Source organism: Typopeltis vanoorti, chromosome 9 (genome assembly GCF_054136105.1).
Source record: "Typopeltis vanoorti isolate ZY-2024b chromosome 9, IOZ_Tvanoo_1.0, whole genome shotgun sequence".
NCBI lineage: Eukaryota > Metazoa > Arthropoda > Arachnida > Uropygi > Thelyphonidae > Typopeltis > Typopeltis vanoorti.
Genome location: NC_143557.1, coordinates 111132969 through 111398538, shown reverse-complemented (window position 1 = coordinate 111398538; position 265570 = coordinate 111132969). Strand labels below are relative to the sequence as shown.

General features: G+C 36.4%; 1 protein-coding gene across 1 annotated transcript; it reads right to left on the bottom strand.

Moving 5' to 3' along the window:
• Nucleotides 1–43980: 43980 nt before the first annotated feature.
• Nucleotides 43981–243180, bottom strand: LOC150103424 (dynein regulatory complex subunit 4-like). Its single transcript, XM_090398147.1, has 10 exons — nt 242888–243180; nt 221196–221297; nt 201932–202129; nt 172041–172247; nt 154572–154832; nt 136672–136839; nt 118497–118583; nt 100353–100562; nt 64603–64665; nt 43981–45654 (listed from the first exon to the last, which is right to left on the bottom strand). Exons 1-10 carry the CDS (start codon nt 242888–242890, stop codon nt 45490–45492), a joined length of 1464 nt encoding a protein of 487 aa, XP_090254273.1. The 5' UTR covers nt 242891–243180; the 3' UTR covers nt 43981–45489.
• Between the last annotated feature and the right edge of the window lie 22390 nt (nt 243181–265570).

The window sequence follows — 265570 nt, the reverse complement described above, 5'->3', positions numbered from 1 at the left end:
TGGTAGAAAGAGAAAGAACTAGAGGTCATTCATGAAAGTTGAATAAGAATTCAGTCAACAACACAGTAAAAAGATTTTTCTTATAATGAGTGAGTAGAATATCTTTCTGGGGATAATGGTGGATGAAATATCAGTGAACGAATTTAAAGAGATATATGACAAGTATAGTGCGAGTTAGACAAATCATCCCTAAAAGTTGTTGATGCTATTTTAGGTTGATCATGTGTAAATAAACTGACATGATACAATATGTAGAATAGACCTCCAACAATGTATCCTACATTATTTTGTGCTGTGCCATCATCTGGCTTATGTGTTTTCTTTATTATCCCCTTCTCCTCTATCTATTCCTCCCCACATCCTTCTAAATATCTTTCAGTTTCTTTTCATATAATCAGCATAATGATTTGCATTTCCGAGATAAGACACAACCATTCTCTTTTTATCCTCTTTTAATAATATCTTAATTTAATGCTATGGTTTGCCATGCTGAGATAACAATCACTACTAATAATCAAATAATATATTCAGATATTCAGAGAGTTCTGACGCATTGAAGCATCTTCCACTCAAGGTATCATTTGTTATTTAATGCATTAATGTTTACTGTTTTTTTTGTTTTGTTTTTGGGAATATCTAAATTAAAGAATTATTTCTTAAAATTAATTTAAAAAAAGATCGTTTCTTCAATTGGAGAGATTCATTATTGTTATTAACACTAGACCTCCACAGATGGCCAAGACTGTTACACACAAAGCCCATTAAATTGCACTTTAAATCATTCAATGCATCTCCATTCACCACAATATCAGGCAACACATTCCACTCTCCATGCAAAGAACCTATTCTTATTCCCCTATTCACACTCTCCTTACACAACTTCCAGGTATGTCCCCCCCTGTTCTATCCCCCCATTCCACAGAAATTTTTTTCCATATTAATCTGGTAACAATCCTTTACCAATTTAAATATTTTAATCATATCCCCCCCCTCCCTTTCTCCTATTCACAAGGTTTTGCAAACTGCATTCCCTCAGCCTGTTTTCATATCCCAGAGACCAGTTACTACTCAGTCTTCTCTGGACCCTTTTCAACATATCCTCATCACCATGAAAACCAGGGGACCAAATTATGTGCATAGTAATCCATACAAGGCTTTATACAATGGACCAGAACCTCTTTATTTCTCTTCACAACTTGTGCAGTGTGACCTCTGAATTTCAGATCCTTGTCCCTGACCACTCCAAGGTCTCTTATCTCCTCAACTTCCTCCAGAATGTATACCTTGCATCCCATTGTTGCCTACCAAATTTCAGAACCTTACACCTGGCAACATTGAATTGACAGGTCCTGTTGCCCACTCATACAATCTATTCAAGTCCTCCTGTAAGGTCATAACATCTGCTTGATTCCTCATCAATCTCCCAAGTTTTGCATCATCTGCAAACAGTTGTATAACACCAGTTAAACCTATCCCAATATCATTAATATAGATTAAATAACAATGGCCCCAAAACTGACCCCCTGTGGAACACCATACCACTCTCCTCTTTTGAGATAGTTCCCCCATAAATAACTTGCTGATACCCATCCAACTCACTAGTCTGTCATCCAATTCCGTCTGCTTCAAGGAAGTGACCAACTTGTGGTGTGGCAATCTATTGAAAGCCTTTGAAAAATCTAAGTATACTACTATATATGCATCTCCCTTGTCTAATATATTTGTCACCTTGTTATAGTGCATAAGCAAGTTTGTAAAACGTGACCTTCCTTGAACAAACCTATGCTGAAAAGCACAAAGAATACTGCTGTTATCAACCCACTTTTGTATCCTATATATCTCACCAACTTCTCCAATACCTTATGATTAGTATTTTTCTTAGGATACAAAAATTTGAAGGTATCCATAATTAGCATTTTGAGCTTAAGTCAAAAATACCTAGTTATTTTTGAAACACTACTCTTTGGCCTGAGTTTATAAGACGTATTCCACAATCCTAATTAGCTTTTCATGACATTATTCCTTACTTTCTCCATTAGTAGAAACTGAGGAACCTAGAGATACACAAATCAATACAGTGAAGTTGAACCACTTATATGAAAGATATGCTATCTCTTTCTAACTGTGCACAGGACTTCAGTGAAGTAAAGACATAGAAAAAGATATAATCTGACCTTGTTGAATTTCTTTGGTATTATTATTGATTCAGTTTGTTGTGATTGTGATGATGGTTTTTTACTTATTTTTAAGTTGGTAAGGAGGACTTCACAGAACAGTAATAGAAGGTAAAGTTCTTGGAAAAAGAGGAAGGAGTAGTCACTTCATACACACCATCCATCCATCCATCTCATTGATGGGATGGATGGATGGTGTGTGTGTGACTGATCTTCAGAGAGTTGAGGCCTCCAGAAAAGCAAACAACAGGATTACATGGTGAGGCCTGGTGTGAAACATCACCTAGCATTGGAGTGACTATACGGCATCTGTATGCCCAGTGAACATATAGATAGAAGCATTTATTCTCAGATCTTCAGCAAATGCTTGACAATCTTCTTAATTCAGTTAACTTCTGTAATTCAGTTAACTACCAGCACACCCAGTGAATGGATTTTTGATGTAGCATTATAACAGTTAGGGTAGAGTGCCCACGACAAGGCTTCGACAGTTTGAAGGCTTATTTTAACTGTAAAATATACCATATTTTACAGTTAAACAGCATTTTCAGTCAGCTCTTGCATTAACATACAAGCTTGTTATAGTCCTACCAGACAAGTTAGTCAGAAGATTGTGTGAATGATACATTGCTGCTTTTGCCCATCTTGTGACAACTTTTTTTCTTTTTTTGATAGCTACTTTTACAGGGCCTCCATTTCTTACATTTTTCTCTGTATTCAGTGGTAACGTGCTTACTTACTTGCCAGGAACTTTTAATGATCTCTTCTTTTTCACAACTGTGGCTAATTCTTGAGTCCACCCTAAATCTGGGATTTTTTTACTACTGCTGCAAGCAACTTCACCACCTTCTTCTCTGCCTGAATCACTGAATGTTTTCTTCAGTTTTCCACAGAGTCTTCAAGATTTGATTGTGTTCAAACTCATTCATTTTTTTAAATTATTTTTTAAGAATGTTTGTATATGTGAGTCTGCATTTCACTTCTGAAAGCTGCATTTTAAAACTTTTTGTACATATTTTTCTTTCCAATATGATATTCATTTTTATCCTACTCAAAACCAAATGGCAGTCCTCTAAATACTCTCAACCAGTGTGTGAAAATATCACTATTCACTATTACAGTCAATGAGACTTTCTTTATTTCTTCTGTCTTCTCTCCATGTGAATTTGTGCATATCTTTATGTTGAAATTATGTTACTAATTTGTGACCAGAAATTCAGTGGATACTTATCTTTACTATTTTCTTCATTTTCCAAAACATTTCTATATGTTTAAAATATATGTATATATATATGTGTGTGTGTGTGAAAAGTTTTTTATATATGTATATATTCAAAAAAAAAAATATATATTTTTTTTTTCACATATTTTTTCACATATATATATATATATAATAAAATTAGTTTAATCCTTTATCCAAGTGTGAGCAAACAAAGTTTGCACCTGAAAGTATCTTCAGGACTGGGGTAAGGTGGTACAACACCAGGGCAACTCGTTGCAAAGGTGGAGCAAGCTACCGACACTCCTATCTCAGTATCTCCTATAATGCAAAACACATCTCCTTGCAGATATGTCTAATGTTATGCATTAAGCGAAGGGCCACTACCCAGACTAGTTTCGACCTTTATTGAGGTCTCTTCAGTGGGAGCCAGGCACAAGTGGAGATACCAGGCAGAAGCATTAGCAGGTCATCTCTACCTATAGGAGTTGCCAAATGGTGCGCCACCCTTTTTTAATAAATTACTCTGGATTTAGAGAAAGATGGTGAAAGTTTATTTTTCACTTGGTTAGAGTATAATAAAATTAGTTTAATCCTTTATCCAAGTGTGAGCAAACAAAGTTTGCGCCTGAAAGTATCTTCAGGACGGGGGTAAGGTGGTACAACACCAGGGCAACTCGTTGCAAAGGTGGAGCAAGCTACCAACACTCCTAGCTCAGTATCTCCTATAATGCAAAACACATCTCCTTGCAGATATGTCTAATGTTATGCATTAAGGGAAGGGCCACTACCCAGACTAGTTTCGACCTTTATTGAGGTCTCTTCAGTGGGAGCCAACTTTGGCAACTCCTATAGGTAGAGATGACCTGCTAATGCTTCTGCCTGGTATCTCCACTTGTGCCTGGCTCCCACTGAAGAGACCTCAATAAAGGTCGAAACTAGTCTGGGTAGTGGCCCTTCGCTTAATGCATAACATTAGACATATCTGCAAGGAGATGTGTTTTGCATTATAGGAGATACTGAGATAGGAGTGTTGGTAGCTTGCTCCACCTTTGCAACGAGTTGCCCTGGTGTTGTACCACCTTACCCCAGTCCTGAAGATACTTTCAGGCGCAAACTTTGTTTGCTCACACTTGGATAAAGGATTAAACTAATTTTATTATACTCTAACCAAGTGAAAAATAAACTTTCAATATATATATATATATATATATATGTGTGTGTGTGTTGTGTGTGTGTGTGTGTGAAAAAAAAAACCAGGTTTATAAAATTACTTGGTATCCTTAATATATATATGTGTGTGTGTGTTCTGTATGTCTGATGTTCATTTCTCACTCAGCTGTTTGAATCTCCAACAAAGGCAGACTTTTCCTTTATCACAGCTGCCTTCTCTGATGACTCAAAAAATTCTTCCACTTCTTAGTAGAGCCTTTTGCAGAGCACAAATAATTCTCATTATCAAATTCCCCATTACCCCACTTGAAACTTCCTGCCTTTCATAAAGTTATTTCCATACTTGGTGTTGAATACCATAGCTAGTCCTTCCTTTTCTTGACCACTATTGCCAGAATATCATGTTACATTTATTCAGTAAAATATCACCTGTTTTAGTCTCTTCTATATCTCAGAAACTCCAATTATATCTACACAGTACTTCACTAATTCTTCTGCCAGTTCTACTTATTTTCTGTTGATACTTCTTACACTGATGGCACCATCTTTAATTTTGCAGATGTTGAGTTTTTATTGTTTGCTCTGGTTTCCTGATGAAAGTTAGTGGAAGTCTTGTTTAACTGGGCAACACTCCTGCCAGCATTATTATTAACACTAGACCTCCATGGAATCAAAAGACTCATCATGGGAGGCAAACACCATTACACACAAAGCCCATCAAACCATGCTTTAAACTCATTCAGTGTATCTGCATTTGCCAACAATATCAGGCAATGCATTCCACTTGCCACGCTTAGAACCTGCTCACATCCTCCTTATACAGCTTCCAGGTATGTCCTCTTGTTCTACCCCCTTCTCCCATTTTACAATAAAATTTTCTCCATAGTAATCTGGTAACAACCCTTTATTAACTTAAATGTCTCATTCATATCCTCCTCCTATCCACAAGGCTTTGCAAACCACATTACCTCAACGTTGTCCCCAACATGATGTTTCTTGTACCATCATTTTGTTTTTGGTATAAGCCAGAACAGAATATCATTTGGATGACTAGGTCCTAAATTCCCACCCCCATCCTCATTCATTCTTTCAGTATTTAGGTGAATACCTACTAACAGGACACACCATGAGGTGGGGATTTAACATTAGGTCAGAAGTCAAGTTGCTTCTCTGCATTCTTAGGAGGTCTCTTTCCAGTTTTGACCTTAAATAACCTCCCAAACTATTTTAGCTGGAAAAATAAATTTTATTACCTTAATTCTTTGTAATTAGATGCTTGGTATCTAAAGTTCTCTAAGTTATATTTGCATATAGTTATTCCTACTAGAAGAAACTGTCTTCTCATTTGGTACAAATTTCACAGAGATCTTTCTTTATCACTTAAATCATTCTCACAAATGATTTAAGTGAATATAAGAAGAATGTAAGGGCAGAATGTATCAGGAAGTTATTGAGGAGTGAAAGATAACAGTATAGTGGAAATGTTGTTGGTGTGTTGCCAAGGTATGACATGATGAGTCGAGACGGAAAACCAGAATCATGAATAGCATGCTGGCAGAACTGTGTGAAGAGAAGGGAGTGTAGTTTGTGGATGTATGGCATGTATTTGAGAGAAGAATGGACATGACATTCTTCTCTCAAATACATGCTATACATCCACAGAAGAATGGAAAAGACATGACAGATTGCATTTGAATGACTTTGGAGTGAGTGAACTGGAGAAACTGTTGCTAGGTGGAAGTGCAGTGTGCAATGCAAGCAAAAGATAAAAACAAGAGGTGAAGTGAAACATCAAGAGAGTGGTACAGAAATGAAGTGCTTGGTAATGGAAACAATAGTAGTATGAGAGATGAAGAGAGAACAGGAATGCAAGAGGAACAGGGAGAGTGGATGTTGGGAGTAGTAGTGAATGTATGTACAGGGATATCAGCATGGAAATGGAATAGATCAGGATGTGAGTGGCATAGTTGAGACCAAACGGATATATGTTGTAAGCAGTGATAAAGGTGGTGGGGATTTTACATTGAACAAGTCGCTTGGGTAGGACTGGATAGAACTAAAAGTGAACTGCTCTGTTTATTTGCAAATGCCAGGAGTATTGGAAATAAGGGAGATGCAATTGTTTCATTGATTGAGTTTTGCCCCAAAATTGTTGGAATAAATGAAATTTTCATTTATTCTAAAGGGCATTTGTCTGTATGTGGGATGAAAAACCCTAGTTTCCGGGAGAAAAAACTCTGCTACCTCCGTATGAGATCTGCTAACTCACCTTCAAATGAAAAAGTCTATATAAAGATTCCTCCCGTCATGACGAGAATAAACTTAGGCTTTTTCTGATCAAAGGGCGCAACGTACCGTCATTCTTCCAATTGCGCTACAGAGGCGCATAAGGTAGACATGAAAGAGGGAATCGTGGCAATGGTTTTGAGGAAGTGAGGTGGAGGTTGAAAGGAAGAGATATTTAGTTGCTACAGGCCAGGAAATGTGGAGGTGGGGATGAAGAAATGTATGAGCAACTTGGGTTATTGAACAAGGAAAGAGTGATCATTATTATGGATGATTTTAATTATGGCAGTATAGATTGGAATGAAGAGATACCTGTTTAACAAGTCTTGCAACAGCACAAGCCCCAAAGTAGAGGAAGGATGGCAGAATTGTTCCACTTGACAAAGGTGGTGATAAGGCTAAGGCAACAAATTATAGGCTGATCTATATATCTGGAGTTGTAGTTAAGGTATTGGAGAGGTCAATAACAATGGTATTCTTTGTGCTTGCCTACATGGGTTTATTAAGGGAGGATTGCCTCATTCACTCTCCAAGCTACTACATAGATCCATATATGAAAAGAAAGTGCCCTACTTCATCAACCTCCCCTAAATCGTAATGACTGCCTCACTGTTTGAAAGGTGTGGGAAATTGTCATCCTCAACTGTATTAAATAAATTTGTAATCTCTTATATTTTTAACTCATCTATTTTAATTTATTTTCAGCCCAATAGTTTTTAACCTATGAATAAGCGACTATATCCATACAAGGATTCCAATTTAATGTATGCACTCTACTGTTTCTTTATTCAAATTCCTTATTGTTGTTTGCACTGATGATGTTTTACGATACCTAAGATGAAATATCTGCAGAATAAACTTAATGTTTACTGTGGTACATGTGTGATTCTATAGATCATGGATATTGGTTGATGCTATCTAATAGAGAATTACAGTTGTTTCTTTAGAATATTAACTTCACTCATTCTAAAATGAAATTCAGACTGGAAGTTAAATCCAACAATAGCCATTCTTTCTTGATCTATTAATCATTGTAGAATTATAGCTCTGATTCAAAAAGAACTCAAAATTCTATTGCAAAGATATTACTTTGTCAAACTAATCTCATTTAGCTGTAGAGAAGCCTTTCACTAACAGGTATATCACCTCAATCTTAAACGGATGCAATACAACAGTGTGCTGCAATAATCAGTTATATGAGGAAGTATAGAATAGGTTATAAAGGTAATATAGTTAGTATGGAAGAGTGCAAATACGAGCAGCATTTACTAGTCAGGCTAAATGTACAAAAGTATTAATTCGCAAAGGCTGTTTCTAGTAAAGGTAGGTGTTTAAAGGTATACTAAATTTTAGTTTTTAAAGCTACATAATACATGGATTGCATAGACATAATGGATTTGCTAAAGGCAGGTCATGTTTTAGTAATCTACTTACTTATTACAATAATGTGACAGCTTCATTGGACAAAGGATATGGATACACAGTAGTATATTTAGATTTTGCAAAGGCTTTTGATAGATAACCACATTAATAGTTGATAGTCAAACTAGAGTGGATGGATTGGATATTAGACTAGTGTACTGGATCAGAGATTGGCTATGTGATAGGTATCAGCAAGTTATATATTGGGGAGCAGTATCCTGGTAAGTCACTAGTGGTATGCCTCCGGGGTCTGTTTTAAGGCCATTGCTGTTTAACCTGTATGCTAATGATATTGACAAAGATTTGGATGGGGTATTCCATTGTTTGCAGATGCAAAGTTAGGAGGAACTATGAAGATTAGAGAAGATGTTGTGGCCTTACAAGAAGTCTTGAATAGATCGAGTGAATGGGAACGGAAATGGGGATGCAAGTTCAATGCTGCAAAATGTAAGGTTTTAAAATTTGGGAAATAAAGATGGAATGTAGAATTTACACTTGGTGGAATATATTGTTGGGGGGGGGGGTGGAGAAAATAAGAGATCTTAGGGTGATGGTGGATAAGGATCTAAAATTTAGAGGACACACTGCTAAAATTGTGAGGCAATACAATGAATTCTGGGAATAATGCAGAGGACACTGACTTGTAGAAGTAAAGTAAGGATCTTCTTGTTCCATTGTGTAAGTCTTTGATTAGGCCACACATGGGCTACTTTGCACAGATTTGGTCACCTGGTTTTCAAAAGGAGAAGAGCTGTTGGAAAGGGTCCAGAGGTGACTGACTAAGGTAATTTCTGATCTCTAGAATGTTGAATATGATGTATAGAAGGAAGAGGGGTGATATGTCTCTATCATATCACCCCTCTTCCTTTATAACAACCCCTTTCTTGGAAAGGGGTTGTTATAAAATCAATGTTGAAGAGGTTTTACAGCAAATGGTGGGAGATCAGGGGAGAACCAGAACATCCCTGGAAGCTGTATAAGGAGGGTGTGAACAAGGGAGTGAGAAGCAGATTTTTTACATGCAGAGTTGTGAATGATTGGAATGTGCTTTGCCTGACAGTGTGGTGTCTGCAAAGAATTTGAATGTGTTTAAGGCACGGTATAATGAGATATGTGTATGACAAAGGGACCTCCTAGATGAGTCTTTGATTCCAGGTCTTAGGGTTATAATAATAAGCTAACAGGTATTGTTCACTTTCCTTATATACACAACTGCCAGTTTAATCCTGAAGGTTAATTTAGTGGTTATCTGGTAAGTTAATTAGGAGTAATGGATATTGGTTAGCATTTGCACAAGTGACTAATGATTACAGACAAATCAAATATATTATACCAGTTTCCTATTTAAACAGATATTAATAAGAAGAAAGCTGCAAAAATTATGGATTGTTTGATTTACTCCTCATCTTTTAATTTTACTGAAATCTCTGCAATAACTGCTAAAAATCATTCAAGTCGTACTTATGATACTTGGTATATAAGGTAACTTATTCTAATTTCATTGCTGCGATTACTCAAGATTGCTCAAAGATAAAACAGCCACAAAATATTCAGTCACAGCTCTGGCCTTTAGGAATTTCTAACTTGAAAAACAGATCAATTTTATGCTGCGGTTATCAGGATATATTGGTTTCAGTTATCATTACGGCAGTTAAGAATAATGTGCTAATATTTTTTTTGTTGTTGTTTTGTTTGTCAATTACCTGTGTTTTCAGGCCCATTTGCCTGTTCGTGGAGGAGAAACCAGTTTCACATTTTCTATTTCTTTAACCTTGATTGAAAAAACACACATAAAATCCTTGCATCCCTGATAGGACTGAAACTCAGCGCAGATAAAATGTGACCTCTTCTGTATCATTATAGCTAATAATATGGCATATCATTTTGGTCATTCTGCAAACCACACTAAAGCGCAGAAAGGCACACACACACTCTGCAGATCTCACATCATAGAAGAGAATGAATAAGGGACATTAACACACAGATTTTTCACTAAACCGAAACAAGTCCAATAAATTTAAATGGTATTTTTCTGCAAGAGGTGTCCAAAACCTAAGAATGAACACTATTTCTGAAGATTACAACTGCATATTCAGACAAATCGCAACTTGTGACAATTTGCATAACTGATGATTTTGAGTAGAAAGTGGGTACATATTCAAATTTTCAAACTGCGTGCAAAAGGGGCATGTGGTCACACTTAGCCAGGATAAAAGGCTGTGCTAAATAAATTGTGTTTGAGGAAAGCTCTTCATGAAGGAATAAAGTTGTAAACTTGGATGCATTGTAATGTCTCAAAGACATTACTAGAAGATTTCATGTAGGGAAAAATTATTTGAAAGCTTGAAGAAGCTACAGAATTACTGCTATTGCCAGAGTTTGGAATCTCACATAACACTTCATTCAGGCTCTGGGCAGCATTTCAAATTAATGGAATGTGTTCCAGACAACTGCTAAGAGATCGTCATTGCTCTTCCACAGAGCAATGACAGATTTTTGGTTATAATAGCAAAACATAATTGACGCACCATAGCAAGTCAGCTCCATTCAAACATAAGTATGCAGATATTTTGATATAACTGGCCAGACATCTCTGGCAAGTACACCTATATGTCCAAAGGCCTGTAGTTTGCATCTCTTTATGTACAGCTCATTGTAGAACATGTTTTCAATGGTGCTGTATCCGTAAAAATTGGACAAAACACTAATGAGTGAACGTATTCTTTACAGATGAGAGTCATTTTAGTCTTTTCTCTGATTCTAGACAACACTTGATCTGGTGTGAAAGTGGTACTGCTTACCATTGCAAGAATGCTCTTGAAAGAGATAGATACATCCTTATCCTTGCTCTGAAGGAGCAGGAGAAAGAATAGGCTGCTCAATAACTCCTGAATCTTGGTGCTAAGCATGGTACAATGTTATGAGAGCAGCAATGCAGTTTGAGGTGGACATATTCCATACTAGAATGTCTCTCTGCATAGTTTTCTATAAGCACTGTACATTAATTCTTTAACTACATCCTTAGGAAATTTGCTACTTTTCCCAAAAATATATTACAATTTAATTTGTATGAAAATTAAATTGCAATATGTGTAACATATTAGTACGCTGGCAATAAATTTATATCCACATTGTATAATAAATTTAGTTTAATCCTTTATCCAAGTGTGAGCAAACAAAGTTTGCGCCTGAAAGTATCTTCAGGACTGGGGTAAGGTGGTACAACACCAGGGCAACTCGTTGCAAAGGTGGAGCAAGCTACCAACACTCCTATCTCAGTATCTCCTTGCGGATATGTCTAATGTTATGCATTATAGGAGATACTGAGATAGGAGTGTTGGTAGCTTGCTCCGCCTTTGCAACGAATTTCCCTGGTGTTGTACCACCTTACCCCAGTCCTGAAGATACTTTCAGGCGCAAACTTTGTTTGCTCACACTTGGATAAAGGATTAAACTAAATTTATTATACTCTAACCAAGTGAAAAATAAACTTTCAACATCCACATTGTAATAATGAACATTTTTTCATATATAGGTAAAAATGTAGTTTGTCCTTATTTTTTGGACACCAGTGTATTACTGTTATTGTTAAAGAATGTCTTAACATATACTGTGTGCCAGTAGCATACTCAGAATTTAATCTTGGGGGGGGGGAGTTCAGTAGACAATTTGAGAATACACACTTATGCATCGCATACAACCTATGACTGAGCATCTGCAATGATCGCTACTTCATAAGTAGCATAGAAAAATAGAAGACATGACACAACATAAATAAAAAAAAAGGAAGTTTATTATTATTATTATTATTGTATGGATTGTAATATTGTATGTAAAGATTTTTGAAAAAATTTCAAGTGTTTTTTTTTCTTTTTCTTTGGGGGGGTCTCTGGTAACATCTGAGGGGGTTCCACAAGGGAGTCATTTCTGAGAACAAAATTTTACATTATGAATAGTCTCGATGTGATACCACTGACTCTACACACCGACAATGCATTGTGGCACCTTGATGTATATTCAATGTGCATGCCACATATTGGTGTATCTTTATTGTTTACCTCTCAAATTAATTTTTTGTCTTTTTCATTATACAGATGGGAGCATATTGAATGTACATTGCGACATACTACAATGCACTGTCAGTCTGGAGAGCAGTGGGGGAATAAATCAGACTGAAGCCTGATTATTCTGAATAGAATCTATTAAGAATAATATAGTTCAACAGTTTGTGAGAATAAAAAGTATTCCTAGTTTGTGACTGTAAGTTGTATATGATATGTAATTATTGTGTATTACTGTGCTCTGTGTGCTTGCTTTTTAAGATGAATATTTGATAAGTTTCTCATGAAAACAAAACCACATATCTATTATGTTTACAAAGTATTTACTATCAAGTCATTTGCTTTTTTTTTTTTTTTACATAGGATTAATAACAGTAGATCACTAATTGCAATCATTAAGACAAAAGTGCAAGTCAGATGAAACACCACTGTCACAAAATATGAAAGAGAACTAATTATTAGAGTATGTAATAGTCAATATTATTCTCTATAACTGGATAAAAGTGTAGATGTTGCAAACTGTGTAAATCTGTTGACTTTTGTTCACTATGAATATGCTGATAAAATTCAAGATTTTTTTTATTTTGTGAACAAATAAAAATACACACAACTGCTTTGGCTTTATTTACAAAATTATATGATTTTATAACAATAAACCAAACTGTGTGGTCAAAATGTGTAGATGGGCTCATGCAATATCAGGACAACTTTCTGGGACTTTGTTTTCTTACAGTAACAATGATGTCCTAATTTAACATGAAAACTGTTATATTAGATTTAAGATTCTGGATTGTCTATCCTGTTTATAGTCAACTCTTAGGGAGATTTATAGTCAACTCTTAGGTATTCTACCCTTGGGTAGAATATGTGCATCCCATATGCCTGGGATTCTTATCAACCACCCAAATCTTAACAATAATGATGGTCTAAAAATCCCAAGCATATGGAAGGCACATAATCTACCCAAGGAACCTATGAGTTAATTATAAACAGGACTGTAGATAATCCAGAATCTTAACACTTGTCATGTTAAATTAGGACATCATTGTTACTGTAAGGAAACTATCTATATGAAAGAATGTTTCTCTGATGTTATCTTAAATAGAATATAGCTTTGATGTAGTTTATAATTAATTTTTTTATATATATTATATTTTCACTAGAGGTCATGCCAGTAGAATAAACATTGATCACATCATTGTCTCTTTAGCATACTGTGTGAAATGTAACTCAGCTTGTCCTTATATATTTGTGTATACTCCAGATGATGACCTTAATATCGAAACATCAGGAAATTAAAATAGCTATTTATAACATGGTTGTAAAGTTCATAATTTCTAAAATGAATGCTGATTACCATGTAACACTAAAAGAAAGGATTACTCAAATATAACTCGCACTTTTTTCTCCAAAATTAAAGTTAAAAAATCGCAGTGTAAGATATATGCAAGGATTTTTGGAAACTAGAGTTTTTCAGGAAAAAGCTAAATTGATGTTTATAATTAAATCCTCAGTATTCATTATAATTTATAGTCGCTCACATTATTTATAAAATGAATGCATTTAAATGTTAATTATCAATATTATCTATGTGATCAGCCACTCACCTTCATCACACGATATATTTGAATCTTTAGAGACAATGCTTCTGTAATTAAATTAATTATTTTTGGTGAAATCATGTCCCAAGCAATCAAAATCCAGTTGCACAACAGTTCTAATGATAGCCTCTTAATCCATCCCCACGTAATCCAAGATCGAGATGTCAATGCCTTCACTCCCACATTTCCTTTACTAGTAGATTCCATCTCTAATGCACATGATTGGTGAAGTATTAACAAAACATCGTGTGACTCAACAACAAAAGCAAGCTGATGATTGTTGAGTTTAAATGCTGATTCTCTTGTACCAAATTCCAAAATATTTGAAACTACCATAACAACATCCACTATGTATTTCTTAAAGGTTTAAACTTTTTTCTTGTGCTAACTATATGCAGAACTTTTTAATTTCTTTTTTCATAAAGTAAACTCAGGGGTGCGAGGGTGAATTATATTCGAGTAAATATGGTATTATATGTTGTAAGTGCATTGTCCATGAATGTGCCCAAGGAGAGATACCTATTAAATACCTATACGATCGATAGGTATTTAAATATGAGTTAGTAATGGTCCTCCCTTGATGTGCCCTTAGATTTCCTAGAAGTGCATTAATAATCATTCCCACAGTATAGCTAAAAATGTATTGTTTGAACTCCTCGGGTCCTAAACATGGAGATACTTAAAAAACATAGGATGATTATTTTGTGAATACTATACTTACACTATCCCCCTCCAAGTCTTGCTAGCTGCATCATCATGGTGGTGGAGGAGTAACACTAGATAGAACAAGTGAGGATATATATATTGTTACATCCTGAATGAAGAACTTTTAAAAAGAAACAATTCATTCAGGATTTAACAAGTCAGAAAAATTAGCTGAGAGAAAAAAACTTGTACTCGAGCACAAGAAATAAAGTATTAACTGTAAATAGCAATAGAATTACCTCCTTTTAGTAGAATTGTAATACCATTAAAAGAACTTTGTGTATAAATTAGTATTATATGAATGCATCACGTATACAATGAATGGGTAAATTAGATGTAAACAATAGTCCAAAGGTCACGGACAGGCCTGAGGCATTGGAAATCTTGGAAAGCAACGCACGTTTATTTCCCGGAAGACGCTGCTCGAGATCATGTGATGTGCCGAAATTCCCTCAGAAGAAAGAATAGCAGGCAGGAAAAGATCGCAGAAAGTAAGAGAGCGCTATCGCAGCTAGTAACAGGGTGCTAAAAAGGGGAGGGGGGAAGTGAAGGGAGAATAAAAAGGGTTTGCACCCCTTTCTCAAGGCTTTTTTCGCCCATTTTGCTGGATGATGATTTGACTTCTCCCATGGACTGGAAGTTCCTGATAGTGTTTCTTGGCGATAGTACGATATTGGACGGTGCGCCTTTCCCTTCGATGTCTGAATTTCTGCTGGTACTAAAGCGCGAGATGTCAGCATATGCTGTCTCTGCTCCTTCGCTGAAAGTTCCGACGGAATAATATCGCAGACATATCCTATGAACCAGCAGTAGAAACGAGGATGGCCCGAAACAAATCGAGAATAGATGCGGGAATGACGCAAGGTGCAGAGCATAGCATAATCTGATGACCATAGTGACCTACCACGTGGACGCAGTCTTATGGAAGTATCGAGAGGTAATTCAAACAAAGAAGGACAGTTCAGACGGACCTGGAGATCCTGCCCCAAGAAATGGTAAAGTACAGATTTTGTTGTGTAATTACCCAGTCAGTAAAAGGGTAAGATCATTGTAGTGTAATAATCGAGTATGGACAGTATTTAAGAACTTTAAGTGATTATTCAGCAGTGGCTAATGTCCATAAGACAAATTGTCTGGAATGATTATAGATGATTGTGACTAGTTTAATGTGCAAGACTAATATAGTAAGTAGAATATTGATTAGAAGTGTATAATGTGTATATTATGTGTGTTTAATCTCTAACTTAAAAGAAGGATTTATTGTTCATGCATTAGAGTATTAATCAGTTTGATACAGTTTGATTTAGCATGTCATTTAACTAATTGAAAGTGAGATTGGTCTAAGTGTATATGTCTTTAGATTCCAATAAATGTGGTTTTTCTTCTATACCTGAATTTTGCCTATGATATGAATCAAAACTACCACTCATTAATCTGAACAATAAAGGGGGGGGGGGGAATTGAAAGAAAGGTATAACATGTTGTTATAGAGGTTACGACTGCAAACCAGAATTTACTTAGCCATAAAGCATTTAATTTATGAGTTTAGGCACTAAATGTATTCACCTATGTGCACCAAAAGTCTGGCAAAGTCTCCCTGAATAAGAGTCCCCTCTATTCTAAGATATTGGCTGGTGCAGTTTTAAAAAATAAATTTGTCAATATCTGAAGAGGAGATGACCCCCAGAAAGAAATTAGAGGATTCATTTCTTTTAGCTAGGAATAACCTTTAACAGTCAGGGTAAGCACGTGAGTAAAATTAGGAATCAGCTAGAGATATAGAATTTGCTTTCCTCATAGATTGAACACGTAAGAAGTGATACAGATATTAGAGTCAGGGAAATTTTGTAAGTCTTGTAGTCATTGTAGAGAGGTAAATTCATAAAGGAAGTAAATTATATTACAGGAAAAGTGACAACATAACAATGGCACAGACGACAATATTTAACAATGGCGCAGCCGGTAGTATTTGATTTCTAAGAAAAATTAAAAGAAATCAAAGTGGGCAGGTTGTAGAAAAGGATCGGGCAAGCCAGACATTAAGAACTTTGAAATTTAAGTATTATAACAAGTGTAATTGACATATCACTATGGCTCTAGCATCAAGTACAGATATTGACGATAATGAATTCTTTAGAACTATAAATCCGCAACAGGTGTTTCCACAATTTTCTGGGGAGGAGACAGATGACGTTCATGCATTTTTTTGCTACGTCGAGGAACTCAGGAAAATTGGAAGGTGGACAGACTTTCAGTTCCTCATACTACTATGTAGTAAGCTGGTAGGAAAAGCGAAAGGCTTTCTCTACTCATCACCAGTTCTGAACGGAACCCTAGATTATTCACGATTTAAACAGATTCTAATCTCCCAGTTTTCGAAAGTAAGGAGCATAGGACCCAGCCTATGGAAACTACAGAGGATAATACAGAAGGATAGAGAAAGCACGTTAGACTTTTATAATAGACTACTGACAATTGCAAGCACCCTGAACGTCTCAAGTGAGGACAAGTCCCATTCCAGCATTTTAGACAAGGGGTGAGGCAAGAACTAAGAGAAACAGCCTTCAAAAAAAATATAACCAACCTGGAGGAATGCTACCAGGCAGTAAGAGAAAGAGAGCAAATGCTAGGAGACATTCGTCCCACAATTGCCACCGGATTCGTCAACCTTATTAAAGAGGAGAAAGAAACGAGTGATCACCTGGATACTGAGAAAGCAGGTCGCAAATGGAAGGAAAAACACAAAAATCTAAAAGGGAGAGAGGGAGATAGAATCGAACCTATCAATCAAATATCGGCAAGCAATCTAAATCAGAGTGAGGTTCGATCCATTATCAAACAGGAGATTGAGCGATTGCAACAACCTGTGATGGAATGTCTAGATGAGGTGCTTAACTGTCTAACAACAGCCTCTGCAAGAGACCAGGAGACTTCATGTCCTCAAAATGAAAAAACCACAAGAGATAATTTGTAAGGAGATCGAAAGAATGCAACAACAGCCTTTACTCGATAAATTAGATACTGTGATGCAGAAGCTGGCAGGAATAACTACTCAAGATCTTGAAGAATCGCCTTTGACCTTGGAAAAGGGTACTGAAAGAATTGATAGGGGAAGAGTACCTCCCAAATGTTTCACTTGCAACAGAGTTGGGCACTTTGCCCGCGATTGTTACATTAACAAAGAGCACACCAGGAAGAATCGAGATCGCATATATACGTCAATCAAACCCGTAGAAAAGGTCACGATATCAGAGACAGTCGTTTGGGTTGATGGTAGAAGGAAAAATTTGTGGGAACGACTTCAGAGCTTTAGTAGATACTGGCTCCCAAACCTCAATCATTTCAGAAAGGTACTTCAGAGAATTAGAGCCCTATGTGAGGAAGAGGGTCACATGCCTCAAGAAATCTAGACTGTCAGGAATATCCCCTGCGTCAATTTACTCATCCAAGAGGGTAAGATTGAAGATAACATTACCAGAACAGAACATGTGTGTTTGGCATGAGTTCTTAGTCCTGCCCAGGACTTCTCTCCCACACATGGAGCTGATACTTGGAGATGATTTCCTGAACAAATACCAGTTCTTGTGTAATTACACCAGAAGGGAAATGACTCTCCTTGGAAAGAAGATAGCAGCCAGAAAGAGAAAGGGATCATGTTACTTAGTTGAAGGAAAGTACTTATTCAACACCAAGCCCCCATGTAATTAGTTCAAGCTAAGAAAAACAGAGACCACATCATAACAGGTCAACTAAGATCAGATAAAACACCCTCAAATGAAGATGACATATTGAGTAAAAGTCAGGAGAGCATACATCGTGGGGTACTGGGAATAAATTATATTAGTATGACTAATTGTTAAATTGTGAATGAAGAATTTTATGATTCATTAATACTTCATTCATGACTTAACATATATTGTATTTCCTGAGCTAAGTTTGCTCTTATGTAAATTATAAATTAAACACTTACTGTTAAATTTTTATTGAAATAATAAATTGTAATTTTTTTTAGTTATTTATTCTGTATAAATTCTTTATATAACTTGTAAATATATTCTAAATGAATTGTGATATATGTTTTTTTATTATTGTAAATGAAAGTGAAAGTAAATTTAAGCAATTCTGCTAATGAGATTTGATTGGTCACTGTCAAGGAAATGGAGTTATTTTTAGTAGCGTGTGAGTACTGTATACAAAGGGAGAAGTAAGTTGTTATGAGCTAAACTAGTCAGAACCGGATTTTGGCGGGAAAGAGGAGAACAGAGTTAATTCAAAAACGAAAGTAAGATAGAGAGAGAGCATAGAGTGCGGTAACAAGTGGCAGAGGGGGGAATTTATATATGCCGTAAATCGACTAGGAAGGATCGGGAATTAATAGGCATTTCGATTTATTACTATGGGAGTTCTGATACTACAATAAATTCCAAATGTTTAGTGAAAGAATAGTGCAGAACTGAAGCTGATACATAGAAGAAAATAAGGAATTAGTAGATAACTTAAACCAAGTGCATCAAGACTTGTGCATTTCTGTGTCTATAATTCAGTTATTATAAAGGAAGATTTCTTTTGAATTGTGTTGCCATAAAGTAAAAGTCAACAAGAATTTCAAATGTGCCTGTGCGAATTCGATGTGTAGAAGCAGTAAACCGGTAAGAGTTGTCCTTTCTATAACCTGTGAAGCTATAACAGTTATCTCCGTCGGATATATTTTGACCTTAGCTGTGGTGTTGTGTCAATTAATGGTTGGATGTTAGATGTACAGAAGTACTTTCCCCTCAAAATAATAAGTGTTATGTTGTTCTATTGAGTGTTAGCTGACTGAGAAGGAATACAGTGTAGCCTGTCATAAGATTAATTATAGTAACATTTGGAAGGTTAAACTTTTAAGAACTATTCTCAACTTGATTGACTGAGCGTAAAGAACTGAAAAGTGAATGTTTGATAGTTAATGGATTGTAATTATTCTGAATACCTTAAACTGAGCTAATGTATTTATGATTTAATTCATCTAATTGGACAGAGAGATCTATGTGAAAGAAATACTAATGCTTTGGGAATTAAGAAATGTCAACATTAGTCATAATCCTCAAACCTAGTCAAGAAGTTACTAATATCTGAATATGAATTTTTGTAATTGTTCAATTTGATAACCTTTTGCAGATAGTTATACTTGAATGTATATGTTGTACTATGCTACATTAAATGTTTTCTTTTGTTCAGTTAAACTTGGTGTTAGCCTGATTTTCTTTCATTGCACCGCTCATAAAATTAATCGCACCTTTGCGGAAGCCTTAAATGCTATTAATAACCTTGGCCTGAAAATAAAGTGACAATATAAGTATAGTTGATGATTGATTCCTCTATATTATTTATACTGATCTGAATATAGGGTGGCACAGTATAATATAAATTTCTTTATATTCAGATGAGCATCAATCAAAACTAACTAACAAAAACAGAATTTGAAGTGGTAAAGATAAGATTAACAAATCAACAAAAATAGAACAGTCAGTTAGGTAGGATGCTCCAACATAATGAAAGAGAAAGGTTAAACGATGATAATAAAAGGAGCACTAGCTCACCATCTCCGATTTATAACAATAGAAACAGGCATTTTAGTTTTACTCAAGGGACACATCAACAAGGGATGAAATATCCTAGGAAAGGAGTCGGAAACTCGCAGACACCAAGGTTAGAAAAGACAAATTGGGAAAACCCAATTTGTCTTTTCTAAGAAAAAATGAAAATGTGAGAAAGACCTATAAGGAAAAAATTTTCTTTAATAAAAAATTTTTTTGTGAGAGGGTGAGCCTTTCTTAAGTTCTGAATAAAACTAAAAGTAGTTAACTTGTAATTTCTTCAGAACTTAACATGCATTTTAAAACTTTGCACATACTGATATGTCAAGCAGGTTAAATTTAATGTAAAGGTGCCAGACAATTTGGTAATTTTAGAATTCTGTTATTTATCCCTTAATATTATATTGTATTTTGTTGTAATTAAGTCCACTGCCTAAGCTTTGCTAAAAATAACATGAGTGTTTGTGCACCACTGAGTGAAGGTCTAATGGGTCAAAGATCGATTGCCAGAGGCAATGCAAGTGCGCCAGAGTACGAGTTGACTGTGAAGGGAAGGCACATGACTAAACCCCCCACCACCACCACAAAAAGATTACTAGGGGAGAATGTGGCGCTACTGAAAGGAGTTGGGCTTTGAAGTGAGCAAGGAAGGAAAAGGATATGACGTAGTTCGGAAGTGTAGGGGTGCATGATTTAAAAAGGCAACGCAGTGCCAGACCGGGGTTTTTTCTCTCGTTCATTGGATCTCCAGCCAGAGTCCCTTGCCGGTCAGTCATCTGCGCTTGTGGGAGCCCTACTCTCTGTGCCCTGATGTTCGTCCCCGTTTCTTGGGCAAAGCATCGAGCCACAAGCAAGGAAAGAATGCCGAGCAGTCCTTGAGAATCTGCCGATAGAAAATTCATTCAGCAGAGCTGAGGTCCGGTATACAGTATAGACAGCTTAAACCTGGTAACCAGTGAAAGGCAAGCAAGTAAAGCTTAAACCTGGTAACCAGTGAATCTCAAACACTGAAGGCGTGTCTTCAGTGTCCGAGATTCACCTAGCCCGAGTCTGACGAGAAGGAAACTACAGGTCGAACGGAACCAGAAACAAACCTGAAGGTGAAGCTGTATCGAGATGTGTATGATTTTCCAGCAGTTCCCAACTGGGTGATAATGTAGAAACCTTTTCTTTGTTCAGTGAAAGTGTGCAGAAAGAGTGAATGTAACCTTAATAGAACGTTTAAGACTAGAATATTGTGATTTCGCGTAAGGACTCTAGAACCCTAGTTTAGAGAGAGAACAGACTAAATTCCAAGACATGAATATAGAAAATTAGAGCATGACCTGAACGTCTGTGAAGTGTATAATCTTAGTAGAATTGTATCATTTATCTTTATATTACTTTTATTTGAGAATTATGTGGATTTGATACCCATGCTTGTTTAAGTTAGAATTAGAGAAATTGAGTGTGTATATTTTAGCTGATATTGGCATTGAAGTTAATGTATAACAGAGTTAACCTTAATAGTATCGAGTCATTAGCCTTTGTTTCACCTTTATTCAAGTGCCATGTGGAACTGTGACCTAGGCTTGTTGAGGAAGAATTAGAGAGATTGAGTGCTTATGATTTAACTGAAATTGATTTAGAAGTGAACATATGTCTGAATTATTCATGATTTGTAATTTGTTTAGTGCATAATTAAATGTTTTCTTTTGATTTAACAATTCCTTGCCTGAAATCATTTTCTACTGCACCCCCCATTAAAATCGAACCACAGCGGGAGGTATTTTGGATGGGAAGTCATAGATTTGAGACGAGTTAAATTTTATAAGTTTCAAAAAATAAGGATACAGTTCAGAGCTCGGTACTGGTTCTTTGATTCTTCACTGGTTGAAAATCTAGAACTTAGGGTGGCGCAGCTAAAAATAGAAATTTTCCCTGAGTCCAAAGGAAGAACCAGCATTAGCTCAGAAACAAAGGAATTGCCATTGTTTGGCAGGAATCTCTTTGCTTTCAACCCACGAACCATATCCTTATAGTAAAATATGGCCCCAAGTTAAGAGAAAAAGGTAAAATATAATAGAATATCATAAAATATAATAAGGGAAGAAAGAGACATAATTTAACAACAAAATAGACAATAACAATAGAAGGGGGGGGGGGGAAGTAACTATATATATTATTATTATTATTATTGTTCCGGGAAACTCCAAGGAGTCGACAGACTCATCGAGGGAGGCCCTAACATCATGTCAAGAACAACTATTCAACATTCACACAGTATCTATCATACCTTGCCTTGAACTCATTCACGGTCGTAGCACCCACAACAGACTCTGGAAGCTTATTCCACTCATTTACCACTCTCCAAGTAAAGAACCAAGCTCTAACACCCTTGTCAACCATGCTCTTGCCCAGCTTCCATGCATGGCCCCTAGTCCTCCCACCACCAGTCATATTTTCAAAAATATCTTCTGGATCAATCTTATAAAAACCCTTCAGTAATTTGAATGTCTCAATCGTATCACCCCTCCTTCGCCTATCGTCCAATTTCTGCAACCCACAAATCTTCAACCTTTTCTCATAAGGTTCATTCCACAGACCTGCTATCATCTTGGTCACGCGTCTCTGGACCCCACTTCCTCCCCATCATGAAGAAACCCTGGTGCCCATAACTGGGCACAGAAGTCCAGATGGGGTCTTATCAAGGCTCAATACAGAGGAACAACAACTTGTTCGTCTCTGCATGTTAAAGTATTTTTCAGAAGCCAAGTGATTTGGTGAGCTGTTTTAGTTACTTTTGCAATGTGCCCCCTAAACTTCAACTCCCTATCCAAAAAACACTCCCAAATCCCTGGCCTCATCAATCTCCTGGAGTACATTTTTCCTTTTACTTGCTACATATCTAAAAAACTGTTTAGGATTCTCTTTAGCCTGCATGGCCAATGTTCTTTCGTAATCCTTTTTTGCTTTTCTTACCACACTCGTCACCCTTCTGGCGTGCGCTTTATACCGTTCATGTGCCTGCCGGTCACCCTTCTCCTTAAATTCCCTCCATAGTTGTTTCTTTTTTTGCAGCTCAAGCTTAATGGTGTTATTCATCCATTTAACCCCTACTTGATTTATTATTCGGACTCTAGGTATACAGTCAGCCATTGCTTCATGCAAGCACTTCTTAACTACCTCCCATGCACTATCAACTTCTAGTCCTTGCAGTTGTACATGCCATGGCACTGAACCAATCAAACTCCTAAGCTTGTCATACTTTCCAGCCCGATAATTCCACATGTACCCTGTCTTAATTGAAAATTCTACACCTTTAGCCACCTCCCAAGTTAAGACCCTATGATCACTCTCACCGATTGGTGGCAATGTGGTCATATTTGTTACAGCCAAATCCTCAGATGTAATTACTAGGTCAAGCACTCTCTGACCCCTAGTATTTTCCATTACATGCTGTCGCAGATAGTTATCCCTTAATAACCGCATAAAATCCAGTTCCTTCCTTCCGTGTGTCCTCTCCTCACTCCAATCAATGCGACCATAGTTGAAATCTCCCATAATAATCACCCTCCTTCCACCCATTTCTTCTATTTGCTTGTGCATACTGTCACCACCATCTTTTCCATCACCTGGTCTATAGCAGCACCCAATTGTATATTTAGTTCTGCTAGCCACAATCTCACACCAAATGGCCTCAAATGTGCTCTTTTCTCTATCCTGCAATTCAACTTCTATTCTCCTTGGCTGGAGCTCATCAGCTATCATCAACAATACTCCTCCCCCCATTTTATTCTCTCTGTCATTCCTGAACACACTATACCCATCACATTCAATCCCACTAATTATATCATCTACAGTCAGCCATATTTCACTAATACCTATAACCTGTGGTCTGGAAGTGCCAACCATGGCCAAAAACTCTTCTTTCTTGTTCCTAATACTCCTAGTATTAGTGTACATGAATTTAAGACCCCCATTAGCCCCAACCCTACCTTGATGCCTTATATTAACTATCCCACTCACATTTGTTGTCCTTATTTGCTCTGGCATATTATATTCATTCTTACATTCAACTGCCTCCATAAGGACTGTATATCTACTCTCCCCCCTTAACAAATCTAGTTTCCCTGAATTTGCACATCCACTACATTCAGCAACACTTTCTCAAGTCTTCTTACACTGTAACCATTCAAATGCAAGCCATCCATCTTATATAGATCCTTTCGCCCATCAAACTCACAATATATATATATACAGGGTGTTCGGGATAAATTTGACAGTTTCGTAAGGAAAAAGAAAATCTTCTTTGTATCTATTAAATTTAATGAATTGACAAAAAAACATTACAGGCAGAGTTAATTACAATACTATCAACAAGATTTACTCAAAATAACCACCATTAGCATCGATCACAGCTTCAATTCTGCTTCGGAACCTCGAACAAGCTGATGCTACAGTCTCCCTGGGAAGGGCCGCAAAAACTGTTTTAATTTTATCCATTAACTGGGCTTTTGTATTACTGGAAGTGCGATTGGTGTCTTTTTCAACTGCGCCCCATACAAAATAATCCATGGGGTTAAGGTCTGGGGAGTTTGGAGGCCAAACATTTGGACTGGTGAAGTCGTAGAAATTTTCAGACAACCATTTTTGACTTTTCCCAGAGGTGTGGCAAGGGGCCGAATCCTGCTGCCATACATACGGCCTACCATTGGCTACCCTTGTTATCCAGGGCTTGACTACAGTTAGCAACTCCACGAACAAAGCCCGAATTCCAATGCCAGGGTTCTTCAACACCTGTTCCTGCAGATTTGCGAGGAATTCTGCTGTACGAACGCAATCAGATCGTCTGCTAGGGATCTTTCTTCTTGCTACATCCTCGTAGTCACCATTGCAAGTCTCTAGTTCATGCCTGATTGTTTTTACTGTATTCAGGGAGCATTGGGCAGCAGTCGTAATATCCTTATTTTGATGGCGGGCACGAATCATCATGATACAAGTTATTCTCTTCCATGATTCAGGTGGGTTCCAGCTATCCATCCTTTCTGACATCTTGTATATGAATGAAGAAGGGTCCAACCTTTTAAATGAAGAGAAGTGTGTGTTAATACATGTAACTTACGGAAAAATATAATTAATTATAAATATGTCAAATTTATCCCGAACACCCTGTATATAAACCTTGCAGGTGAAGACAGGAGAGGAGATAATTACTGTCTTTAATTACTCACTAGATAGATATGGAAGAACCTTGTGGAATGTCTTGTCATTGCTCAGACAAACAAGGACTGCATTATCTCTTGGAGACACCATGAGAGATGATGAAAAATGTGCTACTGGTGTTAGTGACTTCTCAAAGAATATAAAGATATTTAAATTCTAAATGTAAATTTTGCTGAGAAATAGATTTATAGTTGGAACGTGGAATGTCACTTTATCAAAGTGGCCACCTTAAGATAATGCAACAAGAACTTGCATATTATGAATGGTATAAGTGAGATAAGATGGCCACAATCTGGAGAATTAACAAGAGGGAAAAAAAAATCTCTTTCTTTATTCAGGTACTTCAGAAGGAGGGAAAGAAGAGGTTGATTTCTTCTTCCAAAAGACTATAAAGAACTGTGTCATAGACTTAAAACTGGACTTGCAGTGGTAAGATTAAAAGGTAAACCAATAAATATATCTATAATATAAGTATATGCACCAAAATCCTCATATGATGATCAGGAAATGGATCTCTTTTATGACAAAATCAATAAACTGATCCAAGAAAAACTTTCAAATAGTGAAAGAGAACTGAATGTAAATCAGATATAGGAAGATATTTTCTCTCCTTTGTTGGTCCTTTTGACTATGAGAAACAAATGCCGGTATGAAATGGTTAAAATTTACTTTAGAGAATGATCTCATCATAGCCAATATACATATATACTTTTCCCACATAAAAGGTCATGAAAATCGACATGGATCTCTTCAGATGGAAGAACCTGATTGGTTATATACACTTATAAAAAATAAATATAAAACTTGTACAAACTCAGCAAGAACTAGATCCTTACCACGTGCTGACATTAGAAGTGATCATAATTTAGTCATAGAAACGTTTAAGTTGAAATTTGGACTTAAACCCACAAGAAATCCAATAGGATAGACATCTTGCTGGTTGAGTGGGCCTCCAGAGTCTACTGATTATTATGATTATTATTATTATAGCAAGAAGAATAATCATAATAATTAGTAAACTAATAAAACCTTTTGCTCATAAGAGTTTGACAACTGAGGATAAGGATGGAAATAAAAATTACTGACCATGAACAAATATTGAAAAGATGGTATGAATATTCAAGGAAAGTATTCTAATATGATGATAGCTTAAGGCAGGGCTGTACAACCTTAGGTAATCCGAGGGCTGCATTAAAAAAAAAAAAATTTATCCAAGGGCCGCATCACAATGCGTATCTAGTAATTTGGTGAGCAGCAGCGACATACCCTCGAAAGCTGAACAAACAAACAACACTAATTGTGCACTCACGTTCCCCATGAGTGCCCGGAGCATGCACGTTTGAACAAAACAGTGTAAGAACGCTTCTTTGACACATCTAATATTTGAAAAACACATGGGTATATAGTGATGTAAAAGCACCAAATAAAATTACCAACATTGAGATTATCGATTAGTGATAGAATTAAAATATCTAATACGCATTCAATTCAAATTGTCATTATATTTTTTTGCTCGTGAAAATCAAAACTTGCATGTGGGCAGTGCTTTGGACAGCCCTGGCTTAAGGGATCAATGAAATTTAAAGGGAACCATTTCCAGTGATAACAGATAACTGTGATTGTCCTATACTTATAGAAGTAGAAAGAGCTATTTTAAGATTAAAAAAAAAAAAACAGGAAAACTGGCAGGAACTGACAATATCCCATGAAGAACAGCCATCCAAGTAAAATATTTTCAAACATCTTACTTGTATTTGAATTGAAGCAAAAATGGAATTAAATTTTTCAGAGTTTGGATGAATTTAGAAAGAAGTACAATGTACCATATATTTCCACTCGACATTGTTGCATGAAGCAGAGTATACATACATATACGACATAGTACTATTACATACTATATATGTATCCAAGAAAGACAAGACAACAATATTACCAATACAAAAGAAATCCTCATTAAGAATCTTGATATGAAAATGAAGACTATGCATAATGTTAACAAAACAGAAGTCTGTTGTTTCCATTTGAATTCTAGAACGACAAATGTGAGATAAATGCCCCCAAATTTGAGAAACCTACATCAAAAGACCTTCAGCCCAATTGGCCAAGAATACCAACATTGCCCGATAGGGGGGCACCATCAGGACTTTTAGGAGAAAGAATAGCTTCCTGCTTCGTCCCTCATTTACTGTGTGTTGTGCTTGTGTGCACGTGCCTTGTATTTTAGTTCCTGTGATAATGGCAACGTGATGTTACCGAAATATTGGAAATGTATTAAAATTTATTTTAATGTATATTCTATTGTACATTGTAATTTCCTTAAGCTATTTAGTAAGGAAGATATAAGACCTAATACAGAAAGTCAGGGAAACTGAATTTTGATGGGAGAATTGAGGATCTATGTGTAACAGTGACAATGTTAAGCAACTGTGTTAATGATGGGAATGGTTATTATTATTATTATGGAAATGATTATGAAGAGAGAACGATTCTGTATTCGTCTGTGACTTATCAAGCATGTGTAATGATGTCTACATAACTAAGGAACTAGATAAAAAGAGAGATCTGCAAGTTGTTGAAATGTGCCATGCAGATAATTCATTATGTGTGTACACGAATGCTAGGAGTATCAGAATAGGGTTTGTTGTCTAGGTTAATATATTGGAACCTCATATGTAGGCATTAGTGAGACCTAGCTGTCAGAAGTAGACATACTAACTTGTATTGCGTGCAAATGGTACAGTATTTTTAGAAATGATGGACGAGATAGGAGAGGAGAGATGTGCTGCTAATGATATCAGATGACTTGAATCCAGTTCAAGTTGAGACCTATGACAGCAATACTAGTAACAGTTTTTCATGTGCCAGTGACTTTGAAACCATCTAGTGTGAGAGAGAGAGAGTCTAACAAGATTATCTACACAGTGAAGGTGTTATTACAGACATGGTAGATCGGTTGCTAGTAACAAAGAAATGTGTCAACACATAAATACTATGGGTGCAAAAAGAATAATCATAATGGTAGAATTTTAATTATCCGAACATTGATTGGGTAGCTACAAAATCGCATGAGAAGAACGAAATGAATTTATTGAGCTGTTGCGAGACAACTTCCTCAAGCAGTATGTGACAAAAGGAACTTGAAGTCAAAGAGTGTTATTATTATTATTATTATTATTATTGTTCCGGGAAACTCCAAGGAGTCGACGGACTCATCGAGGGAGGCCCTAACATCATGTCTGGAACAACTATTCAACATTCACACAGTATCTATCATATCTTGCCTTGAACTCATTCACGGTCGTAGCACCCACAACAGACTCTGGAAGCTTATTCCACTCATTCACTACTCTCCAAGTAAAAAACCTAGCTCTAACACCCTTGTCAACCACGCTCTTGCCCAGCTTCCATGCATGGCCCCTAATCCTCCCACCACCAGTCATATTTTCAAAAATATCTTCTGGATCAATCTTATAAAAACCCTTCAGTAATTTGAATGTCTCAATCATATCACCCCTCCTTCGCCTATCGTCCAATTTCTGCAACCCACAAATCCTCAACCTATTCTCATAAGGTTCATTCCACAGACCTGCTATCATCTTGGTCACTCGTCTCTGGACCCACTCCACTTCCTCCCTATCACAAAGAAACCCTGGTGCCCATAACTGGGCACAGAAGTCCAGATGGTGTCTTATCAAGGCTCGATACAGAGGAACAACAACTTGTTTGTCTCTGCATGTTAAAGTATTTTTCATAAGCCAAGTGATTTGGTGAGCTGTTTTAGTCACTTTTGCAATGTGCCCCCTAAACTTCAACTCCCTATCCACCAGCACTCCCAAATCCCTGGCCTCATCAATCTCCTGGAGTACGGTTCCACCAATGCGATATACTGCTGCTGTTCTTTTCACCCCAAAGTGCATAACCTTACACTTTGCCACATTAAATTGACATCCATTTTCCTAGCCCAGTCCTCCAAACTATCCAAATCATCCTGTAAAATTTTGACATCCTGTGCACTCACAATTGCTCTACCCAACTTTGCATCATCAGCAAACAAGTGAACACTTCCTCTAAAATCCTTTCCAATATCATTGATGAACAAATTGAAAAACAGTGGTCCAAGAACGGAGCCCTGCGGCACTCCACTAGTCACAAGACGTCTTTTGGACTCCACTCCTGAATAAACCAATCTCTGGTATCTCTCCTTCAACCACCCTCCTATCCATCTTACCAACCCTATATCTATCCCCATCTGCTCCAGTTTACTGATTAGGGTTCCATGTGGTATCCTGTCAAAGGCCTTGGCAAGGTCCAGTAGTATCACTGTAAACCCATTACCCCTATCCAGTTCAGCCGTCACTGTGTTATAAAACGTGAGCAAGTTACTGAGGCATGATCTACCCTTCACAAAACCATGTTGTCCCCCATACAATATCCCATTTTCATCTATCCAATCCTGTATTCTTTTCTTGACTAATTTCTCTAAGACCTTGACAATGATTCTCGCCTCCACTTCATTCACCACAATTCCCGTATAATCTACTGGTTTATTCGTTTCTGCAATGTCACCACCTGGATGATATATTCTTGCAAAGTGCTCACTCAGTAACTCAGCTATCTCAACTGATTCAGTTACCTCCCTACCATCGGCATTCTTTAAACATTTTAAAACATTATTAAACACTTTAAACATTATAGTGTCAGAAGGCATTTCAGTTAAAGATGTAACTATCCAGCCTGTGGTTGTTGACAGTGATCGTGTGGTACTCACTTGGGAAGTGACTAAGTTTATGAATATTCCATTCAGAAAAGGTTACATGCTGAACTACAAAGCAGGAAATTATGACCATCAGAGAGGTATGCTGGGTTCTGTGTCATGGTATCAGTTTATTGGATGGGAAGGATATCGATAGTACATGGGGAGCCTTTAAAAAATACTTAAATGATATGATATCAGAATGTGTCCCTAGAGTTCGAAGAATAAATAGAGTAGGAGCGAAATGGATGTGTAATCCATTTTGCTCCTACTCTATTTATTATTATATTATATATTTATTTTTCTTATGAAACTCTTAAGCAAGAGATTCATAAGAAAAAATGATGTTTTAGGAATATCATGTGCATAAGGATGATGTTAGTTACAATAATTATAAGCAGCAGGCCAGAAGAGTCACAAGCGTTGTATGTATGGAAAAGCTAAGTCCGAGTATGAAAAGAAACTGGCTCTGCAAGTTAGACAACCCAAAATAATTCTATAGTTATGCTGCAAGTAAAAGAAAGAATGAATTTGAAATAATAACTCCACTGAATGCAGATGGTATGTCAGAGACTGATGCAGAAGTGATTGTTCAACTAATGAGTAGCGATTTTGCTAAAAGCTATCAACCTAGTATATGCAATGTTGAACTCACCGCTACCGCTTCACTGTATGAGGAAACTCGTGGATGAGAAGGAAGTATTAGAGCTGTTGCACAAACTGAATAAGAATTCTGCAATAGGAACTGATGGGATATAAGTACAGATGCTAAAAGAGTGTTCAGCTGAACTGGTTCTTCCCTTGAACAGGCTATATAATTTACGTCTCAGAATGGCGAAGATTCCACAAAAGTGGAAAGAATGTATGGTAATCCCATTGCACAAGGGTGGTGCAAAGACCGATGTATCTATCAACCGATCAGTATCTCAGGAGTAGTGATGAAGATTTTTGAAAAGTTGGTTAGGGCTCACATTCAGAAATGGGTTGACAGAGAATCTCTACATTGCAATGAACAGCATGGGTTTACTAAGGGAAGGTCAAGTTTTAGCAACCTGCTCACATTATATAATAATGTTACCACTGAATTAGACAAGGGGAATGGATACACAATGATACTTTTGGATTTTGCTAAGGCTTTTGACAGAATACAGCATGGAAGAACATACAAGATTGTTTTAAAACTACTGGTGTGGAGAAGAGAATGGCTGACTGACAGATATTAAAAAGTGCTATATGAGGGATATGAATCTGCAAGATTCAACGTAACCAGTGGTGTGCCTCAAGGATCAGTCCTTGGTCCGTTGTTATTCAATCTGTACATTAATGACACTTGGAAGGATTTGACATGTGACATACAGATATTTGCTGATGATGCAAAGATAGGTAGGGTAATCAGGGATGCTGCTGATAAGCTGTACTGGTAGAATGATTTGAATAGGCTGGATTGTGAGCATGTGAAAATGGTTGTCATTTAAATGTTAATAAATCATGCACTTTGGTGTGATTAGATATCCAATGTCATATTATGACTAAACAAACACATGTAATAACCACAGTAATAAATTTTAATAAGTAAATATTTCATCCTAAGTATCTTAGGACATCATCAGTACAGTTAATTCAAACAATACTAGGAATAACATACAGTTAGGGTGCATGATTATAATAGAATTCCAATATACGTGCAGTAGTGTGTTGCATACCACGCCGCTTGGCCACACGAAGGAAGACTTGGTTTCGAGTCTAGTCAGCAACTAGAGAAATTTTTCTAAGCCTTTTTTCGACCGGTTCCCGAGTTAGTCGATCTCTGGCATGGGCAAGCGGGTTTTTCCTCCCGGAAACTCGGGTTTTTCATCCTGTAAACTCAAGAAAATCGACCGTAGAACCCACATTATTTTCAGACATTAAATATATTGTGTTAGGGACCACGCGATGGCGGCACATTTGAGCCGTCTCTCTTCACTGCGTACCGCTTAATTAGTGATAGCCTTGGGCCATCTATCTCTGATTGGGTACCAGTGGAGATTGAACTGCCCACTCAGTCTCCTAAAGTTAGATAGGGCTAAATGGCCTTGCCTACTCCCATATACGGGAATAAAAAGGCATTAGCTGATTTTTTTTTTTTTCTGGAGGAAAAAACAAAAATTACGTTAAAAAATGTAATTTTTGTTCAAAAAGCTCTGGAAAGGCTTTTGTTATACCAACTAAGGCTGTTGGCATCTTCAGGGTACATAACTGATGTAAGGCACTAAAAAGTAAAAAACTTTTGCAAACTATAATCAACCGATTACAATTATATTAAACAAAGAACAGAGCACGTACGATACATGCATAGTGCATGCATGATATCACTTGTTGTTATTTAGGAACGTTCTATAGTTGGCACTATAATTCAGTTCTAGCGACTTGAAGAATCTGATAACGGTCTACCAGATCACGGGCAAGATTAGTCCTCGGTTCCTGTTAAGGTTTTGTATACAGCGGGCAAATGTTGTGGCAATGTTCGACTTTCTTAACAAAATCAACTCTCTACACCACACAATCAAATTCACTCTAGAACTTGAAAAAGATAACCAATTATCATTTCTGGACACTTTAATTAAGAAGCTTCCGAATGGTGGTATCAACCTCTCAGTTTACCACAAACCTACCAATACAGGACGTTATTTACATTTCGATTCCTGCCACCACATTTCTCAGAAACTTAGTATTGTACACATGTTGAAGAACCATGCCTCCCTCCTTACAACAGATCAACAAGACCTCCAGGAAGAACTATCCCTGATATCCACCAACCTTACCATGAATGGATTTCCTCGAAGACTTGTCCACAAGATACTTTTCTCTGAACCTCGACAAAGATGACAAGATGATATACATTATATTTCTACCATCGTCATTCCATACTTAGGGACAGTTTCCAATAAGATTGCTAGACTCCTCAGACCACATAAAATAAGAGTGGCCTTTAAACCCACAGAAACGATTAGACAACTCTTAAGATCTCCAAATATGCTGGAGTTTATAACATACCCTGCTCATGCAGCTTGAATTACATCAGCCAAACTTCAAGGAGTTTGCCTTGAAATTAGGCAAAAAGAACACATAGGTGACGTCAATAATAACAGAGAAGAAAAATCGGGGTTAGCTTTTCATTTCTCAAGAACGAACTATACCATAGAGTGGGACAGAAGCACAATTCCTTACATGGAGGAGGACTTCCACTCCCGAATTTTTAAGGAGGCCACAACAGTTGCCTGCTGTATACAAAACCTTAACAGGAACCAAGGACTAATCTTGTCCGTGATCTGGAAGACCCTTATCAGATCCTTCAAGTCGCCAGAACTGAATTATAGTGCCAACTATAAAACATTCCTAAATAACAACAAGTGATATCATGCACGCACTATGCATGTATTGTACGCGCTCTGTTCTTTGTTTAATATAATTGTAATCGGTTGATTATAGTTTGCAACAGTTTTTTACTTTTTAGTGCCTTACATCAGTTATGTACCCTGAAGATGCCAACAGCCTTAGTTGGTGAAACTAGTTGGTATAACATAGTTGTTTATTATATGCACTTGATCAATATAATCCCATTAAAAGTCTTTCCAAAACAAAAATTACATTAAAATAAGATAACATATATAAAAAAATTATTTTACACAATTTTCCATATTTTAGGAATAGCAAGAACATCATTACGGTTTAGATTTGGTCTGTGAAGTAGGGCAGAGAATCTTTTTCTTTATATAAATCTGGCCTCGCTCAACACGGAGTTGAGCGAGGCCAGATTTCTGCGGTTTGATAAGACGGATATGGTCTTGATGTTCCGAAATGCGTTTATAAACAGATCTACCTGTCTGTCCATAGTAAGACAATTTACAGGAGCATGGAATCTCGTACATGCCAGGTAGCATCAGAGGTGAGAGTTTGTCTTTCGGAGAAGGTAACAAGTTATAGATCTGGTTCATGGGTTTGTAGGTAGTAGCACGTTTGTATTTCTTCATAATTTTTTAAAGACGTTCGGAGATACCTTTGACATAAGGTATGGGAATCCTATGGGCTTGTTCTTGTCTAGGTTGATGTGTAGGGAAGTGACTGATGATTTTTTTTTGAGTTGTTTTAAGATTGTATCCAAGAAATGGATCAAATCTGGCCTTGCTCAACACGAAGCTGAAAACCCAAACCATAGGATCTATTGGGAAAAGACAAAATTTTTACATAGATCTTTATATAAACATAAACATTTATATAAAGAAAGTGCTGAAGCCCTACTTTACAGAACAAATCTAAACCTTAATGACGTTCTTGCTATTCCTAAAATATGGGAAATTGTCATACAAAATTGTGTAAAATAAATTTTTTATACATGTTATCTTATTTTAATGTAATTTTTTCCCCCCTCCAGTTATATTTTAATTTAATTCTATAACAGGCTATGCATGCACATTGGGATTCCATTGTAATCATGTGCCCGAACTGTATGTTATTCCTAGTATTGTTTGAAATAACTGTACTGACGATGTCCTAAGATACTTAGGATGAAATATTTACTTATTAAAACTTATTACTGTGGTTATTATGCATGTTTGTTTAGTCATGAATTCTCCACAGGTTTCATTGTATAATAATGACATTATTATATCATATTATGTTGGTGGGATTATACTTGAAGATAATGATGAAGCTAGTGATCTTGCAGTTTTAGTAGACAGGAAGTTGAAGTTCAAGGGTCATATAGCAAAAATTGTAAATACAACTTGGAGAATAATGGCAATGCTGAAACGAACCTTAACATGTAAAGATAGGAAGTCATTTTGCCTCTTTACAAGGCCTTGATAAGACCTCACTTGAACTACTGCATGCATATCTGGTCTGGTTTCCTTGGTGATTCTGATACAGTGCAAAGGAGAGTGTCAAAAATGATAGTAGAATTGTGGAATACAGATTATGAAGACAGATTGAGAATTTGTAGGCTGCAGACACTAGGGCAGTGATGGTGAACCTTTTTACCCAGGGGTGTCAAACTTTTTTTTTTATTTTTAAATATTGACGTTGTTGATGTGCCACTTGCATACATGCATTATAAATGTAACTACATAATCATAGATGGTGACTTATACATATCATATTAGGCTATTTAATAGGACATTGATATAAAATCTATGAATTCATATTATACAATTAATTTAATAAACTGAAATCACAAACTTACATTACATTTAATGACTTTTCTGTTGCTGACTACTGGTAGAAAGTTCTTTCAATGAACAAACCTACCTTCGCCTTAACTGAGAGCGATCTTACATGATTTATCGCAGTTTTTTCATCAGAATACCAATATTTTTCCACATCCAAGGTGCGTCACCTGAAACCCTCAAGTGTGTCAGTGCTGACATGCATGTCATAGGTTCGCCATCACTGCACTAGGGCATCAATGAAAGTTGGGAACGAATGCTGCCAAGAAGAGGAAATTAGGGCTAGATTTTTCTCTCATAGAATAGTGCATAATTGGAATGGATGTTGGATGTTTTTTGTGCAAGTAGTGTGAGTGAATTCAAGAACAGGTATGACAACTGGTGCAAATAGTATGAGTTTCTGGAGGTCTCTCTCTCTTGATAATGATAATAATAATAAAAACATAAAAATTCATGTGCAAAATGTATCTCATTATACTGTATGACATTTATTGTACCTTTATACATTTCATATTGTATTCCATGTTCTCAAAGTGAAAAATTCCATATGCTAAATAAATAACTCCATATTAGTTATTTCACAGCATGCCCTTTGAGAACCACTGCTTTAAGTGCTATATGACTTTTTCATTGCTCTGTGTGTGACCACCACCTTGCTTATTTATAGGCTGAATGTTTGATAGCATGTATATAATCTTTTACAGATGTGATTCATATAAAAAAATAATGATAAAAAAAACAAAAGTTTTATTTTGCACAAATGTAATTTTATTTTATTGTCAACAGACAAAATGAAATAACACATGGAAATATGTGCTAGTATTTTTATATGTCAAGTCCAATTTATTCCTTTGAAGTGGGGGGGGGGTGAAGAATAAAATAAGCATAAGTGGTATTACAGAATGCTATCAAAATGCTAGTATGTGTGTACACACACACACAACATAGTGGTAATATGGTTTCATCAGTTTCATTATATAAGTAAAGATAATGTTTAAAGGTGCAATGATAACAAAAAGAATTACAATGAAAATAAATAACAGGATGAATTATGAGAAATATGAGAATATACAAAATGTATAGGATACTTAAATATGAAGCCATGAAAATTGTTTTAAGAAAGCAATATAAACAAGTTTACAAATTGTAGATGAAAAATATAATGATAAAATGATTATGCAAATTTTTCTTTATAATACATGAACACAATCTGAATATTTATTTTTCCATAAATACACTTTTACTGTGCAACAAATAACATGCATATATTATACTATCTTCCCTGCTGTGATTAAAAATATCTCATATTTGTTTGGCATTTCATTAATTATCAAATGCTGTGGACAGTAATAGTACAATAATAATGAAGTACTTAAAACACAAGAAATGAGAACAGAACCCCTACCAATTAGCTTGTTACAAATACAGTAGTATCTGGTTAACTGGGCAATCAGTTAATTAGAGCAGCCATTTATTTGGGACAAATATTAAAGAACAAAACAAAACTGAGAAACTTGCCAGTTTTCTTTCCTTATTTGGGATTGTAAGCCATTTATTTCGGAAAGGACACTACAGGTCTCCTGTCCTGAAGTAATCAATCACTTGTAAAGGGTGATTTATGAATTATTGCCACAAAGAAAGCAAAGGTCATACTGTGCCAAACTACAGCTTGTAAATGACTCATCAGCTTTGTTCCACGTGTTTTAGGTGACATGCGTGAATGACTTATCATTCTTGTCTCTGACTCAGGTGGTATAGCACATTACGTTCTAAGGAAGAACAGTTTCTAATAGTGTCAGTTGCTTGTACTTGTCATCTTTCATGCTGAGCAGTGCCTAAGCAGAAAAGTGTAGAGATTTTTAAGTGCTTTGTTTTTTGATAATGTCACAACAACAATATTAATACAACAGAAGCTGAAAACAACGATCAAAAGACATGCATACACAAAGCCAGTCCCAGAAATGAAAAGGAAAGAGAATTCTTGTAGAAAGGCTTATACATTGGTAACACATGACTATGAAATTATTTAAGGAATTTACAATGTATACTGGAATATTAATTAAAAGAAACTTTAATAAATACTTCCTATCGAAAATGTCACATTGCCATCTTCAATCGGAACATACAACTATGACACATGCACACAGGCACTACAAAAAGCAAATGAGGCAGAAGAGAGAAACTATTATTGTTCCTAGAGTCCTAATGGTTCCCCCCCTAGTGGGCTATATTGGGTTGTCTTGGCTGTTGGGCTGATGTCTCGTGATGCAAGCTTCCCAAATTTGGGGCAGTCTCGTGCACCCAAATTTGTTGAGGTTTGGAAAGTTTTTTTAGAGCTGAGGCTGATTCCATGAACAATCTTTCATATTTAAACTTGCTGCGGTGTATTAACGTGGCTTTCTTCCAATGTATTCTGTGGTGGGTATCCAGAGCATGGTCTGCAAGCCCAGAGTGGCTGTACTGGTGAAACTGGATGTAGTCTTTATGTTCCAAAATCCTGACATTTGCTGTTCTGCCTGTTGGGCCAAAGTAGGACAGTTTACAGCTGCAAGGGACCTGATATATCCCAGGTAGATCTAGGGAAAGTGGTTGGTCTTTGGTGGAGCAGATAAGGGATGCCAATTTTTTATGTGATTTGTAACAAAAAGTTAGGTCATATTTCTTTAAGATTTTGGTTATTTTTTCCGAGGTGCCCTGGATATAGGGAATGGTGATGGATTTAGTGTAATCTTTGTTATTAAGGGGGGGGAGTTATCTGGTTTTAATATTTTTTGGGGGTTGTAGCCATTGGCTAAGAAAGTATTAAGGATGTGGTTTAGTTCAGTGGTTAGGGCATTGTCATCTGAACAGATTAATTTTGCCCTGTTATATAGTGTTTTTATAACCTCATATTGTTGTGTGTGTGTGTGGGGGGGGGGGATTGCTGGTGAATGTATCTGCCTGTATGGGTGGGTTTTCTGTAAACAGAGAATATCAAGGATCCATCCGGCTGGCGAGTGATTCGAGTGTCTAGGAAAGAGAGACTTTGTTTTCCTCTTTTTCCAATGTGAACTAGATTCTGGGGTGTTGGTTGTTTAAGTGTGTTAATCAGGAGTGGAGTGTATCTGAGTCATGTGGCAAAATAGCAAACACATCATCAATGTAGCGAAGCCAAACAGTGGGTTTTTGTGGGGCAGAGTTTAAGGCTTTCTCTTCAGAAGTCTCCATAAAGAAGTGGGCCAAGGGTGGGGAGAGAGTGGTGAACCCATGGCTGTCCCATCTATCTGTTTGTAGAATTTTCCTTGCCAAACGAAATAGCCTCAGTTCATTGTGAACTGAAATAAGGCTGAGATATTTGGAAGAAATTTAGCTTGGATTAGCTCTAAGTTTCTTTGAGTGGGACATTTGTGAATAAGGAGGAGACGTCAAAACTGACCATTAGGTCAGTATGTTGGAGTGTAAGATTTTCTATACTGGCTTTGAAGTGGGCTGAATTTTTTGTATGTGATGGTGTGTTGCCAGTATAGTGTGTGAGCAATTTGGCTAAATGTTTGGCTAATTTGTATGTGGGAGAATCAATTCCATCCACTATGGGACGTAATGGCACATTTTGTTTATGTATTTTTGGAAGTCCATATATTCGGGGAAGGTCTAGAGTTAAAAGGTTTTAGTTTGTTGGTTAATGGATCCTTGGTATTCTCTGTTTACAGAAAACCCACCCATACAGGCAGATACATTCACCAGCAATCTCCCCCCCCACACACACACAACAATATGAGGTTATAAAAACACTTTATAACAGGGCAAAATTAATCTGTTCAGATGACAATATCCTAACCACTGAACTAAACCACATCCTTAATACTTTCTTAGCCAATGGCTACAACCTCTAAAAAATATTAAAACCAGATTCCCCCCCCCCCTTAATAACCAAGATTACACTAAATCCATCACCATTCCCTATATCCAGGGCACCTCGGAAAAAATAACCAAAATCCTAAAGAAATATGACCTAACTTCTTGTTACAAATCACATAAAAAATTGGCATCCCTTATCAGCTCCACCAAAGACCAACCACTTCCCCTAGATCTACCTGGGATATATCAGGTCCCTTGCAGCTGTAAACTGTCCTACTTTGGCCCAACAGGCAGGACAGCAAATGTCAGGATTTTGGAACATAAAGACTACATCCAGTTTCACCAGTACAGCCACTCTGGGCTTGCAGACCATGCTCTGGATACCCACCACAGAATACATTGGAAGAAAGCCACGTTAATACATCGCAGCAAGTTTAAATATGAAAGATTGTTCATGGAATCAGCCTCAGCTCTAAAAAACTTTCCAAACTTCAACAAATTTGGGAAGCTTGCATCACGAGAACATCAGCCCAACAGCCAAGACAACCCAATATAGCCTGCTGGGGGACTCTAGGAACAACAATATACCTCTCTTCCAAAAGGCTCAACGACGATGCCGTCAGCGCCCTTTGCCTCGGCCGTAATTTTGCCGTCGCTCCGAAGGAAGTGCCGGTGCTTGACGTAATGGTGAACATCGAACGTGGAATCGGTCGCTTACCGTCGGAGATAGTTAACAACATCAGACTTGATGTAGCCAACATCCTCGCGCATTCTTCGCCACCGAAAAGTAATTTATCATATGCCCAATGCACGGCTCTCCTGAAACTACTAAAAGAAAAAAGTATCGTCATTACCAGAGCGGATAAGGGTAATGCCATAGTCATTCTTAATACCAGTGAATATAATCGTAAAATGAACATTATCCTCCGCGATCGCGCTACCTACATCCCGCTAGAACACGACCCCTCAAAAACACAAGTTAAGAAACTAAAAATTTTACTCAAAAAAGTATCTTCCTGGCCCCCTGATGTCAGGAAAAAACTTAAACCTTTCCGCTCCCGTTCCCCCTGAATATACGGTTTACCAAAAATCCACAAACCCAATTCCCCACTCAGGCCTATAGTAGATGCCACCAATGCACCTTGCTATAGACTATCTAAACAGCTGGCCAACTCTCTGATCCCACTCACCGGAAGGTCCCCTTCCTATATAAAAAACTTGACCCACTTTAAAGCCCTCACAGAAAATTTAACCTTGAATAAGACAGACATATTGGTAAGCTTTGATATCTCCTCTTTGTTTACCAATATTCCCTTAATTGACACCTTATCTCTCTTAGAAAACGTTTTTCCCTCTGACATCTTAGATCTCTTTTCCTTTGCCATTAACTCTGGGTATTTCTCTTGGAACAACAAAATCTACAAGCAGATAGAGGGAATTGCCATGGGTTCCCCCCCTCTCACCCCCCTGCCAATTTCTATATGGAAGATTTCGAAAAACGAGCCATAGACTCAGCCCCACTCAAACCTTCTATCTGGCTAAGATATGTAGATGATGTGTTCTCTATTTGGCCTCATGGCCCAGACACGTTAGACTCCTTCCTCAGTCATCTCAATAGTCTACATCCAAGAATCCAGTTCACTATGGAAAAGGAAAAGAACAATTGTTTACCCTTCCTAGACACCTTAGTCACACGCCTGCCTAATGATACACTTACCTTCACCGTATACAGAAAACCCACACACACACAGGCAGATACATTCAGAAACTCTCCCACCACCACCCCTCTCAACAATATGGCATTATTAAAACTCTTACCAAGAGCACAATCTGTTCCAGTGGAACCGCCCTCACTACTGAGCTTAACCACATACACAGCACTTTCCTCTCCAATGGCTACAGCGATCACAGTATCAAAAAAATAATCAACTCCGCCCCCATTCCCCGTCCTTCTCGTCAACAAGATTTTAAAAATGCCATCATCATCATACCCTACATCCGTGGCACATCCGAAAAAATAGCCAAGACACTAAAACAGTACAACCTACACACAGCACATAAGTCCCACCGCAAACTGGCTACCCTTATCCGTTCTACGAAAGATCAGCTCCCTCCTCTTTTTCTCTCTCTGCCTGGAGTTTATAAAGTACCCTGTTCCTGTAAGCTGGCGTACTTTGGACAGACAGGCAGATCAGCATCCATCCGTCTAGAGGAACACAAGTCTTACATCTTCAAACACAACTATGGCCATTCAGGCTTGGCTGACCATGTTTTGGACACCACCCACAGGGTATCATTGAAGAAAACCACCATGCTCCACCACAGCAAATTCAAGAAAGAGAGACTTTTCTTAGAAGCAGCAGCAGCTCTCAAAAACCAACCAAATCTCAATAAATATGGTTGCATTAAGCTTCAGAAGATTTGGGAAACACTCATCACCAGAGTTCCCACCTTACATTCCAGGCCACCTACTACTGCCCATAGAGGGCACTCTACCTAGATAGGACTTTAGTGTCACCCACGTGGTTGGGCTTAGTATTGTTTGTTATTTGTGTATATGTTACATTAATTGTTTTTGTAATCCCCGTAGATGTCCTAGTGACTAGGACGAAATATAGGAAGTATTAAATTTTATTTTAATCCTTTTTGAGTGTTGTAAAAAATCCATTAAGCCTCCAACATGATGTCCTCACAGCACTTAAGCCTCTACACACGTGTATGAACAACAATAGTTTCTCTCTTCTGCCTCATTTGCTTTTTGTAGTGCCTGCATGTACATGTCATAGTTGTATGTTCCCATTGAAGATGGCAATGTGACATTGCCGAAATATAGGAAGTATTTATTAAAGTTTCTTTTAATTAATATTCCAGTATATGTTGTAAATTCCTTAAATAATTTAATAGTCAAAAGGAAACAGAGTGAAATAGAAAAATGAAAATTTACAACAACCTAACAGTCAGTAATCAAGAATGGGTGGCCTGCTTCTTAGAATAGGCATAACAGTACAAAAGCAGGAAGCAAGAATAATTCAAATGAGAATAAAAGGCATCCATGTGCTTTTCTTCTAGGATACCCACATACTAAACTAATAGACATCAAGAAAATGAAGAAAATACACAACATCACAGTGTATTGAAGTGGAGGGTGCAACATTGCCAGAGGAACAGTCATAATCTTAGTAACAAACTTTCCAGGGAAACTTATATCCTGCTCAAGAGACCAAGAGGGAAGAATAATCTCAGTAATAGTCAAATTGGGAAACCAGTAAATTTCACCAACATATATGCATCCAACAATGGACACCGAAGATCACTTTTCTTCAGGAACCTTGACAAATACATACAAGGGCCACACAAACACATTTTTGGAGGTGATTTCTATTGCTTAACACAGCGTTTCCCAAATTTTTCCTATGACAGAACACTTCACAAATTCTGAAATTTTAACGGAGTGCCTTGGTTAGAGCTGAGTATCATCGGTCTCATATTCAATGTAAATGAGTGCTGGGTCACAGCGCATCGCATTGACCTTGCTTGTGACTGCAAGTTTCCTAGAATAGATACCTCCATAATTCACTCGCGCTCGGAGGTTCAGCAACCACAGGTTGCTGCCAGCCAGCATGAGCTAGCCTTGACAGCACAATTCACACGCAAAGTGAGGAATGCCTGATTTTTAAACATGTTCAAATTTTCACCTGTAGAGGGTGCTGTACCACATGCCTCATTTGCAAATACATGCAAATGAGAGTTCTATAAAATGCGAGGTATACCACTGGCAGCTCATAATGAATGCATGGGAATTCCCAGTCATTGGGGCGAACAGAATTGTTTTTGTGAAAAGAAAAATTTGTTGCTGTGATGCTTACTTTGGTGGATAAGGCTTTGTTAGTGAAGTTTTATATAAGTGGGGAATCGGTAGCAGAAGTTTTATGAAAGTTTTGAATGCAGAAAAGAATGAAGAAAGGTTGAGGTCCTATTACTCCTGCCAGACTATAGTCTAATAAGACGTTTCGAGAAAACTGGAAATTTGTCGGATCGCCCTCGAACATGCAGACCAAAACCCATACCATTGTTGTGGTATCGCAAATGAATGCCCTAGAGGCACAATCAATAAGCAGTGTAAGCAGTGTATGGGAAGCTCCAAGAATCACAGACATAGCAAAAACATACGTATTCTTCATCCTTCATGGTATGTAAGCATCACAGCAACAAAATTTTCAACAAAAACAATTCTGTTCATCCCAATAACTGGGAATTTGCATGCATTCATTATGAGCTGCCAGCAGTACACTTTGCATTTTATAGAACTCTCATTTGCCCATATTTGCAAATGAGGCATGTGATACAATGCCCTCTATCAGTGAAAATTTGAGCTAATTTTTTTCTCCCCACAAAAAAACTCCCCATCCATGCGATTCACTTTTGTGCAAACCGCACTATAATATGCCCATTTTTCTGATTTTTATGAATTATTGAAATATTTTGGAACTTATTGGACACCCTGTGTGTGTGTGTGTGTGTGTGTGTGTGTGTGTGTGTGTGTGTGTGTGTGTGTGTGTATAAAATACCATTGTCTAGTCTAGAGAGGATCCAGAATCCAATCTTGGGAAGCTGTCCCCCCAAAACTGGAGGGGGAACCCATCCCCTCCCCCCAAAAAAAACAAATGCAAGTCCCATAGGAAAATCATATTTGGACTAGAACTATCCCCATAAACCCTCCCTCCCCTTCAGGACAGAACATTCATTTCATGTTTCCTGTCTTCTTCTCTCTTAAAGCCATAGTTTCATACTCTCGTATGAAACCTGTTCTTGGAAAAGGTGATCATGACCTAAAAAAATGCAGATAATGAGAGTATTCAAGAAACAAGATGGCAAGCAACAAAGGAACCCGTGATAGAGAAAGTGATGAAAAGATACTGAAACTACCATACCTACGACTATTAATGAATACAACCTTTTCTGTTTTTGGTGGGTGAAAACCCAATACCACTAACAAAAAGGCATTAATTACGCAATTAGTAAAACAGAGCTCTGGTATTCAAACAAACTCTGTTTTTTGATAATTTTGTTTTTCATTTATAAAATTTTGGACCCTTACCAAGATTCCATGTAAAGATCTGTCACTACGTGTCACCAAATCAAAGACCATTCATCCAATTCCAGTCATCAACATTTGGCAGAGGTAATTGGAAATCCACGATTGCACATTTGATACAACCGAGAAGAATGGACACACCATGGAAAACAGGAAACATCCCAAAAATAGAAGTATGAAGGTAAGGATCCTGATTTGAAATGCCCTAAATGAGTGGTTCTCCATTATAACTGGACAAGGAGTGTGCATTAGTGGTCCAATGTTAAAAATGAAGTCAGAGGTGCTAGCTAAGAAGTTGGGCCATGATGATTTTAAACAGGATTATATTGAAGGACTTTAGAACAACAGGTTATTGTCTTTGTTGATACTGACGAGGGAATTTAAACATGCACATATTTTGCTGTTATAATTAATTAGAATAATGATTTGTTGCTCAGAGAAATGTTAGTTCTCTTTTTTCATATCTTTTTAACTATTAACATGAAACTTTTGCATAATTGGAGCAGCTGCTTAATTGGGCTAAAATGTTTTAGTCCTGATGTGTCCCAATTAATTGGAAGTTACTGTGTTATGTAGCAATCTATGCAATTACTATTTGAGATCATGCTGACACATATTTTTTAAAAAAATATTCCAATTAACACAGATAAAACTGTACTACAAATTTTCACTTGAGAATAGTGATGAAAATCTTCAATCCAAAAAAACTACAATTCTAAACAGAGGAGTAAAATAATAATGGATTATTTGTGATCTATTATTGTCTTTCTGTTTAGTATAACATAATATGTACAAATCTGAGACATCAGAAGTTTCAAATTTACTTGAAACTTCTGATTCTCTTGAAACATCTAAAAACAAATCCCCAAACAATGCTTAATACATTATTTGCTTTAATATATTCACTTTTCTAATAAAAAATATTTAAATATTTACAAGAGGAGTATAGATATGCCTTTAAATAAGTATTTCCATGTATTAGCATACAGAAACAGTTCTTGATATACATGTTCAGTTTAACTTTACATGCAGTTGTGTAGATTACTGTAAGTTAAACTGTCAATTCTAATAACTTGGATGCTGTTACATAAACAATGACTTAATGCTGAAGTGGGCTGGTATACCAATTAAAAACAAAAAAAAAAAAACAGTAACCAACTTAAATTTTGATAACCAATTCACTCTTTATCAACAGGTGTCCATCTTAACTCAGTTTCTTTTTCCCTGGAAATTTTAGGTGTTTGTACAGCTTTCTGGCCAACTATGGCAGTGTCTAGTTCATGAAGTGTTTCAGAAGATGCTCCAAAATATTTCAAACCTCCTTCTGTACTTGAACCATCAATCTGAAAATATACAATATAATAATGGATCCAAAATTATATTATTTAATAGTATATAATTATATTGTGCATGTTATATTGCATGCTGTAACTTTGCTGGGCATAAACACAGAATGAGCCACCAACTTTATAAGATTCAGCCATTAAGATCTGGGTGCAGTAGGATCTCTTAGTGCCAACTGTAATCATGTCCCTCATGCTGATGCAATTCATGATACTATACAATACCTAACCAAACACTCAGCAAATGTTCTGAAAACTCAAACATACAGATGAACTGGCAATAGAATATATGCAGCTAACAGACAGCAATATGTAAACTGAATTAAATATCCTATCATAGTATTTGATTTACATGAAGCCAAATCATTTAGTTTTATGTAACCATTATCAAGTCCTAACATGTTAAGGGTAGAATGAGAAGAGATTACAAATCAGAGTACTGTGAAACAAACTTCTCATTAGACTGATGTTGTAAAAAGAAGATGCAATTCTGAAGGATGAAAAATCTAAACAAATCAAAAGCAAGTAAAAGTGTTGGATTGGAAATAACCAAATGCAATTGTACATAATGGCAATTATTCAGTACAAAGTGTGATAGTTAATGAAGAAAGTATGAAAGCTACAAAAGCTCAATTCTGTCCAGAACAGAGTTTTAGGTAATGCTATAACTTCATATGAAACATTTTGCGTGTTTTTAGGAATTTTATTTCAGCTAACGCATACAGCATCACTCATTACACTGAGCATCAAATTGAATTTTTTTTTTTTTTTCCTGGCTGTGAGGCAAAACTATGTATATCTAAAAATTTTTCAGATCTGAATACCAACTAAAATTTTCTTATTGTCTTCCAGTTTTATATTACTGGAATCAAAATTACATGCTGACATACTAATGAACTTCATAGAAACTTATAGTATGGAGGAGGGGGGGGCTGGAAAGTTCTGATAAACACCTACAACAAAAATGATGTTAAAGCAACTGATATAACCACAAGAAAGAACATGTGACAAGAATGTAAGAACATAAGTGACCTTCATAACTCTGCTACTAGTATGTTCTTTCTTGTAGTTATACCAGTTGTTTTAATATCATTTTTGTTCCAGGTGTTTATCCACATATACAGATATGTGCAAATTTACTTAGTTTAAAAAGTCTTCTTTAGCGTTTTCTGCTTAGAGCTGTAATTTCTTAGATTACAAACAAGCAAGCATCCTAGAGTCCCACTGAACTTAGTACCATTGTTTATACAAGAAACATCTTTCATGTTCATCACTGACAACATTCAACACTCATGAGGAAAAAAAAAATCCAAATATGAACGCAGACAAAATCATGAACATATGTCACAGTGGAAATAAATTCATATATACCAGTCTATAGGCTGGTTAGCTGAGTAGAAACTATTCAACTGGCCACTCAGTATGTCTAATCCCTATGAAGCTATATTAAAGATTTTTATTGGATTATTTTTATTACACATTCACATTGCTTAGTGGAAAGGCCAAAGTGGTATGAAATGTTTGGTCTTTAAAGCAGGATTTTATTATTATTATTATTATCCAAGGTCCCATGGAGTCAACGACTCATCTAGGAGTCGTTGACTCCATGGGAAAAAACTCATCATACCGTGCTTTAAACACACTCAAATTCTTTGCAGACACCACACTCTCAGGCAAGGCATTCCAATCATTCACAACTCTGCATGAAAAAAACCTGCTTCTCACTCCCCTACTCACACCCTCTTTATACAGTTTCCAGGGATGACTTCTGGTTCTACCCTGATCTCCCACTATTTTCTGTAGAACCTCTCCAGCATTGATCCTATAACAACCCCTTAATAACTTGTAGGTCTCTATCATATCTCCCCTCTTCCTCCTGTCCACCAAACTATGCAAGTTGCATCTTCTCAATCTTTCCTCATACTCGATATTCCAGAGGTTAGAAACTACCTTAGTCAGTCGCCTCTGGACCCTTTCCAATATCTCTTCATCCTTCTGAAAACCAGGTGACCAAATCTGGGCACAATAGTCCATGTGTGGCCTAATCAAAGCCCTATACAATGGAATAAGAATCTCGCTACTTCTACAAGTCAGTATCCTACGCATCATTCCCAGAAGCCTTTGTGTTGTCTTCACGATTTTGGCTGTGTCCCCAAAATTTCAGATCCTTATCCACTATCACTCCCAGATCTCTTATTTCCTCCACCTCTGACAATATATCCTCACCAAGCATAAATTCTGCATCCTATTTTTGTTTTCCAAATTTTAAAACCTTACATTTTGCAACATTGAACTTGCATCCCCATTCCCGTGTCCAATCACTCAATTTATTCAAGTCTTCTCGTAAGGCCACAACATCTTTCCTACTCTTCATGGTTCATTCCAACTTTGCATCATCTACAAACAACTGAATATCTCCATCCAAATCTTCACCAATATCATTAATATACAAGTTAAACAGTAATGGCTCTAAAACAGACACCTGAGGCACACCACTAGTAACTTTCCTTTTCCTGGATATCGCTCCTCCATACACAACTTCTCTTGGAATATCTAAACCTTAGTCCAAACACAGTACTAAAATAGGTTTCCAATCATTTATGGGGGAGATGATCAGTTTTTTACAACATACAAGTGAGCGTTAATGTTCTAAAATTCATCAACATACATATTATAATTCAATCGTTATTCATTCACGAACTAAACTTCTCTATGTTGAAGAGTTGAGCAGCACTGGTAGTAATACCAGTGATATTAATACCAGTAGTTTATTAATATCACTAGTAATACCAGTGATATTACTAGTGATAGTAGTAGTAATAGTCATATAATAATATATACTATATTATACATACAATAAACACTGTAACTATAAAATAAACAATCTAAAAACTCACATAAGTAGAGTAGGTGCCCTCCCACGATGAGTATTTGGATTCTCTGGAGGTGTTATATAAGGAATTATTAATAATAATAATAACAATTGCATCAGCTGCATTTTTAAAGCTCCAGATCAGTAAAGAGAAAGTATGTTCCGTGATCCGATTTTCAAATCCTTAAGACATTTGCCATTTTGTCGCCAATTAGTCCATAAAGCAGTTATTTCTTTAGATTTCATAACCAGTTGTTTTTTTACAGGGTGGGGTCGTCAGCCCCAAGCCCAACCCCCAACCTGGAGGACCATGCCTCCATATTTATGACCCCCTGCGACAGGGTGACCCAGCTATCCCCCCAGGCACTGGGTACCCATTTTAGTCACCTTGTATGACATGCATGGGCTACAGTGGGGGCTATTTTTATTCCCTAGCCACCACACAGGGAGGAGAACTTATTACATCATCCACAACAAAGAAAATTGGAATTTCTGGCTCTACCCTCAAACTCCTTGCCACAGGCAAGAGTTAAGAGGATGGAGTTTTTTTTTTTTAAATTCAACTGGCCAGTTAAACTTCTTTGGCCTCTTTCAATCCATTGATGGATATAGGAGGCCTCCCTTAATTTACAGTTCTTTCTGTCTTTAGCTAATGTCCACCATCTCATGGTAAACCTTTGTAGATCATCTCTTCCTCCTTGATTTTTGGTGACACCTTTCCTTCTCATGGTATCTACTCAGTGCCTAATAAATTGGCTAGCCAGTCCTCATTTACATGCTTTGCAATACCTCACAATATCCTCTACTCCAGTCATCTCTTTAATTCTATTATTTCTAATTCCATCCCTTTTTGCTACATAGAGCATTCTTTTCTCCAAGGCTCTTTCACAACCTTCTTCCTCTTCTTTAGTCATTACTCATATCACACTTCCATAGGTGAATTCTGGAATAATGATCATATTAAATAGCTTTCTTTTTAAACATACAGGCAAATCACCTAAGAGATAATCTTTATACAGCCAAAGCACTGTTTTCTTGTGTGATTCTTTTACTTATTTTTTATTTTGTTTTTCCTTAAAGCTAACTAATGAATTAAATCATTTTTCTTTTTATGTGTCAAGAAAGTTGGTTTTCTATCTAGTGCTGAAGAGATTGATAATCAGAAATGATAATTTTGTTTCATATGCAACAACAGAACACATGCAATTTACAGACAAAAAATACTAGTTGTTGTGGAGGTGGGCGGTAGTGGCGTTGATGGAGATGATTTGTAGTAGAGGTTCGGTGTAGTGGTTGAGACAGTTGTAAATGTCCCCCCGCGATGAGTCTTCGGACTCTTTGGAGGTGTCAGGAATAATAATAATAATATTCATAATAACTATTGCATTTCCTTTGCCAATTTCAAAACGGTGAATGTTTTTATTGTTTCTAAGTCTAATAAGAACTTTCTTATTTGGCCTCTTTTTCTTATTGTGTCAACTTGCCACAACCAGTACCAATATGTTTATAGTATTTTCTCTTCAAAAATATATAATTCCTGTTACATTTTTAATTTTGTCACTGTAGCTACACACTTTTTATTTTTTTAAGTAAAAAAAGGCAGCAGAATCAAATTATCTGACGGTTTGCATATGGATAAATAATTTTTTCATGTAATTCTTTATTTCTTGAAGAATTCTATAATTCTTGAAGAAAAATTAGTTTACAGCTATAGAAAATAAGCAGCTTATGGTAATTGCATGCTATGTTAGTGCAACCTTCGTGATGACACTTACTTTTAACTTCTTGCTCAATTCTCTCTTCCCAAGCAGGTCTAAAAACTTTGACCAATTAATATCAATATACAAAACCCAAAAATATGTCAGTACAAGACTAATATCATCATTTCTATATTTATTTTATAACTCTGTTGTGCTACTCTCTCATTTATTTGCTAGCAAAAGCATTTAGTTTAATAATTACTACTAAAATAATGAGCTAAAAGGCTTCAGTTCAGCGATGCAAAATTTAGGAAGCCTTTTAGTTCTTTATTTTAGTAATTACTTTTACACACCGACTGAGAGTTCGCTTACGAAAAATACATTTCTATGACATTTCAAGTTCCTTAGTACTGAACGACAGTTTTTGCTTTCTTGAGGTTGCCTGGTCTCTGAAGAGAACCAACCAGTTCGAAACAGCTATTAGGCCAATGAAACCTTATCAAAATGGATTAATAAAAGGTGAATATATAGATGCTTGGGTGGCACCTATGTCTTCTAGGTAGTCCACATTAAGGCAACTCGTCAAATGCCAGGGAGTGTATTCCCCTAAGCTTTCTGGTCAACTTACCTTATGAAACTTTCATAGTTTCTACATTCGGCTTTGAAATAATACTGTATCTAATATCCACTTTGCTTATAGTTTAGTTTCTCTATATTTACTCTGCATGCCAAGCTTTAAAATACCTGCCCAGCATTGAAATACAATCCCCATTTGAAACATCTGCACCTATGACGAATTATCTTGTAGTCAACCACAAAGTTCATTACTATAAATATGAGATAATTTGTAGTTGGTTCCCTGGTTTAGATGGCCAACTAAAAATATCATAGTTGGTAGTCCAAGTGTTAACTTTATTTTCAAGATGGTTCAGTTTTTTTGTTAGAATGGTTTTAATTCATCTCATACTTCAAGAGCCAGCTGAATTAAAAACAGCTAAAATTGTTCCACAATCAATTACTCACATGTATAGATTATTAATGATGATACATAAACCAGATATGCCAATGTACTTTGTTGCGGGTGAAACGAGTCTTCCTACTTACTTGTATTTAACTTAGCAGTGCTTTTAAAAAACTGCTGAATGCAGTTTTCCTTTAAGATGAAAAGCCAAACGGCTGTATTTTCTGGCAAAGTTAGTTAAATTGTTTGTTAGTTATATTGCTCCACCTTTGCTTCGAGTTGCCTTGGTGTTGTACTACCAAGTGGTCACTTACGCTTGGATTTGCCGATAGTTCTTCGGCATGAAACTCGTAGATAGTAGTTTTCGATCTTAGAGTTTCACATACTGGCTGTAAAATAATAAGGGATTTTTATCCCCTTAATTTAACAGTTTTCCTTTATCAAAAGTTTTTCACACTTCGCTCAAAAAGTTAACAGAATTAAATATCTCTACATCAAATATTTTAGCTAGCCTGGACATTATATCAACATTTACTAAGGTACCACTGGAAGAGGTTCTCACAGATATCAAAAATCTTTTTTCTCTGAATATAATAGAATCATTATAAAGTAACTTTAGGCCTTACACATGCAGCAAAAATTATTATTATTATTATTATTGTTCCGGGAAACTCCAAGGAGTCGGCAGACTCATCGAGGGAGGCCCTAACATCATGTCTGGAACAACTATTCAACATTCACACAGTATCTATCATATCTTGCCTTGAACTCATTCACGGTCGTAGCACCCACAACAGACTCTGGAAGCTTATTCCACTCATTCACCACTCTCCAAGTAAAAAACCTAGCTCTAACACCCTTGTCAATCACGCTCTTGCCCAGCTTCCATGCATGGCCCCTAGTCCTCCCACCACCAGTCATATTTTCAAAAATATCTTCTGGATCAATCTTATAAAAACCCTTCAGTAATTTGAATGTCTCAATCATATCACCCCTCCTTCGCCTATCGTCCAATTTCTGCAACCCACAAATCCTCAACCTATTCTCATAAGGTTCATTCCACAGACCTGCTATCATCTTGGTCACTCGTCTCTGGACCCTCTCCACTTCCTCCCCATCACGAAGAAACCCTGGTGCCCATAACTAGGCACAGAAGTCCAGATGGGGTCTTATCAAGGCTCAATACAGAGGAACAACAACTTGTTTGTCTCTGTATGTGAAAGTATTTTTCATAAGCCAAGTGATTTGGTGAGCTGTTTTAGTCACTTTTGCTATGTGCCCCCTAAACTTCAACTCCCTATCCACCAGCACTCCCAAATCCCTGGCCTCATCAATCTCCTGGAGTACAGTTCCACCAATGCGATATACTGTGCTATTCTTTTCACCCCAAAGTGCATAACCTTACACTTTGCCACATTAAACTGACATCCATTTTTCCTAACCCAGTCCTCCAAACTATCCAAATCATCCTGTAAAATTTTGACATCCTGTGCATTCACAATTGCCCTACCCAACTTTGCATCATCAGCAAACAAGTGAACACTTCCTCTCAAATCCTTTCCAATATCATTGATGAACAAATTGAAAAGCAGTGGTCCAAGAACAGAGCCCTGCAGCACTCCACTAGTCACAAGACGTCTTTTTGACTCCACTCCTGAATAAACCACTCTCTGGTATCTCTCCTTCAACCACCCTCCTATCCATCTTACCAACCCTATATCTATCCCCATCTGTTCCAGTTTACTGATTAGGGTTCCATGTGATATCCTGTCAAATGCCTTGGCAAGGTCCAGTAGTATCACTGTAAACCCATTACCCCTATCCAGTTCAGCCGTCACTGTGTTATAAAACGTGAGCAAGTTACTGAGGCATGATCTACCCTTCACAAAACCATGTTGTCCCCCATACAATATTCCATTTTCATCTATCCAATCCTGTATTCTTTTCTTGACTAATTTCTCTAAGACCTTGACAATGATTACTGATATGCCAATCGGTCGGTAATTTACAACAGCAGTCTTGGAACCACCTTTATGCAGTGGAACTATTTTCCCCTCCTTCCACCCGTTCGGGACTAACCCAGACCCGAGACTCAAATTAAACAAAATGGTCAAGGGTACTGACAATTCTTTAGCTGCTTCTCGTACTACACGAGCTGGTATACCATCCAATCCCACAGATGTATTGACATTGAGGTTATGCAATAGACTACTCACCTCCACTTCATTCACCACAATTCCCGTATAATCTACTGGTTTATTCGTTTCTGCAATGTCACCACCTGGATGATAAATTCTTGCAAAGTGCTCACTCAGTAACTCAGCTATCTCAACTGATTCAGTTACCTCCCTACCATCGGCATTCTTTAAAATCATTCTGCCATGTACATTTTTCCTTTTACTTGCTACATATCTAAAAAACTGTTTAGGATTCTCTTTAGCCTGCATGGCCAATGTTCTTTCGTAATCCTTTTTTGCTTTTCTTACCACACTCATCACCCTTCTGGCCTGCGCTTTATACTGTTCGTGTGCCTGCCGGTCACCTTTCTCTTTAAATTCCCTCCATAGTTGTTTCTTTTTTTGCAGCTCAAGCTTAATGGTGTTATTCATCCATTTAACCCCAACTTGATTTATTATTCGGACTCTAAGTATACAGTCAGCCATTGCTTCATGCAAGCACTTCTTAACTACCTCCCATGCACTATCAACTTCTAGTCCTTGCAGTTGTACATGCCATGGCACTGAGCCAATCAAACTCCTAAGCTTGTCATACTTTCCAGCCCGATAATTCCACATGTATCCTGTCTTAATTGAAAATTCTACACCTAGTCACCTCCCAAGTCAAGACCCTATGATCACTCTCACCGATTGGTGGCAATGTGGTCATATTTGTTACAGCCAATTCCTCAGATGTAATTACTTGGTCAAGCACTCTCTGACCCCTAGTATTTTCCATTACATGCTGTCGCAGATAGTTATCCCTTAATAACCGCATAAAATCCAATTCCTTCCTCCCGTGTGTCCTCTCCTCACTCCAATCAATGCGACCATAGTTGAAATCTCCCATAATAATCACCCTCCTTCCACTCATTTCTTCTATTTGCTTGCGCATACTGTCACCACCATCTTTTCCATCACCTGGTCTATAGCAGCACCCAATTGTATATTTAGTTCTGCTAGCCACAATCTCACACCAAATTGCCTCAAATGTGCTCTTTTCTCTATCCTGCAATTCAACTTCTATTCTCCTTGGCTGTAGCTCATCAGCTATCATCAACAATACTCCTCCCCCCATTTTATTCTCTCTGTCATTCCTGAACACACTATACCCATCACATTCAATCCCACTAGCTATATCATCTACAGTCAACCATGTTTCACTAATACCAATAACCTGTGGTCTGGAAGTGCCAACCATGGCCAAAAACTCTTCCTTCTTGTTCCTAATACTCCTAGTATTAGTGTACATGAATTTAAGACCCCCATTAGCCCCAACCCTACCTTGATGCCTTATATTAACTATCCCACTCTGGTTTGTTGTCCTTATTTGCTCTAGCATATTATATTCCTTCTTACATTCAACTGCCTCCCTAAGGACTGTATATCTACTCTCCCCCCCCTTAACAAATCTAGTTTCCCTGAATTTGCACATCCACTACATTCAGCAACACTTTCTCAAGTCTTCTTACACCATAACCATTCAAATGCAAGCCATCCATCTTATATAGATCCTTTCGCCCATCACACTCACTCCACACGTCCACAAATTCCACACCACTCGTCATACATAACCCACGCATAAAGTCATTCGCAATTATGGCCCTCCTTTTAAACATTTCACTGTCATACCGTGGCAAAAGACTAATCATTCTAACTCTCTCACTCTTTTCTTTTGCTACCTGAAACAATTCATTCAGGTCTTCTATCATTTCCATTTTATCTCCTTTCAAATCATTCGTACCTGCCACAACAATCATTTCTTTCACCCTTTCCTTTTGCTCTCTAATAGACTCAGTTACATCCTTTATGGTCGCACCAGGTTGGTACGATTTTGTCAAATCCTCTACTAACACACCTCGTACTAACGAGTCTCCATACAGCACTCTATCCTTCATTTTGTTCATATAGAATTAATAAATTTTATTTAAAATCTCCAATATATTTCATCCAACATTACATGGACTTTGTCAGGGAGACAGACTGTTAACTACATTCAAAAGATGAATCACAATAATGAGTCATAATTCATGTACATATTAACTTGTGTTGCAGCTGAAGTACATGATATTACACTATTAGAATTCAAAGGAACAATTGTAAAAAGTTGCATATATATATATATATAAACAAACAAAAACGAATAAAAAGTTAATAGTGATCACTTTCCAAAATTTGGATATCGGTATGCAGTCTGATCTGTTCAGGTTCAGACAATTTCATAGTTTCACATGTTTCTAGGAAAAGATGTTCAAATTTGAAACTTACTGGAATTAAGAGGTTCAGTGAGGTTCCAGAGAACTCTGTGTCTACTGTCAATACTGATGAAGCCCACATAATGTTGGATGAAATTACTTTCCTTCGGTCAATGCTGTTTGAAGAACTAGTCTTGCAACAGCTCAATAAATTTATTCTTCTCATGAGATTTTACTGCTACCCAATCAATATTTGGATAATTAAAGTCTCCCATTATGATTACTCTTTTTGCACCCATTATTATATTTGGTGATACATTTCTTCCTCATTAGCAACTGATCCACCAGGTCTGTAACAACACCCCCACTAAGTAATTGATTTTGTTAGATTCCACCTCACGCCAGATGTCTTCAAACTCACTGCCACATGAAAAATTGTCACTAGTATTGCAGTCATAGGTCTCAACTCTAACCAGATTCAAGACATTTGATATCATGAGCAGCATGTATGTCACCCTCCTCTCCTTCCTAAAATACTGTATTCTTTACATTCATTACCAGTTAATTTGTCTAATTCTGATAGTCAGATCTCACTAATGCCTACAATCTGAGATCCCAACATACTAACCAAAGCAACAAACTCTTTCTTTCTGATACTCCTAGCATTCGTGTATAGACAATATTTCACAGCAATTTATTATTGTCATCAGAGATCTCCATGCAGTCAAAGACTCTTTGAAAGAGGCAGTAGATTACCCACAGCAGATGTCATACCTTCTCTTAAAATCATTCACAATGGATGCACTCACCACGTTAACAGGCAGACTGTGCTATTCCCTCACTCATTGCTCTGTGAGAGAAAATTCTAGCCCCTCACATCATTTTTAAGGGCACACAAAGTTAATTTCCACGGATGCTCCTTGTCCTCTCTCTCTCTCTACCATCCATATAACAAAAAATTTCATCATCATCATCATCATCATCATCAAATTCCTGCCATGTACCCTCAAGGGGTGTACAGGATATGACAGTACTACATGAAAAAATTACATCATTACTAACTTCCTATCTACAATTTTCCTCCAAATCAGTCTGTTACTTGTCAAGACTCCAACATTATCAGATCTTATATTTCTATCGTCTAAGGCACTTTGTACCGTATCAATCCACCTATATCTTGGTCTTCCTCTGGGTCGTTTTCCTGCCAACCTGGCAGAGAACACTTGTTTTGCTAATCTTTCATCTCCCATTCTATTTAAGTGACCATACCATCTGAGATTAGCTCTGCTAACGCATTCCTGGATGCTGACAATGTCAAGTTCTTTCCTAATATCCTCATTTTTAATATGATATTGCCATTGATGCCATCTGTTCACGCCTCTAATCTTTCTCAGGACTCTCATATCTGCGGTCTCTAGTCTTTGGTCATGTGTTTTACTTCTGACCCAGCTCTCAGATCCATAAGTTAAAATTGGTTTGAACACAGTCTTGTATACAGCTAATTTAGTGTTCCGACTAATTTCTTTCTTATTCCATATGAATTTATTCAATTGACTTCCCACGATACCAGCTTTGCTGATTCTGTTGTCTATTTCTATATTTAGTTTACCATCTTCAGTAAAAATTGTGCCTAAGTAGCTGAAATGTTTTACTTGTTCCACAGGTTCTCCATTCACAACACAGTTGACATTTTCAATGATTCTGCCTATTTTCATTGTCTTTGTCTTTTTATTGCTGACCTTCATACCATATCTATTACAACAGCTATTCAATTTAGTCAGAGAATCTTGCAGACTTGTAGTGGATTTATTTAGAAGTATAACATCATCCGCATAAAGCAAAGAGCTGACATTAACATCTCCAATTTTGATATCAGGTTTAATACCACTTTCCTTCATAATGTGATCCATATAGATAATGAATAACAGAGGGGATAATGTACATCCTTGTCTCACACCAGATTTAACATTAAACCATCTTCCTGTACTTCCTTCAATTCTAACTGCCGACTTACAACTTAAATATAGACTAAGTATTGCTTGATATAATGCCCCATTGACACCATATAACTGCAGCGTATTGAATAGCTTCTCTCTTGGCACCTTGTCATATGCCTTTTCCAAATCGACAAAACTTAAATACAGATCTTTGTTATATTCCCATGCTTTCTCGACTATTTGTCGTAAAGTGAAGATCTGATCCTGACAGCCTCTATTTGGCCTGAATCCAGCTTGTTCTTCACCAAGCTTTTCTTCCACAATTCTTCTCAACCGTTTCTCAAGTATACTTGCATAGATCTTGCCAGGAACACTCAGTAAGGAAATACCTCTGTAATTCTCACATTCAGTTTTATTTCCCTTTTTATATATGGGTACTATGAGAGCTCTACTCCAATCATCGGGAATTCGTCCCTCTGTCCAGGCTTTCTGAACCATGCAGTGCAGCCACTGTAAGACTCTTATACCACCATACTTCAGCATTTCTGGTCGAATATCATCTACTCCTGCTGCCTTTCCACATTTCAAGCCTTTGATGGCTTTTTCTACTTCAAGTATGGATATGTATTCCTGACTGCATGCCTGGTCAGTGTTTTTTATCACTGTGCTGTCATCACTGCTTGTTTCATTTAGCAGTTTTTCAAAGTAATTACTCCATACTTCAAGGATATCTTTTTCTCCTGTTTTCATTTCACCTTTATCATCTCTAATTCCTTTTACAGCACTCTTTCCTCCATTCCTAAGCTTCTTCAACAACCTCCAGAATATTTTGCCACCTTCTTGATATTTATTTTCTATATTCTTGCCAAAGTCCACCCATGACTTTTGTTTAGCTAGTTTTACACACTGTTTAGCTTTCTTATATTTGTCTCTGTATTCTGTAAGAGTAAAAGCTGACTTATTTGCCAGGAACTTTTGATATGCTTTCTTCTTTTCCTTCACTGCCTCTTTAACTTCCTGTGTCCACCAGGGAGTTCTGATTTTTTTATCTTTGCACACAACCTCACCACATGCCTCTCTGGCAGAATCAATCAATGTTTCCTTCAGAGTTTGCCACTGAATCTCCAAGGTTTGATTCCTGTTCTCAAACTCTTTCATTTTCTTTTCAATAATATTTCTGTATTTTAGTCTACAGTTAACATCTGAGAGCTGCTCAACTTTTATTCGCTTTAAAACTTTCTTACATGTTATTCTTTTCAATATGAAATTCAATTTTATCCTGCTCAAGACTAAATAGTGATCACTTCCAATTTCAAATCCTCTGTACACTCTGGTGTCCTGCACCAGGGAGAAAACATCACTATCAACAATAACATAGTCAATGAGACTTTTCTTATTCCTAGCCTCTTCTCTCCATGTGGATTTGTGCACATTTTTATGTTGGAACATGGTGTTAGTAATAACCAGTCCATGTCCTGAGCAGAAATCCAACAGATATTTGCCATTATTATTAGCTTTGCTCTTTTCTCCAAATTTTCCCAAAATATTTTTGTATGTCTCACAATCATTTCCTACTCTACTATTTAGATCCCCAACAAGGACCAACTTTTCCTTTTTCATTGTGTCAGTTGCTTTTTCTAAAGCCTCAAAAAATTCCTCCACTTCTACCTTAGTAGAACCTTCTGTGGTACCATAGGCACAAATAAGTTTCATTGTCCAGTTCCCCATTCTCATATTTGCCCACATTACTCTACTTGAGACTGACTGCCATTCAAGAAGATTAGCCTCGTATTTTGTGTTGAATACTATGGCTACTCCTTCTTTTCCTTGATTGTTATTGCCTGAATATAACATTTTGTATTTATTGCTCAGAAAGATCTCACCAGTTTTGGTCTTTTTTGTTTCAGTCACCCCTATTATATCGATCTGGTACTTATCTAATTCCTCAGCTAGCTCCATTTCTTTGCCATTCAGGCTTCTTACGTTGATAGTACCGATCTTTAACTCTGGTGATGTTGAGTTGGGGTTTGTTTTCAGATTTGTTCCAGTAGCTGACTTTTCGCTGTTCGCCCTGGTTCCCTGGCGAAAACAACGGGGGCCTTGTTTAACCGGGCGACGCCCCAGCCGGCATGAAATTTTGTCATGTTGTACCATCATTTTTTATTTTGGTTTAACCAATAAGAATACAATTTGGTCGGCTAAATCCCAAATTGCCAGCCCATCCTCGTTCGTTCAGTATCAAAGTAGATACCCAACAGGGTGCACCACGAGAAGGTGAGGATTGGACATTAGGTTAGAAGCCCTGGTCGGTTCTCCGCATTCCTTTAAAGGCTATGTGGAGGTCTCCTCTCAGTTATACAGCTTTGACCCTTAAGCACCCCAAAAAATTTCATTAAATGATAATTTATAACACCCTTTCAGAAGTTTATAGACAGATATCATATCACTCCTGTTTACCAGTGTCTGCAGTCCACATAATCTGTGATTGTAATTTACATTCTACAATCCTGATATCATCTCTGTTACTCTTTTTTTCACACATAGTTTCTACAGTTCTTTATCTCTTCCAAACCCAGGAAACCAAATCTGCACACAGTAATCTAGGTGTGATTGCATCAAGAACCTTGTAAAGAGGCACAGTTACTTCCTCATCCTTGCATGTCAATGTTCATTTCAACATTGCAATTATCCTCCAAGTTGTAGTTTTAATTTTTGCAATGTGACCGTTGAACTTTAGTTTCCTATCCACTATAACCTCTAAGATCTCTAGCCTCATCAATTTCTTGTAACATAATTCCATCAATATAATATGCTACTGGAAATCTCATCATGCCTTAGTGCATAACTTGAACCTTACTAACACTGAATTGACAACCATTCCATGTTATTCAAATCATCCTGTAAGTGCTGTACATCAATAGCATCACTGATTGTCTTGCCTATCTTTTTTTTATTTTTAGAGGTACCTGTGGCATAGTATAATTATTAAAGAACACGTAAGTCCACAATAATAACTTTTAATTAATAAATAAGGTACAGATATTTCATACTAAAACTAATAGTACATCTTCAGTGTTACAAACAGATAGGAATGGAATACAAGTAACGAATATTTGGTGGATCACCTATTAAAATACATTGTTGTTGCGAGCTAGGAAATGAAAGAAATCAATAAATAATTAATATTTAAGATAATTGTTTTTTTTTTAATGATTACATAAAATAAAAGTCTCCCAGATCTTCGAGAGAGAGAGATAATCATTTTGATTTATTCGGTCGGTGTAAAATAGCTTCACAACTTTCTTTAAAGAGGTGTTTATATTTGAACCTGCATCTATGAAGGAGAATAGCTTTATCCCACTAGTGGTAATACTGTGTTGTGCTAGACCAGACTTCTGATGTTTGTTGTAATCAATATAATATTGATATAATTAATATAATACTGCCTATCTTTGTATCATCAGCAAACAATTGAACATCTTCTGTCAGGTCCTACCCAATATCATTAATGTAATTAATGTATAGATTGAACAAACACTGGTCCAAGGACTAATCCCTGAGGAATACCACTGATCACCTTAAACTTGGTAGATTCTCACCTACCATATTCTCCAGGTCTAAGTAACAGTCATTCAAATACCTTATCAAAGTCTAAGAGTATCATAGTGTACCCATTCCCTTTATTCAACTCAGCCATAACATTATTATAAAATAAGAACAAATTGCTCAGACATCACCTACCTTTAGTAAACCCATGCTGTTCTTTGTAAAATATAGCTTGTCTGTCAACCCATTGCTGTATGTAAGTTCTTACCAACTTCTCTAAAACCTTCCCAACCACTTCAGATATACTAATAGGTCAGCAGTTAGACACATCAATTTTTGCACCACTCTTGTTTAATGGAACTATAATACATTCTTTCTATTTTCATGGGATCTTTTCTGAGCTGCCACTCAAGTTACACAAACATGTCAAGGCCAAGTGATTTTGGCTGAACATTAATTTAGCATGTGTTGATATCTATCTGGCCATACTACTGAACTGATATCCAGCTTATGCAACAGCTATCTTTTCATTCAGGGGATTAGTGGTAGCACTGTGTAACATACACTTGGTTGATAGATCTCAGCAAAGTCAGTACTTGTTATTTAAACAATCTCATCCACTTCTGACACAAGAGTATCATTTGCAGCCCCAAAAGTTATTCTTCTCATTCATTTTTAATTTTACTTGCAGCATAGTGATAAAATTTTTTTTTGGGTTACTTTTAGTCTACCCGGCCAATTCCATTCCATACTCTGATTTAGTTTTCCATACAATACTTCACAAATTTTCTGGCCTGCACTTTATTCAAATGCTCCTCTCACTTTATTCTCACAATAGTCTTTCCACATCATCTTCTTTTTATGGATCTCTTGCTTCATAAGTTTCACATTCATTTCACTATTTATTCTTCCAACTGTAGAGATACATTCAGATACTGCCTCATTAGGCACCTTTCCAAAGCTTCTCACGCATTGCTGATATCTTTAACCATTCAGTAAATAATACCATTGAACAAAAGATAGTATTCTTCTTAGTTTGTCATAATTTCCAGTTTTATAGTTCAGCTTGTAACCTGTCCTAATTGGAACATCCATATAGTTAGCATCCATATACTGCATTTTTAGCATCAATTATATCCTATGTAAAAAAAAAAGAAAAAAAGAAGCATTTACATCTTACCAGAACAATATGGCATGATCACTGTCACTAATGGTGGCAAAACATTAATTTTCTAAACTAAGATCTGTTCTAATGCTATGAGCATATCTAACACTCTTTGACCTCGAGTTCCTTCTTTCACATGCTGCTTGAGAAAGTTGTCTCACAATAGCTCATTAAATTCTGTTTCATTCTTGTTACAAGATTTCTCTTCTACTCAATCAACGTTTGGATACTTTAAGTTACCCATAATAATCACTTGTTTAGTACCCATCAGGGTAATTTGGCCATGCGGTTCATCTCCAGCAGCTGACCCGCTAGGTCTGTAGCAACACTCGATCATATATTTTATCCTGTTAGCCTCGACTTCACACAACCTAAAACTCACTGCTACATGGGACAGTACTATTATTATTGTTGCATTCGTGAGTTCCTACCCTTACTGACTCTGATAGCGAGGTTTCATTAAAGCCAATAATCTTAGGCCAAAAGGATAGATAGCATTAGCAAAGTACAGACCAATTAATAAATATCAGGAGTGGTTGTTAAAGTATTGGAAAAGTTGGTGAAAGGTAAAATACAACAGTGGGTGGATAGGGATGCGATACTTAATAGTGGGAGGCATGGCTTTGTAAAGGGTAAGTCCTGTCTTAGTAACTTATTTACATTTTATAATAAATGTGACATCAGAATTGGCTACACTATGATACTGCTCAACTTTATCAAGTCATTTGACAGAATACCACATGAGAAAACTATTACAAAAACTGGAGCAAATGGGGATGGATATGAGGATAGTGGTATGGATGAGGGGTGGCTGATGGACAGATACCAGAGAGTAGTATATGGTGGAGTCTAGGAGAATGATGGCGATTAGAGGAGTATCTCAGGGTTTAGTACTAGGGCTACTGCTCTTTAATTTGTATATCCATGACATAGGGAAAGATTTAAGTGGGGATATTCAATTCTTTGCTGATGATGCAAAACCGAGGAGAACAATAGTTGATAAAGGTGATGTAGATATCCTGCAGGGTGATTTAAATAAATTGGCATTGTGGGCTAAGAATAATTTAGTGTTGCAAAATGTAAGGTTATTCACTTAGGGTTGAAAAGGTTGCATATGGTGTATCATATTGAGTAATACAAGAATGGTACAAGAAATTGATGAGGCTAGGAACTTGGAGATAATGGTGGACAGAGAGTTGAAGTTCAGAGGGCATATTGTTGGTAAAATAGCTCAAAGGATTACTTGAAAAACATGCTAACAAGTAAAGATAAGGAAGTTATTATCACTCTTTATAAGGCTCTTGACTACTGTGCACAGATTTGGTCACCTGGGCTTCCTGGGGACAAGGAGGTAGTGGAGAGGATTCAGAGACGAGTGACCAAGATGGCGACAGTCTGGAATACTCTCTCTACAAGGATAGGTTGAAGGTTTGTGAATTATAATGTTTAGTTGATAGGTAGAAAAGAGGAGACATGATAGAAACTTTTAAGATATCAAAGAGGTTTTATAAAATTGATGCAAGCAAAAATTTTCAATATATGATAAACAGTCAGGGAAACTAGGGTCCATCTGTGGAGGTTGTGTAAGAGTGTGGTTAGTAGGGCTGTGAGGACCAGATTTTTTGTGTGGAGATTGGCGAATGAGTGGAATAGATTGCCAGAATTGGTTGCAAGTTCCCTGACAGTGAATGGATTCAAGAAGAGGTGTGATAGGATTTGTGTGTATAATGATTAATTTGGGTCTCCCACGATGAGTCTCCAGACTCCACGGAGATAATAAAACATAGTCACTAAGTCGATGAACTGTACTCCTTTATTTTGGATGCTTCTTGCAGTTTTTTGTGTAGACATAGCAATTTTTTATTAAAAATTATATAATAATGTTTTTTTTTTGTATACTTATATATACGGTCTGCTTGGCCAGGTTGGGCAACTTTCTCTTTTCTGTCCACAGGCACACTCTAAAAGTCTGAACCCAAACTGCAAATTTCCACCCCTATACCAGATTTCTAACTGATGAGATTCATATCATTGTCATGTTTGCATATCATAGCTGAATAAAACATTCTTACATATTCTCAGTGTTCTGCCCATGATGATCTAGCTTTCCTGATTCTACATTAGGTTTCAACCCAATTAATAATGTCTTTAGGCTACTAATGCCAAATCCATTCATGTGCTGGTCATCCCTCTTATACAAATCTTCTCTACCACCAAGTTTACTCCACACATCCAGTTTTTCTACATAGCTTAGTACAGTTAAACAGAATTACTTGAGTTCTGAGAAAGAGCAACATATTCAATTTTTTTTCAAAACAGTTTTAATGTTCAAATACAAAAGACAATAAAAACTTACTTTTGTTAAGTGAAGATCACCATTTATTTCCTTCATAACTGCATTTTTAGCATCAATTATATCCTATGTAAAAAAAAAAGAAAAAAAAGCATTTACATAAAATAATGCATGGGGTACTTTCAATAATGCAATTTACTTACTTTTTGCAGCTCTTGACATCCTTGGTGAAGCATTTATCAAGAAAACATCAAAAGCAGCCAAAACTCCCACGTGTTAGTCCCATCATTATCCCTCACAATGTCAGATTTCAGTAAATTTAGTTGCAAACTAATAATAAGACTTTTAGACTAATGTGTTCACTAGAATCTCACCAGGCATGAATTAGATTGATGTTGCATTATCACTAGCATTAATTTCCTGATGTGCACTCTGAAGGGATATACAGGATATTACAACGTGTCACATGATTAAGTTAATGTTATTACGTCTTGTCAACAATTTTCTGAAGATATTCTACCACTAGTCATTCCAATATTATTAGATCTGATATTTCAGTCTCCTGGGCCACTTCTAATTGCATCAAATCCATCTAGTTTTGGTCTTCCTCTGAGTGTTTTTCATGCCATCTTGGAATCAAACATCTCACTGCAAATGTGTTTTGCTCACCTTTAATCTCCCATTCTATTTAAATGACTTTAGATTAACTCTATTCACACACTACTGAATAATGAAAATGTCAAATTCCTTCATAATATCTTCATTTTTAATATGATTTTGCCACTGATGCCATCTATTCACCCCCCTAATTTTTCTCAGAATTCTCACATCTGTGGTCACCAGTCTTTTATCAAATGTTTTATTTCTAACCCAACTCTGACATCCATAAGTAAAAATTAGTTTCAACCCACTGTCTTGCATACTGCTAGTTCAGTGTTCTGCTAACTTTTCTTACATTCCATATAAATTCATTCAATTGCCTCCTCAACAATAGAATAAGCAAAGCACATTCTATTGTTGAGGAGGCAATTGAATGAATATGGGAATGAGTTAAATATGGGAATAGACAATAGAATAAGCAAAGCTTATTCAAGACCATTCTTCTTTGAGGACATTCACCAGTTAGGTCCTGTGACCAGCTCAATTCCTGCCAAGCAGTATCACGATATGATAAACAATTTTGTTGTGCTATAGCTACAGCAGCACCTGTGCATGGATTTATACACATCAGTTGATCATACAGGAGGTTCTTCAAAACATTTCATGGAAGCCAGAGTGATCGGCTGTGCATTTCCCACTGCATGGCGGCCTTGTTCACCTTATCTGATCCCATGTAACTTCTGCCTCTGGGGATTTTAATAAACTCTCAAAGAGAGTTTATTGTAATAACAGCATAACCGAGTTAATACCAAAGTGTATAGCGAAAATAGCGAAAAGAACTTTATACTCTGCTATACGAGTTTCCAAACAGGTGCAACCATTAAGTTACTTAAATATAAAGAGCTAATAAGCTTCATTTCGGCAACAAAAACATTATTTAAATTAAGGGGATATTAAATCCCACATTGTTTTAAAACCGAATAAGAAACTCAAAGATTGGAATCAGAGAGTTTCTTGCCGAATATAGTATAGTAAACTATAAAGTATCGGCGATCACTAAGCGTCCGCTAAATGCAAGTGGCCCAGCACGTAGTGCAATATCGGAAATCTCGCAGCAAAGTCGGTAAAGTTCTGATCACTATTCTTAGGTATTTACCATAATGTAAAAACACATTTCCAAGGAAATGTATGCTGTTATTACAGTTCTTTTCGCTATACACTTTGGTATTAGGTCTAGCTACTCACTGATGAAGCCTCAAAAAAGGCTGAAACCGGTCTGGGTAGTGACCTCACCACCATAATGTAATAACAGCATACATTTCCTAGGAAATGTGTTTTTACATTATGGTAAATACCTAAGAATAGTGATCAGAACTTTACCGACTTTGCTGCGAGTTTTCCGATATTGCACTACGTGCTGGGCCACTTGCATTTAGCGGACGCTTAGTGATCGCCGATACTTTATAGTTTACTATACTATATTCGGCAAGAAACTCTCTGATTCCAATCTTTGAGTTTTTTATCATCATCATCATCAAATTCCTGCCATGTACCCTCAAGGGGTGTACAGGATATGACAGTACTACACGAAAAAATTACATCGTTACTAACTGCTTAAGGGTCAAAGCTGTATAACTGAGAGGAGACCTCCACATAGCCTTTAAAGGAATGCGGAGAACCGACCAGGGCTTCTGACCTGATGTCCAATCCTCACCTTCTCGTGGTGCACCCTGTTGGGTATCTACTTTGATACTGAACGAACGAGGATGGGCTGGCAATTTGGGATTTAGCCGACCAAATTGTATTCTTATTGGTTAAACCAAAATAAAAAATGATGGTACAACATGAGTTTCTTATTCGGTTTTAAAACAATGTGGGATTTAATATCCCCTTAATTTAAATAATGTTTTTGTTGCCGAAATGAAGCTTATTAGCTCTTTATATTTAAGTAACTTAATGGTTGCACCTGTTTGGAAACTCGTATAGCAGAGTATAAAGTTCTTTTCGCTATACACTTTGGTATTAGGTGAAAAATTGATTGATTATGGATTGTTGAGAGGTCGACCACTATACCGTAGGTTCGTGCTCGATAAACAGAGCAGGTAAGACTTTTAGTTCTATTACGTTTTCTTAAGCCTAACCATGGACAAGTCCTTCGACGATCTCAATTTTCAGGAACTTTTGACGCTATTCAGGGATTTAGGCAACTTGCTACATAAAAAATGGCCAGATAAAATCGGAGCACACCAGATCCTTGAAGCGGAGACAGAGGATACCCATCCCTCTAAACTTCCTCACCCTTCACATGACAACGCCTGCGAGCCAGCAATAACAACTGAAGACATCTCTCCTTCAAACTCCAGTGGCTTTCAGGAAGTTAAACGGAAGAAGAGAAAGAAAAAATCCCCTGCAACAGATCCTGAAATAATATCTCAGATGTCGGAAACTACAGCTCCAATGGATACATCAGCGCTAGCTGATGAAAGAACAGGGACATTGACACAGCCCAAAGAGAGGATTCCGCCAGTAATCTTGAGAGCTAAAGAAAACTGGTCGTCACTTGCAGAGACGATGAAGAACAATAACATCAAGTTCTCATCAGCTAAAAACACCGATGATGGAGTCCGCATACAGCCCGAAGGAGAAACGGACTACCGCCAGCTCACCAGACTTATGGATGAACAGAAAGTCCCATATCACACCTACCAACTAAAAAGCGAAAAAAACCTTAAAGTAGTCATCAGAGGTCTGGCAGAAACCATAACTACTGATGAAATAGCTACGGACCTCAGATCACAAGGTCTTGAACCAATTAAGATCTTGCGCATGTACCGCGCAGACAAGCGCCCCATGCCTCTGGTCTTAGTGGAGATCAGTAAAGACCACAGAGCAATTTACGACCTTACTATAGTCTGCAACTTAGTCATCAAGACCGAACCGCTCAGAAGAAAGGCATCCGCCGGTCAATGCCACCGCTGCCAAAAATTTGGGCATGCACAAAAGTTATGTAAAGCAGATTACAAGTGTGTAAAGTGTGGTGACAACCATCCCTCGCACACTTGCACAAAATCATCGTCTACACCTGCTAAATGTGCGAATTGTGGCGGCCTCCATTCAGCAAATTTTAAAGGCTGCTCAATTCACCCATCTAACCAACGGAAGACTAGAGCAGCGTTGGCTCCGCCCACTGAGATTCAAGACACGAAACCTTCGCCGGAAGTCACAGTGCGGAGTGTTCCCGCCGATTAAACATACGCTTCTGCGGTCTCTCCGCGGATTTTGCCCGTTGCCTCGACAGATTACAATGAAAATTCTGCACAGATTCTTGCTGCCTCACTAGGGGAGATGTTAATAGCCTTTAGCAAGATGAACCCCAGCCAAGCCGACACTAAGAAATTCCTCAGGAATGCTCAAGTCATCTTCTCCATGATCACCCAATGACAAGCTCTCCTGCATCTCGATGCTGATGTCCCAGATATTTCCACATTGCTTCGTAACACTACCGCTACTTTTTCACCTAAGCAGCTTCTCATTCCGAGCAACTCATTCAGGAGTTTTCTAAGCGCCCGAAAGCTGCACTACCTTTCGGCTCAGGCGCTTCCACATTGCCCTAAACAGGGTGAGCCGAGTGCTCGCTAACCTTTAAAATAAGTCTTTTTCATACCGATGACGGGATCAGAATCCACGGGATTGACATCCATCAAGCCACAGAAGTTAACAGTTAACTTTGGTATTAACTCGGTCTAGCTACTCGCCAGGGTAATGGTGAGTTACCCGGGAGTGAAGAGGCAATGTTTTAAATGTGGAGCCCTGACTCATCTCGGGGCCCAGTGCCCGAGGTTAAAGTGTAAGAACTGCCTAACAGAGGGTCATACACTAGCACAGTGCCAATCGGCATGCCTAAAATGCGGCATTAAGAGCCATAAAATAGACACCTGTCCGGACAGAAATCTGGCCGAAAAATTGGGAGGCACTATTACGCCCAACACGGAAACAACAGCCCAAAATGTTATTGGTGCAGAACCGAATGAGTTCCGCACCCTGAAGGCCGCGCATGAGGGAACAACAAAGAATCATGCCGCCACCTCCGAAACACTGCAAAGTACACCAGTGGAGAAGCCTGCAACCAGGAGAGATGAAGGGCAGGAGGAACTGGCCACCGATCAAACCGCCGCTACAACCGAAAATAACCAGCAGCACCAACAAAACGGAACTATCACTGCAGTCACAATAGACGAGGACACGGAGGCAGTAGATATGGAAATCAACAATGCAGAAACCACACAAAAGAGGCCAGCCAGCCCTGAAGAAGTAAATATTAAAAAATCGAAACAAGGAAGTCCAGCACAAGTTGGAAATATAAAGTCAACTTCAGAACCCACAAAGTTCCCTCATGCAAAGGCCAATGCACCTATATTGCATCTCTTAAAAGATTTCCCCGAGGAGACGGCGAGACTAAGAAAAGCTATAGAAACATCCGGAGACATTCAACTGATACTCACAGGACAAAACGGGCCAAGAGTCGTCAGTGCAGAATGGAACAACGTGTTTGTCGATAATATAGATGAAATCACTCCTGAAAAGATCATTGGTCTTATCGATGCAGAGGACGACATGGGACTAGCACTGCACAGAGGCCTTTACATGCTAAACCACGTCCGTGGAGACAAATTAGCAGATCTCATCATTAAAACCCACAACAATAGACAGCAGGAGGATTTAAACCTCGCCTAACAAGTCAGTCGACTGCAAGTATCGATCTGCCAGAGGGAAAAAAAAAAAAAAAAAAAATTTCTGGTTTGTTTTTCTTCTTTTTGTCCTCTTTCAGATTAGAATTTTTGTTGTAAAAAAGGTCTGTCTAGTCCACACAGGAGGGGGTATCCTGAGAACCTGGGCTGCGAAGGCTTACACCGAGGCGGTGCAGCTCCTTGTGGGCTGCATCACCCAGGCCAGGCTCTGTCCCTGCTCTTCTCAGTATTAAACTGGTCATTCAGGTTGAAATTTCAGAATTTACCTAGTTTCTTACAAATTGTCATATGTAATTTTTAATGTTATTTACTAGTTCCTCTTTTTTATGTGGTGCTTCTTTCATTTGTTTTTCCCCACTTTCCTCGGGCAGACACCTGAAGAGGTGTCTGACCGGGGAAAGCTGAAAAGAACGGATGGAGGGAGATAATGTCGGAGATCTGCTTGGTGCTGACATTTAAGTCAGGCCAAGTAGATCGACTGAGGCCTCTTTTAACTATCTACTACTATCCACTCTATCTTTTCTCCTCCTCTCTCACTATCAAGCTGACTCTCAGCACAACTTTTTTTTAAATCTAAAGAGGCCAGTGATGAAAGGCATGAACTCCCATTAAGCCTCAAAAAAGGCTGAAACCGGTCTGGGTAGTGACCTCACCACCATAATGTAATAACAGCATACATTTCCTAGGAAATGTGTTTTTACATTATGGTAAATACCTAAGAATAGTGATCAGAACTTTACCGACTTTGCTGCGAGTTTTCCGATATTGCACTACGTGCTGGGCCACTTGCATTTAGCGGACGCTTAGTGATCGCCGATACTTTATAGTTTACTATACTATATTCGGCAAGAAACTCTCTGATTCCAATCTTTGAGTTTCTTATTCGGTTTTAAAACAATGTGGGATTTAATATCCCCTTAATTTAAATAAAAAAAAAAAAAAAAAAAAGCTGAAATAATTATTTACGGTCCTAAAGTTTAAAGTCTAGCAATTATTTGAGCTTTTATTTACCACCATCCATACTGTTTTGTTTTAATTTATATGTATACTTGTATGAGTAACTTTGTGAGAACATGTTGCTCTCTAGTTTAATTTATTTTTGTAACTAAATAGATATTAATAATAGCAGGACTCAAGCATTAATGTAGTAAGTTTTTATTTTTTTTTTCACCAGAGGTTAGACCAATGGTTTTAATGGTTGACCAAATCAATGCAATTTTAGCATACTACATGCTGCAGCTTGTTTCTTTGTATATATGTGTATACTGCAGATAATGGACTTGTGGACTTATACAAGAAGGATGGTTTGCATCTGAATAGATTTGGTGATCAGAGTCTAGAAGAAGTATTGTTGAATGAAGTGAAAGTGGAGGTGCAAAATCAGGGAAACCAGAGCTTTTAGGGGGAGGGGGAGGAAGCTGTTGAGTAGATATGCAGACATCACTGAAACAGTTGAGTGTAAGTATGTGTATAAAATGCTCAAGTTAGTACCACTAGTAACAAACCAGAATAGGATAGTTAGTATAAAGCATCAGGATAGTAGTGTGCCTAAGGAGCTTTTGCACTTTATGTACACTAATGCCAGGAGCATTCGGAACAAGCAAACAGGAGGAATTTTTGGCATTGGTTAGTTCATCCTGGCCAAAGGTTACTGGTGTTAGTGAGACATGGCTGACAGATGATATTAGTGGGATAGAATGTGAAGGGTATAGTCAGGAGGAGTGTTATTGATGACAGCCGATGAACTGCAACCAAGGAGAGAAGTTCAACTGCAGGCCAGCGAAAATAGCACATTTGAGGCTATCTAGTGTGAGATAGAGGCCAATAGAACAAAACATACAGTTGGATGCTGCTACAGACCAGGAGATGGAAAAGATGGTGGGGATAGCATGCATTGGCAAATAGGCTCAATGAGTGGAGGGCAGGTAATTATTATGGGGGATTTCAACCATGGAAACATACACTGAAAGGAGGAAAGGACACCTGGGAGGAAGGAAATGGAATTTATGCAGTTACTAATTATTATTATTCAGGCATCCATGGAGTCAAAGGACTCATCGCGGAAAGTCCTTCCCACTAAACACAAAGTCTATCATACCACTCTTTAAACATTTTGACCGTTCTCGCTCTCACTACTCTATCAGGCAATGCATCCCATGGTTCACCTGCCCTCCATGCAAAGAAACCACTCCTCACCCTCTTGCTCACAGCTTCCTTTCGTAACTTCCACAGATGGCCCCTTCTCATCACTCCTTCCCACTGTTCAACCAAGCGAAAGAACTCCCCAGTGTCAACCCCTGTAACCACCTCTCAACTGTTTAAAAGTCTCAATCATATCACCTCTCCTTCTTCTGTCCACCAAACTCTGCAGTCCACATTCCCTCAGTCGATCCTCATAACTAACATTCTACAATCCTGAAACCATCTTTGTTATCCGCCTCTGTATCCTTTCCATAGTTAATTTATCCTCTTCAAATCCTGGGGACCAAATCTGAGAACAATAGTCCAAGTGTGGTCTGATCAGAGTCTTATACAATGGAATGATAACTCTTTTATCTCTGAAGCTCAGCATCCTTCTCAGTATTGCAGCAATCCTCTGCGTTATCTTTGCAATACGTCCCCTGAATTTCAGGTCTCTATCAATCATCAACCACAGATCTCTTGTCTCCCCTGCTTCCTCCAGTACAACTCCTCCAATAGAGTATGCAGAATCCCATCGATGTTTCCCAAACCTCAAGACCTTACATTTTGCTGCATTAAACTGATAACCCCATTCATATGCCCATCTGTCTAGCTTATTCAAATCCTCTTGCAGGGCTACCACATCTGCACTATTACTCATAAACCTTCTCAGCTTCACATCATCCACAAACACCTGAATATCTCCCCTGCAATCCATTGACTGTCACTGGTATAAAGGTTAAACAATATAGGTCCGTCCCAGTACTGAGCCCACTTGTAACCTTCTGCCTCCTTGAAACTGCTCACCATACACAACTCTCTGATACCTATTGGACAGCCAATCCTAAACCCAGTTGACCAACATGACATTCAAACCCATGTGCTGCAACTTAAATATTAGCTTATCATGTGACACCCTGTCAAATGCCTTTGCTAAATCCAAGAAATGGCAGTATATGCCTTTCTCTCATCTACTGCTCTAAGGCTAGCATATTACTAACACAAGAGCACCCCTTAACAATCGATGTTGACTCTCACATAATAATCCTATGTGTGGAGTGAGTTCGATGGGCGAAAGGATCTATATAAGATGGATGGCTTGCATTTGAATGAATTCGGTGTAAGGAGACTTGAAAATGTGTTGTTGAATGAAGTGGATGTGCAGAATCAGGGAAACGAGGTTTATTAAGGGGGAGGGAGTAGATATACAGACCTTAGGGAGGGAGTTGAGTGTATGAATGAGTATAATATGCCCGAGTGAATAAGGACAACAAATCAGAATGGGATAGTTAGTATAAGGCATCAAGGTAGGGATGGGACTAACGGACTTCTGCAATTCATGTATACTAATGCTAGGAGTATTAGGAACAAGAAGGAAGAATTTTTGGCCTTGGTTGGCACTTCCAGCCACAGGTTATTGGCATTAGTGAAACATGGCTGACTGTAGATGATATAGCTAGTGGGATTGAATGTGATGGGTATAGTGTGTTCAGGAATGACGTGGAGAATAAAATGGGGGGAGGAGTATTGTTGATGATAGCTGATGAGCTGCAGCCAAGGAGAAAAAAGTTGAATTGCAGGATAGAGAAAAGAGCACATTTGAGGACATTTGGTGTGAGATTGTGGCTAGCAGAACAAAATATACAATTGGGTGCTGCTATAGACTAGGTGATGGAAAAGATGGTGGAGATAGTATGCACAAGCAAATAGAAGAAATGAGTGGAAGTAGGGTAATTATTATGTGAGATTTCAACTATGGTCACATTGATTGGAGTGAGGAGAGGACACGCGGGAGGAAGGAATTGGATTTTATGCGGTTATTAAGGGTTAACTATCTGCGACAGCATGTAATGGAAAATACTAGGGGTGTGGAATTTACAATTAAGACAGAGTACATGTGGTATTATCGGGCTGGAAAGTATGAAAAGCTTAGGAGATTGATTGGCTCAGTGCCATGGCATGTACAACTGCAAGGGCTAGAAGTTGATAGTGCATGGGAGGCGGTTAAGAAGTGTTTGCATGAAGCAATGGCTGACTGTTCCAAATAATAAATCAAGTAGGGGTTAAATGGATGAATAACACCATTAAACTTGAGCCAAAAAAAGAAACACCTATGGAGGGAATTTAAGGAGAAAGGTGACCGTCAGGCACATGAACAGTATAAAGCGCAGGCCAGAAGGGTAACGAGTGTGATAAGAAAAGCAAAAAAGGATTACGAAAGAGCATTGGCCATACAGGCTAAAGAGAATCCTAAACAGTTTTTTCGATATGTTGCAAGTAAAAGAAAAAATGTATATGGCAGAATGATTTTAAAGAATGCCGATGGTAGGGAGGTAACTGAATCAGTTGAGATGGCTGAGTTACTGAGTGAGCACTTTGCAAGAATATATCATCCAGGTGATTGAATCAATAGATTGTACGAGAATTGTGGTGAATGAAGTGGAGGTGAGTAGTCTATTGCATAACCTCAATGTCTATACATCCGTGGGATTGGATGGTATACCAGCTCGTGTCATACGTGAAGCGGCTAAAGAATTGACAGCACCCTTGACAATTTTGTATAATTTGAGTCTCGGGTCTGGGTTAGTCCCAAGGGGTTGGAAAGAGTGGAAAATAGTTCCACTGCATAAAGGAGGTTCCAAGACTGCTGTTGTCAATTATCCACCGATTAGCATATCAGGAATCGTATATATATATAAAATGGTATATTGTATGGGGGACAACATGATTTTGTGAAGGGTAAATCATGCCTCAGTAACTTGCTCACGTTTTATAACACAGTGACAGCTGAACTGGGTTTACAGTGATTCTGTAAACCCAGTTTGCAGAAAGATGCAAGGGCCTTTGACAGGATACCACATGGAACTCTAATCAGTTAACTGGAGCAGATGGGGATGGATATAGGGTTGGTGAGATGGATAGGAGGGTGGTTGATGGAGAGATACCAAAGAGTGGTTAATTCAGTAGTTGATTCCAAAAGACGGCTTGTGACTAGTGGTGTGCTGCACGGCTCTGTTCTTGGACCACTACTTTTCAATTTATTCATCAATGATATAGGAAAGGATTTAAGAGGAAGTGTTCACTTGTTTGCTAATGATGCAAAGTTGGGTAGAGGCAATTGTGAGTGCACAGGATGTCAAAATTTTGCAGGATGATTTGGATAGTTTGGAGGACTGGGCTAGGGAAAATGGATGTCAATTTAATGCGACAAAGTGTAAGGTTATGCATTTTGGGGTGAAAAGAATAGCAGCAGTATATCACATCGGTGGAACCGTACTCCAGGAGATTGATGAGGCCAGGGATTTGGGAGTGTTGGTGGATAGGGAATTTAGGGGGCACATTGCAAAAGTGGCTAAATTGGCTCATCAAATCACTTGGCTTCTGAAAAATACTTTAACAAGCAGAGACAAACAAGTTATTGTTCCTCTGTATCGAGCCTTGATAAGACCCCATCTAGACCACTGTGCCCAGATATGGGCGCCAGGGTTTCTTCTTGATGGGGAGGAGGTGGAGAGGATCTAGAGACGAGTGACCAAGATGATAACAGATCTGTGGAATGAACCTTATGAGAACAGGTTGAAGATTTGTGGGTTGCAAAAATTGGTCGATAGGCAGAAAAGGGGTGATATGATTGAGACATTCAAAATACTGAAGAGTTTCTATGAGATTAATCCAGAAGATATTTTTGAGAATAGGACTGGTGGTGGGAGGACTAGGGGTCATACATGGAAGCTGGGCAAGAATGTGGTTATCAGGGGTGTTAGAGCTAGGTTTTTTACTTGGAGAGTGGTGAATGAGTGGAATAAGCTGCCTGAGTCTGTTGTGGGTGTTACGACCATGAATGAGTTCAAGGCGAGGTATGATAGATACTGTGTGAATCTTGAATAGTTATTCTTGACATGATGTTAGGGACTCCCTCGATGAGTCTATCGACTCCCTGGAGTTGCCCAGAATAATAATAATAATAATAATAATAATAATAATAACAACATTACCCTCATCTGCCCAATGCTGTATATGGTTCCTCACTAATTTCTCCAAGATCTTAACAACTACTGATGATGCACAAACTGGCCTATAATTAGACACTTCCAGTCTGCAACAGCCCTTATGCAATGACACTATCTTACCTTCCTTCCATTCCCTGGGCACCTATCCCATAGCCAGACTTTCATTGAAAAGCCAGGTCAAAGGAGCTGTCAGTTCTTTAGCACATTCTCTCAAAACTCGTGGTGAAATACCATCCAGCCCCACAGCTTTACTGACATCCAGAGTACTCAGTATTTGGAACACACTCTCTTGCACCTCTAAACCTCGAACCTGCCCTATCCCTCTAGTATTAAAATTTACTCCTCCAGGATGAAATACACTCATACCTCTCTATACGGCCGTTATTATGGATAAGTTTTGATTTATGGCCTACAATTTTTCAATATACGGACAAAAAGTTGGGAAATCTCCTGTGCAAGTCTTTTGTTGTGTTCTAGGCCGGTCACACCGCTCCGCACAGGAACGCTACTTGTGTCGTCTTGTAGTCACGCAATTTTCGCATAGCACATAATTCGTACATTTGATGAGGAACAACAAGATCCAGTTGTTTGCCGACAATTAACCTCAAAGGATTTATCGAATGCGCGTACTCATTTCAAACAAGGGATAAATATCCTACATCAAAACGATCCTAATGAAGAATGCAGCGCCAAAGTTTCTCATGGCATTAACACATTATTAACTGCTACAACGAATTGCAAAAAGAAAAGCAAAGGGACGCAATACAACAAACATTGGACAAATTTTTTAAACCGGGTCCTCAGACAACAACAGATGGTGACATTAACGAAGTGATGTCGTGCAATTTGTCATCAGACTGATGAGAAAATCAAAAAACGTTCATTTGCTATTTGTGTTTTATTTCGTTTTATTTTATTAGTACGTATTATAGAATTATATTTTTGTTTTTATTAATAACTAATGTAAACAATATTTTAAATGAAAAAAAAAAAAAAAAGCATTTTCAACCAGAAACCTAATGATTTTCTATTTTTTTATAAAATTGGAACGGATCTTAACTAATTTATAAGGCTTTATATGGAAATAAATGATTCGTTATACAGCATTTCACTTTGGGGCTGACTTTTCATGAACGTATCTCGGCCATATAACGAGGTATGGGTGTACTCCAATAAAATGTTCATTGAATAATTCCACTATATCCTCTGCATCAGTCACTCTATTCCCATTTCTATCTCACAATGTCATTCTTCCACAATTATTTCTCCTCCTCCTACTGGCCACATAGCTAAAAAATTCCCTAGGATTTTCTTTGGGCCAATCTCTTCTCGTATTCCAGTTTCGCCTTCCTTACCATATTAGTCCCTCACCTGGCTTGTTCTTATATTCTTCATGTATCTGCTCTTCACCTGTTTCCTTATATCTCTTCCATAGCCTATTTTTCACATGCAGTTCCTGTTTAATATTGTTTGTCGTCCACTTTACACCAAATTGTGTCCTCTTCTTCACTTGTGGAATACAGCTTACTATTGCTGCTAACAAATATTCCTTCACAATTTCCCAAGCACTAATGATATGCCGGCCTTCCAATTCCTCACTCCATGAAACTTCCCCAAGTTGATATCTAAGACTATTATAATCACCTGCCTTATAATTCAACATACGTTCCCATCTCTTTGATACTCCTGCATGCCTATTCATCTTCTAAGTCAAAACCACATGGTCACTCTCTCTCTCTAACTAGTTGGAGAGATGTCATCTCAGTTATTATCAACTCTTCTGATGTTATGACCAAATCCAAAACTCTTGAACCTCTTTCCCTCTATTACATGTTGCCTAAGACATTTGTCACTCAAGAATTCTAGAAATTCCATTCCCTTATTGCTACATGAATCTTCCTCTCTCCAATTTATACTGCTTTAGTTAAAATCTCCAATGACAATGATTCTTCTTGCACTTGCGAAGCTCAACTGTCTAAACATCTCCTGGTCCCTACCTCTGTGCTACTTGGGTTATAGCAACATCCCACTAAATAAACACAGCAGCATCCCACTGTCTTGCCCAACTCTACCTCACACCATATGTTTTCAAAATCATTAGTGTCACTGCCTTCCATGTCAACCATGTCTCAGTGATCCCAATAATCTTTGGCCGGGCTGATGCTATCAGTGCCACCAATTCCTCTCCTTTATTCCGGATACTCCTGGCATTAGTATAAAGCATAAAAATGCCACTGTTTCTATACCTAGCATTATCCACTCTAGACTCCACTGGGCTCAGCGTTACCTAATGTCGTACCCCCCCTTCTCCCAAGTACCCATTCCCACAAGAGGCCAACCCTGCTATCATCCACCCTGGGTATTCTATTTTCCCTGCATTGACACACCGACTCATTCAGAACAGCAATCTCTCCAGATGCCTACGTCCTTCTTCATTCAAATGCACGCGTTCTCTCAAATACAACTCCTTTCTGTCCTCAAATGCCCTCCAAGCATCCACATATTCCAATCCTCTCTTCTGACACATTCTAGCTATCATGCTATTCAATATTACTGCTCTTCTGCTCAGCTCGTCACTATTATACCTAGGCAACATGCATACTATCTTTTCTCTCTCTGTGTTTTCTTTTGTACAACCTCAAGTGCTCCGGATATATATATATATATATACAGGGTGTTCGGGATAAATTTGACATATTTATAATTAATTATATTTTTCCGTAAGTTACATGTATTAACACACACTTCTCTTCATTTAAAAGTTTGGACCCTTCTTCATTCATATACAAGATGTCAGAAAGGATGGATAGCTGGAACCCACCTGAATCATGGAAGAGAATAACTTGTATCATGATGATTCGTGCCCGCCATCAAAATAAGGATATTACGACTGCTGCCCAATGCTCCCTGAATACAGTAAAAACAATCAGGCATGAACTAGAGACTTGCAATGGTGACTACGAGGATGTAGCAAGAAGAAAGATCCCTAGCAGACGATCTGATTGCGTTCGTACAGCAGAATTCCTCGCAAATCTGCAGGAACAGGTGTTGAAGAACCCTGGCATTGGAATTCGGGCTTTGTTCGTGGAGTTGCTAACTGTAGTCAAGCCCTGGATAACAAGGGTAGCCAATGGTAGGCCGTATGTATGGCAGCAGGATTCGGCCCCTTGCCACACCTCTGGGAAAAGTCAAAAATGGTTGTCTGAAAATTTCTACGACTTCACCAGTCCAAATGTTTGGCCTCCAAACTCCCCAGACCTTAACCCCATGGATTATTTTGTATGGGGCGCAGTTGAAAAAGACACCAATCGCACTTCCAGTAATACAAAAGCCCAGTTAATGGATAAAATTAAAACAGTTTTTGCGGCCCTTCCCAGGGAGACTGTAGCATCAGCTTGTTCGAGGTTCCGAAGCAGAATTGAAGCTGTGATCGATGCTAATGGTGGTTATTTTGAGTAAATCTTGTTGATAGTATTGTAATTAACTCTGCCTGTAATGTTTTTTTGTCAATTCATTAAATTTAATAGATACAAAGAAGATTTTCTTTTTCCTTACGAAACTGTCAAATTTATCCCGAACACCCTGTATATATATATATATATAATAAGGAATATAATCACCTGAGACAATATGTGGTGGGATATACTAAGGGTTTGAGAGTGCTCCATCTAGTAACTACATCTGAGAATTTGTGACATGTGACATATGACCATGTAGCTGCCAACTGGTGAGAGTGATCATATGGTCTTGACCTGGAAGGTAGCTAAATGTGTGGAATTTTCAGTTAAGATGGAGTATATGTGGAATTACAGGACTGGTAAGTATGACATGCTTAGGAGATTACTTGGATCAGCGCCAATGCGTAAAACTGCAAGGGCTGAATACTGATAGTGCATGGGAAGTGGTAAAGGAGTGTTCAAGAGAAGTAATGGCAGATTGCATACATAGTCAGGAAAGTAAATCAAATGAGAGTTAAATGGATGAACATCATCATTAAGCTGGAGCTAAAAAAAAAAGAGAAAAAATTGTGGAGGAAATTCAAGGAGAAAGGTGACCAGCAGGCACATGAACAGTATAAAGCACAGGCCAAAAAGGTTACCAGTGTGGTAAAAGCAAAAGCAGAGTAGGAAAGGAAATTAGCTATGCAGGCTAAAGATAACCCCAAACAGTTCTTTCGATATGTTGCAAGTAAAAGAAAGAATGTTTATGGCAGAATGATTTTAATTAATGCTGATGGTAGGGAGGTAACTGAATCAGTCGAAATAGTAGAATAACTAAGTGAACATGTTGCAAGAATATATCATCCAGGTGGAAATATTGCAGTAACGAGAGAGGCAAAGGCTTATATTGGAACTGAGGTAAATGAAATCGAGGTGCATAGCATATTACAGAACCCTAATGTGAATACAGGTGTGAGATTAGATGGTATACCAGCTCAAGTTTTACATGAAGAGTCTAGGGAATTGTCAATGCCCTTGACCACACTGTGTAATCTAAGTCTCAGCTCTGGGTTAGAGCTGAGACTTAGATTAGATCCCCCTTGGGATCAAAAGAGGAGAAAAATAGTTCCATTGCATAAAGGCAGCTCCAAGACTGATGTAGCAAATTGCCAACTGATCAGCAGGAGTTGTTGTCAAAGTACTGGAGAAGGTGATCAAGAGCAAAATACAGGAATGGATAGATGGAAATGGGATACAGTATGGGGGGGGGGTAGTATGGTTTTGTGAAGGGCAGGGCAAGCCACACTAGCTTGCTCAAGTGTTAGTGACATCTGAATTGGATAAAGGTAACAGGTTTACAGAGATACTGCTGGACTTTGCAAAAGCCTTTGACAGAATACCACATTGAATTCTAATCAGTAAACTGCAGCACATGGGGGATAGATATAGGGTTGGTGAGGTGGATAAGAGGGTGGTTGATGAGCGATATCAGACAGTAGTTTATTCAGACTCCAGAAGAAGGCCTTTGACTAGTGGTGTGTTGCAGAGTTCTGTTCTTGGAGCACTACTGTTTAATTTTACATTATCAATATAGGAAAGGATCTGAGAGGAACTATTCAGTTATTTGCTGATGATGTAAAGTTGGATAGGGCAATAGTTAATACAGATGATGTTAAAATTTTGCTGGATGATTTGGATAGACTGGCAGTCTGTGCAAGGAGAGTGGATATCAATTTAATGTGGCAAAGTGTAAGGTTATGCATTTTCAGGTGAAAAGATTACCAGCTGTATACCACAATGATGGAATTGTACTCCAGGAAATTGATGAAGCCAGAAATTTAGGAGTGTTAGTGGATAGGGAGTTAAAGTTTAGAGGGCACATAGCAAAAGTGGCTAAAGCAGCTCATCAGATTACTTGGTTACTAAAAAATACATTGACAAGCAGGTTATTATTCCTCTTTATCGAGACTTGATAAGACCCCAATTGACTACCGTGCACAGATCTCAGCACCAGGGTTTCTTGAAGATGAGGAAGAGGTGGAGAGGTTCCAGAGGCAAGTGACAAGATGATAGCAGGTCTATGGAATAAACCTTATGAGAACAGGTTGAGATCAGTGGATTACAGAAACTGGTTGATAGGCAGAAAAGGGGTGAGACATACAAACTACTGAAGGGTTTTTACAAGATTAATTCAGAGGAAATTTTTCAGAACAGGTCAGGTGGTGAGAGAAGTAGGGACCATCTGTGGAAACTGAGTAAGAATGTAGTTGGCAAGAGTGTTAGAACTAGAACTAGGTTTATTGTTTGGAGAGAGTGATGAATGAGTCTGTTGTGGGTGCCATGACTGTGAATGAGTTCAAAGAGATACTGTGCAAATGTTAAATAGTGCTTGACATGATGTTTATGGCTTCACTCAATGAGTCTAAGGACTCATTGGAGTAGCCTGTAATAATAATAATAATAATCTGTTTATATTGGGACTCTTGAGAATAGTTTAGTTGATGTCACAAAAACAAGAATGGGTCAGAGAGAAAAAGAGAGTCAGGTTAATGTAAGAGCAAGGGAGAGAGAGTGGAAATGACAGGAAGTCAAGAGAGTGAAAGATTATTAGAAAGAAAGATAATGAGTGGATGTTATGAAAGTGCAGAATAAAGGGAAAGAGTGATAAGGAGAAGAAATGAAAGTGCAGAAACACATACACAAAGATTACTGAGTGATGTTCAAGAGAATATGAGAGAAGAATGGGACTAAAATGATCATTAGTGGGTGTATGGGATGTGAGGTTTACAAGGAGGAAATAAGATTTTGTACTGTATGGGAATTTTATAATTAAGGGTGTGAAAGATGGTAGAGTAATTAAAGAATATTATCCAAAGATATAACTGAGGCTGTGAAGTTGCAGAGGGATAGAGTAAGTGAGATTATTATAGTTGTGGGGATGAATGATCTAGGTAGCGAGAGATTTTTTTTTGTGAGACAATACTTGAAAGACTTAATGATAGCAATGAATGCATAGAGAGTGGAAAGATCACCAGTGTGCTTCTGAGATTTGACAGTGATGAATTGAACAGAAGAACAATTATAGGTAATGGAATGATGTCAAGATTATGCAAAAACTTTTGCAAAGAAATGAAACTGAATATTCATTTTATGAATGTCTGGGATGAGTTTGGAAAAAGGAAGGAATTTTTTTAACAGTGATGGTTTGCACTTAAACAGGCTGAGTGCATGGCATTTAGAACATTTAATGATAAAGAATAGAGTAAATGGTCAAAAACAGGGAAATGGAATTTGCTAGGGGGAGGCAGGTGATAAAGTTAGTTGTTAATAGTACTAAGGTAAATTGTACATATTTGGTCTGATGTATTAAAATAAAGAACTTTTATTATTAAAAGACCAGAAGGAAGATGGAAGATCTCCACCTACGTACTTACTAGCAAAGCATCTGGCAAAATTAATGAAAGGAACAATTAGACACACAGAGACCTACATTAAAAACTCTTAACAATTTGTAGAAAAAAATCAAGAGTATTAAAATATCAGAAATGGACATTATGTCTAGTCTTGATGTAGTGTCCTTATTCACTAATGTACCGATTGTAGAGGTAGTCAACATTCTGAAAGATCTTTTCCCTCAAGACATCACACAGTTGTTTCATCATTGCCTGAAATCAAATTTTTCAAATTTAACAACACTGTATACAAACAATTGGAAAGTCTAGCCATGGGTAGCCCCCTGTCACCACCATGTGCAGACCTTTTTATGGAAAATCTTGAAAAGGATATTCTTTCCACCATTTTACCAAAACTGTCAATTTGGTGGAGATATGTCGATGATGTGTTCATCATCTGGAAGGATACCAATGAAAACCTTCTCGTGTTTCTGAACAAAATCAACTCACTACACAATAAGATCAAATTCACTATAGAACTAGAGAAGAACAAAGAACTTCCCTTTCTTGACATCCTAGTGAGGAGAGAAGATAACAATATCCAACTGTCCATTTACAAGAAACCCACAGATACAGGTAGATATCTATATTATTCGTCCAACCATCATAGATCACAAAAACACAGCATCATTCACATGCTCTAATAGAGCCTTAAGGTCTATTTCAAAAGAAGCAGATGTACAGAGAGAACTGTCACTAATAAACTCTATCTCTTAATGGATACCCTTCTAACATTTTAAAAAAACGACTATTTAAAGACAACCACCAACAACGTGTTACTGTGCCCCAATATGTGTCCACAGCTGTCATTCCATATATTAATTCAGTTTCCACAAAATTGGCTAGAATGTAAAAACCCATAACATCAGAGTAGTTTTTAAACCAACTACCATGATCAGACAAATCTTAAGATCACCCAAAGATGAGGTACCTTTCTTCAAATGTCCTGGAGTATATGAAATTCCATGCACGTCTGGCCTTTCTTACATTGGTCAGACTTCTAGAAGTTTTGAAATAAGACAGAAGGAACATGTGGGGGATGTCAATCATAATAGAATCATCACTTTTGGTTTAACTCATCATTTCTCAACATCAAATCATGTTATAGATTGGAAAAATAGTTCTATGCCTTACATTGAGAATGACTACAGACACAGAACTTTAAAAGAAGCAGCTGTGGTACTATGCACAGGCAATAATTTAAATAGAAATCAAGGTATTATTCTTAAAGACATATGGAAAAATCTCATCATCTCTCTCAGTTCAACAGAACTACAATATGCAAAAAACTACACAACACGTGGTCATGTACTGGATTCTGACTGAAGCATTCGAACACATGCACGCCATCAAACACAAATGATGAAATGTAATGGCCTAACAGTTACTAATGTGTATGTTTTAAATGTAACTTAATGCATTTGTTTTCACACCAGTTCAGCCTTGAAAATGCTAGACACTGGCTAGTGAAACTTGTTGGCTCTTTGTATATTTTATCATTTACCTTCTGGTCTTTTAATAATAAAAGTTCTTAATTTTAGTACCAAGGTAAATAATGGCTGTATATATATGGGATTAATTGTTCTCGGAAAATAAACTGTAAACAGAGTGGACTAATTCACATGCAGGGTGGTTGGTTATGGGAGGAAGGGAGTATTATAGTTTATGTGTACAAATGGCAGAAGTATTCGGAATAAGCATGAAGAATTTTTGGCATTAGTTAGTACAACGTGGCCAAAAATTATAGGAATTAGTGAGACTTGGTTAACTAGAATGATATTGTTACAGGGAAAGAAAGTAAAGGATACAGTATTTTCAGGCAGGACAGAGAGGACAAAATGTGGGTGAGGAGTTTTGCTAATGATAGACAAAGCATTGAAGGCAAAAGAGTAGAAGTGCCTCTAGATGACAAGTATGAAGAGGGCAGTTCATTTGAGACTTTTTGGTATGAGAAGAGATTAACAGGATGAAATATGTAATCAGTTGCTGCTATAATCCAGGGGGTATAAGGGAGAATGTAGATTGTATGCATTGGCAAATTAGCATGATGGAGTGAAGGTCGAGTAATTATTATGGGGGATTTTAATTATGGGGTGTTTAAGGGTCAAAGCTGTATAACTGAGAGGAGACCTCCACGTAGCCTTTAAAGGAATGCGGAGAACCGACCAGGGCTTCTGACCTGATGTCCAATCCTCACCTTCTCGTGCTGCACCCTGTTGGGTATCTACTTGGATACTGAACGGACGAGGATGGGCTGGCAATTTGGGATTTAGCCGACCAAATTGTATTCTTATTGGTTAAACCAAAATATAGAATGATGGTACAACATGACAAAATTTCATGCCGGCTGGGGCGTCGCCTAGTTAAACAAGGCCCCCGTTGTTTTTGCCAGGGAACCAGGGCGAACAGCGAAAAGTCAGCTACTGGAACAAATCTGAAAATAAACCCCAACTCAACATCACCAGAGTTAAAGATCAGTACTATTAACGTAAGAAGCCTGAATGGAAAAGAAATGTAGCTAGCTGAGAAATTAGATAAGTACCATATCGACATAATAGGGGTGACTGAAACAAAAAAGACAAAAACTGGTGAGATCTTTCTGAGCAATAAATACAAAATGTTATATTCAGGCAATGACAATCAAGGAAAAGAATCAGTAGCCATAGTATTCAACACAAAATACAAGGTAATCTTCTTGAATGGCAGTCAGTCTCAACTAGAGTAATGTGGGCAAATATGAGAATGGGGAACTGGACAATGAGACTTATTTGTGCCTATGGTACCACAGAAGGTTCTACTAAGGTAGAAGTGGAGGAATTTTTTGAGGCTTTAGAAAAAGCAACTGACACAATGAAAAATGAAAAGTTGGTCCTTGTTGGGGATCTAAATAGCAGAGTAGGAAATGATTGTGAGACATACAAAAATATTTTGGGAAAATTTGGAGAAAAGAGCAAAGCTAATAATAATGGCAAATACTTGTTGGATTTCTGCTCAGGGTGTGAACTGGTTATTACTAACACAATGTTCCAACATAAAAACGTGCACAAATTCACATGGAGAGAAGAGGCTAGGAATAAGAAAAGTCTCATTCACTATGTTATTGTTGATAGTGATGTTTTCTCCCTGGTGCAGGACACCAGAGTGTACAGAGGATTTGAAATTGGAAGTGATCACTATTTAGTGTTGAGTAGGATAAAATTGAATTTCATATTGAAAAGAATAACATGTAAGAAAGTTTTAAAGCGAATAAAAGTTGAGCAGCTCTCAGATGTGAACTGTAGGCTAAAATACACAAAGATTATTGAAGAAAAAATGAAAGAGTTTGAGAACAGGAATCAAACCTTGGAGAGTCAGTGGCAAACTCTGAAGAAAACATTGATTGATTCTGCCAGAGAGGCATGTAGTGAGGTTAACTGTAAGGATAAAAAAATCAGAACTCCCTGGTGGACACAGGAAGTTGAAGAGGCAGTGAAGGAAAAGAAGAAAGCATACCAAAAGTTCCTGTCAAATAAGTCAGCTTGTGCTCTTAGAGAATATAGAGACAAATGCAAGAATGCTAAACACTGTCTTACAAAAGTCATGGGAGGACTTTGGCAAGAATATAGAAAATAAATATCAAGAAGGTGGAAAAATATTCCGGAGGTTGTTGAAGAAGCTTAAGAATGGAGGAAAGAGTGCTGTAAAAGGAATTAGAGATGATAAAGGTGACATGAAAACGGGAGAAAAATATATCCTTGAAGTATGGAGTAATTACTTTGAAAAACTGCTAAATGAAACAAGCAGTGATGACAGCACAGTGGTAAAAAAACACTGACCAGGCATGCATGCAGTCAGGAATACATATCCATACTAGAAGTAGAAAAAGTCATCCAAGGCTTGAAATGTGGAAAGGCAGCAGGAGTAGATGATATTCGACCAGAAATGCTGAAGTATGGTGGTATTGTCGTGACGACTGTTTTCTGTCGTGTTCTAAATTACCATCTAGATTCAAGTCACTTTTATGAATAATACAACTAATTACGAAATGATCACCGATCCAAAAGTAGGGAAATTTATATTTATACTGCGCCACCCTATTCTTAGATTAGTCTATATAAATAGTAGGATCAGTTCTAAATTAAGTTAGCAGTCATCTCATTAGGCCAAATCATCTATTATCATTTTTACTTGGGGTTCCCGCAAGATTCGAATATTTATGAACGGTGCAATAATAAGGAATTCAGGCAAACACAATATTTAGATCAACAAAATAAAACATTTAATATATGATATGGTTAACAAATACAAGAACTCTGTTTTAAAATGGAACTATACAATTAACTTAACACATCTTCTTAGGTCACTGATGCTAACTCAATGTTCTAATTTTCATATACTATTCACAGTCTCAAATACACAAATCTTCTTATCTCAAGTTAATATAACAATTTCACATTTATTCAGTCTTCACAAATTTATCAGCTCAATGTTTATATTCACAGCAGGCAATAAACTACGTAAGCTATATTCCAAGCAAATATATTCCCGGACCTTGAGCATCGGAGATATATTACAGTTAATGCTAGAATAGAGAAACTTATACAACTACTCTTACCAGACAATTTCTTCAACACATCAAATTATTGAGAGAGCACTTATGAATTAACTTAATTAACATTAGCGGAACACACATAATAAAATTTCTCCACAGTTCAAACTATACTACTGTTAGTCGCACTTCACTATTCCAAACAACAGTAATTAGGTACTGATATCTGTTCTTATTCACTTTTCTCCAAGTAATCAATATAACCTTTTCCTAGGGCAACACAGAATTAAAATCGTAATCCAGATTAACTGGAACTAATCAGAATTTTCGCATTGACTGTCCAGTTTCCTTTTTATCTGATTACGGCATCAACCTTTCTTCATAACAACAGCTGACTTCGCTTATAATATTAAACTTTATGATTCACTACTTATTGGTTTACTTCCGAACACTATACTCATAAATTTCTGCCCTGAGGATTCTATAATCTTCTTTTACTTCTTTACTTGTATGCTGCCTTCCTTCTGGTTCCGCAAAACTCTCTCCTCCCTCGCTTAATAATAATTCTTCTCCCTTCCCTGTCTTATCTATGACCTCCCTTCTCTCTCTGCTCTATCTATGACCTTCACTCCCACCTTACTTTCGAACGCCACGCTCTCTTCACTCGTGGTTGTTTACGCGTGCGTCTCCATGACAACAGACTAAGCGTAAACATTTCGCTAATGTAATGTATGCTCTTTTACTACTACTACAGTGATTACATAACATTGAATATTTCACAAATAAGAACAACAAAATATTTAAGCTACTTCATCAACTTTTTGATTGCGTATACAGTTAAATATAAAATAACACTTTACGTTACATCATATATATTTGGTTATACAAAATTCTATACATTTTATTATTCTATAAATTAATACTAGGTCAGGTTTTAAATAAATATTTAATTAGTAATTCTTAATTAAGGAATAATAAATAATTTTATATGAGCCATGATTAATATTTAATAAACAATGTTAAATGTGAATGAAAAAATAATAAATTACATAACATAGCTTCATTCACAATTTAACAGTATAAGAGTTTTACAGTGGCTGCACTGCATAGTTCAGAAAGCCTGGACAGATGGACGAATTCCTGATGATTGGAGTAGAGCTCTCATAGTACCCATATATAAAAAGGGAAATAAAACTGCATGTGAGAATTACAGAGGTATTTCCCTACTGAGTGTTCCTGGCAAGATCTATGCAAGTATACTCGAGAAACGGTTGAGAAGAATTGTGGAAGAAAAGCTTGGTGAAGAACAAGCTGGATTCAGGCCAAATAGGAGGCTGTCAGGATCAAATCTTCACTTTACGACAAATAGTCGAGAAAGCATGGGAATATAACAAAGATCTGTATTTAAGTTTTGTCGATCTGGAAAAGGCATATGACAAGGTGTCAAGAGAGAAGCTATTCAATATGCTTCAGTTATATGGTGTCAATGGGGCATTATATCAAGCAATACTTAGTCTTTATTTGAATTGTAAGTCAGCAGTTAGAATTGAAGGAAGTACAGGAAGATGGTTTAATGTTAAATCGGGTGTGAGACAAGGATGTACATTATCCCCTCTGTTATTCATTATCTATATGGATCACATTATGAAGGAAAGTGGTATTAAACATGATATCTTTGCTTTATGTGGATGATGTTATACTTCTAAATAAATCTGCTACAAGTCTGCAAGATTCTCTGACTAAATTGAATAGCTGTTTTAATAGATATGGTATGAAGGTCAGCAATAAAATGACAAAGACAATGAAAATAGGCAGAATCATTGAAAATGTCAACTGTGTTGTGAATGCAGAACCTGTGGAACAAGTAAAACATTTCAGCTATTTAGGCACGATTTTTACTGAAGATGGTAAATTAAATTTAGAAATAGACAACAGAATCAGCAAAGCTGGTATGGTGGGGAGTCAATTGAATAAATTCATATGGAATAAGAGAGAAATCAGTCGGAACACTAAATTAGCTGTGTACAAGACAGTGTTTAAAACAAGTTTTAACTTATGGATCTGAGAGCTCGGTCAGAAGTAAAACACTTGACCAAAGACTAGAGACCACAGATATAAGATTATAGGCATGAACAGATGGCATCAATGGCAATATCATATTAAAAACGAGGATATTAGGAAAGAACTTGACATTGTCAGCATCCAGGAATGCATTAGCAGAGCTAATCTTAGGTGGCATGGTCACTTAAACAGAATGGGTGAGGAAAGATTAGCAAAACAAGTGTTCTCTGCCAGGTTGGCAACAAAACGACCCAGAGGAAGACCAAGATATAGGTGGATTGATACGGTACAAAATGCTTTAGACGATAGAAATATAAGATCTGATAATGGAGTCTTGACAAGTAACAGACTGATTTGGAGGAAAATTGTAGATAGGAAATTAATAATGATATAATTTTTTTAATGTAGTACTATCATATCCTGTTCACCCCTTGAGGGTACATGGCAGGAATTTGATGATGATGATGATGAAGAAGAAATAAAATTGTCACTTCACATTGTTATTTGATGTTTTACATCATTTACAGATGTGGCTAAAACTTTTTTTTTTTTTATCCCACAGATGAAAGGCAGAAGAGCCTACGGCAAACAATTTCCATATGAGGGCATAGCCAGTAATAGAGTATTCTGTTGATATTCTTCTTGAACTGTTGAAGATTTTTGTCCTTTGGAAATGCTTCATGAGAGAGAGAGACTGTTCAACAGAAATAGGGTAGAAGGAATGAAAGATGACTGGGAGTAGCATGTTCAGTGAGTATACGGTTTAACTGTAAAAGGATGTTGAGCACCTGTAGCATGAATTTCTACAGATCTGGCAGAAATGAGAGTCATAACGGATGAGTTCTGCTGAACAATGCTGGAAATATCTTTAGAAGGGACAAAATGCAGAAAGTGATCTTCTATGGGAAAGTGGCTGAAGAGAATCTGTAAGAAGTGTCATTTATCAACTGGACTGCCCTTTCCTGAACGGCATTAAGAATTTTTTTTTTTTTTTTTTTGGGGGGGGGGGGTCTTAGGTGCACCACCCGAGACACAAAAGTAGTATTCCAGTATTGGTTGGATGTAAAATTTAAGAGTATGTAACTGTTTGTCAGAGGACTGTTTTGACCAGAAAACTTCACCAAGTATTTTTGGAAGTTCATGATGCTATAATTGTGCCGGGAAAGGTTTGGAGTAAGAGTTTGCGAGAAGAGAGATTTGGTGTTGACTGATGAGCTGAGCTGAGCATTATTAAAAGTAAGTGGAAAAGATCCGAAGTGTTTTTTACAGGAAAACAGCAAAACTGCTTAGGGATTAGACATAGGGATTGATCTGAGAGAAAACTGGTTATCCATTTACAAAGCAGTGTCAAAATTATGGTAACTTGTTGAGAATCCCTTGATGCAAGAACCTATAAAAAGCCTTGGAGATGTCAAGAGTAATGCCACACATTTCTCCATGGAATGAGTCCAAATGTGAGTGACGTAGGCCATGTGGATATAAAGTGATGAAATTCATACTAGTAATCACTAATTAGATAGCAGTTCTCAAGGTGTTGAAGAAGTTGACTGTTGATAACCTTCTCCATTACTTTAGACCAGTGGTTCTTAACCTTTTTTTGCCTGGCATCCCCTTTCAACTATCTGTATGGCCTAGTGCCCCTGCTCAATTTTACACTAGGTTAATGACTCACTAAGATAATTATAATATATTATGAGACAAACCTAAATTACCATCAATATATTTGAACTGATAGTTAATTAAAAATTAATGACTTTGATACAAATTAATTTTTACTCAAAAACGATGTAAACTTACTGTATTTAATAAGCCAATCATTAATGGCTACCCTGAGCCTGATGAGATCCTGCTAATTTTTCAATATCAAGTTCAATGTTCGACAAATGAAGTCTCAAGTCTCCTCTTTCACTTATTTGCAATCTATTTTGTAAATAAGTGAAAGCTTAGCAACAATTGCAACACAACACTGAATCCTTTCTCGACCAAGTATAAAGAAAGAAAGAAAAGCAATGAGCAGTAATTTTATTTCTTGCCAAAGTTGAGGATACTCGCATTGCATGTTAGGCCAGAAACTTTCATACCCATGTTGTTGAAATTCTACTTGAGCTTCAAAATCATTTTTAAGTCAATAAATTCTTCACACAAATTTGAATGAACAGAAGTGGCAGCAGAAAGAAATGGATTTATAACCCAATCGGTTATTTTAAGCTCATCAAAGTCTCTGAATATGATCATCAAATATTCTTTCAGTGTCAGAAGATGGGAACAATAACAATGAAAATCTGTATCTAATATTAAATCCTCATCTATTATTTGTAGACTTGGGAATTGCAGAAAATCTCGTCTTGCAATGGTCTGCTTGTAGAATGTTAATTTGCTGATAAAAGCCTTTATAATTAATTCCCTCTGCTTTATTAAGATCCATGTTGCTTCCTTGAAATTTAATGTTAAACTTATTTAACTAGGTGAAAATATCAGAAAGATATGCGATATCAACCTTTTCCTTTTTTAAAACATTACACATGTTCTTATGACGTGAATTAAGAAATTTCAAAACAGTATCATAGAGATCATTAAAGCATCACAGACAGTTTCCATTTGACAGCCTTCATGTGTGAAGCAAAAGATGAGATGCTCAAATTCTTCTTCATTTTCATGGCAAAGTTCCCGAAAAATATGGGTATTCAATGACTGGGCTTGCATTTTATTCATTGATTTAATAACATCATCCAAAGTCTTATGTAGTCTATGGCTAAGATGTTTTGCAGCTGTCAATGAAGAATGCAATGAATTGTAAAGATATTTGGAACTGCTTTTTTTAAATGTGCTATAAATCCATGGTGATGACCAATCATAGCTGGTGCTCCATCAGTTGCACATGCAATAATATTTACGAGAGGAATGTTTGAAGCATTAAAAAAGTCTTTAACAACCATAAACATTTTAGAACCTTTTGTGTCAATTTTCAGTTGTTCGTGCATTATATTTATATAATGCACGTAGGTCATTAAAAAAGCTTCATTGTCACATAAAGTTGTCTCATCGAGTTGCAAAGAAAATTCTATCGTTTTTAAATCATCACAAAGTTTTTTTCAATTTCCTTTGCAGTTTCGTCAATTCTTGTTGATACTGAACTATTGCTGAGAGGAAATGACATCATATTACTTTTACCTGGGCCAATCATCATATCTAAAACTACATTCATAGCCAGTAAGATAAGAGTTTCGCTAATAGTATGTGGCTTTCGACATTTAACAATTAATTTTGAAAGTTTGTAAGACAAAAGTTCCTTCTCGTGTTGGTTACTTTGTTTTGCAACCAACCCTTTAAGTGCAGGACGATTTTTAAACATAGTCTTTAATTCATGAAAGTACTCCAAATCCTTTTTTTGCTTTATTTGGATCGTTTGTTCTTAAATGCTCAATTATTTTTGAAGGATTCATTCCTTCATTTGAGAAAGTTTTTTCACATATTAAGCACATTGGTAACTGCTCATTATTTATAGATGGAATAAGTCCATATTTTAAATATTCACTTAAATATTGAAGACATTTTATTTTTTCACTCATTGTAATGGGCTACAGTGCGCCACGCAATTCCACGGGCTAGATGTAAACTGCAAACCAGGGTTGTCAGATAGGCGGAAAAGTAGCAGATAAAGCTTATAAAAGTAGTGGATTCTGCTAAAAATAGCTCAAATTAATTATTTTCAATGTAGAAAATTCAGAAAACAAAAAGTAGCCCATTACTTAACTTTCAATGTAAAAATTCTAAAAAATAAGAAGCGAATAAATTTGAACAGTATTGCCAGACATACAATATTCTGAGCAGTGTTGCCAAACATACAATATAAATAGGGATGCTAGATTAAACATGGAATTTTTTTGCTTTTATTATATTAGTAGTATTATAATGCTTACCACCCCCCCCCTCTCAGCATTCACAGTGCCTCAGGTGGGTACTACTGCCCAGATTAAGAACCACTGCTTTAGACAAAACTGATGTGAGAGCAATAGGTCAATAGCTTGATGGTAAACATCTCTTTTTTGGGGAGAACTGGTTGTATATGAGCTTTCTAGCATGCTGAAGGGTGGATGTCAGCTGAGTACAGTTTAGTGAATAGATGACAGAGAGCAGGTTTTAGTTCAGAAGCACATCTCTTGAGCACAATGGGTGGAATTCCATCAGTACTGGCTACCTTTATACCTAGTCTAACAATAAATACTGTTACAACTTGAATAGCACATAAACATTTAATCTATCAATAAATAATGTACAGCTTCAGTACATATAAACCACATGTATAACGTGCTTATAGCAGCACTCAATATTCGAAATGTCCCTCTTTACCTGTGTGCATGCCCAAAGTCTGCGAGGTCACATACACAAGTAACTGTAACAAGATTACAACAGGTATCTGGATCTGAAAATGAAATTTTGTTGATAGTACAGTAAACTCTGTTTATTATGTATAAAACAGAGTTTACTGCATGAACAGAATTCTTTCCAAGACTACACCTAAAAATAAATATATACATTACATTAAAACCATGCCCCCTCTCATACATTAAAGGAATACCAGGAAAAATAAACAAAATACCATGAATACACCTTAATGGAATCTTTTAACTCCTTTCAAAATTAAAGAACATATTCAATTCTTACAAGGATCCCCTTCATTTCCCACAGCCTATCCTGAAATGTACTGAATCCAATGCACCTTAACTTTCCATTATATAAGTGAACAGGATGCACAAAGTTCAATCTGAAAAAAGGGAACAAAAATGACATATTCAATTTAATAATTATGGAAGATCGAGTCTTTTTTTTTTTTTTTTATCATGCCCTGGATAGTCTACATATAACTGACTGGAAGCACTTGTTCCTCACACTGTACCAAAGTATGAACACAAATTTAAAGAAGCCTGTGAAATTCTAATCACCCACCTAATCTCAACAGTAACGAATGTAAAATTCTCAAGAAAACAGATAGCACATGTTAAACATCCAAATAACTTCTTATTAATTATATGAAGAGCCAAAGGCTTCAATTCGGCGACATAAACTTATTTAAGTTATTAAATAAGTTACTTAAATAAGTTTATGTCGCCGAATTGAAGCCTTTGGTTCTTCATATAATTAATAATTTATTAGGACACCTTCTTGGCAATTCTCATAGTAGGGCATATGTAAGTTCTGTTTGCTATAAACTTGGTATTTCTAGGTCTACCTACTCACTGATGAGACCTCAATAAAGGTTGAAACCGGTCTGGGTAGTGACCTTCTCTCACTCATAATGTAGAACAGTAATACAGCTCCTAGGAGCTGGGTTTCATTATGGGGAAAACTGAGGCCTCTTTAACCTACTCTACTACTATGCATTCTATCTATATTTTCTCTCCTACTATCTGCTGACTCTCAGCCTATCTTACTCTACAGGCCGATGATGAAGATTTGTTGAACTCAGAAATTATTATTATTAATATCAAGAATAGTGATCGGAGCTTGCTCCACCCTAACCATGAGTTGCCTCAGTGTTGCACTCCCTAAAGGGTCAGTTGTAACACTATCCAGGTATTTGCTTACGCTTGGACTTGACAAACTTTATATATTTACTATATTCGGCATGAAACTCTTTCATCATCATCATCAAATTCCTGCCATGTACCCTCAAGAGGTGTACAGGATAAGATAGTACTACATGAAAAAAATTACATCTTTACTAACTTCCTATCTACAATTTATCAATCTGTTACTCATCAAGACTCCAACATTATCAGCTCTTATATTTCTATTGTCTAAGGCACTTTGTACCGTATCAATCCACCTATATCTTCTTGGCAATTCTTCCTCTGGGTCGTTTTGCTGCCAACCTGGCAGAGAAACATTTGTTTTGCTAATCTTTTTTCGCCCATTCTGTTTAAGTGACCATACCACCTGAGATTAGCTCTGCTAATGCATTCCTGGATGTTGACAATGTCAAGTTCTTTCCTAATATCCTCATTTTTAATATGATATTGCCATTGATGCCATCTGTTCACGCCTATAATCTTTCTCAGGACTCTTATATCTGTGGTCTCTAGTCTTTGGTCAAGTGTTTTACTTCTGACCCAGCTCTCAGATCCATAAGTTAAAACTTGTTTGAACACTGTCTTGTATACAGCTAATTTAGTGTTCCGACTAATTTCTCTCTTATTCCATATGAATTTATTCAATTGACTTCCCACCATACCAGCTTTGCTGATTCTGTTGTCTATTTCTATATTTAATTTACCATCGTCAGTAAAAATCGTGCCTAAGTAGCTGAAATGTTTTACTTGTTCCACAGTTTCTCCATTCACAACACAGTTGACATTTTCAATGATTCTGCCTATTTTCATTGTCTTTGTCTTTTTATTGCTGACCTTCATCTATTATATCTATGTAATACATATTGTAATATGTAATAGATATTGTTGTAATAGATATTGACTATATCTATTACAACAGCTATTCAATTTAGTCAGAGAATCTTGCAGACTTGTAGCAGATTTATTTAGAAGTATAACATCATCTGCATAAAGCAAAGAGCTGACATTAACATCTCCAATTTTGATATCATGTTTAATACCACTTTCCTTCATAATGTGATCCATATAGATAATGAATAACAGAGGGGATAATGTACATCCTTGTCTCACACCGGATTTAACATTAAACCATGTTCCTGTAATTCCTTCAATTCTAACTGCTGACTTACAACTCAAATAAAGACTAAGTATTGCTTGATATAATGCCCCATTGACACCATATAACTGTAGCGTATTGAATAGCTTCTCTCTTGGCACCTTGTCATATGCCTTTTCCAAATCGACAAAACTTAAATACAGATCTCTGTTATGTTCCCATGCTTTCTCGACTATTTGTCGTAAAGTGAAGATTTGATCCTGACAGCCTCTATTTGGCCTGAATCCAGCTTGTTCTTCACCAAGCTTTTCTTCCACAATTCTTCTCAACCGTTTCTCGAGTATACTTGCATAGATCTTGCCAGGAACACTCAGTAGGGAAATACCTCTGTAATTCTCACATGCAGTTTTATTTCCCTTTTTATATATGGGTACTATGAGAGCTCTACTCCAATCATCGGGAATTCGTCCCTCTGTCCAAGCTTTCTGAACTATTCAGTGCAGCCACTGTAAGACTCTTATACCACCATACTTCAGCATTTCTGGTCGAATATCATCTACTCCTGCTGCCTTTCCACATTTCACGCCTTTAATGGCTTTTTCTACTTCAAGTATGGATATGTATTCCTGACTGCATGCCTGGTCAGTGTTTTTTATCACTGTGCTGTCATCACTGCTTGTTTCATTTAGCAGTTTTTCAAAGTAATTACTCCATACTTCAAGGATATCTTTTTCTCCCATTTTCATGTCACCTTTATCATCTCTAACTCCTTTCACAGCACTCTTTCCTCCATTTCTAAGCTTCTTCAACAACCTCCAGAATATTTTCCCACCTTCTTGATATTTATTTTCTATATTCTTGCCAAAGTCCTCCAATGACTTTTGTTTAGCTAGTTTTACATGGTGTTTAGCATTCTTGCATTTGTCTCTGTATTCTCTAAGAGCACAAGCTGACTTATTTGTCAGCAAATTTTGATATGCTTTCTTCTTTTCCTTCACTGCCTCTTTAATTTCCTGTGTCCATCAGGGAGTTCTGATTTTATCCTTGCAGACAACCTCACCACATGCCTCTCTGGCAGAATCAATCAATGTTTTCTTCAGAGTTTGCCACTGAATCTCCAATGTTTGATTCCTGTTCTTAAACTTGTTCATTTTTTCTTCAATAATCTTTGTGTATTTTAGTCTACAGTTCACATCTGAGAGCTGCTCAACTTTTATTTGCTTTAAAACTTTCTTACATGTTATTCTTTTCAATATAAAATTCAATTTTATCCTGCTCAAGACTAAATAGTGATCACTTCCAATTTCAAATCCTTTGTACACTGGTGTCCTGCACCAGGAAGAAAACATCACTATCAACAATAACATAGTGAATGAGACTTTTCTTATTCCTAGCCTCTTCTCTCCATGTGAATTTGTGCACATTTTTATGTTGGAACATGGTGTTAGTAATAACCAGTCCTTGTTCTGAGCAGAAATCCGACAGATATTTGCCATTATTATTAGCTTTGCTCTTTTCTCCAAATTTTCCCAAAATATTTTTGTATGTCTCACAATCATTTCCTGCTCTGCTATTCAGATCCCCAACAAGGACCAACTTTACCTTTTTCATTGTGTCAGTTGCTTTTTCTAAAGCCTCACGAAATTCCTCCACTTCTACCTTAGTAGAACCTTCAGTGGGACCATAGGCACAAATAAGTCTCATTGTCAAGTTCCCCATTCTGATATTTGCCCACAATACTCTACTTGAGACTGACTGCCATTCAAGAAGATTAGCCTCGTATTTTGTGTTGAATACTATGGCTACTCGTTCTTTTCCTCGATTGTCATTGCCTGAATATAACATTTTGTATTTATTGCTCAGAAAGATCTCACCAGTTTTTGTCTTTTTTGTTTCAGTCACCCCTATTATGTCGATCTGGTACTTATCTAATTCCTCAGCTAGCTACATTTCTTTGCCATTCAGGCTTCTTATGTTGATAGTACCAATCTTTAACTCTGGTGATGTCGAGTTGGGGGTTTATTTTCAGATTTTTTCCAGTAGCTGACGTTTCGCTGTTCACCCTGGTTCCCTGGCGAAAACAACGGGGACCTTGTTTAACCGGACGATGCCCCAGCCGGCATGAAATTTTGTCATGTCGTACCATCATTTTTTATTTTGGTTTAACCAACAAGAATACAATTTGGTTGGCTAAATCCCAAATTGCCAGCCCATCCTCGTTCGTTCAGTATCCAAGTAGATTCCCAACAGGGTGCACCACGAGAAGGTGAGGATTGGACATTAGGTCAGAAACCCTGGTCTGTTCTCCGCATTCCTTTAAAGGCTATGTGGAGGTCTCCTCTCAGTTATACAGCTTTGACCCTTAAGCACCCCCATGAAACTCTTTGAGTTTCTTATTCGGCTATGAAACATCATGGGATGTAATATCCCTTAACTTAAACAAATAACTTCTGTTTTAAACAGATCACATGTTAGGATTGTAGGTCTCCCACAATCATCTACTTCAGGATTCTTGCCAATAATTTGACAACCTTAACACTTCTTTCAAATACTCGATCATCTGTTTGAGATGAACTGATTGTGCATCTGTTCTAGCTTGGCTTCAATTAATTTGATTTTTGCAGTAAAAGGTTTGGTTAATAGCAGCAAGGCTAAAAGCTTTCAATGCATTTTTCTAAATTCAGGAACTGTTTCCTGAAGGGAGGCACAGTGGGCAGAAGAAATGCTGGTTGTAGTTCACAAGAAGTTCATGTTTCTAGTTCACATGGCATTAATAATGATAAAAAAAAAACACTTAAAGAGTACTTATGAGTTTCTCCATGATATTAATCCTTTTGAGAATTGCTGCTACAGTTTCACTTGGTAAAATTTAAGTAGGAAATCACTCGTAAGAATGATAAAAATAATGAGCACCCAATGCAAGTACCAGGTGTGGCTAGTAAATAACGAGACTGGTTGCAAAAATGTGGTTTATTATTACAATTGTACAACTTAATTGTTATCCCCCTTCAAACATATTCTCCTTCTCTATCTATACACCGTTGCATAAGAATTTTCCATTGTTGGAAGCAGTTCTGAAAATTATCAGGTGTTATCTACTTCAGTAGTGGTGCCGTTTTCTTCTTTACCCCAACCACTGACCGAAAATGGGTGCCCTTCAATGCAGATTTCAACTTTGGAAAAAGATAAAAGTCGCATGGAGCTGAGTCTGGTGAGTAAGGTGGATGGTCCAACACTGGGATCTTCTAATCAGCCAGATACTGCTTTACGCACTGTGGGCTGGAGCATTGTCCTGATGGAGAATCCAAGCATTGTTCTTCCACAGATCGGGTCTCTTCTTCCTCACTCATTCTCTCAGCTTGGCCAGAACCTCAAGGTAATAATGTTGGTTAACCGCCTGACCTGCTGGTACCAATTCAACCATTATCACACCACTGATATAAAAAAAAAAAATTGATAAGAATTGCCTTCAGTTTTGACTTGCTCATTCTTGCTTTTTCATTCTCAGTGATGTGGGAGTTTTCCAGTTCATCAATTGTCACTTTGTTTCTGTTTCTGGACTTAGCTCCATGTGACATTTATCTTTTTCCAAAGTTGAAATCTGCATTGAAGGGCACCCATTTTCAGTCAGTGGATGAGGTAAAGGAGAAAACGGCAGCACTACTGAAACAGATAATACCTGATGATTTGCAGAACTGCTTCCAACAATGAAAAATTTGTATGCTATGGTGTATAGATAGAGGAAGGGAGTAGATTGAAGGGGGATAACAATTAAGTTGTACAATTGTAATAATAAACCACGTTTTTCGGTTCGTTATTTAACCAAAACAACCAGTATCGTTATTTAATAGCCACACCTCGTATACTTTTTAGCTGATACATAGCAAGATATTAATATTATTTAGCAACCAGCCAGGTGTCAGGTATAACGGATATAGCCAGAATATAATTTAAAGGTATCTGATTTTTATATTTCAAAAAGAACTTATGTAGTGTGTTGTATACCACAAGTAACACCAGAAATTGTTTATCATATATATATATAAATCATTATTAATACTATTTCAGTATTTTTTTTTAATTTATGAAAAGCAAACATATATCTATAAAGACAAATGTAAACTCACTTCTAGTCTTTTTGTCATTGTTGACAAAATTGAAGGCTGCACTTTAGATGATGATAAAGCTTGATGTAATTCCCCTTCTTTTTTTTCAAGCATTTCTTTCAAAGAAGCAGTTCTCTTTTCAAGAAGAAGATTTTTGAAACTTATTTTCTGCTGTATTTCTTGAATAGCCAAGATAAATTTACTGTACAACAGATTTCGCTCCTCTTCTATCTAAAAATTATGAAATTCAGTATGATGGAAAATGTAAACTATTTTACAAACAAATGGAAGTACTATTAGATATACGAAGAGCCAAAGACTTCAATTCGGCGACATATGACATGTTTAAGTTAAGGGATATTACATCCCATATCATTTCTTAGCCGAATAAGAAACTCAAAAGAGTTTCATGCCGAATATAGAAATTATATAAAGTTCAGTGATTCCAAGCGTAAGCAAATACCTGGATAGCAGCAACTGACCCTTAAGGTAGTGCAAGCTGAGGCAACTCATAGCAAAGGTGGAGCAAGATCCCATCACTATTCTTGATATTTACCCATAATGTGAACTTAGCTCCTAGGAGCTGTATTACTGTTCTACATTATGAGAGGAGGTCACTACCCAGACCGGTTTCAACCTTTATTGAGGTCTCATCAGTGAGTAGGTAGACCTAATTAATACCAAGTTTGTAGCGTACAGAACTTACATCCCTTCTATGAGAATTGCCAAGTGGTGTCGTAATAAATTATTAGATATATGAAGAGCCAAAGGCTTCAACTCTTTTGAGTTTCTTATTCGGCTAAGAAATGATATGGGATGTAATATCCCTTAACTTAAAAATGGAAGTACTTTTCTGATTACAATAAATTTAAAGAAACACAACAATAATAACCAGTAAAGCTTTTACAACCATGTTTTTTTTCCAATTTATATAAACAAACACGCTTAGGAATTAAGGAAGAAAATTTAATGAAATATAGTTCAAAGTAACGACAGCTGTAATACTGGCCCTTCTTCATGATATTGGAATTATTTGGTGCATTTTTTGAAAAGCAGAGTTTCATTATCATTTCATTATCTATCAATTTTTAATAAATTTCATATTATTATATTTAAATAATATTAAATAATGTGCCAATATTGAAATAAAGTAATTTCTTGCTATTTCAAAATCCAACTTTTAAAACGAAGCTGAATTTTGGTCAAGATGGAAAATCAAATGGAAACACTTCAATGGATACTTGGAATCCAAAGGAAGATTCTAGGTATCTAACGAATAATATGATGCCCACTCACTCAGACTGCACTTTGAGGGAGAGATGGGAGAATAAAGAGCAGTGACTGCTGAAGCCAAGCCTTATTGAGGTTGAATAAATTTTCTCTATACGCAAGATAAATTTCATATCCTCTTTCTTTTATTTTACAAACTAACAAAAGTTCAAATTGCAAACCAATTTACCAGAAGGGAAACCCCCCCCCCCAACAAACTGGTTATTTAAACAATATCTAAGTAAGAAACATGAAATTCAGCATATTTAGGTTTTCATGTCAAAATACAATGAAACTTGCATATCTTTTTTAAAAAACGTAACTCTCATCTTGTTCTGCTTAAAAGACTAGATTTCCACTTCAGTTACAAAACGTGACTTGTGTTTTTTTTTTTTTTTTATGTGTCAAATCTATGACAACAGATTTGACACAAAAAAAAGACCATAGACTAACATATCAATAAAAACAAAAGTGTAACTTTGAAAAATTATTCTGACGATATTCTTTCTCACACTTGAAAACTGTACATATATACATTATCATATCAAACCTCAGGGCTCACAATGGTGAGTATGGGCATGGCAAACCCGAGATACCCGAGCTAGACCTGACCTTACTTCCAGCAATATACATGGTATATTATATGTGTAGACTGGCCTTCTACTCTTCTTTCCTCTACTCTCTCTTACTTCTTGCTCCTTTCCCCCAGAGGAAAAAGGCAAGCTTAGTTGCCCTAAGGTGGCAGCCCCACCACAAAAAATTGCCTCCTGTATCTTTGCCCTCGAGTTCGTAACTTTCACCGTTCCCCCTTACATAGTCATTTCTCAAATGAACCTTTCTAGTCACACCGCACATCCATCTAAACATTCTCATCTCCGCTACCTCCATCCTGCTGATGTTATTTTTCCTCAGGGCTACAGTTCCCAAAGCATACGTTATAGCTGGTCTCACTACTGTCCTGTATATTTTGCCTTTTAGATTGATCGGCACCCTCTTATCACATAGCACTCCAGCCATCTCTCTTCAGTTCCTCCATCCTGCATCCCACTTCCTTCTCAGCCTCACCATCCTCTTTCATTGTTGAGCCGAAGTATCTAATGTCACTGACCTTCCTGATGACATTTCCTTCCAGCTCCAGATCTGTCTCCTGGCTGCCATCTGCTTTGCACCACATATACTCGGTCTTACTTCTGCTCAGTCTCATATCTCTCTCTTCCAGTACTTTCCTCCAACTTTCCAGTTTGGCAGCCACTTCTTCTCTTGATTCTGCACACGGCACGATGTCATCTGCATATAACATAGTCCAAGGCACGTCTTCTCTCACCACCTCCATCACAATATTAACAGGAACGGACTTAATGCAGACCCTTGATGCAAGCCAACTCACTGGAAAACTTTCTGTCACTCCCAGGCAGGTTCGAACACTTGTCTTCACATTTCTGTACATCTCCTGCACCAACCTGACATATTTCTCCGGGATCTTCTCCCTCAGACACCTCAAGACTTCTTGCCTTGGCATTCTATCATACGCTTTCTCCAGATCAATAAATACCAGATGTAGCTCCCTGCTTCTCTCAAAACTTTTTCATCATCTGTTGTACCCCAAAGATAGCATCTGTGGCCAATCGACCAGGCACGAAGCCAAATTGCTCCTTTGTAATCTCCACCTCCTTCCTCAATCTTCCATCAAGAACCCTTTCTAGGATTTTCATTGTGTGGGACATCAAGACTGTAATTCTTGATGTCCCACAGGGTAAAGACTGTAATTCTTACAGTCTTGTGCATCCCCTTTACCCTTGTAGATGAGGACAAGAGGACAAGACTACTGTTCCTCCATTCCTCGGGTATATTTTTCTGTTGGCAAACTTTCATGAACAGGTCCCACAGCAGGTCAATTCTCTCTTCCCAGAGCCTTCCATGCCCCCACTGGAATTCTGTCTGGGCCCACCGATTTTCCATTCTTCATCCTCTTCATGGTCTCCTTTACTTCCACTCTACTGATGTTCTGCACCATCCCCTCAGAAGGCTGTCCATCTTCTCTGTGAGTCCTTGCATTTTTCCTCATTGAAAAGTCCCTCAAAGTATATTCTCCATCTGTTTCTTATGATCTTTGTGATTGTCTGTGAAAATACTAGTGGTGGTGGCCAGTAGATGGCATTGGTGTAGATGATGATGGTAGTTGTGGTTCCTGTAGTTGGGGATTGAGTGGTGGAAACAGAGAGATGTGAAGTAGGTGCCCTCCCTTGATGAGTCTTTAGACTCCTTGGAGGTATCATGTAATAATAATAATAATGCTAACATAAAAAAATACACCAAAAACTTATAAAATGTTGTAAATGAACCTAAGTAAAATAAAAAAAAATGGTATAAAAAAAGATGGAATAAACTCCGAACTCTAAATTTGCTGGAAAAAAATTTTATCAGATTATTAAAATTTTTAAATAAACTATATACAAATGGACAAATACCAATAGAATGGAATGCAGGTATAACAATACCTGTATTTAAAAAGAGGATAAAACAAAACCTGCTAATTACAGAGGTATTAGTTTACTGAATGCATGCTACAAAATATATAGCAGAAATACTTAATGAAAAATTGAAAATATACAATGAAAAAATATTATTAGAATGTTAAAATGGCTCTACAATGGATGCAGGTTTTTGTTTAAAGCTGCTTATAGAAAATAGAACAGAATTTAATTTATAAACTCATCTTTTGCTTATAGATTATGAAACAACAGCATTTGACAAAGTAAAAAGATACATTCTGTTTGATATATTACAAAGAATAAATATATCTACTATTTTACTATATGCAATATTGAATACATACAAAGATAATGAAATAAAAATAAATGAAAAAATGTCTGAAAAACAATCTATAAACCAAGGAGTAAAACAGGGATGCCCTCTGTCTCCAACACTTTTTAATATTTATATTAATGAAATATTAATACAGTGGAACACCTTAAACAATTCAGATATGAAAATTTCTCAGAATAACAAAATAAATATGCTATTATTTGCAGATGATCAGGTAATAATATCAGATAAGGAAGACAATTCACAAAGAGCAATATATAATTTAAACATTATACTAGAACAGTTTGGAATGAAAATATCCATAAATAAAACTAAAACAAAGCATTTTGTGGACAAACTCCAGTTAGAAGTAAAACAGTAATTAATAATGAAATAATAGAACAGATAAATACTTTCAATTATCTTGGATATGAAATGTACATTATTACTACCATATATTATCGCGTATAATGCGAACTTGAAATTTTGTTTGAAAACTAGCCCTAAAATGTCACGTATAATGTGATCTGTTAATCTTGTTCCATAACATTATAAATAATACAATACAAATTAACGAAAGAAATATTTATTTTAAAACAAAATTTCAGAATCCTTTAAATTCTTCATCTTCTGAGTCATCAAACATTTCATTTATAAATTCATCTGTAGGCATTGCATCATCAGTGTAGCAGCTGTCATCATTGTCATCATGCTCTCCATTTTGTTGTGCATCATCCTCGCTTACGTATATGATGTCATCTTCGGATCCAACTATTGAATTACTTATTCCACATTTAAGAAATGAGTGTTGAATCATTTCAGATGGTATCGAATCCCATGCTTGTTTAACCGAGCTGGTGACTAGAGCGATCTCAGGCTTCTGAAAATTCCCACCCTTTGTCATCTTCACCAAACCAGATGACATCCATTCTCTCCATTTTTCACGTAAGTGATCTTTAAATGGCTTATTCAAGCTGACATCAAGTGGCTGCAAAACGGAAGTTAGACCACCCAGTATGACTGCTAGGTCTGTACATAGCTCATGCGCTTTCTCTTTGCTTGCCTCCGTTAAATGTGTCTGGAACATATCCCAGACTAACATGCCTTGTTGATGTAACAAGCTACCTGGATGTATGTTCCATACTTGATCCAGCCACAATTGTACACCTTCTTCATCCATCCAACCTTTCTGATTGGCGCAAACAATGACACCTGGGGGAAATTTCATATGCTTCGGAATTTTCTTCCTTTTAAATATCACTGTCGGCTTTAATTTGGTTCCGTCTGCCATGCATGCTAGAACTGTAAAATGCGTTTTTTCATGTCCTGTTGTTTTTATGAGGACACCCTTTTCACCAACTGAGTTTACTGTTCGATTCCCAAGCATATGAAGATGGAAGGCAGTTGGTAAAAGTTGTAAAGACGATATCTCAAATGAAGACTACAGGCCTAGAAGCTTGGAAAGTTGCAGAAGAAGAAGGGGGAAAAGAAGAACAAATTCAGCTGTTTGAGAAAATAGACCTGAACATGGAGAGTTTAGCAAGTTGAACTGAATGAGGGAAACTGCAATTGCTTGCTACAGAAATGTATGCAAAATAAAAAAGAAAAGACAAACTGTGCAGATTAAGCTGAATATAATGCACAAATAAATTTTTAAAGAAGTCTACTCTTTTTTTTTCCCTGTAGATGTGCCTAGATCTTCCATAAGTTTTGTATATGGCAAACCATCATCAGAATACGAATACATCGTTGTAATTCTCGAATTTGTTGCTGGTAAACTATAGATGTTGGCAGTATGAATATCCTCCATGTGCATGTATAAGGCTGATTTCTTTATGTAATGATGAATTAATAAATTTATTGCATAAATAAAGAAATTTTTCAGATATTTTTGTTTCTTGAAGAAAAACACAAATACTTATACGGTCATCCCTCGACTTATGTCCATTCGAGTTACGTCCGTGATCCCATAAGGGAATAAATAACATTTCGGCTATACTTTCGAGCAAGATGCAAGTGAGCATGAGGTAAAGCACGCAGAGTAGCAACAGGGCTTTCAGCGGCAACCTCCCTCGGCAGTCGGCACGTGTCTTCAACAGTTATTCTGGTTATTTTGTGTTTGAGAAATAGGTTATTTGTGTATTTATCGTTAAATATTTTGCGATGTTTTGTGCAACATGGCATCTACACACACAATCTAAAAACCTAGTGAAGAATCACAGAAAAAGAGGTGAGCAATTGATCTTGAAATGAAGTTGCAAGTTATAAAGCAATATGAAGCTGGTAAGCTCGTCAGTGTGATCGCACATGACTTCGGATGGTCTCATTCTACAGTGATGACCATTTTGAAAAATAAGGATAAAATTGTAGAGGCCATGAAAGGATCTGCTCCCATTAAATCAACGATAGTAACGAAGCAACGACAAAGGCCTATCGGTGATATGGAAAAGCTACTTGCATCATGGATAGAGGGACCTGAACCAAAAGCGCATACCTCCTTAGCAATATGACCATAACCGCTAAGACACTAAGTCTCTTCAACATGATGAAGGAGAAAGCAAAACTCGATTATGACGACGAATTCAGCGCTTCTTCTGGTTGGTTCATGAGATTCAAGCAGCGTTTTGCACCGCATAATGTGAAAATGTATAGGAATCTGCAAGTGGGGGGGGGCTTTGCCTGGTTTGCACCACTCCATGGATTTCCTAGGAAAAAGGATCAGAATAAAGGAGCATGGTTTCATCCCTGGTGACAATGGTTCCAGCACTTCTGATTCCTTCGGTAAAGCTCTAAAAACCTGTGGGAACAGGTCATACAATGCTCCTTTTGAATTGAAGGGAGAAGTCGGGGCACCCACCTTGCAGTGACCTTCATCATGTGAAGCTTTTCGTGAATGATGCAAAAGACAGCTGTTATGGAAAACCTCAACCTTGCTAAGATTTATTTGAGCTTCAGCCATCTGTCATTGAGCAGTTTCTCCTCAACAAGAAAGACATTTTCCTCAGTCTTCACTTCTACAGGCAGACCATCACGAGGATCATCTTCGATGCTCTCTCTTCCTAGGCAAAACTGTTTAGACCATTCCTTCACAGTGGAATATGAAGGAGAAACCTCCCCATAAACACCATCCAATCGCTGTTTGATAGCACTTTGAGAAATCCCTTCCTTTGGCAAAAAAATTTATCACAGCACAGTACTCAATTCCTAACATTACAGTCACTTAGTGTGTCACATGTTAGTCAAATGAGTGCCTCCAACTGAATAACACAGGTAGAGAGTTGAAACTGGTAAAGTAACCTCCCCATAGATGGTGCTATCTGTCATGCATGATGTTTTAAAATTGACGTGAATTTTTTGGCCAGAAACTTTTGGAACTTACCTCATATAACAGGGTTTGCTATAGTAAGAGTTGATTGCACACATTTATAAGACAACAAAAATTATCAAGAAATTCATCAATGCAATTATGCTGAAAACCTGTATTAGAGTTAATTAATTATAAATCATATGTAGTTTATGCAAGGGTTGATTTCTTAAAGGTTTAATTTAAACGTTTAAGAAATATCCTTACAGATTAATTAAAAACATGATTTTTTTTTAATTTTGTTTTTAATAACCTGATTAAGCAACCAAGTAACCTGAAATGAAAACTTGTGTTAATTTCAGGTTTTCATTTTAGAATATATTGTGAAAATGTTGTTCAAGTTTCCAAAATTAAATTCACCAAAACTTTAATTTTAGAATTTCAGTATATTCCTAAATAAAATACACTATACTTCAGATTAATTTAATATTAAATGGGCAAGCCTATAACAAATGACAATCATGTAGCAACATAATGAACAGTAACAATTTTTTTTATTGCCACAGTCAACTCTCACAAAATTAAAAGGCCATTTATATGGAGAGTAAGAATAAGAAGAGAACAGAGATATTTTATAATACGTAAGATAATGGAGGATTACTTCCATTATTTGTGAGGGATACGTTCTAAGACCCCCGCGGATACCAGAAATGAAGGATAGTACTGAACTCTATATATCAGGGGGTGTTCAATCCATCGATCGCGATCGACCGGTCGATCGAGGAGCAATTTTTGGTTGATCGCTTGTGTATTCCTCCTTACTTATAAATTTAATTAAAACTGAAAACATAATATTTTCTTTATCATTATTTTGTATTATTTTTAATTCACTTTAAGTGTATTGCTATTGTTTATTTATTTTTTTGTTAAAATTGTCAAATCAGTAATTTTCTTATAAGTCCAGGTAAATGAATTAATTTGGATCAGTGGAAGTCAAACAGCAGGCAGAGTGAATTTGATTAGAAGCAAAGTGTAAAAACTCGATTGTAGCTTAAATATTAAATATTCCAAAGCACATTACACATCGACTTTTTACTTAGGTTAAGTCCCATGTGAAAATTGTAAAAAAAAAAACTTTGTTTGTCTCGGTATAGTTTGTATTAGATATTTTTGTAAATAACTCTTTTGGAGCTAACTGTATATACTGCTTTAATAAGAATATGTTAGAGTGTTAAAAACAAAGGCAATGTTTTTGTCGGCGAAGCTGTAGATGGCGGTATTAGAAAGATTGTTATTGAAACTTGTATGTATGAGAAAGGCTTGCAGGCTCTAAGTGCAAACATCTCCAAAGTCAGTCAGAAAGAGTTCAAACAACTTTCCAATGGCCGGCAACTTCTGTTGTACAATAATGTTTGCTGGCTCAGCAGAAGTCAATTTTTAGAAAGATTTCTTGTATTAATTAACGATATAAAAAATTTTCTTGATGAAAAAGGAGATATTTATCCACAATTGAGTGGTAAAAGATGGTTGTTACACTTATCATTTTTAGTAGATTTCTGTACGAAATTAAGCAATTTAAATTTAGAGTTACAAGGTAGAGATAAAAATTTAATTGACATGTGAAGTTCAATAAAAATTTTCCAATAATACTTATTTTTATTAAAGAAAAATATAAATGACTGCAAATTCAGACATCTCCCATATTTATTAAAATTTGTTGAACAAAATCAAGAAATGCTTCGCTATGATTTAAAAAAATTTATTCGTGAAATAGAATTAGTTGAGGAAGAAATAAATTCAAGATTTAAAGATTTAAAAAAAACTGAAATGATTGTATCTTTTATCAATAATCCATTTCAAGAAAATTTGAACATCACAGAAATTTCAAATAAAATTAGTGGACTGTTTGATATAAACCAAGCTGAAGTAGAACTTGAGATAATAAACATTCAGAATAGTTTACATTTAAAATCAATAAACAATGAAGTCATTTGGAAGTATGCACATGAAAAATTCCCAACATTAACTGATATTGCACGAAAAATTCTGCTGTTTTCAGATCGACATGCTTGTCAGAATCCGCTTTTTCAAATATGACCGTCATAAAAAATCAATTAAGAAACCAAATTACAACTGATCATTTGGATGATTGTCTGTGATTGGCCACTTCTTCATATCAACTAGACTATGAAAATATTGCAAGGTCCAAACAATGCCAAATTTCACATTAACTTTTTTTTTTTTTTAATCGACCAGCATTTCCTGTAACTTGTGAGTTTGTAATCAATCTGTTTTTATTAACTTTGGTTTTCCAAAATAGAGAAATAAATATTTTATTCCAATATTTTTTTTTTTTTTTTTGTTGTATTAAAATATTTGTTGTGTTAAAATAATTAAAAGTGATAAACAAATTTTTAAATACACAAAGTTTTTAGTTGTGTATTTATTTTTAGTTGTTTATTTGTGTGTAATCAGATATCAGGTTGGGGGAATGTGATCTATATAAGAGAGTAGATCGCCGAATAACTTATATATAAGAGAGTAGATTGCTGAATAACTTTTTATAGAAAAGTAGCTTGCATAGTAAAAAAGGTTGAACACTATTGCTATATATACTATGCTTTTTCCTATACATACATAAATACCAATGATAAAGTTTAATTTATAAATTAGGCACAGTAAAAGATTAATAACAATAATAAAATAGAACAATTATAGAACATTAGAACAATTTGCAGTGTGGTGGTGGGTGGTAGATGGCGTTGGTGGATTGAGTGGTGGAGACAGAGTTATAAAGTAGGTGCCCTCCCTCGATGAGTCTTTGGACTCCCTGCAGGTGTCACGTAATAATAATTTTGCTAGCCTGGTTGGCCGAGTGGTTAGCGTATTTGCTCTCCAGCCAAAAGGCTGCAGATTCGAATCCCACCTTGGACATGGATGCTTGTGTTTGTCTGTGAAAATACCAGTTGTGGTGGTAGGCGGTAGATGCCGTTGGTGTAGCTGCGGTTAGTTGTAGTTGGTGGACAGTTGTAGAGTAGGTTACTCTGTTCTGAGTAACATGATGAAATTTCAAGCTGTCCCGCCTGGGACATGAATCACCCCTTAGTACTCCTTCGATGAGTTCTTGGACTCCCTGGATTTGCAACGTAATAATAATAATAATAATAACAACAACAATATACTGCAATAAGTCATATAAAATAAATGTAAATGGAATCTTAGCAACCTCAGCATATGTTAGTTTTTTCTCTTATGAAGTCAAGAACCTTTACTTAAATGGAAGCACTTTACAGCTTCTCTTTGGCATATCCAAATTGCCAGCATCACTACTCTTGCGCTTTGGGATTATAATTAAGAAAAATAAAGGTTACTTGAACACAAGCACTGCAATACTGTGAGAATCAATCTGATAACCGAGAACTACTCCGAATGGCACGCAATTTAAGTCTTATGAAATATTTATTTCTGGAATTTTCCATTTAATATTTTCAAATTTAAATAACGACCCTGGAATGGAAAAGGTAAAACAAAAATGGAAACGACAAAATATAATACACATAGCAAACTTGAATGTAAGAGGAATAGCATATAAAGAAATAGAATTAGACCAACTATTAAATGAAAGAAATTTTAAAATAGCAGTAATCATGAAACAAAAAAAAATTAAAAGGAACTATGAGAACCAAAAATTTTAATGTGATATACAGTGGAGTCGATAGAGACCAAGGAGCACAAGTAGGAGTCATGATTCGGATTCATAACTTCCTTTCAAAACAGTTAAAACATTATAAATTATGGAATGAAAGAATAATAGAAGCTAGAATAAAAATAGATAGAGGCTATTTAACAATAATTGGTTTATATGCCCCAGAAGAAGGAAGAGAACAGGATAATATTGATTTTTATAATCAGCTACAAAACATATATAATAAAATAAATAAAAATGATTACGTAATTTTAGCAAAAGACTTAAAATGCAAGAATTGGAAACACGAAAATTAATAATAATATAAGAATACATGGAGAACATACTCTAAACAGGAATGGTAAAAAATTGATTGACTTTGTAGTATATAATAACCTAAAAATAATGAATTCCTTCTATAAACATAAAGACATACATAAATATACCTTGGGCAGCAAGGATGGAAATCAATATTAGATTATTTTATATTAAATGAAAAGATATCAAAATTTTCACTAGATGTTAGAGTTCACAGAGGATATGAAATAAGCAGTGACCACTTCCTTGTTAAAATAAAATTAAGATTACCACCTAAATGGCTACAAGTAACAAAAACAGAAAGAAAATTTGAAACATTTGTTTATAAAACTAGACTATTGAATGACACAAATGTACAATGGCTATATGAACAAAGAATTAACCAATATCTAGATAAAATAAAACAAAATGAAGAAATAGAATGGCTTAATATAAAACGATACTAAATGCAGCAGCAAATGAAAGCTTAGGAAAGACCAAAAAATTCAATAAAAGGAAAAAAACTGAAGATCTTGGATGATACAAATAAAGAAATAATCAAAGAGAAAAAAGAAGCCTATCACAAATGGTTAAGCAGTAAAAGATTAGAAGATAAAATAGAATATAAAAGAATAAGAGCCATAGCTAAAAGAGAAGTCAGAAAAAGACAAAGAATCATGGAACAAATTTGTTTCTAATTTAGAACATGATTTATATAAAATAAGACCCAATGTATATAACATTTTGAAACACTTAAATGCAGATACCAAAGAAAACATAAAATTAAACACCGAATTGAAATTAGAAGAATTTCTAAATTACTACACAGAATTCTTCTTCTTTGGCGCATCAATCCGAAAATTGGTAAATATAGCAGCACATCACAACATCCTATCTTGTGACTTCCTTTTTATCTCTTCATAGCTCTTAGCGCCAGTTAGCATCATTATGTTATTTATATATGAAATTCTTGGTCTGCCTCGTGGCCTCTTTCCTTCTAGTCCCCTCCATTATTTCTGTAGTCAGTCCCCAAATGGTGTCCAATTAGGCTTTTTCTTCTCTTATTGATGTGTTTCATTAATAACCACTCTTCATGAACTATATTCAGAACTTCTTCATTACTTTTCTGTCCAATTAATTTTCATCATCTTTCTCCAGCACCAAATTTCAAATGCCTCCAACTATTTCATGTCTTGTTTTGTTAGAGTCCAGGCCTCACAACCATATAGTGCAATGCTCCATATGTATGTTTTCACTAGCCTTTTTTTGAGCTGGATGCTAAGTCCTTTACTGGTAAAAATGTTTCTTCTGTTATAGAATGCTTTTTTGGCTAGGATTATTCGTGCTTTAATATCTGATTGGTTTCTTCCATCTTCTGTGATAAGACTTCCAAGATATTTAAAAGAGGATACCTGTTGTAGTAGGTTATTATTTATTTCCAGGTTTATTTTCATTGGATTTGCTTTACTTGTAATTAATAATTTTGTTTTCTTATAATTAATTTTTAGGCTGTACTGTGTGAAGATTTTTTATTATTATTATTATTATTCCTGATACCTCCAAGGAGTCCGAAGACTCATCGCGGGAGGACATCTTCAACTATCTCTACACCTTACCTCTACTACGAATCAACGCCATCTACCGCCCACCTCCAACACCACCACAACTAGTAATTTTTGTCTGTAAATTGCGTGTGTTCTGAAGGGCCGATTTGTATGTATGCGGGATGAAAAACCCGAGTTTCCGGGAGAAAAAACCCTGCTACCTCCGTATGAGATCGGCTAACTCACCATCGATTGAAATCGACCAGATAAAGATTCCTCCCATCGCGACGAGAATCGAACTTAGGCCTATTCCAATCGAAGGGCGCAATGTACCGTCCACCTTTGTTAGGGTGGCTTTTTTTTCTTCCACCTTTGTTAGGGTGGCTTTCAGTTTGTTTTCGTTACCAGCTAAAACTGCTATATCCGCAAACCGTAGCCAGTTAATATCAATTCCATTTATCTTAGTTCCAGTTTCTATTAGTTCTTTCAGTTTATTTATTGCATCTTCAATGTACAGATTAAACAATATGGGTGAAAGAGAGCACCTCTGTCTTACACCTCTACGTATTTTTGCTATTGCAGTTTTTGTTGTATTGCTGGCTGCTTCTATTAGGGCTTCTTGATGCTTGTAAAGATTAAATATGAGCCTTCCATCTCTCCGATCTACCTTTCTTGATTTTAGGAGGTGAAACATTTGATTCCAGTCAATGCTATCGAAGGCTTTCTCCAAGTCAAGAAAGACTATTAGAGTATTTTGATTCTTCTCCAATCTTCTTTCAATAACTGTTCTTAGAGCTAGGATTGCTTCTCTTGTCCCCTACTGTTTCCTGAACCCAAACTGGTCATTGCCAACATATTCTTCAACCTTCTTTGTTAGTCTTTTTTGTATAATTCTGCGTAGTATTTTCGAAGCATGTGATATTAAGCTTATCGTTCGATGATTTTCACACTTGTTTGCATTATTTACTTTAGGAATGGGTATGATAGAGCATTGTGTAAAATCTTTGGGGATGAATCCCTGTTTCATAAATATCCTTTATGATCTTGAAAAGGTATGACTTAGTTATGTTTCCTGAGTATTTTATTAATTCTGAGGGGATGTTATCAGTGCCTGGTGCCTTGTTGGCTGACAATTCATTCAGTGCCCATTCAAATTCATCTTTTAATATAGTTGGACCAGTTTCTTCCATATCAAGTCTTGTTTCATCTTCTATAGCCTTCATCTTCATCTAGATCTTCTAAGTACTCCTTCCATCTTTCTGAAATTTCTTCCTTATCTATAAGTATGTTCCCCTGTTTATTTTTGATAATTGTACTTCTTGTCTTGTTTTGCTGGCTTATTCCTTTTATAATGTTATAAGCTTTATCGATTCTTCCAGTCTTTGTTAGATCTTCTATTTCTTTACATTTCTCTGTATACCATTGTTCTTTTGCTTCTTTACACTTTCTATTTATCATATTTTTTAAATATGTTTATATTTGTCTTTGCTTTCTTCCTTTAGGGAGGTTTTGTATTTTCTTCTTTCATCTATTAGATCTAGAATGTCCTGGGTGATCCATGGTTTTTTATTTGCTTCTTCCTTAATCCTATGCAGTCATTGGCAGCCCTGATGATTGTATCCTTCAAATGAGTCCATTTTTCCTCTATGTTTTTCTTTTCCCTCTCTCCAGTTTTAATGCTTTTATCAGTTTGCTGTTTATAGTTTCTATGGTTTCCTCTGTTTTCAGGTTACTTATGTTCCATTTGGGCCTTTTCCTTGGTTGTGACAACTTTTTAAATTTCAGATTACATTTCAATAAAACCAAATTGTGGTCACTATCAACATCAGCTCCCGGGTAACTTTTGCATGATTTTACTTGATTTTTAAATCTATTTCTTGTCATAATATAATCTATTTGGTAACTTCCTATATCCCCTGGCATTTTCCAAGTATACCTTCTTCTTTTTGGTACCTCATACCAGGTATTAGTAATGATCAGATTGAATTGGTGGCAGAACTCCAAAAGTCTATCTCCTCTTTCATTTCGGCATCCAAGTCCATACTTTCCCACCTCTCTACCATCTTTGCCTTCACCAATGACTGCATTCCAATCCCCCATGACAATAAGATTATCTTCCTTCTTGGTCAGTTTGATTAGATTCTCAATATCTACATATACTCTCTCAACTTCATCATCACTGTGGTCGCTAGTAGGCATGTAAGCTTGTATTATTGTAATATTTGTTGGTTTTGCTTCTAGTTTTACCATTATCAATCTGCTACTACATTTTACTGAGTTGATTACTCTTCTTCCCCATTCCTTATTGAGAACCACCGTGACTCCATTTTTTGCTGTCTCATCAACCTGAATAAATGATTCTGTAATCACCACTCCAAAAGTCTCCAGTTCCAGTCCATCTCATTTCACTAATTCCCAATATGGCTATTTTTAATCTATCCATTTCTCTCTTTAAATTTTCCAATTTGTAGGAGGTTTCTCACATTCCATGCCCCAATGAATGTACAAGGATTTTGCTGGTTTACGACCTGGGAAGCCTTGCTTCTTCCCCTGCCGTGCACAAGTATGAGCCATTGTGCACTTTACTATCTTTTAGAATGTCCATCCATACTGCTATCTTACTAGGGAAAAATAGAACAAGGTGGTATCCCCTTGCCTTCCTTGTCCAGCAATAGCCTTCTAGAGAGGCTCAGTGTGCTAGTCGTTTCTCATTCCTCATGATTATCCGCCTACCACAGTATCCTTTACACCGTTGTCACTTATGGTGATCTTCCACTGATCAGGATGAAAGTTGTTGCTGCCCCAACTTCCAGCAGGCTGTAACTTATTTAATGGCGCCATGTCACATCCCCGTCAGTGGAAATGTGTGGCTTTTTATAGAGATAACCAAGCCACTGTCTATCTCACCACTTCCTGTTGGTAGATGCCGTCCCATTGTCCATGACTGCTTATTCACAGGTTTCCCTGTTTATTCGCAGTTAACCTCTGTATCCAGAAGCCATTCCCCTATCTGCAACCCGAGGACGCACTTGGTAGCATGGGACTCATGCCCCAAGTACACAGAATTGTGGACAGATAAATATTTTAAAAAAGACAACTGGCAAACAATTAACGAAAATGAAAAGGAAATAACTAAAGAAGAATTATAAATCAGCCTGAAAGAAACAAGAAACAGAAAATCACCTGGAGAAGATAAGCTAGGTTTAGAACTATATAAATACGCAGGAACAAGATTCAAAGAAAGACTCTTATTATTTTTAAATAAAATTTATTCGACTGTGATTCCTATCTTTAAAAAAGGTAATAGAGATGACCCTAAAAACTACAGAGGTATCAGTATACTAAATTCTTGTTAAAAAATATATAGCAGAATCTTAAATAGCAAACTAATGAAATATTCTGAAAACTTTATTTTAGAAGTACAGAATGGATTTAGAAAAGGACGATCATGTATAGACCTGGTCTTTTGCCTAAAATTAATAATAGAGAAAAGAAGAGAATACAATTTAGAAACACATATTGCATTTATTGACTTTGAAAAGCATTTGACAGAGTTAAAACAAACATATTATTTAACATATTAAAAGAAAGACAAATACCAAATAATATCCTAAAAGCTATCACAAGTATATATGAAAATAATCAAACACAAATAAGATTAAATCATGAGCTATCATATACGAGAGAGATAAACCAGGGGGTACGACAAGGATGTCCCCTCTCAGCAACTCTTTTTAATATCTAATTACTTAATAATAAAATGGAATAAAAATTTACATCAAGGAATTAAACTTTCTCCTACAGTGAACTTAATCACTCTCCTTTTTGCCAATGACCAAATAATAATTACAAATTCTGATTATTTATCTCCTCGTTTGTGGATTTGAGTTTATTCTTTAATCTCTGTAAACATATATATATATATGATTAGAGCTTGACAAATCATGCAAAATTCTATTTGCTAAAAAAAAATATTTAAAAAAAAAAAAAAAAAAAAACTGCACCCTGATCCCAAATTTTTAATATGTCCCAATAAGTTCATAGGGATTCTGTAAAGTGATTAGTGGTGCTGTATTTTTTTGGAGAACAGCAGATTTTAAAAATATTACCACTTTAAATCTGAAGTGAATATACATGATACACAGGTTAAATTAATATTCACATAATAACTGCATAATCTGAACATGTTTAATAACATGTCAAACACACATTATCTAAGGATATCTCATTTAGAGCTATATTAGATCTAAATGAGATAGCCAAAGATTATGGTATGATAATATCAACAGAAAAATCAAAAACTATGGCCTTTAAAGGACAAGATCCAGCAAGAACTAAAATAGTAATAGATAACAAGATCTTAGAACAGGTGAATTCATTTAACTACCTAGGATGTATGATCACATATGAAAATGGAAAAGATATAAGCGTAAAAATTGCAAAATATTTAAAAATAACAGGTGTAATTAACTCTATATTTAAACCAAACCTAGTTCAAAAACAAACCAGACTAAAAATATACAATACATTAGCCCTACCAGTCTTAATGTATAGAAGTGAAATCTAGACAATAAAACGAAAAGACAAACAAAGATTAATAACAGAAGAAATGAAGTTTATGAGAAAAACTGCAGAGTATACCCTATTTGATCACAAAAGAAACAAATAAATTATGAAAGAATTAAACCAAGAACCAGTAATAGAAAAAATTAAAAAATATAAACATAAATGGATGGAACATGTTCAAAGAATGAAAACAAAAAGATTGCCTCTTAAACGATTCAACGATGACTTCTAAGGCCGGAACAGGCCACGCTAGGCCTAAATCCTTGATATGCATGATGATGATGATGATATTTTCAAATGGTTACTAGGTGACTAATGGGCAAGTAGATTATACAATACGGCATGGATAACTGAACAAAGGGATGATACATATCCTGTCCAGGCAGGACAGCGTGAAATTTCATTATGTTACTGAACACAATTTAAAACCTATAAATTGTTTATTTCTGGAATTTTCCATTTAATATTTTCGGACTGGGGTTGACCACGGATAACTGAAACTGCGGATGGGGGGAGGGGCTATGGTATATAAATATATTAATCAAATATTTTTATCAAAATTGAGTCCAACACTTCAAAATATCAAAAATGTAAATAACAAATTCTGCATTTAAATTATGAACTTGATATCTATAGCATGCAAAAACATTTATTATAAAATATGTAAAAAATAAATATGTAGAAATATGTCTTACCTTCTTGAACTGTTGTATTAACACTTCATTTTCCCATTTAAGATTATTTATTTCCTCGTTTGTGGATTTGAGTTTATTCTTTAAACTCTGTAAACATATATATATATACATATATATGATTAGAGCTTGACAAATCATGCAAAATTCTAATTGCTAAAAAAATATTAAAAAACAAAACAAAACAACAAAAAACTGCACCCTGATCCCAAATTTTTAATATGTCCCAATAAGTTAATAGGAATTCTGTAAAGTGATTAGTGGTGCTGTATTTTTTTGGAGAACAGCAGATTTTAAAAATATTACCACTTTAAATCTGAAGTGAATATACATGATACACAGGCTAAATTAATATTCACATAATAACTGCATAATCTGAACATGTTTAATAACATGTAAAACACACATTATCTAAAGATATCTGTTTCATGAGTTGTTTTCAAAAAATGTCTTATCATACATATTCAACCTGATGGGTTTATATCCTTTAAAGTTCCTCCATTTTTGAAGAAATGGATGGTGATAGATGAATTTCACTGCTGGTGCAAGACAACCATCCTGCTTACTGGAAGCCTGAAATGTCCTGAAAGCATTCCATTTCTCTAGAGCAGGATTTATGGATCCCATCATGGCTGAACGAAAGGAAATAGATTGAATGAAATGTACAATGTCTTTTTTTTTTTTTTTTTTTTTCCCTCAACATTTAGATTCTGGGTTAATTCAGACAATTTGCCAAACATTTCAAAAGGATGCAAAGTCATTACATTGCTTTACTTGGAGAGAATTTAAAATTTGGTATTTATGCTCACTGCTACAATTTACCATTTCACATAAATTTTTTGTGTAAACCATTTTTAATGATTTTTAGTGGCAAAATTTAAGAAAATGATTGGAAATAATGCAAAATTATATGTTGCAGTGAAGAACAAATAAATCATCTGCAGTATGTAACTACCAAGTAAAGCTACGGATTTAATTTAAAAAATGCTGTTGTGACATGGACCATTTGTCATAAAAAAAAAAAAAGATAGTAATAAACTCCAAATGAATTGCTCTCACCTCAGCAGTCTCAAAAACCACAGAGAAGAGCATCGACTCCAACTTTTTCACCACCTGGAGGCCTACCAGCTAATTAAGGACTAGCAAAATGGATTTTGCTACTCTCATTCCACAGATCAGATTATCTTTGTCTTGTCTTCACCACTGCTCTTTGGACTCAAGCCATTGATTTGGAGAAACTTAAATGGTTGTGCTTGACATTTCTAAATCATTCAATCAGATCTCTGGCAAAGCAATAGCCTTGCTCAGGAAACCATCATCCTATGGTAGATGAGTTTCTCTCCTCAATGCAGGATTACCTGTATTTTCTGTATGTTCACTAACCTCCTTCCTCCTGTATGTAAATTACCTATTTTCACCGACTTCAAATCCTATCCATAGCATTGCTGACGAGAGTACACTTCATTCTTCTTTACAATTGACAAACTTTGCAGTGCCTAATTATTAGAACCCAACCCAGTTTCAATATTGCAAAAAGATGGAACCACAACAAGTAGCTGTGAAACAATAAAAGAAATATGGACTAATAATTTTAAAGAGACATTTGCAGCTGAAGAAAACATAGATCAAGAACCTTCAACCCAGAAGAAAAACTTCTGACACAAGACATACTAAATGAAGAAATACATAGCCCAATCAAACAAATGAAAAATAATAAAGCACCAGGCATAGACAACATTCAAAAAGAACTTCTAGAAAAAGGGGGAGAAATTATTATGTTACCTAAGGGAACTGTTCAACAAAATACTAAAGAAAGAAAATTTACCAACAGAATGGAGAACAGGCCAGATCATACCCATCCACAAAAACGGAGATGTCAGATCCTGCACTAACTATAGACCTATCACCCTTCTAAGCCATTGCTATAAAATATTCATCAGGATTCTTCAAAACAGAGTTAAACATTCCTATGAAGAACAGATGGAAAAAGAGCAAATAGGATTTAGAAATAGCAGAAGCACAATAGATGCAATTTTCACATTAAACAGATTAGCAGATCTTATCAGAGACAAAATAAAAAACTCTACTGCTGTTATATCGATTTCAAACAAGCTTTTGACTTAATAAACAGAAGCAAACTTATTAAAATTCTAGAAAACAGAGGGATCGACAAATACCTATTAAATTGTATCAAGAAATACTATTCAGAAACACAAGCAATAATCAATTACAAAAACACAGAAAACAGATCAAATAGCAATTAAAAAAGGAGTTATGCAAGGCTGTCCATTGTCACCATATTAATTTAACCTGTACCTAAAAAAAGTAGTAGATGAAGGACTACAGATGTGTGAAGGCATAACCGTAAATGGAAGAAATATAACACATTTAAAGTATGCTGATGACATACTACAGACAGCCAAGAAAAATTAGAAAATATCCTGACCAAGCTGCACCAAACAAGTAACAAACATGATATGAAAATCAATTTTAGTAAAACAAAACTAATGGTAATAGGAAGAAAAAGGGAAGTAATACAGATAAAAATAGGAAACAATAACATAGAACAAGTAAAGCAGTTCAATTACCTAGGATCAATGATCACTGAAGATCCAGACTATTTCAAAACCATCAAACACATAAAGGTGGTTGGGGCCAAAGGGGATGCTACAGTTTCTATATACTAATACTAGAAGTATCAGGAATAAGAGGGAGGAGTTTTTGGCATTGGTTATTAATGTAACCTCACCAAAAGTTATAGGCATAGAATGTGAAGGATTTAGTACTTTCAATGATACAGAGTAGATGGTGGGAGACTGCTGATGATAGCAAATGAATTGCAGCCAACAAGAGTAGGAGTCAGTTTGGCAAATGGCAGTTCTTTTCAGTCAATATGGTGTGAGATTGAGGCAAACAGAACAAAATATAAAATTGATTGCTGCTATAGGCCAGAGGATGCCAGGGATGACGTGGAAGATATGCATCTGCAGATTAATACAACAAAGTAGTACAAAAAAAAGTTTTAATATGAAATAATGTTTTAATATGCTATTTAAATTTAAATATCTTCACATGTTATTTAAAAAAGTCTGGTTTAAGCAGTTTTATTTTTTTGTGTATGTGAAAATTCCACCCATAAAAGGTTGTAAAGAGGGATGAGTTTTTAGCATTGGTTAGCAACCTTGCCAAAAGTTATAGACATTGGAGAGGCTTGGCTAACAGCAGATGATATAGTTACAGGAACAGAATGCGAATGGGGGGGGGGGGGGGACTGCTGATGATAGCAGATGAATTGCAGCCATTAAGAATTAGAGATAGGCAGGAGAGTGGCTGTTCATTTGTTTGGTGTGAGATCAAGGCCAGGAGGTTTGATGGATGATCTGGAAGATATGAATCAGCAAATTAGTATGAGTACAGGTCAAGTGATTATTATGGGGGACTTCAACTATGGAGATATAGACTGGAAGGAAGAAAAATTCACATGGCAGGAAGGAAATGGAATTTATACACCTACTGAGAGATAATTACTTGAAGCAGAATGTGATGGAGGGAACTCGGAGTATAAGTGGTGATCTCATTATAGGATCGGAGGACCTGTCCATAACTAAAGTAGCAAGCAGTATTGCTTCCAATTGGAGGCAATGCTGATACCAATACCTACAATTGGGGATAGTGATCATGTGTGATCACTATCCCCAATCACTAGAAAAATGTGAAAATTCCAGTTAAGAAAGGATATATGTGGAACTAGAACTACAAGGCTGGTGCTTATGATGCACTTAGGAAGCAGCTGAAGCAGTGCTATGGTATAAAGTCCTACCTTTGTAGATCTTTATATAGTCAAGAGGTATCTGGAGGAAGCACTAGCACACTGTACACCCAAGGTCAGGAGGATAAATTGGGTAAGAGTCAGATGGATGAGTAGTATCATTAAGCATCAGCTGCTAAAAGAGAAAATGTTGTGAAGGATATACAAGGAGAAAGGTAACGAACTCTGGGTTTCTTGGGAATGAATAAGTGGTGGAAAGGATCCAGAGGCAAGTGACCAATTAGAAGAGAAGAATGAAGCCATGGCATCAACTTTGTCTTTAGGTAATGAAACAATGCTGCCATTAGGGTAAGAAAGAGGAGGTAGCACAGATGAACAAAAGTTGTGCCCAATAGCTTTGGTGAAGAAGATGAAACTGTCAGTGGCACAAGAGATGAATATTCTATATTTATCTTTGTTGAATTCAGATGTTATCCTTTTTTGTTGCCTCTGGCCAGAGAATGCAGAAGGAGATGATTCAGAAATGTTCACATGAGGATGATGACAATGGACGACTAACTATGTTGAATGGAAGTGGGAAATATCTTATAAGAATAATGCAATTGAATTTCGTGAGCTATTTAGGGACAACAATCTTATGCAGCATCGCAGAAGCAACATGTGGGACTCAAGTGTTAGACTTAACAATATCTCATACAGTGATAACAGGCGCTGTCACCATGATGCTACAAATTAGGGAGTGTGGGCATGTGGTTCTGACATGGAGAGTGGCTAAGCAGATACAAACTTCACAGAACATGAGAGAAACAGATGTGTAGAATTAGAGAACAAGGGACTATGATGAATTAAGGAAACAGAGTAGTGATGTGCAGTGGTATAATCAGGTGAAGGGAAGAGATCTCAGCAGTGCCTGGAACTTGGTTTGGAATCAATTACTTATATCAATGTCAGATTGTATTCCTAAGGTTTGGAGGATAAAGAAAGTAGGAGTAAAATGGATGAAACATGAAATTATGCAGGAGCTTCTGAGAAAGAGGATATTATGGAGAAGATATAAAGGACAGGGGTATCCCTCGGCCACATGACGAGTAAAAGGTGCAGGCTAGGAAAGTGACAAGTTTAGTAAAGAAAGAGAATTGGCATACAAAAAGATACTGGCTGAAGCAGTAAAGCAAAACCACAGAGAATTCTGCAGTTATGCTGCTAGTAGAAGAAAGAGTGAATACAGAAGACTGACTTTACTTGCTGGAGATGGAACAAGAATCACATCTGCTGAAGATACAGTAGAAATGTTCAATGAGTATTTAGTTAGGGTATTTCGTGTGTGTGGGGGGGGGGGTTAAGAGACTGACAGTTCAAGAGTGGGAAGTGTTTGGAATATTAAGTAACCTTGATGTTAATAAGGTTGTGGGAATGGGTGGGATATCACCACATATACTACTGGAATGCGCAAAAGAGCTGGCAGTGCCTTTGACTTGGGTGTTCAACAGAAGCCTGGCAACAGGCATCATCTCAGAAGAGTGGAAAGAGGAAAAAATAGTGCTACTGCATAAGGGAGAATCAAGTCAGCAGTGTCAAACTATAGGTCAGTGCATATATCAAGTGTAGCGGTGAAACTGTGAGAGAGGCTGGTTAGAGACAGAATACAAACCTAGACTGACAAGAATAGAAATCTTTCAAGAGAGAGTAGCATCTGTTTGTTAAGGGGATGTCATGCTTTAATAATTTGGTTACATTTTATAATAAGTGTCTAGTGTATTGGACAGGGAAGAAGCTTATACCGTGATTTACATGGATTATGCTAAATCATTTCATCAATAACTACTGTTGAAACTGAGCAGGATGGGGCTGCATATTCATTTGATTGTTGGTTACAGATGGTTGACTGATAGGAACCAACAAGTTGTGTATGGGAATGCAGTGTCCCCCTCCCCCCCCAAAAAAGGAAGGTGATGAGGGTGCCACAGGAGTTCTATTCTAGGGGCACTGTTGTTTATATCACTGATATAGTTCATAGTGCAAAAGGAGATATTCACTTGTCTGCTGATGGTGCTAAATTAAGAAGTTCCGACATGTTGTTACAAGCGGATTTCAATAAGTTGATGCTTTGGGCTAAAGAAAGGAGATGTCATTTCAATGATGATAAGTGTAAAGTTATGCAGTCTGGCCAGAAAAGATGGAGTGAGGTTTATCATATTGGAAGAATTTTGCATCAGGATGTGGATGAGGCAAGGGATCTGGAGAATCTTGATGGATAGAAGACTGATATTCAGGAGAAACATTACGAAAGGTGAAGGGTTACCAAGAAAAATGCTGCTATAAATATGGATAAAGAGGTAATAGTTCCACTGTATAAGGCACTAAGCCTTATTTGGATTTCTGTGCAGAAACATTGAAGAGAGTGCAGAGGCCAATACCTAAGACTGTCTCAGGGGGATTGGAATAGTGAGCTTGAGGACAGATTGAGGGAATGCAGTCTTGAGAGCTTGACAGATAGGAAGAAGAGGGGGGGGGATGTGATTGAGACATATAAGTTCTGAGAGGAGCCTATGAAATAGATACAGGGGAATTATTGTATAGGATAATAGGTGATACAAGAACGAGAGATCATCCCTGGAAACTGTACAGATCATCATCATAACACTAATTACAGGTATAGACCTTATTGGTCTGTTCCGGTCTCATTATCCATCCAATATCCTTTTTTGAGGTCTACCTTGCCTTCTCTTTTCCAATTGGCTTATATTTTAGTATTTGTTTAGGATATTGGGTATTGGCCATTCGGTTTACATGTTCAATCCATTTTTGTATATAATTGTTTAGTTTTTCTTCTATTGATTTTGTTTTTAGTTCTTTTATAAAATGTCCTCATTCTTTTTTTGATCTAATAATGCATATTTTGCAGTTCTTCTCATAAATTTGAATTCACTTGTTTTTTATTCTTTGTTTATCTTGTTTGTTAATTGCCCAAATTTCACTGCCATATAATAATGTGGGCACTGTTCAAGTATTGTATATTTTCAAGCATTTCATTTTGTACTATATTTGGGTTGAGTGTTCTATTTAGCTTACTATAATCTGCAAAACATTTCGAAGTTTTTAATTTTACGTCTTTTTCTCCTCATCATCATCAAATTCCTGACATGTACCCTCAAGGGGTGTACAGGATATGACAGTACTACATGAAAAATTTACATCATTACTAACTTCCTATCTACAATTTTCCTTCAAATCAGTCTGTTACTTGTCAAGACTCCAACTATCAGATCTTATATTTCAATGGTCTAAGGCACTTTGTACTGTATCAATCCACCTATATCTTGGTCTTCCTCTCAGTCGTTTTCCTGCCAACCTGGCAGAGAACACTTATTTTACTAATCTTTCCTCGTCCATTTTGTTTAAGTGACCATACCACGTGAGATTAGCTCTGCTAACGCATTCCTGGATGCTGACAATGTCAAGTTCTCTCCTAATATCCTTGATTTTAATATGATATTGCCATTGATGCCATCTGTTCACACCTGTAATCTTTCTCAGGACTCTCATATCTGCGGGTCTCTAGTCTTTGGTCAAGTGTTTTACTTCTGACCCAGCTCTCAGATCCATAAGTTAAAACTAGTTTAAACATTGTCTTGTATACAGCTAATTTAGTGTTCTGACTAATTTCTCTCTTATTCCATATAAATTTATTCAATTGACTTCCTACCACTTGTTTATGTTGGTGTTTAGTTTTTTGTTAGAATTCAGTAAACAAGCTTGATATCGTGTATCATATCGAGAGAGGTTTACGATCCCTCCCCACCGTTCTGGCTGATAAAATATGAATGGAAACATCGTGTATACTAAATTCTAACAAAAAACTAAACACCAACATAAACAAAACCGAAAATCTAGCCCTTAAAAAATAACCAGGATATTATAATAATGAAAGCCGATAAAGGCAATTCCACCGTCCTTTTAGACCGGACGACATACATTGAAAAAATGAACCAGTTAATATCGGACCATAATACCTACCAAAAGGTTAACTACAACCCCACAAAACGTAAAAAAAGAAAACAACTGAATTAATCAAATCCGTCCACACATGGCACGAAGAAACGACAAAAAAATTAATACCTCAGTATGCCCGTGTGCCCAGAATTTATGGCCTGCCAAAAATACACAAACCTGGCACACCACTTCGCCCGATCGTTGAAGGAACTGACAGCCCAAATTATCTCTTAGCAAAAAAATTAGCTGCCACACTCAAGGAATTGGTAGGTCAGTCCCCTTCCTACATAAAAAATACACAACATTTCATCAGTAAAATCAAAAACATTACACTCACCGACCAAGATTTATTAGTCAGCTTTGACATAACTTCCCTTTTCACCAATGTCCCAATCAATGATACGATCTTGCTACTACAGAACATATTTCCACATGACATCACGGCCCTTTTTGCCCACGTACTCCGCTCCAGATATTTCGTATGGCAAAACAATTTTTACCTTCAAAAAGAAGGTACAGCCATGGGCTCACCACTTTCTCCCCCAATAGCTAACTTTTATATGGAAGACTTTGAGCAACGTGCTCTAGAGACAGCATGTCTAAAGCCCAAAATTTGGCTCAGACACGTCGACGATATTTTCGCCATTTGGCCCCACGGCCGCGAAGCTCTAAATACATTCCTTAGCCACCTAAACAAACAACACAAACGTATCCAATTCACCATTGAAATGGAAAAAAACGACTCTCTTCCTTTCCTAGACACACTTGTCACACGTCTTCCCTCTGGCTGTCTCTCCTTCTCAGTTTACCGCAAACCTACACACACAGGCCAATACATACACAAAAATTCTTACCGCCACCCAACACAAAAATTAGGTGTCATAAGCACCCTTAAACACAGAGCCTTAACTATTTGTTCCAATGAACAGGCTCTAAACCAAGAATACAAAATCATCAACCAAACATTTATCAAAAATGGATACAATAAAAAAACTATTCACAAGATCCTCCATAAAGATACCAGTAAGAACAAAAAAGATTTCAAGAATGCCATTGCCATTCCTTATGTTAGAGGCATTTCTGAAAAAATAGATAGAACACTTTGCAAATACAACATTAAAACCACCTTTAAACACCCAAATAAGCTAAGACACCTACTCAGTTCCTCTAAAGATCCTCTTCCGCACCTAGCACACCCAGGGGTATACAAAATACACTGCACATGTAACATACCATACATAGGGGAAACAGGGCGAACTATCCCAATCAGACAAGACGAACAAAAACGACACATTAAATACCTCCACTTCGGTAAAACAGGCCTTTCTGACCATGTACTCCAAACATACTATAGAATTGACTGGAAAAATACCAAGTCTTTACACCGCACCAAAACATGGTTTGAGAGAAAATTTAAAGACTCTTGTGAAATGCTCAAACACAACCCAAATCTCAATAAAAATGATGGCCTCACCATTTCAAGAATGTGGAGGACCCATCTACAACCTGTATAACATCCTAAACTAGCATTAGAAAAATTCCCACTGCAAGAAGACAACCTGGTGACCTGGTGAAGTGTTTAAAACATTCAATAGCAACTGAAAGAAATCATTTTGTAACTATCCAGAATATTAATACTTGAGGACTCTAACAGTTTATTGTAGTTGCATTTATCTATTTATAATATATATATACAGGGTGTTCGGGATAAATTTGACAGTTTCGTAAGGAAAAAGAAAATCTTCTTTGTATCTATTAAATTTAATGAATTGACAAAAAAACATTACAGGCAGAGTTAATTACAATACTATCAACAAGATTTACTCAAAATAACCACCATTAGCATCGATCACAGCTTCAATTCTGCTTCGGAACCTCGAACAAGCTGATGCTACAGTCTCCCTGGGAAGGGCCGCAAAAACTGTTTTAATTTTATCCATTAACTGGGCTTTTGTATTACTGGAAGTGCGATTGGTGTCTTTTTCAACTGCGCCCCATACAAAATAATCCATGGGGTTAAGGTCTGGGGAGTTTGGAGGCCAAACATTTGGACTGGTGAAGTCGTAGAAATTTTCAGACAACCATTTTTGACTTTTCCCAGAGGTGTGGCAAGGGGCCGAATCCTGCTGCCATACATACGGCCTACCATTGGCTACCCTTGTTATCCAGGGCTTGACTACAGTTAGCAACTCCACGAACAAAGCCCGAATTCCAATGCCAGGGTTCTTCAACACCTGTTCCTGCAGATTTGCGAGGAATTCTGCTGTACGAACACAATCAGATCGTCTGCTAGGGATCTTTCTTCTTGCTACATCCTCGTAGTCACCATTGCAAGTCTCTAGTTCATGCCTGATTGTTTTTACTGTATTCAGGGAGCATTGGGCAGCAGTCGTAATATCCTTATTTTGATGGCAGGCACGAATCATCATGATACAAGTTATTCTCTTCCATGATTCAGGTGGGTTCCAGCTATCCATCCTTTCTGACATCTTGTATATGAATGAAGAAGGGTCCAAACTTTTAAATGAAGAGAAGTGTGTGTTAATACATGTAACTTACGGAAAAATATAATTAATTATAAATATGTCAAATTTATCCCGAACACCCTGTATATTTTTTTTTAGATATATTTTTTTATTTTTTATTTATTTTATATATATATATTTTTTTTTTTATAATTTTATTTCTTTCCTTATTTATTTGTGTTTTTCCTTTCTATCACTAGAGGTCAGGCTAGAAAAAAGATTTATTAACTACGTAGATTTAGTTTATTGATATAGAAAGCATGAGCAAGTAGCTTGGTTCTGTATACAGTTGTATTCTTCCGATGATGACCTCGATATAGAGGTCGAAACGTCAAGTTTTATTTTATTTGTAATTAATAAAATAATCTGTTCAACAGTGTGTTTTTGAGTCCCCAAATCTACAAATATGAGAGGGGATAATGTACATACTTGTCTCACATCAGATTTAACATTAAACCATCTTCCTGTACTTCCTTCAATTCTAACTGCTAACTTGCAACTCAAATAAAGACTAAGTATTGCTTGATATAATGTGCCATTGACACCATATAACTGTAAAGTAATGAATGGATTCTCTCTTGGAACCCTGTCATATGCCTTTTCCAGATCGACAAAACTTAAATACAGATCTTTGTTATATTTCCATGCTTTCTCGACTATTTGTCGTAAAGTGAAGATCTGATCCTGACAGCCTCTATTTGGCCTGAATTCAGCTTGTTCTTCACCAATCTTTTCTTCCACAATTCTTCTCAACCGTTTCTCAAGTATACTTGCATATATCTTACCAGGAACACTCAATAGGGATATACCTCGGTAATTCTCACATTCAGTTTTATTTCCCTTTTTATATATGGGTACTATGAGAGCTCTACTCCAATCATCAGGAATTCGTCCCTCTGTCCAGGCCTTCTGAACTATGCAGTGCAGCCACTATAAGACTTTTATATAACCATACTTCAGCATTTCTGGTCGAATATCATCTACTCCTGCTGCCTTTCCACATTTCAAGCCTTGGATGGCTTTTTCTACTTCAAGTATGGATATGTATTCCTGACAGTATGCCTGTCGAGTGTTTTTTACCACTGTGCTATCATTGCTTGTTTCATTTAGCAATTTTTTGAAGTAATTACTCCATACTTCAAGGATATTTTTTTCTCCTGTTTTCATGACATCTTTATCATCTCTAATTCCTTTAACAGCACTCTTTCCTCCATTTCTAAGCTTCTTCAACAATCTCCAGAATATCTTACCACCTTCTTCTAATTTATTTCCTATGTTCTTGCCAAAGTGCTCCCATGACTTTTGTTTAGCTAGTTTTACACAGTGTTTAGCTTTCTTACATTTGCCTCTGTATTCTCTAAGAGCGCTTTCTTCTTTTCCTTCACTGCCTCTTTAACTTCCTGTGTCCACCAGGAAGTTCTGATTTTTCTATCCTTGCAGACAACCTCACCACATGCCTCTCTGGCTGAATCAAGCAGGGTTTTCTTCAAGGTTTGTCACTTAATCTCCAAGGTTTGGTTCCTGTTCTCAAACTCTTTCATTTTTTCTTCAATAATCTTTGTGTATTTTAGCCTACAGTTCACATCTGAGAGCTGCTCAACTTTTATTTGCTTTAAAACTTTCTTACATATCATTCTTTTCAATATGAAATTCAATTTTATCCTGCTCAAGAATAAATAGTGATCGCTTCCAATTTCAAATCCTCTGTACACTCTGGTGACCTGCATCAAGGAGAAAATCACTATCAGCAATAACATAGTCAACGAGACTTTTCTTATTCCTTGCCTCTTCTCTCCATGTGAATTTGTGTACATTTTTATGTTGGAACATGGTGTTAGTAATAACTAGTCCATGTGCTGAGCAGAAATCCAGCAGGTATTTGCCATTATCATTAGCTTTGTTCTTTTCTCCAAATTTTCCCAAAATATTTTTGTATGTCTGACAATCACTTCCTACTCTGCTATTTAGATCCCAACCAGGAACAAGTTTTTCTTTTTCATTGTGTCAGTAGCTTTCTCTAGAGCCTCAAAATATTCCTCCATTTCTACTTTAGTAGAGCCTTCTGTGGGACCATAGGCACAAATAAGTCTCATTGTCCAGTTCCCCATTCTCATATTTGCCCACATCATTCTACTTGAGACTGCCTGCCATTCAAGAAGATTAGCCTCGTATTTAGTGTTGAATACTATGGCTACCGCTTCTTTTCCTTGATTGTCATTGCCTGAATATAACATTTTGTATTTATTGCTCAGAAAGATCTCACCAGTTTTTGTCTTTTTTGTTTCAGTCACCCGTATTATGTCGATCTGGTACTTATCTAATTTCTCAGTTAGCTCCATATCTTTGCCATTCGGGTATCTTATGTTGATAGTACCGATCTTTAACTCTGGTGATGCCGATTTGGGTGTGCTTTCAGATTTGTTCCAGTAGCTGACTTTTCGCTGTTTGCCCTGGTTCCCTGGCAAAAAACAACGGGGGCCTTGTTTAACCAGGAGATGCTCCAGCTGGCATGAAATTTTGTCATGTTGTACCATCATTTTGTATATTGGTTTAAGCTCATAAGAATACAATTTGGTCGGCTAAATCCCAAATTGCCAGCCCATCCTCGTTCGTTCAGTATCCAGGTATATACCCAACAGGGTGCACCACGAGAAGGTGAGGATTGGACATTAGGTCAGAAGCCCTGGTCAGTTCTCCGCATTCCTTTAAAGGCTATGTGGAAGTCTCCTCTCAGTTATACAGCTTTGACACTCTCCTTCATATGATATTTTACATCCAAGATAACTGAAAGTATTTATGTGTTCTATTATTTTATTATTAATAACTATTTTGCTTCTAACTAAAGTTTGTCCACAAAATGATTGTTTTAGTTTTATCGTTGGAAATTTTCATTCCAAACTGTTCTACTATAATGTTTAAATTATATATTGCTCTTTGTAAATTGTCTTCCTTATCTGATATTATTACCTGATCATCCGCAAATAATAATTATACCTTGATTGTTTAAGGTGTTCCACTGTATTAATATTTCATTAATGTAAATTTTGAAAAATGTTGGAGACAGAGGGCATCCCTGTCTTACTCCTTGGTTTATAGATTGTTTTTCAGACAACTTTTCATTTATTTTTATTTTTATTTAATTATCTTTATATATATTTAATATTTCATGTAGTAAAATATTAGGTATATTTATTCTTTATAATATATCAAACAGTATATATCTTTTTACTTTGTCAAATGCTTTTTTGTAATCTATAAACAAAAGATGAGTTTCCAAATTAAATTCTCTTCTTTTTTCAATAAGTAGTTTTAAAGAGAAAGCTGCATCCATTGTAGAGTGTCCTTTTCTAAATCCATGTTGACATTCTAATAATATTTTTACACTGTATATTTTTAGTTTTTCATTAAGTATTCACTTAATGAATATATTTTTGTAGCTATATATTTTGTAGCATGTATTAAATATACTAATACCTCTGTAGTTAGCAGGTTTTGTTTTATCCCCTTATTTAAATATAGGTATTATTATGCTTGTATTACATTCTGTTGGTATTTGTCCATTTGTATATATTTTATTTTTAAAAATTTTAGTAATCTTTGATGAACTTTTTTCCAGCAAATTTATACAGTTCAGAGTTTATCTCATCTTCTCCTGCTGATTTGCAATTTTTTATTTTATTTAGATTGTCCTTTAATTCTTTTATTGTTGTCATATCATTTAAGGTATTTTGTAAATTTCTGGTGTAATTATTTATGATGCCAGTATTATCGGTCCAAAGATCTGTAAAGTAATCCAAGAATTCTTTTACATCTATTTCACAATTTATATTTGCAGTTTCTTTTATATCTGCATTCATGTGTTTTAGTATTTTGTACGCACTGGGTTTTATTTTGTATATATCATTTTCTAGATATGATACAAATTTTTCCCAGCTTTCTCTGTGTCACTTTCTGGTTTCTCTTTTGGCTATTGCTCGTCTTTTTTTATATTCAATTTCAACTTCTTGTTTTTTGCTACTTAACCATCTTTCAAAAGCCAGATTTTTATTTTCAATTAGTGTTTTTATTTCATTGGCCCATAATAGTGATCTGTGTCAATTTGTAGCCCTCTTCTAACTTTAACATCCAGGAAGAGGTTTGCTGCTTTTTCATTTGCTATAACTTATGTTATATCTGGAATTATGTGCAGTTTTGTTTGTGGGAACTTATGTGGAATTATAATGCAGGTGATTATAATAGTCTTAGACGTCAACTTCGGGAAGTTTCATGGAGGGAGGAATTGGAAGGCCGGGATATCGTTAGTGCGTGGGAAATTGTGAAAGAATATTTGTTAGCAGCAATGGTAAGTTGTATACCACGAGTGAAGAAGAGGACACAATTTGGAGTAAAGTGAATGACAAACAATATTAAACAGGAATTGCATGTGAAAAAGAGGCTATGGAAGAGATATAAGGAGACAGATGAAGAGAGGATGCGTGAAGATTATAAGACACAGGCCAGAAGAGTGACTAGTGTGGTAAGGAAAGCAAAACTGGAATATGAGAGGAGATTGGCCCTAAGATCCAAAGAAAATCCTAGGGAATTTTTTAACTATGTGGCCAGTAGGAGGAGAAATGACTGTGGAAGAATGATATTGTGGGATAAAAATGGGAATAGAGTGACTGATGCAGAGGACACAGTTGAATTGTTCAATGACCACTTTATTGGAGTATTTCATCCTGGAGGAGTCAGTTTTAATGCTAGAGGGATAGGGCAGGTTCAAGGTTTAGAGGTACAGGAGGAGAGTGTGTTTCAGATACTGAGAACTCTGGATGTCAATAAAGCTTTGGGAATGGATGGTATTTCACCACGAGTTTTGAGAGATTGTGCTAGGGAACTGACAGTGCCTTTAACCTGGCTTTTCAATGAAAGTCTGGCTTTGGCAAAGGTGCCCAGGGAATGGAAGGAAGGTAAGATAGTGCCATTGCATAAGGGTGGTAACAGACTGGAAGGGTCTAATTATAGACCAGTCTGTGTGTCATCATTGTTAAGATCTTGGAGAAAGTAGTGAGGAACCGTATACAGCACTGGGCAGATGAGGGTAATGTTATCTGTGAGAGTCAACATGGATTTGTGAAAGGGCGCTCTTGTTTTAGCAATATGCTAGCCTTTTATAATAAATTTACAAGAACATTAGATGAGGGAAAGGCATATACTGCAATTTTCTTAGACTTAGCAAAGGCATTTGACAGGGTGCCACATGATAAGCTGATATTTAAGTTGCAACACATGGGTCTGGATGTCAGATTGGTCAACTGGATTCAGGATTGGCTGTCTGATAGGTATCAGAGAGTTGTGTATGGTGGGGCAGTTTCAAGGAGAGAGAAGGTTACAAGTGGGGTCCCACAGGGCTCAGTACTAGAACCTATATTGTTTAACCTTTATATCAATGACATTGCCAGTGGATTGCAATGGGATATTCAGTTGTTTGCGGATGATGCGAAGATGGGAAGGATTATTAGTAATAGTGCAGATGTGGTAGCCCTGCAAGAGGATTTGAATAAGCTAGATAGATGGGCAAATGAATGGGGATATCAGTTTAATGCAGCAAAATGTAAGGTTTTGAGGTTTGGGAAACATCGATGGGATTCTGCATACTCTATGGGAGGAGTTATACTGGAGGAAGTTGGGGAGACAAGAGATCTGGGGTTGATGATTGATAGAAACCTGAAGTTTAGGGGACATATTGCAAAGGTGGTGAAAGTAACACAGAGGATTGCTGCAATTATGAGAAGGACACTGACCTGCAGAGATAAGAGGGTTATCATTCCATTGTATAAGTCTCTGATCAGACCACACTTGGATTATTGTTCTCAGATTTGGTCCCCAGGATTTGAAGGGGATAAATTAACTGTGGAAAAGATACAAAGGTGGATGACAAAGATGGTCTCAGGACTGTACAAGGATAGTTATGAGAATCGGCTGAGGGAATGTGGACTGCAGAGTTTGGCAGATAGAAGGAGAGGTGATATGATTGAGACTTTTAACTGTTGAGAGGTGGTTACAGGGTTGACACTGGGGAGTTCTTTCACTTGGTTGAACAGCGGGAAGGAGTGATGACAAGAGGCCATCCCTGGAAGTTACGAAAGGAAACTGTGAGCAAGAGGGTGAGGAGTGGTTTCTTTGCATGGAGGGTGGTTGAGCCGTGGAATGCATTGCCTGATAGTGGTGAGAGCGAGAACGGTCAATGAGTTTAAGGAGTGGTATGATAGACTTTGTGTTTCTTAGGGGAGAACCTCCCCTCGATGAGTCTTGACAGACTTTATGTTCTTAGGAAGGATCTCCCACGATGAGTCTTTTGACTCCATGGAGGCCTGAATAATAATAACAATAATAATAATAAAGTAGTCTATTATTGATTTTTCTCCTCTTGCACACCACGTATATTTATGTATATTTTTGTGTTTGTAAAATGTATTCATTATTTTAAAATAATTATTGTATAATCAATGAGTCGCTTTCCATTTTTGTTTACTGTTGGTTCTCCAAATTTCTGTATATTATTGTTAATTTTTTTTTCATTCTTATTCTGGCATTAAGATCTCTGGCTATAATTATGGTCTGTTTTATTTACTTTTTCATATATTCCTTGTAACTCTTTGTAAAAGTAATCATTTTCTTCTTCTTTTCCTTCTTCAGGGGCATACATTTCAACAACTGCTAAATTTTCTTTATTTAATTTTAATCGCACTTCTAATATTCTTTCATTCCAGTATGTATAATGAGTTATTTTTGCTTTAATTGATGTATGGATTCAAATCATTACAGCAACTTTTGCATGTATTTGTTTGTCCACTCCACTCCACTATATATGATATTGTAGTTTGCTGTTTCTTTTGTTCCTTTAAGTTTCTGTAAGAACTGCAATTTCTATATTTTCGTCATTTAAAATTTAATCTAATTCTTCTTTATGTGCTATGCTTCTAATATTCCATGTAGCATATTTCACCACATTTTTCTTTTTCCAAAGTTTCCTAACTTTTTCCAGTTTGTGGTCGTTTCCCATGTTTTCTGTCCAGTTTGGATTTCGTTGAGACTTGAAAGTAACATGAATTAATTCCTGTGACTAGCATGACGATAGGTATCCTAGTGGTGGGGCTGCCACCTTAAGACAACTTGCCTTTTTTAGTAGATAGTGGTGGAAACTACGGTTTGAGAGGAAAGAGTCACCCTCCCCCTGGCCCTCGAATTGCTCTAATAGCCCTGGGGGGGGGGGGGTAAGAAGTAAGAGAGTAGAGGGAAAGAAGAGTAGACGACCAGCCTCCAGATATGATATACCAAGTGTATATTGTATGAAGTAAGATTAGGTTTAGCTTGGGTATCTCCGGTTTGCCATGCCCGTACTCACCAATGTGAGCCCCTGAGAAACCGTACACAAAGGTGGGAAAGGAAGTGAAAGGATATTTTTTGCTTGGTAGGTGGTCAATGAGTAGAATGCATTGCCAGAGTGGGTGGGGAGTGCTCCAAATTGAATGTATTCAAGGCAAGGTATGAATCATAGTTATTGTGGACTGTGATCATTCAATCTCCTGTGATGAGTATTCAGACTCCATGAGGCTTTGAAGTAATAGCTTTTGTATTATTTACTTATATTTTTATTTCATAGTTATGTTTCTGGAATAAGGATATTAAATTAACATTGTATACCCATAGATACAATGTTAAGGTTCACTATAGCAATCTAGCTTCTATGAGTTTGTTACAGTGAAAGTTGCCAGTAAATTACTACCAACTACACAAAAAATGAAGCAAGCTGGCAAAAAAAAAAAAAAAAAAAAAAAAGATATTGCACAAATTTAAATTCATCTTTAGATTAAAAAAAAAAAAGAGAGAGAAATAATCATATACTTACTAAAAGTGCGGTCTTATCTTTTTCATAATTTCCCATTTTACGTTGCAAATGACTCAGTTCCTCTTTTGATCGCTGAAGAGGCTCAGCAAGCTGAATGTTTTGTTCCCGTAGTTCTTGAACCTCTTTTTCCATTCGTTCTTCTCTTTTTCTCATTGACTCCACTTGTTCCTGTTAATGAAAAGGGGAAGAAATAACAAGGTTAAAAAAAAAAAGTGGAGGGGGGGGGGGACTTCCAAAAGCATAAAAAAAAAGAAAAGTACAAACATGAAGTTCTTGGCTTATGTGACTCTTTACAATTAATTCCATTGCACCAATTATTTTAACACCACAGGGCAGTAACAGTACATAACATAAAATGTTACGAAATAGAGAAATATAACAGGAAGACATATTCTCAGTAAATAAATTAGAAAATTTACTTATAATGGAAATAAATATTTATTTAGAACAAAATTTTCAATCTAGTTTCAAGACCATTCTCAATGTGAACAGTTAAAGAGACAAAATACAACAGAATAACAATTGAAAATTATAGTTTGTGATGTAATATTCATTGCGAGAGTTAGGATTCAAAGAAAGGAAATTATTAACAATTAATAAATTAGTTATAATTATTATTATTAACATCAGGCATTCATGGTTTGATTTATCATAGGAGGTCCATACTCTCATGCAAAATTATCACTGAATGGTGCCTTAAATCCATTCACAGTTTCTGCACTCCCCATACTTTAAGGCAATGCATTCCACTCACCAACCACTCTCAATATAAGGAATCTGCTTCTCGCATCTTCCTTATATAGCTTCCAGGGATAACCTTGTTGTACCATTGTTTGCCTCTATGAAAAATCTCCTCCTCATTATTCTAGTAACAAATCCTCACCAACTTATACATCTCAATCATATCCTCCTCTCCTACTTCTACTCATTGGGTCTGTAAGTTGTTCCCTTGATCTGCCCTCAAAGTTAATACAATTGTGAGAAGCACTGAGTAAGAAAACCTAAACTGTTCGCATTGAGAATGGTCTTAAAACTAGACCACAAATTTTGCTCTTAATAAATATTTATTTCCAACCAAAATGAATTCCATAATTTGTTTATTTAGTTAATTAATTAAACAGTTAATTGAATCAGATTAAGTACCAATTAAAATTCTAAGAATTTAAGTAAAAGTAACAAATGAATTTACAGCAGCATGGATAGCAATTGTACCTAGAGGAAATCCAAATACAGTGGTATGCACGGAGCACCACAAGATCATGTATGGACAGGAGAATGGGTTATCATTTGCTGGGTAGCATGTTTGCAAATTTCTTTCATTTCCTACTGCAGGTGCTGATTCTTTATTTAGCTCTTCCTCCTAATCACTAATGAAGAGCAACATAATGAAAAACAGTTCATCTGCAGATCACAAAACACATCTCTCACAAAAAAAAAAAAAAAAAAAAAAAAAAAAAACATCATTATCCAATTCCTGACATGTACCCTCTGGGGTGTACAGGATATAATAGTACTACATGAAAAACTTACATTATTACTAACTTCCTATCTACAATTTTCCTCCAAATGAATCTGTTACCTGTCAAGACTCCAACATTATCAGATCTTATATTTCTGTCTTCTAAGGCACTTTTTACTGTATCAATCCACCTATACCTTGGTCTTTTTCCAGCCAACTTAGCAGAGAACACTAGTTTTGCTAATCTTTGCACTCCCATTCTTTTTTAAGTGACTATACCACCTGAGATTAGCTCTACTAACACATTCCTGGATGCTAACAATCAAGTTCTTTCTTAATATCCTAGTTTTTAATGTGATATTGCTATTGATGCCATCTGTTCATGCCTCTAATCTTTCTCAGGACATCATATCTGTGATCTCTAGTCTTTGGTCAAGTGTTTTATTTGTAACCCAGCTCTCGGATCCATAAGTTAAAATTGGTTTGAACACTGTCTTGTATACAGCTAATTTAGTATTCTGACTAATTTCTCTTTTATTCCATAAGAATTTATTCAGTTGACTTCCTACTATACCAGCTTCATTACTTCTGTTGTCTATGGCAAGATGCATCATGCCATGTAACAAGTCACATGTTTGTACCTGGTATAAACTGGAGAAATATGATGCTCCCAAGTCAGTGCAACTGTGTCCAGGTGAAATGGCTGCGAGAATGGAACTGATGGAGTTTGAAAGAGGCATTATGAATGGGATGCCATGTTGCAGGCCTATCTATTTGGCAAATTGTTGACAAATTGGACCATAAAAGGTCAACAATCAGTAATACTGAGATGGAAGCACAGGGAGTCAATTGCAAGTGCTACCTAACTGCAGTGGCGATCCACCACACTAATCTGAACATGGGCACAGGGTCCTATGAAGCATAATATTTAAAAACTGACATTCGTTGGCCTACACGTTGAATGTGGAGTTCCAGCCATCAACTACATGAATCTGCACAAAAACAATCCGAACTGAGGCTTACAACATGGTTTTCCAGGGTAGGACTGCAATATGCAAGCTCTACATTACCAGAACCAACATGCATTGTCACCTTCAGTGGTGCAGAGAGAGTATAGTGGGAAGTAGAAGCTTGGAAAGCTGTGGTATGGAGTGATGCATCACACTACACACACACTCTACCAAGCACATGGAGAGTTGTGGGTGTTGCAAATACCCAGGTAGAATCTCTTACCAGAGTGCATAACCATAACTCCAACTATGAAATTCAGAGATGGTAGTGTGATGATCCTGTTTTTCCTAGTTTGACCTCGGACCTCTGTTTTGTGGTGGCACAAACAATGAACTCTGAGAAGTATCTGAACATTCTGGACAATGCAACGTTTCCTACTTTATGGCATTTCTACAGAACTGACCATTGTCTCTTTCAGCAAGACAATGCATCGTGTCATAATTGAGACAACAGGAGAGGTCACTAGAGTCGCTGGAGAACATGGCAGGGATTTTGAGCTGTTCTGAAAAAAGTGCTTTTTAATCGGTGAATAGTCTGGCTTCTGTCAACTATTCACCAAGATTTGTGCTATGTTGTTTATCTGGAATACAAGTATCCTTCAGTGGTTGTTTTTGGAGTTAGTTGTTGTTGCTATATTGTGTATTTTGGTTACCGAGAAGACGGGATCGGAATCGGACATGACGGTGGAAGAGAAGACAAAGATAACATGAGTTTTCATTCTTTAGTTTATTTTATTTATATTTAGTATACTTAAAAGTTTTGTTTGTACTTTTACTTATATAGTTATACTCTCTTATACTTATTTAGCATTAAGTTGTAATAGTTCCTCGATACTATTTTGAATAATGGCGGCAGCGGCAGTTAAAATTACAAATGGCATAATCACCAAGTCCTCCCCATTTAAGGACTCCATTTTGCGTGATATAATATGAGAGTTTGTAGCATGCGGGAATTATGGAATGTATGTGTCCTGGCAGTTGTATATGTGGCGGGTGAGAGAAGGGGAAATACGTATATGCACAAAATGCAGACAATGGGAGGAACTTGGTGAGATAGAGATGACTATAACTGACCTCGTTGATTCAGTTATAGTCATGGTCATAGTCAGATGTCAGAGTGATGTAGTTGAGTCAGAGGTGGGAGATTCTCCATGTAGAGAGTTGAGTGGCATGAATAAAATAATGAGAGTAGGGAGTATGGAAAGGTTGAAAGATTGTGAAATTTTCAGAGCTGGTCTCAATTGGGAGAATGAATGGCAAATAAGAGTGGCTTACTTGCAGAGAAAGAGAGAGAGAGAGAGAGGGAGAGATAGATGAGCTGAAAGAGCAGGGGGAATGTCTAGGGAATGAGATGAGAAGTGTGAAAGTTGAGATTAGACGAATAGAAGAGACGAATGCAAGGCAAATCGGAGTAGGAGTTAGAAGAGGAGAGAATAGGAACAGCAGAAGAGAGGGAATGAGAGAGTTATGGAAATGATAGAAGAGGAAAGAATGGAAACAGTAGGAGAGACAGAATGAGAAGAATGCGAGGGAGCACTGGAACCATGGATGGAATAATGTCAGGAAGGCAGGTAAGTAGGGGAACACAGAGAGAAAATGTTAGAGGAGAGAGAGAGAGTGACGAATGCATGTGAGCAATCGACGAACAGGGTGGTAAGAGGTGTAATGTATGAGGACTCAATGATCTGTGGTGTGCAAGACAGGATGCGTGAGGAGTGTTTACCTGGAGGAATGAGAGAAAGTGTGGCTATGGCAATTAAGAGGGGTGAAAGGGTGGATGAGATGATTGTGATGGTAGGAACAAATGACTTGAGAGGTAATGTAAATTGATATGAGATTCTTGCTTGAGGTTGTACGAAAGAAGATGCAGAGAGGAAAGATAGCTTGCATGTTGCATACGTATGATTGTGACGAGCTGAGCAGAAGAGCAGTAATATTGAATAATATAATAGCTAGAATGTGTCAGAAGAGAGGATTGGAATACGTGGATGCTTGGAGGGCATTTGAGGACAGAAAGGAATTGCATGTGAGAGGCTGCTTTCATTTGAATGAGGAAGGACGTAAGCATCGGAAGAGATTGCTGTTGATAATAACTGAGATGACATCTCCCTCACCAGTTGGAGAGAGTGACCATGTGGGTTCGACTTGGAAGATGAATAGACATGCAGGAGTATCAAAGAGACAGGAACGTATGTGGAATTATAAGGCAGGTTATTATAATAGTCTCAGACGTCAACTTGCGGAAGCCCCATGGAGGGAGGAATTGGAAGGCCAGGATATCAATAGTACTTGGGAAATTGTGAAGGAATATTTGTTAGCAGCAATAGTAAACTGTATTCCACAAGTGAAGAAGTGTGGACACAATTTGGAGTAAAGTGGATGACAAACAATATTAAACAGGAACTGCATGTAAAGAAGAAGCTATGGAAGAGATATAAGGAGACAGGTGAAGAGGAGATGCATGAAGAATATAAGACACAGGCCAGCAGAGCGACTAGTATGATAAGGAAGGCGAAACTGGAATATGTGACAAGATTGACCAAAAGATCCAAAGAAAATCCTAGGGAATTTTTTAGCTATGTGGCCAGTAGGAGTAGAAATGATTGTGGAAGAATGGCATTGTGAGATAGAAATGGGAATAGAGTGACTGATGCAGAGGACATAGTGGAATTGTTCAATGAACACTTTATTGGAGTATTTCATCCTGGGGGAGTAAATTTTAATACTAGAAGGATAGGGCAGGTTTGAGGTTTAGAGGTGCAAGAGGAGAACGTGTTCCAAATACTGAGTACTCTGGATGTCAGTAAAGCTATGGGACTGTATGGTATTCCACCACGAGTTTTGAGAGAAAGAATGTGCTAAAGAACTGACAGCTCCTTTGACCTGGCTTTTCAATAAAAGTCTGGCTATGGGAAAGGTGCCCAGGGAATGGAAGGAAGGTAAGACAGTGTCATTGCATAAAGGCACTAGCAGACTGGAAGTGTCTAATTATAGGCCAGTTTCTGCATCATCACGAGTAGTTGTTAAGATCTTGGAGAAATTAATGAGGGACCGTATACAGCATTGGGCAGATGAGGGTAATGTTATTATGTGAGAGTCAACATGGATTTGTTAAGGGGAGCTGTTGTTTTAGTAACATGCTAGCCTTTTATAATAAAGTTACAAGAGCAGGAGATAAGGGAAAAGCATATACTGCCATTTTCTTGGACTTAGCAAAGGCATTTGACAGAATGCCACATGATAAACTGATATTTAAGTTGCAGCACATGGGTTTGGATTTCAGGTTGGTCAACTGGATTCAGGATTGGCTGTCCAATAGGTATCAGAGAGTTGTGTATGGTGGGGCAGTTTCAATGAGGCAGAGGGTTACAAGTGGGGTCCCACAGGGCTCAGTACTGGGACCCATATTGTTTAACCATTATATAAATGACATTGTCAGTGGACTGCAGGGGGATATTAAGTTGTTTGTGGATGACGTGAAGCTGGGAAGGATTATTAGTAATAGCACAGATGTGGAAGACCTGCAAGAGGATTTGAATAAGCTGCTACACAGATGGGTAAATGACTGTGGGTATCGGTTTAATGCAGCAAAATGTAAGGTCTTGAGGTTTGGGACATTTGATGGAATGCTGCGCACTCTATTGGAGGAGCAATACTGGAGGAAGTAGGGGAGATAAGAGTTCTGGAGTTGATGATTGATAGAAACATGAAATTCAGGTTATATATTGAAAAGGTGGTGAAGGTAACACAGAGGACTGCTGCAATAATAAGGTCACTGACCTGCAGAGATAAAAGAGTAATCATTCCATTGCATAAGACCCTGATCAGACCACACTTAGACTATTGTTCTCAGATTTGGTCCCAAGGATTGGAAGGGGGACAAATTAACTGTGGAAAGGATACAATGGCAGATAACAAAGATGGTTTCAGGATGTACAGTGTTAATTATGACGATCGGCTGAGGGAATGTGGACTGCAGAGTTTGATAGATAGAAGAAGGAGAGGTGATAAGATTGAGACTTTTAAACTGTTGAGAGGTGGTTACAGGGTTGACACTGGTGAGTTCTTTCTCTTGGTTGAACAGCGGGAAGGAGTGATGACAAGAGGCCATCCCTGGAAGTTACGAAAGGAAACTGTGAGCAAGAGGGTGAGGAGTGGTTTCTTTGCATGGAAGGTGGTTGAACCATGGAATGCATTGCCGGATAGTGGTGAGAGCGAGAACGTACAATGAGTTAAAGGAGTGGTATGATAGACTTTATGTTTCCTAAAAGGGACCTCCTGCTATGAGTCCTGATAGACTTTGTGTTTCCTAGGAAGGACCTCCTGCGATAAGTCTTTTGACTCCATGGAGACCTGAATATTAATAATAACCTTAATGTAAATACATCTGGGATTGGATGGTATACCAGCTTGACTCTTATGTGAAGCGGCAAAGGAACTGTCAGTTCCCTTGACCATATTGTTTAATTTAAGTCTCAACTCTGGGTTAGTCCCAAGGGAGGGAAGGTGGAAAGAGGGGAAAATAGTTCCATTACATAAAGGAGGTTCCAAGACTGTTGCAAATTACCAACCGATCAGCATATCTCCAAAACCTTGACAGGAAATTGTCAAAGATTTGGAGATATTAGTCAAAAGCAAAATACAGGAATGAATAGATGAAAATGGGATACTGTAAGGAGGAGAGCATGGTTTTGTGAAGGGTAGATCATTCCTCAGTAACTTGCTCGTGTTTTATAATACAGTGACAGCTGAACTGGATAAGGGTAATGGATTTACAGTGATACTGCTGGACTTTGCTAAGGCCTTTGACTGGATACCACATGGAATTATAATCAATAAACTGCAACACATGAGGATGGATTAGCTTTGGTGAGATGGATAGGAGGGTGGTTGATGGAGAGATATCAGAAAGTAGTTTATTCTTATTAAATAACTTAAGGAATAAACAACGTACAAAGGATATAAATTAAATTAAACTTTAATCTATATTTCCAATATTTCGGCAACGTCACGTTGCCATCTTCACAGGAACTTACAATAAAGACACGTGCACGCAGGCACTACACACAGTAAATGAGGACGAAGCAGGAAGCCATTGTTTCTCCTAAAAGTCCTGATGGTGCCCCCATAGCAGGCTAAATAGGTATTCTTGGCGTTGGGCTAAATGTCTTCTGATGAAGTCTCCCAAATTTGGGGCAATCTCATGCAACCAAATTTGTTGAGGTTTAGCATGTTTCTTAGGGCTGAGGCTGATTCCATGAATAGCCTCTCAAATTTGAATTTACTACGGTGTATTACTGTGGTTTTCTTCCACCATATTCTGTGGCGTGTATCCAGAGCATGGCCTGCAAGACCAGAGTGGCTGTACTGGTGAAACCGGATGTAGTCCTTGTGTTCTGAAATTCTGATATTCAATGTCCTGCCTGTTTGGCCAAAGTAGAACAGCTTACAGCTGCAAGGGACCTGGTATACATCAGGTAGGCCTAGGGAAAGTGGTTGGTCTTTAGTGGAGCGGATAAGGGATGCCAATTTTCTACAAGGTCTGTAACAAGAGGTTGTCGTGTTTTTTTAAGATTTTGGTAATTTTTTCCGAGGTGCCTCGGATGTAGGGAATGATGCTGGATTTAGAGTAATCCTTGTTGTGAGAGGGGGGGGGGGTGTGGTTTACTGGTTTCAATATTTTTTGGATTTTTTTTTTTGGGGGGGGTAGCCATTTTCTGAGAAAGTGTTGAGGATGTGATTTAGTTCATTGGTCAGGGCATTGCCATTTGAATAGATTAGTTTAGCCCTGTTGTATAGTGTCTTAACAACTCCATATTGTTGTGTGTGTGTGTGGGGGGGGGGATGGTGGGATTGCTGGTGAATGTATCTGCCTGTATGGGTGGGTTTTCTATAAACTGAGAAAACTGAGGTTCCATCAGGCTGACGGGTGACTAATGTGTCTATGAAAGGAAGGCTATTGTTTTCCTCTTTTTCCAGGGTGAACTTAATTCTGGGGTGTTGGTTGTTTAAGTGTGTTAAGAAGGAGAGGAGTGTATCAGAGCCATGTGGTCAAATAGCAAATACATCATCAACGTAGCGAAGTCATATGGTTAGTTCTTGTCGGGCAGAATTTACAGCTTTCTCTTCAAAAGTCTCCATAAAGAAGTTGGCCAAGAGTGGGGAGAGTGGTGAACCCATGGCTGTCCCCTCTATTTGTTTGTAGAATTTTCCAAACGAAATAGCTTGAATTCACTGTGAACTGAAATAAGGCTGGGATATCTGAAGGAAATTTAGCTTGGATTAGCTCTAAGGTTTCTTTGAGTGGGACATTTGTGAATAAGGAGGAGACGTCAAAACTGACCATTATGTCAGTATGTTGGAGTGTAAGGTTTTCTGTGCTGGCTTTGAAGTGGGCTGAGTTTTTTATGTGTGATGGTAGTACAGTGTGTGAGCACTGTGGCCAAATGTTTAGCTAATTTGTATGTGGGGGAATCAATGCCATCCACTATGGGATGTAATGGCACATTTTCTTTATGTATTTTTGGGAGTCCATATATACAGGGGGGGGGGGGTATGGAGTTAAACGGTTTTAATTTTTAATGACTTCTACAGGCCAAGAAGTGACCTTCTTAAGGAGCCTGTGGAGTTTTCTAATTTGAGTTGCTGGGATTGTATTCAATAGGGAAGTAAGGGAGGCATGTTAAATCTTGAATGAAGAGATTTCGTTGTGAAATATCTCATTCAGGATTTTACAAGCATCAAAACACTGAGATAAATACTTGTATATAAGTAGAGATGTTAATTGTTTGAAAAGTTTTAAATAAACGCTTTTATATTGGACTATTCTATGTAAGAAAATATTACCTGTTCTTGTAAATTTAACAATGGAAGAGAATTTGATGAAAATTATGTTAGCATGTAAAAGTGAGTTCAAAGTACGTAAACAAGACACATGGATTAGTAACATGCCTCACGGCAGTCACGTACGCACGGAGTAAGTTGCACACAGGAGTTTCTTGGGAGAAGGACCGGAACCGTGTACAAAGGTGTAGTGCCGAGTGGAAAGGTATAACACAGTAGGAGTGCAGCTCAAGGTATGATATAAAAAGCTTGAAGCCACTAGCTCGGACTCTCGTAGGCTTTTTTCTTCTCTCTCAACTTTGGTGCAGGTCACTCGAGGGGTCAAACTCGAGTAATTTCCTGAGATGAATACGTGAGAGCAGTCAACAGAATGATGTCTAGATGCAGTTACGCGGCCGAGTAGTGAGCCAAGTGTGGGCATTTCATCAGTAAATCGGGAGAATCAACGCAAGCTTATTGTCATGCTAGACCACGTGGACCAACTTAAGCAGAGCTATTCTCATCTACATCGGAGAGGATAATTCATGATTGTGAGTTCCAGGCTGGTCCATTGAAAGAACAACTGTGAAGAAGAAGAAGGAATGATCTGTGGAAAGAATTGTAAGGATCGAGAGATAGACCCGATAAAGTCCGAAGGTCCCGGTAACGTACGAATCTTTTAGTTTCCTTTGTGTGTATAAAAGAACTTTGTGAGTAATAATGTGCAAAATTATTTATTAGTGGGACCTATATAAGATATGAAACAGGACTATAGAGCTTAGCCTGATACCAGAATGTTTTATCTCTGAGAGTGAATTCTGATATAGTGTGGTGTTAATTTGTATGTAGTATGTTATAGTTTAGTAATGCTTGAAGTTTGATAAGTTAAGCATTGAGAGAAATTGTAGATCCGATTGTTACAGATCAGTCAATTGATTCATATTGTTTCGTGGTAGAATTCAACTAGGAATACTGAAGTTATGTATAGTTAAGTCTGTTAACTTAGAAGAAAGATTTACTGTAGTTATATGACAAGTCTGGTAAAATTTGTATTGTGATAGTTTGATGAATAAACCTTTTTCTTTTACTTAACAAATTGCCTGATGAATGAATCCAATGCACCACTCATCAAGTAGATCCTGAGCAGAACTAGCTTTTAAAATGAGAATTTAAAATAAGGGAATTAGTTAACTTGGTAACTGTTATTATATAGATTGTATAACCATGTGTCACTCTGAGAGTTCACTCCTTGATTAAGAAGCTTTTTTCTGATTAAGGGTTCTGGATGGCACAGCATTAACAAAAAAATTTTCCAGGACCCAATGAGGAGAGAGCTCCAGATTTTCAAATAAAGGAATTGGCTCAATCCAGGGGCAGTTTCTTTATCAAATTTGCACACGGGAGCAATCTAAGTGACGGCCACAGAATTGATAAGTAGTTTGAGTATCGATAGGACATATAAAGAGGAATCAAAAAGAAATGTCCCCTAGATAAATAATGACATCTTAGATCAGAACAAATAATAAAATAGAACAGGAAACAACATTTATAACAGGCGTTACCTTTATCCACTTTGGTGATTACTATTTCTTTGTTTTTCTTCATTTCCAACAGAGCTTTATATTCCTTATTGGATATGTTGGTTTTTTGGTGGTCTTGCTTTGGTGAGAACACAAGCTACATCCAGTCTAATATTGTTGGCGATGTGGTTTGGAAGATGGCAGATCCCGTGTTCAATTTGGATCATTATATCCTCAGCTGGTATTTTTCTGGGAGCAATGCTGAAGTTGTGGCCATGTGAGAGAGCGTTGAGTGCTTCAGGCTTCAAATTAACCGAAGAAAGGTTGACTACAGTGTCGGTGGGAGGTTTTGGTTCTGAGGTCGAGTTCTTTTTTAATTTCTCAAATTTCTTGATATGTCAACCTCGTATTTTTTAAAATTCTTTATCCACAGCAGTGCATGAGATGTTGTACAAAGCTGACCAAAGCTCGTAGTTTAAAGTGCTGGAAAGCTCTTCTTCGAATGCCAGAATAGCTAAGTTTGCGTCAGCTGGGAGAATGCGAGTGGCGGCATTCTCCTAGCTGACGCAAACTTAGCTGTGAGAAAAAATACTTGAATTTAACACAATTTGGGATTATCTGATTATCCCAGCAGCATTTTAGGAAGGTCAGATGATTCAGTTGTTGTGATAGTAGATTAAAGTTTAATTTAATTTATATCCTTTGTACGTTGTGAATTCCTTAAGTTATTTAATAAGCATGTGTAACCAATGTCTAAGCCTTTCTACGAGAAGTAGTTTATTCAGGAGTGGAGTCCAAAAGAAAGCCTGTTACTAGTGGTGTGCCGCAGGGTTCTGTTCTTGGATCTATTTAATTTGTTCATTAATGATATAGGAAAGGATCTGAGAGAAACTGTTCATTTATTTGCTGATGATGATGCCAAGTTGGGTAGAGCAATAGTGAATGCACACGATGTCAAAATTTTGCAGGATGATTTGGATAGATTGGCAGTCTGGGCTAATGAGAATGGATGTCAGTTTAATGTGGCAAAGTTTAAGGCTACACATTTTGGGGTGAAAAAATTAGCAGCAGTATATCACATTGGTGGAACTGTACTCCAGGAGGTTGACAAAGCCAGATTTGGGTGTGTTGGTGGATAGGGAGTTGAAGTTTAAGGGGCACATAGCAAAAGTGGCTAAATCAGCTCATCAGATCACTTGGTTACTGAAGAATACTTTGACAAGCAGAGATAAGCAAGTTATTGTTCCTCTTAATCGAGCCTTGATAAGACCCCATCTTGACTACTGTGTCCAGATCTGAGTCCTTGGATTTTTTCTTGATGGGGAGGAGGTAGAGAGGATCCAGAGGCGAGTGACCAAGATGAGAGCTGGTCTATGGAATGAATCTTACAAGAACAGGTTGAAGATCTGTGGGTTACAGAAATTGGTTGATAGGTGGAAAAGGGGTGATATGATTGAGACATTCAAATTACTGAAGGGTTTTTACAAGATTAATTCAGAGGAAATTTTTCAGAACAGGTCTGATGATGGGAGAACTAGGGGCCATCCATGGAAACCAAGCAAGTGTAGTTAGCAAAGGTGTTAGAACTGAGTTTTTTACTTGGAGAGTGGTGAATGAGTGGAATAAGCTGGCAGAGTTTGTTGTGGGTGCCATGACTGTAAATGAATTCAAAGCAAAGTATGATAGATACTGTGCGAATGCCAAATAGTTGTTCTTGATATGATGTTTAGGGCCTCCCTCGATGAGTCTAAGGACTCCTTTGCGTTGCCCATAATAATAATAATAATAATAATAATAATAATAATAATAATAATAAATAATGCTGCTGTAACTACACGGTTCGTGGGCAAAAATGTCACCACACTTTACTGGCCTCCATTGAGACGAGGGCTCTGAACTGGAGCATCAGGTGAGGTCAAAGGACTCTGCCCCACAACAGTCCAGGATCTCATTACAAACCTGCAAGAAGAATGGTCCAAAATTCCCACTGGTCGCTATCATACACTTATGGAAAGTGTGTCCCATAGGATTGTTGCAGAAATTGCAGTGATAGGAGGTCCTACATCTTATTAAGCTGGGCACCATGGTTGTTTGTGCCTCAAACTATGGTGTCTGCTGACTTCATTCTAAGCAATGTAGATGAGATTGGTGTTCTGTAGTCATTTCTTAATTGTACATTCTGTATGACCAAAGTAAAAGAGATGGCAATTACAAGGAACTTGGTAAATACCTGTGAGAGAAAGAGGAAACTAGTTATCCATAATAGAAGGTAACAAATAGGAGAGATTTTTCTGTTAGAAAAAAAACAAAATGAAAAAAAAACAAGGGCCCTAGATTATATCTCTTGAGGATATTCAAAATAAGTTCAGAGATTCTAGAGGAATCTCGAACCCTTTGTTGTCACTTCAAATGTGAGCATTTGCTCAAAGATAGTGTTATAAAGCACTACTTCACTGTCCAACAATTTAAGGTCCACCACCCTTAAATCCAAACTTAAACTGTAATGACTTTCTTTACTTAAAATTTGAGATTCTTATTCTTCCTAGATCTATTTTTTTTAATCACATCTCACAATATACTATACTGTATTGAGGTGAGCAGTTCATATCCTCTGAAAATGCACTGTTGTTATTCTACTTTGTTTAAAACTGTCTGCTCACTGAAGATGATCTGCATTGAAATATTTGATTTCATAAGGTGTCTATGTGCTTCAGTTTTTTAATATGTCACAAGTGCTGATAAAGACTTCTTATCAAGCTATACTCTGGTTTCACTCCTGTCCATTGTGAATAGAAAACATTTTCTTCTCTGGTCATTCAATGTATATTAAAGTGGATGGTTTCTCTCATAAGATTTCTTGTCACTGCAACAGTTTCATAGCAATGACCCTTAAATCCTATCCATTTTGCTGTTGACAGTGCATTCCATTTCTCTTTTTCATTCATAAAGCTTTATAATTACTTCTCAGTATACTATGAATCTTCATGTAGTATTCTCCATGAAAATAAGATGATTGTCTTAACACCCAGAAGAAAGAAATTAATTCATTTTCTACTCTTTTTTTTTTGATAATATTCCAATCTTCAGTCAAGATCAATTTCTGTCATATCTTTGTGCCATGATATACATAATATATATATATATATAAAAAAAAAAACCTTAGTGTCCTCTTTTCTTTTTTGTTCAAATTGTACTTCACCACATTCACAACACTTTGTAAATTTTAAATCTTTGACCTTGGAATACCATTTTCATATTTGGGGTAGTTCACCAAAAACTTTTCTAAGAATGCTACAGGCTATCTAGAAGTAGGCAATCCACTTATTAAACTATTTCTCACAAACTCCATCCAAATGCTTTCTCTGAGACACTATTTCTTCATTGTTTCTTTTTTAATAGGTATTTTCATGATACTGCTTTATCAAACTGGCTACCACTATTTTCTTCCGGTCTCCTCTACACACACAAGAACAAACATGAGCAGCTGCCAGTCAACATCTGTTGAAAGTTTCTTTCCACTTGGTTAGACTATAATAAATTTAGTTTAATCCTTTATCCAAGTGTAAGCAAACAAAGCTTGCTCCTGAAATATCTTCAGGACTTTTGTTAAAGGACTTTAACATAAATTTTGTTAATTTATGTTAAAGGTGGACTAAGCTCTCATTAACTTCTCTTAGTATCTCCCATAATGCAAAGCACATATCCTTGATGACATGTATAATGCTATGCATTAAGGGAAGGGCCACTATCCAGACCGGTTTCAACCTTTATTGAGGTCTCGTCAGTGGGAGTCAGACCAGAGGTGGTGATACTAAGGTGGAAGTAATGGAGAAGTCATGTTTACTATACGAGTTGCCAAAAGATGTCTCACCTCATTATTAAATTACTCTGGATTAGAGAAAGATGTTGGAAGTTTCTTTCCACTTGGTTGGACTATAATGAAGATACTTCAGGAGCAAGGATTGGATAAAGGATTAAACTAAATTTATTATAGTCTAACCAAGTGGAAAGAAACTTCCAACATCTTTCTCTAATCCAGAGTAATTTAATAAGAAGGTGAGACACCTTTTGGCAACTCGTATAGGTAAATATGACTTCTCCATTACTTCCACCTTGGTATCACCACCTCTGGGTCTGGCTCCCACGCGAGACCTCAATAAATACATTACATGTATAAAGCATGTCTGCAAGGAGATGTGCATTGCATTATGGTAAATACTAAGACAAGTGATGAGAGCTTAGTTCACCTTTACCATGAGTTGCTTCAGTCCTGAAGATACTTCAGGCGCAAACTTTGTTTGCTTACACTTGGATAAAGGATTAAACTAAATTTATTATAGTTAACCAAGTGGAAAGAAACTTGCAACATCTTTTTCTAATCCAGAGTAATTTAATAATAAGGTGAGACACCTTTTGGCAACTCGTATAGGTAAGTTTTAAAAGAGGTATACCGTGAGTAGACATATCGATACAAAATTAATAACGGAAAAAACTCACATACAAAGATTATTTAATAGTATAATTTTCACCTGTGTGTCACAGGCATCTTCAGTACATATTAAGCTCAAATTAAACAATAACTGACAATTCCAAAAAAAGCGCCACCTAAGTAGCTGGTGTAAGGTAACTATAAAGGTCAATAAATTTCCTAAAAAAAAAAAAAATCAATACAATAAAAGATTAGCTGATTTGTAAAGTACTATCTCCCATAAAGGGGATAGATGTAAACCGTCAGATCTGTTTTTTAAGTTAGGAGAATGAAGTAGAGTTTCACATGTTTCTTTATAAAGGCGTTCCATGAAGAACTGACTTTTGTGAAGAACTCTTATCTTTCTCCAATGAACTCTATGTCTAGTGAAGATGGCATATTGTGCAAGTCCAGACTTTTTAGCTTTAAAGTATTCAATATAAGTTTGGTGTTCTTCTAGTTGGATAGAGGCAGATCTTCCCATTTGTCCGAAATAAGATAATCCACAAGAGCACGGAATCTGGTAGACATCTGGATGATTAAGATGTGGAAGCTTGTCCTTAGGAGAAGTGAGAAGGGTGGAGATTTTTCTAAATGGTCGAAGGGCAACAAAAATATTCAGTGGTTTTAAAACTTTTGCTATATGTTCACTGATGCCTTGTACATAAGGGATAGGAATGCGCATTATTTCTTCTGTGTTTTGAAGAGGAAGACATATTAAAACTACTCAAAGTTCTTTTAATGAAGCAATTCTTATAACCATTAGATAGAAAGGAAGAAGTTATATATAGTAGTTCTTTCTGTAAAAGATTATCTGAAGAACAAAAGGAGTGGGCCCAATGAACCAGTGTTTTAAGATGCCTGTGACACACAGGCGAAAATTATACTATTAAATAATCTTTGAACGTGAGTTTTTTCCGTTATTAATTTTGTATCGTATAGGTAAATATGACTTCTCCATTACTTCCACCTTAGTACCACCACCTCTGGGTGGGGCTCCCACTGACGAGAGCTCAATAAAGGTCGAAACCAGCCTGGGTAGTGGCCCTTCCCTTAATGCATAGCATTATACATGCCTGCAAGGAGATGTGCTTTGCATTATGGAAGATACTAAGACAAGTGATGAGAGCTTAGTCTACCTTTACCACAAGTTTCCTTATTCCTGAAGATACATCAGGCGCAAACTTTGTTTGCTTACACTTGGATAAAGGATTAAAATAAATTTATTACAGTCAACATCTATACAGTGCAGCTTCAAACTCATCACATCAACTTGATCCTCTTCTTTTCCTATCTAGTGTTTTTTGGAATAGTCCTCTGCATACCATTTTTTCCCAAAGGGAACCTATGTACAACATATCTGAACCTTAAAAGAAAGACTTTATTGATCTATGCCAAAAGAAAATTATTAATGCTAATATCATTAGTTGTCTTGTTGGAATCCTGTACACCCATAAAAGCAGAGAGGGAAAAGAATAAACAGAATTGATGAAAGTGTTATTAATCAACTAAATACAAAAAAAAAGCTATACTTAATATTATTAATCATACTCTAAAAACATTACAAAAAATACTTGAAACTACAAGGTAAAATGAAAGGAAAATGACAAAAAGATAAATTAAGGGGGGCAGATTAAACTGTAAAAGAAAATTAACAAAGCGTTTATAGAAGAATGATTATTATTATTATTCAACACCTCCAGGGAGTCCAAGGACTCATTGAGGGAGGGCACCTGATCTACAACTCCATCACCACCTGACTGCAACTACATCAACGGCATCTACCGCCGACCACCACTGGTATTTCCACAGACAATCACAAACATCCATGCCCGTGGCGGGATTCAAACCCGCAGCCTTTTGGCTGAAGAGCAGATACGCTATCCCCTCATCTAACCAGGCCGGCGAGAGACATTATACAGAAATAAATAGAAAAGAACAGAATCTTGAATAATAATAAATCATAATAATAATAATATTATTATTCCAAAAAAGGGAATAACACCTGAGATAATCATCCTATAGTGCAAAAAAAAAAAAAAAAAAAAAGAAGTCAGCTAATGCCTTTTTATTTCCCTATAGAGCCTTATCTAACTTTTGGAGACCGAGGGGGCAGCAGTAGCCAATCTGAGATGCTGGCCCAAGATTATCACTATACATGGCACTTGTGAAGAGATGAGGCTTTCAAGTGCTTCAATTTCATGGTACCTAATCCTAACACTGATGATTTACTATCTGAAAACAGTGTGGATTCTATGGTCAATTTTCTTGAATTTACAGGATGAAAAACTCAAGTTTCTGGGAGAAAATACCTACTTACCCATGTCAGAGATTAACTAACTTGGGAACCAATCAAAATAAAAGGCTTAGTAAAAGTTCCTCTAGTCAACAACTAAAATAGTGTGAAAATGAAAGGCAAATAACAGAAAGACTTAAATTAAGTGGTGTAAATCAAAATTATAAGTGGTATAAATCAATTCCTGGTAAAATTAACAAAGCTCCCACAGGAGAATGATTAAAGAGATGTTATACACAGATAAATGGAGAATCATGGATATACTTATGATGAGATATCATGCATGAAGAGATCGACAAAGTGATTAATCTAAACTTGTACTTACTTTCAGAGTGGTTATCAAGGCAAGATTGTTTTGAATAATATCATTATAGTAATTTTTCATGTCTGTGAAAGCCTTATCATGACTCTTCATGAGACTTTCTATATGCTGATTTTTTCTTTCTTCAAATTCTTTAACTTCTTTTCTTCTCATAAGATCAAATTCTTTTTGGACTTCTTGTAATCGTTTTTCATACTTATTTTCCATTTCTTTAAATTTACTGTCATAATCATGTCTTATTTGGCTGATTTCTTGACTATATTTCTGAAGAAAAAAAAAATAATAATAACAATAATAAAATAAATAAATAAAGTTCATTAAAGATCCTGTCAAAATTTGAAAATCTCAAATTTATAATTCTTTCAGTAATACTGTCTATGAAAACTGGCATCTTTCACTCACAATAACAAAAAAAAATTATGCAAACAAAGTAAAATGTATTTATGGAAAGTCAAATCACTGTTTTCATAAGGAAAATAGGATGAATATCAAGAGTCAGCTATGACTCTTGATATTAATCCTGGTGGTTGTGGTATCACAGGAAGAGAAAAAAATCTGTTGACCATCTAAAGAATTTCAGAAACATCCATGTCAAAGTACAATCTGAACCAACAGTCTGTTGGTCAGAAAGCAAAGATACCATCTTCAGCCAGCTCAGCCAGAATGCTCACATGCCAATGGAATAAAGGATGGGTTAACTGAAGGTTCGATTATTTGAAGGTTTAATAATCATTGTGTGTGTATGCATGTATATGTTTGTACACATAGAGTAGATGACATCTGACCTTGTTCAAGTTCTGATATAATACATAAAATTCAAACTTTTGAAGTTGCATATTTGCAGTTTTTACTAATTATCTTAAGGGCACTTAAGGGTCAAAGCTATATAACTGAGAGGAAATGTCCACATAGCCTTTAAAGGAAAGCAGAGAACCGACCAGGGCTTCTGACCTAATGTCCAATCCTCACCTTCTAGTGGTACACCCTGTTGAGTATCCACCTGGATACTGAACGAACGAGGATGGGCTGGCAATTTGGGATTTAGACCAAATTGTATTCTTATTGGCATAAACCAATATACAAAATGATGGTACAACATGACAAAATTTCATGCCGGCTGGGGCGTCGCCCGGTTAAACAAAGCCCCCATTGTTTTCACCAGGGAACCAGGGGGGGAACAGTGAAAAGTCGGCTACTGGAACAAATCTAAAAGCACACCCTAACTCAACATCACCAGAGTTAAAGATCGGTACTATCAACATAAGAAGCCTGAATGGCAAAGAAATGGAGCTAGCTAAGGAATTAGATAAGTACCAGATCGACATAATAGGGTTGACTGAAACAAAAAAGACAAAAACTGGTGACATCTTTCTGAGCAATAAATACAAAATGTTACATTCAGGCAATGACAATCAAGGAAAAGAAGGCGTAGTCATAGTATTCAACACAAAGTACGAGGCTAATCTTCTGGAATGTCACGCAGTCTCAAGTAGAGTGATGTGAGCAAATATCAGAATGGAGATTGGACAATGAGACTTATTCATGCCTATGGTCCCGCAGAAGGTTCTATTAAGGTACAGGTGGAGGAATTTTTTGATGCTTTAGAGAAAGCATCTGACACAATGAAAAAGGAAAAGTCGGTCCTTGTTGAGGATCTAAATAGCAGAGTAGGAAATGATTGTCAGACATACAAAAATATTTTGGGAAAATTTGGAGAAAAGAGCAAAGCTAATACCTGTTGGATTTCTGCACAGGACATGGACTGGTTATTACTAATAACACCATGTTCCAACATAAAAATGTTGGAACATGGCACAAATTCACACAGAGAGAACAAGCAGGGAATAAGAAAAGTCTCATTGCCTACGGTCCCGCAGAAGGTTCTATTAAGGTACAGGTGGAGGAATTTTTTGATGCTTTAGAGAAAGCATCTGACACAATGAAAAAGGAAAAGTCGGTCCTTGTTGGGGATCTAAATAGCAGAGTAGGAAATGATTGTCAGACATACAAAAATATTTTGGGAAAATTTGGAGAAAAGAGCAAAGCTAATACCTGTTGGATTTCTGCACAGGACATGGACTGGTTATTACTAATAACACCATGTTCCAACATAAAAATGTTGGAACATGGCACAAGTTCACACAGAGAGAACAAGCAGGGAATAAGAAAAGTCTCATTGACTATGTTATTGTTGATAGTGATGTTTTCTCCTATGTGCAGGACACCAGGATGTACAAAGGATTTGAAATTGGAAGTGATCACTATTTAAAATATATTTCGGTGATTATACCACATTTTTTATTATTCAGTTATACAAAATACTGAAATAATAGTTCCCGACAAGTTTAGTAAATCATAGGATTTACATCTTCAGGGGGTAAATAATATAACTTAAAGTTTAAACAAGAGAATTAATAAATACAAATCATAACTGTCTGGTCTATTCATAAACTCAAATAACAGAATGCAGTTTTAAAACATTATTGACATTGAACAATACTGGACGATGTCATGTGTTCTTGTTCTCATTCATACAGTCCAAGCTCAGATTGAGGTAGATTTTTTATTAGATCTAACCACACTTGATGGAGAATTAAACCTTGGTTTTTAATGCATTGGGTTGGGCTTTTCAGCATATTAGCAGCTTCTTTAAATTTTCTTATATAACTGTTGTTTTCTATGTATGACATCGTCATTTTTTTGCCAGAGTACATCGTGTCCAGTGGAAGTGGTATGGAAAGCAAGACCCATTTTTTGTTCTCTTTTGTATTGTATGTCTTTTTGGTGTTCAGCCATGCGTATTTCTCCAGATCTTCCTGTCTGTCCTACATTGCAAATCCCACAAGAGCAATGGATTTTGTAGACTCCTGGTTTTTTAAGAGGATGATGAGGTGGTTTTGGTGGATGTAGGAATCTTGAGATTTTTTCCATAGGAAGGAAGGCTACTTTTATGTTGTGTTTGTTCATTAATTTGGCTAGCTTATCTCTTTTGAACCAATTAGCCACAGAAGTCTATGCCTGTGATCACTATTTAGTCTTGAGGATGATAAAATTGAATTTCATATTGAAAAGAACAACATGTAAGAAAGTTTTAAAGTGAATAAAAGTTGAGCAGCTCTCAGATGTGAACTGTAGACTAAAATACACAAAGATTATTGAAGAAAAAATGAAAGAGTTTAAGAACAGGAACCAAACCTTGGAGATTCAGTGGTAAGCCTTGAAGAAAACCCTGATTGATTCACCCAGAGAGGCATGTGGTGAGGTTGTCTGCAAGGATAGAAAAATCGGAACTCCATGGTGGACACAGGAAGTTAAAGAGGCAGTGAAGGAAAGGAAAAGAAAAAAGCATATCAAAAGTTCCTGGCAAATAAGTCAGCTTGTGCTCTTACAGAATACAGAGACAAATGTAAGAAAGCTAAACACTGTGTAAAACTAGCTAAACAAAAGTCATAGGAGGAATTTGGCAAGAACAAAGGAAATAAATATCAAGAAGGTGGCAAAATAATCTGGAGGTTGTTGAAGAAGCTTAGAAATGGAGGAAAGAGTACTGTAAAAGGAGTTAGAGATGATAAAGGTGACATGAAAATGGGGAAGAAAAAGATCCTTGAAGTATGGAGTAATTACTTTGAAAAACTGCTAAATGAAACAAGCAGTGATGACAGCACAGTGGTAAAAAACACTGACCAGGCTTGCAGTCAAGAATACATATCCATACTTGAAGTAGAAAAAGCCATTAAAGGCGTGAAATGTGGAAAGGCAGCAGGAGTAGATGATATTCGACCAGAAATGCTGAAGTATGGTGGTATAAGAGTCTTACAGTGGCTGCACTGAATAGTTCAGAAAGCTTGGACAGAGGGACGAATTCCCGATGATTGGAGTAGAGCTCTCATAGTACCCATATATAAAAAGGGAAATAAAACTGCATGTGAGAATTACAGAGGTATTTCCCTACTGAGTGTTCCTGGCAAGATTTATGCAAGCATACTTGAGAAACGGATGAGAAGAATTGTGGAAGAAAAGCTTGGTGAAGAAGAAGCTGGATTCAGACCAAATAGAGGCTGCCAGAATCACATCTCCACTTTACGACAAATAGTTGAAAAAACATGGGAATATAACAAAGATCTGTATTTAAGTTTTGTTGACTGGAAAAACCATAAGACAAGGTGCCAAGAGAGAATCTATTCAATACACTGCAGTTATATGGTGTCAATGGGGAATTATATCAAGCAATACTTAGTCTTTATTTGAGTTGCAAGTCAGCAGTTAGAATTGAAGGAAGTACAGGAAGATTGTTTAATGTTAAATCTGGTGTGAGACAAGGATGTACATAATCCCCTCTATTATTCATTATCTATATGAATCACAATATGAAGGAAAGTGGTATTAAACATGACATCAAAATTGGAGATGTTAATGTCAGATCTTTGCTTTATGCGGACGATGTTATACTTCTAAATAAATCTGCTACAAGTTTGCAAGATTCCCTGACTAAACTGAATAACTGTTGTAATAGATATGGTCTGAAGGTCAGCAATAAAAAGTAAAAGACAATGAAAATAAGTAGAATTGTTGAAAATGTCAACTGCGTTGTGAATGGAGAACCTGTGTAACAAGTAAAACATTTCAGCTACTTAGGCATGATTTTTAGTGAAGATGGTAAATTAAATATGTAAATAGACAACAGAATCAACAAAGCTGGTATGGTGGGAAGTCAATTGAATAAATTCATATGGAATAAGAGAGAAATTAGTCAGAACACTAAATTAGCTGTATACAAGACCGTGTTCAAACCAGTTTTAACTTATGGATCTGAGAGCTGGGTCAGAAGTAAAACACTTGACCAAAGGCGAGAGACCACAGATATGAGAGGCCTGAGAAAGATTAGAGGCATGAACAGATGGCATCAATGGCAATATCATATTAAAAATGAGGATATTAGGAAAGAACTTGACATTGTCCGCATTCAGGAATGCGTTAGCAGAGTTAATCTCAGGTGGTATGGTCACTTAAGCAGAATGGGCGAGGAAAGATTAGCAAAACAACTGTTCTCTGTCAGGTTGGCAGGAAAACAACCCAGAGGAAGAACAAGATATAGGTGGATTGATACGGCACAAAGGGCTTTAGATGACATAAATATAAGATCTGATAATGTTGGAGTCTTGACAAGTAACAGACTGATTTGGAGAAAAATTGTAGATAGGAAGTTAGTAATGATGTAAATTTTTCATATGTAGTTATGTAGTAATATCATATCCTGTACACCCCTTGAGGGGGGTACATGTCAGGAATTTGATGATGATGACTAATTATCTGAAAACTCTACCTAACATCCAAAATTATCATTACAATGTATTTACAGTTGCACTGGATATTTGTATACTGAACCACTACCTAACACAGAAAAAGTCTGAAAATCGATCATTCCATTGACCATTTTTTGCAGTGTTACTAATTAATTTAAACAATAACCATCTGAAGTTTAAGTCTGACAATTTAGCACACATGAGTATTATCAACATAAGAAGCCTGAATGACAAAGAAATGGAGCTAGTACCAGATCGACATAATAGGGGTGACTGAAACAAAAAAGACAAAAACTGGTGAGATCTTTCTGCACAATAAATACAAAATGTTATATTCAGGCAATGACAATCAACAAAAAGGAGAGCTATAGCATTCAACACTAAATATGATGCTAATCTTCTTGAATGGCAGGCAATATCAAGAGTAGAGTGATGTGGGCAAATATCAGAATGAGGAACTGGACAATGAGGGATGAATGACTGGACATAACTTATTTGTGCTTATGGTCCCAGAGAAGGTTCTACTAAGTTAGAAGTGGAGGAATTTTTTAATGATTTAGAGAAAGAAACTGACACAATGAAAAAGGAAAAGTTGATCCTTGTTGAGGAGAACTAAATAGCAGAATAGGAAATGACTGTCAGACATAAAAAAATATTCTGGGAAAATTTGGAGAAAAGAGCAAAGCTAATAATAAGGCAAATACCTGTTGGATTTCTACTCAATACATGGACTGGTGATTACTAACACAATTCTCCAACAAAAAATGTGTACAAATTCACATGGAGATAAGAAGCAAGGAATAACAAAATCCTCATTGACTGTTATTGTTGATAGTGATGTGATGTTTCTCACTGGTGTAGGACAATAGAGTGGATTTGAAATTGGAAGTGATCACTATTTAGTCTTGAGTAGGATAAAACTGAATTTCATATTCAAAAGGAGAACATGTAAGAAAGTTTTAAAGAGAATAAAAGTTGAGCAGCTCTCAGATGTGAATTGTAGACTAAATACACAAATATTATTCAAGAAAAAATGAAAGAGTTTGAGAGCAGGAACCAAACCTTGGAGATTCAGTGGCAAATCATGAAGAAAACATTGATTGATTCAGCCAGAGAGGCATGTGGTGAGGTTGTCTGCAAGGATAGAAAAATCAGAACACAGGAAGTTAAAGAGGTAGTGAAGGATAAGAAGAAAGCATATCGAAGGTTCCTGATGAATAAGTCAGTTTGTGCTCTTAGAGAATACAGAGACAATTGTAAGAAAGCTAAACACAGTGTAAAACTAGCTAAACAAAAGTCATGGGAAGACCTTGGTAAGAACATAGAAAATAAATATCAAGAAGGTGGCAAAATATTCTGGAGGCTATTTAAAAAAGCTCAGAAATGGAGGAAAGAGTGATGTAAAAGGTAACATGAAAACTGGTGAAAAAGATATCCTTGATGTATTAAGTAATCATCGAAAAATTGCTAAACAAAACAATCAGTCACAGCACAGCACAGCACAGTGGTAAAAGAAACACTCAAGAGGCTTGCAATCAGGAATACTTATCCATACTTGAAGAAGAAAACTATCTAATGCCTGAAATGTGGAAATGCAGCTGAGTAGATGATATTTGACCAGAAATAATCAAATATGGAGGCATAAAAGTCTTACAGTGGCTGCACTGCATAGTTCAGAAAGCCTGGACAGAAAGATGATTTAGCGATGATTGGGTTAGAGCTCTCATAATACCCATATATCATCATCATCAAATTCCTGCTATGTACCCTCAAGGGTGTACAGGATATGATAATACTACATGAAAAATTTACATCATTACTAACTTGCTATCTACAATTTTCTTCCAAATCAATCTGTTACTTATCAAGACTCCAACATTGTCAGATCTTATATTTCTATCTTTTAAGGCACTTTTTACCACATCAATCCACCTATATCTTGGTCTTCCTCTGGGTCTTTTTCCTGCCATCCTGACAGAGAACACTTGTTTTGCTAATCTTTCCTCTCCCATTCTATTTAAGAAACCATACCAATTGAGATTAGTTCTGCTAACACATTCCTTAATGCTAACAATGTTGAGTTCTTTCCCAATTTTCTCATTCTTAATATGATATTACCATTGATGGCATCTGTTCACACCCTTAATCTTTCTCAGGACCCTCATATCTGTGGTCTCCAGTCTTCGGTCAAGTCTTTTACTTCTAACGCAGTTCTATGATCCATAAGTTAAAACTGGTTTGAACACTGTCTTGTATACAGCTAATTCAGTGTTTTGACTAATTTCTCTCTTATTCCATATAAATTTATTCAGTTGACTTCCTACCATATCACCTTTGTTGATTCTGTTGTCTATTTCCCATATATAAAAAGGGAAATAAAATTGAATGTGAGAATTGCAGACGTATTCCATAGATCAGTACGCCACTCCCAGAATTGCCATTTGGATTTTTGGAGCCATCTGTGTAGACCTTTATTGAGTCAGGTCCATATTCCATTATTTTTGAAAGGGCTAATGATCTCAAGATTTCAGGGTTTTCTAGGCTTTTTTCTCATGTTTCCCTATTTCAGAGTTGATAACTATATTTTTCCTGTCTTGATTTGGAGGAAATGCTGGGTAGTTGGCTATTTTATTTGGACAATCCAAGGGAATTTTATTTTCTATGATTTCATGCATTGTTGATTTTTTCTGTATTCTGTTTGTTGGTTTCCAGTTTTTAAAAAGTTCACTTGTTCTATGATATGCAAGGTTGGCTCTTTTTCCTACAAATTTGGTAAGATTTTCTTGCCACCTAATTTTTAAAGGAACAAGGTTGGATTCGAATTCTGCTATTTTTCCAGGAGTTGTATTCCTTAGTCCACATATGATTTTAGCTGCATTTTTCTGAATTTGTATAAGCTTGTCTAAACTGGTTTGTGAAGTTTGCATCCAGATTGGCGAAGCATATTCCATTATGGGACGGATAATAGAGGTATATGTGACTTTTGCGGTTTTAGCATCGGCTCCCCACTCTTTACCTGAGATACTTTTCATGATATTTAGTCTTCTTTTTGCTCTGACTGCAACATTGTTGATATGTTTACTGAAGCTTAGCGATGGATCCAGAGTAACTCCAAGGCGTTTGGGGTTTTCATTAAATGTAATTAGTTGACTGTTTAGCTTAATCTTTGGTCTCCACTTTCTGAGGTGGTTATTAATAGTAAAAACACAGATTTCTGATTTAGTAGGGTTAATTTTGATTTTTTGGTTTTCATAGTATGTAGCTAAACTTTCAATTTCTTTGTTTAAGTGACCTTCTGCTGTTTCTAGGTTGTTATGAGCTGAGAATAGGACAAAATCATCAGCAAACATAGCTAATCTTTGTTTCTTTATTTATATTTTTATCTAAGTCATTTAAGTAGATGGAAAAAAGGAATGGGCTCAAAATGCTACCTTGAGGGAGTCCCTGTCTTATTTTCACTTTCTTGGAAAAGGTATTATTTATTCTAATTCGAATTGTTCTATTTCTTAGAAAGTCATAGATCCAGTTAAGAACTTTCCCTTCTATTCCAATATGACAAAGTTTGGAAAAGAGAGCCCTGAATGTTTCTGTAGATCTAGACTTCTTATTGCCTGAGAACTTTGCAAGTCTGAATATATTATGCATCTTTGGTAACGATGCGATCTGATGTATTTTAGTGAAGCTCTATCATATACATTCAACTGTAAAGCTATTACTACACTCTAGTGGGATTTATTCTGATATAAGGTTGTCAGGAACGATAGCAAAAGATGCCAATAGGTCCTCCAATTCTGAGTCATCTGTGCAGACAGGCACAAAATTAGAGCATTCAGTTCTATGAGCTTCAAGAAGCTGCTGGTAGATGACAGGAAGGATGGAAATTTTCAGTAGTCTGCTGAAAGAAAAGCAACATGATGGTATGTATAATTGCCATGGTGGAAACGTGTTTGGTGGCACCTGAGCTATGTTGTCTACTGCAAGCTCCAGAGCTTGTAAGAGAGCTTTTATCCACAAATCAAAGGGTTTTATAGCAGTCTGTCAAGTGTTGTCAAGATTCTCTCATTGCAGACAAAGAAATACTTGGCCTCGTGGGGTGGTCTGGCAGGGATTTTATTTTTGTTGCATATAACAGAGACAGCTGTTAATGTTGAAGTAACAAAAGTGGTTTGTGTGCCTTGACATACAAACTAGGATGTAACATGCAAAAAATTCTCCAGTTGCAATTCTGATGGCTTGATGGTGAATCAAGCCATTGCAGTACTGTCTTATCAATGCCTCTAATAAATGAAGCAAAGAACACCAGGCAGAAGGATGGAAGATAGGGTGCATAGAATGTTCACTGCTTTGCAGCACTTGCCTTGCAACTGAAATATGGGGGGGGGGGGGGGGAACTGAGTTTGCTGTCAAATATAAGTCCAAGAACTTGGCTTCTGGTACAACTGGGATTAATGATTGTCCTAGTTGGAGTTCTGGGTCAGGATGAAGACCATGTTTGTAGCAAAAGTGTGCATAAACTGCCTTCTGTGAAAATCTGAATCCATTTACAAGTGCCCATTTTAAGAGATGGTCAATGGCTGTCTTTCTATGACCCTCATATTATATGAATGACAGCAGATGGTGAAGTCATCATCACACATAGAGGACATTACTCACTGTTGAAGAAAGTAGTTCCGTTACTGAGTTGACCTCAGTAACAGAACAACTTTCTCAAAGAAAACTGACACTAGATGCCTGCATTTTAGGAAGACATCTCAAATGGATGCCTCCAGCCAGACTAGATGATCAGTAGTAGAATGATATTCTCGGAAGCCAAACTGGGTTCTCGGGGGGAAAAAAAAAAAGGAAAAAAAAAGAAAAGAAAAAAAAAAGATTGTTTATCTCCAGAAATACATAAGACAAGAGCTACCATTGTTTTCAGAATCTTGCACACAGCTGGGCATAGTAGTTGGACAGTAGTTATTGGAGATTTCGCATCCTTTCCCTAGTTTAGGAAAGGTAATTATAATTGCCTTTTGCCAAGTATCTGGAAATATATGGTCTCAAAGAAAATTTCTGTTGTAAAGGTGCAAGAGTTGATTCATGGATGATAGTAACACATTCTTGTAATGAATATTGTCTGGTCCAACAGCAGTTGGACAGCAGAGCAACTTTTATTTCTTCTTTTGTGAATAGCCTGTTCTATTCTTCAGTGCTGTTTGAAGAAAACTGAATTGTTGTTTTTCTGCTTTGCTTTTTTGGACAAGAACTTGGGAGAACAGGAAGATGTTGCGGATGTTTTTGCAAAAAAATCTCCCTAAGTATGTCGGCAATTGCTGTTAATTGCTCACTGCCCTTCATATTCCAGATTTTGTTCCATACTTCTTTAGTGTTGTTTATTTTTATGCAGGATGTATATTGGATCTCGGATTCCTTTTGGCTCTGATGGCAGATATGTCTTGCTCAAGCTCAGGAATGCTTGAAAGCAATGAGGTTTGTTGTAGTAGAGTACTGTTGAAAAAACCATCAAGCTTTCTTCTGACTTTGGTGGCTGTGCAACTGTTATTTCACCATGGCCAAGGGAAATATGGAGACCAATTAGATGTTTTAGGAATTGCAGTTGTGGCAGCTTGTGTAATACACTGTCACACGATTCGCTGCATCCCTGATGGAAGAAGAACTGACCGTTGCAGAATCAAATTCTGCTAATGATGAGGAGGTAGGTCATTAAGCTTGTCAAATTTTCCATCATAATATCCATGATGGAGTGATCACTCTCAAATAAATTCTTATCAATTTCTCACTTGAAGTGTGGGAAAAGGGAGAGTGAGCAGATAGTTAAGTCTATGGCAGTGAATGTTTCGGTAGGCATATGAAAGATGTTGCTTCTTGTGTTTAGGAGGGAAGGATTTTTGTTGTCGACTATATGTTCAACAACTCTTCCTCTGATGTATGTTCAAGCACTATCCCAAAGAATGTTGCATCCATTTAAATCCCTCATTAAAAGTAAGGGGAGGGGGGAGTAACTGCAATATGATGTCATCAAGGTCAGAGAGATATTTGTGGCAGGAGGGATGTAGATACAGCATAGTGTTAATAGACTTCTGAGAGTCAAATAGCAACAGTATCAACACTTGCTAGAAAGACGTGTGGTTACCCCCAAGAATGACAACTTTTCCATAAGTAGGTCCATCCTCTGTCCTGTTCTTATGAATGATGGTAGTAGTATTTTGTAATGTCAGATCATCTCTCACCTTTAGGTATGTTTCCTGCAAGCAAAAGCATGCTGGTTTATACTTCTGCAATAGGGCCTTGATGTCATCAATTTTTTGACAGAATCATCTGGCTTCTTGTGTTGAGTAGTTAGTTTTGTTTTCATTACACTTGAATTTTTTCATTTTCTTCTTCAGGAAAAATATCGACGACATCATATTGTACTCCTTTTGGGACACTAGGTATATGAATTATTTTCTCTTCTTTGTGTGTGTGTGTGGGGGGGGGGGGGAATAGAGGTATATATACACCCTCTGTCCAAAAAGAAACCGAACTTTTGATAGAAAATAAAACACAGGCCAATTATAATTATTCAAATCATTTATTTCAATCAATATACTCTCCCTCAGTTTTGATAAAGCATTTGGCACGGTCAATTAATTCATTAAATGAATTTGTTTATATTGGTTTTTGGGATACTGCTGAGGGTCGTAGTTACTGCCGCTTAAACGTTTTCAATGGTATCGTATCGCTTTCCTTTCATCAGCAAATGAAGTTGGGGGAAGAGAAAGAAGTCATAGGGTGCTAAATCAGGTGAATACAGTGAGTGATCCAACACACAAACTTGGTTTTTGGTCAAAAACTGTTTCACAATATTCGAACGATGAGATGGTGCATTATTGTGCAAAAGTGACCAGCTGCCTGCATCACGATATTCATGCTATACGCGACGAATTCTCGCTATCAATCGCTTCAAAACTTCGAGATAAAACTCGCCATTGACTATTTGGCCAGGTGGAACAAATTCTTTGTGGATCGTAGGAACCCTTGGGATCGTACAAACAAATCAGCATTGTCTTTACTTTTGACTTCTCCAAGCAACTTTTTTTCGAATGCCCTCTTTTGGTGGTCTCCACTCAACACTCTGGCACTTTGTTTCGGGCTCATAGTCAAAACACCATGTTTCATCACCAGTAATGATCATTTCAAGGAAGTTTGAGTCCTTACAAGTGGTTTTAATGAGGTCCTTGCAGTGTTCAATTCGCTACATTTTTTGGTCGTCAGTCAACTTGTGGGGAAGAAATCGCGAATTCAATTTACGAAGGCCCAAACTCTTGGTCAAAATGTTGTGCACAGTTGACTTTCAAATCCCCAATTCATCTTCAAGCAATCTTATGGACGATTTCAGGATTTCTTTGATGAAATCATGCACTTTTTGGATTTTAACTTCGCTCAGTCCAGTTTTTGGACAGCCCGGCTTTTCGTCGTCCTTAAGCATCTCACGACCATTTTGAAATCGCCTAAACCACTGTAAACTTAAGTACGGGATAAGCTTTCATCACCTGGATGCTTTTTGAAGCATTTGATGCATTTTGGTAAAACTTTTACCAAGTTTAACACAAAAGTCAATCGCAGCTCTCTATTTGAAACTCATTTTCCGACCATTCATCAAACACACTGCCACTCTTGGCACTATAACTCGTCTTCTAATGAAACAAATGTCATAAACAGTTGACACAACACTAATGAAGGTTGCCGCTTTCAACAACAAAAAGGTGGCTCCACTAGATTCTTCTATTTTCGAAAAGTTTGGTTTCTTTTTGGACAGAGGGTGTAGAAGTATCTCACAGAGCATTTCGGTGTTTTGCTCTTATAGTGTTCATTTTCATGAAGCTGAATAAGCAAAGAACACATTGGGCACAGATGGCAGAGCCACAATAGGCAGTTTGAGAATGGACATATTTCTGGCATTTAAGGCATCATAAGGAGTTTGACATATATAGTGCCTTACTGGACAGTTGAGATATTCTGCTTGGACAGATGCTGGTAATTTTGGTTTGTTAAAGGTAAGGATGATGTTTCTGGTGGGAACCAGATGCCCATCCCTATGTATTTTTCTTATGGTTGTCACTTCTTGGTCATTAAGTTCAGAGCATATCTATACATCAGGAACATCAAAGAAGGCTCACTCTAATATTTAAGCCTCTAGAAAAGTATAGCTTTGTGGGGCATAACTGTAACTGGTATTCTCCAGATAGCTGTTACATGGAGTAATTTTTGTGATTGTGATAGTGTAACTACTTCAATAAGGATATCTCTTGAATGAAGTTTTTTTTACAGATTTTGGAGATCTTGTCACCCCTTTGAAATCTTTCTGGATGAAGAACAGTGGTGTATTTAATGCATGCTATGAATGTTTTTTTTTTTGTTTCTTACTTTGCTTTTCTGTTGATGACAATATGATTTCTGATTCCTATTTAAGGCTCTTGGTAAAACAAGAGGATGAAGAAGAATTCGTTCTTGAAGGGAAGGGGGGGGGTTAGTTTGGCACCAATGCTCCCCACCCACCACAGAGCCCTACACATGGGCTCTCACTCTCCACCAAGCAGTGACTGCACTTGGAAGTGGAATGCCATGGCTATCTCAGAGGCTATATGGACACCATAGCAAGTCACGAACCCTGTCCGCTGCAACACCCTTGCAGGCAATCCAGGACAGCCCATCCTGCTGACACAGAGGGCCAAAGTGGTGCAAAACCACCAGGATCTCCCTTTCCAGATTATAGTACTCAAGATTATTCCTCTGAGGTAATCACTGGTATATGGTTAGTTGGTTTAAGGCTTATCGGCAGAAGAAGTGCAAAGGTCATACTCTGCCAAAACACAGCTTGTAAATACTGAGCTTCGTTCCTCCGCGTTTTAAGTGATGTGTATAAATGACTCGTTACTCCTCCTTACTGAACAAGGTTATATTACTTTCTAAGAGGGACAGTTTCTAAGGTTAGTTGTGTGCACTTGTGATCTTTAATGCTGAACCAATGTCTAATCAGAAAAGGTGTATTTCAATATTATTTTTTTTATAATTTTGTTTTTATAAAATTTTAGACCCTTAACAAGATGCCAGATAAAGATTTGTCACTAGCTGAAAAAAACCTAAGGCCATTCATCTAATACCAGTTATCATCATCTGGCAGATATAATTGCAGTAATGAAATCAATGATTGCACATGTGATGCAATAGCAAGATAAACTGCAAGAAGAATGGACATACCATGGAAAGGAGGGAACATCACGGAAACAGAAGCATGAAGGTAAGGATCGTGACATTGTGGATGCACTGAATTAGTGGTTCTCCATTATAAATGAGAGAGAGAGAGAGAGAGAGAGAGTGTGTGTCAGTGGTCCAATGTCAAAAAAGAAGTCAGAAGAGAAGCTGCTGGATCATGATTTTAAAGCAACAGATGGTTGGTTGTCTTGATGGAAATGTAGACATCGTATTAAATTCAAGAAAGCCCACAGCAAAAAAGATAGTGCTGTTGTAGGTGCAAAAGAATGGAAATCCAAAAATATACTTGAATTACCTCAGAAATTTTATGCCAATGATATCCCCCAGTGTCGATGAAACAGGCCTGTTTTATCGTACCACACTGGATGGTTCTCTCTGCTACAATCATGTAAATTTTGCAGGTTCTAAGAAAGCAATGGATCACATAACTGTGTTCAAACTTGTCAGGAACTGATCATAAGAAACTTCTGATTATTAGAAAAAGTACTAAGCCTCAATGCATTAGGGGACTAAGAATGGATAATTTACTGGACAAGTATTATGCTAATAACAATGTATGGATAACTTCCAAAATTTTTAAGAAATGGTTAATAAGGTGGGATGTGGAATTAAATTAGAAATCAAGAAAAATTCTTGATTCTTGACAACTGTGCACAACATCCTCAACTGGAATTTGTGTGCCAACACAAATTCCAATTCCTTAGTGGTTTTGCACTACTTTGGCCCTGTGTCAGCAAATTCCTTGGTGCAGGCAATGGATATAGGAATCATAAAAAATTTATAGATGTTGTACCACACAAAGTTGCAAACCACATCCTAGAAGTGACTGAAGAAAATATACTGACATCATCTTCCACAGCTAAGGAGAGTTGAAAAGTTAACCTTTTCCAGATATTACAGTTTGTTGCCAATATTTAGCAAAAAAATAGGCAGTAAGACAATTAAGAACTATTTTTCTCACTGCAAAACCATTTGAGGCTAAGAAATGCCTAAAACAGCCAAAAGTGAAGATGATGCCATTCCAGAAGTGCAAAAAAAGTTAGGAACTATGAAGAATTTGAAGGTATCGGCAATAACGTTGAATGTTGCAATGAAAATGCAGAATGTGAGGATGAAATCATTGAAAGTATTCTATCAAAACACCAATATGAGGAATTAGAAGGTAAAAAAAGTGATGAAGATAGCACATCTGAATTTGAACGAGTGACTACACAGGATGCAAAGAAATTTATTAATCATTTATGAGGATACTTCATTCAGGAAGGCAATGATGGCAGTCCATTGTCTGCACTGGATATCTGTGTTGATTTTGTGTACTCCTCACTCACAGTCAATCTAAAGGAACATGGCAGGGTACACTGGATAAATATTAATATTAGGAACTAAAAGCTGAAAAGTAAGTATGCGCATATTTGTTATATAAATTATTTGTTTAAATAGGATGACATTATAATTGTATAATAATGATTGTAATTAATTCGAATAAATGATTTGTTGCTCAGTGAAATGTTGCATAATTGGAGCAGCTGCTTAATTGGGACAAAATGTTCTAGATATAATCCTGATGTGTACCAATTATTCAAAATCTACTGTATTACTATAAAAATAGGGATATCACTATATAGTCAGAGAAATTAGTTTTATAATAGAATTTTTTTTGTTATTGTTATTTGATATGACTGAATTTTTTCTTTTATGGAGCAGAATGATGTTTTATAGCCTAGAATAATTTTTTTTCAAGATATGTTATCTTCAATGTGCCATGGATCCTGTTTTATACTGTATCATTTACAGTATAAAAACTGTAAATCCAGATCATTTACAGTTTTTAAGATATTTAATGCTTCCACTGACAGGTTCTTTCTTTATCATACACTTGAACAAATGGATTAGTCAATATGATTCTTTGCTGTTAATATTCATTCCCTATTCAATGTTTTTCATGATTACTGAATTCTAAGAATTTACCATGCAAAGTTCACAATGTTTGTCACTGCAACTGTCTATGTTCTACTCTTTGTCAATATCTGCTTGCTTCTTTTATTCTGTTTCCATTTATAATCCCATACACTGAAATACAGTTCCATGTAATAACATCTTTGCATGGGGCTTCTTTCAAAGTTAACTGGTTTTAAACACAGCAAAAGCACAAACTATTCCCAACTAATAGAAAACAAGCATGAATGATTCCATAACAATCCACAATGCAGTCTACACTGGTCTAAAGAACATCATGAATGGTCTATGGAACACTGGAAACCTGCAATATGGAGCAATGAATCATGTTACACCTTTTTCCTGATTCAATGGATGATATAAAAACACATGTTTAGTTGTAGAAGAATAATGGTCTAGAGCTATTTCTCATGGTATTATTTCAGAAGAAAGAATGGTGATAGATGCAAACACTTCTGAAAAGTGTACTTTCTACAAAGTGACAGTTTTTACAAAACAGATCCAAGTCACTTCAACACAACAATATGCCATGTCATACTGTAGGTGATGATGAAACATGGCTGAGGAAAATAATGTGCAAAAACCTGAGTGGCTCAGCATCCTGATCCTTACCCAAGAGAACACTACTGGAACCAGTTGAAACACTGCATATGGGCCAGATCAGTGTGTGTGACAATGGTACATAAAGAGGCAGCTGTGCTGAAGGAAGAATGATGCAAAATAATTACCTTATGTCAGCACAATGTGTGACATGGTGGAGAGAGTCGTATACATATAAAAGTAGAAGGTGCAATCAGAGCCCAAGAAAGGAAGCCCATGCACTACTGTGTGTATGTGTGTGTGTGTGTGTGTGTGCAATTTAATTTCTCTGAAATACAGTACTATCTCAATAATTTCAACAGAGCATATAATTATGTAATAATTATAAGAAATTGATAATGATGAGCATAAACTTTACCAGTTTTAAGTCCTTCACAGCTTCCTGGTGAGATATCTGTTGTTCTTTTAATTGCACTTTTAGCATTCTCTTCTCTTCTTGAAGAGAATTTTCAGATTGTTTGTAATCATTTTCTGCTAGTCGAAGAGCTGACATACTATCCATTTTCTGATTAGCTAAATTCTGTTGATATTCAAGCATCAAATGCTTCACCTTTTGTTTATAAATCTGAAAAGAAGTAAGCAATAATACATTTTTTATTCACGTAAATATAATATTAAAATCACTTTTATGAGTTTCATGTTTTATCATTTATTTATTAATTTATTTAGTGTCATAAAAGAGCTTTAATAAATTAAAAAAAAACTGAAAATTATTTTCCTTTTTAATAGCCAAAGTAAATACAACTGTCTTTTAACCAGAACTAACACCATTTAGCAACAAAAAAAAAATCTTCTGATTAAATTTTTTTTTTTGTTGGTAAGCCTGTTAGAGCTGATAAGAAGTTTTAGTTGCCATTTGGAATTACAGTCAAAGCAGTGAAGCCATTGCATCATGCCTGTTAAGTGCATGTGCTCTCTGGCCAGTTTGTCTGTTTTATGTCATGAAACTCACTTCCATATGAGATCATAAGCTAGTTAAACATCAGTTGAAAAGTTCCTAGTAAACCAGGGTCTTAGTATCCTGGATAGGATTTAAATCCAGGTCTTTTCAATTAAAGGACACTACTGATATTAACTAAGCTAAGGAGGCACTCTCACCTAAACAGTGTGTTCATTTTAGTATAGTGTTCAATACTGTACTACACAAGGTTGTTGTTGTTGTTTACAAATGTGAAAGAGGAAAATATGGAGCAATGTAGAAGGGGGAGTGGGAGATATAAAATACTGACTTTTAGTTGCTGGAGATGGTACAAGGGTCACACATCCAATGAAGATATTCAAAGATCTTCATCTGTGCAAATATTCAATGAATATTTTGTCAGTGTATTCCATGTTGTGAAATTCAAAGTAATGCTGAATAATGGTAGGAAGGAGGATAGAAGAGTAACAACTGGGTGAAGTGTCCCAGATTACAAATTTGAATGAGCCTAGTAATGACATTATGTTATTACCACACTTATTCAGATTTTTCCAAGAGGATGATGTGAAACTAAGGGAATGATGAAATGCATGTGCATGAATGCCAGAAGTATCAGAAATAAAAGAGCAGTGTGTTTGGCATTGGCCAGCTTGACCAGGTCAAAAATTATTGAGACCTGGATGACGGAGAATGATGTAATTACAGGGATAGAATGTAAGGGATATTGTATTTTCAGAAAAGAGAGAAGGAATAGGACAGCAGGAGGGATATTATTAATGACAGCTGAAGAATTATAACCAACAAAAATAGGAGTAAAGGAGGATTTTAGATCTGAGGAAGATGGTTCATTTGAGGCTATTTGGTGGGAGATTAGGACAAAATATATTGTTAGTTGCTGCTATAGACCTGGGGGTCCTGAGGAAGATGAGGATGGAAGATTAGTGCAGGCTAAGCAATTATCATGAGAGACTTCAACTATGGGGATGTAGACTGGAAGGAGGAAAGGACACATGACAAGATGGAAATAGATTTTATACAGTTACTAAGGAATAATTATATGAAACTGCATGTGATGGAGAAGGACCAGGGGTTTGAGAGTGTTGGATCTTGTAACAGCATCAGAAGATCTATATATAACTACAGCAACAACTACATAGATCTTCTGATGCTGTTTCAAGATCCAACACTCTCAAACCCCTGGTCCTTCTCCATCACATGCAGTTTCATATAATTATTCCTTAGTAACTGTATAAAATCTATTTCCATCTTGTCATGTGTCCTTTCCTCCTTCCAGTCTACATCCCCATAGTTGAAGTCTCCCATGATAATTGCTTAGCCTGCACTAATCTTCCATCCCCATCTTCTGGAAAGTTGACAATGATATAGAGGTCTCGGTCAAAAAACACTTGGAACTACAAAGCTGCAATTACGAAAATCTTAGGTCGTGGATTGGAGCAGTGGCATGGCATAAGAAGCTACAAGGAATGAATGGTAGTGCATTAGAAATGGTCAGGGATTGTCTGAGAGATGCAGTAGCAGATTGCATGTCCAGGGGTTAGGAGGATAAACAGAGTAGGGATTAAGTGGATGAGTAGCAACATAAAGCAAGGGCTACAAAAAAAGAAGGCATTATGGAAGAAATATAAACAAAAAGATAATCAGCATGCTTATGAGCAATACAAATTGCAGGAAAGAATAATGAGAGAAAATTAGCTAAGCAGGCTAAAGTAAAGAGTTTTTTGCTATGTAGCAAGAAAGTAAGAGAAAGAACTATATAGAAAGAAAAGGATAACTTTACTCAGTGCTGATGGTAGGAAAGTGAGAGAAGCTGAAGAAATAGTTGAGTTACTAAGTGATCACCTTGCAAGAGTGTATCATCCAGGTGACGATTTTGAAGTTACTGAAGTGACAGAGGCTGATGTGAGAAGTAAGGTAGATGAACTGAAGGTACTCAATACATTGCAAAATATCAATGTGAATACAGCAGTGTGCCTGGATCAGCTTGTGTGCTGCCAAAATGTGGAAGAGAACTGGCAGTGCCTCTGACAAAGTTGTTTAGGTCTCAGCTATGAAAAGGTTCCAAGGAAGTGGAAAGAGGTTAAGATAGTTCCATTATATAAAGGTAGCAAGACAGAAGTAACAAATTACAGCTCAGGAGTGTTAAAGTTCTGAAGAAGTTGGTAAAAGGTAAAATTCAGGAATGAGTGGATAGGAATATAATGCTCTATAAAGGGGCAGTACAGTTTTGTAACACATAAGTCCTGTCTAAGTAATTTTTCACATTTACAATAAAATGACAGTGAAATTGGTTAAAGGAAATAGCTACACCATGATACTACTAGACTTTCCAAACATTTGACAGAATGCTTCATGGAAAACTATTACAAAGTTGGAGCAAACTGGAGAGGCTGGTTGCCTGAATGGGAGGGGGGGGGGGGATGACAGACAGAGGGTGATATAGGTGGAGTGGAATCAAGGCAAATGACAGTGACTAGTGGAGTGCCCTAGGGCTCTGTACTAGGGCTAATACTCTTTACTTGTAACATTTATAACACAGCAAAAGATTTAAAGTAAAATATTCATTTGTTTGCTAACGATGCAAAATGGTGAGGACAATAGTTGATAAAGGAATGTAAATATCCTGCAGAATAATTTAAATAAATTGGCTGAGTGGACAAAGGACAATGGTTATCAATTTTATGTTGCCAAATGTAAGTAATGCACTTCAGGCTAAAAAAGATTACATACTTTTGTATCATACTGATGGTACTGGATTACAGAAAATCGATGAAACTGATGATACCATACTCCTCAATAATGACAAGGAAGAACTAGGACAAATTCTTGACAAAGTTAACGAGATCAGTAAAAACAGAAGACCTCAGCACAATCCTAGCAAGACAAAGATGATAGTTCTCAAAGGAAATACAGATGGGGAAGCTCCTGAGAAACAAGTGTACCTTACTGGAGAAAAAAATTGAGGAATTTTGCAAATTCAAGTAATTGGGATCCATTATTAATGTGAAGAATTGCTGTTCAGAAGACATCAGAATGACTAAAACAGTCAAATCTGAAAGGCTGGATCCATCTTCACAGGAACAAAGTTGAGGATTTTGGATGTAGTTGTTTTTCCAACAGCAACTTATAGATGTGAAACTTGGAACCTATAAAGAAATCAGATAAGAAAAGGATAGCTGCTTTTGAGATGTGGTGTTACAGAAGGCTTTTGAGGTAAAGGAAGTTCCTGGAAAAAGAGGAAGAGATAGACTGCCAATGAGATGGATGGGTGGCATGTAGGGTGACTGATCTTCAGAGAATTGAAGCCTCCAGAAAAGCATACAACAGGACCACGTGGCAAGGACTGGCGTGGCACATTACTGAGTATCGAAGTGACCATATGTCATTTATGGATGTCCAATGAACAGAAGAAGAAGAAGATACTAGGGATCTGGAAGTGATAGAAATTTGAAGTTCAGAGGTCATATTACAAAAGTTGACAAAATAACTCAAAAAGATTAGTTGGATGTTCAAGAACACACTGACAAGTAAAAACAGGGAGGTTATTATCACTCTTTATAAGGTTATAATTCGGACACATCTTGACTACTGTGCACAGATTTTGTCCCCTGGGTTTCTTGATCATAAATGGTGGAGAGGATCAAGAGATGAGAGACCAGGCTGATGACAGCTCTATAGAATGCTCCTTGTGAGGACAGATTGAAGATATGTGAGTTGCAAAGTTTAGTTTTGGTAGAAAGGAGAGGACATAGAAACTTATAAGTTGCTAAAGGGATTCTATAATATGGCCACAACTAAGGGGGAAGTTGTGTAAAAGTGTAGTTAGTAAGGATGTGTAGACTAGGTTCTTTGGTTGGAGAGTGGTGAACAAGTGGAATGGATTGAAAGAAGTAGTTTTTTTAATTTATTTAATTTTTTTTTATGTTCTCCCACCCATAAAAGGTTATTTGCAAACCTATGGTAGATTTGATACTGATTTTTTCTATTTTTTTCTCAATTTTATATATATATATTTTTTGTATTTTTTAATCTATATTTTACAGTCTGGAAACCCTGCTCTAGAGACCAGACTGCTTCAAGCCACTTCGTACCTCCAATATGTTGTGAATGTAATGGGGAATAAGTTTAAGGAGGGGTACGAGAGTACCTCTTATTGTGTAAATAATAGTTAGTGTGGGCCTCTCATGATGAGTCTTTCTTTTCTTTCGACCCCCATAGAAATACCTGTATAATAATAATATAAAATAAATTTATTAAAATTTTAATAAATATTAACAATGGGGGATATTAATCCCACATTGTTTTAAAACCGAATAAGAAACTCAAAGATTGGAATCAGAGAGTTTCATGCCGAATATAGTAAACTATAAAGTATCAGCGATTACTAGCATGAGCTAATGCAAGTAGTCCTAGTACGTAGTACAATCTTGGGCAACTTGTTGCAAAGGATTGCAAAGAAAATTGCCCGAGATTGTACTACGTACTAGGACTACTTGCATTAGCTCACGCTAGTAATCGCCGATACTTTATAGTTTACTATATTCGGCATGAAACTCTCTGATTCCAATCTTTGAGTTTCTTATTCAGTTTTAAAACAATGTGGGATTAATATCCCCTTAATTTTAATAATGTTTATATCGCCGAAATGAAGCCTATTGGCTCTTTATATTTAAATAAAATAAATTATAAATTAAAGATGCCAAGAAATTATATTATTGTTTAATCCTTTATCTAAGTGTAGCAAACAAGCAAACAATGTTTGCATGAAGTATCTTCACAACTGGGCTACTTGTATATAGAGGCTAATGACTTATATCAATTGCCTTAGAATCCCATAATGCAAAGTACACACCCTCTTGGATGTGTATAATACCATGCATAATAGGAAGGGCCACTGGCCAGATCGGTTTCAACCTTTATTGAGGTCTCATCAATGGAAGCCAGACCCAGAAGACATACCAAGGTTGAAGTAATGCAGAAGTCATATATTACCCATATACAAGTAGTCAAAAGGTGCCACATCTTATCATCAAGATGCTCTGGATTAGAGACAGATGTTGAAAATTCTTTCACTTGATTATACAATACCTTGGTTGGGCTACTTGTATACTCTATATAAAAGTAGACCAGTCGTGAAGATACTTCAAGCACAAACATTGTTTGCTTACACTTGGAAAAAAGGATTAAACCAAGAATATAATTTCTTGGCATATTTAATCTATAGTATAACCAAGTGAAAGAACGCTCAATAAAATGTATAATAACAGTGTTTTTAGGCATCTTCAGTATAAAAAATTGAAACAGAATAACATACAAATATAACAAAAAAAATTCAATATGTGCATAACAAAACTCTAGTAAGGTAACAATTGTCAAATTAATTCCTAGATTTAAAAAAAAAAAAAGATTGTTTTTAGAACCTTCAAAAGGAGTTTTAGGAGTTCGTGGCAAGCTCAAATGAGTCAGGGAGGTCAAGTGACGTATCTACTTTCCAATCAACAAGCTGAAGGCTTGAATCCTGCCATGGACATGGATGTGTGTGATTGTGCCTAGGTGAAAGATGAATTTCATCATCTGGTGTGAGAACACTGTCCTTCTTATTAGAGGCATGAAGAGGTTTGAAAAAGTTCCATTTGGTCTCTATACCAGAATTTCTAGACTATGTAAAAATACAAAACAATAAATAAAATAATAAAAATCCTTAGGTTACTATGTTACTGATGTACTATGTATAGACTTCAAACCTATGAGGATGGAGTCAGGGTTTGCAGATTGCAAAAGTTGATTGATAAGCAAAAAAAAGAAGGGATGTAATAGAAACATTTAAGTTACTTAAAAGGAGTTTATAGGATTATTACAGAGAAAATATTTCTGCACTTGGTGGCTAGAGGGGGGGCAGGATCAGAAGTCATCCCTGGAAATTAGGTAAGAGTGTGGCCAGCAAGGGTGTGAGGTGTAGATTTTCGCTTGGAGAGCGGTGAATGAATGGCATAAGTTGCCAGGGTCAGTTGTGAATGCTTTGTCTGTTGATGGATTCAAGAATAGGTACGACAGATATAGTGGGGAGAGTTTGAGTCTCTCATGATGAGTCTTGGGACTCCAAGACTCATCATGATTATGCTGTTTTTCTAAAAATAAAATAAAATAAGATTAAAAAAAAACAAAAAACCACTGATGGACTTTTTTTTTTTTCATTCCAGTGACATGCTATATGCTTACATGTTATTTCTCCTCATACAACTAAGAGGATTCACTCTGCCATGGGCCCAAGTTCCAAAAATCTGGTATTCCCTTAACACTAGTTGTTGATTAGTTGTCCCACTTATATAAATTCTCCAAGCATCCCGTAATATTGCATCCAACATTCATAGAAATGTCAGCCTCTTGTATCAAGAACACTTGCAATTTCAAAGCAAAATTTGTGAATTTGTGATCTTCTTCTGCCCCTCCATCTGATATAATAATCAGCTAAATATAGTTTACCTACTTATCAATATACCTTTAAACAAAGACTTTCCTGGAGATAATATAGTTCAACTCTTGTGATGTCCTTGGGATATTTTACTTTCAGATTATACTATATCAACAAATAGAGGATGCTGCCATGAGGACCCTCTCCTAACTCTTGGTAATTATTTTAAGGAATGATATGAACATCTCTTAATGTTTTCCCCAAACCCTGCTGTAGTTCAGATATGTTGATGATATCTTCATAATTTGGAATGTTTCTTCATCTGAACCAAAATATTTTGATTCCAAGTTTATTCGGTTCTATCCTAGAATACATATTAGAAATGGAAAAAGAACAGTCATTTTTTAAAAAAATCTGTTGATTCTTCGTCAACCATATATATATATATATATATATATATATATATATATATATATATATATATATATATATATATGGTTGATGAACCTTCAACCTTTTATATATATATATATATAAAAAGGAAATTAAATGACTCTTATACCGAGATATTGATTATGATGACTAGGTTTTGGATGGCTTACTAGAAAATGGATTTTTATATATTTCTATACCATACATAAGCTCTGTTTCTCCCAAATTAGCCAAGGTTCTTAAAAAATATAACATAAGAACTTTATTTACTCCTCTTCCAAAAATCCATTCTCTAGTAAGCCATCCAAAACCTAGTCATCATAATCTTAAATATCCTGGTGTTTATCAGATCTGGTGTGACTGTGACATTCCTTACTTTGGCCAAACAGATACGTCAATCAAATTACGCATTGAGGAGCACAAGAGAGACATCGCTTACAAGAGAACACATGCCAGTGCTTTATCTAGCCACGTCTGTTTTTGGCCAATTCTGATGAAGAAAATCTTAGCCATACAATCCTTTGGGACAAATCTAACAACATTTTACATTGCCATGATGAATTGGAAAGAAAAATTATAGAATCTAAGGAAATCATCCTCAACCCTGTACATCTAAACAACAACCTAAGCTACAACCTTTCAGACTGTGATTCTGCTGTGATCAAATACTGGGATTCATGAGATGCTATATGCACACGTCTAACAATGTAGCCAATGAGTGAACAGCTTTGAATACATTGACTTCAATGTTTTAACGTTAAATATATACATTTACAGTTTTTTCCTCCATGTTTAATGGTTATTTCTTTTATAATGTGTACCTGACGAAGGCTGTTAAAAAACTGAAACTAGTTGTGTAGTACTAATAAACTGTTTTTTCCATTTCTCTCGGTTTAAGTCATTCAATTCTTTTTTTTAAAAAAAAAAAAAAAATATATATACAGGGTGTTCGGGATAAATTTGACATATTTATAATTAATTATATTTTTCCGTAAGTTACATGTATTAACACACACTTCTCTTCATTTAAAAGTTTGGACCCTTCTTCATTCATATACAAGATGTCAGAAAGGATGGATAGCTGGAACCCACCTGAATCATGGAAGAGAATAACTTGTATCATGATGATTCGTGCCCGCCATCAAAATAAGGATATTACGACTGCTGCCCAATGCTCCCTGAATACAGTAAAAACAATCAGGCATGAACTAGAGACTTGCAATGGTGACTACGAGGATGTAGCAAGAAGAAAGATCCCTAGCAGACGATCTGATTGCGTTCGTACAGCAGAATTCCTCGCAAATCTGCAGGAACAGGTGTTGAAGAACCCTGGCATTGGAATTCGGGCTTTGTTCGTGGAGTTGCTAACTGTAGTCAAGCCCTGGATAACAAGGGTAGCCAATGGTAGGCCGTATGTATGGCAGCAGGATTCGGCCCCTTGCCACACCTCTGGGAAAAGTCAAAAATGGTTGTCTGAAAATTTCTACGACTTCACCAGTCCAAATGTTTGGCCTCCAAACTCCCCAGACCTTAACCCCATGGATTATTTTGTATGGGGCGCAGTTGAAAAAGACACCAATCGCACTTCCAGTAATACAAAAGCCCAGTTAATGGATAAAATTAAAACAGTTTTTGCGGCCCTTCCCAGGGAGACTGTAGCATCAGCTTGTTCGAGGTTCCGAAGCAGAATTGAAGCTGTGATCGATGCTAATGGTGGTTATTTTGAGTAAATCTTGTTGATAGTATTGTAATTAACTCTGCCTGTAATGTTTTTTTGTCAATTCATTAAATTTAATAGATACAAAGAAGATTTTCTTTTTCCTTACGAAACTGTCAAATTTATCCCGAACACCCTGTATATATATATATTAAGGCTTCCACTAACTACTAAGTGTCTCAGGTAGCAGATAGATTTCTGCTAAATTACACTTATCATATTAACACTAATATCCCATCACTAGATGGATTTCCATCTCTTGTTGGAAAGCTGATAATAATAATAATAATAATACAAAATTATTGTTAATTTATTATTATTATACAAGCATCTCCATGGAATCAGAAGACTCATCGCGGGAGACCCATCTATCCACACAATCTATTATACCTGTGCATGAGCCCATTAACAGACAAAGCACTCACAACTGACTCTGGCAACTCATTCCACTCATTCACAACTCTCCAAGCAAAAAATCTAGTCCTCAAACCAATAATAACTACATCTTTATTCAACTTCCAGGGATGACTCCTTGTTCTGGTCCCTGTAGCCATGTGCTGAAACATTTCCCCTGCATCAATCCTATAAAAATCCTTTAAGCAACTTAAATGTTTCTATCATATCCGGTCTTTTTCTCCTATCAACCAACTTCTGCAATCCACACACCCTCCATCTATCCTCATAGGGAACATTCCACAGGCAACTCACCATCTTGGTCACTCACCTCTGAATCCATTCTACTGCTTCTTCATTCCCAAGAAACACTGGGGACCAGACTTGAGCACAGCAATCTAGATGTGGGTTTATCAAGTCCTTATAAAGAAGAAAACATCTTCCTTATCTCTACTTGTTAATGTGTTATGTGTTCTTCAATAGCCAAATAATCTTCTGGGAGTACCTTAGCAAACTTAGCAATGTGTCCTGTAAACTTTAAGTCTCTGTCTACAACCACCAATAAATCTCTAGCTTCACCTATTTCCTGGAGTGTCCAGCGCAATCAATGTGATACACTGTTTGTAATCTATTTTTCCCAAAATGCATAACTTTACATTTCTCCACATTAAACTGACACCACTATTTTTCACCCATACTAACAGCCTATTAAAAGTTGTCCTGCAAGCTCTCTACATCATCTTGATTAACCATTATTCTACCTAATTTTGCATTATCAGAAAAACAACTGAAATTTCCTTTTAGGTTATTTTGTATATCATTTATGTGCAAATTAAACAGCAATGGTCCAGGCAATGAAACTTGCAGCACACCACTAATGTCCTGTTTTCACCTCAATATTCTACACCTCCATATACCACTTTTTGATATCTGTCTAGCAGCAACCCTCTTATCCACTTAACCAGTGGTCATGTCCATCCCCATTTGTCCTAATTTGCATAACAGAGTTCCATGTGGTATTCTGTCAAATGCCTTTGAAAAATCCAGCTGAATTATTATGCAATCATTACCTTTATCCAACTCAGCTGTTACTCTATTATAAAAAAGTTAGTAAATTACTAAGGCATGACTGACCCCCCTCACAAAGCCATGTTGACACTCGTACATTCTCGCAAAAACTTAGCTAATATCCCACATCTGCATTTACATTGAGATTCTGCAATATCCTAAGAACCTCCAGTTCATCAGCCTCTGTTCCCACATCAGTGCTGTCACATATGTTAAAGCAGTAACCTCATTAGGATGATATACCAGTGCAAAGTGGTCACTCAGTAACTCCAACTATTTTATCTGCTGCTATCTCCTTGTGACCATCACCACTCATTAAGGTTAATCTTCCATAGTCGTTCTTCCTCTTACATACCACATAACGATAGCACTCTTTGGATTTCTTTTGGTCTGCTTGGCTAGATTTTTCTCATAATCTGATTTTGCCTTACTTGCATGCTGGTCACCTTTCTTGCCTGGGCATTGGACTGTTCATGAGTTTGCTGGTCACCTTTCTCTTTATATACTCTCCACAGCATTTTCTTGTTCTGCAACTCATGTTGAATGATACTACTCATCCACCTAACTCCTATCTGATTAACCCTCCTTACTTTAGATATACAATTTAACACTGCTCATTCTAAATGACCCTTAACTATAATACATGAGCTACTAACATCTTTACACTGCATTGTTTCAATGCCATGGTGCAGATTTAAGCTTCTTCCTAAGCTTGTCATAATCATCTGCCTTGTAGTTCCACATATACCTCCTTCTTGACAGAATATTCCTCACGTTTTACAATCTCCCAAGTCAAGACTGCACAGTCACTTCACCAATCAGAGACAATGTGATCACCTTGTTTATGGATAGCTCTTCTGATCCTATGACCAGGTCCAATACTCTCCCACCCCACTCCCAGTCCCCTCCATCACATGCTTCCTTAAGTAATTATCTCTTAGTAGGTGTATAAATTATATTTCCTTCTTGCCATGTGATCTTTCTTCCTTCTAGTCTATATCTCCATAGTTGAAATCCCACATAATAATCACTTGACCTGTACTCATTGTACTAATTTAGCGATGCATGTTTTCCAGATCATCTGTAGAACCACCTGGCCTCACATGTTAAAGCAATAACCTCACTAGGATGATACGCTCTTGCAAAGTGTTCACTCAGTAACTCAACTATTTTATCTGCTTCTGTCTCCTTGTGATCATCATCACTCATCACAAAATTTAGTTGACGAAATGCAATTAACTTTATTACTAGCTTTCTATTAGTAATATATCAAACCTCCAATATTGTCAAATCTCACATTTTGATCTTCTGAGGTACTACTAATAGCATCAGTCCACACCTAGATCCAGGTCTTCTAGGGTAGCTGTTCTCAAAGTGCAGTCCACTGGTAGGCCATGTGTTTCATGGTTAGTCTCGACAGAATTTTGTTAAATACAATTTTTTAAATCTTAGGTTGCATATTTTCAGATACAATTTAAAATACAATACATTAAAATTCTATTAACTATAGATGCCTTTTATATAATTTGTTTATTTATTATAATAGCATGTTTAATATTTTGCCACATCTCAATATGTGTGTATATTGAGATGTGGCAAAGTTAGTAGTACATAAAATCAACTGCTGCATTGCCACTGTAGGCTGAAAAATATGCAGTTTGCCTCACTAGTCTCATAAATGTATTTAATATACCATATATGTCGGCATATAAGACGACTCTCAAAAACAGAAAACCCCTCAAAATCATGGGTCATTTTATACGGCAAGTATATAAAGGGAAGCTTAATTTCTTGGATGAACATTTAGGTAGTTACAATACATCATTATATAAGAAAATAGGAACTATTTATAAACAAATCAGATTAATTTTTGTTACATAAATTTAAAATATTACAATAGATGTAAGTCTTAAAAAAAATAATAATTATTAACCTCAATTTCCATGTTAATTTTCTTCATCATCTGTTGAAAATAGTTCTTCAGATTCATTGTTTAAATGATCGTCATATGGATCCCAATTAAAATCCGGTGAATTGATTTTGTTTTCATCGTCAGTGTCCCACAACAGATCATTTTCCATACCATCCATAAGATTAGAGATACCACGCTTTTTAAATGATTTTATTATAGTCTCTACTTTTACTTTATTCCATGCTTTGATCACAAAATTGCACAACATATCAAGTGATGCAGCACGCATAGATCCGCTGTTTGTAAATGATTTTTCACCGGTCAACATCCAATTATTCCACTTTTCTCGCATGTGATCTTTAAATGGTTTGTTCAAGCAGACATCTAGTGGTTGCAATATAGAAGTTAAACCACCTGGTATAACAGCAATTTTTGTGTTATTTTTTTCCTAGAAGACTTTTAGTATTCTCAGTTAAATGACTATGAAACATATCCCATACTAATAAACTGCGTTTATTCATTATATCACCTGGTCACATGTTCCACACATTATTTATCCATAACTTCACACCATTTTCATCTATCCATCCTTTTTCGTGAAAATGTACAAAAACACCTGAAGGAAATTTTATCTTAGGTTTAGTTTTATGTTTAAAGATGATCATTGGTTTTAACTTGGTTCCATCAGCCAAACATGACAACACAACCATAAACCTTGTTTCTTCATGACCTGCACTTCGAACTAGCACACACTTACTACCTTTAGACTCCACTTTTATTGTTTATCATATCAAAGCTCATAGTTTCATCCATTTTTTGAATATTTGACAATAGAAATTTATGTTCTTATCTCAACTGAATAATAAATTTATGGAAACTGGTAAGTTTGTGGTCAAGATCTGATGGTAGTTTTTGAGCAATTTTCGTTTTTTGTCATATTACCAGATTTTGTCTGTTCATAAAACGATTACATCATCCTGAAGTAGCTTGAAATTCTATACTTTCATCTGGATTCAATCTTGATCATTTTAGTGCATATGCTCTAATCAATTTTAATAATCCTCAAATTAAAAAAAATGCAAAATTAATAATTAATTGAAATTGAGGCTAATCACTTTTAATAAGGGTAATTCGCATAAATACTAAATTTATGCTATGCAAAAAAATAATGGATATGCATAGATATAAAAATAATGGATATAACAACAATACCTAATGTTGCATTAATACAAGAAAGTCCGCGCGGTTAGCCTAGTGGCTGTGCGCTTCGCAACCATATGACTGGGGAAGGAGTGTCCCAGGTCTGATTCCTGTCGAAGAAGTGAGAAATTTGGGGATCTTCCTCAGCCATAGCCAAGTTAGCCAGTCTCAGGCACGGGCAGTAGGGTTTTTTCTGGCAGAGTTCATCTGGCATTTTTCATCCCGCAAGCAGGCAAACCGGCCCCATGAACACAGATCTACGGCCATAAATACTTAACCCTCCGTGGGGGATGGGGGGGACTCAACTCGTCCCAATAGGGACGGGGGAGAAAAAGGGAGGAAATGCCATACGAATAAATAAAAATAAATACAAGAAAGAAGAAATTGGGGGTTCATCTTATACAACCGACATAAGCTTAAATCCTAAAAAAAAACAGCCTAAAATTTAGGCCTCTTCTTATATGCCGACATATATGGTATTTTTTATTTTTTATAGAAACTTAATTCTTTGAATTTGAATAAACAATTAAATACTTTACAAGTGTCATTTTTTCGTATAATTCACAATATATCCCATTCCTATCCTAATTTTTCTCTGACTTAATTTTCTACTAAAAAACATTAATTGTGCAAGCTGCCTATGCCTAGGGGTGTACGACAACTAGGGATGGCATATAAAGGCTGACTAACTTCTTGTTTTAAAATATGACCTACTGGTAAAGGATGGTGTATCAGGGTTAGTGGATCCCTGAATTATATGCTTGTCAAATGGACCATTACCAGAAAAGTTTGAGAAACACTGTTCTAGGGGATCATCCTAGCATCAAACACCTCTTCAGCTAACTTTTTCCAGCCCAGTCTGTTTAAATGATGACTTCAGATTAGCTCTATTCACACATTCTTAGATATTAATGATTTTCAGTTCTTCACTAATATTTTTATTTTTAATATCTTTATCTTCAGCTTCTATGTCACATCTTCAGAACATTTTGCAACCTTTGTGATATTTTTTTTATATTCTTCCATATCCCTCTTGAAGTCTTTCTATGACTTTGGTTTAGCTATTTCAACACATAACAGCCGTCTTACATTTTTTTCTGTATTCTCTAATGGTACCTGCTGACTTATTTACCAGGAACTTTTGATATGATTTCTTCTTTCCTGGGATTGACTCTTTAACTTTTTTTTTGAGTTTGCCATGAAGTTCTTATTTCTCTATCTTTTTAAAAAAAAATTCACCACATGCATCCCTAAATGAATCTTTTTTTTTCTTTTGCATTTTGCTATTGAGTCTCCAATGATTGGTTTTTGTTTTCAAATTATTTCATTTTTTTCTCAAATAGTATTTAAATTTGAGTCAACAGTTCACCTGTGAAAACTCAGAAGTGAACTGCAGACAAAAATCAAATAGTCAAAAATAAACCTCAAGTAAAAACACAACTGAATCCAAACAACACACCTTATTTTAAAATAATAAAATCATTTTTGTAATATATAAATTATGCTTTTCATACTCAGAACAAGTAATTTCAAAAAAGAATGTCAAAAACTCTAACGTCTCAACTTATATCATGATTATTTTCAGTTTCAGTAAGGAAATACCATGAGTAGACATATTACTAACTATTATAATAACGGAATTAACTCACGTAAATTATTCTTTATTCGTAGAATTTTCACCTGAGTATCACAGGCATCATCAGTACAGGTACAAGGCTAATTAAACAATAACTGTTATATTCACAAAGCACCACCTAAGTAGCTAAGGTTAAATTTCCAAAATTTATTTAATTATTATTATTATTTATTTTTTTTAATTATTTAAATTTAATTATTTAGTTATTTAATTATTCAATTATAATAATTAATTTTTTTTTTTTATATATATATAAATATATAGATGTGTATACAATTATATGTTAGGAAAGATTTGCTGCTTTATAAGGTACTATCTCCCACAAGCTAACTTTTTCCAGCCCATCTAAATGTAGACCATCTGTTTAGGTTAAGGGGAGTGAAGTAATGTTTCACATGTTTCTTTGTATAGCCGTTCCATTAGGAACCAACTTTTGTGAATGACTTTTGTCTTGTTCTACTTAACTCTATGTCTGGTGTTGATGGCATGTTCTGCAATTCCAGACTGTTTGGGTTCAAGGTACTGGATGTACGACTGGTGTTCTTCCAACCGGACCTGAGTAGATCTTCCTGTTTGTCCGAAATATGATAATCCACATGAGCAGGGAATCTGGTAGACACCTGGATAGCTGAGATGTGGGAGCTTGTCCTTTGGAGACATTAGGAATGTGGAGATTTTTCTGATGGGTTGAAAAGCCACACAGATATTTAGTAGTTTTAGCACCTTAGCTATGCGTTCACTAACCCTATGTACATAGGGGGATAGGTATACATGTAGGTTCTATACTTGAAGAGGATGCTGGAGCACGACTACTTAAAGCTCTTTTTAAGTAGTCGTGCTTCAGCTTCCTCTTCAAGTATAGAAGAACCTACATGTATACCTATCCTCTATGTACATAGGGTTAGTGAACGCATAGCTAAGGTGCTAAAACCGCTAAATATCTGTGTGGATTTTCAACCCATCAGAAAAATCTCCACATTCCTAATGTCTCCAAAGGACAAGCTCCCACATCTCAGCTTCATAACCACTGGATATGAAGGAGGAATTAATATACAGTAATTCTTTTTGTAAAAGTTCTTCTGAAGAACAAAAGGAGTTGGCTCTATGAACTAGTGTTTTTATAGTACCTGCCCTTTTGGCTGGGATGGTGATGTGATTCAGCGTGGATGTACTGGCCTGTATGAGTCTCTTTCCTATAGACTGTGAATCATAGATAACCATCTGGTTGGCAAAGCATCAAGAGAAAGGCTAACTGCTTATTTACTTCTACTTCTAGGGTGAACTGGATCCTTGGATGAAGTGCATTAATTTTTGAGAGAAACTGTTGTAGTTCTTCTGAGGTGCCCTTCCATATGGCAAAAATGTTGTCCACATATCTGAACCAAATGTTAGGTCTGGGTGTAATATTGTCAAGGATAAGCTGTTCGAAATGCTCCATGAAGTAGTTGGCATTAGCAGGAGATATTGGATTACCCATTGTTGTCCCTTCGATTTGTTGGTATAACTGGTTTTTGAAGAAAAAATAACCAGACTTTATTACAAATTCAAATAATTTGACAATGTCTGGAGGAAATTCTTGGTGTAGTAATTCTATGCTGTCCGCCAACAGAACATTCATAAATAGCGAAACAACATCTAAACTAATCGTAATCCGAATCGTCTAGATGCAGATCGAAAATTTTATTTCTGAAGTCCACAGAATTTTTTATATATGTAGAGGTCTTCTAGTTGAAGAAGTGAGTAAATTTGACAGAAATTTTGATATTTTGTAAGTGGGACAATCTATACAGCTAAAACCAGTCTTAATGGAATTCCTGGCTTATGCACTTTTGGAAGACCATATAATCTCAGTGAGCACCCGAAGGAGGTCTCTAGTGTTTTCTTTTTATCTTCATCCCATATACGATATTTTTTCTATAAGGGCATTAAGCTTTTTTATTTGACTACCAGTAGGAACTGAAGTGAGGGGCCTATAAGTCGAATAGTCACAGAGTAACAGTGATATTTTTCTCTCATATTCTCTTCTGTCTTGGAAGACTACAGCCTTCCCTTTGTCAGCTTTTGTAATAATTAGGTTCTTGTTATTTTTATTATTTTTTTTTATTTTTTAGCGATTTCATTGCCTTTGGTCCAGTAAACGATAGGTTCAGCTGCAGAGGCTTGGCGTTATAAAGAATTTTTGCACACTCGAATCTTATTGTGTTAGCTGTTTTCTTGGGGTAAGGATTGAATACCTCTGTCCATACTATGGAAAAAGTCTATTATGGATACCTTATTCGGAGCAACGGCAAAATTATGCCCTTTTGACAGAACGAAATGTTCACTGTCTGTCAGTGGGTGGCCTGATATGTTGATCACTACTCTATCTGTATCAATGACAGTATTACTAGATTTGGGGTGGCTCACCAGTGAATTTAACTTGCGTCTCAATCTATCACGGGGAGCATTAAAAAAAAAACAATTTTTAATGGAAGCATTCCGTTATTATAATAGTTAGTAATCATGATTATTTCCTTTTTAAGTCAAAATTCCTTGGATTTGATTTTATACTCAATTAGAGTTTTATTTCATAATTATAATTTTTCTACTTGGGGTGCTTAAGGGTCAGAGCTGTATAACTGAGAGGAGACCTCCACATAGCCTTTAAAGGAAGGCGAAGAACCGACCAGGGCTTCTGACCTAATGTCCAATCATCACCTTCTCGTGGTGCACCCTGTTGGGTATCTACTTGGATACTGAACGGACGAGGATGGGCTGGCAATTTGGGATTTAGCCGACCAAATTGTATTCTTATTGGTTAAACCAAAATATAGAATGATGGTACAACATGACAAAATTTCTTGCCAGCTGGGGCGTCGCCCGGTTAAACAAGGCCCCCGTTGTTTTCGCCAGGAAACCAGGGCGAACAGCGAAAAGTCAGCTACTGGAACAAATCTGAAAATAAACCCCAACTCAACATCACCAGAGTTGAAGATCGGTACTATCAACGTAAGAAGCCTGAATGGCAAAGAAATAGAGCTAGCTGAGGAATTAGATAAGTACCAGATCGACATAATAGGGGTGACTGAAACAAAAAAGACCAAAACTGGTGAGATCTTTCTGAGCAATAAATACAAAATGTTATATTCAGGCAATGACAATCAAGGAAAAGAAGGAGTAGCCATAGTATTCAACACAAAATACAAGGCTAATCTTCTTGAATGGCAGTCAGTCTCAAGTAGAGTAATGTGGGCAAATATGAGAATGGGGAACTGGACAATGAGACTTATTTGTGCCTATGGTCCCACAGAAGGTTCTACTAAGGTAGACGTGGAGGAATTTTTTGAGGCTTTAGAAAAAGCAACTGACACAATGAAAAATGAAAAGTTGGTCCTTGTTGGGGATCTAAATAGCAGAGTAGGAAATGATTGTGAGACATACAAAAATATTTTGGGAAAATTTGGAGAAAAGTGAAAAGCTAATAATAATGGCAAATATCTGTTGGATTTCTGCTCAGGACATGGACTGGTTATTACTAACACCATGTTCCAACATAAAAATGTGCACAAATTCACATGGAGAGAAGAGGCAAGGAATAAGAAAAGTCTCATTGACTATGTTATTGTTGATAGTGATGTTTTCTCCCTGGTGCAGGACACCAGAGTGTACAGAGGATTTGAAATTGGAAGTGATCACTATTTAGTCTTCAGCAGGATAAAATTGAATTTCATATTGAAAAGAATAACTTGTAAGAAAGTTTTAAAGCGAATAAAAGTTGAGCAGCTCTCAGATGTGAGCTGTAGACTAAAATACACAAAGATTATTGAAGAAAAAATGAACAAGTTTAAGAACAGGAATCAAACATTGGAGATTCAGTGGCAAACTCTGAAGAAAACATTGATTGATTCTGCCAGAGAGGCATGTGGTGAGGTTGTCTGCAAGGATAAAATCAGAACTCCCTGATGGACACAGGAAATTAAAGAGGCAGTGAAGGAAAAGAAGAAAGCATATCAAAATTTGCTGACAAATAAGTCAGCTTGTGCTCTTAGAGAATACAGAGACAAATGCAAGAATGCTAAACACCATGTAAAACTAGCTAAACAAAAGTCATTGGAGGACTTTGGCAAGAATATAGAAAATAAATATCAAGAAGGTGGGAAAATATTCTGGAGGTTGTTGAAGAAGCTTAGAAATGGAGGAAAGAGTGCTGTGAAAGGAGTTAGAGATGATAAAGGTGACATGAAAATGGGAGAAAAAGATATCCTTGAAGTATGGAGTAATTACTTTGAAAAACTGCTAAATGAAACAAGCAGTGATGACAGCACAGTGATAAAAAACACTGACCAGGCATGCAGTCAGGAATACATATCCATACTTGAAGTAGAAAAAGCCATCAAAGGCTTGAAATGTGGAAAGGCAGCAGGAGTAGATGATATTCGACCAGAAATGCTTAAGTATGGTGGTATAAGAGTCTTACAGGGGCTGCACTGCATAGTTCAGAAAGCCTGGACAGAGGGACGAATTCCCGATGATTGGAGTAGAGCTCTCATAGTACCCATATATAAAAAGGGAAATAAAACTGCATGTGAGAATTACAGAGGTATTACCTTACTGAGTGTCCCGGCAAGATCTATGCAAGTATACTTGAGAAACGGTTGAGAAGAATTGTGGAAGAAAAGCTTGGTGAAGAACAAGCTGGATTCAGGCCAAATAGAGGCTGTCAGGATCAGATCTTCACTTTACGACAAATAGTCGAGAAAGCATGGGAATATAACAAAGATCTGTATTTAAGTTTTGTCGATCTGGAAAAGGCATATGACAAGGTGCCAAGAGAGAAGCTATTCAATACGCTGCAGTTATATGGTGTCAATGGGGCATTATATCAAGCAATACTTAGTCTTTATTTGAGTTGTAAGTCAGCAGTTAGAATTGAAGGAAGTACAGGAAGATGGTTTAATGTTAAATCTGGTGTGAGACAAGGATGTACATTATCCCCCTCTGTTATTCATTATCTATATGGATCACATTATGAAGGAAAGTGGTATTAAACATGATATCAAAATTGGAGATGTTAATGTCAGCTCTTTGCTTTATGCAGATGACGTTATACTTCTAAATAAATCTGCTACAAGTCTGCAAGATTCTCTGACTAAATTGAACAGCTGTTGTAATAGATATGGTATGAAGGTCAGCAATAAAAAGACAAAGACAATGAAAATAGGCAGAATCATTGAAAATGTCAACTGTGTTGTGAATGGAGAACCTGTGGAACAAGTAAAACATTTCAGCTATTTAGGCACGATTTTTAGTGAAGATGGTAAATTAAATACAGAAATAGACAACAGAATAAGCAAAGCTGGTATGGTGGGAAGTCAATTGAATAAATTCATATGGAATAAGAGAGAAATTAGTCGGAACACTAAATTAGCTGTATACAAGACAGTGTTCAAACCAGTTTTAACTTATGGATCCGAGAGCTGGGTCAGAAGTAAAACACTTGACCAAAGACTAGAGACCACAGATATGAGAGTCCTGAGAAAGATTATAGGCATGAACAGATGGCATCAATGGCAGTATCATATTAAAAACGAGGATATTAGGAAAGAACTTGGCATTGTCAACATCCAGGAATGCATTAGCAGAGCTAATCTCAGGTGGTATGGTCACTTAAACAGAATGGGTGAGGAAAGATTAGCAAAACAAGTGTTCTCTGCCAGGTTGGCAGGAAAACAACCCAGAGGAAGACCAAGATATAGGTGGATTGATACGGTACAAAGTGCCTTAGACGATAGAAATATAACATCTGATAATGTTGGAGTGATGACAAATAAAAGGCTGATTTGGAGGAAAATTGTAGATAGGAAATTAATAATGATGTAATTTTTTTTTTCATGTAGTACTATCATATCCTGTACACCCCTTGAGGGTACATGGCAGGAATTTGATGATGATGATGATGATAATTTTTCTATTTCACAATATTTCTACATATGATTATATTAATTTAAGATTTGATTTTTTTTTTTTTTTTCAAAATCAATGAGTTTGAAATTATGCCTTGCTTTCATATTCAGTTTCCGTCCAAAACTGTATTGCACTTCACTATTTCTTAACATCATATCTAGGAATTATGAATTAACTTGCAAAATTAAATTACATCATCATCAAATTCCTGACATGTACCCTCACGGGGCGTACAGGATATGATAATACTACATGAAAAATTTACATCATTACTAAGTTCCTATCTACAATTTTCCTCCAAATCAGTCTATTAATTGTCAAGACTCCTATATTATCATTATCAGATCTAATATTTCTATCGTCTAAGGCACATTGTACCGTATCAATAAACCTATATCTTGGTCTTCCTCAGGGTCGTTTAACTGCCAACCTTGCAGAGAACACTTGTTTTGCTAATCTTTCCTCACCCATTCTGTTTAAGTGACCATACCACCTGAGATTAGCACTGCTAATGCATTCCTGGATGCCGCCAATGTCAAGTTCTTTCCTAATATCCTCGTTTTTAATATGATATTGCCAATGATGCCATCTGTTCACGCCTCTAATCTTTCCCAGGACTCTCATATCTGCGGTCTCTAGTCTTTGGTCAAGTGTTTTACTTCTGACCCAGCTCTCAGATCCATAAGTTAAAATTGGTTTGACCACTGTCTTGTATACAGCTAATTTAGTGTTCCGACTAATTTCTCTCTCATTCCATATGAATTTATTCAATTGACTTCCCACCAAACCAGCCTTGTTGATTCTGTTGTCTATTTTTCCATATTTAATTTACCATGTGCACTAAAAATTGTGCCTAAGTAGCGGAAATGTTTTATTTGTTCTACAGGTTCTCCGTTCAAAACACAGTTGACATTTTTAATGATTCTACCTATTTTCATTGTCTTTGTCTTTTTATTGCTGACCTTCATACCATATCTATTACAACAGTTATTCAGTTTAGTCAGGGAATCTTGCCAACTTGTAGCAGATTTATTTAGAAGTATAACATCGTCCGCATAAAGCAAAGAGCTGACATTAACATCTCCAATTCTGATATCATGTTTAATACCACTTTCATTCATAATGTGATCCATATAGATAATGAATAACAGAGGAGATAATGTACAGCCTTGTCTCACATCAGATTTAACATTAAACCATCTTCCTGTACTTCCTTCAATTCTAACTGCCGACTTACAACTCAAATACAGACTAAGTATTGCTTGATATAATGCTCCATTGACACCATATAATTGTAGCGTATTGAGTAGCTTCTCTCCTGGCACCTTGTCATATGCCTTTTCCAGATCGACAAAACTTAAATACAGATCTTTGTTATATTTCCATGCTTTCTCAACTATTTGTCGTAAAGTGAAGATCTAATTCTGACAGCCTCTATTTGGCCTGAATACAGCTTGTTCTTCACCAAGCTTTTCTTCAACAATTCTTCTCAACCGTTTCTCAAGTATATTGGCATAAATCTTGCCCGAAACACTCAGTAGGGAAATACCTCTGTAATTCTCACATTCAGTTTGATTTCCCTTTTTATGTATTGGTAATATTGAGAGCTCAACTCCAATCATCAGGAATTCGTCCCTCTGTCCAGGCCTTCTGAACTATGTAGTGCAGCTACTGTAAGACTTTTATATAACCATACTTCAGCATTTCTGGTCGAATATCATCTACTCTTGCTGCCTTTCCACATTTCAAGCCTTGGATGGCCTTTTCTACTTCAAGTATGGATATGTATTCCTGACTGCATGCCTGTTGAGTGTTTTTTACCACTGTGCTATCACTGCTTGTTTCATTTAGCAATTTTTCGAAGTAATTACTCCATACTTCAAGGATATCTTTTTCGTCTGTTTTCATGTCACCTTTATCATCTCTAACTCCTTTTACAGCACTCTTTCCTCCATTTCTAAGCTTCCTCAAGAACCTCCAGAATATCTTACCACCTTCTTGATATTTATTTTCTATGTTCTTGCCAAAGTCCTCCCATGACTTTTGTTTAGCTAGTTTTACACGGTGTTTAGCATTCTTGCATTTGTCTCTGTATTCTCTAAGAGCACAAGCTGACTTATTTGCCAGGAACTTTTGATATGCTTTCTTCTTTTCCTTTGCTGCCTCTTTAACTTCCTGTGTCCACCATGGAGGTCTGATTTTTCTATCCTTGCACACAACCTCACCACATACCCCTCTGGCTGAATCAATCAGGGTTTTCTTCAAGGCTTGCCACTGAATCTCCAAGGTTTGGTTCCTGTTCTCAAACTCTCTCATATTTTCTTCAATAATCTTTGTGTATTTTAGTCTACAGCTCACATCTGAGAGCAGCTCAACTTTTATTCGCTTTAAAACTTTCTTACGTGTCATTCTTTTCAAAACGAAATTCAATTTTATCCTGCCCAAGACTAAATAGTGATCGCTTCCAATTTCGAATCTTCTGTAGACTCTGGTGTCCTGCACCAGGGAGAAAACATCACTATCAACAATAACATAGTCAATGAGACTTTTCTTATTCCTTGTCTCTTCTCTCCATGTGAATTTGTGCACATTTTTATGTTGGAACATGGTGTTAGTAATAACCAGTCCATGTCCTGAGCAGAAATCCAACAGGTATTTGCCATTATTATTAGCGTTGCTCTTTTCTCCAAATTTTCCCAAAATATTTTTGTATGTCTGACAATCGTTTCCTACTCTGCTATTTAGATCCCCAACAAGGACCAACTTTTCCTTTTCCATTGTGTCAGTTGCTTTTTCTAAAGCCTCAAAAAATTCCTCCACTTCTACCTTAGTAGAACCTTCTGTGGGACCATAGGCACAAACAATCTCATTGTCCAATTCCCCATCCTGATATTAGCCCACATCACTCTACTTGAGACTGCCTGCCATTCAAGAAGATTAGCCTCGTATTTTGTATTGAATGCTATGGCTACTTCTTCTTTTCCTTGATTGTCATTTCCTGAATACAACATTTGTATTTATTGATCAGAAAGATTTCACCAGTTTTTGTCTTTTTCATTTCAGTCACCCCTATTATGTGGATCAGGTACTTAATTAATTCATCAGCTAGCTCGATTTCTTTGCCATTCAGGCTTCTTATGTTGATAGTACCGATCTTTAACTCTGGTGATGTTGAGTTGGGGTGTGCTTTCAGATTTGTTCCAGTAGCTCACTTTTCGCTGTTCGCCCAGGTTCCCTGGCGAAAACAACGGGGGCCTCGTTTAAACGGGTGATGCCCCAGCTGGCATGAAATTTTGTCATGTTGTACCATCACTTTCTATATTGCTTAAGGGTCAAAGCTGTATAACTTTGAGGAGACCTCCACATAGCCTTTAAAGGAATGCAGAGAACCGACCAGGGCTTCTGCCCTAATGTCCAATCCTCACCTTCTCGTGGTGCACCCTGTTGGGTATATACCTGGATACTGAACGAAAGAGGATGGGCTGACAATTTGGGATTTAGCCGACCAAATTGTATTCTTATTGGCTTAAACCAATATAGAAAATTAAATTAAATTATTATTATTATTATCCAAGACCCCATGGGGTCAAAGACTCATCTAGGAGGGCCTTTTATTAACACACAGCTCATCATAGTATGCTTTAAACACACTCAAATTCTCTGCAGACACCACACTCTCAGGCAAGGCATTCCAATCATTCACAATTCTGCATGAAAAAAATCTGCTTCTCACTCCCCTACTCACACCCTATTTGTACAGTCTGAACCAGGGATGACCTCTGGTTCTCCCCTGATCTCCCACTATTTTCTGTAGAACCTCTCCGGCATTGATCTTTAATAACCCCTTACTAACTTGTAGGTCTCTATCATATCTCTCCTCTTCCTTCTGTTCCACCAGACTCAGCAAGTTTTAATCTTTCCTCATACTCAACATTCAAGAGGTTAGAAACTACCTTAGTCAGTCACCTCTGAACTCTTTCCAACATATCTTCGTCCTTCTGAAAACCAGGTGACCAAATCTGGGCACCATAGTCCATGTGTGGCCTAATTAAAGCCTTATACAATGGAACAAGAATCTCCCTACTTCTACAAGTCAGTGTCCTCTGCATCATTCTCAGAAGCCTTTGTGTTGTCTTCACAATTTTGGCTATGTGTCCCCTAAATTTCAAATCCTTATCCACTATCATCCCCCAGATCTCTTATTTCCTCCACCTCCAACAATATAATCCTCACCAAGCATAAATTCTGAATTCCATTTTTGTTTTCCAAATTTTAAAACCTTCCATTTTGAACATTGAATTCACATCCCTATTCCCATGCCCAATCACTCAATTTATTCACGTCTTCTTGTAAATAAGTCAAGAAAATTAATTTACAGTAAGTTATTTCTTTGATCTATTTCATGCTTTTTTTTTTTAAAAAAAAAAATTCTTCTAATGAACAATTAAATAATCAGTTACTTACATCTGCTTTAACAAAACTTTTGCTGAATAATTAAGTCATCATCATCATCATGCATATCAAAGATTTAGGCTAGCATGGTCTGATCTACCCTTAGAAGACATCGTCGAATCGTTTAAGAGGACGTCCTGGTTTTCTTTTTCCTAATGGCTTGTACTTTAAGGCTTGTTTTGGTAATCTTTCTGTTTTCATTCTTTGAACGTGTTCCATCCATTTATGTTTATATTTTTTACTTTTTGCTATTACTGGTTCTTGGTATAATTCTTTCATAATATCTTTGTTTCTTTTGTGATCAAATAGGGTATACTTTGCAGTTTTTCTCATAAACTTAATTTCTGCTGTTGTTAATCTTTGTTTGTCTTTTTGTTTTATTGTTCAGATTTCGTTTCCATACATTAAGACCAGTAAGGCTAATGTATTGTATACTTTTAGCCTGGTTTGTTTTTGAACTAGGTTTGGTTTAAATATAGAGTTAATTACGACTGTTATTTTTAAATATTTTGCACTTTTTATGTTTATATCTTTTTCATTTTCATATAAGATCAAATACAGCCTAGGTAGTTAAATGAATTCACCTGTTCTAAGATCTTGTTATCTATTACTATTTTAGTTCTTGCTGGATCTTGTCCTTTGAAGGCCATAGTTTTTGATTTTTCTTATTTGATATTATCATATCATAATCTTTGGCTATCTCATTTAAATCTAAAATAGCTTTCTGTAAGTTATCTTCAGAATTTGTAATTATTATTTGGTCGTCGGCAAAAAGGAGAGTGTTCAAGTTCACTATAGGAGAAAGTAAATATTAAAAAGAGTTGCTAAGAGGGGACATCCCTGTTGGACCCTCTCAGCAACTCTTGTATATGATAGCTCGTGATTTAATCTTATTTGTATTTGATTATTTTCATATATACTTGTGATAGCTGTTAGGATATTATTTGGTATTTGTCTTTCTTTTAATATGTTAAATAGCATTATTATTATTACGGCTATTATAGCCTGTTTTTGTTTAGGAGTGTCCCTTATTTTAAATACATTTTCTATTTTTACTCAAAAAAATTTTTTATATATATTTCAAGCCCCTACACTCATTCCGTAAATGTTCTGATGATGGTCAGTCAACCAAAATGGTTTGCACCCCATTAACGTTCTCCCCTGCCCAAGTTTTCCCCATAAGTAAACCCTTCCCCCTAAAAAAATGCGCCTTAAACACAATAATATATATATATATATATTTATATATATTATTAAAATAAAAATCGGGTTTCCAATTTATTCTTCCTGAGTCAAAACATCCACCTTGTTATAAACAACCTTCAGCAGGAACATGGAATTTGAAGACATCCTAGTATCAAAAGAAGGTATGTACAAAAAATTTTTCCTCTTTTATTCTGATATAATTGCCTTCAACACTCACCCATAATGCCCTAAAATATATATAAAAAAAATTTTTGAGTAAAAATAGCCAATGCATTTAAAACAAGGGACACTCTTAAACAAAAACAGGCTATAATAGGCGTAATAATAATAATAGTGTTTAAGAGGCGTAGCACGGGAATTTTCCCAGAAACAATACCTAAGTTAAATAATATGTTTCTTTTAACTTTCTCAATTGCTTTTTCAAAGTTAATAAATGCAATATGTGTTTCTAAATTGTATTCTCTTCTTTTCTCTATTATTAATTTTAGGCAAAAGACCGGGTCTATACATGATTGTCCTTTTTTTAAATCCATTCTGTGCTTCTAAAATAAAGTTTTTGGAATATTTCATTAGTTTGCTATTTAAGATTCTGCTATATATTTTGTAACAGGAGTTTAGTATACTAATACCTCTGTAGTTTTTATCTCTATAACCTTTTTTAAAGATAGGAATCACAATAGCTTTTTTTCATTCTATTGGGGGGGGGGATACCAGTTGAATAAATTATATTTAAAAATAATAAGAGTCTTTTTTTGAATCTTGTTCCTGCATATTTATATAGTTCCGAACCTAGCTTATCTTTTCCAGGTGATTTTCCGTTTCTTGTTTCTTTCAGGCTGATTTCTAATTCTTCTTTAGTTATTTCCTTTTCATTTTAATTAATTGTTTGCCAGTTGTCTTTTTTAAAATATTTGTCTGTCCACAATTCTGTGTAGTAATTTAGAAATTCTTCTCATTTCAATTCGGTGTTTAATTTTATGTTTTCTTTGGTATCTGCATTTAAGTGTTTCAAAATGTTATATACATCGGGTCTTATTTTATATAAATCATGTTCTAAATTAGAAACAAATTTGTTCCATGATTCTCTATGTCTTTTTCTGACTTCTCTTTTAGGTATAGCTTTTATTCTTTTATATTCTATTTCATCTTCTAATCTTTTACTGCTTAATCATTTGTGATAGGCTTCTTTTTTCTCTTTGATTCTTTGATTGTATCATTCCAGATCTTCAGTTTTTTCCTTTTATTGAATTTTTTGGTCTTTCCTAAGCTTTCATTTGCTGCTGCATTTAGTATCGTTTTCATATTAAGCCATTCTATTTCTTCATTTTGTTTTATTTTATCTAGATATTGGTTAATTCTTTGTTCATATAGCCATTGTACATTTGTGTCATTCAATAGTCTAGTTTTATAAACAAATGTTTCAAATTTTCTTTCTGTTCTTGTTACTTGTAGCCATTTAGGTGGTAATCTTAATTTTATTTTAACAAGTGGTCACTGCTTATTTCATATCCTCTGTGAACTCTAACATCTAGTGAAAATTTTGATGTCTTTTCATTTAATATAAAATAATCTAATATTGATTTCCATCCTCTTGCTGCCCAAGTATATTTATGTATGTCTTTATGTTTATAGAAGGAATTCATTATTTTTAGGTTATTACAAACTACAAAGTCAATCAATTTTTTACCATTCCTGTTTAGAGTATGTTCTCCATGTATTCCTATATTATTATTAATTTTCGTGTTTCCAATTCTTGCATTTAAGTCTTTTGCTAAAATTACGTAATCATTTTTATTTATTTTATTATATATGTTTTGTAGCTGATTATAAAAATCAATATTATCCTGTTCTCTTCCTTCTTCTAGGGCATATAAACCAATTATTGTTAAATAGCCTCTATCTATTTTTATTCTAGTTTCTATTATTCTTTCATTCCATAATTTATAATGTTTTAACTGTTTTGAAAGGGAATTATGAATCCAAATCATGACTCCTGCTTGTGCTCTTTGGTCTCTGTCAACTCCACTGTATATCACATTAAAATTTTCGGTTCTCATAGTTCCTTTTAATTTCTTTTTTTGTTTCAGTGATTACTGCTATTTTAAAATTTCTTTCATTAATAGTTGGTCTAATTCTATTTCTTTATATGCTATTCCTCTTACATTCCAGTTTGCTATGTGTATTACATTTTATCGTTTTTATTTTTGTTTTACCTTTTCCATTCCAGGGTCGTTTTCCACAGATTCAATCTGTTCATCTTTTTCTGTCAGCTTACAAGTAGAATTATGTTCTCCATGTCAGGGAACTAGCCTGATGATGGAATAGTTCAGTGGTATGGCTGCTATCTTAAGGCTTCTGAACTAACCTTCTTCCGAATTTAAACCCATAGGAGGAATAGGGTATATTGAAGGGGGAAAGAGTAGATTATAGAAGAATTATAATAAGGTTTATAGGGAGGGCATAGTTGTAAGGCCAGAAATGAAAAGACTCTAATACGAGTACTCTAAGCATAAGGATCATAAAATAAGAAGAGTTGGCTGATAAGGCCTTATAGGAAAAATTAAAGTAAGTGAATCTTCCTCAAAGTAGAAGAAGAAGAGGATAGATCCAGCTAGGGTCCATGGGAGTGCCACTTCCTTTACAATCAAGATGATTGCCCTGTTGGTCCCCGAGTCCTTATTCAGTATATTCGGACCACCCCACCACACACACACACACACACACACACACACGGTAGGCTCCCCTATCCACTACCCAGGGGACGTGCGCTCTAGGGGTTACAGGGTTCCCCCCCCTCAAGAGCTTAAAAACCTTAAGATTTTTAAGCTCTCGATAATTAAGAATTATTTTAAGCTCCTGAGAGCTTAATAATTAAGTAATATAGTAAAATATAGTAAATAATTCTGTTTATATCAGATTTTTATTCCACAAGCATACATACCTTAATTTCTGCGAGATGTCTTTCTTCAGCTGATTCTGTATTTCTATCTTTAAGCATCAATTCTTGCTCTTTTTCTTCTAATTTCTGCTTTGAAACTTCCCAGAAGGATGTTACTTGATCTCTTTCTAACTGAAAGAAGTTTCTTTCCTCTCGTTCTCTTTCTATTTCATGCTGTAATCTCCAGACATGTCCTTCCAGCTAGAAAATAAATAAATAAATAATACATATGCATGTATTGCATGTATATTTATTTTAGAGAAAACACTATGCACATGACAAGAATGTGACAGCAAAATAGATTCCTAAAGTGAAACAGACATTTATGATAAGATAACTAATTTTTCTTTAAGAAGGCAAAATCTACATGAATATACTGATAAAAAAATGAATATTAATAATAAGAATTTTGCTAATCAGAAAAGGATAAGTTGGACCATTAATGGGGTGATGATGACATACAGCATTTTCCCAGCCAAACTTATTCCATATGTTGATGGTGTGGTCTGTTCTTCACCAATGGAACTCTGGAGATGCCAGTGAATATTGATGCTATAAAATTACACCTTCCCAAGATTGAAGTAAATGGTGATAACTAGACCTACAGATGAGAGAAAATGTTTTAATTGACTAGCAAAACACCACACTGCTCAAATGGAGCCTCAAACTGTTGCCAAATTGTCTCTAATTTTTGTGCCTCCATTTCACATGCAGGTGATGGTTCTTAAGTGTGCCAGAGCCTCTCCTGGGGGATATATTATAAGCAAAACAATTCTACAAGCTGGCCACTAAATACAGTAATATTACTACAGTGAACCCTAGGAATCACTGTAGCAAATGTCTGTTATAGCACAAGATTCATTCACTACAGTGAATTTAAGGAAGATCGACCTTTCCATTCCTACAAAATAAATTCCCCAGAAGATACTGCACTCAAGTTGAGTAACCACATTTTCTTGAACTTTTTCTTCTCTCTTCCATCATCTATGTGGATGATGATGAAGCCGAGTGAACTCTTTCCACTTCTGTCTGTCCCTGGGGCGTCCGAACAATTCTGCCCAGTTTGGTGTCGCTTGTTGTGATTTGGTTTTCAGGTCCTCTTTTATTTTGTCTATCCATCTAATTCTGAGCCGCCCTTTGGATCTTTTACTTCCATCATTGTATACAGGGCTTTAGTTGGTAATCTTTCTGTTCCCATTCTGGTCACATGGCAAAACCATTACAGTCTTCTTTCTTGGATTTTGTCTATTATTGTTATTTCTTGATTTAGTAATTTTCTTATGTCTTCGTTTCTTAGTCTATCCAGCAGAGATACGTCAAGTAAATTCTTATCCAACCCATTTCAATAGTTAATAATTTTTTCTCTTCAGCTTTTTTGAGATTCCAGTATTCACTTCCATAGAGAAGTATTGGGAGGACCATTGTCTTGTAGATTCTTACTTTTGTTACTTGTTTGATATCTCTTGCCTTCCATATTTTATTTAGTCGTCCAAAAGGTTTGGGATGCTTGGCTAATTTGTCTGTTTATATCTTTTGTAATTTCCACGTTGTACTCAATTACTCCTCCGAGGTAGGTGAAGTTTTCTACCTGCTCTAGATTGTTAAGGTCAATTTCAATTTTCAGACTGGTGTTTCTTTTTCCTATATGCATAATTTTTGTTTTGTCTATATTTAGGTTTAATCCAAATTTCATACATTCTTTCTTTATTTTATCAGAAATTCATTGTAGATCTTCTTCTGTGCTTGCAGTAATGCAATGTTGTCTGCAAATTTTAAGTTTGTTATATTTTCCCCATATATTTTGATTCCAGAGTCTTCTTTGTTTAAGCCCTTACTGGTTGCTTCCAGTGTAAGATTGAACAGATCCAGTGACAGATTGCATCCCTGTCTTACCCCACTCTTTGTGTGGAACCAGTTGGTTGAAGTGTCCTCCACTCGTACTGCACTTTCAGATTTCTCGTATAGATTCTTTATTATTCTTATAGTTTGGTTGGGAATTCCAAATTCTTTCATAGTTTCCCATAGTTCTCTTCCATGGATTGAATCAAATGCCTGACAAAAGTCTATGAAATTTATATATAGCAACTTAGGTTGTACTCTAGCATCTTTTCTATTAGCTGTCTTAAGGTGAATAATTGATCAATTGTGCTTCGTTCTGGTCTGAAACCTGCTTGTTCTTCTCCTAATGCTAATTCTATGTATGGCTTAATTTGTTTTTGGAGTACTTTCATAAAAACCTTACTTGGAATACTGAGGAGGCTAATGCCTCTGTAATTATTGCATTCTGTTTTATCTCCTTTTATGTATATAGGAGTTATAACTGATTTGGTCCAATCAGTAGGTATTGCTTCATTTTTGTAGATCCTTTCAAATGTTTTTAATGGTTCCAGAAGTTGTTTCCTTCCTGCTTTTAAGAATTCTGCGTGTATCTGATCAATACCTGGTGCTTTCCTAGTTTTAAGTTAATCTATGCTGTGTGCTATTGTTTCTTTCATAAAGATATTTGTTTCCTCTTCTATTTCAGTGACTGGAATAATAACATCCTGAGAGCTGTTTTTATTATATAAGTCTCTAAAGTATTCTTTCCATCTGGCCATTATTTTGTTTTACTTTCAATTAGTTGTTCCTCTCGGTTTTTGATCATTATCATTTTTGTTGTCCATGTCTCACTAATTTGATCTATTTGTTTATATAATCCATGGAGGTTATTTTCTTTTGAGAGCTTCTCTGCCATGTTGCATTTTTCTTCCAGTTATTCTTGTCTCTTTTAACTAGTTTTCTAATTTTTCTGGTTAATCTATTATATTCATTTCTGTATAGTTCTGTTTTAATTTCATGTTTTTCCTTTGGTCACTTAATGTTTTTACCTCATTCGAGATCCAACCCTTTTTACTTTCTCTTTCTGTGTAACCTATTGTATTTTCTGCTGATTTTAATATTATTTCCTTTAATTTGCACCAATGTTCTTCGATGCTTATATTCTGTTTTGGTAGTTCCTTCAAGTTTTTATCTAGTTCTAGTTGATATTTTCTTAGAATATTATTGTCTTGTAGTTTATTTACATTCAGTCTCTTTTTGACTCTAAAGGAGACTGAATGTTAATGTTAAAATCTGAGATTTTAAATTTATTCTTAAATTATATATTTAGTTTAACCTTTTATCCAAGTGTAAGCAAACAAAGTTTGCACCTGAAGTATCTTCAGGACTGGAGCAACTCGTGGTAAAGGTGGTATAAGCTCTCATTACTTGCCTTAGTATCTCCCATAATGCAAAGCATATCTCCTTGCAGACATGTATAATGCTATGCATTAAGGGAAGGGCCACTACCCAGACTGGTTTCAACCTTTATTGAGGTTTCATCAGTGGGTGCCAGACCCAGTGGTGGTGATACCAAGATGGAAGTAATGGAGAAGTCATATTTACCTATACGAGTTGCCCAAAGGTGTCATACCTTATTATTAAATTACTCTGGATAAGAAAGAGATGGGTAAAGTATTAAACTAAATATATATAATTTATAGTCTAACCAAGTGAAAAAACTTCCAACATCTCTCTCTAATCCAGAGATTTAATAATAAGGTGTAACAACTTTTGGCAACTTGTATAGGTAAATATAACTTCTCTATTACTCCCACCTTGGTATCACCACCTCTGGGTCTGGCTCCCATTGATGTGCTTTTGCGCAGAAGTGATTGCTTTCCCTGAGATGTGAGAGGCTCTGCTCGGGGGTAGGTCTTTGCCTGTCTCTGAGTGGGGGCCACCGCTGAGATTATGGCTCTGCTTGGTGGTGGGGTGAGCCTGTCACTGAGTTGGGCAGTCCTTTGGTCACTCACAGAGAGTGGTCTGGGGGACCGCCTAATTTTTAAGAAAGGTCTTTACTTAAACATCACCTCAATAAAGGTCGAAACCAGTCTGGGTAGTGGCCCTTCCCTTAATGCATAGCATTATACATGTCTGCAAGGAGATGTGCTTTGCATTATGGGAGATATACATGTCTGCAAGGAGATGTGCTTTTGCATTATGGGAGATACTAAGGCAAGTGATGAGAATTTATACCACTTTTACCACAAGTTGCCCCAGTCCTGAAGATACTTCAGGACAAACTTTGTTTGCTTACACTTGGAAAAAGGATTAAACTAAATATATAATTTAAAGTCTAACCAAGTGAAAAAACCTCCAACAAAATTTATTCCTAGGTTTGCTAGTATTAGCTTATGGTCTGATCCACAGGCTGCAGCAAAGGATCTGCAATTTAGGATACTTAATTTCCATCTTTAGTTTACAATAATATATTCGATCATATTCTTGGTTTGCCTGTCTGGTGATTTCCATTTTCTTTGGGAGTTTTGTTGTTTAAAGAGAGTGTTGTTATTGTTAGTCTATTATTTGAGCAGAAGTTTAGCATTCTTTCACCATGTTCATTGCTTTTTCCATACCCAAACTATCCAATTACTCTTGGCCAGGTATCATAGTCTTTGCCTACTTTTTGTAGGCAAAGATTTTCTAACTTTACTAAGATCTCCTAATTGTAAGTCCCCCGTTACAATTAGGAGATCTTGACTTGATGTCTCCTGTACTGCTTTTTTGCAGATGTATAGAACTCCTCAATGTCTTCTTCTGATGATGCTGAAGTTGGTGCGTATACTTGAATAATAGTAAGTGATCCAATTGATGTTTTAAATCTTGCTTTAATTATCCTAGGTGAAATAGGATTGTAAGATAATAGAGAGTTTTGCACTTATATTAAATTATATTTAGCACTTATATTAAAGCCTTTGGTTTTAATATAAGTGCTACTCCGTCTTGGTGTTTGTTGTCCTCCCTCATCATCATCATCATCATCAAATTCCTGCCATGTACCCTCAAGGGGTGTACAGGATATGACAGTACTACATGAAAAAATTACATCATTACTAACTTCCTATCTACAATTTTCCTCCAAATCAGTCTGTTACTTGTCAAGACTCCAACATTATCAGATCTTATATTTCTATCGTCTAAGGCACTTTGTACCGTATCAATCCACCTATATCTTGGTCTTCCTCTGGGTCGTTTTCCTGCCAACCTGGCAGAGAACACTTGTTTTGCTAATCTTTCCTCTCCCATTCTATTTAAGTGACCATACCATCTGAGATTAGCTCTGCTAACGCATTCCTGGATGCTGACAATGTCAAGTTCTTTCCTAATATCCTCATTTTTAATATGATATTGCCTTTGATGCCATCTGTTCACGCCTCTAATCTTTCTCAGGACTCTCATATCTGCGGTCTCTAGTCTTTGGTCAAGTGTTTTACTTCTGACCCAGCTCTCAGATCCGTAAGTTAAAATTGGTTTGAACACAGTCTTGTATACAGCTAATTTAGTGTTCCGACTAATTTCTTTCTTATTCCATATGAATTTATTCAATTGACTTCCCACGATACCAGCTTTGCTGATTCTGTTGTCTATTTCTATATTTAGTTTACCATCTTCAGTAAAAATTGTGCCTAAGTAGCTGAAATGTTTTACTTGTTCCACAGGTTCTCCATTCACAACACAGTTGACATTTTCAATGATTCTGCCTATTTTCATTGTCTTTGTCTTTTTATTGCTGACCTTCATACCATATCTATTACAACAGCTATTCAATTTAGTCAGATAATCTTGCAGACTTCTAGCGGATTTATTTAGAAGTATAACATCATCCGCATAAAGCAAAGAGCTGACATTAACATCTCCAATTTTGATATCAAGTTTAATACCACATTCCTTCATAATGTGATCCATATAGATAATGAATAACAGAGGGGATAATGTACATCCTTGTCTCACACCAGATTTAACATTAAACCATCTTCCTGTACTTCCTTCAATTCTAACTGCTGACTCACAACTCAAATAAAGACTAAGTATTGCTTGATATAATGCCCCATTGACACCATATAACTGCAGCGTATTGAATAGCTTCTCTCTTGGCACCTTGTCATATGCCTTTTCCAAATCGACAAAACTTAAATACAGATCTTTGTTATATTCCCATGCTTTCTCGACTATTTGTCGTAAAGTGAAGATCTGATCCTGACAGCCTCTATTTGGCCTGAATCCAGCTTGTTCTTCACCAAGCTTTTCTTCCACAATTCTTCTCAACCGTTTCTCAAGTATACTTGCATAGATCTTGCCAGGAACACTCAGTAGGGAAATACCTCTGTAATTCTCACATGCAGTTTTATTTCCCTTTTTATATATGGGTACTATGAGAGCTCTACTCCAATCATTGGGAATTCGTCCCTCTGTCCAGGCTTTCTGAACTATGCAGTGCAGCCACTGTAAGACTCTTATACCACCATACTTCAGCATTTCTGGTCGAATATCATCTACTCCTGCTGCCTTTCCACATTTCAAGCCTTTGATGGCTTTTTCTACTTCAAGTATGGATATGTATTCCTGACTGCATGCCTGGTCAGTGTTTTTTATCACTGTGCTGTCATCACTGCTTGTTTCATTTAGCAGTTTTTCAAAGTAATTACTCCATACTTCAAGGATATCTTTTTCTCCTGTTTTCATTTCACCTTTATCATCTCTAATTCCTTTTACAGCACTCTTTCCTCCATTCCTAAGCTTTTTCAACAACCTCCAGAATATTTTGCCACCTTCTTGATATTTATTTTCTATATTCTTGCCAAAGTCCTCCCATGACTTTTGTTTAGCTAGTTTTACACACTGTTTAGCTTTCTTACATTTGTCTCTGTATTCTGTAAGAGTAAAAGCTGACTTATTTGCCAGGAACTTTTGATATGCTTTCTTCTTTTCCTTCACTGCCTCTTTAACTTCCTGTGTCCACCAGGGAGTTCTGATTTTTTTATCCTTGCACACAACCTCACCACATGCCTCTCTGGCAGAATCAATCAATGTTTCCTTCAGAGTTTGCCACTGAATCTCCAAGGTTTGATTCCTGTTCTCAAACTCTTTCATTTTCTTATCAATAATATTTCTGTATTTTAGTCTACAGTTCACATCTGAGAGCTGCTCAACTTTTATTCGCTTTAAAACTTTCTTACATGTTATTCTTTTCAATATGAAATTCAATTTTATCCTGCTCAAGACTAAATAGTGATCACTTCCAATTTCAAATCCTCTGTACACTCTGGTGTCCTGCACCAGGGAGAAAACATCACTATCAACAATAACATAGTCAATGAGACTTTTCTTATTCCTAGCCTCTTCTCTCCATGTGAATTTGTGCACATTTTTATGTTGGAACATGGTTAGTAATAACCAGTCCATGTCCTGAGTAGAAATCCAACAGGTATTTGCCATTATTATTAGCTTTGCTCTTTTCTCCAAATTTTCCCAAAATATTTTTGTATGTCTCACAATCATTTCCTACTCTACTATTTAGATCCCCAACAAGGACCAACTTTTCCTTTTTCATTGTGTCAGTTGCTTTTTCTAAAGCCTCAAAAAATTCCTCCACTTCTACCTTAGTAGAACCTTCTGTGGGACCATAGGCACAAATAAGTCTCATTGTCCAGTTCCCCATTCTCATATTTGCCCACATTACTCTACTTGAGACTGACTGCCATTCAAGAAGATTAGCCTCGTATTTTGTGTTGAATACTATGGCTACTCCTTCTTTTCCTTGATTGTCATTGCCTGAATATAACATTTTGTATTTATTGCTCAGAAAGATATCACCAGTTTTGGTCTTTTTTGTTTCAGTCACCCCTATTATGTCGATCTGGTACTTATCTAATTCCTCAGCTAGCTCCATTTCTTTGCCATTCAGGCTTCTTACATTGATAGTACCGATCTTTAACTCTGGTGATGTTGAGTTGGGGTTTGTTTTCAGATTTGTTCCAGTAGCTGACTTTTCGCTGTTCGCCCTGGTTCCCTGGCGAAAACAACGGGGGCCTTGTTTAACCGGGCGACGCCCCAGCCGGCATGAAATTTTGTCATGTTGTACCATCATTGTCCTCCCTCCTGAAGTTAAAATTATGTACTGTCCATGGTGAAGTTTTCCTTTTCTAGTCCATCTTGTTTCACAGAGTCCAATCACTTCCCATCTGTAGTTGTCTAGTTCATGCAGTAGTATTTCCAATGCTCCTTCTTGGTGAAGGGTTCTTACGTTCTGTGTTCCTATACTTGTTATGTTTTTCCTGTCTACTAGGTGATGTTTTCCTGTCCACTAGGTGACGAATTTGGTTGTATGCGACTGCCCCAAATTTGGGAAGCTTACATCAGCAGACCTTCAGCCCAACGGCAAAGAACATCTACTTAGCCTGCTAGAGGGCACCATCAGGACTTTTAGGAGAACTATAGCTTCATCACTTCATTCTCAGTTACTGTTTTGTAGTGCCTACGTGCATGTGCCTTTTTTGTAAGTTCCTTTTGAAGATGGCAACGTGACGTTGCCGAAATATCAGAAATATTTATTAAAGTATAATTTAATTTATATTCGTATCTACGTTGTTCAATTCCTCAAGTGATTTAGTAATAGGTGATGTTTTGTTCCAATAACATATTTTTCGCCTTCACTAACTTGGTTCCCTAATAGTGGGTGCAACCCTTATTTGACATGGGCAAAGGTCAAGCCGGCATGCATCTTTAGGTTGGTTAGAGTTCATTATCAGGAACTTATCTCACAACAAACTTTGGGTCTGTCAGGATCATCACCCACCTCCCATGCAGAATATTTAAGTTCTTAATTTATTTTCCCCCATACACTGAAGAGTTTTAAGTATCAGGAATTGCCAATACTGAAGTATTTTGAACTTTGAATAACCAATGAACATGATATTTGGAGAGAAAATTGTAGCTGAGTTCAATAAATAAATAAAAAGAATGCAAAAGAACACAGGAAATTAGACATTTATAACAGTACTTTATAAAAAATAATAATAATAAATAAAATAAAATGCAGGGTCTAGTCTCTTAAGGGGATACTACAGTTCATGTATACTAATGCAAGAAGCATCAGAAATAAGAGGAAGGAGTTTTTGGCACTGTTCGGTGCAATCTCACCAAAAGTTCTAAGCATTAATGAAACTTGGGATTATTAGTAAGCCTTGGTTAACAGCAGTTATAATTACAAGGAGAGAATGTGAAAGGTAGTAGGGAGGGAGAATAACATTGTGGGTAGAGTACTGCTGATGCATTACTGCCAAAAAGAGTAGGAGGTCATCAGGAAGCCACAGATGTATAAGGCAGTTTATTTGAGGCAATCTATTATGAGATAAGAGATAACAGAACAAATTATAGAGCCTATTGCGTTCAGATCCAGTAATTATAACGAGCATGGAGGACTTCAAAGGATCATAGATTGGAAGAAAAGAATGGAATTTGCCTACTTATGGATAATTACTTGAAACAGAATGTGACAGATGGAACTATTTGAGAGTGCTGAATCTGTCATAGGTCACTCTCCAGTCAGAGGAAATGTTAATGAGGAAACCTTAATGAGCATTAGTGTGACAGAAGCAGACAAAATAGTTGAGTTATTGAGTGACCATTGCAACAGTCTATCATCAAGTGAAGATGTTGCTCTGACAGATATGACAGAAACTGATATGGAAATAGAGGTGAATGAATTGGAAGTATTGCAGAATATTGCAGAATCTCAACACAAATATGACCGTGGGATTATATGTGATATCAGCTTGTATATTTCACCTGGTCAGAGGCAATGACCAGGATGTTCCTGGTCATTGCCTCTGACCAGAATGTTCAACTTAAGTCTTGGCTCTGGTCAAATCCCAAGGTAAGAAGAGAAGAGCAAAGGCTGCAGTAACCCTAGAACAATCAGTATTTTAGGAGTGATGATAAAGGTATCAGAAAAGCTGATCAAAGAACAGAATTCAAGAATAAGTGGATAAGAATATGATACTCTATGGATGGGCAGCATAACTATGTGAAGGTCAGGTTATGGCTTAGTACTTTACTTACTTTTTATAATAGAGTGATGCTTGAGTTGGATAAAGTAATACCTATACAATTGTAGCACCGGATTTTGCCAAGGCATTTGACATGCTACCAGATACCACACTGAACTATGCTACACAAAATGGAATAAATGAGGATGAATATGAAGTGTGTGATATCAATACAGTGCTGTAATGAGGGCATGGCGAAAGAGGCACCTGCCACGGGTGCAACTAGGTTTAGGGTGCAAAACATAAAAAATGTAAAAAATAAAAATAAATAAACAGATATAAAAGTCCGCTATTTTATATTGTATTTTTAAATTTTGGCAATACGCCGCTTTAGACACACAAATTCTGCAACACACTTCAACTCATTTTGATGGTGTTTTGCATTTAGTAAAATTTAACTTGTTACATTTAAATTTTTCCAAAATTTTTGTCATTTTTGGGTTGGGGGGGCGTAAGTTAGACACTTGCCACAGGCGCTTCATACCCTTGTTACTTTACTGTATCAATATAAGGGTGGGTGTGGACAGACAACAAAGAGTACTGTATGTAGAGCAGAATCCAGAAGAAAACAGGTAACTAGCAGGGTGTTATAAGGCTCTGTGCTTTCCATTGCAGTTTACTTTGTACATAAATAATATAGGAAATGTACTGCATCAATATAAGGGTGGGTGGTGAACAGACACCAAAGAGTACTGTATGCAGAGCAGAATCCAGAAGAAAACAGATAACTAGCAGGGTGTTATAAGGCTCTGTGCTTTCCATTGCTGTTTACTTTGTACATAAATGATATAGGAAATGATTTGAAGGGAAATATTCAGTTTGCTGATGACAAAATTGAATAGTGTAATGGTTAAATCAAGGCAATGGATAATGTAGAGAACTTGTAGGATGATTTAAATACAATGACAGCAAGGGCAATTGGGCAATAATGAACAATTGGTTGAGAAATCTCAGAGAAAAACTAACCATAGTGGATTGCTTTTCTCTTGAGATTTTTTAACCAATCTGTATCCTCACAGTTCTGTACTTTTTCTTTTTTTTTTTTTTACAGAATTTATTGATCGAAGAAGTGGTACAAATGATAACATCATACAATAGCGATGTTTGTTACAGCAATACAAGTAATAATGTAACACAGAAAAAATAATACTATAAATATGATATAACCACTTGAAATATAATATCGCCACTTGAACAGTAATGTAGAGACTGATATGTTAAGGAAAAGACAAGATGATAAACATAAAAAGAAAATATAAGGACCTTTACAGTACGTGTAACTAAGGGCCATAGCTGTACTGGTTACTATAAAAATTAAATTTGAACAATACAGTCACTGCAAAACCTGGTGACTGTATCTATGAGGACTGACATAACATGGTATACATTTGCCATAATATATTAGAATCATAATTGGACATAATATGTAAGTTATATTGTACTCTTATAACGTATGTTTAAAATATAGGTCAACATTATTCAGTCCCCATGAGGTAGTCTTTCAATCTTTTTCTGAAAGCATATTGTAAAGTTACTGATTTGATTTCATTTGGGAGTTTACCGTAGCTGCTTGTTGCTAGGTATTCAAAGGATTTATGAATAATTTCTTTGTTTGCTTTGGGTACTACCAGCAAGTTCCAGCCACAGCATAAACCACAGTCAACATTATATTATTATTACTATTATTATATTATTACTATATGACACCTCTGAGTAGTCCAAAGACTCATTACAGAAGATCACCTACCCTACAACTCTCTGTCTCCACAACTTAATCCACCAACTACAGCAAACTGCCACTACCATCATCTAAACCACCAACCACTAGTATTTTTGTCTGTAAATTGTGTTCTCAAGGCCGATTTGCCTGTATGTGGTATGAAAAACCCAAGTTTCTGAGAGAAATAAACCCTGCTGTAAAATCTCTCAGTAAAGATATGTTACTTATCATGTTTGTTTTTAGATGTTTTTCTAGGGAGATTGCACTTAAAGAAATGTCAATTTTGTCTGTAATAATCTTATATTTGTAATAATTTAACCATGAGCCTTTGTTAAAATAATGTGGTACATGACTTCATTATGTAACACTGTTAACTCATGTCCATATATGGCAATTTCAAAAGACGCACAAAGTATGACGTCATCACATTCGGATGTCAATACGTGAACATATATGGAAATTTTGAGAGATGTATGCATGCACACAACGGACGGCCGAGCCTTTATAAGGCAAAATGTCGAGAAGGACTTGTTTCTTAGATTTCTAAATCTTCTCTTGCTTGGTCTGCCACCATTGAGAAGTATTATGTTGATCGTCAGGATGTCTCACTAGGAAAGAGCTGCACATTGCCACCATGTTAAGGGTCCTAAAGGGCATAGAATAATCGACAACTCGGACAAAGAATAAATTTGGCGAGAAGTCAAGAATGAGGCTGCAGAAGGAAAGAAGTACAAAAAATGAGCACTTTCATGTGAACAAAAGATTCATGTAAAAGGCAGTGCTGAACGAAATTGTAACTACTTGTGTATGTGATAATTCCAAACAAGAATGTACATCAAGTGTGTCTGTTTATGAGTACAGTAAGATGATGTAAATTGATATTTAATTAAGCTTAATCAAGGTATATGCTTTATTGTCAGTTTGTGTATATATATGACTGGCAGGATATTCTGGATTGTGAATTAGCTTTAAAGGAAGAACATTAGAACCAAGTCTGAATTAGGAAGAATTGAAAATAGCAAAGAATTGTAATGCAATTGTATATATATGTTAATGTGAATCAAACTGTACATTTAATGTCTTTTGATTTAATTAAATGGTTGATTAAATTAAATGTGAACAACACATTAGACTGATTCTGTCAATGCACTATCCTAAAGATTTCGAACATGCATAAGATAAAGTTTAAGTGATCAAGAATTGAACACATTGTGAAGACAACATAAAGGCTTCTGGGAATGATGCGGAGGACAGTGACTTGTAGAAGTAGGGAGATTCTTGTTCCATTGTATAAGGCTTTGATTAGGCCACACATGGAGTATTGTGCCCAGATTTGGTCACCTGGTTTTCAGAAGGATGACGAGATGTTGGAAAGGGTCCAGAGGTAGTTTCTAACCTCTGGAATGTCGAGTATGAGGAAAGATTGAGAAGATGCAACTTGCAGTCTGGTGGACAGGAGGAAGAGGGGAGATATGATAGAGACCTACAAGTTATTAAAGGGTTGTTATAGGATCAATGCTGAAGAGGTTCTACAGAAAATAGTGGGAGATCAGGGGAGAACCAGAGGTCATCCCTGGTTCAAACTGTATAAATAGGGTGTGAGTATGGGAGTGAGAAGCAGGTTTTTTTCATGCAGAGTTGTGAATGATTGGAATACCTTGCCTGAGAGTGTGTTGTCTGCAGAGAATTTGAGTGTGTTTAAAGCATACCATGATGAGCTGCGTGTTTGATAAAAGGCCCTCCTAGATGAGTCTTTGACTCCATGGGGTCTTGGGTAATAATAATAATAATCAAGTGACAACTAATTAAAGGTAAAGATTAATATAAACGGGAAATGCTAACAGTATCTTCTTTGTCTTTAGTTTAAAATCTTATAATCTCGCACTCAATACATAATCTAACTGGCACAGCCATGAAATAAATAAATTTGTTAGACTATAGAGTGTGAGAACAAGATCTAGTAGAAATAAATAAATGGCAGCAGTCGATCATTCATAACAGTTCACGAAGTTTTAAGCAAAGAACAACAAAGACAAAGGAGGATTGAAAAATACGTAATAGAAATACAGAAAGTTTAATACTGCTACCGCTGTATGAAATCAGCAAACTCACCTTCAATGGAAAAAGTCCATATAAAGACTCCTCTCATCACGACATGAATCGAACTCAGGCCTTTTTCAATCAAAGGGTTCAACATACTGTCATTCTTCCAATATACATACTAAAAACTTACAACATTCTTTCTTATATATAATATACAACAATAAAGATAGAGTTTCTGTAATGGCAAATATTACAAATGGCAAACAGATCATTGGGTGAATGTGCAGTCAGTAATTGCTATAGCTATAATTATTCTATTTTGTATTCATATCAAAGGAAGCAGATTGTTGTAGTAATCTCCACTCCAACAAGTGATACCATGTTACAGTGAGGAATTTACCTAAGAATAGTATAAGCATCTTAAGAATGCTGAATTTGCAATTTTTTTTAACATAATATATTCTGTTAAATACGAACCTCAACTTATTTGTTAAAAATGAGATGTGAGAGTTCCATTTCAGATTGCTATCAATATGGAGGACCAAATACTTGACTAATTTTTTTTTTTTTTTTGACTAAGCTACAGTTACAATTTTGAATATCACTACATTTTGTTTCATGCCATTTTATGGTTATATCATGATCTAGCTTATCTATTAATGTGAAGTACATATATGTAATTTTATTGGTATTAATTTTAAGATCATTATTGCCAATCATTTATTTAGTTTTAAAATATCATGGTTAATCATATTTTCTAGATCTTCAAAGATTGTTTCGGTGTATACTAATGTCGTGTCATCAGCGAACGATATCATTTTGCCAAAAAGTTTGTATTTACACAGATCATTAACATATATTAAAAATAGGATGGGTCCTGGCACCAAACCTTGCAAGACTCCATATTTTATTATTTTTGTTGCGCTTATTGAATGCGGCATATCTGGTATATTGTTTTCTATTATTCAGATAGGATTTAGTAACTCCTAATGACTGGTTCATTAGGAGTTACTAATGAACCAGTCATTAATAACTCTCTAATACCGTATATAGACATTTTTAGTAATATGATGTCATGAGGAACACAGTTAAATGTCTTAGATATCAAGAAAAATCTTAGATATCAGTTTATTCCACTATAAACTGTTTTATGGAACTTCAATAGTGCTTTTTCGGTATTGAATCTGGATCTAAACCCGTATTGATTAGATGTGTAAAAGGATATGGTATTTAGATAGCTACTTAATCTTTTTTTTTTTTTTTATTAGGATTTCAATAACCTTTGAGACTGTGGATAATATAGATATTGATCTGTAATTTCTGGTTTCATTTCTGTTACCTCCTTTTAATAGCAGAATAACTGAAGCAATCTTTAAGTGTTCTATAAATTTCCCATGTTCAAAATATTTATTAATAATATATGTAAAGAACTTTAACTTATATTTAATGATATATTTAGTTTTTCAACATTTATACAGTCACATTTTTTAATCTGATTACTACCCTCTTTACTTCATCTTCATTTACCACATATAGATATGTGGAATTCTTAATCCATGGAGGGTGATTCGTGTACGTTATCCTCTCTGTAGGATCAAAATCACAACTACCATAGTTTGTAATGTGGTTGTTCATTTTGTTAAGTACAACGGTGATGTACAACAGTGGTGTCCTCCAGGAATTTGTGTGTTCTCTGCTTTGTATTACAAATTATCATGTTAACCAACCCCCACTCTACTTTTATCATTCATACAAGTAAGAAATTTTGTTAAGAGATGATGTTGTTTTGCATTCTTTATTATTTTTTTCTTTAATTGTTTAGCAAAATTTATATAGTCATGTTCAAAATTAAAATGTAGAGATTCTTCCTATGCTTATAATATAGTTTTTCTTCCATCTTTATATTTTTTAGTTCATCTGTTATCCAGCATGTGTGAACATCCTTTTTCACTAACATTTTTGTGATATTGCAATTTGCTGTCTGCATATTTAATCATTTTGATAAATGATTTCTGCCGAAGCTCTTCATCCTATAAATAAACTACCTTCTAACTATCTACAATTCTGTTGATGAAAGTAGGCTCCATTCTTCATCTGATCAACTCTACAGTGTACAACAATTAAAAGCTTAAAGATCTTTCCCTTTTGTAATCAATGTCTAAAGTTTGATCACCTTGCCATTATTCTTCAGTGGGGAGGCCAACCTTGTGACCTTCAATGGTACCAAAATACACTTTTGTCTTTATATATATATATATATATATATGTATATAAGAAAGACCTCACTTTATCTCCCCTCACATTTGATAATAGTCAGATCTCCAGCAAACTTTATTCTTGGTTGACTCTTACACCTCTGGCACAAACACATTGCATCGATAATCTCCAAAAAACCAGGTGACCTCTTCCATTCAAGACACAACTATTCATTTGTATAGTCCTGCTAAGGACTATACAAATGTATAGTCCTGCTAAAAATGTATTATCCTGCTAAGAATGTATAAATGCCCAATTTGTCTACCCTTAGATGTCTTGCTCACAGGTTCACTTCAATCATTTTCTTACCAACATTCTGTTTCTGTCTTATGTTTTTGATAGGACTATGACCCTAAAAAGATTCCAGTAAATCTGTTAAAACATGAGCAGCTGCCAGTCCACATGCATCAACATAAATAAACCAGACTCTTGTCTCCTACTTTCTTTCCATCATTCTTCTTTGAAACATCCTTCCTTACATTATTTTATTCAATGACTTCCAGCTATTCAGCACTTCTAAAGAAGTGAGAAAGCTAAAAATCTCCAAGTTTTGGACAACATATATATGTTATGTGTAGACTGTAATTACACAATTCATGAAATGCACAACTTTTTGTACATTCCGTAAGTTATATAATGCTCTTATACAGTTCATGAAATGTGTAGCATTTTGGACAATTGATGAAATGTGCACAATGATTTCTGCTCATTTCGTGAATTGTATAGTAGGAGAAATATAGTTATTATTCCAATATCTTTTATTTCTCACAACAATTTCTGCAGAGATAAACCCTTTCCATATGACATTTGAAGATAAAATCATCAAAAACAATATATAATGAATAATTCAAAATAAAATGTTTGGAAAATTATTATTATACAATACAATAAAAAAAAGTTAATAGTTATCTGCACCATGGCGTGAACCTGCAACGTTGAGTTTAGAGAGCCACATGTTTACCATCTATGCCACAGAAAATATATTGTTGTAATCTAAATTTACTGATATTGTTATATGTAACTAACCTTTGTAATCTAAAAGAAGTTCTAAAATATTAATTATTTGGAGTTTTCACATCTTCATTTGGAAATAGCAGTTAAGCAACATCTATATCTAACCATCAAAGTGCAAACAAAATGAATGATACCAATAAGAAGACTTCCTTCATTAGGTATTATTTAATATCATCATCATTACCATTTAGATATCATTGCACCATGATATTCTATGTCTGAAAATATTCCTATCTCAAGTAATAATATTATGCATAACAATACATAACAATATTATGATGCATAATGGTGGAAGACAAGACGAAGCTAAGTTTTCATTACTGTATTTAGTTTTATTTCATTTTATTTAGTGTACTTAATGTTTTGTTTTGCTCGTAATTGTTTGTACTTTTCTTATTTATTTATACTCCCTAATACTTATTTAGCATTCATTTTTGACACTAATTAGCAACACTATTTTGAATAATTAACGATTATGCTAGTAGTCCCTTGGCAGTAACAAATGATGGTGGATTCAGTTGCAGTTGCAAGTGGCGTGTCACCAAGTCCTCCGCCATTTAATAACTCTATTATAAGCAATATAATGAGGGAGTTTGCGGCATGTATGCATCTCAGGAATTGGATATTTGGCTTGTGAGAGAGTGGGGGGGGGGGCATGTGTGTATAAAGTGTAGGCAGTGGGAGGAAATAAATGCAGAAGATATCTCAATAACCGACCTTGTTGCTCCAGGAACGGGAAATGAATACTGGAAGACGAGTAGTGTGATAGGAGAGAATGAAGAAAAAAATATGAATGAGAAAATAATAGTTGATAGCGTAGAAGGCATGAGTGACTGTGAAAGTTTAGGAGATGGTTTTGTTTGGGAGAGTGAATTTCGATTAAGAGTGACTGGCCTGCAGAGGGAGATAGAGGATCTGAAAGAGGAGGTGGAATGTCTTCAGAGAAGTATGAAAGATGAGATTAGGAGAATGGAAGAGATAAATGCAAGGCAAATCGGAGAAGGGGAGAGAGAGAGTTTTGGGAATGATAGGAGAGGAGAGAAATTTGGGAATGATAAAAGAGGAGAGAATGGAATTGGATGCAGAAATGGAAATGGAGAGAATGGAAATTCTCTCCATTTCCAAGAGGGGATGAGAGAGAGGTATGTGAATGCTAGAAGAGGGGAGAATGGAAACAGTAGGAGAGATGGAATGAGAGAGAGGTATGGGAGTGCTAGAAGAGGAGAGAATGGAAACAGTATGAGAGATGGAATGAGAGAGGCATGGGAGGGCTAGAAGAGGAGAGAATGGACACAGTAGGAGAGGGGGGAATGAGAGAGAGGTATGGGAGTGCTAGAAGAGAAGAAAATGGAAACAATAGGAGAGAGGGAATGGTAAGAGGTATAACGTATGGGGACTCAATGATCCGTGGTGTTCAAGATAGGATGTGTGAGGAATGTTTGCCTGGAGGAACGATAGAAAGTGTGGCTTTGGCAGTTAAGAGAGGTGAAAGGGTGGATGAGATGATTGTGATGGTGGGAACAAATGACTTGAGTGGTGGTGTAAATCGGGCAGCGGGAGATATGAGATTCTTGCTTGAGGTGGTATGAAAGAAGACACAGAGAAGAAAGATTGTGTGTGTGTGTGTGTGTGTGTGTGTGTGTGTGTGTGTGTGTGTGTGTGTGTGTGTGTGTGTGTGTGTGTGTGTGTGTTGCCCAGGTATGATAATGACGAGCTGAGCAGAAGAGCAGTAATATTGAATGATATAATAGCTAGAATGTGTGACAAGAGAGGACTGGAATATGTGGATGCTTGGAGTGCATATATATATATATATATGTTCATATTATTTACTGACTGAATTCTGAGAATTAGAAAAACAAATTAATTTAATTTAACACACAACATGTTTCGTCGGAACTAAATTGAATTAATTTGTTTTTCTAATTCTCAGAATTCAGTCAGTAAATAATATGAACATATACATATATATATAAAGGACTCTAGTCTAAATATTACAGGTCAAACAAATGAAATGATTACAGTAATATAAAGTATCAGACTAAAAGTAAGATGCAAGAACTTGATGTCATAAATAAGAAAATTCTGATGTAATTAATTATTAATCTCACTTGGATTTTTTTTTTATAAACATTTTAATTTATGTTTATTTATTTAATTTTTACCACAAGAGTTTGAATGTAGAATCTTGTTCGTAAAGTTTTTATCTCAAATGGTAGCTAACTCCAGAAATCAAATATAATGAATCTGTGCTATAGACTTTGCAACTTCACCTACATATGGGATTAGTATTAATTAATATTACTAATAAGGAATCAATACAAACCATCTCTTTTGTCATTTCTGTAACAGGTATTCCATCAATAACTGCAATTTTTCTACCTCCTTTCTTTCCTCCTTTTTTATTACCTTTCTTCTTCTTTGGAGGCTAAAAAAAATATAAAGAATAAGTTAAAAACACATAAAAAATATGTTTTCAGAATCAGCAGCAGTTTGAAAATATTCACCACACCTCAACAAGTATGGCTATATCAATTTACCAAACTTCTAAGAGACAGTCATTTTAAGATGAAATTAATACTTATTAACTCTCTCTCTTTATCCAACAGTAAACAGCACCAATAAAGACCTTAGTTCCTTGTGTTGTCCATAACAATTTTTAATTGGTCCCACTGTTAACTGTTTCGGTTCATGTACTGTGACAAACTGTTCTTGGGCACTGAAGATGGTGGGTATAACACCAGTGAAACATCAGCAAACAATAAATAAATATTAATTACTTTATCATACTTGTATTGTGAATTAAAACCATTAAATAAACTAAACATTAATTGCTAACAAATAAGTAAGCCTTTCGACACATATGTAAAGTTTCTAAACTATAAACATTTAATTATATTAAATATAAGTGCACATTTTTTTGTAACAAATATGGTCATTATTTTTATTTAACATTTCATTTAAAACTGCTCAAAAACTAATCCTTCGAGTATGAAGAAACCTAACTTAACTAGTAGTGTCAGGGGTTCCTATTAATTTTATCTAATGAAAAGGGATCATGGATAAAAAATGTTTAAGAACAAGATGTTTAAGTCTAGATGATTGAGGGATCTTCTGGTGAGGTATATAAAGGTAGCTAATATTTTTAAGTATGGCTTGAAGGGAGTCTGCATATTGTACCTTTTTAAAACACGTAAGATTTTTTCTGAGGAACCCAGGATGCATGGGATATGAGAGACCTTTAGTAAGTTGCTATCACAGCATCCAGAGAAAGCATCAGTTAAGATTGTAGATTCCTACCTTTCATACTCTGTCTGCATCTTTCTTCCTGCTAGTGTACCTGTGTGCAGGTGCTTAGTTGTATTTTTTTGGTGTCCATGAAGATGCCATCATAGACACAAAGGCAAAATACTAGCATAATAATTTATTAGCTAAATAAATATACACTGGTGTCCAAAAGCTAACAACGAACTACATTTTTATCTGTACATGAAAATATTTTCACGACTACAGCCAAATGTGAACATAAATTTATTGCCAACATACTAATAAATTATGTTACACAAAAAATGTTTATAAATTTTATACAATTGCAATATTAAATTAAAGTGCAATATGTTTTTGGCAAAAGTTACATTCCTAAGGATGTAGTTAAGGAATTAACACACAGTGCTTACAGAAAATCATGCAGAGAGACATTATAGTATAGAATATGTCCAACCCAAACTGCGATGCAGCTCTCACAATGTTGTACAATGCTTAACATCAAGTGATTCAGGAGTTCTTGAGGCAAACTGGCCCACTCCTCCTCCTTCAGAGCAAGGATAAGGCATTGTTTGTTTTCTGAAAGGGAATTTTGAGCAGCAATGCATCTCCCTATTGCAACCCAAAGATTTTATATAGGATTGATATCTGGGGAGCATGCTCGCCACTCAATTCAATTAATATCCTCGGTCTCTAGAAGTATCTCCACTGCTTGCATACGATGTAGTGTGGCATTGTCATCCATAAAAATGAATTCTTCACCTATAGCATCACTGCACAATTGAGCATGCAGTTGAAGAACTTCATTGCAATATCGTACAACAATCATAGTCCCTATTTCCATCACTTATAGCTCAGTGCATCCAATAAGCATAATGAATCCCCACACCATGAACCAGTGCTGCCGTATCTATGCCTTTCAAGAACATTCTCGTGATAGTAAGCAGTACCCCTTTCATGCCAGATCAAGTGTCATCTAGAATAAGAGGAAAAAACTAAAACAACTCTCATCTGTAAAGGGGTACATTAGCACATAGATGTTTTATCCAATTTTTATGGATACAACACCAGTGAAAACATGCTTCACAATGAGCTGTGGATAAAGAGACGCAGAGTACAGGTCTTCAAGTGCATAGGTCTACTTGTTGCAGACTTCTTGCCACAATTTATCAAAAGACATTCATGCTCCTGTGCTTGAATGGAGCTGACTTGCAAGCTGACATCTGCTGTGATGTGTCAATCACATTTTGCTGTTATAATAAAAAATCTGTCTTCATGCTCCATGGTAGAGCAAGGGCAACCTCTTAGCAAATGTCTGGAACCCATTCCATTGGTTTGAGACTCTGCCCATATCCTAAGAATTGAAGTTTGCCAAATCTTCAGAAGGTTAATAGAATCATATTACGATTATGCTGGTTTTTTAAATCAAAACTCCATATTTTGAAACCAAATTTGAAGCTGGCTTCCCTTCTCTGCTCTCCTAAGGATCCAGTTCCTCTTTTCTCTCTCTCTTCTAGGTGTTAATAAGGTTCCCTGTTCTTGAGGCTTATATTATGGTCAGACTGGGAGATCTGCTAACATCTGCCTAGATGAACACATAAAATACATCTCTGCTACAACTATGGTCAATCAGATCTAGCAGACCATGCCTTGGAAACCTTGCACAGAAATCAGAAGAAAGAAAACTATCATGCACCATCACAGTAAATACAAACTTCAAAGACTTTTTAGAATCAGTACCAAATTTTAAAAAAACCAGCCTAATCTTAATAAATATGGTTGTATTAAACTTCCCAAGATTTCTTCTTCTTTATCTCATCCATCTGGTGACAAGTTGAGTCCACTTTGTACAATTTGTCTCCAAATGGTTCTAATTCTAGTCTTCTCAAACATAGTAGTGAGCTAGTGAATTTGCCTCTTTCTTTCAAGGATCTGAGCTAACTTTTCCTCGGCCTTCCAGGTGGACGCTGTTTTCCTATTCTTCCATTTAGCACGATGTTTGGAAGTCTATGATGAGGCATTCTCTGGATGTGGCCAAACCATCAGAGCTGTTGCTGAAGAATAATGTCTGAGGTTGTCCTGGTAGTTGAGATCCTGCTTTACTTGTTCTGTAGATTTATGTTCAGTCCAGTATGTTTTGTTTATTTGTCTTAGGCACTTCCCTCGAATGCACTTATTTTGAGTAGTTCCTCCTTAGTGAGTCGCCATGACTCACTTCTATATGTTGCGGTAGGGATGATCATGGCTTTGAATAGTCTGATTTTAAGATGTTTCGAGGGTTTGTTATTGTTCTATATTTTGTTTAATTTATTCATGTTTGACCATCCAATCTTAATTCTGTGTTTTACTGTTTCAGTGCTATCCAAATTATGTGTAATGGTGCTTATTAAGTAAACAAAGGATTTTATTTGTTCTAGGGTTTGGTTTTCCAGGGTTATTGAGATGTTTTGAACTTCCTATTTCATCTTCCTATTTTTATTATTTGGGTCTTTCTGCTGTTGATCCTCATTCCAAAGTTTTTACATGCTTCATTTAAAAGATGGGTTGTTTTTACTAATTGTAGCTTAGATACTACCAGGATCACTATATTATCTGTGCATTTTATGTGGTTGATGTTTCTTCCATTTATATTTATCCCTGGTTCACTGGAGAGAGATTTCTTTGCATATTTCCTCTAGGTATATGGTGAATAAATGCAGTTACAGGCAGCCCTGCATAACTCCTTTTCCCATCTTAAATTCTTCTTTTTGTTTATATTATTAACTCTGATGAGTGCTTTTGTCAATTTGTCTCTGTCTATGGAATCGAAGGCTTGTTTAAGTCAATGAAGCTGCAGTAGAGTGGTAGATTGTGTTCCCAGCATTTTTCTGCTATAGTATTAAATGTGAAGATTTGATCAATTGTGGATCTCATGGGTCTGAAACTAGCTTGTTCTTCCTCGATGATTTCTTCCATTAATTTATGTATGCGGTTTTGTATAATTCAAATGAATATCTTGTAGTTATGATTTAAAATGGTGATAAGACAATAATTTTCACATTTTTGTTTATCACCCTTCTTATGAATAGGTATTATGATCCCAGTTTTCCAGTCCTTAGGTACTTCTCTTGAGAATAAAATTTGGTTAAAAAGATTCAATAAATATGGTTCCCTGGACTCCGTGTTTCCAGAGTTCAGTAGGAATTTGGTCAATTCCAGGAGTTTTGGATGTTTTCATTTGGTTTATCTAATTAGCTCATATTTTAAGATAGCAGGTGTGCTTTCTTTTTCTTTGCTGTTTGATGAATCCCACATTTGGTTTCTTTTGGATAGTGTTTGGTAGTATTCTTTCCATATTTTTTTGTATATCTTGAATTGCGCTTGTTTCTATATTATGAGAATCTTTCATTATTAAAGTAATGTTATTATATTCTTTGTTATTATATTTTATCATGCTTTTTATTTGCTTTCTCACATTGTTTTACTTTTTCCTCTAACCAAGATTCCTTTGCCACATTACACATTCTATTGATTTTATTTTTTAGCCTTTTTATAGTGTTGTGTGATTTCTTTGGAATTATTCTGATTTAATGTGTTTTTAGCATCTCTTTTCTCTTCTAGGAGTTTTAAGAATTCAGGGGTGATCCAATTGTTATTTGGTTTGATGACTGCCTAGAATCTTGATAGCTGTGCTTTTGACTATTGTTCTTCCCTGGTTCCATGCAGTTTCTACGTAAGCAAAGGGTATTATTATTATTATTTAGGCCTCCATGGAGTCGAGACTCATCACAGGAGGTCCTTCCTAAGAAAAACAAAGTCTATCAAGATTCGTCGTGGGAGGTCCCTCCTAGGAAACACAGTCTATCATACCACTCCTTAAACTCATTGACCGTTCTCACTCTCATCATTTTTCTGGAGAGAGAATGCATTCCATGGTTCAACCACCCTCCATGCAAAGAAACCACTCCTCACCCTCTTGCTCACAGTTTCCTTTCGTAACTTCCAGGGATGGCCCTTGTCATTACTCCTTCCAGCTGTTCAACCAAGCGAAAAAACTCCCCAGTTTCAACCCTGTAACCACCTCTTATTATTCCCCTACTTACCTGCCTTCCTGACATTGCTCTATCCCTGGTTTCAGTGCTCCCTCACATTCTTCTCATTCCCTCTCTCCTACTGTTTCCATTCTCTCCTGTTCTATCATTCCCATCTCTCTCTCTCTCATTCCCTCTCTTCCACTGTTCCTATTCTCTCCTCTTCTACTATTCTATTCTCTCCTCTTCTATCATTCCCATAACTCTCTCTCTCTCATTCCCATATTTTATGTTTTGTATGTTTGTATGTATGTATGTATAAAACATATTGTATGTTTTGCAGTTCTGTTTCCATGGTATTCTCATATAATTTATTTATATGTTCTTCGTTTATTTTGCTTATGTCAATTAAGTTGCAGTTGCTCTTTGGGATGTTATTTTTGAATTTTAATTTAATCTCTGCTGAGAGGGCATCATGGTCAGAGTCGATATCAGGCTTTTTTAGGTTTGACATTTTGGACCGATGTTTTCCATTTATTTCTTATTAAAATGTAGTCAATACAATTTTTGGTAACTCCATCCGGAGATGGCTAAGTATATTTATGGGAAGGCCTGCAGTAGAATTGGGTATTGGAAGTGAATGGATTATTTTGTTTGCAGAATTCAAGTAGTTTTTCTCCTTGTTATTTCTCTCACCTATTCCAAATTTGCCGATAACACCATTCATATCTGGTGAGTATGGCCCTATTTTGGAGTTGAAATCTCCCATAACTATTAAGATATCGTTTTTATTAGTTTTGTTTATGAGGTCTTGTATTTTGTGATAGAAGGCATATATTTCTTCATCATCACCATGTGAATGGTCCGGCACATAGATCTGGATTATTTTTATGTATATCTCTTCTTAACTTTTATTCTAATCGAGATCATTCTTGGTCCATGTGGCTCAATGGCTGTGATGGATTTTAAGAAGGTATTTTTTACTAATAAGCCAACTTCTTCTCTGTGGACATTACCGTCTCTTGCTGAATAGAACAATCTTCTGCTTTCTAAGTTTATAGCTCCTTCTCCTGGGTCTCAGCTTTCCTATCTTACAAAGCATTCTTATAGTGAGAATTATGAGGTAAGAACACTTTTCAGCTGACCACATTGCATATTTCTCAGCTGCTTCCTGTGATCGAGAGGAATCAGCTGAGGAATGGCGGCTGGCCTGCCATTCCTCTGCTGCAGTCTTTGGTCCATGACTCCTTATTCCTTACTTGGAGCAGCCAGTTGGCGCTTCCCTCATCTGCCACCCGAGGGATGCGCCCGGTAGGAGAATGATCACCCCCAAGTCCCAAGATTTGGGAAACTATAATTCTTTGGCCTCCTTCCCAACATCTAAGGCTAGCCAACAACACCCACAGAGGGGACCCCTCATAGGACTTTAGTCTTCATATAGTCTAATATAATTTCTTTCACTTATTGTTTATTATGTGTGTTATTTCAATTTTAACATTGCATTCCTGAAAATGTCTCCACAACAGACACAAAATACTGAAATGAATAAACCTGCTGTTAAAGTGCTTATAACGTTAATAAGAAGTGTTGTGGAAGAGCTTAGGCAATTAATGAAAATAAAGAATCAAGTTAAATGTATGGAGGAGGAAATTGAACATTTAAAGAAGAGAATGAATGATGTAAATGAAAAGGAAGTTAATAAAAAGAAGCAAATATCTAAAGATGATAGGGTTGCTTTATATGTTGACTCAATCATTAAAAGTGTGGTAAAACAAAGGCGCACAAGACATGTTTTACAGGAGGTACAATGAAATGCAAATTAGATGCTTTGCATGGAAGGAAGGAACATGTCAGAATCAGTGGTAGTGCACACACAAATGACTTGGATAGTGAGACAAAGAATGTGGAAAAGGATTTGAAGTTGTTCCAGGAAGTGAAGGATAAGTGTCACTGGGAAAGTGGTTACTTCATTGCCCAGATATGACAGTAGTGAAATGAAAAGGACAGCAATGATACTGAATGACAAAATGGCTGAATTGTGTCAGGCAGAGAGTGTTCAATTTGTGAATGTCATCATCAATCATCATCAAATTCCTGACATGTACCCTCAAGGGGTGTACAGGATATGATAGTACTACATGAAAAATTTACATCATTACTAACTTCCTATCTACAATTTTCCTCCAAATCAGTCTGTTACTTGTCAAGACCCCAACATTATCAGATCTTATACTTCTATCGTCTAAGGCACTTTATACTGTATCAATTCACCTATATCTTGGTCTTCCTCTGGGTCGTTTTCCTGCCAAACTGGCAGAGAACACTTGTTTTGCTAATCTTTCCTCACCCATTCTGACCATACCACCTGAGATTAGCTCTACTAATGCATTCCTAGATGCCGACAATGTCAAGTTCTTTCCTAATATCCTCGTTTTTAATATGATATTGCCATTGATGCCATCTGTTCACACCTCTAATCTTTCTCAGGCCTCTCATATCTGCGGGTCTCTAGTCTTTGGTCAAGTGTTTTACTTCTGACCCAGCTCTCAGATCTATATGTTAAAACTGGTTTGAACACTGTCTTGTATATAGCTAATTTAGTGTTCCGACTAAATTCTCTCTTATTCCATATGAATTTATTCAATTGACTTCCTACCATACCAGATTTGTTCATTCTGTTGTCTATTTTAATATTTAATTTACCATCTTCTGTAAAAATCGTGCCTAAGTAGCTGAAATGTTTTACTCGTTCCACAGGTTCTCCGTTCACAACACAATTGATATTTTCAACAATTCTACCTATTTTCATTGTCTTTGTCTTTTTAATGCTGACCTTCATATCATATCTATTACAACAGTTATTCAATTTATTCAGGGACTCTTGCAAACTCGTAGCGGATTTATTTAGAAGTATAACATCGTCCGCATAAAGCAAAGAGCTGACATTAACATCTCCAATTCTGATATCATGTTTAATACCACTTTCCTTCATAATGTGATCCATATAGATAATGAATAACAGAGGGGATAATGTACATCCTTGTCTCACACCAGATTTAACATTAAACCATCTTCCTGTATATCCTTCAATTCTAACTGCCGACTTACAACTTAAATATAGACTAAGTATTGCTTGATATAATGCTCCAATGACCCATATAAATGTAGCGTATTGAATAGCTTCTCTCTTGGCACCTTGTCATATGCCTTTTCCAGATCAACAAAATTTAAATACAGATCTTTGTTATATTCCCATGCTTTCTCAACTATTTGTCGTAAAGTGAAGATCTGATCCTGACAGCCTCTATTTGGCCTGAATCCAGCTTGTTCTCCACCAAGCTTTTCTTCCACAATTCTTCTCAACCGTTTCTCAAGTATACTTGCATAGATCTTGCCGGGACACTCAGTAAGGTAATACCTCTGTAATTCTCACATGCAGTTTTATTTCCCTTTTTATATATGGGTACTATTAGAGCGCTACTCCAATCATCGGGAATTCATCCTTCTGTCCAGGCTTTCTGATCTATGCATTGCAGCCACTGTAAGACTTTTATACCACCATACTTCAGCATTTCTGGTCGAATATCATCTACGCTTGCTGCCGTTCCACATTTCAGGCCTTGGATGGCTTTTTCTACTTCAAGTATGGATATGTATTCCTGACTGTATGCCTGCTGAGTGTTTTTTACCACTGTGCTATCACTGCTTGTTTCATTTAGCAATTTTTCGAAGTAATTACTCCATACTTCAAGGATATCTTTTTCGTCTGTTTTCATGTCACCTTTATCATCTCTAACTCCTTTTACAGCACTCTTTCCTCCATTTCTAAGCTTCCTCAAGAACCTCCAGAATATCTTACCACCTTCTTGATATTTATTTTCTATGTTCTTGCCAAAGTCCTCTCATGACTTTTGTTTAGCTAGTTTTACACAGTGTTTAGCTTTCTTACATTTGTCTCTGCATTCTCTAAGAGCACAAGCTGACTTATTTGCCAGGAACTTTTAATATGCTTTCTTCTTTTCCTTCACTGCCTCTTCCTGTGTCCACCAGGGAGTTCTGATATTTCTATCCTTGCAGACTACCTCACCACATGCCACTCTGGCTGAATCAATCAGGGTTTTCTTCAAGGTTTGCCACTGAATCTCCAAGGTTTGGTTCCTGTTCTCAAACTCGTTCATTTTTTCTTCAATAATCTTTGTGTATTTTAGTCTAAGTTCACATCTGAGAGCTGCTCAACTTTTATTCGCTTTAAAACTTTCTTACATGTTATTCTTTTCAATATGAAATTCAATTTTATCCTGCTCAAGACTAAATAGCGATCGCTTCCAATTTCAAATCTTCTGTACACTCTGGTGTCCTGCACCAGGGAGAAAACATCACTATCAACAATAACATAGTCAATGAGACTTTTCTTATTCCTTGTCTCTTCTCTCCATGTGAATTTGTGCACATTTTTATGTTGGACCTTGGTGTTAGTAATAACCAGTCCATGTCCTGAGCAGAAATCCAACAGGTATTTGCCATTATTATTAGCTTTGCTCTTTTCTCCAAATTTTCTCAAAATATTTTTGTATGTCTGACAATCGTTTCCTACTCTGCTATTTAGATCCCCAACAAGGACCAACTTTTCCTTTTCCATTGTGTCAGTTGCTTTTTCTAAAGCCTCAAAAAATTCCTCCACTTCTACCTTAGAACCTTCTGTGAGACCATAGGCACAAATAAGTCTCATTGTCCAATTCCCCATTCTGATATTAGCCCACATCACTCTACTTGAGACTGCCTGCCATTCAAGAAGATTAGCCTCATATTTTGTGTTGAATACTATGGCTACTCCTTCTTTTCCTTGATTGTCATTTCCTGAATATAACATTTTGTATTTATTGCTCAGAAAGATCTCATCAGTTTTTGTCTCAGTCACCTCTATTATGTCGATCTGGTACTTATCTAATTCCTCATCTAGCTCCATATCTTTGCCATTTAGGCTTCTTATGTTGATAGTACCGATCTTTAACTCTGGTGATGTTGAGTTGGAGTGTGCTTTCAGATTTCTTCTAGTAGCTGACTTTTCGCTGTTCGCCCTGATTCCCTCGCGAAAAGAACGGGGACCTTGTTTAACCAGGCAACGCCCCAGTCGGCATGAAATTTTGTCATGTTTTACCATCATTTTGTATATTGGTTTAAGCAAATAAGAATACAATTTGGTCGGCTAAATCCCAAATTGCCAGCCCATCCTCGAGATGGGCTGGCAATTTGACCTAATGTCCAATCCTCACCTTCTCATGGATGAGAAGGTGAGGATTGGACATTAGGTCAGAAGCCCTGGTCGGTTCTCCGCATTCCTTTAAAGGTCATGTGGAGGTCTCCTCTGTTTTATACAGCTTTGACCCTTAAGCACCCCTTATGTATGGAATGAATTTGAAGGGAAGTTAGAATCATTCAAAGCTGATAGAATGCATTTGAATGGGTTTGGTGCTGGTCATTTGGAGCGATTGTACACAGGATTTGTACAAAATTATTACCACTAAGAGTCAGAGAGAGAGAGAGGTTGAGAAGCAGGTTGTGGAAGGACTGGAAAAGGATGGATACAAAGGTGAGAAAGTGATTATGGCAGGGAAAAGTGACAAAATGCAATGCAAACCAGTGTGGGTGATAAGAATATGAATGAAAATATGAGTCAGGATCAGGTAAATGGGTATGGTCTGAACAAAGAAGTGCACTATAGCAGAGAGAGTAAAGAGTGATTATGTTGATGAGATGGCATCAAAGAGTGGAGAATTGTTATGCTTGTAGACTAATGTACAGAGTATAAGAAATAAATGGATCTGAGTTTGTAGCATTGACTGAATCAGTGTTCCAAAAGATAATTGGCATAAGTGAAACTTGGTTGAACGAGGATGATATATTGTAAGGACTTGAAATGGTAGGATATGGAATTTTTCAAAAGGAAAGGAAGATGAAAAGAGGAGGGAAAGTATTGTTAATGGTAGCAGAGAAATTGTGTCCTTCAAGAATCAAAGTGGAAAATAGTAGTACATGTGAAGATTTTGAAGCTCTTTAGTGTGAAGTTGAGATCAACAGAATAGTATATCTAATCAGATGGTGTTATAGACCAGGAAATGTGGAAAGTATTGATTGTGAAATGTTTAGACAATTAGTTGGGCAAATAAAAGGAAGATGATCCTGATGGATATTTTAACAATAGGAATGTGGATTGGAAAGAAGAGATAGTGAATTTGTTGAGTTTCTGAGGGATAACTATCTAAAGCAGCATGTGAGGGAAGCGACATGAGGTTTATCAGTGTTAGATTTGGTGATAAAACCTCACAGGGTATGGTTGTGAATGAAGTATCAACACTGCTACCTGTTGGTGAAAGTGATCAATGATATTGGTTTGGAAGGTAGTCAAACAGGAAAAAAGTTGTTATCAAGATGGTCTATGAAGGAGGTGATTGTGAGACGCTCCATAGTCAAACTAGTATCAATACATTGGGTTGATGAATTGTGTAAAAAAGATGTTGACAGTGCATGGGAAATGATAAGGCAGTATCTAACACAAGCAATGCATAACTGCATATCAAGAGTTAAGCAAATAAATAGAGTAGGAGTGAGATGGTTGAACAGTGAAATCAAGCAAGCAGTGTTGCAAAAGAAATTATGGAGCAATACAAGGTAGTTTATAGTGAACAAATGCATGACGAATATAAAGTGGAGGCCAGAAAAATGACAAGCATGGTTAAAAAAAGAAGAGGAGAATATGAGAGGAAATTGGCCAATCAGGTCAAAGCTAATCCAAAGGAATTTTTCTGCTATGTGGCAAGCAAGAGAAAAATAATAACGGCAGGTTGATACTGGTGGATAGTTATGGTTACAGAGATATACACCAATGTGTATATAACCATAGCAAATGATCTAATGAAATTATTTAACGAATATTTCATCAGTGTATATCATAGTCGTGAGAATAATGCTGTATGCTGTGCAACATGTAGAAGGGAGGCAAGAATTAGGAGAATTAAAGGTGAAAGAATCAGAAGTGTATCAAGTGTTGCTTGGGTTAGATGTTAATAAGGTTGTGGGAATTGATGACAAATAACCACATATTTTTAAAGAATGTGCAAAAGAGTAAGCCATGCCGTTGTCCTGTTTATTTAATGAAAGTCTTGCATTGGGTAGCGTTCCTAAGGAATGGAAAGAAGGCCAAATAGTACCACTCCACTAGTGTGATTCTGTCCTAGAACCACACTTGTGGTTACCCCAGGGGCTTATATTATAATTCTATAATTGGAAACTTGCAGACCAGTCTGTGTAACTGCAGTTGTAGTTGATGTGTTAGAGAGATTGGTTAGGAATAGAATACAGGATTGGGTTGATGGACATAAGATTGCCTATGATGGTCAGCATAGGTTTGTGAAGGGCAGGTCTTATTTTAGCAATCTGCTTATATTTTTAGGTAACAAATGTGTTGGATAAGGGAGAATCATATACAGTATATTCTTGGACAGTGCAAAAGCATTTGACAGATTGCCACACAATAAGTAGGTGTACAAGCTGCAAAGGATAGAAGTAGATAGGTATATTGGTTAGATGGATCAGAGCAAATTGTGCATGATGAAGCTGTGTCTCAGAAAAGGAAGGTGATTGAAGAACAGAACCCCGAGTTCACCTCAGGGTTCTGTTCTTGGGTCCCTACTGTTTAATTTATTTGTTAACTAGCTGAGCCTTTCTGCTATGCTGAGGTGAACTTACACTGCCAGAGATTCACTTCAGGGTATTTACTCGAGTATTTGGTGCTGGTGCTTTCGTCATGGTGTAGAATTGTGAACTTTATAACACTTCTTTGTAAACAACATTTGAAGTTTCATCATCCTTGACAAAAAATAACTGAATTCTGAGGGCGCTAACTCAAGAACATGCTACATATAACTGCCCATGTGCAAAACATTCACCTCTTAAATCTAAACCTGCATATCTAAGGGTCTGTCCTTGGGATTTATTAATCATCATCAAAACAAACTCTTATTCGAAATTTTAACCGTTTGAATGCAAACAGATACTGTGAAGGAATGAGGGATATCCGAGGAAAGAAGACAATTTCTCTGATACCAGGACCAGTAAATATCACAGCTTCTATCATATTTGGTTTCAACAAGTTAATTTGAAGCCTAGTTCCATTGCAAAGATTTGGGGGGGGGGGTAGAGGTACAGATTTCAGAGCGCAACATAATAGCAACACCTATTATCAATCCAGGTGGACTAAGCAAATTTAGAAATTCCATGGGAAAATTAACTGCATCATCTACATCATGAGTATCTACTGATTTGTACACAATAACAGGTCCATTAACCCTATTAAGAACCAATTCGATTATTGACATGGTATTTCAAGGTGCAAGGATAGCTCTCCCTGAATCAAGAAGGCGACTTTTCTGTTATGTTCTCAATAGCTGGGTAGACACTGCAACAGTTTGTCTGCAGTTCGGACAATTTCCCCAATATTTAGGTGTGTTAATATAATTTTTCCATCTCTTTGCTGTAGTTCACCATTGCCAATTTTTAACGCTTTTGAGGAGAGCAATGTGCATTAGTCCCTCCATGTAGGTGAACACGCATATCAGTTTTGAAAAAAAACTTCTCTATATCATGCCATATGATGATTTATTAAGGCAGACATTCACTTCCTCCGCCATGGTTCTGTGGGATATGACAGGCAGTGTTTGTCGAAAACCACCAGTAAATAAAACAGTTATTCGCCCACCCATTTTTCAATCATTTGATCCAATATCAGTCAGTGTTCTGTCAACCACTTTAACAAATGTATTATGGGACATTATACATTCATCCCAAACAAGCAAAGAAACCATTTGTAACATCACAATATCTAACAATAAAATTTAACAATATCTAAAAAATGGCCACAAAAGATATCGTAAAACTGCAGTATGGACATTGGAGGGAGGTAAAAAAAAAAATAATCACTGCTCCATAATCTGGAGGTGTACATAAAAGAAAATGCATGTAAACCATCTTTGGAACATTCCCTATCTATTGGTGAAGAAATAATCAAAATCGGTCAGTTCAAACCCAAGTTATAAGTGAACATCGAAAACGGACTTTGCTCTTTAAATATATATAGATGATATTTGATATGAATTGACTGGAGATCTTGAACTTGAAAGTTTTTTCAATTAGTCATACTATAAATTAAAGATGCCAAGAAATTATATTCTTTCATTCTTTATTAGTATTATCATCAAACTCTTGACATGCATCCTCAAGGGGAGGTAGAGGATATGATAGTACTACTTGAAAAATTTACATCATTACTAATTTCCTAAGGAGTGCTTAAGGGTCAAAGTTGTCTAACTGAGAGGAGACCTCAATATAGCCTTTAAAGGAATGCGGAGAACCAACCAGGGCTTCTGACCTAATGTCCAATCCTCACCTTCTCGTGGTGCACCCTGTTCAGTATCTACTTGGATACTGAACGAACGAGGATGGGCTGGCAATTTGGGATTTAGCCGACCAAATTGTATTCTTCTTGGTTAAACCAAAATAAAAAATGATGGTACAACATGACAAAATTTCATGCCAGCTGGGGGCGTCGCCCGGTTAAACAAGGCCCCCGTTGTTTTCGCCAGGGAACCAGGGCGAACAGCGAAAAGTCAGCTACTGGAACAAATCTGAAAACAAACCCCAACTCAACAGCACCAGAGTTAAAGATCGGTACTATCAACGTAAGAAGCCTGAATGGCAAAGAAATGGAGCTAGCTGAGGAATTAGATAAGTACCAGATCGGCATAATAGGGGTGACAAACAAAAAAGACCAAAACTGGTGAGATCTTTCTGAGCAATAAATATAAAATGTTATATTCAGGCAATGACAATCTAGGAAAAGAAGGAGTAGCCATAGTATTCAACACAAAATACGAGGCTAATCTTCTTGAATGGCAGTCAGTCTCAAGTAGAGTAATGTGGGCAAATATGAGAATGGGGAACTGGACAATGAGACTTATTTGTGACTATGGTCCCACAGAAGGGTTCTACTAAGGTAGAAGTGGAGGAATTTTTTGAAGCTTTAGAAAAAGCAACTGACACAATGAAAAAGGAAAAGTTGGTCCTTGTTGGGAATCTAAATAGCAGAGTAGGAAATGATTGTCAGACATACAAAAATATTTTGGGAAAATTTGGAGAAAAGAGCAAAGCTAATAATAATGGCAATATCTGTTGGATTTCTGCTCAGGACATGGATTGGTTATTACTAACACCATGTTTCAACATAAAAATGTTCACAAATTCACATGGAGAGAAGAGGCTAGGAATAAGAAAAGTCTCATTGACTATGTTATTGTTGATAGTGATGTTTTCTCCCTGGTGCAGGACACCAGAGTGCACAGAGGATTTGAAATTGGAAGCGATCACTATCTAGTCTTGACCAAGATAAAATTGAATTTCATATTGAAAAGAATAACATGTAAGAAAGTTTTAAAGCGAATAAAAGTTGAGCAGCTCTCAGATGTGAACTGCAGATTAAAATACACAAAGATTATTGAAGAAAAAATGAAAGAGTTTGAGAACAGGAATCAAACCTTGAAGATTCAGTGGCAAACTCTGAAGAAAACATTCATTGATTCTGCCAGAAAGGCATGTGGTGAGGTTGTCTGTAAGGATAAAAAATCAGAACTCCCTGGTGGACACAGGAAGTTAAAGAGGCAGTGAAGGAAAAGAAAAAAGCATATCAAAACTTCCTGGCAAATAAGTCAGCTTGTGCTCTTAGAGAATATAGAGACAAATGCAAGAATGCTAAACACTGTGTAAAACTAGCTAAACAAAAGTCATGGGAGGACTTTGGGAAGAATATAGAAAATAAATATCAAGAAGGTGGCAAAATATTCTGGAGGTTGTTGAAGAAGCTTAGGAATGGAGGAAAGAGTGCTGTAAAAGGAGTTTAGAGATGATAAAGGTGACATGAAAACGGGAGAAAAAAGATATCCTAGAAGTATGGAATAATTACTTTGAAAAACTTCTAAATGAAAAAAAGTAGTGATGACAGCATAGTGGTAAAAAACACTGACCAGGCATGCAGTCAGGAATATATATCCATACTTGAAGTAGAAAAAGCAATCAAAGGCTTGAAATGTGGAAAGGCAGCAGGAGTAGATGATATTCAAACAGAAATGCTGAAGTATGGTGATGTGAGAGTCTTACAGTGGCTGCACTGCATAGTTCAGAAGGCCTGGACAGAGGGACGAATTCCCAATGATTGGAGAAGAGCTCTCATAGTACCCATATATAAAAAGGGAAATAAAACTGCATGTGAGAATTACAGAGGTATTACCCTACTGAGTGTCCCGGCAAGATCTATGCAAGTATACTTGAGAAACGGTTGAGAAGAATTGTGGAAGAAAAGCTTGGTGAAGAACAAGCTGGATTCAGGCCAAATAGAGGCTGTCAGGATCAGATCTTCACTTTACGACAAATAGTTGAGAAAGCATGGGAATATAATAAAGATCTGTATTTAAGTTTTGTCGATTTGGAAAAGGCATATGACAAGGTGCCAAGAGAGAAGCTATTCAATATGCTGCAGTTATATGGTGTCAATGGGGCATTATATCAAGCAATACTTAGTCTTTATTTGAGTTGTAAGTCAGCAGTTAGAATTGAAGGAAGTACAGGAAGATGGTTTAATGTTAAATCTGGTGTGAGACAAGGATGTACATTATCCCCTCTGTTATTCATTATCTATATGGATCACATTATGAAGGAAAGTGGTATTAAACATGATATCAAAATTGGAGATGTTAATGTCAGCTCTTTGCTTTATGCGGATGATGTTATACTTCTAAATAAATCTGCTACAAGTCGGCAAGATTCTCTGACTAAATTGAATAACTGTTGTAATAGATATGTTATGAAGGTCAGCAATAAAAAGACAAAGACAATGAAAATAGGCAGAATCATTGAAAATGTCAACTGTGTTGTGAATGGAGAACCTGTGGAACAAGTAAAACATTTCAGCTATTTAGGCACGATTTTTACTGAAGATGGTAAATTAAATATAGAAATAGACAACAGAATCAGCAAAGCTGGTATGCTGGGAAGTCAATTGAATAAATTCATATGAAATAAGAGAGAAATTAGTCAGAACACTAAATTAGCTGTATACAAGACAGTGTTCAAACCAGTTTTAACTTATGGATCTGAGAGCTGGGTCAGAAGTAAAACACTTGACCAAAAACTAGAAACCACAGATATGAGAGTACTGAGAAAGATTATAGGCATGAACAGATGGCATCAATGGCAATATCATATTAAAAATGAGGATATTAGGAAAGAACTTGACATTGTCCGCATCCAGGAATGCGTTAGCAGAGCTAATCTCAGATGGTATGGTCACTTAAACAGAATGGGCGAGGAAAGATTAGCAAAAGAAGTGTTCTCTGCCAGGTTTGCAGGCAAACGACCCAGAGGAAGACCAAGATATAGGTGGATTGATATGGTACAAAGTGCCTTAGATGATAGAAATATACGATCTGATAATGTTGGAGTCTTGACAAGTAACAGACTGATTTGGAGGAAAATTGTAGATAGGAAATTAATAATGATATAATTTTTTTCATGTAGTACTATCATATCCTGTACACCCCTTGAGGGTACATAGCAGGAATTTGATGATGATGATGACTAATTTCCTGTCTACAATGTTTCTCCAAATCAATCTGTTACCTATCAAGATGCCAACATTATCAGATCTTATATTTCTATCTTCTAAGGCACTTTTTGTCATATCAATCCACCTATACCTCTGGAACTTTTTCCTGCCAACCTAGAAGAGAACATTTTGCTAATCTTTCCTCTCCTTTATTACTTTATTATTATTAGCATCTGATCTCCATGGAGCCAGAGACTCATCATGGGAGATACACACTATTGTACACAATGCTCATCCAACTGTGCTTTAAACTGATTCAATGTGTCTACACCTACAACACACTCAGGCCATGAATTCCACTCACCAACCACTCTCCATGCAAAGAACCTATTCCTCTGCTCACACCCTCCTTATACAGTTTCCAGCGATGGCCTCTTGTTCTATCCCTCCCTCCCATGCTATGAAAAATCTCTTCCACGTCAACCCGATAACAACCTCTGACTAGCTTATATGTTTCAATCATTTCCCCACTCCCTTCCTCCTATTCACAAGGATCTCCAACTTACATTCTCTCAATCTGACCTCATACTCCACATTCCAAAGACTACTGACCACCTTTGTGAATCTTCTCTGGACCCTTTCCAACTTATCCTCGTCGCCACGAAAACCTGGTGACCAGGTCTGTGCACAATAATCCATACAAAGCCTGATCAAGGTCTTATACAATAGCATCATAACCTCTCTATTTCTGCATGTCAGGGTCCTCCACATCATTGCCATTATCCAATGTGACATCTTCACATTGGATAATGGCTTCTGCAATGTGGCCAGTGAATTTTAGGTCCTTGCCCACCATCACTTCTAGATCTCTCATCTCCTCTGCTTCCTTTAAAGTTTCCTCACCAAGTGTATATTTTGCATCCCATCATTGCTTACCAAATATCAAAACCTTACACTTTGAACCACTGAACTGAACCACTTACCTGCCTGCCTGCCCATTCATGCAATCTATTCAAGTCCTCCTGTAAGGTCATAACATCCACTTGACTCTGCATTGCCCTCTCTAGTTTTGCATCATCTGCATATCAATAGTTAAACCCATCCCAATATATTAACATACAAATTGAACAACAATAGCCCCAAAACTGACCCCTGTGGCACATCACTAGTAACCTTTCTTTTTCGGGAAGCTGCACCCACATATATAATCTAACAGCCAGTCACCGATCCAACTGAGAAGTCTGTTATCCAATCCCATCTGTTTCAATTTATTTAACAGCTCATCGTGTGGCAGTCTATCAAAGTTTATTCAAGTGGAAGCAAACAAACTTTGTGCATGAAGTAATTTCACAACTGGGTTACTTGTATATAGAGGCTAATCACTTTACATCAATAGCTTAAGTATCCCATAATGCAATGCACATATCCTTGACAGACATGTATAATGCCATGCATTATGGGAAGGGTTACTACCCAGACAGGTTTTAATCTTTAAGGTCTCATCAGTGGGACCAGAAGTGATACCAAGGTTGAAGTAATGAAAAGTCATATTTACATATACAAGTAGTCAAAAGGTGTCACAACTTATTACTAAAATACTCTGGATTAGAGACAGGTGTTGAAAGTTTTTTCACCTGATTATACTATAAATTAAAGATGCCAAGAAATTATATTTTTGGTTTCATCCTTTATCCAAGTGTAAGCAAAGTTTGCATATGAAGTAACTGCACAGCTAGGCTACTTGTATATAGAGACTAACGAGTTCACATCAATTGCCTTAGGGCATCGGTTCCTAACCGGTGGAACGCATACCCCCTCCCCCTGGGGGGTATGTGCTGGGCCATTCAGGAGTACATGAAAAATAATCAGTAATGGCAAAAAAACAAGTAAAGTAAACAATTTTTACATAGGAACTGAACAAAAGTGTCAGTATTTAAAATCATCTATTTTAAAAACAAGGGGTACAATTTAAAGAAATGGGTTTAAAAGGGGTACACAAGTGGAAAAAGGTTGGGAACCACTGCCTTAAGATGATCTTCAAATGTTTGCTGATGATGCAAAGTTAGATAGAATTATCAGGAGTAGTGCTGATGTTAATTCTCTACAGGAAGATTTGAATAGACTTTTAGTTTGGGCAAATGAGTGGGATTGCAGTTTTAATTTGAATAAATGCAAGGTGTTACACTTTGGATACAGAGATATAAGGCTACAATACAGAGATATGGAGCTGAACTTCTACTTCAGGAAGTTGATGAGATTTAGGATCTTGGAGGTGATGGTAGACAGTGGAATGAAGTTCTGAGGGCACACTGTATTGCTGCTATGATAAAAAGTACATTGGCATGTAGGGGATAAGGAGGCAGTGGTGGTGGTGGTGCCTCTATACCAGGTATTGGTCAGACCACATATGGACTACTGGGATGAGATTTGGTCACCCAGTTTTCATTGTGATATGGAAACACTAGAGAGGGTCCAAAGACAAATTACCAAAGTGATATCAGGACTCTGGAGTGTTGGTTATGAAGAGCATTTGAGAGAATGTGGATCACAGAGGATAGTGAATAGAAGGAAAAGAGAAGATATGATAGGGACCTTCAAGATAGTTAATTGCATTGTGAATGTAGGTAACATAAATAACTTCAAAGCTCATTATGATAGGCATGTTGGTGGTTGAGTGGGCCTCCCATGATGAGTCTGTTGACTCCATGGGTATTACCAAAAATAATGATGATTATTATAATTATTATTATTATTTCTACTTTGTTCTAGTTCCATTACAAAGAAATGACTCCAAGAGAGAAACAGCAAATCACAGGCCAATTAATATCTCAGCAGTGGTTATTAAAAATTATTGAAAAAGTTGATTAAAGGTAAAATCCAGCAATGGGTGGATAGGAATTCGATATTCTACAATGGTCAGCATGACTTCTAAAAGGTACGTCCAACTTTAGCAATTTACACACATTTCATAATTGAGTGAGGGAAATGGCTTATGATACTGCTGGACTTTACAAAGACATCTAACAAAATATTACAAAAAAAGACATGGGAAGACTACTACAAAAGTTAGAGCAAATGGGAATGGATTTGAAGCTGGTAGAATGAATAGGAGTGGCAGATAGACATCAGAGAGTAGTATATGGTGGAGTGAAACCAAGGTAAACAAGCATGACTGGTGGGAGTGCCTGAGAGCTATGTAATAGGTCCACTATCCTCTAATTTGTATATTAACAATATAAAGAATGATTTCAGTATAAGGAATATAAAGAATATAAGGAATGAATATCCAGTTATATGCTGATGAGGCAATACAGCTAATAAAGGTGATGTAGATATCCTGCAGGATGGTTTAAATATTTGCAGTGTAGGCAAAGGATAGTAGCTGTCAATTTACTGTTGTAAGGTTGTGTACTTTGGGTTGAAAAAATTACATATTGTAAAAAACACTGATAGTACTGGATTGCAAAAAATTGATGAGGCTAGGGAATTGGGTAACAGTGGACAGAGAGTTGAAGTTCAGAGGGCATACTGCAAAAGTTGGCAAAATAATTCAAAAGATTACTTGGATGTTAAAGAACACCCACACACATTATTATAATGCAGCTGCTTCTTGACTACTGTGCATATCACTGGTCACAGGGTTTCTTGAGGATGTGTTAGTGGAGAAGATGATCCAGAGACAAGTAATCAAGCTGGTGATAGATCTGTGGTAAAGACTGAAAAATAAATTTTTCGACACATGATAAACAGAGAGAGAACTAGCATTTACTCCTCGAAGTTATGCAATGGTGTGTTTAGTAAGGATGAAAATTTTTGCTTAGAGAATAGAATGGATTGCCAGAACTAGTTGTGAATGGAGCACTCACTAGTTCTGACGGTGAACTTGTCTGAGATATACAGTGGTTAGCATAGTCTCCACAATGAGTTCTTTTGACTCCACTGGGATACCCATATAATAACTACTACACAGGTGTAAGAATTTCTTCGTATTAATGAAACTATGTTATAAAACAGCACACAGAGAGAGACAGAGTCATTTAATGGGATGTGATTTTGAGAAAATTTATATTAAATGACTGTTGATTAAAGGCTTACCATCTTTAGATGAATACGTATAAATCACAAGTTTACTTGACAGAAATGAAAAGGGTATACGTCAAAAGAAAATATAAAAATTGCGAACAAACAACAGCAGATATTTTATGGAAAAAATTGGCATCAGTTAACTAGCAACTGTTAGTGCTTCTGATTTTCTGCTGACTTAATAAAGCAAGTTTTAATGGTCCCACTTTTCACTAAATTTGTTATTAAAAAAAAATGAATAACAATCACGATTTTCGGCGAGATATGTAAAATTAATATTACATATAAAAGGGAAAAAACATTAACATTAAAAATATATGTCTAAATAATCTTTAATAATAACTGCACACTTCAATAAAATGTGTAAACAACAACCCTCTTCCGCCCTCTGCGGATATTTTCTTTAGCCATTAAAAATTATATGCTTGAATTAGCATAATTCTAGCATAACTAGCGGAAAAAGAGCCTAATAGCACTTTGACTATCATTAATCATTAATTTTATTGAAACACCCACGAATAAATATCATTAATTTGATTATTATGGAAATTATAATAAATTATGCATGGATTTTTTCTGTGCCTGTCGATTCACAGACATTAGTATTCCCATTGGGGGCTCAAAAGAAATGGATGTGCAATATCCATCTTGAATCCATTTTGGATCAGTGCCATGGCATGTAAACTACAAGGGCTAGATGTTGATAATGCATAGGAGGCGGTTCGCAAGTGTTTGCATGAAGCAATGGCTGACTGTATACCTAGAGTCCGAATAATAAATCAAGTAAGGGTTAAATGGATGATGAATAACACCATTAAGCTTGAGCTGCAAAAAAAGAAACAACTATGGAGGGAATTTAAGGAGAAAGGTGACCGTCAGGCACATGAACGGTATAAAGCGCAGGCCAAAAGGGTTAAGTGTGGTAAGAAAAGCAAAAACGAATTATGAAAGAACATTAGCCATACAGGTTAAAGAGTATCCCAAACAGCTTTTTCGATATGTTGCAAGTAAAAAAAAAAATGTATATGGCAGAATGATTTTAAAGAATGCCGATGGTAGGGAGGTAACCGAATCAGTTGATATAGTTGAATTACTGAGCGAGCACTTTGCAAGAATATATCATCCAGGTGGTGACATTGCAGGAATGAATGAACCAATGGATTACACAGGAATTGTGGTGAATGAAGGTGAGTAGTCTATTAGAAAACCTCAATGTCAATACATCTGTGTGATTGGATGGTATACCAGCTCGTGTCGTACGTGAAGCGGCTAAAGAATTGTCAGTGCCCTTGACCATTTTGTTTAATTTGAGTCTCGGGTCTGGGTTAGTCTCGAGGGGGTGGAAAGAGGGGAAAATAGTTCCACTGCATAAAGGAGGTTCCAACACACTGCTGTTGAAAATCACCGACTGGTTAACATATCAAGAATCGTTGTCAAGGTCTTGGAGAAAATAGTCAAGACAAAAATACAGGATTGGATAGATGAAAATGGGATATTGTATGGGGGACAGCATGGCTTTGTGAAGGGAAAATCATTCCTCAGTAACTTGCTCACGTTTTATAACACAGTGACTGCTGAACTGGATAAGGGTAATGGGTTTAAAGTGATTCTACTGTAAAACCTTGATAAGGCCTTTGACAGGATACCACATGGAACCCTAATCGGTAAACTACAGCATATGGGGATGGATATAGGGTTGGTGAGATGGACAGGAGGGTGGTTGATAGAGAGATATCAGAGAGAGGTTTATTCAGGAGTAGAGTCCAAAAGACAGCTAGTGACTAGTGGTGTGCCACAGGGTTCTGTTCTTGGACCACTACTTTTCAATTTGTTCATTAACGATATAGAAAGGAATCTGAGAGGAAGTGTTCACTTGCTTGCTGATGATGAAAAGTTGGGTAGAGCAATTGTGAGTGCACAGGATGTCAAAATTTGCAAGATGATTTGAATAGTTTGGAGGACTGGGCTAAGGAAAATGGATGTAGATTTAATATGGCAAAGTGTATGGTTATGCATTTTGGGGTGAAATGATTAGCAGCAGTATATCACATTGGTGGAACCATACTCCAGGAGATTGATGAGGCCGGATTTGGGAGTGTTGGTGGATAGGGAGTTGAAGTTTAGGGAGCACATCGCAAAAGTGACTAAATCAGCTCATCAAATCACTCTGTTGCTGAAAAATACTTTAACAAGCAGAGACAAACAAGTTATTGTTCCTCTGTATTGAGCCTTGATAAGACCCCATCTAGACTACTGTGCCCAGATATGGGCGCCAGGGTTTCTTCTTGATGGGGAGGAGGTGGTGAGGATCCAGTTGCGAGTGACGAAGATGTGACTAAATCAGACATTCCATAGATAGCAGGTCTATGGAATGAATCTTTTGAGAACAGGATGAAGATTTGTGGGTTACAGAAATTGGTTGATACGTGGAAAAGGGATGATATGATTGAGACATTCAAATTACTGAAGGGTTTCTATAAGATTAATTCAGAAGATTTTTTTGAGAATAGGACTAGTGGTGGGAGGACTAGGGGCTATACATGGAAGCTGGGCAAGAATGTGGTTAGCAAGAGTGTTAGAGCTAGGTTTTTTACTTGGAGAGTAGTGAATGAGTGGGATAAGTTGCCATAGTCTGTTGTGGGTGCTATGACTGTGAATGAGTTCAAGGCGAGGTATGATAGATACTGTGTGAATATCGAATAGTTGTTCTTGACATGATGTTAGGGCTTTCCTCGATCAGCCTGTCGACTCCTTGGAGTTAACCGAGATAATAATAATAAAAAAATCAGCTAACGCCTATTTGTTCTCGTATAGGGAGTAGGCGGGGCCGTTTACCCTATCTAACTTTTGGAGACTGAGTGGGCAGTTCAATCTCCACTGGTAGCCAATCAAAGAGATAGCTGGCCCAAGGCTATCACTGATTCATCGGTACGCAGTGAAGAAGGCGGCAAGCTAGTACTGCCATCTCGTGGTCCCTAACCCTAACACAATATTTTTAATGTCTGAAAATAGTGTGGGTTCGACGGTCGATTTTCTTGAGTTTACGGGACGAAAAACCTGAGTTTCCGGGAGAAAAAAACCGGCCAGCCCGTGCCTAAGATCGACTAACTCGAGAACCGGTAGAAAAAAGGTTTTAAAAAAATTTCTGATTTTTCTTAGAAAGGATTTTAACCACCAAATCCTTTCTTTGTGTGGTCAAGCGCCGTAGAGTGCAAACGCCACTTCTACTGATCTACATATATTTATTAGCAACAAAGCATATGTGTACAATCTGAATAGGAATAAATATATGTACATCTATTTAGAATTATATGCATTTTGTACATAGTATGCTCATTTTAATTGGCATTTTTTCTTTGACATTTCTTTATAGTTTCTTTTTCTCATTGTGTCTATTATCTGTGTTCATAGAATCTTTTTTTTACATGATAATCTGCTCAGTGCCTTGCGTTTCCTAAATTACTTATACTTCATGTGAACATTTTTTTTCTTCAATGTGTCATGCATTGATATCATTCTATCTTAATCACTTATATTAACATTTAAATTACTATTTCATACATCCTATTTTTCATCTATTTACAATTTATACATGCTGTGCATAGTATGCTCATTCTAATTAGCATATTTTCTTTGACATTTCTTTATGGTTTCACATTGTGTATATTATCTGTGTTTATACAGTCCTTTTTTTTTTGCATGATAATCTTCTCAGTGCTTTCTGTTTCCTAAAGTCCTTATACTTGATCTGAGCATTTTTTGCAGTGTGTCATATATCATTCTATCTTAAGCACTTATATTAACATTTAAATTACTATTTCATACATCCTATTTTACATCTATTTACAATTATATACATGCTGTACAATAGTATTCTCATTCTAATTGGCAATTTTCTTTGACATTTCTTTATGTTTTCACATTGTGTATATTATCTGTGTTTATACAGTCCTTTTTTTTTTTTTTTTGCATGATAATCTGCTCAGTGCTTTCTGTTTCCTATAGTCCTTATGCTTCATCTGAGCTTTTGATTTTTTTTTCTAATTTAGTGTGTCATACATTCTATCATGCTATCTGAATTATTGTTATCATTTTATCTTCAGCACTCATATTAACATTTTGATTATTATTTCATAAATCCTATTTGTTTCTATATGTAGTTACATTTAACTGTTTACTGGTAGTATATTACGTCTTCCTTCTTGGGTTTGTGCTATATTTTTTGTCGTGTTAGGAAACGCTTCTTAAATAATTTCTTCTCTAATAAACCTGTGCAATGCTTGTTTTTGAAATATAAAGGTTTGGTTCATACATCATGAAATTATCATAGAACTTTAATTACTATTTACATATATCATATTTAAACAAATACATATAATTACTTTACATATCATATATCATTAAAATGTGGTCAAGCTCTTCCATTATATAGATTGTTATTGAGTTATTGACATTTTTGAAACATAAAACTAAACTACATCGTCCATAATTGACCATTATTATACACAAAGCTACAACCAATTATAGTATAAAGCAATTAATATAGGTGGTTATACAGCTTACTGAGAAAGTATATTATATGTGTTTCTTTTGGCTTATGTATATTTATTTTATTTCTTTGCGTTCACCAAGAAGTTTTGTATGGGTTTGTTTTAAGTTTTATATTTATGGTGGGTCTTTTATTTCTATGATCTGCAGTTGTTCTTCGAATTCTGAGATGAGACCCATTTGTTGCCATTGGTGTTTGGTTATTTTGTTTCTGTTTATGGTATCTGTGATTGTGTCTTTCAATATGTTGTTTATTTTCCTGAGTATGTCTGGTCCTGTTTCCCTTCCGTAAATTTTTTCGCATCTGTATGTCCATATCGAGTACATGGTTGTTATGATGATGATTGCTTTATTTGTGTTACTGGTACCTTCGTTCAACCAGAATAATGAGTGTTCTGTTATGGGTTCTTTTGTTTTATGAGTGTTTGAACGGTGTTCCATATTCGGGAGGTATGTGGGCAATACATCATTAAATGATAAAGTGTTTCTGGTTGTGGGCAAAACTGATATGTGGCGGGGCCTTGAAGCGGGATCCCTTTCGCTGTACACCATACTTTTGTGGGCAAACAAGCATGGTGCACTTTGTAGTAGAAGGTTTTTAATTTGGGATTTATGGGCAGACTGAAAGTTTTTTTAAGTGTGTTTGATAGTCTTAATATGCCTCCTTCAATCTCCCGGTGTTGTGGTGGGGGTATAACTGGGCGCGTGAGTTTGATGTGTGCAGCTTTAGGTCTAATCTTCAAAAATTCGTTTATTCCTATGTATTTATTAATAAAGTTGTAACCTTCCGCGATCTCGTGGAATTTTGGTGTTTTACCGCTCGAATGCGGAAGGGAACATATTACTTTGTCGGGCATTATCTTCTGCATATAGTATAGTATATATGCGCTCCACGCTTTTTCCTCTGTGTAAGCTCTCTCCATAATTTTCGCTCTCGAACTTAGAGTTTTTAGGTGGACGTATATTAAGCCGAGTCCTCCAGCCTCAATGTCGTGGAATATTGTGGATCTTCTGATGAGCTCGTATCGGGATCCCCAGATGAATTTTGCGCACTCTCTGTGTATTCTGTCTACTTCTTTAGCATTGTAGTTAGTGTTGTTTTTGAGGTACCATATCTTTGACAGTAAGTGTTGATTGCAAATTTTAGCTTTACTTCGTAGTGATACTTATCTATGTCTCATCTGTGTAATCTTATTGATGATTTTTGTATGTGCAAGCTCGCATTGTGTGTTACGTTGGATTTATTCCCCTATGATGATCCCCCAGAAGTGGTAAGTGGTCGTTTATTTTTATGCCGTTCGGCATGGGTGGCCTGTTTGCCCACCTGCCGACGAACATCCCATGGCATTTGTGCAAGTTTACTTTAAGTGCTGACGCTGTTTCAAATTTTTTAAGTATGTTGTAAGCGAGTGTGAAGGATTCGGCTTTAGTTACGGTTAGTGTCACATCGTCGGCGTAAGCGAGCACTTTTGTTTTTCCTTCACCTGTTATGTGAGTTCCCTCTATTCCAGGATGTTTTGATATTTCTTTTAAAACCGGTTCTAAGGCGAGGCCAAAGAGAATCATGGAGTGGCTGTCTCCCTGTCTTACCGAGCATTTAAGTTTGACCGGTGCAGACAGTTTTTTGTTTATGATCAGGCGTGACTCTGCTTTGTTGTACATATTTGAGATCAGATTTTGAATTTTTTTTCCAAACCCTGCGGCTTTGATGACTTCATTTAAGTACTGATGATTTACTGAGTCAAAGGCCATTTCAACGTCGAGACCTACCAGTAGGCATGGCTGTTGTGTTGCCTGGTATTGCTCGTATATACATCGAATTTGTAGGATAGTATCCTCTATTTTTCGGCCTTTTATTCCGCAGGTTTTGGATTTGGATATGATCTTGTGTATGTGTCTCTGCACTCTTTTAGGAATAATTTTACTTAAAATTTTTTGGTCTGCAATGAGGAGTGTGATTCCTCTGCATTGTATCTCTTCGTTGTTTGTTGTGTTTTTCTTTTTGGTATTAATGCTATGTAGCCGAGATTGAAATATCCTGGGATGCTCCCCGAATTGTGTATTTCGGACAAAATTTTTACAAATAGTGTCTCAAACAGTGGGTAGTAGGCTTTGTAAAATTCTGCAGTGAGGCCGTCGGGTCCTAGGGATTTGTGTAATGATAGGGATTTTATAATTTTCTTGCATTCTGATGGCGTGATTGGTGAGTCTATGTTTTCGGCTTCTTGGTCTGTGAGTCTTGGTAGTTGTTTCAAGAAGTGTTTTGTTTCTGTTTTTGTCATATTCTTTTTCAGAGAATATATTTGTGTACTGTGAGTGGAAGAATCGAAGGAAGTTTGCATCTCCTTCGATTTCTTTCCCCTCCTGTGTTATTTTATTAAATGTCGCTTTTTTTTTTTTTTTTTTTTTTTTTGTTCTTCAAAGAGCCATGCAGCTTTGGTTCTTTCTCCATCTTGTTCCATTGTTTTGATTCTAATGCGAACCCAGACCCCTTCAGCCTCTTTTGTTTCAATTTGTGTTAGTTTCGCTTTGTATGCTTTAATTGCTATTTTATTTTCTGAGAGTGTTCTGTCTGTGTTGTACCTCTGTATTGGTTCTTTGATTATGTTTAGTTTTTCTTTGTTTGTGTTGTATTTTTTGTTTCCTTATCTTCATGGCGGCTTTTTTTACTTACATTTTGAATTTGTACGATGTCTCCATTGAATTTGTTATTTTTTTATATCATCTAGTATTTGTTTAATTTCCGATGTAAATTGTTCTGTGTTAATAATGCTGTTATTTAGTTTCCATGGCTGGTAATTTCTGTTTGTGTATGTGTTGCTGTCTAAGGTCTCACGGGACAGTTTTGCCTTGACCAAATGGTGGTCACTAAAAGTTAGTGGTGCGTTGCATACTTCCTTTACAGTGAACTTTAGATGGTGGCTTATGTATATTCTGTACCCGCGAGGCATTGGTGGGAGAAAAGTATGTATATTTTCCCTCCGTGTAGGGTATAGTAAGTGAAATGTGTCCTTTATAAGACATCGCTGGATTATGTGTGTGAAGTTATTATTTTTTTTAAATATTTTTAATTTCCCTATCTAATTTGTCATTTTCTATGAAGTTCATATCCCCGGAGGCTATGATATTTTTTATGTTTATCATTTCATTTTCAAGTGAATCCCAGAAATGTTTTTTGTAGTTGTGTTCTGTTGGGATGTATATGTTGATTAACGATACTATTTGGTCTCCCCAGGCTATTTCAACCTCGAACGCTCTGTGTTCTATTATGGTGCTGTGTGATATTATTTGTATGTTGCTTCTTTTTCTGATGAGTGTTGATAAACCTGCAATCCCATTACCTTGTGCTGGCTCGCCAACGATGTAGTAATGAGACTGCAGGCTTCTGTGAAATTTTCTTTCTGTTTTTGAGTCTGTATGCAGTCTTGTGTCTTGTAGCATTACAATGTCTGTGTGGTTCTGATGTATCGTGTTTCTTAATAATTTCTGTGACTGTTTGCTGTTTAGCCCCATTGCAATTAATGCTCACTATATTGATCGGTTTCTTCATAATTTTTTTGACATTAGCAGATCTTTCCTCTCTGAGGTTTTATTTTATCTTTATCTCTTTTTGCCTGTGTAGCTCAGTGGATGTGGCGTTTGCACACCACCGCGCTAGGCCGCACGAAGGAAGTCTTGGTTTCGAGTCTAGCGGCGACTAGAGGAAATTTTTCTAAGCCTTTTTTCGACCGGTTCCCGAGTTAGTCGATCTCTGGCACGGGCAAGCAGGTTTTTCCTCCCGGAAACTCGGGTTTTTCGTCCTGTAAACTCAAGAAAATCGACCGTAGAACCCACATTATTTCAGACATAAATATATTGTGTTAGGGTTAGAGACCACGAGATGGCGGCACATTTGAGCCGTCTCTCTTCACTGCGTACCGCTTAATTAGTGATAGCCTTGGGCCATCTGTCTCTGATTGGGTACCAGTGGAGATTGAACTGCCCACTCAGTCTCCAAAAGTTAGATAGGGCTAAATGGCCTCGCCTACTCCCTTGTATACGGGAATAAAAAGGCGTTAGCTGATTTTTTTTTTTTCTTTTTCCTTTTACGTTTGGCGTAAATTTCATTTTGTTCCTTCTCACTGGGGTGAATGCATTTGGGCTTTTTTTTTGGTTTCCCCCTGATTTTCCGGACTTGTAGGCTGCTTTTCATCATTCTTCTTGACATGTTCTTTTTTGCTCTGCAATGTCCTCTCTAAGTTTTGTTTCTGAGAGGTTATGCAAGATGGTTCCTCTTCTTGCAGTTTATCTTCATCCTTTTTGGCATTTTCCTTACCTTCTGCGATGTCCTTTCTATCTTCTTCAGAGGTTGCACAGGATGTTCCCTCTTCTTGCAGCTTGCTTGATTTTAGTGGTACTTTTTTGCTATTTTCGGAGGTATTTTCCTCGTTTACTTCTAAGCAGGTGCTATTTTATTGAACATCATCTGCTTTTTCCAGCTCATTTTGTATGTTTGGCTGGTCTACGGCCGTTCGTTTTGCTAACATGGAAGCGTATGTCTGCCCAGGACATTCTTTCATGTTATGGCCAATTCGATTACACTGCTCACATTTCGTTGCATTGCAATCTTTTCTTAAATGGCCAATCTTTCTGCATTGAAAGCATGCAGGGGACGTCCTGGGATGATGACTAATTCCGACATTTTTTGTACCTTTATAACATAAGGTATTTCTTCTGTTTTTGTCCATTCATTCAGCGTGATGGTTACCTTTCTTTTATTAGAAAGGACATGTGCCCACTCTTTGTCCCTAGTGTTACTGGTTACATGTTCAATGCACTCGATTTTTTCGAATTTCTCAAAGTGCATTGACACAAGTCTGTTTGGGATTTGGGAGGTAACCAGTGTATGATAATATCAGTTTTACGATTTTTGGCAATGGGTATAATTTTACATTTTAGTTTACAGACATCTAGTTCTTTAAGATTTACAAATGACTCTTTTACAGTAAGGGACTTAAAACTAATAACAAAAATATAATTAAATTTGATAACACCGAGGTGCCAAACATCAGAGCCTCTTACCTTCGTTTTGAGGCTTTCAATTATGTCTTACTCAGTGTGTGGGGAGCCAGTTGGGTCCGGTCAAATAAACGGTCAGAAGAAAACTTCATTGGTAAAACCTGCTAGCCCTTCCATGGAAAACAACGTGGACTTCTCATTAGCAGCGGCCATACCATGTACATAGAATTACTGGATGTACCCGCGATATTAGGCATCTTTCCTGGAAGGAAGCGATTAGCGATCGCGTGGCGTTAGCATATATAATCGGCTTACATCGCACCCACTTACTATAGAAAGCACTAAACACTCAAAACGAGGAGCTCCACTAAACACGTCTGCTCTGGTCAGATTCCAAGCTTCCACTCACTTCTACTGAGCTACACAGGCTCCTAATAATAATAATAATAATAATAATAATAATAATAATAATAATAATAATAATAATAATAATAATAATAATATATCATCCTCTCAAGTAGGACCACTAGCCTCTTCTCCCCAATTCAACTCTCATATCCTCGGGGTGAACCGTGAAACCTGAGCAACCAAGTGCAAGATTGGGTACTGACCCGAGAGGGAAGCTTGTTTAGGTACAAACGAGAAATGGGAGACTTAGGCAAAGTTTGGAGGTCCTAGGGTGGCAGCCACACCACCAAAGTAGGCTACTGGCCTGTAACCAACCCAGCTGAATCTTTCCTCACTCCAATGTCTCAAGAAAGAAGTGACTGGACTGTCACTCTGGAAAAAGATTCGGATAGGTTAATTGATATGAGTGGGATAAGAAAAGAGGAAAAAATGAAAATAAATAAGAATATCTGGTTGTTGTTGCTTAGAATATCAGGAGTATCCATCACATTACATCAAAAACATCAAGATCCAGACAAACCCTAATAGAAAGAAATATCAAATTAGGAATAATAAAAGAAACAAAGAGCCTCCGTAGCTCAGTCAGTGTAGACGAAGTTTGATGGGGAAAATCTGGGTTCGATTCCAATCAGTGACATGAAGAACCTTTATTTGATCTCACGGAAGGTGAGTTAGCTGGTTTATACCGAAGTAGGAGTGTTTCACCCGGAAACTCGGGTTTTTCTTCCCCCAGAATAGGCAAGCCGTCCCCGTGAACACACATGGATTACAGTCATGAATACGTCCCAGCCATATGTCGATCCCGAGCCCGGATAAAATTGTGGAGGAGGGGGGCAGATGGTGAACTACCTTGCAAAAATCTCACCGAGAACACCTGGTGGGCAAGCCTACAGTCACCAAGGGTCAGAAACGACTAAAAGGAATAAACCAACCAAGCAGAAACAGAGAAAAAACAAAAAGGCTCAGATGAAACTGATAATTATATCTAATCTACAGGGTGTTCGGGATAAATTTGACAGTTTCGTAAGGAAAAAGAAAATCTTCTTTGTATCTATTAAATTTAATGAATTGACAAAAAAACATTACAGGCAGAGTTAATTACAATACTATCAACAAGATTTACTCAAAATAACCACCATTAGCATCGATCACAGCTTCAATTCTGCTTCGGAACCTCGAACAAGCTGATGCTACAGTCTTCCTGGGAAGGGCCGCAAAAACTGTTTTAATTTTATCCATTAACTGGGCTTTTGTATTACTGGAAGTGCGATTGGTGTCTTTTTCAACTGCGCCCCATACAAAATAATCCATAGGGTTAAGGTCTGGGGAGTTTGGAGGCCAAACATTTGGACTGGTGAAGTCGTAGAAATTTTCAGACAACCATTTTTGACTTTTCCCAGAGGTGTGGCAAGGGGCCGAATCCTGCTGCCATACATACGGCCTACCATTGGCTACCCTTGTTATCCAGGGCTTGACTACAGTTAGCAACTCCACGAACAAAGCCCGAATTCCAATGCCAGGGTTCTTCAACACCTGTTCCTGCAGATTTGCGAGGAATTCTGCTGTACGAACGCAATCAGATCGTCTGCTAGGGATCTTTCTTCTTGCTACATCCTCGTAGTCACCATTGCAAGTCTCTAGTTCATGCCTGATTGTTTTTACTGTATTCAGGGAGCATTGGGCAGCAGTCGTAATATCCTTATTTTGATGGCGGGCACGAATCATCATGATACAAGTTATTCTCTTCCATGATTCAGGTGGGTTCCAGCTATCCATCCTTTCTGACATCTTGTATATGAATGAAGAAGGGTCCAAACTTTTAAATGAAGAGAAGTGTGTGTTAATACATGTAACTTACGGAAAAATATAATTAATTATAAATATGTCAAATTTATCCCGAACACCCTGTATACTTACAGTCAAAAAGGAAGAAAAAGCAAAATCAGGAGTAATTACTTTTATTCACAAATCAATTGAAAAACTCACATTACAAATACTGGAGCGAGAGATATCTAGAATTACGAATAAGCCGTGGCTTCCTGAATATTACAGGTATCTATGACCCAGAGCAAGGAGAGGGGGATGATAGCAATGCCTTTTATTCAGATTTACAAATATTCTATTAAAATGAGAGATTTTAATGCTGGAATAAGGAACATTCCACGAGGTACGAATATAAGAACAAATAGTGACAAAATGCAATAAAAATGGATATAAACTTAGGGGTTTTTATCCATAAAATAACTTAAAATTACTAACACTTTTTTTCAAGCATAAAGATTATCATAAATTCACTTGGGAAACAAGCAATCTATAAAGTATAATAAACTATACAATAGCTAACATGATACTAGATTAGGGTTCCCATTCGTCCCTTTTTCTCCAGACAGTCCCGTTTTTTTATAAAAATGTCCCGAGTTAATTCCAAATGTCCCACTTTTTTAAGCATCCTTCAGGAAAAAAATGGAAAACGGATTTTATCTCGTTTTTAGTACCAATTTCTATTACAATGTTAATAATAATAAATTTTAAGTTAAGGTATAATATATTCCTCATTATTTTAAAACCGGATACGAAACTCGGAGATCGAAATCAAATCCTATCCGGCTTTAAAATAATGAGGGATTTATTATCCCCTTAACTTAATTTACGTTGCCGGAAAAATAGCCTCTAGGCCCTTTATAAGAATAAATTTTATTTATTTATTATTTATAATAATAATAAATAGTATTATAAATAATACTATACGACCAAATAATACTTCATCGACCAACCTTTGAAAGGTTGGTCGATTGGTAGAGCCTCTGCTACCAATGGCTCACGCAAAACGTTAAGCAAGTTTGAGCGCAGTTAGTAGTTGGAAATTTTAATCGTTCGATGCTGTTGGCACACACTCTCTCTCTCTCTCCCTGAAGGTGTCACATAATAATATAATATAACTAATAATAGTTACTAATGGCGATGATCTTTTTTCCTGTTGTAATTTTTATCGTTTTCTACCCCTATAATGCCGAAACGTAAGTGCAGTATTAATGCTAATATTGGAAGAGAATTTCCATTCATTAAAGGTGTAGGTGAAAATGTGGAATGTACTTTATGTAACTGTAAATTTTGCATTTCTCATGGCGGTAGGTCAGACGTAGTCAACCACGTGAAAACAAAGAACATAAAAGCTGCTGTTCGAAGTAAAGCTTCCAACTGCAGTATAAGTAATTTTTTAATTGTGAAAACCAAGAGTGAATGGAAAAAAGAGTTATCACTGGAAGCGCAGGAAGAAACCTTTGCATATCACACAGCGGTGCATAACCACAGCTTTAACTCCATGGACTGCATAACAACCATCGTGAAAAAAAATTTTCACCGATAAATTTAGGTGTTCGCAAACAAAGTGGAAGGTAATAATAACCAATGTTATTGCGCCTTTAGCGACAAAGCAGATTGAAGAAGAGCTAACAGAAGTTCGTTTTATATCAGTACTAATCGATTCATCGAACCACTTTGACATGAAATTAGTGCCTCTAGTCATTAGATACTATCATCCACAGAAAGGTGTGAAGGTGAATGTGTTGGAGTTAGTTAATTTAGGTAGTGAAACTTCAGAACGTTTATTTTCTTATGTGTTGGAAGTGTTACAGAAGTTAGATCTCCTGAAAAAGGTTATTGCTATATTAGCTGATAATACAAATGCAAACTTAGGTGGAAAGATGAGAAAGGGAAAGAATAATCTATACTTCAAAATGCAAGAAACTGTGAATAATTTAATTTTAATTGGTTGACCTGCACATATGATACACAATGCTTTGCAGACTGCTTCCGATTGCTTACCTATCGATCTTCAGTTAATAATTAACAAGATTTACCAACATTTCCACATATATTGTGTACGAGTTGAGAACCTTATATCATTTTGTGAATTCACAAACACAGAGTATAAAACTGTTTTGGGTAGCAATAAAACAAGATGGCTCTCTCTTTTGCCTGCAATCCAAAGGGTTATTGATATGTTCCCTTCATTGAAGTCATATTTTCTCTCTATTGACAAATGTCCTATCAGTCTCAAAAATTTCTTTCAAAATCCACTTCAATTACACTCCTGCATTTCCTTGCCAGCCAGTTAAAAACACTTTATGATACCATTAAATGTATTGAAAAGCAAGATAAAACAGTAATTGAAGTGAAGGATGAAACAAACAAACTGGTGGAAAGGTTAAGTTGTAGGAAGGCAGAAACGTTTCTTAAAACTACTGTGAGAAAACAGTTGTAAGAGTTAGAAAAAGAAGGACACATAACAGTTGAAAAGTTTGAAAGCTATGCAGTAGATTTCTGCTGCACTTGTATTGAATATATTCAGGAGTGGTATACACCATTTCTCCCACCTCTTCAGTTAATGGATTGGATTAATTTGAAGGGAAAGGATCCTGTGACTTGGAAGAACATACAAGAAAGCATCATATTCATGCAGAACAGTGCCACCAAGTTTTGAACGAAGAGGACTTATTTGATGATTTTGTATATGTGAAAAAAATATTGTGAAAGCAAATTTGAAGTGGAGTGAACAGAAGGATCAAAGTGTCAGTGATAAATGGCGTGAAATGTTTGCTCATTTTACAAAGCAGGGTATAAATTCTAGGAGTATTAAATGCATAGTTAGTTTTTGTTTAAAGTTAGTTTTTGTTAAAAACTAACTCTTTACATACATTAACATTAAATCCACTTTTTAAAAGTGGATTTAATGTTAATGTATGTAAAAAAAAAATCAGCTGACGCCTTTTTATTCCCGTATATACGGAGTAGGCGATGTCTTTTTTAAGCCCTATCTAACTTTTGGAGACTGAGTGGGTAGTTCAATCTCCACTGGTACCCAATCAGAGATAGATGGCCCAAGGCTATCACTATTTAAGCGGCACGCAGTGAAGAGAGACGGCTCAACAAGTGCCGCCATCTCGTGGTGTGGCGGCACTTGTTGAGCCATCCTAATCCTAACACTCGTATTTAATATCTGAAATAATGTGGGTTCTAAGGTCGATTTTCTTGAGTTTACGGGACAAAAAACCCGAGTTTCCGGGAGAAAAAACCCGCTTTCCAGTGCCAGAGATCGACTAACTCGGGAACTGGTAGAAAAAAGGCTTAGAAAAACTTCTTCTAGTCGCCGACTAGATTCGAAACCAAGAAGTCTTCCTTCGTGCGGTTAAGCGCCATTGTGTGCAAACGCTACATCCACTGAGCTACACATATACACCTGTTTTTTTTAAAGGATAATGTGGACGTTTTGGGGATGTAGAGATCTTGAAATTTTTTCCAGCGGTAGAAAAGCCACTTTGATTTTATGTTTGTTTAGTAATTTGGCCATTTTTGTCTCTACAATATAAAGAAACCCCAATAATTTCTATCGATATGCTGCAATTAAAAGAACATATGAATATGAAATTACCTCTACTGAATGTAGCCGATGTGAGTAGTATTTAATTTAAAGTGCAACATATATAATAGTTTTATTTTGGGTTTTCTTAATTTTTAACATGTCCTGTTTTTTTACAAAATATCCCAGGTATTTTAAGTAAAAATTTCAGAATGTCCCAGATTTTAAAAAAACATTATGGGAACCCTATACCAGATAGCCGGGTATTTAGAAGTGCAGAAACAGAATTTGATCATTATCTCTTTCAATGAAAATTAAGAATATCCCCTAAGATGGTTTAAAATTAACCAAACAGTACAAAAAGAAATCTCCAGGAATCTTCTAAAGTTCAAGTCTAGGATGATAAAAATACCAACTACCTTTATTATTATTATTATTATTATTATTATTATTATTACGTTACACCTCCAGTGAGTCCAAGGTCTCATTGCGGGAGGGCACTCTATTCTACTCTACCTCGCTAAATACATCTCTCTGTCTCCAATAGTACTAAGGCTCTAAATAGCCATTATAGTCTTAACTAGTACTTAATTCTCCTACATCGACACTACTGCCATCAACGCCATCTACCGCCCATCATCCCCCCAAAAAACAGTGTTTTTTTCTCTAAATTGCGCGTGTTCTGAAGGCTGATTTTTATGTAGGCGGGATAAAAAAAAACCGAGTTCCTGAAGAATAACGCTGCTACCACCGTATAAGATCGGCTAACTTACCTTCAATTGAAAAAGCCCATATAAGAATTGCCCTCGTCACTACGAGAATCGAACCCAGGTGTTTTCCAACTGAAGAGCACAATGTTCCGTTGTTTTTCCAATTGTGCTATGGAGTGAAAAACTAAAAGAAATAAAAGGAAATGGTGATATAGAAATAGAATGGAATAATTTTTAAAAATGTATTACTATATGCAGCAACAGAGTAAATGGACGAGGAGAAAGATAATAAGAAACTTGGATGAAAACATGGAAGCAATAATCAGAGATAAGAAAGAAGTATATAAACAATGGAAAAACAAACTTAGTAGAAGCAGAAATTAATTATAAATACAAAAAGACAATGGCAAAAAAAAGCATGTCGAAAAAAGAATAGAGAAACACGAGATAACTTCATAGCAAAATTGGAAAGAGATGTTACAATGAAGAGACCAAATACATAGAGAATTCTAAGGAATATGAATAAGGAGGTAAAAGAAAAAGTAAACCTTGAAACAATCGAAGAGAAAACCTGGCTAGATTTCTTCCAAACCTTATGGCAAGGTAGTGACAATTCTAAAATTGACATAATGTTTACTACTAATTATACAGTGGAAGAAATAACATTACAAGACATCCAACCAGCAATCCAGCAAAGGAAATCAGAAAAATCCCCAGGAGAACATGTAATAAATACTCATATAAAATATGCAGGAATTCTATTCAACAAACCACTTTTAGAATTATTTCATGGTATCTGGAAGCAAGGAAAAATCCAAAAATCTTGGAAATGAGACAATTAACAATCAAATATATAAAAAAGGAGACAAGTAAATCTATGAAAACTACAGAGGAATAAGTCTTCTAAATACTGGTTATAAGTTATATACATGAATATTAACTTTAAAACTTAAATCATATCTAGAACATAAACTTAAAAGCAGAACAAAATAGCTTTGGAAAATGAAGGTCGAGCATTGATAAAGGAATACAACACAGAAACGCACATGGCATTTGTAGACTACAAGAAAGCATTAGAGAGAGCCTTGAGAAACAAACCGTTCCTTAAGTCCACTCTGAAGAATATAAACATTCCAATTCAGCTGATTGCTGCAATAACTAGCTATACGAATCAATGAAAAAGTTACAGAATGGAAATTAATAAACAGAGGAATCCGTCAAGGATGCCTAATGTCGCCACTGTTATTTAATATGTGAATTAGTAAACAGTTGGAAGGAAAATATAAAAACTGCATTTAAACTAGATCGTGGAACTATACTTAATACCCTTTTGTTTGCAGATGACCAAATACTCTTAGCTAGAAGTGAACATGAAATCCAAAAATCTATATACACCTTAAACATAAATGGAAAAAAAATATATGGAATGCAAATATCAACAGACAATCAAAAAATCATGGCTTTTAAAAGATTTGAAATAAATTGCTGCTGTTGCATTGGTTTGTATGCTGATTTCATGTTCCTGATGTATAGCTCCTCCACTTGCTGCTACTGCAATGCTTTAAGTATTGCTCAAGTTTTTACTGAATCAAATCAAAGGCTTTCTCATAACCAATACAATTAAGATAGCGGTAACTGATATTCATTACACCATTCAATAATCTGTTGTACAACTTGAATGTAGTCCATTGTTCTAAAGCCACTTCGAAAGCCTGCCTGTTCTTTTGGTTGCACTCTAGGTATCGAGTTGTTGAAAGCCTATGAGCAAAGACTTTTGCAAACACTTTGTAAACTATCAATAGTAGACTGATGGGTCGGTAGATCTTCACGTCTTCTACTTCACCTTTTTTATGTATTAGAATTAGGGTAGCCCCTTCTTCACGTTCTTGTACATCATGTTCTTCAGACATAAGGTGAATAGCTTTGCTAGTATTTCGTAGATCATTTCCTCACCTGCTTTTAGCAATTCAGCTATAACTCCATCCTCACCTGCAGATTTTCCATTTTGCAAGATTTGGACGTTCCACGTAACTTCTTTTTGTATAATCTGTGGCACTTTAGTTATTTCGTAGTTGTCTTCCTTTTAATTTATCATGCTGATATAATACTTACTAAAATCCTTAAATTCATTTTGCTATAGCCTATCTATCTCTGGTTATGGTCCCCGTTCTGTAGTTTGACTGTAACCATCTCTTTCTTGCTGTTCATCAACTGCTTTTGACTTTTTTCGAGCTTACAGGTGTTGTCAATCGTTTGTTGTATGAATTTACAATTGAATTTTCATATTTCTTTCGGGATAGGTTTTCTGATTGTGTTTCACAATTCAGTGTATTCGTTTTATCTGCAGGTTATTTACTTTCATAATAAGCTGTTTTGTTTCTTCAGGAATTTTGTCTTTTTTTTTTTTGTTCTGTGATATCAGCTGTTTCAAGTGAGCATTGTAAAATGTTTTGGGCAATAATGTCATTACTTTCTAATGGATCAGCATTGTTATGAATCATAAGATTTTTAAATCTCTTGTTTAGTTCATGTTTGAATTTTTTTTTTCATGTTGAATTTATGTACATCCAGTGGCGCACCCAGGAAGGACAAGGGGCCTGCTCCTCCCCCCCCAAAAAAATAAGGAAAAGGAAAAAATACTAAAAAATTTTCCAAAAATCTTTTTCTAATTAAAATTCATTTTTTATTTATGTGTCTTCTATTTCTATACTACTCATGAATTAGGGGTCACGTAAGGTGGGAATATTCTATAGCTCTCGAGAATCACGGCTGCTGTGAACGCAAGGCGAATAAAGTAGTGATCTGGCGGACCGAGCGCTTCTTCGTTTGCCCGAGTCAGGCCAGAGGAGATCACGGGTATAGTGTATTGGCGATCACTGCAGTTATTCAGTCATAGGTCGTATGCAATGTATAGTGTGTATTCGCAAATCGTCTACTCAACTCGTACCCCCAAAGATTAAATCTTGAGTGCTCTGTCCTCCCCAAGTTTATATCCTGAGTGCCCCAATGTGTACACCTATGTTTTGCTTTGATCTTCGAAATATATTCTTCTTTCTTTCTTTCTTGCAGTTTATTTAGATCTTACTGCGTACTATACGATGGTCACTTCCAATGTTGAAGGTGTTTATAACGGAACGGTCCTGAAAGATTCTTTTCTTATTGCTGAGATAAAGTTAATTTCTCTAGTTTTTCCATTTGGACTTTGCTATGTCTATTTCCCAAATGCTGTTTTCTTAAAAAAAGAATTCATGAAGTACAGGTTTTCTTTTTCTGAAAATCCTATTAACTTGCTCCTCTGTCATCTCTCATGCCATATCCCAAATTTCTCATTGAGCTTTAATCTGATTGTTGTGTACCAAATCTAGCATTCAAATCTCCCATTATATTTCTGAAATTATGTTTTCCTTTATTGTAAACTTGGGATACATCACGATAGATTTAAGTTCTTCATCAGTATAACTTATTGTTGGTGCATAGATGATCGTAAGAGAGTATCCTTTTGAGATTTGGATAAGAGTACTTGCTATTGATCGGATATACTGTTAAATTCTATTATGTTGTTCTCAATTTTTTTTGTTAATAATGAATCCAACTTCACTGATTCTTTCCTTATCTTGGCCTTTATAATAAAGTATGTCTCTCCATACTTTATCTGAATAACTTCTTCACCATTACGTGTAACCTCACACAGTCAAAGAATGTCCCATTTTTGTCTCTTTAATACTTCAATTAGTTCAGTTAGCCGTGCTTTATTGCTCAGAGTCCTACAGTTTAAAGTTCCAAGCTCTAGTTTCCAAATGTATCATGATCTAGTTACTGAGGGATTCTTAGCATCCCCTGCCTTCATATTTAACTGCCTGCTACCATAGGTAGTAAAAATCTGGCCAACGGGGAATGAGGGTCATTTTATTCCTGTTTGTTTCATCTTGGAAGATTAGACCAAAACTCACCACGCTAGCTCACTGAGGGTTGATGAATGGCAATATTTTCAAATGGGAAAGTCAGTCCCAAAACCACTGGTTCACGATTCTTTATTCAGTATATTAAGAGCTGCTCTGATATCCAACGGATATATATTGATGTGCACTCAACATCCCACCTTAGCTTCCAAAATTTTGAAAACCTAACACTTTGCAACACTGAACTGGAAACCTCACTTCTTCATTCACACAGTATATTTAATATCTCTTTTAAATATATGACATCTGCGCTACTCCTTCCAACTTTGTATCCAATACGTATAACAAATATCGAAATTCAAACCTATCTTAACGTCTTTAAAACACATACTATAAGCAGAAACTCCCCAAATATACCCTTGGGGCACACCAGTAATATCATGCATCTTTTGAGATTTGCTCCCCTCCCCCTCACACCAGTTAATGATACCTACAAGACAGCCAGTTGCGATCCATCGCGCTAATCTACTAATCCACCCCATACGTTCCAATTTAATTATTAACTTCTAATTGACATTGTATCAAAACCCTTTGAAAAATTCAAATACACTACTCTATATGCATTTCCCTTTTCCAATGAACTTGTCACTCTGTTACAATATATTAGTAGATTTCTAAAATACGATTTACGTCTAACAAACTCATGCTATCCATCCAAAAAAAAATGCTGCTGTTAATCTAATTCTCAATCTTAGTCTTCAGTATCATCTCCAACAATTTAATCACAACTCCCAACACAAAAGTTTGACTTGAAATTTAAAACATTAGTTTTATTACCTGCTTATTATTATTATTATTATTATTATTATTACTATAAAAACCTCCATGGAGTCAAACACTCATCGTGGGAGGTCCACTGTTATACACACAGTTTATCATACTATGCCTTAAATATATTCACTGTCTCTGCACACACCAAACTCTCGGGCAAAGCATTCCAATCACTCACTACTCTCCATGCAAAAAACCTGCTCCTCACTCCCTTGCTCACACCCTCCTTATACAGCTTCCAGGAATGACCTCTTGTTCTCCTGCTATCCTCACCCATTCTGTGCAAAACCTCCCCGACGTTAATCTGGTAATAACCACTCAACAGCTTATATGTCTCAATCATATCCCCCCTCCTCCTTCTATCCACCAATTTCTGCAAATTGCATTTTGTCAATCTGTCTTCATACTCTACATTCCAGAGACCAGAAACCACCTTAGTCAATCGCCTCTGAACTTTTACCAACGCAATTTCATCTTTTTGAAAACCAAGTGACCAGATCTGTGCACAGTAACCCATTTGTGGCCTGATCAAAGCCTTATACAAAGGAACCATAACATCCTTACTTCTACAAGTCAATGTCCTCCGCATCATTCCCATTATCCGCTGTGTTGTCTTCACTATTTTAGTAACATGTCCTCGAAATTTTAGGTCCTTGTCTACAATCACTCCCAGATCTCTCATTTCCTCTACCTCTTCCAAGATATTTGCACCGATTGTGTACTTTACATCCCATCTCTGCTTCCCAAATTTCAAAACCTTACACTTTGAGACATTGAATTGACATCCCCACTTATTTACCCATTCAGACAGTGTATTCAAGTCCTCTTGCAAAGCTACAGCATCCACACTACTCCTGATAGCTCTGACCAACTTTGCATCATCTGCAAACAACTGCACATCACCATTCAGACCTCTCCAGATATCATTAACATACAAATTAAACAGCAATGGACCCAAAACAGACCCTTGAGGTACACCACTAGTAACTTTCCTCTTCTGGGATATCGCTCCTCCATAGACAACTCGCTGATACCTATCAGACAACCAATCTCCAATCCAGTGAACCAATCTACTGTTCAGCCCCATCCGTTCCAATTTAATTACCAGCTTCTCATGTGGCAATTTATCAAACGCCTTTGCAAAATCTAAATATACCCCTGTATATGCAATACCCTTATCCAACGCATTTGTCACTTTATTATAAAAAGTAAGCAGGTTGCTAAAGCATGATTTTCCTTTAGTAAATCCATGCTGGCAACCAAAGAGTATTTTTCTATTGTCAAGCCAATTCTGAACTTTATTCCTAACTACCTTCTCTAATACCTTGACCACAACTCCAGACACACAGACCGGTCTATAATTCAAAGCCTTACTCTTATCACCTCCCTTATGAATTGGAACAATTTTACCCTCTTTCCACTCTTTTGGAACTTGACCCAGTGAGAGACTCATGTTGAAAAGATATACAAAAGCTGTTATTAACTCTCTGGCACATTCCCTCAAGACACGTGGTGAAATAGCATCAAGTCCCACAGCCTTATTTACATCAAGTCTATTCAATTCCTCATATACCTCCTGTTCACTTACTAACAGTTCCTCCTCCTCTTCTCCCACTACTTTCAAGTTCTGCATGATGTCACATTCGCAAGAATGAAATACCTTTAGAAATTGCTCATTAAATATCTCAACTATAACCTCCGCAGCAGTTATCATTCCTCCGTTTTCACCAATCAATCCCATTCTAACATAATCATTCTTTCTTTTACTAGCGACATCCAAAAAACTCCTTAGGATTTTTTTTGGCCGCTTTAGCTAACTGCTGCTCATACTGCATTTTTGCTACCCTTATCAAGCTAGTCACCTTCCTCGCCTGCTCTTTGTACTTCTCATGCAACTGGTTGTTATACATACTCCTTTTGTGTTTCTTCCATAATACCTTCT

Coding starts and splice junctions, on each gene's coding strand:
- LOC150103424 (XM_090398147.1), bottom strand. Junction 64,666..100,352: donor CAATGACAAAAAGACTAGAA/GTGAGTTTACAT, acceptor TTTTTTACATAG/GATATAATTGATGCTAAAAA. Junction 45,655..64,602: donor GTGATCTTCACTTAACAAAA/GTAAGTTTTTAT, acceptor GTATATTTTCAG/ATTGATGGTTCAAGTACAGA.